Source organism: Dendrobates tinctorius, unplaced genomic scaffold, assembly GCF_039654945.1.
Source record: "Dendrobates tinctorius isolate UK_male_01 unplaced genomic scaffold, ASM3965494v1 ptg000011l, whole genome shotgun sequence".
NCBI lineage: Eukaryota > Metazoa > Chordata > Amphibia > Anura > Dendrobatidae > Dendrobates > Dendrobates tinctorius.
Window position 1 is genome coordinate 87617296 of NW_027361679.1, and position 288358 is coordinate 87905653.

The 288358-nt window shown below is 45.4% G+C and overlaps 2 protein-coding genes across 3 annotated transcripts; both read left to right on the plus strand.

Annotated features, from left to right (window-relative positions):
- Positions 1 to 2751: 2751 nt before the first annotated feature.
- On the plus strand, positions 2752 to 129080 carry RANBP3 (RAN binding protein 3). Of its 2 annotated transcripts, XM_073544412.1 has the most exons (17): positions 2753 to 2928; positions 45372 to 45427; positions 61620 to 61656; positions 61745 to 61831; positions 76605 to 76676; positions 86363 to 86428; positions 89814 to 89906; positions 90007 to 90113; positions 92219 to 92341; positions 97394 to 97497; positions 103454 to 103532; positions 106716 to 106812; positions 107453 to 107577; positions 111801 to 111921; positions 119774 to 119916; positions 127449 to 127629; positions 127718 to 129080. In XM_073544412.1, exons 1-17 carry the CDS (start codon positions 2907 to 2909, stop codon positions 127759 to 127761), a joined length of 1557 nt encoding a protein of 518 aa, XP_073400513.1. In that variant the 5' UTR covers positions 2753 to 2906; the 3' UTR covers positions 127762 to 129080. The 2 variants fall into 2 exon arrangements, with proteins under 2 accessions (XP_073400522.1, XP_073400513.1); XM_073544421.1 differs by lacking the exon at positions 92219 to 92341 and having other exon boundaries at positions 2752 to 2928.
- An 80748-nt stretch (positions 129081 to 209828) lies between these two features.
- On the plus strand, positions 209829 to 230906 carry MED11 (mediator complex subunit 11). Its single transcript, XM_073544432.1, has 4 exons — positions 209829 to 209966; positions 217481 to 217620; positions 218854 to 218984; positions 230465 to 230906. Exons 2-4 carry the CDS (start codon positions 217536 to 217538, stop codon positions 230603 to 230605), a joined length of 357 nt encoding a protein of 118 aa, XP_073400533.1. The 5' UTR covers positions 209829 to 209966; positions 217481 to 217535; the 3' UTR covers positions 230606 to 230906.
- Positions 230907 to 288358: the final 57452 nt, after the last annotated feature.

A 288358-nucleotide genomic window follows, 5' to 3' on the forward strand; every position in this document is an offset into this window, starting at 1 on the left:
ACTGGGGGGTTCAAAGTGCTCACCACACATCTAGATAAGTTCCTTGGGGGGTCTAGTATACAAAATGGTGTCATTTGTGGGGGGTTTCCACTGTTTAGGTACATTAGGGGCTCTCCAAAGGCAACATGACACCCGCAGACCATTCCATCAAAGTCTGCATTCCAAAACGTCACTACTTCCCTTCCGAGCCCCGACGTGTGCCCATACAGTAGTTTTCTCCCACATATGGGATATCAGCATACTCAGGACAAATTGGGCAACAACTTTTGGGGTCCAATTTCTCCTGGTACCCTTGGGAAAATAAAAAAATGGTGACTAAAAGATCATGTTTGTGGAAAAAATACGAATTTTTTATTTTCACGCCCGGGCGTTGTAAACTTCTGTGAAGCACTGGGGGGTTCAAAGTGCTGACCACACATCTAGATAAGTTCCTTGGGGGGTCTAGTATACAAAATGGTGTCATTTGTGGGGGGTTTCCACTGTTTAGGTACATTAGGGGCTCTCCAAAGGCAACATGACACCCGCAGACCATTCCATCAAAGTCTGCATTCCAAAACGTCACTACTTCCCTTCCGAGCCCCGACGTGTGCCCATACAGTAGTTTTCTCGCACATATGGGGTATCAGCATACTCAGGACAAATTGGACAACAACTTTTGGGGTCCAATTTCTCCTGGTACCCTTGGGAAAATAAAAAAATGGTGACTAAAAGATCATGTTTGTGGAAAAAATACAAATTTTTTTATTTTCACGCCCGGGCGTTGTAAACTTCTGTGAAGCACTGGGGGGTTCAAAGTGCTCACCACACATCTAGATAAGTTCCTTGGGGGGTCTAGTATACAAAATGGTGTCATTTGTGGGGGGTTTCCACTGTTTAGGTACATTAGGGGCTCTCCAAAGGCAACATGACACCCGCAGATCATTCCATCAAAGTCTGCATTCCAAAACGTCACTACTTCCCTTCCGAGCCCCGACGTGTGCCCATACAGTAGTTTTCTCCCACATATGGGGTATCAGCATACTCAGGACAAATAGGAAAACAACTTTTGGGGTCCAATTTCTCCTGGTACCCTTGGGAAAATAAAAAAATGGTGATTAAAAGATCATGTTTGTGGAAAAAATACGAATTTTTTATTTTCACGCCCGGGTGTTATAAACTTCTGTGAAGCACTGGGGGGGTCAAAGTGCTCACCACACATCTAGATAAGTTCCTTAGGGGGTCTAGTTTCCAAAATGGTGTCATTTGTGGGGGGGTTCCACTGTTTTGGTACATCAGGAGTTTTCCAAACACGACATGGTGTCCGATCTCAATTCCAGCCCAAAACGTCAAATGGCGCTGCTTCCCTTCCGAGCTCTGCCATGCGCCCAAATAGTGGTTTACACCCACATGTGGGGTATCAGCATACTCAGGACAAATTTCACAATAACTTTTAGGGTCCTGTTACCCTTGGGAAAATAAAAATTGGGGTGAAAAGATCATTTTTGTGGAAAAAATATGATTTTTTATTTGTACCGCTGTACGTTATAAACTTCTGTAAAGCCCTTGTGGGTTCAAAGTGCTCACCACATATCTAGATAAGTTCCTTGGGGGGTCTAGTTTCCAAAATGGGGTCACTTGTAGGGGGTTTCCACTGTTTAGGTACATCAGGGACTCTCCAAACGTGACATGGCGTCCAATCTGAATTCCAGCCAATTTTGCATTGAAAAAGTCAAACGGCGCTCCTTCCATTCTGAGCTCTGCCATGCGCCGAAACAGTCGTTCCCCCCCACATATCAGGTATCTGCGTACTCAGGACAAATTGCACAATAACTTTTGCAGTTCAATTTCTCCTGTTACCCTTGGTAAAATAAAAAAAATTGAACCTGAAGTATTTTTTTTATGAAAAAAAGTTAGATGTTCATTTTTTTTTAAATATTCAAAAAAATTCCTGTGACGCAGCTAAAGGGTTAATAAACTTCTTGCATGTGGTTTTGAGCACCTTAAGGGGTGCAGTTTTTAGAATGGTGTCACTTTTGGGTATTTTCTATCATATAGACCCCTCAAAGTGGCTTCAAATGTGATGTGGTCCGTAAAAATAAAATGGTGTTGTAAAAATGAGAAATCGCTGGTCAACTTTTAACCCTTATAACTTCCTAACAAAAAAAAATTTTGGTTCCAAAATTGTGCTGATGTAAAGTAAACATGTGGGAAATGTTACTTATCAAGGTTTTTGTGTGCCATATCTCTGATTTAAGGGCATAAAAATTCAAAGTTGGAAAATCGCGAAATTTTCAAAATTTTCGCCAAATTTCCGTTTTTCTCACAAATAAACACAAGTTATTTGAATGAAATTTTACCACTAACATGAAGTACAATATGTCACGAGAAAACAATGTCAGAATCACCGGGATTCATGGAAGCGTTCCAGAGTTATTACCTCATAAAGGTACAGTGGTCAGAATTGTAAAAATTGGCCCGGTCATGAACGTGCAAACCACCCTTGGGGGTGAAGGGGTTAAAATAACAGTCCGGTGACAAACGTTGTGGTCAGTCCAAGAACGGATCCGTTGTCCGTCATTTTAGCGGATTTTAACTGAAGCAAAAAACTAATGTGTGAAACAGGCCTTAGGGATGATGACTGCCACCCTTTAATTGCCGCCCGCTCTGAGCACAAGGTAACAGTGTCTGGCAGATGACTGCTAATTTCCAACGTTTTATCAGAAAAAGCGGTCCTTCTATACCACGTGACACGATCCGCACATGCGCACTACTGCACTCTGCGTTCAGAGCATGCGCCGTAAATGACGCTGGGAGTTGCGATTCGAGCGGGGCGGTTCTCAGTCTGCTTCTAGCTCCCGCCCAGCTCTGTCCGCCCCCTGACTGTGAAAGCGGCCGCTGGGCATTGTGGGAGCGGCTCAGGCGGTAAAATGGAGGATTTGGCGAACGAAGGTAAGAGGTGATAAGCCCGGGGTTGGGGTATTGGGGTAGCGGGCAGTGCTGAGCGGTTGGTCGCCGTCTCACAGGTGGGCGCGACACCGGGCCGTTCTGCTGGTCGTTTGCTGGGGCGCGGCTCAGGGGAGTCCCAGGGCTGTGTAAGGCCTACATTACCCCGAGCCTGTCCTGGTGGCTGTCAGGCGCCGTGCCCTGGTTGTACGTGCCCTGACTGTACGGCTGTTGCCCGGGCAGCTCTGTACTAAGAGACGGCCATACAGTTTCTCCGTGGAGGACCATGTTAGGATGGAGACAGACTGAGGGGATTACAGAGCGAGGAGTGCTGCACTAGTCCACCTGCCTCCATTACCGGCCCGCCATTCATTATACCGCCGCCATCTCCAGGAGAACATGAATGTGACTGGCCACGATGTCCTGTGACCCAGCTCTCTCCCCATCTCCCCTGGGCCGAGGGCGCCGCCACCCAGCTCTCTCCCCATCTCCCCTGGGCCGAGGGCGCCGCCACCCGGCTCTCTCCCCATCTCCCCTGGGCCGAGGGCGCCGCCACCCGGCTCTCTCCCCATCTCCCCTGGGCCGAGGGCGCCGCCACCCGGCTCTCTCCCCATCTCCCCTGGGCCGAGGGCGCCGCCACCCGGCTCTCTCCCCATCGCCCCTGGGCCGAGGGCGCCGCCACCCGGCTCTCTCCCCATCGCCCCTGGGCCGAGGGCGCCGCCACCCGGCTCTCTCCCCATCGCCCCTGGGCCGAGGGCGCCGCCACCCGGCTCTCTCCCCATCGCCCCTGGGCCGAGGGCGCCGCCACCCGGCTCTCTCCCCATCGCCCCTGGGCCGAGGGCGCCGCCACCCGGCTCTCTCCCCATCGCCCCTGGGCCGAGGGCGCCGCCACCCGGCTCTCTCCCCATCGCCCCTGGGCCGAGGGCGCCGCCACCCGGCTCTCTCCCCATCGCCCCTGGGCCGAGGGCGCCGCCACCCGGCTCTCTCCCCATCGCCCCTGGGCCGAGGGCGCCGCCACCCGGCTCTCTCCCCATCGCCCCTGGGCCGAGGGCGCCGCCACCCGGCTCTCTCCCCATCGCCCCTGGGCCGAGGGCGCCGCCACCCGGCTCTCTCCCCATCGCCCCTGGGCCGAGGGCGCCGCCACCCGGCTCTCTCCCCATCGCCCCTGGGCCGAGGGCGCCGCCACCCGGCTCTCTCCCCATCGCCCCTGGGCCGAGGGCGCCGCCACCCGGCTCTCTCCCCATCGCCCCTGGGCCGAGGGCGCCGCCACCCGGCTCTCTCCCCATCGCCCCTGGGCCGAGGGCGCCGCCACCCGGCTCTCTCCCCATCGCCCCTGGGCCGAGGGCGCCGCCACCCGGCTCTCTCCCCATCGCCCCTGGGCCGAGGGCGCCGCCACCCGGCTCTCTCCCCATCGCCCCTGGGCCGAGGGCGCCGCCACCCGGCTCTCTCCCCATCGCCCCTGGGCCGAGGGCGCCGCCACCCGGCTCTCTCCCCATCGCCCCTGGGCCGAGGGCGCCGCCACCCGGCTCTCTCCCCATCGCCCCTGGGCCGAGGGCGCCGCCACCCGGCTCTCTCCCCATCGCCCCTGGGCCGAGGGCGCCGCCACCCGGCTCTCTCCCCATCGCCCCTGGGCCGAGGGCGCCGCCACCCGGCTCTCTCCCCATCGCCCCTGGGCCGAGGGCGCCGCCACCCGGCTCTCTCCCCATCGCCCCTGGGCCGAGGGCGCCGCCACCCGGCTCTCTCCCCATCGCCCCTGGGCCGAGGGCGCCGCCACCCGGCTCTCTCCCCATCGCCCCTGGGCCGAGGGCGCCGCCACCCGGCTCTCTCCCCATCGCCCCTGGGCCGAGGGCGCCGCCACCCGGCTCTCTCCCCATCGCCCCTGGGCCGAGGGCGCCGCCACCCGGCTCTCTCCCCATCGCCCCTGGGCCGAGGGCGCCGCCACCCGGCTCTCTCCCCATCGCCCCTGGGCCGAGGGCGCCGCCACCCGGCTCTCTCCCCATCGCCCCTGGGCCGAGGGCGCCGCCACCCGGCTCTCTCCCCATCGCCCCTGGGCCGAGGGCGCCGCCACCCGGCTCTCTCCCCATCGCCCCTGGGCCGAGGGCGCCGCCACCCGGCTCTCTCCCCATCGCCCCTGGGCCGAGGGCGCCGCCACCCGGCTCTCTCCCCATCGCCCCTGGGCCGAGGGCGCCGCCACCCGGCTCTCTCCCCATCGCCCCTGGGCCGAGGGCGCCGCCACCCGGCTCTCTCCCCATCGCCCCTGGGCCGAGGGCGCCGCCACCCGGCTCTCTCCCCATCGCCCCTGGGCCGAGGGCGCCGCCACCCGGCTCTCTCCCCATCGCCCCTGGGCCGAGGGCGCCGCCACCCGGCTCTCTCCCCATCGCCCCTGGGCCGAGGGCGCCGCCACCCGGCTCTCTCCCCATCGCCCCTGGGCCGAGGGCGCCGCCACCCGGCTCTCTCCCCATCGCCCCTGGGCCGAGGGCGCCGCCACCCGGCTCTCTCCCCATCGCCCCTGGGCCGAGGGCGCCGCCACCCGGCTCTCTCCCCATCGCCCCTGGGCCGAGGGCGCCGCCACCCGGCTCTCTCCCCATCGCCCCTGGGCCGAGGGCGCCGCCACCCGGCTCTCTCCCCATCGCCCCTGGGCCGAGGGCGCCGCCACCCGGCTCTCTCCCCATCGCCCCTGGGCCGAGGGCGCCGCCACCCGGCTCTCTCCCCATCGCCCCTGGGCCGAGGGCGCCGCCACCCGGCTCTCTCCCCATCGCCCCTGGGCCGAGGGCGCCGCCACCCGGCTCTCTCCCCATCGCCCCTGGGCCGAGGGCGCCGCCACCCGGCTCTCTCCCCATCGCCCCTGGGCCGAGGGCGCCGCCACCCGGCTCTCTCCCCATCGCCCCTGGGCCGAGGGCGCCGCCACCCGGCTCTCTCCCCATCGCCCCTGGGCCGAGGGCGCCGCCACCCGGCTCTCTCCCCATCGCCCCTGGGCCGAGGGCGCCGCCACCCGGCTCTCTCCCCATCGCCCCTGGGCCGAGGGCGCCGCCACCCGGCTCTCTCCCCATCGCCCCTGGGCCGAGGGCGCCGCCACCCGGCTCTCTCCCCATCGCCCCTGGGCCGAGGGCGCCGCCACCCGGCTCTCTCCCCATCGCCCCTGGGCCGAGGGCGCCGCCACCCGGCTCTCTCCCCATCGCCCCTGGGCCGAGGGCGCCGCCACCCGGCTCTCTCCCCATCGCCCCTGGGCCGAGGGCGCCGCCACCCGGCTCTCTCCCCATCGCCCCTGGGCCGAGGGCGCCGCCACCCGGCTCTCTCCCCATCGCCCCTGGGCCGAGGGCGCCGCCACCCGGCTCTCTCCCCATCGCCCCTGGGCCGAGGGCGCCGCCACCCGGCTCTCTCCCCATCGCCCCTGGGCCGAGGGCGCCGCCACCCGGCTCTCTCCCCATCGCCCCTGGGCCGAGGGCGCCGCCACCCGGCTCTCTCCCCATCGCCCCTGGGCCGAGGGCGCCGCCACCCGGCTCTCTCCCCATCGCCCCTGGGCCGAGGGCGCCGCCACCCGGCTCTCTCCCCATCGCCCCTGGGCCGAGGGCGCCGCCACCCGGCTCTCTCCCCATCGCCCCTGGGCCGAGGGCGCCGCCACCCGGCTCTCTCCCCATCGCCCCTGGGCCGAGGGCGCCGCCACCCGGCTCTCTCCCCATCGCCCCTGGGCCGAGGGCGCCGCCACCCGGCTCTCTCCCCATCGCCCCTGGGCCGAGGGCGCCGCCACCCGGCTCTCTCCCCATCGCCCCTGGGCCGAGGGCGCCGCCACCCGGCTCTCTCCCCATCGCCCCTGGGCCGAGGGCGCCGCCACCCGGCTCTCTCCCCATCGCCCCTGGGCCGAGGGCGCCGCCACCCGGCTCTCTCCCCATCGCCCCTGGGCCGAGGGCGCCGCCACCCGGCTCTCTCCCCATCGCCCCTGGGCCGAGGGCGCCGCCACCCGGCTCTCTCCCCATCGCCCCTGGGCCGAGGGCGCCGCCACCCGGCTCTCTCCCCATCGCCCCTGGGCCGAGGGCGCCGCCACCCGGCTCTCTCCCCATCGCCCCTGGGCCGAGGGCGCCGCCACCCGGCTCTCTCCCCATCGCCCCTGGGCCGAGGGCGCCGCCACCCGGCTCTCTCCCCATCGCCCCTGGGCCGAGGGCGCCGCCACCCGGCTCTCTCCCCATCGCCCCTGGGCCGAGGGCGCCGCCACCCGGCTCTCTCCCCATCGCCCCTGGGCCGAGGGCGCCGCCACCCGGCTCTCTCCCCATCGCCCCCGGGCCGAGGGCGCCGCCACCCGGCTCTCTCCCCATCGCCCCCGGGCCGAGGGCGCCGCCACCCGGCTCTCTCCCCATCGCCCCCGGGCCGAGGGCGCCGCCACCCGGCTCTCTCCCCATCGCCCCCGGGCCGAGGGCGCCGCCACCCGGCTCTCTCCCCATCGCCCCCGGGCCGAGGGCGCCGCCACCCGGCTCTCTCCCCATCGCCCCCGGGCCGAGGGCGCCGCCACCCGGCTCTCTCCCCATCGCCCCCGGGCCGAGGGCGCCGCCACCCGGCTCTCTCCCCATCGCCCCCGGGCCGAGGGCGCCGCCACCCGGCTCTCTCCCCATCGCCCCCGGGCCGAGGGCGCCGCCACCCGGCTCTCTCCCCATCGCCCCCGGGCCGAGGGCGCCGCCACCCGGCTCTCTCCCCATCGCCCCCGGGCCGAGGGCGCCGCCACCCGGCTCTCTCCCCATCGCCCCCGGGCCGAGGGCGCCGCCACCCGGCTCTCTCCCCATCGCCCCCGGGCCGAGGGCGCCGCCACCCGGCTCTCTCCCCATCGCCCCCGGGCCGAGGGCGCCGCCACCCGGCTCTCTCCCCATCGCCCCCGGGCCGAGGGCGCCGCCACCCGGCTCTCTCCCCATCGCCCCCGGGCCGAGGGCGCCGCCACCCGGCTCTCTCCCCATCGCCCCCGGGCCGAGGGCGCCGCCACCCGGCTCTCTCCCCATCGCCCCCGGGCCGAGGGCGCCGCCACCCGGCTCTCTCCCCATCGCCCCCGGGCCGAGGGCGCCGCCACCCGGCTCTCTCCCCATCGCCCCCGGGCCGAGGGCGCCGCCACCCGGCTCTCTCCCCATCGCCCCCGGGCCGAGGGCGCCGCCACCCGGCTCTCTCCCCATCGCCCCCGGGCCGAGGGCGCCGCCACCCGGCTCTCTCCCCATCGCCCCCGGGCCGAGGGCGCCGCCACCCGGCTCTCTCCCCATCGCCCCCGGGCCGAGGGCGCCGCCACCCGGCTCTCTCCCCATCGCCCCCGGGCCGAGGGCGCCGCCACCCGGCTCTCTCCCCATCGCCCCCGGGCCGAGGGCGCCGCCACCCGGCTCTCGCCCCATCGCCCCCGGGCCGAGGGCGCCGCCACCCGGCTCTCGCCCCATCGCCCCCGGGCCGAGGGCGCCGCCACCCGGCTCTCGCCCCATCGCCCCCGGGCCGAGGGCGCCGCCACCCAGCTCTCCTCTAGTGCCCTGCACCATTTTCTTTACATGTGCTGAGGACAGTACCATAAAGATCTACCATTCTGTACAGTCTCATGCACATGTCCTAAGGGCAATGCCACACATTTCTCTTCTACCACCCAGCACATCTTGCATCGGTGCTGACGACAGTGCCATACAGTTTTTCTACCACACTGCACAGCCTCTTGCACCTGTGCTGAGGCCACATAGCTCCTCTGTATCAGTTTTCTCCACTTAGGCTGGAGTCACACACAACAAATAAAAAATCGGTCCCATTTTAACGGTACGAAATCGCACAAAGAATTCTTGTCCAGGGATCCGTCTATCATCCCATTTTCCGGCGATGAACCGATTTTATTCGCATCTAAGCATAAATTGACATCCAATGTCAATGCCTGATGCTCTTTCCTGTTGACCTGGAGAAGTCTTGCGATTCCGTTTCATCCCATTGCTTCTAGTCTTTCCTTGTGCAAATGAGAATAAAGATGATCCTTCTACAATGTGACAGCCCTTGAGATATTTGTAGACAGTTAAGTCTTCTCTTCTGCAAGCTAAACTTATGCTGTGTATGAGAATGTTTTCATTCATGTAAACTAGTGAGGTTCCTGAGGAGACCCACGATCTCTTGCATCCTTAACATAGCTCCACTTCTTACCTCCCTTTTTATATTTAGTGGGCAATTAAAGTTCTAGAGCTTTTTAAGGGATTGTCCACACGTCGCGGTTTTTTCGCATTTTCGCGACGGTTTTCAACACACGTTTTTGCCGCGAAAGCGCAAAAAAAGCATCCCATGCATTCCTATGGGATTACGCAATGCTGCGCTAATGCTGCAGATTTTCCCGCGGAAAAATCCGCAGAATGCTCATTAATTTTGCGGAATTGTGGAGATTCCGCCCACATAGGAATGCATTGTTCTGCTTACTTTCCGCATGTGGCTGTGCCCACCATGCAAAAAGTAAGCAGAACATTTGCGGATAGTACCCATGGTCCGGAGGAGAGGAGACTGTCCTCCGGGCTCTGGGCACCATATCCCTGTAAAAAAAACGGGTTAATATTCACCTTCCGACGTCCCGCGCAGCCTTCCTGGGCCTCAGCGATGCTTCTGTTCCCAGTATTGCCTTGCGAGACCTTTGATGACGTTGCGGTCTCACGATATTGTAGCGGTCCCTATTCCTCGCGAGACCGCTACAGTATTGCTGTATCGCTGAGGCCCGTGAAGGCTGCACGGGCCGTCGGAAGGTGAATATAAACCAATTTTTTTATTTTTTTTAAATTATTTTTAACATTAGATCTTTTTACTACTGATGCTGCATAGGCAGCTTCAATAGTAAAAAGTTGGTCACACTCGTCAAACACTGTTTGACAAGTGTGACCAACCTGTCAATCAGTTCTCCAAGCAATGCTACAGATCGCTCGGTGAACGCTAGCATTCTGCAAGCTAATTATGCTTGCAAATTGCTAGTTTTTCCGCAGGAATTTAAAATGAGATTTTTCCCGTGGAAGTTACCGCTTGAATTCTGCCCTGTGTGCACATAGCCTAATAGTTCTAGTGGGAAAAATATCTTCTCCGCACTCCATCCTTTGTTGCGCACTGGCCTTTTGACAATCCGCTGCAGTGTTTCTTAACCTCAGACAGAACTGCAAATTCCACATTTGATCAGCGGGTATTGATTGGCTCCAGTGGTAACAAGTGCAGGGAATTGAGGCGCTTGCAGGAAGACTGAGTCTCTCACAGATGAATTCCAGGCGTATACACCTCGGTCACTGCATGTCTGGCAGACCTGTTTTCAGCCTTGACTTGTAGGACTGTTTCTTGCCCAGATGACATGTAGCAGGACACTTTCATACAGCACTTGGATGAATAATAAATTTTTTTAGGGAGGTGTAAATCAACAAATTCATTTTAAAAGGTCTGTCTACTATTGGACAAAATTGAGAGCAAGGCTGATGATGTAAAATTTCAAAATGAACACGAGGTGTCATTTTGCAGTACATGGAAGTGGCTGCTACAGATTGAGTGGAACTGCTCTTGGCAGCTCCACTCAGGTTTTACACCTGCTGACCACTAGCGCAAATCAGTGGTGGTGTTAAGGGTCAGACTTACACCATTTTCATATTTATGACATATCCTAGGTAGTGATGAGCGCAAGTGCTCCTACTCAAATTTGCCAAGGGTGTTTGGGTATGTACTGAGTATCACGGGTGCTCTAATGATCTGTTCGGGTACTATGCGGCCAAATGTTTTGTGGCTATCAGCCTTGGGGATCCGAACGTCATTTCAAGCAGCTTCGATACTCTGTATATACTCAAGCGCTCTTGGCAAACTCGAGTAACGAGCACTTATGCTCATCACTAATCCTAGGTCATCAACGTGCTGTGACCCGGCAGTCTCTTTGAGGGTATGTGCACACATATGCAGAAAATTTCTGCATGAAAACCGGACTCCTTCCCAGAAAACGCGCGTTTTTATGCGTTTTTTTTTTTTCTGAAGCGGCCCCAGTCTCATAGAAAATAGTTAGAAATGCGGATTTTTCTGTGAAATTAATGAGCATGCTGCTCTTTTACCGCGATGCGTTTTTTCGCGGAAAAAACGCATCAATTTGCACAAAAAGTGCGGAATTCATTCAAATGAATGGGATGCTTCTTTTAAGCGATTTCTTTTTTTTTTTTTAAGCGTTTTTGCCGGTAAAAAACGCTTAAATGCGAAAAAAAAATCGCTTACGTGTGTACACAGCCTAAAGGGACTTTGTCAACGCAGAATGACTGTTTAATCCAAGTACGAACGCTCAATGCTTTACGGTGGGGCCAGTCATTTACATACACCTTCCCACCTGCGTAGTTTCTATATGTCTCTACCCTTCTCTGACCCTGTGAAGCCAGAGCTGTCAATCAAAGAAGGGGGTGGAGATAGAGGGTAAACAAGCAGGTGTGAAGGTGTATGTAAATCATTGGCTCTCCGCTGTGGATGTGGGGGTGCAATTTTCAATGTGTTTAATCCCCATGTGATTCCCTAGACTAGTCCTGCCTCAGATCTTCTAACCTCACCCACTGCACAGTGTGCTGATGAAGCCAGGGAGAAAACGCCAGGCTTTCTTGTGCATGGCCCAGAAGGCAGAATGTTCGGCTCATGCATGAGTTACTGAGCCCTGATGGTAATATTGCTTGTGTGGTGGATGCAGTGTAGGCCGCCCCTGGGCATAATTACAAGATCTAGGACTAGTCTGGAGTAATCAACTCCCTGCTGAACTAGTTTTCTGTAGGCATACTCAGATAAGTAAGTTGTTTTGTCAGACTTAGAAATAAATGTATAGCACACAAGGGTCCATCTTATAATGCATTTTGATATGTCACTAGTAAATAACATTTTCAAGACCAAAAAGCTTTATTTGCAAACTTGTCAATAAAATTTTTGCGCTTGTAATTATTTTACAAGACCCTTGTACTGTCTCTAGAGTTGTGAGGTTTTTTGTTTTTTTTTTGCGTATCGAGCTGTCTTTTTTTTTTTTTTTTTTCTATTCGTTCCATTAACCCCTTCACAACCCAGCCTATTTTGACCTTAATGACCTGGCCATTTTTTGCATTTCTGACCAGTGTCCCTTTATGAGGTAATAACTCTAGAACGCATCCTAGCGATTCTGAGATTGTTTTTTCGTAACATATTGGGCTTCATGTTAGTGGTAAATTTAGATTGAAAATGTTTGCGTTTATTTGTGAAAAAAATGGAAATTTGGCGAAAATTTTGAAAATTTCGCAATTTTCAAATTTTGAATTTTTATTCTGTTAAACCAGAGAGTTATGTGACACAAACTAGTTAATAAATAACATTTCGAACATGTCTACTTTACATCAGCACAATTTTGGAAACAAAATTTTTTTTTGTTAGGAAGTTATGTGTTAAAAGTTAAGCAGCGATTTCTTATTTTTACAACAAAATTTACAAAACCATTTTTTTAAAGGGACTACCTCACATTTGAAGTCACTTTGAGGGGTCTATATGGCAGAAAATACCCAAAAGTGACACCATTCTAAAAACTGCACCCCTCAAGCTACTCAAAACTAGAGTTGAGCGACTTTGGTCGGATCGGGTTTCGTGAAACCCGAATGAAACAAAATAAGTTTCAGATGAAACTCGTCCGACTAGAGCAAAAAAAGTCGGAGTTTCGTCCGACTTTTATTTCCCATTGACTTGCATTGGGGTCGGGTTTCGGACGAAACTCCGACTTTGTTTTGCTCTAGTCGGACGAGTTTCATCTGAAACTTATTTTGTTTCATTCGGGTTTCACGAAACCCGATCCGACCAAAGTCGCTCAACTCTACTCAAAACTACATTCAATAAGAATATTAACCCTTCAGGTGCTTCACAGGAACTAAAGCAAAATGGAAGGAAAAAATGTACATTTCAATTTTTCCAACAAAATTTTTTTTTTAGCATCAATTTTTTCATTTTCACCTGGGCAACAGGATAAAATGGATAATAAAATTTGTTGAGCAATTTCTCCTGAGTACACCGATACCTCATATGTGGTCATAAACCACTGTTTGGGCGCATGGCAGGGCCCTGAAGGGAAGGAGCACCATTTGACTTTTGGAATGGAAAATTAGCTCCAATAGTTAGCGGACACCATGTCATGTTTGGACTGCCCCTGTGTGCCTAAACATTGGAGTACCCCCACAAGTGACCCCATTTTGGAAACTAGACACCCCAAGGAACTTAACTAGATGCATAGTGAGCACTTTGAACCCCCAGGTACTTCCCAAATGGATCTGTAAAATGAAAAAGTACTAATTTTTTGTGAAAAAAAAAAAAAAAATTCTTTTTGCCTACATTTTTTCATTTTTACATTGGCAACAGGATAAAATGGATCCTAAAATTTGTTGGGCATTTTCTCCTGAGTACACAGATACCTCATATGTGGTCATAAACCACTGTTTGGGCGCACGGCAGGGCCCTGAAGGGAAGAAGCGCCGTTTGACTTTTTGAATGGAAAGTTAGCTCCAATCATTAGCGGACACCAGGTCGCTTATGGAAAGTATGTAGTGTACGTCAGGTTGGTGTGTGTGGTAGGGTATGCACCACACACCCACACACACACACCAACCTGACATACACTGCGCTACACACTAACCTAATGTAGTGTGGCAGGTTGGTGTGTGTGGCGTAGTGTACGTCAGGTTGGTGTGTGTGGTGTAGCATACACACCACACACACACACACACACCAACCTGACGTACACTACGCCACACATACCAACCTGACACACTACGCCACACACACCAACCTGATGTAGTGTCAGGCTGGTGTGTGTGGTGTAGTGTACGTCAGGTTGGTGTGTGTGTGTGGTGTATACAATACCACACACACCAACCTGACGTACACTAAATACACCAACCTGATGTAGTGTCAGGTTGGTGTGTGTGGCGTAGTGTACGTCAGGTTGGTGTGTGTGGCGTAGTGTACGTCAGTTTGGTGTGTGTGTGGTGTATACTACACCACACACACCAACCTGACGTACACTACAGCACACATACCAACTTGATACTACATCAGGTTGGTGTGTGTGGTGTTGTGTATGTCAGGCTGGTGTGGGTGAGTTCTGTAGTGGAGTGTCAGGATGTGTTTAGTCCATGGACGTGTGATGAATTCTGAAGCATTCATTCAAACACAGTCCAGGTTTGTCGGGACACGTTTCACATTGGAAACGAGTTTCCCTTCTTGTCCCCCTTTTATAGCATACCCGGCAACTTTTTTTTTTTTTCCTCTCTCTCTCTCCTCACGGGGAAAATGTTGCCCTGGTACCATACGGGAAACTTGAGTTCCAGGGGTGCTGGGGCACGCTCCGTCCTCCTCTCCAAAAATCATGGCCTTTATCACCACCTCCTGGAACTCCAGGAAGGAGTGGTTCTGGCCTGCACATCATGATAGCACTCATGCGTTATACAGTGCCATTTGTACGAGGTGCACAGCCAGTTTTTTGTACCACACCTTCGCCTTCCGCATGACACTATAGGGCTGGGGGACTTGATCAGAAAGATCAACTTCCCCCCCCCCCCCCCCCATGTGATGGTTGTGCTGGGGTACCTCGAACGGTGGTGGCTGTGGTGCCAGGACCATGGATTGTGGTCAAGACAAAGACGTCTCTTTTGTCTTTGAACTTGACCACAAGCATGTTGCCGCTACATTTGGCTCGGGTCTCACCCTTTCGGAGAGGCTGCTCAATTAGCGGCAAAGGGAGACCCCTCTGGCTTCTGCGCACGGTACCGCCATCAACGGTAGCTCTGGCAGAGAGGGATTGAAATAGTGTGATGCTTGTATAAAAGTTATCAACGTACAGATGGTAACCTTTATCAAGCAGAGGGTGGACCAAATCCCAAACTATTTTCCCACTCACCCCCAGAGCAAGTGGACATTCTGGGGGCTGGATCCTACTGTCCTTTCCTTGGTAAACTAAAGCTGAGAGTGTACCCTGAGGTACTCTCACACAGCTTGTAGAGTTTCATCCTTTACCTTGCCCTTTTGCTGGGCAGGTACTGACGGAACTGAAGCCTTCCTTTTGAAGTGGATGAGGGATTCATCCACACAAATTTCCCTTTCAGGAATGTACACTTCAGCAAACTTGTTGTTGAAGTGTTCGACGACTGGCCGAATTTTGAACAGTCTATCAAAATTCGGGTCATCTCGTGGAAGGCTTTCAGTGTTTTCCCTGAAATGAAGAAATTTATGAATAGCCTCAAAACATTTCCGAGTCATAACCATGCCAAATACTGGAGTTTGATATAAAATATCAGTACTCCAGTATTGGCGAATTTCTGGTTTCTTCACAATCCCCATGTGAAGGACCAGTCCCCAATATTTAATCATTTCTACAGAGTTAACGGGACTCCAAGTAGAGAATGAAGAAATTGGGTGTTCGGCCAAAAATTGCTGGGTGTACAAGTTAGTTTGCTCCACCATAAGACTGACGGTTGACTCAGAGAAAAAGACTTTAAAAAAGTCTATTTCTCTGAAGTTGGCAGTCTCAAACTGGATTCCTGATTGGGGAACGAAATCAGGAATCCGTGGAGCAAAATTTTCAGGGACGGGGGTCCAGGAGGGAGACCTAGTGCTAGGTTGGGCGTGACTAGCACTAGGTTGGGGGAAACTCACACTTGGCTGTGAGACTTCCTCCAAGGTCTCCTACTCTTCCTCTAAGGCCTCCGACTCTTCCTCCCTGGGCTCCGGACGATTTCTCATCCTGCGACATCTCGGTGGTGGCAAGTCTGTGTCGCTGGAAGAGTGGGAGGAATAGAGAAAGGTGGGGTCCACTCTCTCACTTTCAGTATCAGAGGCAATAATTTCATATGCCTCCTCAACTGAGTAGACCCTTGGGACTGGGATGAGCGGGACATTGTGCGTGTGGTGTGTGTGCGCGTGTGTAAAGAAACCTTTATTAGGCTAGTTTCACACTAGCGTTAATGAGCGCAGCGGCGGCCTGCGCACGGCCGCCGCTAAGCCCCGCCCCTGCCGCGCCTCCGCCGATAGCTCCGCCTACCGGCGCATGACGCTGCATGCGCCCTGCGTCCCCTATCTTTATCACAGGGGGCGCAGGCCGTGCGCAGTATGCGTTTGGCGGCGCATGCGCCTTTTTGACGGTGCGCCGACGCAACCAAACTGCAGCAGGTTGCGTTTGGCGCAGGTCGGCGCACCGTCAAAAAGATTTGCTGCGGTTTATTTTCTGCAGCATGTCACTTCTTTGTACGGAATCCGCAGCGTTTTTACACCCATTCCATTATAGGAATACGCAGGTGTAAAAACGCAGGCGAAATCCGCACAAAATCTGCAGGTAAAGCACAGGTCATTTTACCTGCGGATTCAGCCAAATCCGCAGCACAATCCACAACGTGTGAACATACCCAAAGAGAAGAGAGCGGCGGCAGGGAAAGGGCATAGCAGAGCGCGGGGACAGGGCAGAGCGCAGCTGAGGGGACAGGGCAGAGCGCAGGGACAGGGCAGAGCGCAGCTGAGGGGACAGGGCAGAGCGCAGTGATAGGGCAGAGCACAGCTGAGGGGACAGGGCAGAGTGCAGCGGGGACAGGGCAGGGCAGAGCGCAGTGACAGGGCAGAGCGCAGCTGAGGGGACAGGGCAGAGCGCAGTGACAGGGCAGAGCGCAGCTGAGGGGACAGGGCAGAGCGCAGTGACAGGGCAGAGCGCAGTGACAGGGCAGAGCGCAGCTGAGGGGACAGGACAGAGGCACTCACCACTTGTCCTAGCATGTCTCTTGCAGCCCCCGGCCGGTGCTTATTCCATCTTCAATCTCGCCGCTGTTCTTCCTGCTTTCAGCATCCACGTGGTTCCGCTGAGCCGCTCATTACATATGCACATATGTAATGAGCCACTCATTACTTATGCACATAGGTAATGAGCGGCCGCTGAATACAGGAAGATAGAACATCGCTGAGATTGAAGATGGAATAAGCACAGGGGGCTGCAAGAGACATGCTAGGAGAGGTGACTGTGAGTATGTAATTGCACTACCCCGGTAGTTACGCCACTGACTTGGATGATCTGATTCACAGGTACGAGCCGCTAGCGGGCTTGTTCAGTGACATTCATGGGCGGGGCCCAGCTCTGTCCAACTCGCTGCCACTGTAGCTTAGAACGATGCGTCCCGTGGACGTATCGTACTAATCTGAAGGCGTTTTTTCGCCTGCCTGTGCGTCATAGACGCCCAGACAGGCGTTAATGCGACCTCTGCGGTGATCACTGGGGCACAGGAGGGGGCTCTCAGGCACAGGAGGCAGTAGGCGGCTGAGGAGCTGGCAGACGTGGAAACAGCAGGTGGATGATTGGGGGTGCTGGGGGAGGACCAGGGGAGCAGGAGATGATCAGGGGGCAGGGGTGAGTGAGCGGAGGTGGGAGGGGCTGGAATTAGGCGGCGGAGGAGAGAGATATACTAGCACAGGGCAGTGGTGGCGGCGGCGGTGAAAGCGGCAGCAGCGGTGGTGATAGGGCGGCAGTCTGGCACCTCGTTCCTCAGCTTCCACGGACGGGATAAAGTGAGGAACGAGGCAGCCATGATTTTAATTCGCCCCTCCACATCTGATTGGAGGGCTAGCGTCACATGGGCGCTAGCTCCAATCAGACGTGAGGGGGGTGACAAAAAGGTCACTGGGAGTGATCGTATCCCTGGGGTCAAGTCTAGGTCCCCCTGTACCGGCGGGTCGGGTGAACTTTCATTGAACCCGCTCACCCGACCCGCAGGAGGGAGATCTTTTCATGACGCCGCATAGGCGTCATGGGTCGTTCTGGCACGACTTTTCATGACGCCTATGTGGCGTCAAAGGTCGTGAAGGGGTTAAGGGGTAGATGAGATGTTTTTATTACTATTATTGCATTCTTTGCGATAGCAAGAAAAAACCCGCTATTCTAGGATTTGGGTTTTCTCATTGCATAATTTACCTATTGTGCTTGTTTAATTTTATATTTTAATTGACTAGACATTTAAAGCGGTAGCGCATATAATTTTTTACTATTCCTTTACTTTTAGAGCAAAAATAGGGAGTTTTTTTTTTATTTTTCCTTTAGTTTCATATTCAAGTCCTTTATAGAGGACTTGATAATTTTATCACTTGGGCTATATACTGTGATATGGCACATCCCCTAGACTGATATTAAATGCTGTTGTCAGTGATTTATGTAAAGGGTTATAAGCATCAGGCAGAGCTCAGCGGAGTAAGGGCAAAGACAGGTACCATATTTCTCTTCTGAGGATGCTCTCCTGACCTGAGCTTGACAGCTGCATAGAAATACATCACCCTGTCATGCTCAGATCAGGAGAAGTGCCGGGCCAGTCCGTACAGTGTGAGGCGATCCTCGCACAAATGCTCAGACGTGAAATATGGCTCTGTCTCGGCTGTAATAGTGTTTGAGCAAGGAAGGGACCCAACAAAGATGTAAATGTGTTTCATATATTAGCAAGGGATTAAAGCACATCTGTTACTGGAGTTCATACATTACTAAAAGGTTTAATAACACCAGGACAAACTTTCTACCAGTAGTGCAGCTTTTGCAATGCTAAAGCCACGTGCACATGTTGAGTATTTGGTCAGTTTTTTTTTTTTACCTCTGTATTTGTAAGCTAAAATCAGGAGTGGAACAGTCCGAGGAAAAGTACAACAGAAACACGTCACCACTTCTGTATTTATCACGCACTCCTGGGTTTGGCTTACAAATGTGTTAAAAAACTCCTCAAATACTCTTAAACCACATGCCCAAGATCTGTAAAAGAAACACTGTTAGGCCACGGTCACACGTTCAGTATTCGGTCAGAATTTTACCTCGGTATGTGTAAGCCAAAACCAGGAGTGGGACAATCAGAGGAAAAGTATAATAAACACGTCACCACTTCTGGATTTATCATCCACTCCTAAAGGTGGCTTACAACTACTGATGTAAAATGCTGAACATGCAAATGTGGCCATGCGATTCAACTCAAAGCCTAATTGAGTGGTTGTCATGTGGACGCAAATTCGCATACTTGTGGTCACATGACAACTGCTGGAATTGGCGAGTAGAGCTGAACCAATAATGTCTATTATGCTATGCGCACACATTGTGGATTTGTTGCGGATCCGCAGTGTTTTTTTTGCTTGGAATTGCACCAAATCAGAAAAGGATTGCTCAAGCAACATGGAATCCTGAAGTGTTGTGCACATGCTGCGGAAAATTCCGTCCTGATTCGCAGCTTTTTATGTTCCACAGCATGTCAATTCTTTTTGCAGCTCTGCAGCCATTGACTTACATTGAGTCATTCAAATACGCAGGCATACCACAGGTGTAAAAAGGTTTGTGGATTTGCTGCAAAAAACGCTGCAGTAGGGAAATGTCAGAAGGAGGAAGAGTATGTGGGTGGGAAGTGTGTGTGTCTTTCTGCAGGTGTGTGTGTGTACCCAGTCGTCGTCTGATGGGACTACTACTCCCATCCAGCTATGTCTGCTGTCACATATAACAGTGACGGAATGAGCCAATGATGGGAGAGTAGTCCCATCAGCCGGCACCTGTGTTCAATTGTAAAAAAAAAAAAAAATAAAATAAATTTTTTTTACATAATTACAGACAATATACATACTCGTCAAACGCCTAATCCCCGATGCCCTCCTGCAGCAAAAATAAAATAAACCAACTTATACTTACCATTTAATAACTAGTGTCCCACGAAGATCTCACGTGTAGAACAGTCACATCAGGAGATGTGACCGCTCTACCCGGCTTCCGATGATACACTGACAGGAGGTGATCGCTCCCCCAGTGTATCACTGTGCCGCCGTGAGAATTTATCGTAGTTCATCAGCTGATCAGCTCCGGTGCTCTCGAGGCACCGCTGCGTGAGAAAATTCTCATGCAGTGGTGCCGTAAGTGAGAGCACGAACTCCGGTGAACTGTCGGTCATACACTGACAGGAGTTAATCTCCCGATGTGACTGTTCTACACGAGAGATCATCGTGGGACACTCGGTAATGGACTACTTCGGACAGGGAGTATTTTATGTTCGTTCATTTTTGTTGCAGGAGAAGAGGGAGTCGGTGATTAGGCGTTCAGTAAGTATGGTTAATTAAGATTCAATAAAGGAGTCTGTGTGATTATTTCAAATAAATGACTTTATTCTGGCCGAGTCTTTATTTACCATTTAACTATGGGCTTAGTAATGGATAGGTGTCTAATAGACGCCTCTCCATTATTAACCTGTGGGCTTGATGTCACCTGAGAATACAAAGGTGACATGAAGCCCACTTGCTGCTGCTACAGAGCAAGTGGGAAGAGCGAGGCTGAGAGCTGATGTTTTTAGGCTGAGTGCAGACGTACTTTTTGGCCCTGCGGATTTTTCCGCGCAGAATTGATGAAATCCGCAGGTCAAATGACCTGCATTTTTCCTGCGGATTTTTTCCATTTTTAATGCGGTTTTCTTGCGGTTTTCCACTGCGGTTTTCCCCCTGCGGATTTGGAGACAGGGGAGGTGGAAAACCGCACAAAAGAAGTAACATGCTGCAGATTTTGAACCGCGCGGAAAAATCCGCAGCGTCTGCAGAGCGGCTTTTTTTTTTCCCCATTGCTTTAAATGCTACTGTACATCACAATGCGGATATGCAACGTTTCTGCGCGGTAAAATCAGCTGCCGATCCGCTGGATATCCTCATCGTGTGCACACAGCCTAAGAGTGTGACAGCAGCCAACAGAAAAACCCAATATAAATATGGTATCGCTGTAATCGTATCGACCCGAAGATTAAACTCTCCTAATCAATTGTATAACACTAAGAACGGCGTAATAAAAATCAATAAAACCATTTCTTTTACTTCTGTTGATTTTTTTCATTCTGCCTTCCAAAGATCACCCTAACTCTAGGGTCACATTAATTTTTAATCCTGCACTCTACGCTGAGCGTTTACACCGAGGTTTCCATGTAAATTTCTGAAATATGATTCAGACGGAACCCCCGATGAAAGGTTCCCTATAATGAGGCAGATGGAGGCACTGTTGACGCCGCCTATAATGCGGCAGTGTCAGTCTTTTTAGATGTGCGTAAAAGCACTTTTGAAAAGAAGGACTCCACTGAACAGAGGTCAGAGTCCAGAGTAACTCTCTGCTGCCTCAATATATTGATGGAATCCCTTGGGGGTTTCATTTGAATCACGTCATTCAGATTTTGATGGAATCCCCGATGTAAATGCTCAACGTATAGCACAGGATAAATGTGATCTAAAATGTTATGTAAAATGTTCCCAACAAAAGCTTCAACTTAGTCCACAAAAAAGTCCCCAATCTGATCCATCTTCTGTTAACGAAAACATAGGAGGCTTTCACGTCACTGGTAGCATAAAGGCTCTGGAAAAGCAAAATAACAAACCCCCCCCCCCCCCCCCCGCCAAAAAAAAAAAGAAAAAATTGGCAAATTCTGCGCTTTCAACCCCCCCTTCTTTTGAGCCCCAGTGTGCCTAAACTACCTTTAGGCTATGTGCACACGTAGCGTTTTAAAACGCTCACTAAAAACCAGACTCCTTCCCAGAAATCGCGCGTTTTTTTCCGCGCGATTTCACCGCAGTTTTACCGCGTTTATGATCGCGATTTTGCCGCGATTTTCACGTGCGTTATTCAAGCACTTTCCAAGCGATTTGAAGCATCGCTTGGAAAGTGATAGGTTGGTCACACTCGTCAAACAGTGTTTGACGAGTGTGACCAGGTTTTTACTATTGAGGCCGCCTATGCGGCCTCAATAGTAAAAGATAGGATGTTAAAATGCTAAAAAAAAAATAAAAAAAAAAATCGGGGTATATTTACCTTCCGGCGTCCCGCGCTGCATTCCCGGCCTAAGCGTTCCCAGTAATGCCTTGCGAGACCTGTTATGATGTTGGTCTCGCGTTGCTATAGTGATCTCACGAGACCACGTCATTACAGGGCCTTGCCGCAAGGCATTACTGGGAACGCTAGGCCGGGAATGCAGCGCGGGACACCGGAAGGTAAATATACCCCGATTTTTTTTATTTTTTATTCTTTTTTTTTTTTTTACAGGGGTATGGTACCCAGGGCCTGGAGGACAGTCTCCTCTCCTCCACACCGTGGGTACCAACCGCACATGAGACGCTTAACTTCCCGCATGGTGGGCATAGCCACATGCGGGAAGTAAGCGATTCTCATGCATTCCTATGGGTGCGGAATCGCGGCAATTCTTTGCGATTCCGCACAAAAGAATGAGCATGCTGCGATTTTTTCCGCGATGCGATTCCGCCGCGGAAAAAAGCGCAGCATTAGCACAGCATGTGCGGAATACCATAGGAATGCATGGGGGGCGTTCTGTACACGATTTTTAAGCGTTTTCGCGCCGAAAATCGCGGCAAAAACGCTTAACAATCGCTACGTGTGCACACAGCCTCGTTGTCCACGTTTGGCAGCAGTGTAATTTCAAAATTGGGGTCACTTAAGGGGGGGGGATTCTGCTCTTCTAGCACTTAAGGGCTCTGTGTATGCAGTCTGCAAACTATTCTAGGAAAATCCGCGCTTCAGGAGACAAATAGTGCTCCATGCCTCCTGAGTGTCTCTGTATGGATAAGCAGTACTGTACCGCCACATATGGGGTATTTCGACATTCAGCAGAAAATGTGTGACACACTTTTTGTTATTTCTAGCCATTTCCTCTTGTGAAAATGTAAAATCTTGGGCTAAAAGAAAAATTTTGTGGTAAAAATTAATTATTTTTTCTTTACTGTCCATTGGTATAAAATTGTGACCCACCTGTGGTGTCAATTTGATTACTGCGCCCCTAGATGAATTCATTGAGAGGTGTAGCTTGCAAAATAGGGTCACTCATGGGTGATGCTTCTGTTCTACCACCTCAGGGGCTCTGCCAATGTGACATGGCATCCTGAAACCATAACAGTAAAATCTGCACAATAATATGGCGCTCCTTCTCTTCTGAGGCTTGTGCTGTTCCTCAAAAGTAGTTCTCAATTACATGTAGGGTATTGGCGCACTCAGAAGTAATTGCACAGCAAACTGAGATGTCTATTTCTTCCAATTAGCCCTTATAAAAATTTTGGGGCTAAAACAACATTTTAGTGGAATAAATGTGATTATTCTTTCTTCACTGCCCAATAGTGTACATTTCTGTGAGGCACATGTGGTGTCAACATGCTCCTTGCACCCTTAGATTAGTTCATTGTAACATGATGTCAGTTATAGGGTGGTTTCTGCTGTCCTGGCACTTCAGGGGCTCTGCCAATGTGACATGGCACCCTAAAACTAGTCCAGCAAAATCTAAACTCCAATATGTTGCTTCTTCCCTTCTGAGCTTTGCACTGTGCCTCAAAAGTAGTTTCCCCCCACATATTGGCACACTCAGGAGAAATTGCACAATACATTTTGGGGTCCATTTTCTCCTGGTATCCTTTTTAACATAAAAATTTTGGGGCTAAAAGATGATTTTTGTGGAAAAAATGTGACTTTTATTTATTTTTCACGGTTCTGCGTTATAAGGTTGTGTGAAGAGCCTGGGGGTTCAAGGTTCTCACCACACATCTAGATAAGTTCCCTGAGGGGTCTAGTTTCCAAAATGGGGTCACTTGTGGGTGGTTTCCACTGTTTAGGCACATCAGGGGCTCTCCAACCGTAATATCCAGCAAATTTTACATTCAAAAGTCAAATGGCACATTTTCCCTTTTCGAGCCCTGCCTGAGTGCCCAAACAGTGGTTTTCCCCCACATATGAGGTATCTGCATGCTCAGGAGAAATTTCACAACAAATTTTGGGGTCTATTTTTTTTTTTTTTTCCCCTGTAAGGCTAAGTGCACACGTTGCAGAAAATTTCTGCTCAAAAACCTGAATCCCTTCCCAGAAAACGCACCTATTTTTCCGCGGCGTTTTTTGCGCGTTTTTGATGCGTTTTTTTCCGCAGCGGTTTCAAACCGCATGGAAGAAGCCTTAACCCTTAAACGCATCAATGTGCACAAAAAGTGCAAAATGCATACAAATGACTGGGAAGCTTATTTTTAGCGGTTTTATAGTGAATACCGCAGTAAAAACCGCTAAAAAAAACGCTGTGTGTGAACACAGCCTTAGACTTGCGAAAATAAATTTGGGGTGTAAACTAAAATTTTTGTGACGGTTAAATTTTCATTTTTTCCGTACACATTAAGTTCCTGTGAAGCACCTGAAGGGTTAATCTTGAATGTGGTTTTGAGCACCTTGAGGGATGCAGTTTTAGTATGGTGTCACTTTTGGGTATTTTCTGTGATAGGCCCTTCAAAGTCATTACAAATGTGAGGTGGTTCCTAAAAAAATGGTTTTGTAAATTTTGTTGGAAAAATGAGAAATTGCTGGTCAACTTTTTAACCTTTATAACTTCCTAGCAAAAAAAAACCTTTTTTCAAAATTTGTGGTGATGTAGAGTAGACATGTGAGAAATGTTAACAATTATGTGACATAATTTTTATGCCCTTAAATCAGAGAAATAAGTTTGGAAACTGGAAAATGTTCAACATTTTTGCCAAATTTTCCTTTTTTCCCAAAATAAACGCAAGTGATATTGAAGAAATTTTACCACTATCATGAAGTACAATATGTCACGAGAAAATATTCTCAGAACCAGCGAGATCTGCTGAAGCTTTCCAGAGTTATTACCACATAAAATGACAGTGGTCAGAATTGTAAAATTTGGTCTGGTCATCAGGGCTGTGGAGTCGGAGTCAGCATAAAATGGACCGACTCCGACTCCTAAAATATATAATAAATTGGGTACAGTAGTTCAATGCAGAATATGCTGAATATTTTTTCATAGGAATTTGGGAAAGTTATGAAATGTCCTATAAATGACTGTTCTATTCCTGATCTAAGGCTACCTTCACACACAGCGTTTTTCCTGCGTTTTTGAGGATACGTTTTTCAGTTGCAAAAGCAGATCAGCTTTTTAAAAAACCGCATCACCTGAAAGGTTTTTGAACTCTGTGAGAATCATGTGGGAATAGTGGATGAGGGCAGGTATATCTCGCCCAGATTCCTTTCCTATGTGGCCTAGTCTGGTCAGTATCGCACCTGCTTGCTAATGAATAATGGGAGGTGGATATAAAAGGATGCCAGGTGGTTGTGTGAGTGTCTCAGCCTGGGAACACAGAGAGCCTGTCTGTGTGAGAGACACACGTGAGTGAGAGCAGTGCCCACTGCAACTGTGGTTTGGCTGGACGGGAGAAGCCCGCCAGTTGGTAGTTAGGTTGTACTTTGTTTAGTTAGTGCCGGACAGGCAAGGATTTGTTTTGTTTTATTTCCTTTTGCATTGCTTTCACCATTAATAAACCTGACCCAGTGTCAGTTATACCCGAATCCCAGCTCTGCGCCTGAGTTTCATGCTGAACGCACGTGACTTTTGACCCCAGCAAAGGCGATCCCGGAGTGTTTTATCACATTGTGGTGGAGAATGCGGGCATCACGTTGCAAGCATGAGCATGGAGGATGTGGTGAAAGCGCTGGTACAGTCCACCGCCGTCCAGCAAGAAGCTAATCGGGTGATGATGGCCCAGTTGAAGGAGTTGGTGGACATGACAGCTACCGATCGTTCGCTTCTCCAGCAGGTGGCGCAGCGCCTGGCAAGCCTACATGAGGTTAACCTGGAAGCCGAGTCGAGAGTGATTCACGTGAGTCGGTACTGGCAGAAGATGACGACCGAAGATGACGTCGAGGCATACCTGACCACTTTTGAACGGACGGCGGTACGAGAAAAATGGCCGAAGGCACGATGGGCCGGCCTGATTGCCCCGTTTCTTTCCGGTGAGGCCCAAAAGGCTTATTATGACTTAGAGCCTGAAGCTGCGCAGGACTTTGACAAACTGAAAGCCGAGATCTTGGCCCGGCTGGGAGTGACGACCGCTGTCCGTGCACAGAGAGTGCATCAATGGACTTATCAGCCGGATAAACCACCGCGGTCACAGATGTTCGACCTGATCCACGTGACGAAGAAGTGGCTACAACCCGAGGTGCTGACAGCGCCAGAGATAATCCAGAGAGTCGTCATGGACAAGTACCTGAGAGCTCTACCGCCAGCCCTGAGGAAGTGGGTAAGCCATGGAAATCCTACGACGGCAGATCAACTGGTGGATCTGGTTGAACGTTACTCCGTGGCGGAAGGACTCCGAGACGACGTTACCCCACCTCGTTCTTCATCATCTCCACGTGGAACCGGTAAGACTGTTCCAGGGAGTAGGGGAGATGGAAAAATCCCTAAGACAGTGGGGGAGGAAAATGGTACTGCCCGCACTGCGAGGCCGAGAGTAACGAACTATGGAACTGTCCGGTCACTACTGAACCCATGCAGTGCGACGTCACAGACTCTAAAAACCACATGTCTATGGTTGGACGGGTAGTGAGTGTGAATGCCGGTCAAAAGGATGCGGAAAATCACTTGTGTGATTTAACTGTTGATGGCAAAAATGTGGTGGCATTGTTAGACTCGGGAAGTGTGGTGACTCTGGTGAAGGCCAGTCTGGTGTCAACCCCGACTGGACCATCAGACAAATTTTCTGTAACGTGTGTGCATGGAGACACCTGTTCGTACCTCACCACGGTCATATGCATTACTACTTCCTATGGGTCTGTGCAACACAAAGTGGGACTCGTCCTGGCGTTATTGCATGATGTTATCCTGGGCCGGGATTTTCCCCACTTCTGGCAATTGTGGGAGAATCAGTTGATGCCCTTGGGTAATCGTGTACATGATTCTTCTCCCAGGGCGCGTGGGGGTCCCGAACCCCTGGAAGAGGTCTCCCCGGAAGACTCGGGGGAAGAGTCTGCGGGAAATGAGCTGCAGTTCCCGTTTTCAGTCATGGCGGGTGATACGGAGGAGACCGGGGAAGAGGAGGAGGCTGACAGCCGTCCACCTCCCCGTTTGCCGGATTTAGAAGTTCAGAAAGATGACTTCCAAAGCGAGCAAATAAAGGATCCTACCCTTTCTCAGGCTAGGACAAATGTAAAAGTGATAAACGGGGTACCCGTAGAACCTGGCTCTAGGCTGGCATATCCTTACATGGTTCTGGAGAATGATTTACTCTATCAGATAGAGAAAAAGGGGGAAGGTACGGTGCAACTATTAGTCGTGCCAAAACCCTACCGGCGGCAGGTGCTGGACCTGGCCCACGGACATATGATGGGAGGTCACCTGGGAGTCCAGAAAACCACCGAAAGGATATTACACTGTTTTGTTTGGCCAGGCATGCATCACGATATTCGTGTATATTGTGAGTCTTGTCCTGACTGCCAAGCCTCTGCATCTAAGCCCCGGTTCTGTAGCCCTTTGGTACCCCTACCTATTATTGAAGTCCCGTTTGAGAGGATTGGGATGGATTTAGTTGGACCCCTTCCACGGTCTGCACGTGGACACCAACATATCCTGGTCATCTTATAGAATCATAGAATCGTAGAGTTGGAAGGGACCTCCTGGGCCATCTGGTCCAACCCCCTGCTCAAAGCAGGATTCGCTAAATCATCCCAGTCAGATGTCTGTCCAGCCTCTGTTTGAAGACTTCCATTGAAGGAGAACTCACCACTTCTCGTGGCAGCCTGTTCCACTCATTGATCACTCTAACTGTCAAAAAGTTTTTTCTGATATCTAATCTGTGTCTCCTCCCATTCAGTTTCATCCCATTGCTTCTAGTCTTTCCTTGTGCAAGTGAGAATAAAGTTGATCCTTCTACAATGTGACAGCCCTTTAGATATTTGTAGACAGCTATTAAGTCTCCTCTCAGTCTTCTCTTTTGCAAACTAAACATTCCCAAATCCTGCAACCTTTCCTCATAAGACAGGGTTTGTAGACCAGTCACCATTCTGGTCGCTCTTTTCTGAACTTGCTCCAGTTTGTTGATGTCTTTTTTAAAATGTGGTGCCCAAAACTGGACACAATATTCCAGATGAGGTCTGACCAAAGAGGAGTAGAGGGAAATAATGACTTCACGTGATCTAGACTGTATGCTTCTGTTAATACATCCTAGAATTGCATTTGCCTTTTTTGCTGCTGCATCACACTGTTGACTCATATTCAGTCTGTGATCTATTAGTATACCCAAGTCTTTTTCACATGTGCTGTCACTTAGCCCTATTCCTCCCATTCTATATATGCTTTTTTCATTTTTATTGCCCAGATGTAGTACTTTGCATTTCTCCCTGTTAAAAACCATTCTGTTAGTTGCTGCCCACTTCTCCAGTTTATTTAAATCTTTTTGAATCCTCTCTCTCTCTTCTCTAGTATTAGCTATCCCTCCTAGCTTTGTGTCATCAGCAAATTTAATCAGTTTACCCTCAATTCCTTCATCTAAATCGTTGATAAAGATGTTGAACAATACAGGGCCCAGGACAGAGCCCTGTGGTACCCCACTTGAGACATTCTTCCAACTGGATGTGCAGCCATTTACGACCACTCTTTGGGTCCGATTACTAAGCCAGTTATGAATCCACCTAACAGTTGCCTTGTCCATTCCATACTTAGTCATTTTTTCAATAAGGATTGTATGAGTGACTTTGTCAAATGCTTTGCTGAAGTCAAGATATACTATATCTACAGCATTTCCTTGATCCACCCAATCAGTGATACCGTCATAGAAGGAAATTAAGTTAGTCTGACATGACTTATTAGTTACAAACCCATGCTGACTCTGTTTAATCACTTCATTCTTATCCAGGTATTGACATACATGTTGTTTAATAATTTGTTCAAAGATCTTTCCTGGTATAGAAGTCAGACTCACCGGCCTATAGTTGCCTGGGTCCACCTTCTTCCCCTTTTTGAAGATAGGAACAACATTTGCTCTTCTCCAGTCTTCTGGCACTTCTCCTGTTCTCCAAGAATTTTCAAAGATTATGGAGAGGGGTTCAAAAATTTCTTCTGCTATCTACTTCAGTACTCTGGGGTATAATTCATCTGGACCTGGAGACTTGAATTCATTTAGGTTAGCTAAGTGTTTCCTCACTATCTTTCTGTTTATAGATATCCTGGATTCTTCTATTCCCTTACTAGGACAGTGAATAACAGTTGATGTTGCATTTCCTTTCTGAGAGAAAACAGATGCAAAATAGGAATTTAAAAGTTCAGCCTTCTCAACATCCTGTCTTACCACTTCATCATTTTCATCCTGTAAAAATCCTATAGCATCTTTGACTTTTCTTTTACTTTTGACATATCCCCAAAATCCTTTATTATTGCTTTTGACATCTCTTGCAAGCCTCAGTTCATTTTCAGCTTTAGCTAATCTGATTTGTGCCCTGCAGGTTCTGCAGACAGCATTATATTCTTCTTTAGATATGCCTCCCTCTTTCCATTTTATAAACATTTTTTTCTTTTTTAGCATGTGCTTAAGTTCTGCGTTCATCCATCCTGGTTTCCTTAAATGCTTCCTATTCTTCCCTCTTTTCGGAATTGTTAACAACTGTGCTTTGAGAATTTCATTTTTCAAAATTTCCCATCCTTCCTGGACATTTTTGTCTTTAAGGATATCCAGCCATTGGATCCCTCCAATTCTCTTTCTGAATCCCTTAAAATCTGCCTTTCTGAAATCTAACCTTGACGTCTGAGTCTTCACAGGTCTTCCGCCTCTAGTTATCCAAAATTCTAAAATAGCATGGTCGCTACCTCCTAGGGTCCCAGCCACTTTTACCTCCTCAACCATTTCCTCCCTGTTTATAAGGATTAGATCCAAGGTAGCAGTTCCCCTTGTTTTCTCCCTTACCTTTTGGAAGATAAAGTTGTCAGCAAGAGAGGATAAGAATTTCCTTGACCTGTTAGTTTTGCCTGAGAGAGATTCCCAACAAATGTCTGGATAGTTGAAATCTCCCATGACAACTATGTCATATTTTTTGGAGAACTTGGCCATTTGATGCATAAAGAGTTCATCCATATCTTCGGCTTGCACAGGCGGCCTGTAGTAAATGCCTACAATGGTGTCCTTTCCATTGTTCTGTCCTTGTATTCTTACCCAAACAGTTTCCACAGAACTCCCAGTCTCTGAAGCTTCAATCTCTGTGCAGATATACGCGTTTCGAACATACAATGCGACACCCCCTCCTCGTTTATCAAGTCAGTTTCTTGCAAATAAGTTGTATCCTTCTAGCCTTGTATTCCAATCATGTGTATTGTCCCACCAAGTTTCAGTGATGCCAATGACATCATATTTCTTTTCCTGTGTTAGTAGTTCCAATTCTCCTTGTTTGTTGCCCATGCTTTGTGCATTAGTATAGAAACATTTTAGTTTGTGATTGGTTTCTCTTTCTCCAATATTTTTATTAATTATATTCTTTCGTCTTTGTTCTTCATTTCCATTTCTAATAGCAGAGTTCTCAATAGCATTTGTCAGGTGTATGGCTTTTTCTGGTCTTTTGCTTCCCTTCCCATGTTGTTCTAGTTTAAAGCTCTCCTTACAAGTGTAGCAAGGCGACTTCCAAATACATGCTTTCCAGTCTTCGTAAGGTGCACGCCATCTCTAGCAAGTAGTCCATTGTATAAGTAGTTCACTCCGTGATCCAGAAATCCAAATCGTTGCTGACGGCACCATCGACGTAGCCAGTTGTTCATCTGCAGAATCTTATTCCACCTCCTTGTTCCATAGCCATCCACTGGGAGGATGGAAGAGAAGACCACCTGTGCTCCCAGTTCTTTCACTTTCTTGCCTAAGTCTTCAAAGTCTCTGCAGATGGTTTCCAGGTCGTTTCTTGCGGTGTCATTTGTCCCCACATGTAGTAGCAGGAATGGGTAGTCATCTGTAGGTCTGAAGAGTCCTGATATCCTGTCAGACACATCTTTAATTTTTGCACCTGGAAGACAGCACATAATCTTGGATTATGCCACTCGTTACCCGGAGGCCATCCCTTTGCGTAACATGGCCACCAAGACGATTGCCAAGGAACTGGTGCATGTGTTTAGTCGGGTCGGTATACCAAAACAGATACTCACCGACCAGGGGACCCCCTTTATGTCCAGGATAATGAAGGAGCTCTGCCGGTTGTTACAAATCGAACCGTTACGCACATCCGTGTATCACCCTCAAACAGACGGGTTGGTCGAACGGTTCAATAAAACTCTGAAGCAGATGCTGAGAAAGGTGATAGACAAGGATGGGAAGAACTGGGACTATTTACTTCCGTATTTGCTTTTTGCCATCAGGGAAGTACCCCAGTCTTCCACGGGATTCTCGCCTTTCGAGTTATTGTACGCCCGACGTCCTCGCGGACTGTTAGACGTTGCAAAAGAAACCTGGGAGGGTCAGGTCACTCCGTTTAAAACGGTGATAGATCACGTCACACAAATGCAGGACCGTGTTGCGGCTGTTATGCCTATAGTCAAAGAACACATGATGCAGGCTCAAGGAGCCCAAAAAAGAATCTATGATGGGGGCGCCAAGATCCGTACGTTTGCACCCGGAGATAGGGTGTTGATCCTGGTCCCCACGGTGGACAGTAAGTTCCTGGCAAAGTGGCAGGGTCCCTTTGAGATTAAGGAAAGAGTTGGTGAAGTAAACTACAAAGTATACCAGGCAGGTAAGCGGAAACCTGAACAGATTTATCATGTAAATCTGATAAAACCCTGGAAAGATTTGTCTGCCTTGTCAGCGGAGCTGACCCGTCCCGTCTGCTCGCATACCGTACCGGAGGTACGGGTTGCAGAGACTCTCTCGGAGCGGCAAAAGACTGAGGTCAGGCAGTTTCTACTTCACAACCAAAAGTTTTTCTCAGAAAAACCCGGGCAGACTACGCTAATGAAACATGACATCGTAACAGAACCTGGTGTCACAGTTCACGTAAAGCCCTACCGAATCCCGGAAGCGCGCCGTGAAGCCGTTTCCCGAGAAGTGAAGGCAATGTTAGTTAGGTGTCATTGAGGAATCGCACAGTGCTTGGTCCAGCCCGATTGTGCTAATTCCTAAACCGGACGGCACCATCTGGTTCTGCAATGACTTCAGGAAACTGAATGCGGTCTCAAAATTTGATGCCGACCCTATGCCCCGGGTCGACGAGTTAATAGATCGGTTAGGAAAAGCCCGGTATATTACGACCCTAGACCTAACAAAGGGGTATTGGCAGATCCCTCTGGCGGAGGCTGCCAGAGAAAAGACGGCATTTGCTACCCCAGAAGGTCTATTTCAGTATGTGTATATGCCGTTTGGACTGCACGGAGCACCGGCGACCTTCCAGAGACTGATGGATCGAGTCCTGAGGCCACATAGGCAGTACGCTTCGGCCTATTTGGACGACATTGTCATTTACAGCTTGGACTGGGAGACTCATCTCCAGAAAGTACAAGCTGTGATTGACGACCTGTGGGAGGCAGGTCTAACCGCAAACCCCAAGAAATGTCACATCGGGCTAGAAGAAGCCCGGTATTTGGGTATGTAATTGGGAGGGGTGTTGTTAAACCCCAGGTTGATAAGATTCAGGCGGTTCAGGACTGGCCACAACCTGTCAACAAGAAGCAGGTGCAAGCCTTCCTGGGGATCGCCGGCTATTATCGCCGGTTCATACCCAATTTTGCAGCCATCGCTACCCCCCTGACAGATCTTACAAAAGGGAAAGACTCCGTCATAATTAAATGGAGTTTAGCGGCTGAAGAAGCCTTCCATAGCCTAAAACGGGCACTTTGCTGTCAGCCCGTACTGGTGACTCCGGACTTCCGCAGCGAGTTTGTGGTACAAACGGATGCCTCTGATACCGGTATCGGGGCAGTACTCACAAGTGAGGGACGGAGTGGAACACCCAGTCCTCTATCTCAGCAGGAAGCTGAATAAACACGAGCAAAGGTATGCAGTCGTAGAAAAAGAGTGCCTCGCCATTAAGTGGGCTCTAGAGGCCCTCAAATATTACCTGGTGGGCCGAAAGTTCAGGCTGATAACGGACCATGCCCCTCTCAAGTGGATGCACTTGAACAAGGAACTGAATAGCCTGGTGACCCGGTGGTTCCTTGCCCTGCAGGCCTACACTTTTACGGTGGAGCACCGCCCAGGGGTACAGATGGGAAATGCAGATGCCCTGTCCCGAGTGCACTGTTTGGCGGGTGTCATTGCTCGACCGGAGAGGTCTGAGCAGAAGGGGGGGATATGTGAGAATCATGTGGGAATAGTGGATGAGGGCAGGTATATCTCGCCCAGATTCCTTTCCTATGTGGCCTAGTCTGGTCAGTATCGCACCTGCTTGCTAATGAATAATGGGAGGTGGATATAAAAGGATGCCAGGTGGTTGTGTGAGTGTCTCAGCCTGGGAACACAGAGAGCCTGTCTGTGTGAGAGACACACGTGAGTGAGAGCAGTGCCCACTGCAACTGTGATTTGGCTGGACGGGAGAAGCCTGCCAGTTGGTAGTTAGGTTGTACTTTGTTTAGTTAGTGCCGGACAGGCAATGATTTGTTTTATTACCTTTTGCATTGCTTTCACCATTAATAAACCTGACCCAGTGTCAGTTATACCCGAATCCCAGCTCTGCGCCTGAGTTTCATGCTGAACGCACGTGACCTTTGACCCCAGCAAAGGCGATCCCGGAGTGTTTTATCATAACTCATAGATAATGTTTTCAATAGCAAAAGCAGATTAGAAATCTGCTCTATCTATATATCCATATCTGTCTATCCATATCATATCTGTACCAAAAAGAATGAAAGCCGGATAGCACACAGACTAACACTCCTTTTTTTTAGCACCAGTCAGGTACACCTCATAGCTGCCCAAAAGGACGCCCAGGACAGGCATTGCTCGTCTTCAGTAACATCAACATCAACTGATAGTTGGAATAAATAGACTGCATTCATCACCAGATCTTCTTCTTAAGGTGCAGGCTTTATTTTCAAGTGTAGGGGTGTGAAGTATGAGGTTCTGCAGCAGCTGAGGTGTGCAGTATGAAATTCTGCGGAACAGTATGAGATTCTGCCCCCCCCCCCCCAGGTTTGATCCTGGCTACACCCATAGTGTGAATGTAGCCTGAGGATCTAGGCTTTATCTTAGCCGAGATAAGTCATAGTGTGTGTGTGCATGTGTATATATATGTGTGTGTGTGTATATATATATATATATACAGTGCCTACAAGTAGTATTCAACCCCCTGCAGATTTAGCAGGTTTGATAAGATGCAAATAAGTTAGAGCCTTCAAACTTCACACAAGAGCAGGATTTATTAACAGATGCATAAATCTTACAAACCAAAAAGTTATGTTGCTCAGTTAAATTTTAATAAATTTTAAACATACAAGTGTGGGTCAATTATTATTCAACCCCTAGGTTTAATATTTTGTGGAATAACCCTTGTTTGCAATTACAGCTAATAATCGTCTTTTATAAGACCTGATCAGGCCGGCACAGGTCTCTGGAGTTATCTTGGCCCACTCCTCCATGCAGATCTTCTCCAAGTTATCTAGGTTCTTTGGGTGTCTCATGTGGACTTTAATCTTGAGCTCCTTCCACAAGTTTTCAATTGGGTTAAGGTCAGGAGACTGACTAGGCCACTCCAACACCTTGATTTTTTGCCTCTTGAACCAGGCCTTGGTTTTCTTGGCTGTGTGCGTTGGGTCGTTGTCTTGTTGGAAGATGAAATGACGACCCATCTTAAGATCCTTGATGGAGGAGCGGAGGTTCTTGGCCAAAATCTCCAGGTAGGCCGTGTTATCCATCTTCCCATGGATGCGGACCAGATGGCCAGGCCACTTGGCTGAGAAACAGCCCCACAGCATGATGCTGCCACCACCATGCTTGACTGTAGGGATGGTATTCTTGGGGTCGTATGCAGTGCCATCCAGTCTCCAAACGTCACGTGTGTGGTTGGCACCAAAGATCTCGATCTTGGTCTCGTCAGACCAGAGAACCTTGAACCAGTCTGTCTCAGAGTCCTCCAAGTGATCATGAGCAAACTGTAGACGAGCCTTGACATGACGCTTTGAAAGTAAAGGTACCTTACTGGCTCGTCTGGAACGGAGACCATTGCGGTGGAGTACGTTACTTATGGTATTGACTGAAACCAATGTCCCCACTGCCATGAGATCTTCCCGGAGCTCCTTCCTTGTTGTCCTTGGGTTAGCCTTGACTCTTCAGACAAGCCTGGCCTCGGCACGGGAGGAAACTTTCAGGCCCAACTCCTTGGAAAGGGTTTTGTACCCCTTGCCAGCCTTGTGACCCTCCACGATCTTGTCTCTGATGGCCTTGGAATGCTCCTTTGTCTTTCCCATGTTGACCATGTATGAGTGCTGTTCACAAGTTTGGGGAGGGTCTTAAATAGTCAGAAAAGGCTGGAAAAAGAGATAATTAATCCAAACATGTGAAGCTCATTGTTCTTTGTGCCTGAAATACTTCTTAATACTTTAGGGGAACCAAACAGAATTCTGGTGGTTTGAGGGGTTGAATAATAAATGACCCTCTGAATAAACTTTTCACAATTTAAAAAAAAATTAAACAAAGAAATAACATTCTTTTTTGCTGCAGTGCATTTCACACTTCCAGGCTGATCTACAGTCCAAATGTCACAATGCCAAGTTAATTCCGAATGTGTAAACCTGCTAAATCTGCAGGGGGTTGAATACTACTTGTAGGCACTGTATATATTTATTAGTACAGACCAAAAGTTTGGACACACCTCAATCAAAGTGTTTTCTTTATTTTCAGGAATATGAAAATTGTAGATTCACTCTGAAGGCATCAAAACTATGAATTATCACGTGGAATTATATAATTAACAAAAAAGTGTTAAACAACTGAAAATACTGTGTGTCTTATATTCTAGGTTCTTCAAAGTAGCCTCCTTTTTTGCTTTGATTTCTGCTTTGCACACTCTTGGCATACTCTTGATGAGCTTCAAGAGGTAGTCACCGGAAATGGTTTTCACTTCACAGGTGTGCCCTGTCAGGTTTAATAAGTGGGATTTCTTGCCTTATAAATGAGGTTGGGACCATCAGTTGTGTTGTGCAGAAGTCTGGTGGATACACAGGTGATAGTCCTACTGAATAGACTGTTAGAATTTGTATTATGGCAAGAAAAAAGCAGCTGAGTAAAGAAAAACGAGTGGCCATCATTACTTTAAGAAATGAAGGTTAGTCAGTCCGAAAAATTGGGAAAACTTTGAAAGTGTCCCCAAGTGCATTGGCAAAAACCATCACGCGCTACAAAGAAACTGGCTCACATGAGGACTGCCCCAGGAAAGGAAGACTAAGAGTCACCTCTGCTGCGGAGGATAAGTTCATCCGAGTCACCAGCCTCAGAAATCGCAGGGTAACAGCAGCTCAGAATAGAGACCAGGTCAATGCCACACAGAGCAGCAGACACATCTCTACAAAAACTGTTAAGAGAAGACTTTGTGCAGCAGGCCTTCATGGTAAAATAGCTGCTAGGAAACCACTGCTAAGGACAGGCAACAAGCAGAAGAGACTTGTTTGGGCTAGAGAACACAAGGAATGGACATTAGACCAGTGGAAATCTGTGCTTTGGTCTGATGAGTCCAAATTTGAGATCTTTGGTTCCAACCACCATGTCTTTGTGCGACGCAGAAAAGGTGAACGGATGGACTCTACATGCCTGGTTCCCACCGTGAAGCATGGAGGAGGTGTGATGGTGTGGGGGTGCTTTGCTGGTGACACTGTTGGGGATTTATTCAAAACTGAAGGCATACTGAACCAGCATGGCTACCACAGCATTTTGCAGCGGCATGCTATTCCATCCGGTTTGTGTTTAGTTGGACCATCATTTATTTTTCAACAGGACAATGGCCTCAAACACACCTCCAGGCTGTGTAAGGGCTATTTGACCAAGAAGGAGAGTGATGGGGTGCTACGCCAGATGACCTGGCCTCCACAATCACCAGACCTGAACCCAATCGAGATGGTTTGGGGTGAGCTGGACCGCAGAGTGAAGGCAAAAGGGCCAACAAGTGCTAAGCATCTCTGGGAACTCCTTCAAGACTGTTGGAAGACCATTTCTGGTGACTACCACTTGAAGCTCATCAAGAGAATGCCAAGAGTGTGCAAAGCAGTAATCAAAGCAAAAGGTGGCTACTTTGAAGAATCTAGAATATAAGACATATTTTCAGTTGTTTCACACTTTAATTATATAATTCCACATGTGTTAATTCATTGTTTTGATGCCTTCAGAATGAATCTACAATTTTCATAGTCATGAAAATAAAGAAAACTTTGAATGAGAAGGTGTGTCCAAACTTTGGTCTGTACCGTATACATGTATACAGTGTATTACATATTTACAATTTATTAGTTTTTTGTGTTCTAAAGTTGTATTCCAATAAATAGCTATTATGTTCTATCTAAATATCTTGGATCATAGAAATGATTAAATGTCTGATGTTCACATTGTACTATAATTTTTTCACTTAAATATAAGCAATATATGTGGAGTCTGAGTCGGAGTCGCAGGTTTGGCTTACCGACTCCACAGCCCTGCTTTAACGGTCATGAAGGTGAAAACAGACAGGCTTGAGGTTGAAGGGGTTAAAGGGCTTGTTCAGTATAAATTGAAAATTCTGCAGCTACTTTGCAGACTTGTGAATCCTCACAGGACATGCAATGCGCACTGTGAGGATTCTGTAATGTTAGTGCCGAGAACAGTGGGCAGAATCTGAGTAGACTTTCTAGTCGGATTCTGATCGGAAGTATGCATAGTGCATACTTTTGGTCACTTGCCCGCTGTTCCCTGCGCTGACACTGGAGAATCCTCACAGCGTTCAGTACATGGGCGGTGAAGATTCAAAATTATGCAGTCACAAAGTAACTGCAGAATTGTCGTTTTGGGACTTATGCTTACTTGCGATGAAATCGGACAAATTCAATCCGATAAAAAAAATTGAGTAACATTGGTCCGAATTTAAACTAGGATGGTGAGCTCATCTGCATTTTTTTTAACAGATAGGATCAAGATTTGGCTGGAAAATAATTGCAGCACACTGCGATTGTAATCGCAAAACAGATCGCATCCAGCAGTAGAAGTCAACGGGTGCGATTAAAAAAAAATTGCACAGCAATCGTACCATGCAAGTGCTGTGCAATTTTTACAAGCCGCTATCCTTTCAAAAGCCGGCAATTCATGTCTGGCTGCTGTAAAATCAACCGACAGGTCACAAAACTATGTATATATATATATATATAATTTTTGCAAAATTTCTGATTTTTTTCCCCACAAATAAATGCAAAAATTATCGACCTAAATTTACCACTAATATGAAGCCTAATATGTCTCGAAAAAACAATCTCAGAATCGCTAGGATCCGTTGAAGCGTTCCTGAGTTATTACCTCATAAAATGACACTGGTCAAAATTGCAAAAAAAGGCCAGGTCATTAAGGTCAAAATGGGTTGGGTCGTGAAGGGGTTAGGTGGGGACACTGGCGCACTATGGGGTCCAGGTGCCGGTGTCGCCGCTGGCTCAGGGCCCCGGCACCTGCGGTATTCACCTGCCCCATTCCACCGCCGCGCGCTGCTCTGTCTTCCGGGTCTCTGCAGTGACTGCCAGTGGCAGAGGGCGTGCACTAACCATGTCATCGCGCCCTCTGACCTGAAAGTCACAGCCAGTGTCACAGCCAGTGGACGCGGAAGACAGAGCGGCGGTGGAACGGGGACAGGTAAATATCTCATGGCTTCCCCCGTCATACTCACTCCCTCCTGGCGCGTCTCTGCACTTCTCCAATGTTCTCCGGCAGCTCCTTCTAGTGTTCAGCAGTCACGTGGTACTGCTCATTAAAGTAATTAATATGCGTGCCATGCCTATGGGAGTGGTGTGCATATTTATTACTTTAATGAGCGGTACCATGTGACCGCTGAACACAGGAAGAGCTGCGGCCCTGGAGACCATCTGAGAAGCAGGGAAGTGCAGAGACTGCGCCAGGAGGGGGTGAGTATGATCTAAAAGCAGCCACTCCTGCCGCTCCTCCTCCCCCACCTACAATGACTCGAGTATAAGCCGAGACGGGCAATTTTAGCTTTAAAAAAAAAAAAAAAAAAAAAAAAAAAGGCTGAAAATCTCGGCTTATACGCGAGTATATACGGTAAGTTTTTTTTTTTTTTCTTCACTACTTTGCTTATCCAGTTGTTGATTCATAAAATGCAACTTTCACCAAATGAAGTCTTTGCCTGGAGTAAGGTTTCTGGTGGAGTTTTCAATTTGGCTCATTTCTGTGACTTAACGAATGGTATCATTTTTTATTTTGTATTAAATTCATAAATTGCGCTTGCTGGGTTTACGAATGTGGTGCTAAAACGTCTCTGAATACCACAATACAAATTACTTCAAATGATGAATGGGACCTTAAGGGTATGTGCACACTTTGCGGATTCTGCTGTGGATTTTTCCAAATCCGCGGGTAAAATGGCGAGCGTTTTACCTGCTAATTTAGTTCAGATTTCCTGCGGATTTTCTGCAGAATTTGTGTGGATTTCCCCTGCGTTTTTACACCTGCGGATTTCTATAATGGATCAGGTGTAAAAAAACGCTGTAGATTCCGCACACAGAATTGACATGCTGCGGATTCAAAACCACAGCAAATCCGCGTGAAAAAATCCGCAGCATGTGCACAGCGGTTTTTGTTTTACATAGAATACAATGGTACTGTACACCGCAGGAGAATCTGCTGCGGATCCACAGGGCCGGAACCGCAGCAGAATCCGCAACGTGTGCACATACCCTTAAATCTACAGGCACCTCCTGTTTTCAGCTGTTCCTTGACTATTGGCTTTGTCTCTGCTAAAGTGCCATCGTTATTGTATGCGCTTCATCCATGCTGCAGAGCCAAAGCTTCCTCTGCTTGGCCGCATGGAAACGCTCATAGTTTACACCATGGCAACACCATTCCGCCAGCCTGAACTGTCATTCTGCAGGAGTTCACTGCCTCACAGCAAGCAGGAGGCAGAGGAATGATATGCTCTTGATGACAGATTATGAGCACACCCCTTAATTATTCCCATACATATTAGATAACTCATCTAAATGACAATCTCGACTTTTCCATTCACAAATATGCTCAGACAAATGTTCCTGAATTCATTTAGAGACCCACTGTCACTGTTTTGATGGGTTATTTACAGCGTGAACAAAAGTATCAGCCAATGAAATTCATAAAGCTAGATCCTACTCTTTCACATCATCTGGGAGTAGGGAAAGTGGGAAAGTCAAGTGACCCTATGCACATTAAGCTGTTGGTTCATATGTTGGGACTGGCCAACTTTTTATCTGTAGATTTCACAACTTTTAGGCTGCGCTCCCACGTTGCGTTTTTTTCGCGGCTGTTTTTAACGCGCAATTTTGCCACGAAAATGAAAAAAAAAACAGCATCCCATGCAATCCTCTGGGATTCCGCAGAGCTGTGCTAATGCTGCGGCTTTTCCTGCGGCGGAATCGCATCGCGGAAAAATACGCAGCATGCTCATTAATTTTGCGTAATCGCGACGATTCCGCCCACATAGGAATCCATTGTTCTGCTTACTTTCCGCATGTGACTGTGCCCACCTTGCGAAAAGTAAGCAGAACATTTGCGGATGGTACACAAGGTCCAGAGGGGAGGAGACTGTCCTCCGGGCTCTAAGTACCATATCCCTGTAAAAAATAGAATTAAAATAAAATAAAAAAATCATCATTCTCACCTTCCGATGTCCCTCGCAGCGTCACCAGGCTTCAGCGATGCTGACGACAGGTCCCGTTCCCAGGGATGCATTGTGGCAATGACCTTTGATAAGCAGCGTCATCAAAGGTCATTGTTGCAGTGCATCACTGGGAACGGGACCTGCCGGCAGCATCGCGATGATCGGGGACGCTGCGCGGGATGTCGGAAGGTGAGAAAAACACACTATTTTATTTTTTTTATTAGATCTTTTTACCACTGATGCAGCATAGGCAGCCTCAATAGTAAAAAGTTGGTCACACTAGATTAGTGTGACCAACCTATCAATCAGTTTTCCAAGGGATGCTACAGATCGCTTGGAAAACACTAGCATGCTGCAAGCTAATTATGCTTGCAAATCGCTAGTTTTTCCGTGGGAATTTAAAATGCGGTTATCCCGCCGAATGGAATTCTGGAATTCCCGCGGTAACTTCCGCGAGAGTTCTGCTACGTGTGCACTTAGCCTTAATGTAGCTGTGGTGACATCTGATGTGAATCTGTGGCATAATCCCCATCAAAATCTGCTTGGAATACTGTGGGGGAAAGAAAGTATTTAGTCAGCCACCAATTGTGTATGTTCTCCCACTTAAACAGTTGAGAAAGGCCTGTAACTGACGTGATAGGTAGACCACAACTATGAGCGTCAAAATGAGAAAACAAATCCAGAAAATCGCCTTGTCTGATTTGGCAAGATTTATTTTTCAAATTATGGTGGAAAATACAGTTGTGGCCAAAAGTATTGACACCCCTGCAATTCTGTCAGATAATACTCAGTTTCTTCCTGAAAATGATTGCAAACACAAATTCTTTGTTATTATCTTCATTTAATTTGTCTTAAATGAAAAAACACAAAGAATTGTCCTAAAGCCAAATTGGATATAATTCCACACCAAACATAAAAAAGAGGGTGGACAAAAGTATTGGCACTGTTCGAAAAATCATGTGATGCGTCTCTAATTTGTGTAATTAGCAGCACCTGAAACTTACCTGTGGCACCTAACAGGTGTTGGCAATAACTAAATCACACTTGCAGCCAGTTGACATGGATTAAAGTTGACTCAACCTGTGTCCTTGTGTGTACCACATTGAGCATGGAGAAAAGAAAGAAGACCAAAGAACTGTCTGAAGACTTGAGAAACCAAATTGTGAGGAAGCATGAGCAATCTCAAGGCTACAAGTCCATCTCCAAAGACCTGAATGTTCCTGTGTCTACCGTGCGCAGTGTCATCAAGAAGTTTAAAGCCCATGGCACTGTGGCTACCCTCCCTAGATGTGGATGGAAAACAAAAATTGACAAGAGATTTCAACGCAAGATTGTGTGGATGTTGGATAAAGAACCTCGACTAACATCCAAACAAGTTCAAGCTGCCCTGCAGTCTGAGGGTACAACAGTGTCAACCCGTACTATCCGTCGGCGACTGTATGGTAGGAGACCCAGGAAGACCCCACTTCTTACCCCGAGACATAAAAAAGCCAGGCTGGAGTTTGCCAAAACTTACCTGAAAAAGCCTTAAACGTTTTGGAAGAATGTTCTCTGGTCAGATGAGACAAAAGTAGAGCTTCTTGGGCAAAGGCATCAACATAGAGTTTACAGGAGAAAAAAAGAGGCATTCAAAGAAAAGAACACGGTCCCTACAGTCAAACATGGTGGAGGTTCCCTGTTTTGGGGTTGCTTTGCTGACTCTGGCACTGGACTGCTTGACCGTGTGCATGGCATTATGAAGTCTGAACACTACCAACAAATTTTGCAGCATAATATAGGGCCCAGTGTGAGAAAACTGGGTCTCCCTCAGAGGTCATGGGTCTTCCAGCTGGACAATGACCCACAACACACTTCAAAAAGCACTAGAAAATGGTTTGAGAGAAAGCACTGGAGACTTCTAAGGTGGCCAGCAATTAGTCCAGACCTGAATCCCATAGAACACCTGTGGAGAGATCTAAAAATGGCAGTTTAGAGAAGGCACCCTTCAAATATCAGGGACCTGGAGCAGTTTGCCAAAGAAGAATGGCCTAAAATTCCAGCAGAGCATTGTAAGAAACTCATTGATCGTTACCGGAAGCGGTTGGTCGCAGTTATTTTGGCTAAAGGTTGCGCAACCAAGTATTAGGCTGAGGGTGCCAATACTTTTGTCTGGCCCATTTTTGGAGTTTTGTGTGAAATGATCAATGTTTTGCTTTATTCTCTTTTGTGTTTTTTCATTTAAGACAAATTAAATGAAGATAATAATACCAAAGAATTTGTGATTGCATTCATTTTCAGGAAGAAACTGAGTATTATCTGACAGAATTGCAGGGGTGTCAATACTTTTGGCCACAACTGTAAGTATTTGGTCATTAACAAAAGTTCATCTCATTATTTTGTTATATATCCATTCTTGGAAATGACAGAGGTCAAACATTTGCTGTAAGTCTTCACAAGGTTGGCACACACTGTTGGTGGTATGTTGCAGATCTCCTCTAGAGCAGTGATGTTTTGGGCCTGTCGCTGGGCAACACAGACTTTCAAATCCCTCCAAAGGTTTGCTATGGGGTTGAAACTGGCTAGGCTACTTCAGGACCTTCATATGCTTCTTATGAAGCCACTCCTTAGTTGCCCTGGAGGTGTGCTTGGGATCATTATCATGCTGAAAGACCCATCCACGTTTCATCTTCAATAACCTTGCTGATAAAGGAGGTTTGCACTCAAAATCTCACGATACATGTCCCCATTCGTTCTTTCACGTACAAGCATCAGTCGTCCTGGTCCCTTTGCAGAGAAACAGCCCCAAAGCATGATGATGCCACTCCCATGCTTCACAGTAGGTATGGTGTTCTTTGGATGCAACTCAGCAGTCTGTCTTCTCCAAACATGACGAGCTTTGTTTCTACTAAACAGTTCTACTTTGGTTTCATCAGACCATATGACATTCTCCCAATTCTTTCCTGGACAATCCAAATGGTCTCTAGCAAACTTCACTCGGGCCTGGACATATACTGGCTTAAGCAGGGGGACATGTCTGGCACTGCAGGATCTCAGTCCCTGGCGGCGTAGTGTGTTACCGATGGTAGCCTTTGTTACGGTGGTCCCAGCTCTATGCAGGTTATTCATTAGGTCCCCCCGTGTGGTTCTGGGATTTTTGCTCACCGCTTTTGTAATCATTTTGACCCCACCAGGTGAGATCTTGCATGGAGCCCCAGATCGAGGGAGATCATCAGTGGTCTTGTATGTCTTCCATTTTCTTATTATTGCTCCCCCCAGTTGATTTCATCACACCAAACTGCTTGCCTATTGCAGATTCAGTCTTCTCAGCCTGGTGCAGGGCTACAATTTTGTTTCTGGTGTCCTTCGACAGCTCTTTGGTCTTCACCATAGTGGCGTTTGGAGTGTGACTGTTTGAGGTTGTGGACAAGGTGTCTTTTATACTGATAAGTTCAAACAGGTGCCAATACTACAAGTAATGAGTGGAGGACAGAGGAGCCTCTTAAGAAAGTTGTTACGTGTCTGTGAGAGCCAGAAACCTTGCATGTTTGTAGGTGACCAAATACTTATTTTCCACCATAATTTGAAAAATCTTGCCAAATCAGGCAAGGCGATTTTCTGGATTTGTTTTCTCATTTTGACTCTCATAGTTGTGGTCTACCTATGATGTCAATTACAGGCCTCTCATTTTTTTTTAAGTGGGAGAACTTGCACAATTGGTGGCTGACTAAATACTTTTTTTTCCCAACTGTATATGAAAATTTCACTTCTCCCATCGCTTGTTCACAGTGGTCCTCAAGTCTTTAAAGGGAATCTGTCACCTAGTTCTGGTCTCCGGTGTTTAAGAAAGACATAGCTGAACTGGAGCGGGTGCAGAGAAGAGCGACCAAGGTTATTAGGGAACTGGGGGGTCTGCAATACCAAGACAGGTTATTACACTTGGGGTTATTTAGTTTGGAAAATCGAAGGCTTGGGGTGATGTTATTACAATGTATAAATATATGCGGGGACAGTACAAAGACCTTTCTAATGATCTTTTTACTCTTAGACCTGTGACGGGGACAAGGGGGCATCCTCTACGTCTGGAGGAAAGAAGGTTTAAGCATAATCACAGACACGGATTCTTTACTGTAAGAGCAGTGAGACTATGGAACTCTCTGCCATATGATGTTGTAATGAGTGATTCCCTACTAAAATTTAAGAAGGGACTGGATGCCTTTCTTGAAAAGTATAATATTACATGGTATATACACTAGTTTCCTTGATATTGCGTTGATCCAGGGAACTAGTCTGATTGCCGTATGTGGAGTCGGGAAGGAATTTTTTCCCCAATGTGAAGCTTACTGTTTGCCACATGGTTTTTTTTTTTGCCTTCCTCTGGATCAACTTGTTAGGATAGGATATGAGTTGAACTAGATGGACTTAAAGTCTTCCTTCAACCTTAATAACTGTTACTATGTTACCTCTTTTTTTTCAAATATGAGCTGCCGGCACCGACATCAGGGGCTTATCTACAGCATTCTGTAATGTCACAGCACAGTTAGCAAATCAACAGCTGTACTGGAGATATGATGCTCCTCAGTGGGTTTAGCTTGTGCATAGGATTGTTACTAGCAGTAATGGGAAATCAAAACCCCCTCAATTTCTTGGGACTGCAGGCATTGAATATCGTGTGTAGAGGTTTGGTGACTCTTGCCTAACAGCATATGCCTGATTGTTTTTGGCCCCTGACATATTGGATTTCAATATATAGGTTTTTCTTTCATGAATTTCTTCTTTATCCAGATGTTCATCACTTTTTTTTGTAGTTTGAGGGTTTGTGTGTTGGTTTTTCCAGAAAAGTCTTTTTATTTACTTATTTTTTTTTTTTATTCTTTCCCGCTTGCAGAAAAACCAGCTATAGCACCTCCTGTGTTCGTGTTTCAAAAAGACAAAGGCCAGAAGGTAAGTAGAATCTAAGTTTGCCACATATTTGGGGTCATAGATATTCACTTTAATTGGCTTTATTGACTTGGCTGTAACTATTTTAAGTTAGTCATCTCATGAAGCTGTCATGTTGAATGTTTTAATCTGTGAACCTGCCTTTACATCTTGTATACATGGCACTGCTAGTAAGCTGTTGAAGAAAAAACAAGACTGCAAGCTAGGAAAAAAGCTACCCCTTGTAGATGTTCTGGTCCTCATAGAGGCTGTCATAGGATATCGCGGACCAGGAGTATGTTGTTCCATGTTCTCCATTTAAACAGTGGCAGTTGCTTAGAGGAAAACTTGATGACCAGGCTTTAATCATTAAAATTAAGGCACCATTTTATTTTCTAAAAAGTCCATGTAATTTTTCTTATGTTAACCTCAGGGCTGTGGAGTCGGAGTCGGTGCTCATTTTGGTGGAGTTGGAGTCGGTATAAAATGGACCGACTCCGACTCCTAAAATATATAATAAATTGGGTACAGTAATTCAATGCAGGATGTGCTGAATATTTTTTTATAGGAGTTTGGGAAAGTTATGAAATGTCCTATAAATGACTGTTCTATTCCTGATCTAAGGCTACATTCACGCACAGCGTTTTTCCTGTGTTTTTTGAGGATACGTTTTTCAGCTGCAAAAGCTGATCATCTTTTTAAAGTCCATGTAATTTTTCTTATGTTAACCTCAGGGCTGTGGAGTCGGAGTTGTGGAGTCGGAGTCGGTGCTCATTTTGGTGGAGTTGGAGTCGGTATAAAATGGACCGACTCTGACTCCTAAAATATATAATAAATTGGGTACAGTAATTCAATGCAGGATGTGCTGAATATTTTTTTATAGGAGTTTGGGAAAGTTATGAAATGTCCTATAAATGACTGTTCTATTCCTGATCTAAGGCTACATTCACGCACAGCGTTTTTCCTGTGTTTTTTGAGGATACGTTTTTCAGCTGCAAAAGCTGATCATCTTTTTAAAAAACTGCATCACCTGAAAGGTTTTTGAGCTCATAGATAATGTTTTCAATAGCAAAAGCAGATTAGAAATCTGCTCTATCTATATATCCATTTATCCATATCTGTCTATCCATATCGTATCTGTACCAAAAAGAATGAAAACCGGGTAGTACACCAATATATATTCTGTTTTATCTAAATATCTTGATTATTGGATCATAAAAATGATTAAATGTCTGAGGTTCACATTGTACTACAATAAATTTTTCACTTAAATATAAGCAATATGTGTGGGAGTCGGAGTCGTGGAGTTGGAGTCGGTGTAAGGGAAATTGAGGAGTCGGAGTCGCAGGTTTGGCTTACCGACTCCACAGCCCTGGTTAACCTTATACATCTTTATTTTGTAATAAAAAAAAAAGCAAAAACATTGAGAGCTTGGTTCCATTGATTCCCATGACTGTGTGGCAATCTTTAGCTTTTTGCGCTATCTAGATGTTATAAGGCTTTTTGGACGCTTTATCTTTTACAGTTGTGGTAAACAATATTGCCCCCTCAAATAAGTATGTCTTATAAGATTAGGTTCACACTTGTGTACGTTGTTTTTCCTGTTCTTGTTAAAGGAACATAAAAACTGTACTTCTGCGGAAACACATCCCTCTTTTGGCACAAGACGATCAACTTCAACCTATACCCTAACAAGTTGATCCAGAGGAAGGCAAAAAGCTTATGTGGAGAAATGCCCAATATTAAGGCGCAGTCAGATGCCCATATAGATCAGATCGAGATGGGAACGCAGTGCACAGACTGGCTAGCGGCTCTCATGAACGTGAAGGATGCATCGATATACATAAGAATATGCTATCACGCTTGGGTCGGGAGAAAAGCCAGCCAGTCCGTGCGCTGCCTTTCCGATCTTGCTCATATGTTTATGGCTATCTGACTGTGCCCTGAATTTAAAAATTTCTTCTACGACTTCATATAAGTTAATGTACTGTGTCTCTTATTTTGTTTCTTTTTCTTAAATGATTGCATGTCTGGTGACAGCTCAACTCCCCTTTTAAATGTATTTGTACGTACCAATAAAATATCCTAATGATATACAGTTCATATACCGTATTTTTCGGTCAATAATTCACACACCATGATTAGGCAACAGAAAATAGAAAAAAACATACTTCCAGTTAATTAAAATATCCCTGGTGGTGTAAAGTGGGACGAGTTGTTATCACAAATTATAATGTTACTAGGTTAGAATAGTAAAGTATTAAATCTATTTTTAGTGTTTCTCTGCAATGTGCATATTCTACAAACACAGCTCTGCTACATATGCATCTTTATAGACACACTGTACGTTACTACAACTTGCCGTTCCATCCAGCCATGTGACTGATCACATGACCTGAAAGGTCCTTGAGTTCATGGGGTGGAAGGTCCTTTAGCTGCTCAGCTCGTGCAGCCTCCATGCAGGTTCCGGTGGCTTGCTCTCTTGCTTCTTGACCACAATATTGACATTATTGTGGGTTTTTATTACACTTTTTTTTTTGTCCTTCGGGGAACTTGAACATGCATATACTTGAATACTTTTATATTAGGGTTATGTGCACAAACAGTCTGTTTCAGAGACTGATTCTGCAGGAAAAGGCACCTCATAAAATGAACACAAGGCACAGCAATGTCAAAACTACTTGCTGTGCGCATGTTCCATCTTATGCCATGTATTTTAACAACTTTAGGATTTGGAAACCATGAACCGATTTTAAAGTGAGTTGTTCATTCAAGTATAGAACAAAAGATGACGGTGAAGCTGGTAAAGGAAATCGACCTCCGGCATTTTCCTGAAGGGACTTGTCTGGGGAAAAACTCAGCAAGTGAGCTAGCATCTAAAATATGTCATGTGTACATAACCTTATGCTGCATTTGCCTGGCAGTGTTCTCACTTTAAAGTATATGTCAGCAGGTTTTCGCTATATATTCTGAGGGCAGCATGACGGCAGGGACAGAGACCCTGATTTCAGTTTTGTATCACTTGAAACTAAAATAGTATCAGAGTTTTATCCATAGATTTTCATTGCTTGGCTAGGTGCCCATGTGCCTCCTGGTCCATCCACACCCTCAGCACAGGTTAGCTGTTTTTTTTATCAGTTTACAATGTATATAGAAAGCTGCTAATCAATGGTGTAGGTGCTGTTCACTTTCTAAGCACTCCTACATCTGCAGAAGAGAAAACTCTGATTGCATCACAACTAATGCACCCAGGAAAGTAAGTGTTACATCGCTGGAATCAGGGTCTCTTTCCCTACATTCTACATTATACTGTTCTCATATGAGAAAAACCTGGTGACAGATCCCTTTTAATGGGAATCTGGAACTAGGTCTTTTCAATCCACATCTGAGAGCAGCATGATATAGGGAAGATACCCTGATTTCAGCAGTATATCACTTGCCGCAGGTTTAATTAAATCAGTGTTGTGTTGAGCTCTATATAACACTGCTTACACCACTGATTGGCAGCTTTCTGCTAATGCACAATTAGTGGTGGGGTGTGGTTGCACTACCTAGCAGCAGGCCAAGTAGTCCTCTAGTGATAATCTGCCGATAACAGAGTGATTTTATAAAACTACATTAAAGGGAATCTGTCACCTATTTTCTTGTACATAAAATGCGGCCACCGCCATCAAGTGCTTATCTACAGCATTCTGTAATGCTGTAGATAAGCCCCCAGTGTAACCTGAAAGATAAGAAAAACGAGTTAGATTACACTCAGCCAGGGGCGGTCCCGATCCGATGGGTGTCGCGGTCCGGTCCCGCATCTCCCATCTTCTAGAGATAACGTCCTTTTTGCTTCCTGTCGCGGCTCTGGCGCACTGCTCTGCCCTGTTGAGGGCAGGGTAAAGTACTGCAGTGTGCAGGCGCCGGACCTCTCTGACCTTTCCTGGCGCCTGCGCACTGCAGTACTCTGTTCTGCCCTCACCAGGGCAGAGCAGTACGCCTGCGCCGGAGCCACGACGGGAAGCAAAGAAGAGGACGTCATCGCTAGAAGATGGGAGGCACCGGACTGCGACACCCATCGGACCCGGACTGCCCAAGGGTGAGTATAATCTATTTTTTCTTGTCTTTCAGGTTACATCGGGGGCTTATCTACAGCATTACAGAATGCTGTAGATAAGCCCCTGATGGCGGTGGCTGCAGCTTATCTTCAAAAAAAATAGGTGACAGATTCCCTTTAAGCAGTCCAGTAAGTGACACGTCGCTGAATTGAGTATATCTGCCCCTACATTATGCTGACTTCAGATTAAGTCCAAAAAACCTGGTGACTATAACCTTTCATCCCTTTACGACCTAAGACGTATAGGTACTTCCAAGGTTGCCTCCCCCTGCTCGCTGCAGACTCTGGTGATGATCCAGCAAGTTTTCCGGCACGTCAGCTGATTTCACGTCAGCTGTGGTTGTCATAGCAGGTGATTAGTTTACACACAGCAGGACTAAAGCCCTGCTGTGTTGTAGCACAAGCAAATCAGAAGATCACAGCTTCTAGTTTAAATCACCCTTTTCTCTAGTCACCTTCCACGAGAGCCACCTTGGAGGTTGTCTCCCCGCCCTAATAGGGGACAGGAACACAAAGAGGTTAAATAACCCTCCCCTTCCTGCTATCTCAGTGTTTCTCCTGTCCCCTATCGGGGCATGAAGAGGTCACAAGGGGCTGCCGTGGCCAGCGAGCGGAGCCCCTATGTACTTACCAAAGCTGGGCAGCCGAGGTCGGGGGGTTCGCCTCTCCTCCATGTGCTGCTCCCGTCTCCACCGCGGGTGTGACTCGGGACATGGCCGCCCCTCCCGTGCCTTCCGGGGTAAAGCGGGACGGTACGTTGCCTGCCGAGGTCCTGCACAGCTCCCCGGCTTCCTCCTTCCTCCCAGTCCCACATTGGAGCCGCGCGCGTCAGAGGGGGCGGGCAGTCGACCGGAAGTGGCAGTGACGCGCACTTCCGGTTTGCGGCCTCCGGCGTCCTGTGAAGGGGAAACGCGCGCCGGCACCCGGGGAGACCCGGGAAACGAATACAATGGCGGCGGGGGTCGAGCACATCCTCCCCAGGGACGAGGGAGGAGCACCCAGCGAATGAACGCCGCAATCACCCTTTAAAAGGGTGCAGCAGCTCCAGGTAAGCGCAGAGTGTGGTGTGTGCAGAATGGACTGTGAGAAGCCCTCAACTGTAGCATCTGTGGAGCCCAGCGTTCCCCCTCCTATTGTGAGTAGCGGGGCTGGTCCCTTGCCTATCAAACAAACTGGAGGCACAGGTCTGAGTAAGCCTTCTCTTCTTCTTGCAGGAAGACAAGGCCTCTGCCCCTAAAAACCCCCGCAAGTGTGGTATATGTGGTGCCAGGTTTCCTTCTGACTACAAGAAGAAATTGCCAGCCTTGTACGCAAAATATACTGCGTACCGAGCAACCCTCGCTGTTTGACAGCATAAAGACTCTCATTAGACAGGAGGTTCAGACCTCTATAGCAGCCCAAACCCCGGCCCAGGGCCCTGGCCCAAAAAAGAGGAAAAGGGCACTTATGGAAGCCGACTCAGACTCGGGAGAGGCCTGTTCCTCGGGGTCGGAGGGGATTTGGGAAGATGAGGGCTCCACGTCCACAAGGGCTGTGGAGTCGGAGTTAGTTTTGGTTGGAGTCGGAGTCGGTAGAAATATACCGACTCCGACTCCAGCTTTAAAAAAAAATGTATTAATATTTCATAATTGAACTTTCATATGAATTTTATAAATGTTACTCAAATATATATGTTCTATCAAACTATGAACAACAGTGATAAGCAGTTCTGCTGGAGATAGAGACATTTCTTACTTCTTGTGTGTCACTGTTGTCCTCTGCCCTTATCTAATCTTATACTTGGTTAACCTCATGCTGCCCCAACCCCCCTACTTACAATGTATGAAACTGAAAGTGAAAATATGTTGCAAATTCTTAGTAGTAAAGCTCCTCCTCTAGACTAGATCATACTAGGTGTGCGTCTTCCAAGCATCTCACAGCTGCCTGCTACTCAGAAGAGGAAGACTGTAAGAAGTATTATCCTTTCAACAAACTTTGCATCAGTTAACTGTGAGTACATGAGGAATAATAACAGTATTACTGACCACTATATCAGTTGTACGACCTGGCAATAATTTTGTACAATTGTTTTTAGGAAAAACAACTGTCATTTGGATTGTGAATGCAGAATTAAAAACCTGAGAATGTCAAAGAAGCATCACATTAAATCAGCTGTATTTGAACATTTCACCATCACTCAAGATAGAAAACATTATGTCTGTCAGTGTATGACAAATGATCCAGACGAAAACAAATGCTGTGAAGCCAAGATGAGTGCATATTCAGGCAAAGATAAAAATGCCCCTACCAGAGCTTCTAATCTAAAGAGACATTTACAGCGCTTTCATCCAGAAGTACTGAAAGCAGTGGATGAGAAAGACTGCATCCAAACCAATGAACCAGTGCCCAGCTCTTCCAGCCAAACAAAGGAGCAGAGAACTTTGCAGCCATCAGTTGCAAGATATTTTGTCAGTGACAAAGTTACTGTGACAATGACAGTAGATACATTTAAAAAACAGATCATAGAGCTTGTTGTAAAGGATAGTGTGCCTATTTCATTATTTTCACGACCAGCTTTTATGTGTCTGAATGGGGAAATGGCCCGCAAGCTTGGTGTTTCTCTGGAGAGAGAGAGTATTAGAAAATTAGTAATCGAAGAAGCTTTTAGACAAAAGGAAGAACTTAAAAAAACTCTCAAGGGACGCTTTCTGTTTCTTAAAATGGATGCCTGCACACGTCACAGAGTGAACTATTTTGCCATCAATGTCCGATTTTGTTTGTGACAAAAATGAAATAGTTACCAAGACATTGGCAGTAAAAGACACCAAAGCTCATCACATCAGTGAGTTTCTCCAGGTCTTGGTGGAAAAGGTTCTGCAAGACTATGAACTTAAAAAAGAGCAAGTTCTTTCTGTCGTAACTGACAATGCTTCAAATATGATAAGTACTATTAAGCTAATGAATGAGAGTAATGATGGTGACCAGCAGCTAGAAGAACATTCTGGGTCCACAGACACAGAAATGTTTGAAATAGAGGAACACAGTATTGTAACTGAGGAGCAAACTGAAGTTGCTTCAGATGAACAGCAACATGATAGTTTAGATGATCTTGTTGAAACTGTGTCAATATGTTCTTTCATTCATCACTTGCGCTGTGTTGTGCATACGCTAGAGCTGGCTATAAGAGACAGTCTGCAAGAAGGACATGCTGCTGCACTGATTGGCAAGGTGAGAAAATTGGCTACTGTTGCCAGAACCCCTAAAGTTGACTCAATTTTGAAGAGACGTGCTGGAAAAGGGGCAATTATTGATCAAGCCACACGATGGGGCAGTACTTACTTAATGATTCAGCGCTTGGTTGAACTGAAAACCTTTCTTGTAGACATGGCTAACCTTCAACTGACGCTAAATGAAAGTCAGTGGAATCAGGTGACTGAGCTGGAAAAATTGCTAGAGCACCCATTTACAGTGACTAAAAAATTACAAGCAGAGGACTTAACTCCAGGTATTTTCTTAAAGAAGTAGAAGAACCTGATGTTTCGCCTGTCCCAAAGAGGAGGGTTAATTGCAAGTGGCATTGCTACATCAATGAAATGGAGAGAGGAGCTACTATTACAAAATAACATTCTTTTGGCAGCTGTTTATGTAGACCCAATGCATCGGATTCTTCTAGATGATCAACAGCTAAGTAAAGGAAAAGAAGCTCTGTTTGAAATAGCAGTAAGGATGAAAGGGTTGCCGAACAGTCAGGAGGAACAAGAAGAATTTGGTCGTCCTGCCACATCTTCACCCTTATCATCAACTGATGAAGAATTTAATTTCGAAAAATATTTGGATCACAAGGACCGTGCAAAGCGTTCCCGCATAGAAGAAGTCATCCTCATCAAGGAACACAGCCAGTACATTTCAGCAGAATTTTTCATGTGCACTAAAAGAAATTGAGAAATTTGACCGTTCATCAAAAATAACAGTGCAACAAGTGATTCCTCTGTATCCTGACATTGTCAGAGATGTTGCCCGAGTGGTTACTGCTTTGCCACCAACACAAGTTAGTGTAGAGAGGTTGTTCTCTGCTCTCAAAATAATTAGATCAGATTTGAGGGCATCCATGAAGGAGGATCTGACAGAGGCAATACTTTTTCTGAGGACAAATTTATAGATTTCTTCTTATTAACTGCATAAAAGTGTTTATTGCATATTTACTTACAGTTTATAAAAGTTTATAAAAGTAATTTGCTATATTCTAATTGTATTCTAATAAATGTAGTTTTTGCTCTAAGTGGTCTGATTACTTATATGATGGTGAGAAACTGAATAAGCATGATGTTTAATATTTTACAACAGTAAATTTGTTGTTATGAATTGGCCATTTATGAAGGAGCCGGAGTCGGAGCCTGATAAAATCCAGGAGTCGGAGTCGCAACTGTGGCTTACCGACTCCACAGCCCTGACGTCCACCTCCAGTCATGATACAAAAAAATACTATTTCTACTCTGAGGATATGGAGGAGTTAGTTTCCATGGTAAGAAATGCCATGGGATTGGAGGAGGAGGAGGTAAGGCTCTCAGTACAGGATGAGATGTTTGGAGGGTTGAAACCCAGAGGTAGGAAGGGTTTCCTGGTTCATGAGGTTATACAGGATTTAATAGCTCAGGAGTGGTCCTCCCCCGAGAAAGCACTTACGGTGCCCTCTGAGCTAAAAAAATCGGTTCCCCCTAGAAGGTGATAGTTCCATTTGGGAGATCCCTAAGATAGACGTCCAAGTGTCTAAAGTCACAAAGAAGACGTCCTTGCCCTTTGAGGATGCCTCCCAATTGAAGGATCCGATGGATCGCAAAATAGAGAGCCATCTTAAAAAGTCCTGGGAAGCCTCTACAAACCTGCTCAGAGCAAATATTGCATCCACCTGCGTAGCCAGATCGTTGTTTTTCTGGCTACGTACGTTGGAAGACCACCTGTCTTGGGGTACCCCAAGAGAGGAAATCTTAGACTCCCTGTCAATCCTCCAAAAGGCAACAGGCTATTTAGCTGACTCTTCAGGAGAAACGGTACGGGTGGCAGCAAGGTCCCTAGTCCTTTCAAACTCGGCCAGGAGAGCCTTATGGCTGAAATCATGGGGAGGCGACATCACTTCCAAGACGAAACTATGTGCCATCCCCTTCCAGGGACACCACGTGTTCGGGCCGGTCCTCGATGACATCCTTGAAAAGGCTTCTGACAAGAATAAGTCACTGCCGGAACAGAAACCCACCAAAAGGCGTTTTTTTTCGTCCCTCAAGAGAACAGACTTCTCAAAGGATGTTCAGAGGGAAGGGCAAAACGGGTCGTTGAAGCTACCCGAAAGGGGCAAAGGAAGAAACTTCCTTGTGCCCCAACAGCAGCAGCCCCCGGAAAAGCAGTGACTTCCCGGGTAGGGGGTCGACTCACACAGTTTTTCGCCCAAATGCAGGCCACGACCTCGAACCAGTGGGCCCTGCACACTATACACTTTGGGCTAAAACTGGAGTTCGAGCTCCCCCCCCGCACGCCCTAAGGATTTACCCCAGCGCAATCCCCAAGTCTGCAAAAAGTTCTGTAGCTTCAGATAGAAGAACTGCTACGGGAAGAAGTGGTCTCGTATGTACCTCCACAAGAGGAGGGCAGGGGACATTATTCTCGCCTGTTCCTGATAAAGAAACCCTCAGGAAAACACAGGCTCATTATAAATCTAAAGCCCCTGAACCACTTCATCAAGTACCGAAAGTTCAAGATGGAGTCAGTGAATTCAGCGATTCCTCTTATTGGACGCGGCTGGCAGATGGTGACAATAGACCTAAGGGATGCGTATTACCACGTACCCATTCATCCGGACCACCGGAAGTTTCTGAGGTTTGCGGTCGGGAAGACCGAGGAATCAGCCACCTTCAGTTCAATGCCCTTCCGTTTGGGGTATCCCCAGCACCAAGGGTGTTCACGAAGATCATGAAAGAGGCAGTCATCTTCATTCGGCTTCAGGCATTGTACCGTATCTAGACGATCTGCTGATCGTCGCCCCATCAGTAAACCGGCTGAACCAGGACGTATCAAGAACCCTACAGATTCTCGAAACACTAGGGTGGATACCAAATCTCCAGAAGTCGGCCCACTGTCCTTCCCCCTAGGAAAAAATTTTGGGGGATTCTCTTGAAATCAGAGAAGAGGACGTCCTTTCTTCCCGAAGATCGTCAAAAAGACCTTCGGCAGAAAATAATCTGGTTCAGAGACCAAAGGGCGCCAACGCTGAGGGACGCCATGTCCATCCTGGTTTCTCTGACAGTGTGCATTCAGGCGGTGTCCTGGGCACAAGCTCACACGTGAGTCCTCCAGTCGTATGTCCTAATAAATATGAAGAAATATCCAAACAACCTGTCAAAAAGTGTTCTACTTCCAGGACATGTAAAATCGGCCCTCTGGTGGTGGCTGAGCTACTGAAACCTGAGGCGAGGAGTAAGCTAGGATCAGTTTCCACTAAGAATACTATGTACCGATGCCAGTCTGAGGGGCTGGGGAGCGGTGGTCGAAGATTCATACTTCCAGGGGCAGTGGCCCCAGAACTTAAAGGGCGGTTCTTCAAACCTAAGGGAGTTGACGGCGGTGGAAGAGTCACTGAAGGCCGCATCAGCCCTTGTCAAGAACCATCATGTTCGGATATACTCGGACAATGTGACCACGGTGGCATATCTCAGGCATCAAGGGGGGCACAAGGTACGCCAGCCTAAAGAAAGTAGCAGCAAGGATCTTCCTCTGGGCAGAGAAGCACCTGTTATCCATTTCCGCGGTACACCTGAAGGGGTCGGAAAACATCCAGGCCGACTTCCTGAGCAGGAAGGACGTCATTCCAGGGGAATGGTATCTAAACCAAGAGGTGTTCCAGGCTCTAGCCGCAAGACGGGGGGGACCCAGAAGTTGACCTGTTCGCGAATGCTCAGAATAGTCCCACGTACGGAGCCCGGGGGGCGGATGGATTTGCCCATCCATGGGTCTTCAGACTGGCCTATGCATTTCCCCCAATTCCGATGCTGGCAAGAACGTTACAAAAGGTCAGGGCAGAAGACTGACCTCCTTTTTCAGGGTCCATTGCTACACCTGAACACAGCCAAGCTATGTCTAGCAGCCTGGTTATTGAGGCCAACATTCTAAAGGCCAAAGGGTTGTCAGATGAAGTAATCCGGACCCTTCAAAAAAGTAGAAAGCCGATAACTAATTCAATTTACGGGAAAATATGGAAAAAAATTTTCCTTCTGGTGCCTCCTGAGGGTCCCTGACCCCGCCTATCCAAATATTGCCCAGATACTAGACTTCCTACAGAAAGGGTTAAATCTAGGGCTTACTCCGAGTATGTTAAAGGTGCAGGAATCTGCCCTTAGTTCCTTTTTTGATCAAGAACTAGCCAAACACCGCTGGGTCAAGCGGTTCATGATAGCGGCAGGCAGGATTCGCCCTTCGCTCCCTAGTCGGGTTCCCCCCTGGAATCTTAATGTAGTGCTCAATAGCCTAACACAGGCCCCGTTTGAGCCCCTGTCAGGAATCTCATTAAAAATGCTCACACTCAAAACAGTGTTTCTTGTGGCAATCACATCAGCTAGACGGGTGGGGGAGCTACAGGCCCTTTCGGTACAGGAACTTTATCTCCTACTCAATTCAGACAGTATAGTACTACGCCTAGACCCCTCCTTTATGCCCAAGGTGGTGTCAGACTTTCATAGAAGCCAGGATATCGTGTGCCATCATTTCGCCCAAATCCTTCTAACCCGAAGGAAGCGAAATTTCATACCCTGGATGTCCGCAGGGTAGTTCTCCGTTACCTCGAAGTAACCAAGGATTGGTGAATCGATCAGGACCTGTTCCTTCAGTATTCAGGAAGAAATAAGGGGAAGAAGGCAGCAAAGAACACGATAGCAGGCTGGATCAAGCAGTCCATCTCTCTGGCATATTCTTCAAGGCATCTCTCTCCTCCAGAGTCGTTAAAAGCCCCACTCCACTCGATCAGTCGCTACGTCCTGGGTAGCAAGAGGAAATACGTCTTCGGAGCAGATATGCAGAGCGGCCACCTGGTCCTCCGTGCACACCTTTACTAGACACTATAGACTGGATTTCAATAGGGATCTGACAATCGGCAGATGCGTCTTGCAAGCCGTAGTCCCTCCCTAATAAATTAACTTTGGCATGACTCCAAGGTGACTGTCGTGGAAGGTCACTAGAGAAAATAGAATTAGACTTACCGGTAATTCGGTTTCTAGGAACCTTCCACGACCGCACTAATTTCCCTCCCTATATGATATATTTTCCTGATGATTCCTGCTCTACTGGCGGTAACTATTCATGCTAGTATGTTCAGAAAAAACACTGAGGTAGCAGGAAGGGAAGGGTTATTTAACCTCTTCCTGTTCCTGTCCCCTATTAGGGCGGGGAGACAACCTCCAAGGTGGCTGTCGTGGAAGGTTCCTAGAAACCGAATTACCGGTAAGTCTAATTCTATTTTTGCCCCATTCAGAATAAAACCATTAAATAAAAATGCACCTATTTAGTATCGCTGTATTCAGAATCGTCTGATCTGTCAATCGGTAAACGACGCAACAAAAGCGCCAGAATTACGTTTTTTTTGGTCACCACAACACTGCAATAACGAGTGCACAAAAAATAAGCCCTCCTCCAACCCCAGATCATGAAAAATGGAGATGCTACGGGTTTCAGGAAAAGTGGTGACTTTATTGGGGGGGATTTTTTTTCCACCACTTAACCCCTTCACGACTAAGTGGCACAACGTATGCCTCATGAAAGTTGGTGCCAGTCCAACCAATGACGCATATGCTGTGTCCTGAATTAATAACCCCCCTGCAGGTTGGGTGACCGGGGTCAATGAAAGGTCACCCGACCCGCAGGTACAGGGGGCTTTGTACTTCACGCCGGGGGGGGATTAGTTCCCCTGCGGCTACGATCGCTCTGATTGGCTGTTTCACTTTTAACAGCCAATCGGAGCGATAGTAATATTTCATCAATGAAATTTGATGAAATGTTACAATCCAGCCATGGCCGATGCTGCAGTAGAATCGGACATGGCTGGAGACACCGATCTGCCGCCTCAGTCATTATCTGCTCCTCTGCTCCCCCCGCCTTCTGATCACCGTCTCTCCACCCCCTTTCCCTGTACTGTTGTGAATTCTCTCTCTGGCTTCCCTCTGGTGATTACTGAAGATAGTGGAGCTGGTCAGATTGAGAGTTCTCTTTATGGGCTCCCTCTGGTGGTTACTGGAGGTAGTGGAGCTGATCTGATTGACAGAGGCTTGCCACCTGATAATGAGGAAGACGATTGGAGATCTGGGGTTTCTGACTGGGATTTAAGACAGCTGTCTCCCTCTATCCCTGCTGGTGATTTTTTCCCTGTGCCTCCTGAGGTCTGATGTCTCCTGCTCTTTCCCTGCATGTTCAGCTAAGTGGTTCATTTGCTATTCTGTTTGCATTTGATCTGGTTTTGTCTCTCTGCTTTGTGCGGGTCAGCCAGCTCCGGCTGGGGCTGTGCTGAATCACCGCCCATATGTTCCTGCTTGTGCCAGTTTGTTTTGTCCCCTGTTATATAGGTCTGTTTTTGCTTTCAGAATATACCAGAGTGCTGATATAGTGGGGGAGAAGTCGTGCGACTTTAGTGTTTTTGTGCATCAGACGTGTTGGACTTTTTGCAGGGTTTTTTGCGTGATTGCAGACCGTGTCTTTCCTTTCCTGTCCTGTCTAGTCAGTGTGGGCCCCATTGTTTGCTCAGTCTATTTTTCTGCCTGCGTTTGTGTTTTCATCTTGTCTCACCGACAGTATATGTTTGGGGGCTATCTATTCCTTTGGGGTCTGCTCCGGGGCAGTTTAGATTTCCCCTTTCTTGCTTTAGGCTTAGTTAGCTCTCCGGCTGTGCTGAGGTGTCTAGGATCATTGTAGGTACGCTCCACAGCTACTGCTAGTTGTGTGGACAGGATCAGGGGTCTGCATCCGCTTAGTTACCTACCTCTCTGGTTTTCTGTGGCTTAGCCTGGGCCTGCTCTCCTCCTCGGTGCCCATTCATAACACTGTACCTCCTGAGTCCCCGTGTCGCTCCCGGTGTCCCTCCTCCCTCCTGCATCTTCCAAAATGGCGGGCACATGCGCAGTGCGCCCGTCGAATCTGCAAGCAGCAAATTTCATTCATTCATTTTGATCACTGTGATAAACTCTCAGTGATTAAAATAAAAAAAAAAGTAAATCACCGCCCCCCTTATCACACCCATAGGTTTCCGTTAGGGTTGGGGTTACCACTATTTAGACACATCAGGGGGTCTCCAAACATGACATGGTGCCACCATTGATTCCAGCCAATTTTGCGTTCAAAAAGTCAAACAGTGCGCTCTCCCTTCTGAGCTCTGCCATGTGCCCAAACAGTGGTTTACCCCAACATATTGGGTACCACCGTACTCAGGATAAACTGGACAACAACTTTTGGTGTCCAATTTCTCCTGTTACCCTTGTGAAAATAGAAAATTGCGGGCTAAAAATATCATTTTTTGAGGAAAAATTTTTTTTATTTTCACGGCTCTGCGTTATAAACTTCTGTGAAGCACTTGGGAGTTCATAGTGCTCACCACACATCTAGATAAGTTCCTTAGGGGGTCTAGTTTCCAAAATGGGGTCACTTGTGGGGGAGCTCCCATGTTGAGGCACGCAGGGGCTCTCCATAAGCAAATTTCCATTCAAAAAGTCAATGTAAATTTTGTTGTAAAAATGAGAAATCGCTGATTAACTTTTAACCCTTATAACTTCCTAACAAAAAAAATTGTTTCCAAAATTGTGCTGATGTAAAGTAGACATGTGGGAAATGTTATTTATTAACTATTTTGTTTCACATATCTCTCTGGTTTAACAGAATAAAAATTCAAAATTTGAAAATTGCGAAATTTTCACCAAATTTCCGATTCCCCCGCCCCCCACAAATAAGCACAAAAATTATCGACCTAAATTTACCACTAACATGAAGCCCAATATGTCACGAAAAAAACAATCACAGAATCTCTACGATCCGTTGAAGCGTTCCAGAGTTATTACCTCATAAAGGGCAACAGTGGTCAGAATTGCCAAAAATGGCCTGGTCGTTAAGGTCAAAATAGGCTTGGTTATGAAGGGGTTAAACAAAACAACAACCTAGACATGTTTGGTGTCTATGAACTCGTAATGACCTGTAGAATCATAATGGCAGGTCAGTTTTAGCATTTGTGAACATGGTAAAAAATTATTATGGCAGTGCACTTTTTCTTGCAATTTCACCGCACTTTTAAATGTTTTCCAGGTCATTGTTTGTTTAAAAAGTACAGTGCAAGTCCCACAAAAACAAGCCCTCACACGGCCATATTGACGGAAAAATAAAAAAAGTTATGGCTCTGGGAAGAAGGGGAGCAAAAAATGGAAACTCAAAAACTGAAAAACCCATGCTCAAGAAGGGGTTAAAGCAACACCACACCCTAGGACAGAAAAGTGACCAGACATTTCTCATATACAGTCACCCTACTTGGCATTTTTTTTTTTCCACTGCTTCCTCAGCTGTCCTTTCACCTGCTTCAAGATAGCCACCACAGTGGCATTGGGGTGTGCCGTGGTAAGTCTTGCCTCCCCTACCTTTCTGATTCTACAGCACAGGTATGTCTGGAGGCTTGGTTCAGACTTACCACTGCACCCCAATGCCACTCCGGTGGCTATCTTGGAGCAGGGGCAAGGAAATACAGAGGAGGAAGCAGTTGATTAAAACCAGTTTATTCTAGCTGGATTGTTTTTCTCCAGAATGCAACATTTTTACTTGAGGAAACAAGAGACTGCTTCAGTCCCTTCTTGGGAGTATTGAAAGCTGCCCTTGGAGCATGTATGACCTATTCTTTATCGGACAGCTGCATCGTTTGTCTTTGAGTGAAGCTGTTTAGATTGTCTATGGTCAATGAACCTGTATAAGTAATAGATCTGGTTTGGTGCAGATTTCATTACGTCGATTCATTACGTGTGAATGTGCCAAAAAGTGTCCCCTATAGTTACAGAACCTTGTGTTGTCATACATCTCATCATTATAGAATAAACAAATGCAAAAAAAACTGATGGTATCTATCCTGTTTTATAGAGGTCTGCTGACGGGTCAAGTCCAGAACAAGATGAAGGTAAATTATAAAAAAAAATTTATTTCCTAGTTATGTCAATACTGAAATGATTTTAATGGGGTAATGTTAAAATATTTTTGTTGTTCAGATTCTGACAAAGAGGATGGAGGTTACTGTCCACCTCCAAAGAGAGAACGTACATCATCCTTTTCTCAGTTTCCCCCTTCTCAGTCCGGTAAGTCTTGATAAGTGGAATACAAGACTAGTGGTGTTGTTTTTTTTTTCATTAAGAATATTTTCCAATGGAATTTTTCTTATTTTATGTGATTCATTGATGGCTGCTATCTTGCTTAAATTGCCATTTACAACAATGTGGGTCACAGAAAGCTGTAGACAAGTCCTGATCTTTTAGTAGTTGGTTTCTGTATGAGGAATGCAAAGAATAAAATCCAGTTCTGCAAATTGTATTTTTTATAGCATTTACTTTGCAGCAGAAATGACCCCTTATTTTTACTTTGAAAGTTATTGTGATCATAATGGGTTTTTTTTCTTGTTGAAAGTCTTCATATCTTAACGATGTTTGCATCGTTTTGGCTTACAGATTTTTCATTCTTTCCAAGGCAGCTTTGTTCTTTGGGTCAGTAAAATAACAGCAATACTACAATTAATTTTTTTTATGTTTTGGCGCTTTTACACAATAAAAACTATTTGCTAGAAAAATAATTATTTTTGCATCTCTTTATTCTGAGAGCTATAACTTTTTTTTTTTTTTTTTTTTTTTTTTACACCAACGGAGCTGTATGGCGGCTTGTTTTTTGCGGAATAAGATGACTTTTTCAGAGATACCATTTTTATTTACATTGGTCTTTTTGATTGTGTTTTATTGCACTTTTTGTTTAGCAGTATGATAAAGCATAGTTTTTTCTTTTTAAAAAAACTTTTCTTTTTTTACATTGTCCCAGGATGGATCATCATCCTTACGCTGATGGATCGCTCATCTGATACTCTGCAATACTTCTGCACTGCAAGGCATCAGAGGAGTACCTGGCTGGTAGGAGGCGTGTCCGGCTCCTGCTCTGAGCAGGCGCTTGCAGGCCACTTTCCCTGAAAGACCCCGTGGCCATCTTGCGGCCCAGGGTCAACATGGAGACCATTGGCCCAAAGCGATCGCATCGCGTTATGCCGATGCAAGCAGAGAGGGAGCTCACTCCCTCTGCGAAGATCCTCAATGTCGCAGTCACTATTGACAGCGGCATCAGAGGGCTTAAGTGTCTGATTGGCACTAGCACTGATTGTGGGCATTGCTGCAGGGTGTCAGCTCTCACATAGAGCTGACACCCACACCCAGTCTCTGTGTGAGCCAGCACTGTGCCTCATGGCGGTTTGCGGGAATGGAACTCTCACGTAGCCATTTATATACAGCGCATGTCGGGAAGGGATTAAAATACTCAAACTGATGAAAGGACCCAGGGCTGTGGAGTCGGTAAGCCACAGTTGCGACTCCGACTCCTTCATAAATGGCCAATTCATAACAACAAATTTACTGTTGTAAAATATTAAACATCGTGCTTATTCAGTTTCTCACCATCATATAAGTAATCAGACCACTTAGAGCAAAAACTACATTTATTAGAATACAATTAGAATATAGCAAATAACTTTTATAAACTTTTATAAACTGTAAGTAAATATGCAATAAACACTTTTATGCAGTTAATAAGAAGAAATCTATAAATTTGTCCTCAGAAAAAGTATTGCCTCTGTCAGATCCTCCTTCATGGATGCCCTCAAATCTGATCTAATTATTTTGAGAGCAGAGAACAACCTCTCTACACTAACTTGTGTTGGTGGCAAAGCAGTAACCACTCAGGCAACATCTCTGACAATGTCAGGATACAGAGGAATCGCTTGTTGCACTGTTATTTTTGATGAACGGTCACATTTCTCAATTTCTTTTAGTGCACATGAAAAATTCTGCTGAAATGTACTGGCTGTGTTCCTTGATGGGGATGACTCTTCTATGTGGGAACGCTTTGCACGGTCCTTGTGATCCAAATATTTTTCGAAATTAAATTCTTCATCAGTTGATGATGAGGGTGAAGATGTGGCAGGACGACCAAATTCTTCTTGTTCCTCCTGACTGTTCTGCAACCCTTTCATCCTTACTGCTATTTCAAACAGAGCTTCTTTTCCTTTACTTAGCTGTTGATCATCTAGAAGAATCCGATGCATTGGGTCTACATAAACAGCTGCCAAAAGAATGTTATTTTGTAATAGTAGCTCCTCTCTCCATTTCATTGATGTAGCAATGCCACTTGCAATTAACCCTCCTCTTTGGGACAGGCGAAACATCAGGTTCTTCCACTCCTTTAAGAAAATACCTGGAGTTAAGTCCTCTGCTTGTAATTTTTTTAGTCACTGTAAATGGGTGCTCTAGCAATTTTTCCAGCTCAGTCACCTGATTCTACTGACTTTCATTTAGCGTCAGTTGAGGGTTAGCCATGTCTACAAGAAAGGTTTTCAGTTCAACCAAGCGCTGAATCATTAAGTAAGTACTGCCCCATCGTGTGGCTTGATCAATAATTGCCCCTTTTCCAGCACGTCTCTTCAGAATTGAGTCAACTTTAGGGGTTCTGGCAACAGTAGCCAATTTTCTCACCTTGCCAATCAGTGCAGCAGCATGTCCTTCTTGCAGACTGTCTCTTATAGCCAGCTCTAGCGTATGCACAACACAGCGCATGTGATGAATGAAAGAACATATTGACACAGTTTCAACAAGATCATCTAAACTATCATGTTGCTGTTCATCTGAAGCAACTTCAGTTTGCTCCTCAGTTACAATACTGTGTTCCTCTATTTCAAACATTTCTGTGTCTGTGGACCCAGAATGTTCTTCTAGCTGCTGGTCACCATCATTACTCTCATTCATTAGCTTAATAGTACTTATCATATTTGAAGCATTGTCAGTTACGACAGAACTTGCTCTTTTTTTAAGTTCATAGTCTTGCAGAACCTTTTCCACCAAGACCTGGAGAAACTCACTGGTGTGATGAGCTTTGGTGTCTTTTACTGCCAATGTCTTGGTAACTATTTCATTTTTGTCACAAACAAATCGGACATTGATGGCAAAATAGTTCACTCTGTGACGTGTGCAGGCATCCATTTTAAGAAACAGAAAGCGTCCCTTGAGAGTTTTTTTAAGTTCTTCCTTTTGTCTAAAAGCTTCTTCGATTACTAATTTTCTAATACTCTCTCTCTCCAGAGAAACACCAAGCTTGCGGGCCATTTCCCCATTCAGACACATAAAAGCTGGTCGTGAAAATAATGAAATAGGCACACTATCCTTTACAACAAACTCTATGATCTGTTTTTTAAATGTATCTACTGTCATTGTCACAGTAACTTTGTCACTGACAAAATATCTTGCAACTGATGGCTGCAAAGTTCTCTGCTCCTTTGTTTGGCTGGAAGAGCTGGGCACTGGTTCATTGGTTTGGATGCAGTCTTTCTCATCCACTGCTTTCAGTACTTCTGGATGAAAGCGCTGTAAATGTCTCTTTAGATTAGAAGCTCTGGTAGGAGCATTTTTATCTTTGCCTGAATATGCACTCATCTTGGCTTCACAGCATTTGTTTTCGTCTGGATCATTTGTCATACACTGACAGACATAATGTTTTCTATCTTGAGTGATGGTGAAATGTTCAAATACAGCTGATTTAATGTGATGCTTCTTTGACATTCTCAGGTTTTTAATTCTGCATTCACAATCCAAATGACAATTGTTTTTCCTAAAAACAATTGTACAAAATTATTGCCAGGTCGTACAACTGATATAGTGGTCAGTAATACTGTTGTTATTCCTCATGTACTCACAGGTAACTGATGCAAAGTTTGTAAGGATAATACTTCTTACAGTCTTCCTCTTCTGAGTAGCAGGCAGCTGTGAGATGCTTGGAAGACGCACACCTAATATGATCTAGTCTAGAGGAGGAGCTTTACTACTAAGAATTTGCAACACATTTTCACTTTCAGTTTCATACATTGTAAGTAGGGGGGTTGGGGCAGCATGAGGTTAACCAAGTATAAGATTAGATAAGGGCAGTGGACAACAGTGACACACAAGAAGTAAGAAATGTCTCTATCTCCAGCAGAACTGCTTATCACTGTTGTTCATAGTTTGATAGAACATATATATTTGAGTAACATTTATAAAATTCATATGAAAGTTCAATTATGAAATATTAATACTTTTTTTTTAAAGCTGGAGTCGGTACATTTCTACCGACTCCAACCAAAACTAACTCCGACTCCACGACTCCGACTCCACAGCCCTGAAAGGACCTCTTCAAATGAAATATTTTAGCGCAGTGTCTGTTCGAAATAAGCACAGGCACTGAGTGCACCTTCCACCTACTTGTTTTTCATCTATCGCTCCTCTCTGTTGATTGACAGCTCTGGCTTTTTACCTGTTTTGTTCCATTACAATCTTTGTTTAAATATTTTTGTAATCCAATTTGTGTGAGGTTCAAGCAATTAACTTCATAAGTAGAGATGGGTGAACCCAAACAGTAAAGTTCGACATCCGTACTGAACACCTACTGTTCGGGAATGGACACCGAACATGGACTTCACCAGGAAGTCCTTGTTACTGTTCGGGTTCGGCTGCCCGAACTCCGAGTGTTTGTTGCGCTGTCGTGTATGGCAGCGAGGCAAACACCTCTTCTGATCGGTGGAGAAATCATCGCCGCCGGTCAGAGTGCCTCGGTTCCCACACTGTCAAAAAGACAGCATGAGCACTGAGCTGTGATCGAAGGTACAAAGTTTACCTCCGGTCACTGTCACTGGTGTCAGCTGATGGGACTACAGCTCCCATCATCCAACACCTGCTACCGCTAATAACAGCGAGAGCAGGATTGGTTGATGGGTGTATATCATCCGGCTCCTGCGCTGTAAATAATTAAAAAAAGAAAAAACCTGCGTGGGTTCCCCTGTATTTATTATCATCGAGAGTAGAGGGGTCCAAGCTGTGTTTTTTTTTTTTTTTTTTTTTTTTTTTTTTTAATTTTATTCAAATAAATCATTTACAAAAAAACGCCCCCCACTGTCACTGAGGTTGCGCTCGCAGCAGTTCATTCCCCAGTGGTTCTCAGTCTGGTCGGTTGCATCTTGGCACCGTCAAGCTTGAAAACTGGTTTTCCCCCAGATATGGATTACTGCTTGGAACAGAACAACGGAGAGGTGAGGGATATTGTTTTTTTTTTTTATTTTTGGTTTATTACAGGAGATCGAGGGTTTCGGTGGAATTAGGCATTAGGTGAATTTAACTGTTTTGTCATTTTTAAATAAAGTAAAAGTGTGTTTTGTGTTATTTCTAATAAAGGACTTTGTTCTGGCTGTGCCTTTATTTACCATGTAACTATAGGATTAGTAATGGATAGGTGTCTCATAGACGCCTCTCCATTACTCAGCCATGTGCTTGATGTCACCTGACAATACAAAGGTGACACCAACCCCACATATATGAACCCCACTTGCCACTGCTTCAGGGCATGTGGGAAGAGCCGTGCAAAGCAATAGATTTGCCTTTTCTGGGCGCCTGCGGACTGCTATTTTATTAGCGGTAACTTGTGTCAGATGATGGGAGCTTTAGTCCCATCAGCTGACACCAGTGACCGGAGGTAAACTTTATACCAGCGATCACAGCTCACGCTGTCCTTTGACAGCGTGGAAACCGTGGCACTCTGATCGGTGGGGACGATTTCACCGCTAATCAGAAGGGGAGTGTTTGCCGTGCACTTGACAGCGTGGCAAACACTGGATGTTCAGGTCTCCTGCTCAAGTGAATGGGGTCCGGCTCCGGGTCCAGGTACTGTTTGGTATCCGAACCCGAATTTTTTGTAACTGGACGGACCCGACCATCCAGGTGTCTGCCCATCTTTAGTCATAAGTCACATGCTTAGTGAAAGGAAGTCCACCTGTATGCAATTTGAGTCACATGGTCTGTCAGTATATACACCTCTTTTCTCAAAGGCCACAGAGGCTGCAACACCATTAAGCAAGAGGAACCAGTAACCAAACAACTCCATAAATGCCAAGAGATCTCCAAACAAGTCAGGGAAAAAATTTTTGAAGTACATATCAGGATTGGATTAAAAAAAAAAATCTTTCCTGATGATCCCCTGTAGCACCATCAAATCCATTATTATCAAATGGAAAGAACATGGTACCACAAAACTGTCGAGAGGGCTGCCCACAAAAACTCTCAGCCCAGGCAAGGAGGGCGTTAATCGGAGAGTCAGCACAGAGAGACCAAAGGTAACCCTGAAGGAGCTGCAGAGTTCCCAAGGAGAAACGAGTGTCTGTCCATATGACCACAATAAGCCATACACTCCACAGAGGTGACACCTTTATCGAAGAGTGGGTAGAAAAAGCCTTTACTTGCATACACAAATTGTGAAGCTTGTTTTGAGTTCCAAAAGACATGTGGGATACTACCCAAATGTATGTATGAAGGAAGGTGCTCTGGTCACCTGAGACTTTTTGACCACTATGGTCAATGCTATGCCTGGTGCCAAACCAACACAGCTCATCACCTTAAGAACACCATCCACCAGTGAAATATGGCGGTGGCTGCATCATGCTGTGGGGATGTTTTTCTGCAGCAAAGACAGGGAAAGTGGTCCGAGTCAAGGGGAAGATGGATGGTGTGAAATACAGATATAATGCAGACTGTCAGTAATTTGAGACTGGGATGGAGGTTCACCTTCCATCAAGACAATGACCCAAAGCCTACTGCTAAATCAACATTTGAGTGGTTTAACCCCTTTCTGACATCAGACGTACTATCCCGTCCATGGGACCCGGGCCCCTATGCCCATGTACGAGAGTACGTCTAGCGCGATCAGCGGCGCCCACGTGAGTGCCGCTGATCGCGGCCGGGTGTCAGCTGATTATCACAGCTGACACCCGGCACAATGTGTCAGGGGCGGTCACGGACCGCCCCCGACACGTTAACCCCTTGCACACCGCGATCAAACATGATCGCGGTGTACCGGGGGTTAAAGGGAAGCATCGGCAGGGAGGGGGCTCCCTCCGTGCTTCCCTGAGCCCCCCACAGGAGCGCAATGTGCAGCGCTGCTGCGGAAGGCTCTTTCCCTGCAGGCCCCCGAATCCAAGATGGCAATGGGGGGCCTGCAGGGGGCTGACTTCCTCAGTGCCTGCAAAGCGCAGGCATGAGGAAGTCTGCAGCAGTGCCTGTGACAGATCGCTGATCTGTCACAGTGATCTGTGATGTGACAGATCAGCGATCTGTCACAGGACAGTGATGTCCCACCTGGGACAATGTAATAAAGTAAAAAAAAAAAAAAAAAAAAAAAAATGTGTTAAAATAATTTTTAAAAAATCGCCAAATAAATTAGAAAAAAAAAATATTCCCCCAATAAATCCATTTTTTTTTAAATAAAAAAAAACAAACAATAAAAGTACACATATTAGGTATCGACGTGTCCGTAACGACCCGCCCTATAAAACTGTCCCATTAGTTAACCCCTTTAGCGAACCCCTTAAAAAATAAAAAACAGCAAAAAATGATTTATTATCATACCGCCAAACAAAAAGTGCAATAACGTGCGATCAAAAAGACGCATATAAATATCCATGGTACCGCTGAATACGTCATCTTGTCCCACAAAAAACAAGCCGCCATACAGCATCATCAGCGAAAAAAGAAAAAAGTTATAGCTCGCAGAATAAAGCGATGCAAAAATAATTATTTTTTTTATATAAAATAGTTTTCATTGCATAAAACCGCCAAAACATAAAAAAATAACCTAAATGAGGTATCGCTGTAACTGTACTGACCCGAAGAATAAAACCGCTTTATCAATTTTACCGCACGCGGAACGGTGTAAACGCACCCCCCCAAAAGAAAGTCATGAAATGCTGGTTTTTGTTCATTCTGCGTCTCAAAAATCGGAATAAAAAGCGATCAAAAAATGTCACGTGCCCGAAAATGGTACCAATAAAAATGTCAACTCTTCCCGCAAAAAAATAAGACCTCACATGACTCGGTGGGTCAAAATACGGAAAAATTATAGCTCTCAATATGTGGTGATGCAAAAACTATTTTTACAATAAAAAGCGTCTTTTAGCGTGTGACAGCTGCCAAAAATAAAAACCGCCATAAATAGTAAATCAAACCCCCCGTTATCACCCCCCCTTAGTTAGGGAAAAATAATAAAATTAAAAGAAAATGTATTTATTTCCATTTTCTCATTAGGGTTAGGGCTAGGGTTAGGGGTGTGTTGGGGTTCGGGTTGGAGTTAGAATTGGGGGTTTCCACTGTTTGGGCACATCAGGTGCTCTCCAAATGCAACATGGCGTCTGATCTCAATTCCAGCCAATTCTGAGTTGAAAAAGTCAAATGGTGCTCCTTCCCTTCCAAGCTCTGCCATGCGCCCAAACAGTGTTTTACCCCCACATGTAGGGTATCGGCCTACTCAGGACAAATTGCAAAACAACTTTTGGGGTCCAATTTCTCCTGTTACCCTTATGAAAACAAAAAATTGGGGGCAAAAATATCATTTTTGTGGGAAAAAAATGATTTTTTATTTTCACGCCCGAGCGTTATAAACTTCTGTGAAGCCCTTGGGGGTTCAAAGTGCTCACCACACATCTAGATAAGTTCCGTGGGGGGTCTAGTGTCCAAAATGGGGTCACTTGTGGGGAGTTTCAATAGTTTAGGTACATCAGGGGCTCTTCAAACGCACATGACACCTGCAGACCTTTCCATCAAAGTCTGCATTCCAAAACGTCACTACTTCCCTTCCGAGCCCCGACATGTGCCCATACAGTAGTTTTCTCCCACATATGGGGTATCAGCGTACTCAAGACAAATTGGACAACAACTTTTGGGGTCCAATTTCTCCTGGTACCCTTGGGAAAATAAAAAAAAATTGGTGACTAAAAGATAATGTTTGTGGAAAAAATACGAATTTTTTATTTTCACGCCTGGGCGTTATAAACTTCTGTGAAGCACTGGGGGGTTCAAAGTGCTCACCACACACCTAGATAAGTTCCTTGGGGGGTCTAGTTTCCAAAATGATGTCATTTGTGGGGGGTTTCCACTGTTTTGGTACATCAGGGGTTTTCCAGTCGCGACATGGTGTCCGATCTCAATTCCAGCCAAAAACGTCAAATGGCGCTGCTTCCCTTCCGAGCTCTGCCATGCGCCCAAATAGTGGTTTACCCCCACATGTGGGGTATCAGCGTACTCAGGACAAATTGCACAATAACTTTTAGGGTCCTGTTACCCTTGGGAAAATAAAAATTGGGGGTGAAAAGATCATTTTTGTGGGAAAAATATGATTTTTTAATTGTACCGCTGTACGTTATAAACTTCTGTGAAGCCCTTGTGAGTTCAAAGTTCTCACCACATATCTAGATAAGTTCCTTGGGGGGTCTAGTTTCCAAAATGGGGTCACTTGTGGGGGGTTTCCACTGTTTAGGTACATCAGGGGCTCTCCAAACGTGACATGGCGTCCGATCTGAATTCCAGCCAATTTTTCAGTGGAAAAAGTCAAACGGCGCTCCTTCCCTTCTGAGCTCTGCCATGCGCCGAAACAGTAGTTCCCCCCCACATATCAGGTATCAGCGTACTCGGGACAAATTGCACAATAACTTTTGCAGTCCAATTTCTCCTGTTACCCTTGGTAAAATAAAAAAAATTGAACCTGAAGTATTTTTTTTGTGAAAAAAAGTTAGATGTTCAATTTTTTTTTTTAAATATTCAAAAAAAAATTCCTGTGACGCATCTAAAGGGTTAAACTTCTTGAATGTGGTTTTGAGCACCTTAAGGGGTGCAGTTTTTAGAATGGTGTCACTTTTTGGTATTTTCTATCATATAGACTCCTCAAAGTGGCTTCAAATGTGATGTGGACCGTAAAAATAAAATGGTGTTGCAAAAATGAGAAATCGCTGGTCAATTTTTAACCCTTATAACTTCCTAACAAAAAAAAAAATTTTGGTTCCAAAATTGTGCTGATGTAAAGTAAACATGTGGGAAATGTTACTTATTAAGTTTTTTGTGTGCCGTATCTCTGTGATTTAAGGGCATAAAAATTAAAAGTTGGAAAATTGCAAAATTTTCGCCAAATTTCCGTTTTTTTCACAAATAAACACAAGTTATTTGAATGAAATTTTACCACTATCATGAAGTACAATATGTCACGAGAAAACAATGTCAGAATCACCGGGATCCATGGAAGCGTTCCAGAGTTATGACCTCATAAAGGGACAGTGGTCAGAATTGTAAAAATTGGCCCGGTCATGAACGTGCAAACCACCCTTGGGGGTGAAGGGGTTAAGGGGAAATGTCTAAAGCTATGTGCACACGTTGAGTAAAATTTCTGCAGCTATTGGCAGGAAAACCGCCGCTGAAAAGACTTGTTTTTGCCCTGTGTTTTTGCCTGATTTAAGTGAATGGTGAGAAACACACAGCGAATTGACATGCTGCAGTTTATTTTCTGCACTAAATCTGAAAGTCAAAAATACTCAACATGTGCACGACACTTCAGGTTTCTCATTTAGTTTGCTGGCATCAGGTTTTGCTACAAATCTTCGCAGAAAAAAATGCAACAAAAACACCAAGTATGCAACGTGTGCACACACTCTAAATGTTATGGAGTAGTCCAATCCCAGGCTTTAATCTGTGGTCAGACTACAAGAAACCATCTAGCTTGAAAGAGCTGAAGCAGTTTTGCCTTGAGGAATGGTCAAAAATCTCAGTGGAAAGCTCAGAGACTTATCCAAAGCAACTTGCAGCTGTATTTGCAGCAAAATGAGGCTCCTCAAAGTACTGACTTTTGGGGGGGGTGAATGGCTATGCAGTTTTCTGTTATTTAGTCCTGTTTGTTTGTTTCACAATAAAAAGAAAACCAAAGCTGTAGGCATGTTATTTAAACAAACTGATGCAAACCCTCAAAAAGAAACCGTGAAATTCCAGTTTGTGAGGTAGAATTCTTTCACAAGCCACAGTAGGTGGGAAGCTGCACAGAACTGTTCAGAAAAGCCACGGGTGCTCCGAGTGCTTGTTCTTGGGTTGAACAATCCTTCTGTGCTGACACTCACTTTGACTATTTCCAGACCACCCATAGACTTTAAACATCTAAGCAGTCTGCATTCTACTCTACAGTGACGTTTTAAAACATCCTTGCCTGGTATAGCTGCTTCACGAGAAAAGGCAAGAGTTTATTACAGTCTCTGATTCCAGATTGCTGCATACACAGCGCTAAACAGTGTAGGAAGTGATGAGCGCTTTCTCTCATCCGGAACCAGTGGTCATGTGTCTAATCACTTACATGCTGAAGTCACTACTGATAATACTCCTGCCGCTGATCTTGCAGGTGCAGTAATAGCACCTGGGAGATCACTATTAACAAAATTTCCAGTAATAGAAACAAACAGCTGTTTGTAAAGTACTTTTTGGCATGGATTTTTAAAAGATAGATTACACACTATATCACTAGCTAAAACGCAACTTTCCATTGCTGTACCCAACTGGTTCTCGGTCGCCCTCTGAAGGTTTTTCAAGTGTACTGTACCTGTTATGTGGCATGCGTTTAATTGTAGTTTCCACCTTGCTTTCCTATTGTGTTATGCTATCAGTCCCATGATGCATCAGAACAGCATTTCATGGGCAGTTAGTCGGCATCGTATCGGCACATTGTCCATCTGCAGACAAACGGGGGCTCTTTACATGGTGAAAATTGCCAATATGATTGTTCTTGCCAACAATTATTCTGCATTATTTTGCTCAGTGAATTTATTTGCTCTTTTGTCGTGCATCATATTTTTCGCACAGACACATTACTTTGTTCTTCGGCAGGACATTATAAATGTGTCCTACCATTACTATAGAGAAGGGGGTTACAAACGATAGTTCCAATAACACCTGATGATTGCATCATGTAAATGAACGCTGGCCCAATCTTTTGTCAATACTGGTTAGTATCTCTCACTTAAGAAACCATATTCTACACCCGTCTTCTGAGACGCAATGCCCTGAGTGTAGAAAGCCTTGCGCATGCGTGAAATTTGCAGAGAGCTGGTGATGTCGCAGCCTCTTGCAGATCACTCCCACAGGGGCGTGAGACCATGCTGAGTGGAATGACTAATTTATTCTAGGGAAATAAACGCCCCATCGACCAAAGGGTTAATTTGCATATGTTTAAACAGACTTTAGAAATCCCTATTTATATAGGGAGGTACAAATGCTGGTGATTTGAGGTTAATGGGGGCTGATCAGGTTTCCTCTTTTAATACACAGGTTATACTGAATGTTTTCTCACAAAACTGTATATCAATAACAAAGTACCTTCGGATTGGACTGCATTTTCATGTTCACAGGTTTCCTTAAAGAAGTTTGAATTTAAATGGACTACTCTATGTGGAAATAATGTGTGCTTTTCACTCTGGGGTGTTTGCAATTTCTAATGTTTTTTTCTGCTATTTGCCTGCTGCTGATTGTAGCAGCTTGAATAACTGTTCTATTTTCAACTCTGGTAGATCGATGATTGACTAAAAGTAGTGTTAATTCTTCCTGACTCATTAGCAGTAAAGGGGGCTTTACACATAGCGATATCGCTAAAGCGTCATTGATTTTGTGATGCAGCAGCGATATTGCTAGTGATATCGCTACATGTGATACTTACCTCCGACCGGCTCACCCCGCTGTCTGTCGCTGATTGCGCAGGTCCATTTCTCGTCGGCGGCTTCCTGCTGGCGCCGACGTGTTGTGGACGCGGGTGGAGGACGTCATCGCCGCGTCTGAAAGGTAAGTAGCGACCGCTGCTGCGTCGCTGGTGAGATCTGCCTGTGTGGCAGCTCACTAGCGACCATTTAGCGATGCACCAGCGATCCTGACAGCGTCATATCGTGGTTGGGATCGCTGGTGCATCACTAAATGTAAAGGGGGCTTAAGTCAAGGTCGTTACATAATAGTCAACTGCTTACTTTGACCAAAATTGAAAATTGATTACAAACTTATCAACATGCATTCAAATTCAACACAAGCAACGTGTTTTCAAGAGCGAATTCTAAAGAGCCGTTCTCGTGGAAGCAGACCAGATTGTTCTGTTCCCTTTCTCCCTTTTGTAGTGTAATGCCTATGCAAAGTCAGGTGGATACTGCTGAACCACCAGCCCCATGTGGGTCTTGAGCGAGTTGAAGGCCGCATAGGGTAATATTAGCCCCAGGCCCACACGTCTCCTCTCAGTAGTGCCGTTTGAGAAGCCTTGTTTTGTCTTAGCTTTTCTTTTTTTTTTTTTTTTTTAATAATGCTTATTGGAGTTCCTGTTATTTTGGATTTAAAGGCTGGGGTAGGGGCACTGGACAATGTGACTTAAGCAGGGGGTGCAGGGAGATTCTTTTTATTAAATGTAATCTGTCAGTATGATCAACCCTCTTAAGCCATCTCTTTGGGCATGTAGGTCATAGTAACCTAAAAAAGTGATACTTTGTCATCTGATGTCTTCAGAGAAATCCATGTTTTTCTTGGTACATAAAAGAGCAGTTAAGATCTATGGGTGGCACATGTAGATTAAGAGAGCAGATTGTCAGTCATTATATGTTTCTTATTGGTAATGCCCCCATTTAAAATAGGCCTCTGAGGCAGAGTCTTACAGAGAATGTCCTGCCCATAGATCTTATCAGCTCACTTACATATTAAGAAAAACATGGATTTCTCGGGAATGAGTCATCGGATCACAGATATCAAGGTATCATTTTATTTAACTTTGCAACCTACGTGCCCATATGGATGGCTTAAAAGGGGAGAACCTACTGACATGACAGATTCCCTTTAAAAAAAGATGTAGTTGACATCTGACATTTGAAGAGATTGACTTGGGATCCATCGCTTTTCTAAGAGTAACATTCTGCACATTTACATGTGTCATACTTATATTTATAAGGACATATGATTATTATAATGTGGGGGTTTCAGATTGCCACTGCAGTTTTATTAGTTGATGTCGATAGCCACTAGAAAACACAGCTCTTGATTGTATCTGTCTCATCTCAGTGCAGTATTACCCGATTGACTGATTTTTCCTGACAATATACCATACGGTAAGCTGGTTACTGGAACTTTGCGCAGAGGGACATCCTCTTTAAAGGGAGCCTGACAGTTTATTTGTGCTTCCCAAACCACAGGCAGAATGAATGATTCTGGCTGTGCGATTGCAGACAGGTATGTTTTTCTCTGAAAACATAGTTTGCAGAGTCTTCCAGGGACCATAGGGAGAGATGAGACCAGTCCAATGCAGCCCCTGGCTGGCTTATTTTCTCACCACTCCAGTGTATTGACAAGTCTCTCTTGTGTGTACATAGGGAACAATCTTTCAATCAAGAGGAATGGGAAGAAACTAGACTGGAGGGCTCCTGAATAGTCTCGGCTCTCCCTATAGTTCCCGGACTCTTGTCAGCACAGAATGACTGTTCAATCCAAGTGCTAGGGCTCTGTGCTTCACGGTGGTGTCAATCATTTATATGCAACTTTCCGCCTGCTTGATTTACATTTTCTCTCAACCCTTCTTTGGCTTTAATAAGCCACAGCTGTCCATCAAAGAGGGAGGAGGAGATTGACGGAAAACCAGCAAGTGGGAAGGTGTGTTTAAATGACTGGCCCTGCCATGATGCACCAGGCGGTGAGACTTATTTTGAACAGTGATTCTGTGCTAATGGAGTCCCTTTTAAATTTTTATTTAAAACACTGCAGCGTTTCCGTGAAGAACATACTTTGTTGTAATGATGCAGCACGGCTGATATTTGTTGCTTTCGATTTGGGCAGCATGAATTGACTGACTAGTAAAGTAAGATTTTTATCTTAACGGGCGTTCTCCTCTAATATCCTTTTTGAGATTGCTATTTTAAATAATTGGTAGCGTGAATAACTGTCTACTAACTAATTGCCTGAATTAATTTTATGTCTTGTTAAATTTATGTTGTAGTGACGAAGAACAATGTCTTTATGCCATCCAGCTTTTGTCAGCCTTCCACCGGAAACTCTGATTCTGAACCAGGTGAGCAGCACACTAGAAAGCTACCTTAGTCCTAATTGCAACTAGTCTTTTCGGGTTGGCTGCGCTGTATGAATTGTTCACCTTGCAGGTGCTTTCATCTCTTTGGAAAACAGTCATTGAAGGAATTTTGCGAAGATAAAGAATTTAACTTCCTTGGTTAGCAACACTACGTTGTGGTCTTTCTCGCCCTTGTTCTTGAAGTTATGTTATCCCTAAGGGTCCTTTCACACTGCATTTAGACACCTGCTCAGTGGCTCCCATCGGGGCTTGCGTCTGCAAAACAGTAATAGGACGTTTGTGGCAACTGGTACTATAATGTTTCCGGCAGAGCAAGCATACTCTGACTTGCATCTTTTTCAGGCATGTAAGTCTAGTGGAGGCTAACACTCAGACGTAGTAGACTGCTTCAGGGTGTTAGCCTTCAGTAGGTGTATACCCCTGAAAATGTTGCATGGCATAGCGCACATTCGCTCTGTCTACACCATTATAGTTAATGGCCCAGTCAACGCAAAAGACCGAATAATGTTTTCGACGGGACCACTGAACGAGTGCCTGAACACAGTTTGAAAGCACCCTAGTAATGACATTTCCCAGCTCAACAAACACGTGCTCCACATTTAGTAATCAGTTTTCACCATTGTCTAAATTAAGACCCCAAAAATCTCAAGATCCCAGATATAGGACCTCCTACTATCTTGAGAACAGGGTCTGTCTTTGCTGTACTGGGAAATAAGGCGTGGGTGCACCTTTTTTTCATTTATTCTTTTTGAGGGTTTAAAAAAGACTGCTTCTTAGCAGTTTTTAAAACTCTAATAGATGTGAATGGATAGTCGCACATGCATGTCCAACCACCTTCTATGCAGCTCAAGATGGGTTAAAGCAGCGATGGGGAACCTCAGGCCCCAGGGCCATTTACAGCCCTCGATGACCTTTTATCAGGCCCCCGGGCAGATTCTCAGGGACCGCATTCTTGGGCAGGGAGCTGTATTTTGATTGCACCATCTCATTAAATTTCTTCTTCCTCAGTGAGCACACACATGCAGTGTTCACTACTGAACGGCATGCAATGAAAGATTACATACTGACACCAGTGCCAGAATCAGGATGTAATTTGTGGGCGGAGTTTGTACGGCCCCCGAAGGATGGTATAGAGTCATATGTTAAAGTGTGGGCACCCCTATTAATGTTAACCTTTTTTCTTTATAACAATTTTGGTTTTTGCAACAGCTATTTCAGTTTCATATATCTAATAACTGATGGACTCGGTTATATTTCTGGATTCAAATGAGGTTTATTGTACTAACAGAAAATGTGAAATCTGCATTTAAACAAAATTTGACCGGTGCAAAAGTATGGGCACCTCAACATAAAAGTGACATTAATATTTCGTAGATCCTCCTTTTGCAAAAATAACAGCCTCTAGTCGCTTATTGTAGCTATTAATGAGTTCCTGGATCCTGGATGAAGGTATTTGTGACCATTCCTGTTTACAAAACAATTCCAGTTCAGTTAAGTTTGATGGTCGCCGAGCATGGACAGCCCGCTTCAAATCATCCCACAGATGTTCAATGATATTCAGGTCTGGGGACTTGGATGGCCATTCCAGAACATTGTAATTGTTCCTCTGCATGAATGCCTGAGTAGATTTGGAGCGGTGTTTTGGATCATTGCCTTGCTGAAATATCCATCCCCTGCGTAACTTCAACTTCGTCACTGATTCTTGCACATTATTGTCAAGAATCTGCTGATACTGAGTCGAATCCATGCGACCCTCAACTTTAACAAGATTCCCGGTGCCGGCATTGGCCACACAGCCCCAAAGCATGATGGAACCTCCACCAAATTTTACTGTGGGTAGCAAGTGTTTTTCTTGGAATGCTGTGTTTTTTAGCCTCCATGCATAACGCATTTTTGTATGACCAAACAACTCAATCTTTGTTTCATCAGTCCACAGGACCTTCTTCCAAAATGTAACTGGCTTGTCCAAATGTGCTTTTGCATACCTCAGGCGACTCTGTTTGTGGCGTGCTTGCAGAAACGGCTTCTTTCGCATCACTCTGCCATACATCTTCTCCTTGTGCAAAGTGCGCTGTATTTTTGACCGATGCACAGTGACACCATCTGCTGCAAGATGATGCTGCAGGTCTTTGGAGTTGGTCTGTGGATTGTCCTTGACTGTTCTCACCATTCTTCTCTGCCTTGCTGATATTTTTCTTGGCCTGCCACCTCTGGGCTTAACAAGAACTGTACCTGTGTTCTTCCATTTCCTTACTATGTTCCTCACAGTGGAAACTGACAGGTTAAATCTCTGAGACAACCTTTTTGTATCCTTCCCCTGAAAAGCTATGTTGAATAATCTTTGTTTTCAGATCATTTGAGAGATGTTTTGAGGAGCCCATGATGCCACTCTTCATGGGAGAATCAAATAGGAGAACTATTTGCAAGGGGCCACCTTAAATACCTTTTCTCATGATTTGATACACCTGGCTATGAAGTTCAAAGCTCAATGAGGTTACAAAACCAATTTAGTGCTTCAGGAAGTCAGTAAAAAGTAGTTAGGAGTGTTCAAATCAAGAAAATGATAAGGGTGCCCATACTTTTGCATCGGTCAAATTTTGTTTAAATGCAGATTGCACATTTTTTGCTAGTACAATAAACCTCATTTGAATCCAGAAATATAACTGAGTCCATCAGGTATTAGAAATATGAAACTGAAATAGCTGTTGCAAAAAACAAAATTGTTGTAAAGAAAAAAGGTTAACATTAATAGGGGTGCCCAAACTTTAACATATGACTGTAAATATCCAAATGGCCCTTGGCAGATAAAAGATTGCCCACCCTTGGGTTAAAGTTTCTGACATAAGTGTTGGACCTTCATGTATCAGACTTTTGATATGAATGGCTGAGATCATCAAACACCCTAGGGCAGGGATGATAAACTTTAATACACAGAGAACCAATATAAAAAAACCTGGCCAAAGTTGTGTGGCAACCTTGATATATACAGTGTTCAAAAAAATAAACACTAAAATACCACATCCTAATTATCACTGAATTAAATATTCCAGTTGTAAATCTTTATCTCTCTATATAAAAGTGTATGTATGTGTGTGTATCACCAACCAATCACGAAGCATCTTTCATTTTACCAGAGCTGTTCAAAAGAAGCTGAGCTGTAATTTGTTGCTATGAGCAACAGTTTTCCTTGCAACCAATCACTAAGCATCTCTCATTTCACCAGAGCTGGTTAAAAGTAGCTGAGCTGTGATTGGTTGCTATGAGCAAGTTTTCCCACTTGACAACACCTCAGCAGACACTGACATGGTGGGAGTAATCTAGCATTTTCGGGAACATAAGCTCCCAGCCATTGTCTGCCCCCCCTGAAAGGAACAGAGAGCACATGACAGAAATGAATCCCCCCTCCCTGCCCATATCCCCATCACACATCCTCCATCCCGTAGGCACATCTTCCCTCTTAAAGGGATCATTGGTATGGAAGTCAGATCAAATCCATCCAGGGCTTTGGTTTTGACCCCAAGCCTCTCTTAAAGGGATCCCTGGTATGGAAGTTAGGACCGTTCCACTCAGCTCTGTGGTTCTGACCTCAGGGTCTCTTAAAGGGATCATTGGTATGGAAGTTAGGGCAAATCCACTCTGCGCTTTGGTACTGACCCCAGGCCTTTCTTAAAGGGATCCCCGGTATGGAAGGCAGGGCAGTTACCTTCAAATGCTCTGGTACTGGCCTCAGGCTCTCTTAAAGGGATCTTCCTGTATGGATGTTAGGGCAAATCCTTCAACGCTCTGATTCTGACCCCAGGGTTCTATTAAAGGGATCATTGGTATGCAAGTCACGGCAAATCCACTCAGCGCTCTGGTTCTGACCCAAGGCCCCTCTTAAAGGGATCCCCGGTATGGAAGTGAGGGCAAATCCACTCTGCGCTTTGGTACTGACCCCAGGCGTCTCTTAAAGGGATCTCCGGGATGGAAGTTGGGGTAAATCCCACAGTGCTCTGATTCTCACCCCAGGCTTCTATTAAAGGGATCATTGTTATGGAAGTCAGGACAAATCCACTCAGCGCCCTGGTTCTCACCCCAGGCTGACGGGAAGATGTGGGATATTAGGGGTAGTAGTCCGGTGGCTCTGGCTGATGGGATGATGTGGAATATTAGGGGTAGTAGTCCGGTGGCTCTGGCTGACGGAATGATGTGGAATATTAGGGGTAGTAGTCCGGTGGCTCTGGCTCACAGGATGATGTGGGATATTAGGGGTAGTGATCCGGTAGCTTTGGCTGATGGGATGATGTGGGATATTAGGGGGGGTAGTCCGGTGGCTCTGGCAGTAATCCGGTGGCTCTGGCTGACGGGATGATGTGGGATATTAGTGGTCTTAGTCCGGTGGCTCTGGCAGTAATCCGGTGGCTCTGGCTGACAGGATGATGTGGGATATTAGGGGGAGTAGTCTGGTGGCTCTGGCTGACGGGATGATGTGGGATATTGGGGGTAGTAGTCTGGTGGCTCTGGCTGACGGGATGATGTGGGATATTAGGGGTAGTAGTCTGGTGGCTCTGGCTGACGGGATGATGTGGGATATTAGGGGTAGTAGTCCGGTGGCTCTGGCTGACGGGATGATGTGGGATATTAGTGGTCGTAGTCCGGTGGCTCTGGCAGTAATCCGGTGGCTCTGGCTGACAGGATGATGTGGGATATTAGGGGGAGTAGTCCGGTGGCTCTGATGGCATGATGTGGGATATTAGTGGTAGTAGTCCGGTGGCTCCGGCTGACAGGATGATGTGGGATATTAGTGGTAGTAGTCCGGTAGCTTTGGCTGATGGGATGATGTGGAATATTAGTGGTTGTAGTCCGGTGGCTCTGGCAGTAATCCGGTGGCTCTGGCTGACTGGATGATGTGGGATATTGGGGGTAGTAGTCCGGTGGCTCTGGCTGACTGGATGATGTGGGATATTAGGGGTAGTAGTCCGGTGGCTCTGGCTGACTGGATGATGTGGGATATTAGTGGTCGTAGTCCGGTGGCTCTGGCAGTAATCCAGTGGCTCTGGCTGACAGGATGATGTGGGATATTAGGGGGAGTAGTCCAGTGACTCTGATGGGATGATGTGGGATATTAGGGGTAGTAGTCCGGTGGCTCCGGCTGACAGGATGATGTGGGATATTAGTGGTAGTAGTCCGGTAGCTTTGGCTGATGGGATGATGTGGAATATTAGTGGTTGTAGTCCGGTGGCTCTGGCAGTAATCCGGTGGCTCTGGCTGACGGGATGATGTGGGATATTAGTGGTCGTAGTCCGCTAGCTCTGGCAGTAATCCGGTGGCTCTGGCTGACAGGATGATGTGGGATATTAGGGGGAGTAGTCCGTTGGCTCTGACGGGATAATGTGGAATATTAGGGGTAGTAGTCCGGTGGCTCTGGCTGACGGGATGATGTGGGATATTAGGGGTAGTAGTCCGTTGGCTCTGGCTGACGGGATGATGTGGGATATTAGGGGGAGTAGTCTGGTGGCTCTGGCTGACGGGATGATGAGGGATATTAGGGATAGTAGTCCGTTGGCTCTGACGGGATGATGTGGGATATTAGGGTTAGTAGTCGGGTGGTTCTGGCTGACGGGATGATGTGGGATATTGGGGGTAGTAGTCCGGTGGCTCTGGCTGACGGGATGATGTGGAATGTTAGGGGTAGTAGTCCGTTGGCTCTGGCTGACAGGATGATGTGGGATATTAGGGGTAGTAGTCTGGTGGCTCTGGCTGACGGGATGATGTGGGATATTAGGGGTAGTAGTCTGGTGGCTCTGGCTGACGGGATGATGAGGGATATTAGGGATAGTAGTCCGTTGGCTCTGACGGGATGATGTGGGATATTAGGGGTAGTAGTCGGGTGGTTCTGGCTGACGGGATGATGTGGGATATTGGGGGTAGTAGTCCGGTGGCTCTGGCTGACGGGATGATGTGGAATGTTAGGGGTAGTAGTCCGTTGGCTCTGGCTGACGGGATGATGTGGGATATTAGGGGTAGTAGTCTGGTGGCTCTGGCTGACGGGATGATGTGGGATATTAGGGGTAGTAGTCCGGTGGCTCTGGCTGACGGGATGATGTGGGATATTAGGGGTAGTAGTCTGGTGGCTCTGGCTGACTCGATGATGTGGGATATTATAGTGAATGTAGCTATGCGGTGTGGGCGGGGCTCTACACTCGGAGAGAGATACATACATATATATGTGTGTATGTATGTATGTGTGTGTGTGTGTGTATATATATGTGTATATATATATATATATATATATATATATATATTAATAATCATTATAATTTGGTATAACTAACCGTAGTTAGTTACTATGCCTGGGCAGCGCCGGGCTCTTCAGCTAGTTCATTATATAGTGGAATGTGTTGAGAACAGTAAAACATGATCAATATAAATCAAAATTAATATTCCGTGTAGGTCTGAATTTGAAATGATACTCAAAATCAAAGTAGAAAATCAAATTACAGGCTGATTCAACGTGAGTGGAAATGCTTCAAGACAAGGTGTTTGGCCTTGTCTTGCAGTATGACCTCCCTACAACCCCTGGGTATGCTCGTGATGAGGCCGTGGATGTTCTGAGGCATCTCCTCCCAGACCTTGATTAGAGCATCAGTCAACTCCTGGACAATCTGTGGTGCAACGTGGTGTTGGTGGATGGAACAAGACAGGATGTCCCAGATGTGCTCCGATTGGATTCAGGTCTGAGGAACGGGCAAGCCAGTCCATAGTATCATGCAGGAACTGCTGACACACTTCAGTCACATGAGGCCTAGCATTCTCATGCATCAGAAGGAACCCAGGGCTGACTGCACCTGCATATGGTCTCACAATGGGTCTGAGGCTCTCATCCCGATACCTAATGGCAGTCAAGGTATCTCTGGCTATCACATAAAGTGCTGTGTGGCCCTCTAAATAAATTCCTCTTCACACCATTGCTGACCCATTGCCAAATGGGTCAAGCTGGAGGACGTTGCAGGCAGCAGAATGTTCTCCACGACGTTTCCAGATTCTGTCGCATCTGACATGTGCCCAGTGTGAAGCTGTTCTCGTCCATGAAGAGCACACGGCGCCAAAGTTGAATCTGCCAATTTTATTCTCTGGCCAATGCCAATCTCCCTGCATGGTGTTGGACTGTAAGCACAAAACCCACTTGTCTGGCCTTCATACCACCCTCATGTAGTCTTGTTTCTGACAGTTTGAACCGACATATGGATGTTAGTGACCTGCTGGAGGTCATTTTGCAGGGCTCTGTCACTGTTACTCCTTGCAGTACGGAGGAGGTAGAGGTCCTGCTACTGAGTTGTTATACTTTTTCGGCCCCCTCCACTTCTCCTAGTGTACTGGCCTGTCTCCTGGTATCTGCTCTATGCTCTGGACTTCTGACAGACACCACTACCCCTCTTGCCACAGCTCACATTGATGTGCTATTCTGGATGAACTGCACTACCTGAGCGACTTTTATGGGTTATAATAGCCTCATGTTACTGTACCTGTAGGGGTGAGAGAAATGACAAAATGCAAAAGTGATCAAAATAGCTGCCAAAAAGAATGAGAACAAAGAAATGGTCTGTGGTCACTAGGGTGACCGGATCTCGTATGGGGGGGAAAAAATGTCAGAATCTTGTTCGTCTGGACCCCACAAAACGATTCCCCTTTCCAGATATTGAGAGAGCCAAAATTTGAGCTCGATCAAACGACGTTAACCCGTGCTGCTCGCCGCTCAAAGTTTGAAAAAATCCAAATTGAGGTATTTTAAGATTTAGGTATTTTGCATAGTCAGTTAGACTATAAAGAATGTGACAACAACATTGCAGAAATAGCCCTGACCAAATTTTCGAACCATTTGTGGTATTTGAATGCAGAGTTGGTGGGATTATCGTTTTTTGATCCCACCATTACAGACAATGAAAAGTTGTTAATGGCTAATAAATTGCTCAGTAGCACAGATGAACCATCAGAGCACGCTAACCTACATGAGTTGATAATTTTACATAGTTATCTAATCTATTCTAGAGCTTTTGTTAAAGTAGTTTTTGAAACGTCAGAATATAATGCTCGGCATTTGCTTACAACTTGCAGGACATATTGCTTTTGTTCTTCATCTTTTGTCAGAAGGTCGTTAAAGTCGGTTACTTCCTACCTCTTTTAATTTTTCTTTCCTAACTTTTGGATTTACAACCCTAGCGTGCTCTGATGGTTCATCTGTGCTACTGAGCAATTTATTAGGCATTAACAACTTTTCATTGTCTGTAATGGTGGGATCAAAAAACGATAATCCCACTAACTCTGCATTCAAATACCACAAATGGTTTGAAAATTTGGTCAGGGCTATTTCTGCAATGTTGTTGTCACATTCTTTATAGTCTAACAGACTATGCAAAATACCTAAATCTTAAAATACCTCAATTTGGATTTTTTCAAACTTTGAGCGACGAGCGGCACGGGTTAACGTCGTTTGATCGAGCTCAAATTTTGGCTATCTCAATATCTGGAAAGGGGAATCGTTTTGTGGGGTCCAGACGGACAAAATTCCGACATCGATTTTTTGCGGTCACCCTAGTGGTCACCACCTGTGGAACCACTCCTTTATAGTGGTTGTCTTGCTAATTGCCTATCTTTTGTGCCTGTTGTCTGTTCCATTTCACAACATTAGGAGAAATTAATTCACAATCGACATTAACTTCATAACTGGACAGGTTGATTTCACAAAAGTGTGATTGACTTGGAGTTACATTGTGTTTTAAGTTTTCCCTTTATTTTTTTGAGCAGTGCATTTAAAAAAAAAAAAGTCTACAATTGAGGAAGTTTTTTCTTTAGCAGATATAATGAAACATAATGATGAACCTTTTCATATGGAAACAAACTTAGCGTTGTCCCACGAACAAAGTTTTTTTCATTAATAGATCTTAGAATAAAATAAACAATCACAAATGGGGCATACTGGAATAATATGTTATGTAACAGCAGTAAAAAGCATATGGCCTAATTTAAATATGGAATCACAATGGATAAATTTTTTTTTAATAAATACAAAGAATAAATTGAGTGCTATGCCAACAAAAGTGCCCCCCCCCCCCCAAACACCATATGATATTATGGACCCCACATAGTTCTCCATACAGTATTATGGACCTCACATAGTTCTCTATAAAGTATAATTAGGGGGGTTGTTGCCGGAGTCACGGACCAGAACCCAGTGCTAACCAGTGAGATGTCCTGTAATAAGCTATATTTCACATTCTCTAAATGGGTTCTTTAATTTTATACAATTCTTGAAGCCTTCTCCCTGCAGCTGGATTACACACACACTCATCCTGTCTAACACAATGAAATAGGCTTTCTGTGGAAATATGCTTTTTTTCCAGGTTGGTAAACAATCTTCGCACTTGTATTACCAACAGGGCAATATGTGTCCTGTCACAGATCCTGAATACAGCATCCATTCCATTGTCGTATCATGCAGTAATTTTGTGTTTGCAGTTTTACTGTTAGAGCTCTGTGTGATGTATACTAATGGAGTGTAGTGGTCTCAATCTACATGTTAATGTTATGTTCACTTTATCATTGCAGATAGTTTGCGTTCTCTTTTCTTTTGATTCAGATTTCAGTTTCTAAGAAAATAGTGTTAACTGCTCGTAACTCTCTCTTTTTAGAGGAAAAAAACAGTGTCTTCAGACTTAAACCCCCCACTCTTATTCACGGACAGGCCCCCAGTGCAGGTACTGATGTGTTTTATCTCTCTGTATGTTGGTGTGTTTGTCTTTTTTTGGAAGCATCTTATTTGATGTAATGTGTTTAGCCAGTATACAACATTTTGAACTCTGTTCATATTCTATGTGAACTGATATACAGTGGGGAAAAAAAGTATTTAGTCAGTCAGCAATAGTGCAAGTTCCACCACTTAAAAAGATGAGAGGCGTCTGTAATTTACATCATAGGTAGACCTCAACTATGGGAGACAAACTGAGAAAAAAAAATCCAGAAAATCACATTGTCTGTTTTTTTTTTCATTTTATTTGCATATTATGGTGGAAAATAAGTATTTGGTCAGAAACAAGCAATCAAGATTTCTGGCTCTCACAGACCTGTAACTTCTTCTTTAAGAGTCTCCTCTTTCCTCCACTCATTACCTGTAGTAATGGCACCTGTTTAAACTTGTTATCAGTATAAAAAGACACCTGTGCACACCCTCAAACAGTCTGACTCCAAACTCCACTATGGTGAAGACCAAAGAGCTGTCAAAGGACACCAGAAACAAAATTGTAGCCCTGCACCAGGCTGGGAAGACTGAATCTGCAATAGCCAACCAGCTTGGAGTGAAGAAATCAACTGTGGGAGCAATAATTAGAAAATGGAAGACATACAAGACCACTGATAATCTCTATCTGGTGCTCCACGCAAAATCCCACCCCGTGGGGTCAGAATGATCACAAGAACGGTGAGCAAAAATCCCAGAACCACGCGGGGGGACCTAGTGAATGAACTTCAGAGAGCTGGGACCAATGTAACAAGGCCTACCATAAGTTACACACTACGCCACCATAGACTCAGATCCTGCAGTGCCAGACGTGTCCCACTGCTTAAGCCTGTACATGTCCGGGCCCGTCTGAAGTTTGCTAGAGAGCATTTGGATGATCCAGAGGAGTTTTGGGAGAATGTCCTATGGTCTGATGAAACCAAACTGGAACTGTTTGGTAGAAACACAACTTGTCGTGTTTGGAGGAAAAAGAATACTGAGTTGCATCCATCAAACACCATACCTACTGTAAAGCATGGTGGTGGAAACATCATGCTTTGGGGCTGTTTCTCTGCAAAGGGGCCAGGACGACTGATCCGGGTACATGAAAGAATGAATGGGGCCATGTATCGTGAGATTTTGAGTGCAAACCTCCTTCCATCAGCAAGGGCATTGAAGATGAAACGTGGCTGGGTCTTTCAACATGACAATGATCCAAAGCACACCGCCAGGGCAACGAAGGAGTGGCTTCGTAAGAAGCATTTCAAGGTCCTGGAGTGGCCTAGCCAGTCTCCAGATCTCAACCCTATAGAAAACCTTTGGAGGGAGTTGAAAGTCCATGTTGCCAAGCGAAAAGCCAAAAACATCACTGCTCTAGAGGAGATCTGCATGGAGGAATGGGCCAACATACCAACAACAGTGTGTGGCAACCTTGTGAAGACTTACAAAAAACGTTTGACCTCTGTCATTGCCAACAAAGGATATATCACAAAGTATTGAGATGAAATTTTGTTTCTGACCAAATACTTATTTTCCACCATAATATGCAAATAAAATGAAAAAAAAAACAGACAATGTGATTTTCTGGATTTTTTTTTCTCAGTTTGTCTCCCATAGTTGAGGTCTACCTATGATGTAAATTACAGACGCCTCTCATCTTTTTAAGTGGTGGAACTTGCACTATTGCTGACTGACTAAATACTTTTTTTCCCCACTGTATCTTGATTTCTACTGAAATAAAACTTTGCCTGCATGCAGCATCCTATAGAACTTTTTACTCAAAAATTTACTGACTTATACTTTGCGCTGTGTTCATAAACCTGTAGATTAGAAAATACACATTAGAAGACAAATCATTGTAACATCCTGATACAGGTTGGCAGAACATGTACTGTTTATCGGGCACCTCCCTACGTTCGCCCAACAGATGACGGGAAATTTTCATTCAGATTCCCAATCCTTTTCTTCTACTAGATGATGAGCTCTTTTCTCAATGAAAAGTCATTAAAGGGAACCGGTCACCCCTCCAGGGCGTTTTTAACTAAAAGAGCCGCCTTCAGCAGCACCAAGGCCGCATTCTGTGAAGGTGGCTCTTCTGTTTCTGACCCACATTAACGCCGAAAAATTGACTTTTCTAACTAGGTCCTCATACCTGGATTCAGACAAAGAGGTATGGTGTGTGTCCCACTGTATAAGCCGCCTCCCAGCTGTCCATCAACCCCACTGTAGTGTCCGGCACCGCCTCCTCCGGTGTTGGATGCTGGAGGGCGTCTCCGTTGTTCCAACAGTTCTCGGGCATGCACAGTGCGCGCTGACCGGGAACTGACATCAGGCTATGAAGCCTGCGTGTTTTGGAGTCCCCTGATCCTGCCCGCAGTGTTATGAAGTATTCACACTGCGGGGCCGGGCATCTTGCACCTGCGCATTGAACAGATTTAGCTTCGCCTCTCCCCATCTCGCCCCTCTTTCGTTTTCCTCCTTTGGCAGTGTTTGATGAGCTGAGCGGTTCATTGGCAGTACAACTCATCACCTTCACAGAATGCAGCCTTAGTGCTGCTGAAGTTATCTCTTCTAGTTAAAAACGCCCCGGGGGGGGGGGGGTGTCGGGAGGTGTGACAGGTTTCCTTTAACGCTTCACTCAATGATTCATGTGTATGGAGGAGTCTGGAGAGACAACTTTTGACCGAATGATCATTTGGCTGACAGCTATCGAAGATTTGTAGGCACCTATTTACAGATGTCGTTCTGCATTAATATTTATAATCAAATAAATTTGTAGCTTGTTGGTGTAATGTGAAAAAAGTGAAGTTAAGGCTATGTGCACACGTAGTTTTTTTGGTGTGTGGATTTTGGAGAGAAAACCGCAGGTAAATCTGCAGGATAAAAGTCCTGCGGTTTATCTGCGGTTTTGCCCTGCGGTTTTACACTTCATAGTGGATGAGGTGTAAAACTGCAGCGTTTCTGCACCAAACAATTGACATGCTGCGGATTGTAAACCGCAGCAAAACCACGCGGAAAAATCCGCAGCATGTGCACAGCGTTTAATTTCCATAGGAAATAAAGGTACTGTACAACGCAGCAGAACCTGCTGCGGACCCGCAGCTGCAGAAACGCTGCGGAACCGCAGCAGAATCCGCACCGTGTGCACATACCCATAAGGGGTGTGAAATACACACATACACTCATATACTTAATGACAGACGAGCTCTTCCATATTGGACCTTTTGAAAGTTATATTTGTGTGTGAAATGATGGATTTTCTTCCTTTTGACTTTTTAACCATAGCTGTATGAAAATTATTCGGATTAGTATATATTAAAAGAAAAATGCAATCGTAAGCTACCATAAATCGTGTTTTGCCATTTCAGGGCTCCCTAGCCAGAAACCCAAGGAACAGCAACGTAGTGTGCTACGTCCAGCAGTGTTACAGGCACCACAGCCCAAGTCTTTTTCCACACCATGTAAGTAACTAGCATTTTGTAAATATTGCCAAAAGTGTTTAGTTACTGCTTTATTATAGAACACTATTTGAGTCAATCTTACTTGTGTTCTCTTTCCCAGTTATCAGCAGTGGAACTAATGGCATCAGTCTGGCCTCTGAAGCATGTGGTTCATCTACTAACAACATTGCTACAAGTCCAGCTGCCCCAACGCATAGCTGTGATAAGGTAGGGTTTTTTTTTTTAAAGTCACTGTAAAGGGACGTGTTCAGTTAGGTCGCCAAGTAGGACTAACCTAAGTCACGCTACACTGAAATTGCAGTGACTCATTGCAGTCTTGAATGTAAAATATGGTGTCTTGTTGTGACGTACTGTAACACAGGGTCCCACTTGTTTTCGAATGTTTTCGATTTTCTGCTTCTGGTCGCAGATTGCATGCATCACACTTGCCGTAAACTTTAATGCAAGCTAAATGCAGTTTGCGTACAAATTGCCCATTTTATTTACAGCAAAATTAGAGCTGTGAATAGTGGCTTGATAAATTTGGCCACAACCTCAATGTTTGGAAACAAAAAAAATCTTCTTGCTTCTATAGTCCCCAATCTGGCACAGATTTTCCAACTGTTCCCCAACGCTTCCATCGTTGGTGTTCTTTGGCTGCATGTTATAGCTGCAGTTATTTAATGGCCTTAGCAATTATGCTGTACTTGGTGGCAATGCCACACTGTGACAATGGAAAATTTTGGATAGCCCTGTGCATTATGCGAGCTGCGTGTTTTCCTGTAGAGTGGGCTGAAGGCTTATCTTCTCCTACATTGGACATAGTATGCAGCTTCTATGCCTTAGGACTCATCCAGACCTCAGAGTTTCACATATGTGTATCTACAGCCTATAAGTAGAGATCAGTGAATTTGATCGGGTCCCTACGTATTCGGCAAGCTATACCGCTTACCGAATAAGCTGCAGAGGAAACCCGGATACCCTGGAGCGCATCGGCTGATCAGCTGTTCGGCTCCACAGCTGCATGTGTCGCGGCTGTCACAGTCACAATACTTGCACAGTGTGTCCATGAACCACTTACGTAGCACTTTTCTTTTCATCAACATCTTCTATTGGAGAAGAGAGGGAAACCCCTGACAAAAGTGGTGCTGACAAAATTGGGGTTTTGCGTGCAATTTATCTAACATGTTTTGCCACCTTTTAGACCTACAACTGTGGGCCGTCTCTACCAATGCCTTCAAGTAGTTATTTGGCCACATCTACCACGATCATGTAATTCCCAGTGCTTCTTGTAGACAGTGAATTTTGCTACTAGTCAGTAGCTGGGGTTGCTTGAAAAATAATCTTGTAGTAGTATTATTTTCAATATGCCATAAATGTCTAGGCCTGGAATGTCTACTTAGTTTGGAAAATTCCCTTAATACCTTGGAGATGCAGCCTTTTTTTTTTTTTTTTCTTTTTATAAAGTTCCCTTTTGTTTCAATAATGAGAACTTCTTAATTTTATGATGACAAAGCTGTATGAAGGCTTCTTGCTTTTTTTTCTTGTGAGTTGTGGGTTTGAATAACACTGATTTACTATATAACGTTTTGAGGTTTAAAGTTAAAAGAAAGTTTTTGTTTTTACAATGTTCCCTTTGCTGTGAAAATGACTTGGTAACTTTATTTTTCTATGAGTACAGTTATCTACTTAAAGGAAATTAAAAAGGGAAAAAAAAAAATTGGAATCAGTCGCCTTATTCTGAGAGCCAGAAATTTTTTTTTTTATATATTTGTCAATCGAGTTGTATTGAAGTTTTGTTATTTGTGTAGGAAGCTCCAGTTTATCTTTTGTACCATTTTGGGGTTCATCAAATCCTATAATATTTTTTTCTATGCCCTGGTTTCGGCATGGGATATTTTTAATAGCTTGCACAATTATTCATGCAGCAATGAAGTATGAAAGCTTAAAAATAAAATGTTAATATTTGTTTTGGGAAATGAGGTCAAGTTAAACTGGCGTTTTTCTTTTTTTTTTTTAAATACATTTTAGTCTTCTTATGGGACTTGAATCTGTGATTGTTGTAGTATTGTAGTACATTACCGATCCCCTATGAAGCCCAGCCACAGACAGCGGACTGTAAGAAGTAACTGTCGCAATCGCAGTAGTTAGTCTTGTTTAATGACTGTATAAAAAGGCTGCTTATAGGGAGGCCTCAGCTCCTGAGGCTGCTCCATATAGTAAATACAAGATGTGCATCCAGTTTAAATATACGCTAAGGGGCTATCTGAGAAGACAGATGTGTGTGTATATAGTTTTTATTTTTGTCAATTTTTTTTTTTTTTTTTTTTAAGGCTGGTGATGCTCAACCAGAATCAATGACTAGTAATATTGGTTCTATTGAGAGCTCAGACAGGGTTGATCAGAATTCTCAACAGACCTTTGTATTTGGTCAGAATCTTCGTGACAGAGTAAAGGTAAAGAATTATTTTTCTTCGGATGATACCCCCTCCCACCATTTTCTCTTTCCCATTTTTTTTTTCTTCCCATTTTTTTTTTCTTCCCCTTTTAGGCTACCTTTTACACGTTCAGTATTTGGTCAGTATTTATGTATTTGTAAACTAGGGAAAAATGCAGAAGTAGAGCACGTGTTTTTATTATACTTTCTCTATCGCTGCATTGGGGGACACAGGAAACAATGGGTGTGTGCTGCTGCCACTAGGAAGCTGACACTATGCGAAAAAAGTTCACTTCTCCCCTCAGTAGATACCCACCAACTGGCATGAAGCTAATTAGTTTTAGCTTTGTGTCAGTAGGAGGTGGACACTGGACTGCACTCAGCCATGTTTCTCCCTTAGGTTTTTTGGTTTGTATTAGTGATTTCCATTTTGCAGGTTCAGCATGTGATTGGGACAACAGAGTGTAGATGTTTACTCTATTCTTCCCCTTAAAAACCGAGAGCACAGTGTTGAATTGCATCACTACTGTTGTCTAGCCGGTCCATCGGGCAGGACTTGATCTCCCAATCACATAAAGTGTTCAGGGCATCCGCACGGAGGACAGGCAGACTGGTCCTCGACATCTTCCCCCAGCCCACTTGAACCGCCCCCACAGCCAGATGTGCACGGTGGGAAGACGGGCAAGTTCCCTGACACAGACATTCTGATTACATCTGCTCCATGGCTTGCAGCCAAGTCCTCATCGTTCGTCTTTGGAACAAGTCTGCAGGGAAGGATTCTAGATCTTCATTACAAGTATCTCCATCCAGACAGTGTGTGGGCTCCTTTCAGTAGATTATCTCCAATCCCTAGACATGGGAATCTCTTATAGTTACCTTCGCAGTTTACCACCTTATCCTCCTTTCATAGAGGGCAAAATGGCTTTAATGGTATGTATAACGCACCCCTTCACCACCATCTCTCTTCCCCAGCCATCGTCAAAAACCTAGCCCCCGGCTCATTCCAGGCCTTCTCCAGCCACTGGTCCTTGCCCTCCTCTGACCGGCCAATCTAAGGGTGGTTTCACATTTGCGCTTAAGGCCTCAGCGTCGGCCTGCGCACGGCCGCCGCTAAGCCCCGCCCCCTGCCATGCCTCCGCCAGTAGCTCCACCTATGGGCGCATGACGCTGCATGCATCCTGCGTCCCCTATCTTTAGCACTGGGGACGCAGGCTGTGCGCAGGTATGCGTTTGGCGGCACATGCGTCCTTTTGACGCTGCGCCGAGTGCACCAAACTGCTGGTCGGCGCAGCGTCAAAAGGATGCATGCGCCGCCAAACGCATACCTGCGCACGGCCTGCGTCCCCAGTGCTATAGATAGGGGACGCAGGACGCATGCAGCGTTATGCGCCCATAGGCGTAGCTACTGGCGGAGGCACGGCAGGGGGCGGGGCTTAGCGGCGCCGTGCGCAGGCCGACGCTGCGGCCTTAAACGCAAATGTGAAACCACCCTAACACACACTCATCGCCAAGCCCATCGCTTTCAACTAATCAGGATGCTTTGACCTCCCAGCCCTCGTCTCCTGCACACTCTATCGCAGACTCGCCTCCAGCGAGCGGAAAACCTTTGCATGCTTACCTGCTGTGCCCACTCTACTTGGCGACATCTTCAGCTACTGGGCCAGGTGTCGTTCTTTGTGTCACAGCTCCGGTCCTCACAGCACATCATCTTCACTAGGTCGTCCACACTGTCGACCCAGCGCTGCTGGAATCGGGATCCAGGGTCAGAGTAAGCTCTGCCACGGGGAGGGCAGCTCTTTCCTGCATCCCTCACATTGGCACACTATCTTTCTTTCTTCTCTCTCTATGCCTATACCCAGGGAGTCTCTCTTCCCAGCCTCCTCCTACTGTTCTCCATTTCGCTTGCTCCACATATAAGAAGTTTCCCTCTGCCCGAACTACAACCCATCTAATATTCCGCCCCAGGAGCCCTAAACTGCCTGTAACTATAGTGCCACCCAGCCCCCCCCCCCCCCCCCCCCCCCCCCTTTGAGTGGGCTGCATATCTCTCCCACCCTGTAGCCCATCTTACCAAGGTATCCCAAACCTTGGTTCCGGTCTTTGAACGATTGCCCAGCCCTGCCTCAGTCACAGCCCTCCCACCCCCCCTTTAGTTCCCTTCGGTGATTCCGACCCCGCAGCCCCTCAATCCCAAAGGGTTATACCTCTAAGCATTAAAAAGTGTTTCAAGTGTTAAAAAAAAAACATGCCCGCAGTAGTTCATCATCTAGATCCTCATTATCCAGGATGCCAGCTCTCTCCCCCTCCAACTCTGCTGGAGTCAGAGCCTCCCATCTGAGTGAGAATCTGATCTAGAGTCCGACCAGGTCTCTACACTAGGGGACACAGTAAATAGTCTAATTGTAGCTGTCAATCAGACCCTTAGCATACAGGAACCAGAAACTACTTCTGTGCAGACTGTATCATTCAGAAGGACGACGCGCCCTCCCAGAACCTTCTCCATCCACAAGGAATTCACCAGAATCTTCGCTAAGGCATGGTAACACTCAAACAAGTGTTTCCAGAGAAGGAAATGCATGGACATCCTGTATCCTTTTACATCTGATCTCCTTCAGAAATGGGCAGTGTCTCCCTCACTTGACCCCCTGTATTCCACCTCTCCACTAATACTGTTCTTCCTCTCTCTGATGCAGCCTCTTTAAAGGAACCATCTGATAGACATACCAAAGCCCTCGCCAAATCAGCCTTCAAGGCCATGGGTGCGGCCCTCTGCCCTGAATTTGCAGCGACATGGATAGGCCAAGGCTTTCTCGTCCTGGGCGATACACCTCAATCAGGGTAGTCTATCAGCCGCCTACCCCTCTGAGTTGGCAGACCTAGGTGACCAAATCGGTCATGCAGGGAAGTATCTCTTTACAGCCTCCCTTGTCACAGCCGCCTGCTCTGCTCTGGCAGCTGGACACATCATCACCATTCGCAGGGTCTTATGGTGATGATAGAATGGCAAGCAGACCCTTCTTCTAAGAGGTCCCTTACTGGTCTTCCATTCCAGGACTCTCGTTTTTTCGAGGACGAGTTAGATGAGATAATTTTCTATGACACGGGAAAGAAGAGTTACATCACTGCCTCAGCAGAGACCTAAACGCCCATGCGTCGAATGGTGCAGTTTCTTTTCTTACGGAGAGTCCCGCTTCAGACTAAGAATTCCTTCCTTCAAGCCAGCCCCCGCCTGGAGCTCTAGAGTTCACCAACTCCAGTTTTCTAGACCTGGATCTAAAAGATTTTCCTCAGCGTGACGGGTTTTTTCCTCCTGGGAAGCCTGTTCTCATCTCCATTTCCTCAGCGAATGGCTTTCTGTGATCGACACTGCCTGGGTCAGAGATGTCGTCTCGCACGGTTACAACATAGAATTTTCTACGTTTCCTCCCTTTTGATTTTGCGAGGCACCAAAGGATCCTTCCCTCATTTCCGATTTTTTCAAAGCTCTCAGCCTGCTCAAAAGAATTGAACATCTCACTTGCAGATCAAGACCTTTCTGCATGAAGTCGTAGACTCCGTTCCCCCTTACCTTCCTCTGGTGGAACCTTGGGACCATAATCTAGTACTAAATATCCTTCAGGAGTCACCAGTCGAACCTCTACGAGACATTTCGTTCATTCCTTTCCTGGAAGGTCACCTTCCTGGTCGCCATCACTAATTATCTATAATATGATTGTAGAAGGATCATCTTTATTCTCATTTGCACAAGGAAAGACTAGAGGCAATGGGATGAAACTGAATGGGAGGAGACACAAATTGGATATTAGATAAAACTTTTTGACAGTTGGGGTGATCAATGAGTTAAAGAGGCTGCCACAAGAGGTGGTGATTTCTCGTTCAATGGAAGTCTTCAAACAGAGGCTGTACAAACATCTGTATGGGATGATTTAGTGAATCCTGCTTTGAGCAGGAGGTTGGACCAGATGACCCGGGAGGTCCCTTCCAACTCTACCATTCTATTCTAGACAAATTTCAGAACTTGCAGCTCTCTCCTGTCGTTCCCCTTATCTAGGGTTTCACCAGGACAACGTAGTGTTACATCCGATACCATCTTTTCTCCTTATGGTGTTTTCTGCATTTCACCTCAATGAAGATACTGTTCTTCCTTCCTTTTGCCCGTCCCCTTCCCATCCTCGAGAGTGGTTCCTCAACAATTTGGATCTGGTAAGAGTCCTCCAGGACAGCACCCATCAAACGTGTGGCTTCCCTGTTCTTAATTCCAGAGAATCGTCGGAAAGGCTTGGCTGCTTCTAAGTCTACCTTTTGCCCGCTGGGTTCATTTTGCCATTCTAGACGCTTATCGACTATGGGACAGAATGTGTCCACTTAGGGTCACAGCGCACTCCACTTGTGCAGTGGGGGCCTCCTGGGCCATCCGCCACCAGATGTTTACCTCACATATTTCATATTTGCAAGGCTGCTGCATGGTCTTCCATCAATACCTTTGCCAAGTTCTACAAGATTCACACCTCTGCCTAATCGGATGCGAATCTTGGTAGAAAGGTTCTGCAAGCTGCAGTTGCCCAAGCTCTAACTTGAGGGAACTAATCTCTTGCCCATCTTTGGGAGTGCTTTTGGATGTCCAATGGTTTCCAGTGTCCCCTAATGAAGAGAAATTAAGATTTTGGGTACCTAGTGTAAAATCTTTCTCTGAGCCTTCATTGGGGGACACAGCACCCTTCCTTGTTTACCGTTGTCTCTGATTACATTGATACTAACTGACTAGCTTTGTGCCAGTTGGTGGGTATATACTGCTGGGGAGGAGCTAACTTTTTTTGCATGCTGTCAGCCTCCTAGTGGCAGCAGCATACACCCATGGTTTTCTGTGTCCCCAAATTAAACAATATACAAAAAGATTTTATGGTAGGTAGGTATGCAAAATCTTAATTTTCCTCTAACAGTGTTCCACTCCTGGTTTTGGCTTACAAATATTGATCTTAAAATACTGAAAATGGCCTTAGATTGCCTTTTTAATTCATTTCATAAAGTTTTTTTTGTTGTTGTTTTTTAATGTATGTTCTTAATATTCCAGCTTGGAATAGTGAGTAAAGAATCCCTTGATGTGGAAAACTCTGGGCCGCAAAGTGCAGATGCTCCAGCACAGACCAATTACTTTCTGCAATACATCAGCTCCAGGTGAGTTCATCTGACTGGGGAAAAAATGCAATATTGCTGCAACAAAACCACTGCAGAACTGCCACATTGAAATGGGATTTATCTCTGCTTTCATTGTTGCAAAAAATGATCCCGGTAAACTGCACATTTCACTTTTTGCATTTCAAGGGGTGAACTGCACTGACACCTGCAGGATAAATTGGCATGCTGTGGAGATCAAATTCGGAGCATTGGTCTATTGTTTCTGTGTGAGATAACTTAAACTCTTGTGAACAAAGCTAGTAACTATAGATTGCATCAATTTTCCCCTTGGAAAAATCTGGATGGAGAATCTGCTGCATTTACTTTTTAATAAATTCAGTGTAAAGGTGTGTATAAACTTTAGGCTATGTGCACATGTGCAGAAATGCTGCGGAAATTTCCACAACTCCCGCTGCGGGTAAAACGCATGCAAATCCGTATGCGTTTTTCCCGCGAAAAACAAGCGTTTTGCAAGCATTTTTCGCTTGCACATTCCAAGCATCGCTTGGAAATGTGATAGGATGTTAAAAATAATAATAAAAAATATATATATAGATATATATTGTTATTCTCACCTTCCTACGGCCCCTGGTCTGCTCTGCGGCGCTCCCAGCATCTTCCGCGAGAGCGCGACGTCATCAGCGGTCATTCGCGCAAAGCATTACTGGGACCGGAAGATGCCGGGAGCGTGGTGAGAGGCGGGAAGGACTTCGGGGGCTGCCGGAGGGAGAGTATATCACTATTTTTTATTTTTATTCTATTTTTTTTTTTCTTATAGGATTATGGTACCCAGAGCCTGGAGGAGAGTCTCCTCTCCTCCACACCCTGGGTACCATCTGCACATGATCCGCTTACTTTGCGCATGGTGGGCATAGCCACATGCGGAAAGTAAGCGGATCAATGCATTCCTATGTGTTCCGAAAAAAGAATGAGCCTGCTGCATACTTTTCTGCTGTGCGATTCCGCAGCGGAAAAATCTGCAGCATTAGCACAGCATTGCGGAATCCCATAGGATTGCATGGCATGCGTTTTCTTTGCGTTTTCGTCGCGATTCCTCAGCGGAAAAACGCCACGAAAGCGCAAAAAAAAAAAAAAACACAATGTGTGCACACAGCCTTAAACTTTGTCAAAGATACACCACAGGGGCAGGTTGCGCAGAGCAGATCCCACCACTTTTACCACTTTGTCACAGATGACACCAGAGAGATCATCCAGATCTCGCCACTGCCAGCAGTTGTTAAGGAAACACAACTCTGCTGCCTCCAATAGTCAGGACACTTGCGCAATTGACTCATGAGTGATGGATGACGCTGCTGCGGCTTCCGCTACTAGGCCACTTATTGAGGAACTCGCAGTAAGCGTATGGTGTATATACTCCCCTGATTCCAACGCATGTTATATATGTATATACCCCGAAACGGTCACTGCCAGCTCCACAATAACAAAAGAACTACTAGCTGCCACCACCAATCCTTTATACAGACTGATTGGAAACCCATTAGAGGTAGTGTATGGCTTCATGGGTGCGGTTTACGAGCGATTTACATTTTATGTATTTAATCCAGAAAGGTAGGCGTTGTTTATGAAATAGAAAAATATGCAAGATGATACAAATTGGCAACAAACAATACGATCTACAGTTAGGTCCATAAATATTTGGACAGACAACACTTTTCTAATTTTGTTTCTAGACATTACCACAATGAATTTTAAACAAAACAATTCAGATGCAGTTGAAGTTCAGACTTTCAGCTTTCATTTGAGGGTATCCACATTAAAATTGGATGAAGGGTTTAGGAGTTTCAGCTCCTTAACATGTGCCACCCTGTTTTTAAAGGGACCTAAAGTAATTGGACAATTGACTCCAAGGCTATTTCATGGACAGGTGTGGGCAATTCCTTTGTTATGTCATTCTCAATTAAGCAGATAAAAGGCCTGGAGTTGATTTGAGGTGTGGTGCTTGCATTTGGAAGGTTTTGCTGCGAAGGAAACATTCGGTCAAAGGAGCTCTCCATGCAGGTGAAACAAGCCATCCTTAAGCTGCAAAAACAGAAAAAACCCATCCGAGAAATTGCTACAACATTAGGAGTGGCAGAATCTACAGTTTGGTACATCCGGAGAAAGAAAGAAAGCACTGGTGAACTAATCAATGCTAAAAGACCTGTGCGCCCACGGAAGACAACAGTGGTGGATGATCGCAGAATAGTCTCCATGGTGAAGAGAAACCCCTTCACAACAGCCAACCAAGTGAACAACACTCTCCAGGAGGTAGGCGTATCAATATTCAAATCTACCATAAAGAGAAGACTGAAGGAAAGTAAATACAGAGGGTTCACTGCACGGTGCAAGCCACTCATAAGCATCAAGAATCAAAAGACTAGACTGGACTTTGCTAAAAAAACATCTAAAAAGGCCAGCACAGTTCTGGAAGAACATTCTTTGGACAGATGAAACCAAGATCAACCTCTACCAGAATTATGGAAAGAGAAAAGTATGGCGAAGGCATGGTACAGCTCATGATCCAAAGCCTACCACATCATCTATAAAACACGGCGGAGGCAGTGTGATGGCTTAGGCATGCATGGCTGCCAGTGGCACTGGGTCACTAGTGTTTATTGATGATGTGACACAGGACAGAAGCAGCCGAATGAATTCTGAGGTATTCAGAGCCATACTGTGTGCTCAGATCCAGCCAAATGCAGCCAAACTGATTGGATTGGTCGTCGTTTCATACTACAGATGGACAATGACCCAAAACATAAAGCCAAAGCAACCCAGGAGTTTATTAAAGCAAAGAAGTGGAATATTCTTGAATGGTCAAGTCAGTCACCTGATCTCAACCCAATTGAGCATGCATTTCACTTGTTAAAGACTAAACTTCAGACAGGCCCACAAACAAACAGCAACTGAAAAACACCACAGTGAAGGCCTGCAGATCATCAAAAAGGGGGAAACACAGCGTCTGGTGATGTCCATGAGTTCAAGACTTCAGGCAGTCATTGCCAACAATCGGTTTTCAACCAAGTACTAAAAATGAACATTTTATTTACAATTATATAATCTGTCCCGTTACTTTAGGTCCCTTTAAAAACCGGGTGGCACATGTTAAGGAGCTGAAACTCCTAAACCCTTCATCCAATTTTAATGTGGATACCCTCAAATGAAAGCTGAAAGTCTGAACTTCAACTGCACCTGAATTGTTTTGTTTTAAAATTCATTGTGGTAATGTCAAGAACCAAAATTAGAAAAATGTTGTCTCTTTCCAAATATATATGGACCTAACTGTATACAATTACATGAAAAGAAAAGTAATAACAGAAGTAAACTACTAAACCTGAGGTTAACTGAGAGAGCTACTCCGATTGGAAAATGGACATAACCTACAACAAGTTGCACCTTCCAAATATTGACAATTGACCCAAATACTGACCTTTTTTAAACCCCTTTCTGACCATGGACGCAATAGTATATCCAAGGTCAGATCCCCCGCTTTGATGAGGGCTTCAGCGGTGAGCCCGCATCAGAGCCGGGACATGTCAGCTGTTTTGAACATGTGCCTGCAATAGGCGCGAGCGGGATCGCGATTTGCCCGCGCCTGTTGACTAGTTAAATGCCGCTGTCAAACGCAGAGAGCTGCATTTAACAAGCGCTTCCGTCCGCCGGGCCAGAAATACGCGTATCGCCGACCCCCGTCATGTGATCGGGGGTCAGTGATGCGTTGTCATAACAACCAGAGGTCTCCTAGAGACCTCAATGGTGGTTGATGCCGGACTGCTATGAGCGTCACCTGGTGGTCGGCGCTCATAGCAACGCTGTAATTCTGCTACATAAAGGCGATCTGCTCATCGCCTATATGTAGCAGAGCCGATCAAGTTGTGGCAGCTTCTAGCCTCCCATGGAGGCTATGGAAGCATGACAAAATAAAAAAAAAAGTTTTAAAAATATGAAAAATAAAAAGTATAAAAGTTTAAATCGCCCCTTTCGCCCCATTCAAATTAAAACAATAAAAAAATCACACACACACATATTAGGTATTGCTGCGTTCAGAATCGCCCGATCAATCAATGAAGAAAAAAAAAAAAAAAAGATTAACACGATCGCTAAACGGCGTAGTGAGAAAAAAGAATTGAAATCCCAGAATTAAGTTTTTTTTTGGTCGCCGCGACATCAATAAACAAATTAAAAAAAAAATGCAGTAATGGGCGATCAAAGGATCATATCTGCAAATAAATGGTATCTTTAAAAACGACAGCTCGGCGCAAGCCCTCACCCGACCCAAGATCACTAAAAATGGGGATGCTACGGGTATTGGGAAATGGCACAATTTTTTTTATTTTTTAATCAATCGTTGAATTTTTTTTTTCACCACTTAGACAAAAAAAGAACCTAGACATGTTTGGTGTCTATGAACTCGTAATGACCTGGAGAATCATAATGGCAGGTCAGTTTTAGCATTTAGTGAACCTAACAAAAAAGCCAAACAAAAAACTTGTGAGATTGCACTTTCTTTGCAATTTCACCGCACTTGGAATTTTTTTTCCCCGTTTTCGAGTACACGACATGCTAAAACCAATGATGTCTTTCAAAAGTACAACTTGTCCCACAAAAAATAAGCCCTCACATGGCCATATTGACAGAAAAATAAAAAAGTTATGGCTCTGGGAAGAAGGGGAGTGAAGCGAAAATGCAAAACCGAAAACAGCTCCGGTCGTTAAGGGGTTAAGCTCAAGGTAACACCCACATACCTTCCCTTGATGAGGTCATCTGGGATGTTCTGGGTCTTTTAGAACTTCTTGAGATCCTCAACTTACAGGATATCTTCACCCTTGAATGCTATATACTGTCATATTTCTTACCATGATTTTACGTACCGATCAATCATGACTTGGACAGCACCCTCTATCAGCCAGTTATAAAGTTGGAGAGGTTCTGGCGCCCTTACAGTGATGTGAGTGAATATGTTCTGTTTCTCCTTTCGCTAGGACTCGTAAAATGTATCACCTTTTAATTATTGGATCAATGCTAACTTCAATATTCATATCTGGATACCAGAGACAGTGTGTCTGCTTTGATGAGCGGAAGCTTATGCCTTGGAAAGCCTCCTCTGAGTAAACGAGTCTGTCTTGTCTCATTTCCAGCAAATCTCTTCTGTAATTACCTGGTAACCACAGGGGTGGCACTGCTTCAAAGGAGGTTGAGGTGTTCGCTCCCTTTCTCATTTTCCTCAGTTCCTAGGTCAAATTAATTGCATATGTTCAATGTGAAGGTCTACTTCAAGGAGGTTGGATTGTCGGCTCTTTTCCCTTCTCTGGAGATGTCTGTATTGATTAAAGAAACATTTCTCTAAGACAAAGTTCTTTCCTTGCAATAGGAGTATCGGAGTGTAATACAGCCCGGCTCCTGCAGCTAATTTCACAGGTGTACTAACGGCACCCATAAGATCTCCAGGACAAAAAAAGTAGGCGCATGGGTCATTAATGGCTTAAACATTTCCATCTATTTTGTTGCTGTGCAATCAGAAATCTCCTTATATGTACCTAGCTGCATTGCTGAGTACGAAATAGTTTCTGCATGTGACAACTGGCTGCTGTTGACTCAGGGCTGACGTAACCCAAGTCTTTGAAAAATTGGAGGTAACCCCTAGCATGTGTACATACAATATTTTGGCCTATAGTTGTGCATAACTTTTGAAGGAGCAAGGTTTCAATAACTTGATTGTTCCCATTGGCTCTCTTGATGTCTACATATGGATGGCAGCATGCCCTCTATCGATGGGCAGTAGTAGGAACACCACAAATAAATTGGCTAGCTTGATCTTCGAGGAGAATAAATCTATGGGTTAAATAGTTATCTAAAGTGTGTGCCTGATGGCATCATTGTATGTCTATTTTGTAGTTTTTTTTCCTCTTATATATAGAGCTGAAGCTTCACATATACACTTTATTTTATTTTGCAGCCTTGAAAATTCAGCACACAAAGCAGAAGCCGTCTGTAACAAATTTGTATTTGGGCAAAACATGATTGAGAGAGTTTTGGTAAGTGTTATATTTCTTCCCAAATTAAAATTGCAGAAAATAAAGGCTTATGATTAGTGTTGAGCATTCCGATACCGCAAGTATCGGGTATCGGCCGATACTTGCTGTATCGGAATTCCGATACCGACTTCCGATATTTTTTCAATATCGGAATTCGGCATCGGAATCGGAAGTTCAGTTGATTGACGGCCTGACGTCATCATGATGCGCGGTGTGTGCGCATCATGATGCGCCGTCATTTCGGGCCTTCCGGGGGTCTCTGCCGGCCTGCCGGGGGGCTGTGCCGGCCTGCCGGGGGGCTGTGTGGACTGCCCGGGGTCTGTACCGGCCTGCCGGGGGGCTGTGCCGGCCTGCCGGTGGTCTGTGCACCCTGTGGGGGTCTGTACCGGCCTGCCGGGGGGCTGTGCCGGCCTGCCGGGGGGCTGTGCTGATGTCCGGGGGTCTGTGCAAGCATCGTCCGATGGGACTACAAGTCCCATCGGGCGATGCCTGCTACCATGACAGTGATTGACACATTAGCCAATGATGGGACAGTAGTAGTCCCATCATCCGGCTAATGTGTTAAATGTTAAAAAAAAAAAAAAAATACTACATACATACTACATGCATGCTACATACATACTACATATATACTACATACATACTACATACATGCTACATACATACTGCATGCTACATACATACTACATACATACTACATGCATGCTACATACATACTACATATATACTACATACATACTACATACATGCTACATACATACTGCATGCTACATACATACTACATACATACTACATACATACTACATGCATGCTACATACATACTACATACATACTACATACATGCTACATACATACTACATGCTACATACATACTACATATATACTACATATATACTACATATATACTACATACATACTACATACATACTACATACATACTACATGCATGCTACATACATACTACATGCATGCTACATACATACTACATGCATGCTACATACATACTACATATATACTACATGCTACATACATACCACATATATACTACATACATACAATACATTCATACAATACATACATAGACATACAGTACATATAACATAGAGTAACATACTTACCAATACTTGTCACATTGTTCCCCGAAGCCATTGTCTTTTCCGGGATAAATATTAACATAACAAACCACAAAAATACTCACCCACGATCCGAAGCAGTCCACGAGTGTGTCCCACGACGATCTTGGGTAGAGAACTGCAGCATCAGATGATGCTGCCGTTCTCTACGGGCTGCAGGAATCCAATGACGGAAGGTAGGTATCCTTCCGCACTGTATTCCTCCGCCACTTAAAAAAAAAAAAAGTCCCTAGTCTCACTTTATGCCATTGCTGTGTGGGAATTTCCCACACAGCAATGGCATAAAGTGAGACTAGGGACTTTTTTTTTTTTAAGTGGCGGAGGAATACAGTGCGGAAGGATACCTACCTTCCGTCATTGGATTCCTGCAGCCCGTAGAGAACGGCAGCATCATCTGATGCTGCAGTTCTCTACCCAAGATCGTCGTGGGACACACTCGTGGACTGCTTCGGATCGTGGGTGAGTATTTTTGTGGTTTGTTATGTTAATATTTATCCCGGAAAAGACAATGGCTTCGGGGAACAATGTGACAAGTATTGGTAAGTATGTTACTCTATGTTATATGTACTGTATGTCTATGTATGAATGTATTGTATGTATTGTATGTATGTAGTATATATGTGGTATGCATGTAGTATGTATGTAGCATGCATGTAGTATGTATGTAGTATGTAGCATGTAGTATGTATGTAGCATGCATGTAGTATGTATGTAGTATGTATGTAGTATATATGTAGTATGAATGTAGTATATATGTAGTATGTATGTAGTATGTATGTAGCATGTAGTATGAATGTAGTATATATGTAGTATGTATGTAGCATGTAGTATGTAGCATGCATGTAGTATATATGTAGTATGTATGTAGCATGTAGTATGTAGCATGCATGTAGTATATATGTAGTATGTATGTAGCATGTAGTATGTATGTAGCATGCATGTAGTATATATGTAGTATGTAGCATGTAGTATGTATGTAGCATGCATGTAGTATATATGTAGTATGTAGCATGTAGTATGTATGTAGCATGCATGTAGTATGTAGCATGTAGTATGTATGTAGCATGCATGTAGTATATATGTAGTATGTATGTAGCATGTAGTATGTATGTAGCATGCATGTAGTATATATGTAGTATGTAGCATGTAGTATGTATGTAGCATGCATGTAGTATGTAACATGTAGTATGTATGTAGCATGCATGTAGTATATATGTGTTATGTATGTAGCATGTAGCATGCATGTAGCATGCATGTAGTATGTATGTAGTATATATGTGGTATGTATGTAGCATGCAGTATGTATGTAGCATGCATGTAGTATATATGTAGTATGTATGTTGCATGTAGTATTTATGTAGTATGAATGTAGCAAGTATGTAGTATGAATGTAGCATGTATGTAGTATGCATGTTGTATGTATGTAGCATGTAATTTTTTTTTTTTTTTTTTTTTTACATTTAACACATTAGCCGGATGATGGGACTACTACTGTCCCATCATTGGCTAATGTGTCAATCACTGTCATGGTAGCAGGCATCGCCCGATGGGACTTGTAGTCCCATCGGACGATGCCTGCACAGACCCCCGGAGCCTGCACAGCCCCCCGGCAGGCCGGCACAGCCCCCCGGCAGGCCGGCACAGACCACCGGAGCCTGCACAGACCCCCTGGCAGGCCGGCACAGCCCCCCGAAAGGCCCGTACAGACCCCAGAGAGGCTGTACAAGGGCAGGAAAGGGTTTTTCTTATTCCGATACCGGAAGTCCCATAGACTTGAATGGGACTTCCGGTATCGGAATCGGCGATACCGATACTTTTTTTAAAGATCGGCCGATACCATCCGATACGATACTTTGAAGTATCGGACGGTATCGCTCAACTCTACTTATGATCCTTTTTGAAAAGTGTATTCCTGACTGGGAAATTTTTGTTTTTGGCTTTTCCTAAGTGTTACTAGGTGGAAAACTCTGATTTTTGGACTAAAAATAAAAACAAATTTTAAGTTATTTCATCCTAAAATTAACCTTGTGTTCTGCTCACCACTTTCAGAGTCCACCCAAAACAGAAGCAAGTTCTGACAGCAATAAGGAAAATGCTGGAGACTCTGGAGCTGAAGGATCTTCATTGGAAAATACTCCAGAGAAATGTGGGTTTGCGTGGGGAATTTTATACAGCAAAATGTCTTAACAGTTTTTAGTATTAGACATATAAACATCGAAATTTCTAATTAAAAGTAAGACTTAGGGTCCCGTTTCACTTAGCGGCGCACCAGCATTCCCGACAACGATACGACCTGGTAAGGATTGCTGGTGCGTCGCTAAATGGTCGCTAGTAAGCTGCCAAACAGGCAGATCTCATCAGCGACACAGCAACGACCCGGTGATCTGTATAACGACCTCGGCGGTCGTTGGTACCTTGTCACACAGCAGCTTTTCTGATAATTCCCGCCTGCGTCTCTGAGTTCTTCGTCGCCAACGACGTCGCTCGTCGGGGTCAAACACAGCGATGCGCGCTGGCCTGCGGGATGCTGATGATGAAAAAATGGCCCAGGACATTCAAGCACGATCAGCAATATCCAGCAGGGGGCCGGTCGCCGCTGCGTGTCGCATGTAGCGAGATCACTGGCATGTCACAAAATCGGTGACGCTTCAGCGATCACGCTATGTGAGACGGGGCAATATTTACAGTGGTTTTCACAAAAATTTTACGAAATTGTGAGCATTAAATTCGAGTTATACCTGACATTAAGGTTTTATTTGATAAATTTATTGTTGTGCAAATTACAGCTAACAATATCTCTGAATCACTGGCGGAATCTGCAGCTGCTTACACAAAAGCCACAGCTAAACGATGTTTATTGGAGAAAGTAGAGGTTATCACTGGAGAAGAAGCAGAGAGCAATGTACTCCAGGTAAGGAAATACCAGAGATTGGGCAGCAAATTACCTAATACCAGAATAAAATAAAATTGCATTAAAGATAACCTGTCATGTCAAAAAAATTCCCTATTAACCTGCAGACATGCGTTAATAGTGTTCTAAAGCTGTGCATTCACCATAGGCCTGATCGCTGGGGAGTAAATGAACTTTATTCCTCCCTGCAGCCCTAAGCCGGGTTCACATTAGCGTTTGGCTGGTCTGCGTATGGCTGCATACTTCTTCCCTTAAGCGCCGACTACTTCCGCATGCGTCCTGCATCCCTATCTTTAACATTGGATACGCAGGGACATGCGTTGTATGCGGATGTGTCCGAGTGCGTCGTTTTGATGTGCCGGCCGACCGCACGGGAACGCAACATGTTGGAACTATAATGGGTACGTGCACTATCCATGAAAAACACTGGAACATTTAGGCTGCTTTTTTGCGGTGTTTATTTCACATGGAGTTGGACCAAAAAAGTTAGGGAATCCTTATGCCAGCAAAATCAATGAGAATTCTGAAGTGCTGTGCACATGATCAGTATTTTTCCTTTCAGGATTTGTGCTGCTTTTAAATCTGCAGCATGTCAATTCTTTGTGTGTTTTTGCCTTGTTTTTCATCCATTGACTTCAATTGAGTCAATATCGTAGCAGTAACGCAGGTATAAAAATGTTTGCAGATTTGCTGAGTTTTTTTGCTTGTGTTCTTACTGACTTTTATCTGTTTTTTTCTGCACTGTGATCTGTATGACACACCAATGCATGTTCCTATTGTGAGAAACACTGGCGGCTGTGATCGGTGGTAAGAGCGTTACCATCGGTCAGAGCACTGCGGGGTCATGTTGTCAGATGTCAGGGTGAGCCCGCAACTGTGACCCACGGTAAAAAGCTTACCGCCGGTAACAGATTGCGGCTAATGAGACACTACTGTTCCCATCAGCCTGCACCTGCTTTCGCTGATAATAGCGACAGCCAGCAGCAGCTGATAGGTGAAGTCATCAGCCAGTGCTTGTGCTCAAAGTAAAGGAAAAAAAAAACTTAAAGAAATACACATTGAAATAAAAATACACAGTATATAGTCACCTTACACCTAATCAATGAAGCCCTTGTTTCCTTTAAAAAAAAAATAAAAAATAAAAAACACCATATCCTCACCCTATTGCCTGAGAACAACCTGATATAGGCAAAGAGATGCTGAATCCAACGATGTACCACTTAAATTGGTGCAGCCTTTCTCATACGATCGGAGGTTGTAGATTTAGCATAAAGGAGAGCTGAGAAAGCTAACCCCGCCTGCCCACACCAGGCTCTGTATATACATTGTCCATAGACAGTGAGCTTCTTATCACAGCAGGGGGTGTGTCAGACCAGGAGACACATACCAGCTAGTCACAGCAATGATAAGCTACTGGTCATAAAACAATCATTGTAAGCAGGCAAAACCACAGAGCTTTGCTGAAATCTGTGTTTTAACCTCTACAGTAGGCTGTCTTCAGCTTGCATAGCTAAAAAAGCTGACAAATATATTTTTAATGTAGTTTTATTCACCAAAAACGCTGAAATAATTGTCATGCATACTTTTAGAAAATGTTGCAGTGCTCCTATTCAGTCAGGAAAAAAAAACATTTGCATGAGATTTCTGAAGTCTCTTTGCTTTTGTAGGTACTGCAAAAACAGCTTTTAACTTTCATAAAAAAGCTGCAAAAAACACTGTATGTGAATATAGCTTAAAGTTTATATTTTAACAAATCTCCTTGTGTTTTTTTTGTTTGTTTCTGGACAGCCATTCTAAATTGTAATGTTCAAGAAGTCTGCTTACAGAGGATCTTTCACCCAATTTTTCATGTTCAACTAAACACACAATGTAATAGTGACTGCAGAGTGGAATTATATTGATCCCTATAGCTCATATGCTGTATATACTTGTGTATAAGCTGACCCGAATATAAGCCGAGGCACCTAATTTTGCCACGAAAAACTGGGACAACGTATTGACTCGAGTATAAGTCGGGTATGCATGGCTCCTTATTCCCATCCTTGTCTGCATGGCTCCTTATCCCCATCCTTGTCTGCATGGCTCCTTATCCCCATCCTTGTCTGCATGGCTCCTTATGCCCATCCTTGTCTGCATGGCCCCCATGAGAAAAGCATAAAAAAATCCTACTTGCCTTCCCTGCTCGCCCTCGCAGCATCTTGTTCTGGTGCCAGCAGTTCCTGCGGCCGTGCTATCACGTGTCTCTGCTCATTAAGGGAATGAATTTTCACCCCTCTCCATACCTATGGGAATGCGACAAAATAACGCATTACAGTCTATGAGAACGCAGGTGTGTGCATGGACATGTGCACGCCTGCGTTTTAAGAGTTAACATGGCTTGAAACTGGTTAAAACGCTTGCGCCTAAAAAAACGCAAACGCATGCAAAATGCTTGATGCGGTTTTTTGCATGCGTTTCTATTGCGCACAAAGCGCTGTGCTAAAAAAAGCTAATGTGAAAGTAGCCTTACACACGTGTATATATGGTATCTCGTAAAATACATACGCACACATGTTCTTTTTACGTTTCCATTGTTGAGATATTAGCAATCAAAGTATTTGGCACCTAGTTTCACTATTAAGTCTTAGGCTGAGTTCACACGTGGCGTTTTTTCCCGTTTCCGCTGCGGTTTTAACCGCGTGATTTTTCCGCGAAAACGCAAAAAATAAGCATCCCATGCATTCCTATGGGATTCCGCAATGCTGTGCTAGTGCTGTGGTTTTTACCGCGGCGGAATCGCTTCGTGGTAAAAAACGCAGCATGCTCATTAATTTGCGGAATCGCGGCGATCCCGCACCCATAGGAATGCATTGTTCTGCTTACTTTCCGCATGTGGCTGTGCACACCATGCGAAAAGTAAGCAGAACAATTGCGAATGGTACCCACGGTCCGGAGGAGAGGAGACTGTCCTCCGGGCTTTGGGTTCCATATCCCTGTAAAAAATAGAATTTAAAATAAAAAATATTGTTATTCTCACCTTCTGACGTCCCGCGCAGCCTTCCCGCCTCTCTCCACGCTCCCGTTCCCAGTATTCCTTTGCGAAATGCCCGTGATGACGTCCGTTCTCGCGGGATTGCGAAGTCTCGCGGTCATTCGCGCGACGTCATCGCGAATTTCCGCGAGACGTCGCGATCCCGCGAGAACGGACGTCATCGCGGGCATTTTCGCAAAGGATTACTGGGAACGAGAGCGTGGAGAGAGAGGTGGGAAGGCTGCGCGGGACGTTGGAAGGTAAGAATAACACCATTTTTTATTTTTTTTATTTTTTACATTTTATCTTTTACTACTGATGCTGCATAGGCAGCCTCAGTAGTAAAAAGTTGGTCACACTTGTCAAACACTATGTTTGACGAGTGTGACCAACCTGTCAATCAGTTCTCCAAGCGATGCTACAGATCGCTTGGAAAACGCTAGCATTTTGCAAGCTAATTACACTTGCAAAATGCTAGTTTTTCCACGGGAAATTAGTGGGAATTTAAAATGAGATTTTCTCGTGAAATGGAATTCCGGAACTCTCGCGGTAATTTTCGCGAGAGTTCCGCTACGTGTGAACCCAGCCTTAAGTGGGTTTTATCAGATTACAACTCCATACAGGGAGAAGAAGCGCACCTCCTCAGTGAAAAGTATCTTTTAACGCAGACCTGAACTTAGCAAAGTATTTCGCATTTGATGGGTTAAATTTAGTTATCTCCCCAATAAAGAGGCAAACATTTATGTAAAAAAAAACCTATATATTATTCTGCTCATCAGCCGCTATTACTTGGTGTGTCCAGCTCAACGTGAAACATATGAAAGTAGACCATGTAGATATAGCTGGAAATGGTAAAGGTAGACCAACCCCACCAATCACTTAGCAGAAGGCACACAGTACCTTATTTGGTTGCAGTGGTAGTGTTTGATACCTATCCATTTTTGGTTGGTAAACTGGTCAGTGTTTGCCAATCTTTGGGCTTGATACATCAAGATCGGCGTTGTTCAGCTCCCTCTTGATGAGAAAATGGGAGGGATGAAGTCAGATGCAACTGGTGCATAAAGAGGCGTACACCAAAATATAAGACAAAGTAGGATCAAATGAAACGTTTAAGGGAGAAATTGCTAGTAAACAAGTGTTAGTGATATGTAATTTTTATATACTGTAAATGTATGGTTACAGTTTATTTCCATGTTGTCTGCCTTCTCCTTAGATTCAGTGCAAGCTGTTTGTGTTTGATAAAACGTCTCAATCGTGGGTAGAGAGAGGCCGAGGTCTTTTAAGGCTCAATGACATGGCCTCTACCGAAGATGGCACATTGCATTCTAGACTTGGTGAGTTATTCTAATTGATTGTAAATAACTGTTGACTATATTAACTTTTATACTCGGACAACAATGTATTGTAAAAACACCTTATATGAGACTTGTTACCTTTGCTGCATTCAGTTAAAGACTCTTGTGTTTTTGTGTTTTGCACCGACAGGACCTGACAATATTTTTACAATGTATAGAAAAACCGGGAAACAAATTCAAATGGGGGACATAAACTTAACGGGAATCAGTCAGCAGGATTGTGCACAGTAATCTACAGTGTAAGGTCGGCGCTGTTATACTGATCGCGATCGCCAATAGCTGCTACTGCACAGGCGCTGGTGGTGCCATCTTGGAGGAGAATTTTTTTTTTTTTCTATAGCAAGATGGCGCCGCCGGCACATGCACAGTAGCAGCTATCAGATCACCGATAGCGGCTACTGCGCAGGCACGACGGAGCCATTTTCAAATGGAGTTTTTTTTATCAGTATAACATGAAACAAATGAATCTTATGCACATTACATATGCGGTCGTGCTGCAGCACAGGTGCCGACGCGTGCAGAAGAGTTTTCTCCTTCGTCTCATTGGGGGACACAGAGACTGTGGGTGTGTGCTTCTGCCGTCTGGAGGCCGACACTAAGTGTACAAAAAAAGAGTTAGCTCCTCCTCCGCCGCATACACCCTCGCCCCTAGGCCGGGCGTAACTCAGTTTTTGCTTAGTGTCTGATGGAGGCACACGCAGTCTGGAGTTCCAGACTAGATTTTTTTTTTTTTTTCCCTCCCTTTTTTCTATGAAGATAAGATAGGGGCGACGGATCCTATAGAGAGGATCCGATCTCCCCAAATCACCAACGGGCGACCACGTGTGAGTAACCCTCCACGTGTCCTCTCCCGCACCGAGGGACACATCTGGGACTTTTTTCCAGACATCTATTTTTTAACGAAAGAGGGGCAACGCGTCCTGATTAGAGGACTCGGTTTCCCCACAACTTCATCAGGAGCACGTGTGAGCAGAACCAGGGGTCAGCCTCCGCGTTGCTACTCTCCTACAACAGCAGTGTATGGAGGACCCGTCCACCCCTTGGTAGTGAGTCCAGGGGGTTGAATCGGAGGCGCAGGTGAGAGCGTACAGGGGGAAGAGGCCGCGAGTAAGACCGACAGAGCCCCCCCCCCCGCGCGCCTGCACGGCGGATGGCCCTGCTCACCTGTTTAGTATATGGGGGATCCGCTCCTGGAGCGCACCGCAAGTTGGCGCTGGTGGGTAGCGGTAGCCAGGGCGTTGCACCCGGGCTCCGCACGCTGCGTGTATCGCGGCCGGAAGCCCGCCGGCGGCCGCGGCCCCACTGCAGGAGGGCGCGAGTATCGCGCGAGGCCGCGCGCCGACTTCCGGTGGTAGCCGGAAGTCCCGCCCGCTGACTTCCGGTGGTAGCCGGAAGTCCCGCCCGCTGACGCGGCGGTGACAGCGGCGATGGTGGAGACGCGCGATATAGGGCAGGAGGTCAGAGGCGCAGATCCCGGAGAGACTTCCGCCCTAACACATCGCATCCACGCAAGGAGCCGGTGGGTGAGTGTAACTCCGTTTGGAGAATCCACGCTGCTTGTCAGGGAAGAGGTTACCCTCCTCCTCCTTCTACTCTGCCTTCAGCCTGTGCAAGTATGTCTGCAAAAGGAAAAGCTCACTCTTTCCTTTACGCGGTTTGCGTGTCCTGTGGGGTCAGGCTGCCAAAGGCACAGGCGGGTAAATATTGTGAAGCCTGTGAGTCGGAGCGCGCCCAGGAGCCCCCCACTGTTTCTGAACCAAGGGGTCAGGACCCCCCGGAATGGGCGGTGTCCTTATCGCAGTCTATGCTGTCCCTTACAAGGGCAATTGAATCCCTTCAGGGCCCGGGCGGGAGCAGGGAGGGGGGTCTGCCAGCGGAAGAGAGCTCGTCCTCGTCTCAGGACCCTCCAACCATTAGAGGTCGCTCCAGTACCAGGCAAGCTCATATCAAGAGGGTTCGTTCTCCGTCGGCCGGACCCTCCGGGGCTTCGGCGGCGGGTATTAGGGCATCCCGTTCCCCGTCACTGAGCTCTGGGAGCGATCAGGATGAAGGAGAGGAGGAAGGAGCCTGGAATCTAGAAAGTCTGGGGTTCCAGGATTCGGTGGACAGTCTCATTGAGGCAGTCAACCAGACATTAGAGATCGAGGACGATGTGCCCACAGCCTCAGGTCACAAGGTCTCTTTTAAGAAATCCAGGCGACCACATAGAAGATTTGCCACGCATCCGGAGTTTGAGGAGCTAGTCCAGAAACATAGAGATCACCCGGATAAGCGCTTTGCAATGCAAAAAGCGCTACAGGCAAAGTATCCGTTTCCTCCTGAGCTCCATAAGGCTTGGGTAGAGTCGCCAGTAGTGGACCCTCCCGTGTCACGTTTAGCATCTAGGTCGCTATTGTCAATACCCAGTGTTTCCTCTATTAAGGACCCAACTGATCGCCTCATGGACGGGCTTGCCCGCTCGGTATATGAGGCAGCAGGGTCGGCTCTGGCCCCCTCCTTTGCGGCGACTTGGGTGGCTAAAGCCATGGTTTCGTGGGGGGAAGCTCTGTATAAGGCCCTCCAGGACAGGGATCTGCCCGCGGAGGTCTTAGAGGTGGCAAATCAGATGTCAGGGGCAAGTGATTATCTTGTCAGCGCCTCACTGGACGCGGCCGAGTGTTCGGCGGTGGCAGCGGCGAATGCGATCGCCATTAGGCGTGCATTATGGCTGAGGCTGTGGAAAGCGGATTCTATCTCTAAAAAATCCTTGACCTCATTGCCTTTTCAGGGCAATCGATTGTTCGGTGAGAAGCTGGATAGGCTTATCTCAGAAGCCACAGGGGGGAAGAGTAGTTTCCTTCCGCAGCAGAGAAGTTGCCCGGCATTCAGGCAAACGCAAAGGCGTTTTCGACCCTTTCGTAGCCCCTGGGGGGGGACTCCGGCCAGGACATACTCCTCCGCAAACGATGGCCAGAGTAGGGAAAAACAAGTCTCTTACAGGGCCAATCCGCTGGGTAGAGGCCGAGGCCATTTACCCAGAGCGAAGGGGGCCAAGCCCCAAAAGCCTCCAGCTAAATGACTGGAGGCGCTCCGTACCTACGGACGACAGGGTGGGCGGACGCCTACTAAGGTTCAGCCACGTTTGGGTCGCAGTGACACGCGACACTTGGGTGGCAGAACTTGTATCGTCCGGGTACAAGATAGAGTTTGTCGGACGGCCACCACAGCGATTCTTCCGTTCGCGACTTTCCAAGACAGATTCGCAGGCGGAGAGTTTGTTACAGGCTGTAACGACGCTAGAGCACAAAGGGGTTATCGCCCCAGTGCCGCAGGGCGAAGAGTCGCAGGGGTTTTACTCCAATCTTTTTTCGGTCCCCAAAAAGGACGGGACTGTGAGGCCGGTTCTGGATCTAAAGATCCTAAACAGATTCATCAGGGTCAGGCGATTCCGGATGGAATCCCTCCGCTCGGTCATTGCAGCCATGGATCCAGGGGAATTCCTGGCCTCAATCGATGTGCAGGATGCATATCTGCATATTCCGATATTCCCCCCACACCAGAGGTTCCTGCGATTTGCGATCGGAGGACGTCACTTCCAATTCGTGGCTCTGCCCTTTGGTCTGGCCACTGCCCCCAGAGTCTTTACAAAGATAATGGCGGTGGTTATGGCCATCCTGCATGCACGGGGCATAACGGTGTTACCTTACCTGGACGACCTTTTGGTAAAGGGGCCGTCGTTTCAGGAGTGCCAGGACAATGTCAATATTACTCTGGATACCCTGGCCCGTCTGGGCTGGCTGATCAATTGGAGCAAGTCGTCCTTGATTCCAGCCCAAAAAATCGTGTTCCTGGGCATGATTTTCGACACCTCCCGGGGGCTGGTGATCCTCCCTCAGGACAAGGCGCAAAAAATCAAGCAAGGGATACGGAACCTTCTACAGCCGGGCTCCAGATCCATCCGGTATGGCATGAGTGTGTTGGGCAGAATGGTGGCAGCGATAGAAGCAATCCCGTTTGCCCAGTTCCATCTCCGTCCGCTTCAGCATGCGCTCTTGACAGCATGGGACCGGAGGCTGCTGTCTCTCAGTCATCGGTGCAAATTGTCTCCGCTAGTACGGGGTTCACTCCGGTGGTGGACTCGCGACTCGTCTCTGGTCCAGGGGAAGCCCTTTCCCCCGGAACAATGGTTGGTGGTGACGACCGATGCAAGCCTGCAGGGTTGGGGAGCAGTTTTCCAGAGTCACATAGCCCAGGGGCGATGGTCGGTTCAGGAGGTAATTCTCCCGATCAACATTCTGGAGATACGGGCAATACGATTGGCCCTACGACATTTCCAGTGTTTCCTGAGACACCGGCCGGTGCGCATCCAGACGGACAATGCTACAGCAGTAGCATATGTCAACCATCAAGGGGGCACGCGCAGCCAGGCAGCCATGCGCGAGGTCGGACTGGTACTACGTTGGGCGGAGAAGAACCGCGTGGTAATTTCAGCGGTGCACATTCCAGGAGTCGAAAACTGGGCGGCAGATTTTCTCAGCCGACAGGGGGTTGCGGCAGGGGAATGGTCCCTGCACCCCGAGATCTTTCAGCAGATCTGCCAACGGTGGGGGACACCAGACGTGGACCTTATGGCATCCAGAGAGAATGCCAAGGTACTAAGGTTTGTCGCTCGATCCCTCGATCCGCAGGCAATCGCAGCAGACGCACTGGTGCTCCCGTGGAGCCAGTTTCGTCTCCCGTACTTGTTCCCCCCGCTGCCGCTGCTTCCAAGAGTTATCAGGAAAATAAGGAGAGAGAAGGTTCCAGCAATTCTGCTGGCCCCAGACTGGCCCCGGCGGGCCTGGTACGCAGATCTGGTCCAACTAGTGGTGGACGTACCCTGGCGTCTTCCAGATCGGCCGGACTTACTGTCCCAAGGGCCGATCTGCCATCCGAACTTAGGGGCCCTGTGTTTGACGGCGTGGCCATTGAATCTTGGCTGTTAACACAGGCAGGATTCAGACGCGATGTGGCGGCCACGATGGTGAGTGCCCGAAAGCCTTCCTCGGCGAGGGTGTATCATCGGACTTGGGAAGTATTCTTCCGTTGGTGTAGGGATCGTGAAGTGGCTCCTCTGGTTTTTTCGATCCCCAACGTACTGGCTTTTCTACAGGCAGGGCTGGACGCAGGGTTGGCCCCGAGTTCCCTCAGAACGCAAATCTCGGCCCTGTCGGTACTTTTCCAACGAAAAGTCGCTTCCGTCTGGCAGGTTAGGACGTTTATGCAGGGGGTCGCACATTTAGTACCCCCCTATAAGGCGCCGACGGAATCATGGGACCTGAATTTGGTGCTCAGAGCCCTTCAGGAGGCCCCTTTCGAACCATTGCAAGAGGTCTCCTTACCTTACCTGTCCAGAAAGGTCGTTTTTCTAGTAGCCATAACGTCTATTAGGCGGGTTTCGGAATTGGCGGCCTTATCTTGTAAACCACCGTTCCTAACCTTTTATAAGGATAAGGTAGTTTTAAGGCCAGCTCCCCCCTTCTTGCCGAAGGTTGTGTCTGCATTTCATATCAACGAAGACATCGTCTTACCCTCGTTTTGCCCGGCACCGGTGCACAGGGTAGAGAAGGCTTTGCACACTCTGGATCTGGTAAGAGCTCTTAGGAGGTATGTGGCGAGGACGGCGCCATTCCGCCAGACAGACTCTCTATTCGTGGTTCCAGAGGGACGGCGGAAGGGGCTCGCTGCGTCCAGAGCGACTTTGGCCAGATGGGTTCGCCTGACGGTCCAAGAAGCTTATCAAATCAGTGGCACGCCAGTTCCGGCAGGGATCAAGGCTCACTCGGCACGGGCAGTGGGTGCCTCATGGGCACTACGACACCAGGCTTCAGCGGAGCAGGTATGCAAAGCAGCTACCTGGTCCAGTTTACATACGTTTGTCAAGCATTATAACGTACATACCCAGGCATCCTCGGATGCAAGCCTGGGAAGAAAGATTCTCCAGGCAGCAGTTGCGCACCTCTAATCAGGGGCGCAAATTAGCATGGATTGGGTGAGTTAAGATCCCGCCCAGAGGACTGCTTTAGGACGTCCCACAGTCTCTGTGTCCCCCAATGAGACGAAGGAGAAACATGGATTTTTGTGAGTACTCACCGTAAAATCCTTTTCTCCGAGACGCTCATTGGGGGACACAGCACCCACCCTATCAGCCAGTTGGCTTTTACTTATTTTGAGTTTTACAAATCCTTGTACAAGGTTTAGGGTGGCCCCTTTTTCAGACATATAGTTTCTTGCCTGAGTTTAAGGCGCGTTCTCCTACTGCTTATGCACTAAACTGAGTTACGCCCGGCCTAGGGGCGAGGGTGTATGCGGCGGAGGAGGAGCTAACTCTTTTTTTGTACACTTAGTGTCGGCCTCCAGACGGCAGAAGCACACACCCACAGTCTCTGTGTCCCCCAATGAGCGTCTCGGAGAAAAGGATTTTACGGTGAGTACTCACAAAAATCCATGTTTTTTTTTTTTTTCTCCAAGCTATATATAGTGTTCAACTGTAAAATTGTCCTGGTCATGAAGGTTAAAACATGATTTAGGGTGAAGGGGTTAAAACAAAGGAAGTCGTATCCAACTCTATCCATCCTGTTGGATATGTATTAGTATACATTTTTATTGCTAACTTCAAAGAAGTGTTTTCTGCTAATAGTAGTAGCTAAGAATAATTTATACCCGGTATCTAGCTGTACACCTATCTAAATAGCTTTTGGCTGTGCAACACCAAACACAAACCTGAAAACTGAAATGTCACTAATCCTAATGACCAAATGAGATAATTAGTGCAAATACAGTTCAAAGACAGATGGGGACTAGATAACAGTATTGCTCAGGCGCTGGTCATCCAGCCGCCAAATTGAGGTTGGGGGACTGGGGTCCGAACTCAAGCGTGGCGCATGCATGGACCCAGTAATTGAGTGTGTGCATGCAAATTGGGTGCTAATCAGCCTGAGAGAGAGGAATGTCTGTGATCAGACCACCAGCAGGGCGTCAGCAGAGAGATGCACAGGAATGGATGGGTACAGCTAGGAAACTGGATGCCTTGGCTAATAAGCTATTGAACGTTTACTGCCCTGCTCATAAAACCTTGAATGTTTTGTAAGATAGTTTCCCATAATGCTATAGGTAGCCACTGTGAACTCACAGAATGAACTTCATTTTAACCGGTTGTTAGTAGTAAAGCTGGTTATATACATTAATTGAGCGCACAACCCAATGATGATTCCTTATGTTGACCAGTTAATCTGTGTCCTGTGGCTTCTGCTCCTAAATCCACATAAACTCTTGATAGACCCGAGGCTTGTCTGAATTAGTCTGTCCTCTAACATCTGAATTTGGCCTTTAAAGGGAATCTGTAATCTGGGAGCAGAATAGTTAAGGGGCAGACACCGTGATTCCAGCGATGTATCCGTTTACTAGGGGGCTGCGATTTTTATAGAATCGCTGTATTCTCTGCCACAGATATTACTAGTTCTCTGAATGCTTATCTCTGTATGGGGTTATCTGACCCTACCGATTGGCAGCATTCTGTGCATAGGCAGAAAATTGCCAGTCACTGGTGGAGGTGTGGTTGGACCAGGATTCCTAGTCCACTTGTGATCTGTAGATAAAACAGTGATTTCATGAAAACTAAAGCAAGCGCTTCTGCCCGTACATTATGCTGATCTCAGACTAGGTGGCAAAAAACTGCTGACAGATTATTCCTTTTAATGTGAATTGGATGTGTTTGTTGTTGTGGGTGTGTGTTGTTTTTTATTCTAATTATTGTGTGTGTGCAGTATTGATCATTTCTTTCATAACTAGAAATTGTACCTTCTGTCCTCAGTTATGCGCACACAGGGAAGTCTGCGACTAATCCTCAACACTAAGCTCTGGGCGCAAATGCAGATAGACAAAGCCAGTGAGAAAAGCATTCGAATTACTGCAATGGACACAGAGGACCAGGGTGTTAAAGTCTTTCTCATATCGGTAAGTGTTTGCTGACCTGATGCATTAGTTTGTTGGCTTGTCTTAGAGTTACCATAATTGTATTACATTTTGACTTTAGACCTCTTTCATTTGTTAAGTCACAACTACTTTTCAACCTTTGACATTTTTTTAATAACTTTTTAAGATAACTTTTCATTCATCATTAATTATAACGATAAAAATATCTGTTTCTGAAGCCATTTTACACTTGTATTTTGAAGTGGTTGTCTGAGAAAAACAACCCCTTTATCTTAAGCCCCTTTTACATTTAGCGATGCACCAGCGATCCGACCAGCGATACGACCCGGTCAGGATCGCTGGTGCATCACTAAATGATCGCTAGTGAGCTTCCACACAGGGAGATCTCACAGCGATGCAGCAGCGACGCAGCGGACGATACTCGACTTTCACACACAGCGATCCAGACGTCCTCCCGCCCGCCTCCACACGTCGCTTGTCTCACACAGCAGGAAGCCGACGACGAGAAATGGAGCCGCCCGATCTCGCGCGATCAGCGATGGAAAGCGGGGGAGCCGGTCGGAGGTATCACACATAGCGATATCGCAAGCAATATCGCTATAACGTCACAAAATCAGTGATGTTTAAGCGGTATTGCTAGCGATATCGCTATGTGTAAAACCCCCTTTAGTTTTCTCTAGTCACCTTCCACGACAGCTACATCGGAGGATGTTTTCCCCGCCCTAATAGGGGACAGGAACAGGAAGAGGTTAAATACCCCTCCCCTTCCTGCAACTACCAGTGTTTTCCTTTCCCCTATGGGGCATGAAGAGGTCTACGATGGTGCTGCCGTGGCCGGCGATCGGGAGCACCCCACGCCCAGTATCAGCTGGGATACCTGTCAGATGCCGGGCAGCCGAGGTCGGGGGCCTTGCTCTCCTCCGATGGCTGCTCCCGTCTCCGCCTGCATGGTGGGACTCGGGACTCTCCCGCCCCTCCTGCGCCTCCTTCAGTGGTAAAGCGAGGCGGTGATGTGCGCGCCGGGGTCCTCCAGATTGCTCCCCGGCTTCCTCCTCCTCCATGCTGCCGGTTCCCGGGGACTCGCGCTGGCCAGGGGTGGCGTTCCTCCACTTCGGGTGATACTGGGCTTTCCACTGGGGCTCGAGTCACTTAGGCGCGCATCACTTCTGGTCTGTCCCTATGCGTTCCACAGTGGAGCGCACGGCGCGCCGGGGGGCGTTACTCCTGGGACCGGCGGTCACATTCTGGGGCGTCCTCATATGGTTCCCCCCATTGGGCCAAAGGAAGGAGGAGGTGCACAAACAACGCTGGATCCTCGATCTTCAAGGTCCGGGTGAGGAGATCACCAGGTAAGACTCCTGTCTGACTGTAGGCGGCATGAACGGTGACAAGCCCTCTCTCTGCGTTGGCAGAGCCAAGCGTACCCCCTCCTACTGTAAGTAGCAGGCGTCGGTCCTGGCTATCCAGCATTATTTACTAAAATGGCGTAGCATACCTCTCTCTAATAGGGGGAGAAAAGGTCTCTGATCCTATGAGAACCAGCCACAAGTGTAAAATGTGTGCTGCCAGACTCCCTCGACATACAGGGAAAGCTCTGCCTATCCTGTACAGAGAGGTCCTTCGCGCTGAGCAGCCCTCTCTCCTGGATAGCATCAAATTCCTCATAATACAGGAGGTTTACTCCTCCATGGCTCCCTTCACCCAGACTGCCTCCCTCTAGGAGGAGGAAGAAAGCTCTGATAGAATCTGACTCAGACGAAATTCAGTCCTCGGATTCAGAGGACGCTTGGGAGATTGAGGGTTCCTCTTCCACATCCACCCCTAAAACCAGGGAACAAGAAATATCACTTGGTTACGAGAATGTGGGTGAGCTAATCAGTATGGTTAAGAACACCATAGGGGTGGAGGAGGAAGAAGTTAAATACACGGTACAGGACGAGATGTTGGGCTGAAGCCCAAAGAAGGTGTCCTGTACACGAGAACATACAGAATCTGATCCTCCATAAAAAGAGGCCTCCATATATTAAAAAAAAAAAAAAAAAAAAAAGTCTATCCCTTTTGAGGGCTCCTCCCAGCTCAAAGATCCAATGGATCGAGGAAAAATATTTATATATTTGAGAGCTTATCAAGGAAGTCCTGGGACACCTCTGCAAATCTGCTAGAAGCTAATATGGCTTTCACATGCCCTGTCTCTGTGATTACGCACACTCAGGGCACCTTAAGGGGAAAGATACCTGACACCCTACCCCTACTGCAGAAAGCAACGAGACTCCTAGCCGATGCTTCCGCTGGTGGTCGCTAAGCAACTTTAGAGGCCGGGACCAGGAAGACCAGCCTGTAATTCGCATGTCTCGGGTAATTCTGTAATGCATCGGCTCTTCTAGGCTGAGCGTGACTGCTCTCACCAAGTCCGAGTAGCCGCAAAAGCGGCCGTCCTTTCTAACTCCTCTAGAGGAGTGCCCTGGTTAAAATCCTAAAGGAGGTGACTTATCTCCAAATGGTGCGCCATCCCCTTCCAGGGCCACTATGGGTTCAAGCCCGTCCTGGATAAAATCCTGGACACAGCTTCGGACGAAAGGATCTCTTCCGAAACATAGAAATCCTAGGAGACGGATTTTTTTGTCCCTCCCGTGGCCAAACCTCTGTCAACAGCTAAGCCCTGTTTCACACATCCGTTTTTTGTGTCCGCCAAACGGATCCGTTTCCGTTTTTTGCCGCTAACGGATCTGTTTGGATCCGTTTTTTTTATGTAGCCGCTAATGCAAGTCTATGGGGGAAAAAAAATGTATCCGCCAAAAACATGGCGGATCCGTTTTTTGACGGATTTGGACGGATTTAAAAAAACGGAAGTGTGATCCAGGCCTAATCTACGCTGAATTTGCATGCCCTCATCAGATCACAGCCGCTAAGCAGTTTGAGGCTGGGCCAGTACCGGCATGAGACACTGGCGGGGAATCCCTGGTCCTGTTGACATAGTCATATGTTAAAGTTTGGGCACCCCTATTAATGTTTAACCTTTTTTCTTTATAACAATTTTGGTTTTTGCAACAGCTATTTCAGTTTCATATATCTAATAACTGATGGACTCAGTTATATTTCTGGATTCAAATGAGGTTTATTGTGCTAACAGAAAATGTGCAATCTGCATTTTAACAAAATTTGACCGGTGCAAAAGTATGGGCACCCTTATCATTTTCTTGACTTGAACACTCCTAACTACTTTTTACTGACTTCCTGAAGCACTAAATTGGTTTGGTAACCTCATTGAGCTAGGAACTTCATAGCTAGGTGTATCAAATCATGAGAAAAGGTATTTAAGGTGGCCCCTTGCAAATAGTTCTCCTATTTGATTCTCCTATGAAGAGTGGCATCATGGGCTCCTCAAAACATCTCTCAAATGATCTGAAAACAAAGATTATTCAACATAGCTTTTCAGGGGAAGGATACAAAAAGTTGTCTCAGAGATTTAACCTGTCAGTTTCCACTGTGAGGAACATAGTAAGGAAATGGAAGAACACAGGTACAGTTCTTGTTAAGCCCAGAAGTGGCAGGCCAAGAAAAATATCCGAAAGGCAGAGAAGAAGAATGGTGAGAACAGTCAAGGACAATCCACAGACCACCTCCAAAGACCTGCAGCATCATCTTGCTGCAGATGGTGTCACTGTGCATCGGTCAACAATACAGCGCACTTTGCACAAGGAGAAGCTGTATGGGAGAGTGATGCGAAAGAAGCCGTTTCTGCAAGCACGCCACAAACAGAGTCGCCTGAGGTATGCAAAAGCACATTTGGACAAGCCAGTTACATTTTGGAAGAAGGTCCTGTGGACTGATGAAACAAAGATTGAGTTGTTTGGTCATACAAAAAGGCGTTATGCATGGAGGCTAAAAAACACAGCATTCCAAGAAAAACACTTGCTACCCACAGTAAAATTTGGTGGAGGTTCCATCATGCTTTGGGGCTGTGTGGCCAATGCCGGCACCGGGAATCTTGTTAAAGTTGAGGGCCGCATGGATTCAACTCAGTATCAGCAGATTCTTGACAATAATGTGCAAGAATCAGTGACGAAGTTGAAGTTACGCAGGGGATGGATATTTCAGCAAGACAATGATCCAAAACACCGCTCCAAATCTACTCAGGCATTCATGCAGAGGAACAATTACAATGTTCTGGAATGGCCATCCCAGTCCCCAGACCTGAATATCATTGAACATCTGTGGGATGATTTGAAGCGGAGTGTCCATGCTCGGCGACCATCAAACTTAAGTGAACTGGAATTGTTTTGTAAACAGGAATGGTCACCAATACCTTCATCAAGGATCCAGGAACTCATTAATAGCTACAGGAAGCGACTAGAGGCTGTTATTTTTGCAAAAGGAGGATCTACGAAATATTAATGTCACTTTTATGTTGAGGTGCCCATACTTTTGCACCGGTCAAATTTTGTTAAAATGCAGATTGCACATTTTCTGTTAGTACAATAAACCTCATATGAATCCAGAAATATAACTGAGTCCATCAGTTATTAGATATATGAAACTGAAATAGCTGTTGCAAAAAACAAAATTGTTATAAAGAAAAAAAGGTTAACATTAATAGGGGTGCCCAAACTTTAACATATGACTGTACTCAGGAAGAGTATAGGGGGGGCAAGGGCAGGAACATCCTTGTCCCTAATCATCAACAGACCCCAGATAAGCAATGACGCCCGGTTGGGGGTCGTCTCTCGCTCTTTTTCACCCGCTGGCAGTCCATCTCCACAAATCAGTGGGTCCATCGTAACATATGAGATGGACTAAAAATTGGGTTCAAGAGTCCTTCCCCGTAATGCTTAGGGGTAACCTCCCTACAGCCTCCACACCTTCAGGGCTCCTTACCAAAGATCTGCTCCGGTAGAACGCGCAGGTGCCAAAGCGGGGAAGGACACCGCCATTACGCATGTCCCTTCCTGGTGAGGAAGCCATCAGAGAATAACTGAATCATCATAAACCTGAAGCCATTAAACGAATCGGTCCGGTACAGGCAATTCAAAATGGAGTCAATCAGGGGCAGTCCCGCTCATCGGACAGAGCTGGGTAATGGCAACGGTAGAGCTGAAGGGTGCATATTACCATGTGCCAATCCATCCGACCATGTATCTCTCTAAGATCATGGCGGAAGCAGTGATTTTCATCTGGCGCCATGGGATAGACGTTAGCCCATATCTGGACGACTTCCTCTTCTCCATATAATCTATCTCATGTCAGAAGATGGACGTAGGAAAGACCCCGGGATATTAAGATCCCTGGGTTGGATACCGAACATGGTCTTTCCCTAAACGAGAAGGAAGCTTCTGGGAGTTCTCGGACTCCAGGGGAAAGGCATCCTTCCTACCTATGGTTTGTCAGGTCGACCTGGTTCACTAAGAACCTGGTTCAGGACTAGCGGGCACTGACCCTCAGAGTCAATGTATGCTCTAGGATCTCGGACCACATGCACCCAGGCAGTTTCTTGGGCTCAGGCCCACACCCAAATTCTACAAAGCCATGTGCTTTTACATTCCAGGATCCGCCTGGCCTACGCGGCTACAAATTCCATTGTCCTGAAGGATTCCCCCTCCCTGGTCAGGCTAAACCGGCCCTGAGTTGATGGTTGAACTACCGAAATCTTCAGAAGGAGTCAGCCGGATTCAGTTTCCCCTGATAACACTCCGCTCAGATGCCAGCCAACGAGGCTGGGGCGCAGTAGTAGAGAGATCCTATTTTCAGGGGCGATGGCTGCCGAGCATCAGCACCAGTTCCTCAAATCTGAGAGAACTGAAGGTGGTAGGGAAAGCGCTAAAAGAGATCATCATCATCATCGCTAATCCAAAATCACCACGTCTGCATCTATTCGGACAACATGACCACAGTGGCCTATCTCCAGCCAAGGGGGTACGAATTACGCCGGCCTGGAGGCAATAGGAGCAAGGATCTTCTCCTGGTCAGTGCGTCTGAAAGGATCAGACAACACCCAGGCTGATTTCCTCAGTCGAGAAGACGTTCATCCGGAGGAGTGGCGCCTGGACCAGACGGTATTCGTGTCCCTAGCCTCAAGATGGGGCGAAGGTGGACCTAGTCGCCAACAGGCAAAATGCGAAGACAGGGGTATTCGTCTCCCTCAACCACATGGACGGAGTGCAAGGAATAGGTGCCCTTCACCCAATGGTGGGATTCCAACCTCGCATATACCTGCCCACCCATACCGATGCGGGCAAAAAACATCTCCGGAAATCCAGATGGACTGAGTTCCCACAATACTAATGGCCCCGCTGTGGCCCGGAAGAAGTGGTATTAGAATTAGCTGTTGGTATTACTCCGATGTAGCTGTCGTGGAAGGTGACTAGAGAAAATAGAATTAGACTTACCGGTAATTCGATTTCTAGGAACCTTCCACGACAGCACTAATTTCCCTCCCTATCTGATATTCTTATTGGATGATTCCTGCACTTTGGTGGTAACTATTCATACTGGTGTCCAGGAAAACACTGGTAGTTGCAGGAAGGTGAGGGGTATTTAACCTCTTCCTGTTCCTGTCCCCTATTAGGGCGGGGAAGACATCTTCCGATGTAGCTGTCGTGGAAGGTTCCTAGAAACCGAATTACTGGTAAGTCTAATTCTATTTTATTTGTTTAGCATGCAGAATAGCACTGAACCAGGGTGCTAGCAAAAAAGTATAAAGGGTTTAGAAGAGGCCAGCAGGAGCATGAGCGTCAGAATAACATCTGTAATGAGATGGGGAGTGGTGACATCCCCCAGTTGCATAAATTGCTCCAAAACTATGCTTGCCTCCTACACAGGACTTTTATGGTGTGTGGTTTGTTTTTTCTTTTTAAGTTTTGCTTTCTCTAGAGTTTTTTAGTATTTTCTACTGTCTAGGAATTAGTGTTTCTCCAAGGGGGAGGTGCAAAGGTAGACATATAAGCCTGCAGTGCTGCCTGAAGGAAAAAAGTATGGTAATTAGCCCTTTCAAAAGGGTGAAAACTCTTTTGCATCTATGTAAGTCAATGTTGACCCTATAATGATGCTTGACCAAAACTGTTTTCTCCAAAATGGAAATGCCTTCTACACAGAATTTATCAGTGTTGAACCTTCTGTTGATCACTTGTACAATACACTGCAGTACTTCAGAATTAATGTGCTTTCTTTTTACTGCTCGACTTTGACACTCTGCCTGGACAGCCACAGCTGCTGTGTCAACACTATTTATGTAATCATAGTAGAGAGGACCCCAACCTTTGCCAGACCACATAGGTGCTGCAGTCACATGACTATAGCATCTAAGGGGTTCATTTCTAGCTCCATCCACAACAATCACAGGACCTTCAGTGTATGGAGAGGGCTCAGTACTGCGCTCGTTATATACCTCTCATGCGAATATTCGCTGTACAGGAACACAAGCTGCTCAAACTTTGTATACAAATCGCTATCTGGTAGGGTTCTGCTTTTCCTTGGACTTTTTATTTTCTAGCAAAATCTTCGCTTTGTTTTGCACCAAAAAATGAAATCCACATCTTAATGTGTACTTATGTTTACAGGCAAGTTCTAAAGACACAGGGCAACTGTTTGCTGCAATTCATCATCGCATCCTCGCTCTTCGGAGCCGTGTAGAGCAAGAAGCTGAGGTGAAGTGTCCTGAACCACCCAGTGAGGTCACCCAATCCAACGAGGAAGACAGTGATGACGATGTCCTTACCCCTGCAGTTGCAGCTGCAAGTGGTGGGTAAAATCTATCAAGCTCAATGATTGATTATTAAAATGTGACATTTGGATCACCCCATAACCTATGTTTTTCTTTTTTCTGTAGCACCTAGTGACGAAGGAGACAAGCCACCGGTATCCAGTACATAGCAGCCACTTACCTCGTTCCTAGAAAGATTGTTGTCCTCACCTGGCAGGGTGACAATCCACAGATGCCCCCTCTTTGTACACCTCGTGGAATATTTAAGACCGGCTATTCATGACAAAGCTGGACTGAGGACACAGACTTTTACACCCTCCCTTACCAATGAACAGTTCTATCTTTTTGTTCACTTTAATTAAACCGGAAAAATACATTGGGTCCCCAAATATATATATATTTTTTTTTATAGTGTTTTTTTGGAGGGGATCAGGGAGATATCCAACCTATACAGTGTAGAATGCTTGAGAATAAACAGCTCATCATATTGATGAGCTGTGTGAAATCCTGTTTTTCTCCCCTGTCCTATTAATAGCTGTGCGATCTGCATTGCTTTTCCGAAATGTAATTTTGTTTTATATGCATCAGTTTTAGTTTCTATCCTGTTGCCAACCCTGTCAATGTACATATTACGATTTCCGATCATTGGTTGCTTTTACATTGGGATTCCAGTCCTGGACAGGAACATAGCAATTAATGAATATGTACAGGAACTCTTTGCCTGAATCCATTCATGGCTAAATACCATGAAATGGACGACTTTCACATTGGAATTTAACTTCGATTACACTGACTTTTTACTAAGCTCTTAAAATAAGAGTCTTCTTCAGGACTTCATCAGTTAAATGAAAAAAGTCTCATCCTCTGTTTTAATTTCCCTTCTCCTTTTGGTAAATTTTCTGTTGTGTTTTTTTTTTTTTTTTTTTAAATTAGTTTGACATAAAAAGGGGGTTGTTCACTTGAAAAGAAATTGATCAGATGTGTTGATAACATAAATATATATATACCTTATATACTTGAATTAAGAAAGTTGCCCCAGGCTCAAGATATTGTCGCTGGTCCTGCATCACGGCACTACCACTTCTTAGGTTCTTCACAGGAGAGCTTCCTCCACTTTCTTCTGTTGGTACATGACCATTGCTGAGTGTGAAGGGGGCAGGCTGACTACTCCTTTCATTGGCAAAGCTGGCTCCCTACTTTTCTGTGCATTGGTGGCTGACATGGTTATTGAAATGAAAGCTCTGTAGAACTGTCAGCACAGATGTTGATATCTTAAGAGCATTACGTTTAGGGCACCATTTTTAATCCAATCCAAAATTGATAAGTTGCATATATTTGTATTTTAAACACATCTTTATATATATATTTAGATATATAATTTTTTTTTTGTGGGCAACCCCTTTAATATGCTTTTTTTGTGTGCTGAAAAGGTGATATGTTATTTTTTGTATCCATATTTAAGGGAAAGAGTTAAATACTGTACACTAAACTGTGGCATTTGTGTTTTTTTGTATCTTAAGTATTCATATTTAGAGCTTATTCACATCTGAAAGATTTTTTGTGAAAATGTCTGAAAATTCCATGGCGCCATTTCTTTAGCATATGCGTGGATTCCTGTCTGATAAATGTGACTGTGTCAGAATTGTTTACAACAAATCTTCAGCTTGCGAATATCCTCTTATGCTACTTCTTCGTAAATCTTGTTCTAGTGCCGAGATGGCACTGAATAAAGCATTAAAGGGAACTTGTGGTGAGAGGAAAAAAAACATATTTACCTGCTGCTGTAGTGCAAATCTGAAGGTAAATACCATCCACTTGTGTTCGGATGTCTAAGGAGATGTTTAGCTGCAGAGAGAAAATGAAGTTATATTTTTCCTGCAGCCGCGTTGTTCCAGTCAACAAGGAGCGATGAGGCAGCGAGTGGTCACCGTTCGAGACTGTGAAAGCATGCCCATTGCCAAAATTAAAAAAAAAAATACATGTAACACAACCTGATTTAACCTCTTCATGACCAAAACTATTTTGACCTTAATGACCAGGCCATTTTTTGCAATTCTGACCAGTGTCCCTTTATGAAGTAATAACTCAGGAACGCTTCAACGGATCGTAGCAATTCTGAGATTTTTTTCGTGACATATTGGGCTTCATGTTAGTGGTAAATTTAGGTCGATAATTTTTGCGTTTATTTGTGGAAAAAAAAATTTGGTGAAAATTTCGCAATTTTTATTCTGTTAAACCAGAGAGATGTGACACAAAATACTTCCCACATGTCTACTTTACATCAGCACAATTTTGGAAACAAATTTTTTTTCTTGTTAGGAAGTTACAAGGGTTAAAAATTGACCAGCGATTTCTCATTTTTACAACAAAATGTACAAAACCATTTTTGTTAAGGATCACCTCAAATTTGAAGTCACTTTGAGGGGTCTATATGGCAGAAAATACCCAAAAGTGACACCATTCTAAGAACTGCACCCCTCAAGATACTCAAAACTACATTCAAGAAGATTATTAACCCTTCAGGTGCTTCACAGGAACTAAAGCAACGTGGAAGAAAAAATGGACATTTTAATTTTTCCAACAAAAATTTTCTTTTAGCATCAATTTTTTCATTTTCACAGGATAAAGTGGATCCTAAAATTTGTTGGGCAATTTCTCCTGAGTACACCGATACCTCATATGTGGTCATAAACCACTGTTTGGGCACACGGCAGGGCTGAGAAGTGAAGGAGCGCCATTTGACTTTTTGAATGGAAAATATGCTGGAATATTTAGCGGTTGGCATGTCGCGTTTGGAGAGCCCCTGTGTGCCTAAACATTGGAGCTCCCCCACAAGTGACCCCATTTTGGAAACTAGACCCTCCAAGGAACTTATCTAGATGCATAGTGAGCACTTTAAACCCCCAGGTGCTTCAAAAATTGATCTGTAAAAAAAACAATACTTTTTTTTTCTTTTAGCCTCAGTTTTTTCATTTTCACATGGGCAACAGGATAAATTGGACCCCAAAAGTTGTTGTCCAGTTTGTCCTGAGTACGCTGGTACCCCATATGCGGGGGGGAACCACTGTTTGGGCGCACGGCAAGGCTCAGAAGGGAAGGAGCGCCATTTGACTTTTTGAATGGAAAATTTGCTCCAATCGTTAGCAGACACCATGTCACGTTTGGAGAGCCCCTGTGTGCCTAAGCATTGGAGCTGATTTTTTAGCCTGCTATTTTTTAATTTCACAAGGCTAACAGGAGAAATTGTACCCCAAAAGTTGTTGTGCAATTTGTCCTGAGTACACTGATACCCCATATGTGGGTGGGGGGGGAACCACTGTTTGGGTGCATGGGAGAGCTCAGAAGGGAAGGAGCACCATTTTGGAATGCAGACTTTGATGGAATGTTCTGCGGGCGTCATGTTGCGTTTGCAGAGCCCCTGATGTGCCTAAACAATGGAAACCCCCCACAAGTGTCCCCATTTTGGAAACTAGATCCCCCAAGGAGCTTATCTAGATGTGTAGTGAGTACTTTGAACCCCCAAGTGCTTCACAGAAATTTATAACGCAGAGCCGTGAAAATTAAAAAAAAAAAAAAAAAAAAAAAAAAAAATTTCCACAAAAATAATTTTTTTAACCCTCAATTTTTTCTTTTCCCAAGGGTAAAAGGAGAAATTAGACCCCCAAAGTTGTTGTGCAATTTTTCCTGAGTACGCTGATACCCCATATGTGTGGGTAAACCACTGTTTGGGCACACGTCGGGGCTCGGAATGGAGGGAGCACGGTTTGACTTTTTAAATGCAAAATTGGCTGGAGTAAATGGTGGCGCCATGTCGCGTTTGGAGACCCCGTGATGTACCTAAACAGTGGAAACCCCTCAATTCTAACTCCAACCCTAACCACACCCCTAGCCCTAATTCCTTCCCTAGCCCTAATTCCTTCCCTAGCCCTAATTCCTTCCCTAGCCCTAATTCCTTCCCTAGCCCTAATTCCTTCCCTAGCCCTAATTCCATCCCTAACGCTATCTCTAACCCTAATTCCAACCCTAACGCTATCTCTAACCCCAATTCCAACCCTAACGGAAAAATAAAAAATTTTTTTATTTGTGCCTACCTATGGGGGTGATAAAGCGGGTGTATTTACTTTTTTTTTTTTAATCACAGTGATCAAAATGAAAAAAATAATCTGATGGGCGCACTGTGCATTGCCCCGCCATTTTCCAAGATGATCCGGAACAGCCAGAGGGACATCGGAGGCACCGTGGAGGGTGAGGGGGGGGCGGAAGGTGGGGGAAGCGGGAGGGGAGCAGATGGTGATGGCGGCGGCCGATCGACGCCGCCAGTCGGTGTGGGCGGGGGGGTTGGATCTCAGTCTCCAGCCATGGCCGATGCTATTGCAGCATTGGCCATGGTTGGATTGTAATATTTCACCAAATTTCATTGGTGAAATATTACAAATAGCTCTGATTGGCTGTTAAAAGTGAAACATCCAATCAGCGATCATAGGCGCGTGGGGGCTAAGCCACGCCCCCTGGGGTGAACTACAAAGGGTCCTCTGTGCGGGTCCGGTGACCTTTCAGTTTTCAGTGACCCCGGTCACCCGACCCGCAGGAGGGCAATCCATGACGCCACATAGGCGTCATGGGTCAGATGGCACCGACTTTCATGACACCTACGTGGCGTCATTGGTCGGGAAGGGGTTAAAGAAGCACTCCCATCAAACTTTGTCTAAAGCCGTGTAAATGTATATGTATGGTAATCTGATCAAACTTTTCAGATTTCCAGTATGGCTCCAGTCCTCTTCTGGGTCTCGTGACTGCTATTTACTAGCCGGATTACACTGAGTGGCGAGCCAGAAGTGACTTTTACAATGCAAGTCTATGGAGTGTCAGATCGAGGCTGTATAGGCTTGCTTTGTAAAAGTGATTTTTGGCTCCTAGACCAGTCCCCAGTGCGTTCCAGCAAATGGGAATAGCGATCATGTGACCCATAAGAGGCACCGAAGAAGACTGCAGTCGATGAGCTTATTCTGATGACCCATTCCCTTTAACTTTCATGTAACTCCTAAGGCTAAGTTCACACTAGGCATTTTTGCAGTGCTTATGCAAATTTTCAGCTGTGCGTTACAGTACCAGCTATGTCTGATATTTCAGAAATCTCATGCACACACCTTGCTTTTTTTGTCATCAGGATTTTGTGCTTTGCTTGGTTTTTTTTTTTTTTTGCACAATGGAGCATGTCACTTCTTTCAGCTTTTCTTCTGCGTTTTTCACCCATTGAAATGAATGGGGGGGATCAAAAAAGTGCCAAAACCTGTTTGTATAGAATAGGACTTAACTTTATCAGTATGCACAAGAGACAAATCTAGAATGATAAAACCGCAGCAAAAACACAAATCGTGCTTTTTTTTTTTTTTTTTTTTTTTAGCCGCTTCTTCCTGCCCAGAGATCAAGTTTTAGAGCAGAAAAAAAATTCTGAAAAAAAATTCTGAAAAATACCTAGTGTGAACTTACCGTAAAAGTTTAATCAGAAGGACAATTTTAAAAACTGACCTGCATGGGTTAGAAAAAAAAAAGTGATCACTTACTGTATAAAACTTGTATTTCAGACAGCACTTTTAAGACACATTTAGGCAGGCTAATATTGGTGGAGCAAATTTGCACAAATTTACATATCCTGGCAATCACCCGACAAATAAGTAAGGGTCCCGTTATACATAGCTGTTATGAATGAGTCACCGTAGGAGGCAAAAACAGAAATACTAGCTAAGCCCAGAAAGCCAGAGAAGTTGGCAGCTATCGGATTGCAGATCCCTGAACCTATCTAGCAGTAGCCGTGGGGGGTTCCTACGGTGCCCTAGACACCTCGATCACAACCGGAGAACTAAATAGCCTAAAGACAGAAAGGGAAATCTAAACTGAATGGTGAAGGGGAAAATGAACTCACAACACATAGCGACGCTCCAGCGATCACGACAATGATACGACCTGGTAAGGATCGCTGGTACGACGCTACATGGTCACTAGTAAGCTGTCAAACAGGCAGATCTACTCAACGACGCAGCAACGATACGGCGATCCGTATAACGACCTAGGCGGTTGTTGGGACCTTGGCACACAGCAGCTATTTTGACGACTCAGACCTTGATAGGGGTGCTTCAGCGTTCCCTTTTCCATGCCCCTCTGCTCCGATTGGTGGCCACTACTGCGCTATCACTAGACGCGGTTTGCTTCAGCGTCCCTGTCTGAGTCGCTAGTGCGCTGTTTATTCGTGGATCCACAGTCACTGACACGGGGGCACGCGATTATTATAACTGTACATGTTAAATGTTATGATTGCATATAATAGCTGACCTATAAGAGGAAATACTACAAAGATCCTAATTTGAGACCACCAATCAGAGCTGATGGGGCGTTGAAAAGGCAAAGCAAAATCACGCCTGCATCCCTGAGGTCTCAGTGGCCAACGAGGTCGCTCGTCGTTATGGCGTCAAACAGCGATTCATGCTGGCCAGCGGGACACCAGCGATCAAAAAATGGCCTAGGACATTCGAGCACGATCAGCAATATCGCAGCGGGGGTGCGGTTGCCGCTATGTGTCACATGTAGCGAGGTCGCTGTTGCGTCACAACCTGTGACGTTTCAGCGATCTCGCTAATGATCTCGCTATGTGTGAAGTACCCCTAAAACACTTGTTTGTTGGGTGCAAAGATTTTCAAAATGGCTTAAAATTGTTGGCAGATCATAATCTTTTGTAAACAGATGATGTGCTCCTGATAACATGATATTGCAACAAGGGTTATTTCTGGACTTGTATTTGCTGGTGCCGCTTCTTTGTCAGCAGTACATCAAGGTAAAAAACAAAGGAAAAAGGCTGGCACTGCCAAGAATAATTAAAACTCGTTTTTGTTTTTTATTTGTTAATCCATGAAATATTTACGTGTGTTGTTCCTGTATTGACATCTAAGAGTTTTAATTACTTTTGTCAGTACAAGGTTTTTTCTTTTTTTGCGATAAGTAGATATTCTATGTAACATAATAAAATGGCAAGGCCGAAAAAAAGACATTTGTCCATCCAGTTCAGCCTATATTCTGTCAGAATAAATCCCCAGATCTACGTCCTTCTAAAGAACCTAATAACTGTAAGATGCAATATCGTTACGCTCCAGGAAGACATCCAGGCCTCTCTTGAACCCCTTGACTGAGTTCGCCATCACCACCTCCTCAGGCAGGGAATTGCAGATTCTCACTGCCCTAACAGTAAAGAATCCTTTTCTATGTTTTTGGAAAAACCTCTCCTCCAGACGCAGAGAATTCCCCCTTGTGACCGTCACCTTCCTTGGTATAAACATCCTCAGAGAGGTATTTGTATTGTCCCCTTATATACTTTCTAGCTATGAACCCGTTCTACGCCCGGGTGGCGAGCATTTTTATTGGTATATGGTCTCCCATTCTGGTATGTGCTGCCCCCCTCCTATCCTGGTGTGCATGGACCCCCCCCCCCCAATCCTGGTAAGCATGGAACCCTATTCCTCATCCTGGTATGCATGGTCCCCTCACCCCCCAATCCTGGTATGCATGGCCCCTCACCCCCCAATCCTGGTGTGTATAGTCCTCTCCCCCAAATCCTGGAAAGCATGGTCCCCTCACCCACCTATCCTGGTATGCATGGTACCCCCTTATCCCTATCCTGGTATGAATGGTCCCATCACCCCCCTATCCTGGTACGCATGGCCCCTCACCCCCCAATCCTGGTGTGCATGGTCCTCTCCCCCCAATCCTGGAAAGCATGGTCCCCTCACCCACCTATCATGGTATGCATGGTACCCCCTTATCCCTATCCTGGTATGTATGGTCCCCTCACCCCCCCTACCCTGGTACGCATGGCCCCTCACCCCCCAATCCTGGTGTGCATGGTCCTCTCCCCCCAATCCTGGAAAGCATGGTCCCCTCATCCACCTATCCTGGTATGCATGGTCCTCTCACCCCCCTATCCTGGTATGCATGGTCCCCTCACCCCCCCTATCCTGGTATGCATGGTCCCCTCACCCCCCCTATCCTGGTATGCATGGTCCCCTCACTCACCTTTCGTGGCATGCATGGTCCCCCTCACCTTTCGTGGTATGCATGGTCCCCCTCACTCACCTTTCGTGGTATGCATGGTCCCCCTCACTCACCTTTCGTGGTATGCATGGTCCCCCTCACCCACCTTTCGTGGTATGCATGGTCCCCCTCACCCCCCTTTGTGGTATGCATAGTCCCCCTCACACCCCTATCCTGGTATGCGTGGTCCCCTCACCCCCCTATACTGGTATGCGTGGTCCCCTCACCCCCCAACACTGGTATGCGTAGTCCCCCTCACCCCCCCCTTTCCAGGACGTCCACCTGACAGCACCATGGAGGACGTCCTCCTCCTTACAGGGACAGGAAGCACGAGAGGTTAAAGGTCACGTCCCACCCCCTCTCCCTCAGTGTTTTTCCTGTCCCTGCATGAGGGACACACGAGAAGCTTACCGGAGGGGCTCAGGGGATCGTACGGCTAGTCCAAGCCTTCCCCTGTCAAGAGGTCCCGGGGCCGAAACTCTCCAGTGGGGAGTCCCTCTGCCCCAAAGGCCAGGAGCAGGGCTCCTGGAGGGAGCCGTTCCTCGCTATGGGAGGCTCTCGGCTCCAAAAACTCACCGCCACGGCAGGTGATGGTCGGCTCCCCGCAGGCGGCTGGCCGGGCGGGCACTGACGGACGACTGGTGCAGCGGCGCTGGGAGGCAGGAATGAGGCCTCCGCAGTCCGCCATAGCAGGCGAAGAGGCCGGAGTGGCAGTCCGCCGCAGATGGACGGGGGTTGGCTCCCCACGGCGGCAGGCCAGAGGAGGCCGCCATAGTTGCGCGCAGAGCAGGAAGTGGAGGAGGCGGCCTAGCGCGAGAGGCCGCGCGTCACTTCCGGTGACGTCAGACGCCGGCCTTTGAATCCCAGCGCGCGCTTCTGAAGCCAGACAGCGCTCGCTACTGAGGCCGGACAGCACCCGCTATTGAAGCCACACAGCGCTCCCCACTGAAGCCACACAGCGCTCGCCTCGGGGGTCCACAGCGCGCGCTCCTAAGGCACAGAGCGCGCTTCTGGAAGATCCAGGGAACACGCTCCGGAGGTCCATAGCACCCTGCGGACCGCGCCAGGATGGAAGGGGTCGCTCCAGCAGGCGGAGGGGTAAGGGCGCATAGTGCAGACCACCCTCCCCCACCCATTCCCCCAACCCAGATCTGAGTAGGTGCCCCTTCTGTATTATTAGAAGGGAGCCCCGACAGAATCCCCCTCGGGGGCGAAGGAGCCGGCAAAGGCCACCTCCAAATTGGTCAAATGCCCAGTATGCAGGGTAAAGCTGCCAGCCGCATACATCAAGACCCTATGCAGACCCTGTACCTCAAGGGTCGTAGGAGAGGAACAGCCATCCCTCCTAGCCGAAATGAGATCGCTGATAAGGGAGGAAGTTCGGGCCTCTACATCCAGCCTCGCACGGCGTCAGTCCCCCAGCCCAGGGCCGAGTCGCAAACGTCCGAGGTGGGAAGCGGACCCAGAGTCGGAAGAAAGCCCTAGTGAGGAGTCCGAATTCCGGGATTCGGATCGGGAAGAAGAAGGCGAGATCCGGGGGGATAGACAGGATCAGAGCAGGAAATACCTATTCAGACTGGAGGACACGGACGAGTTGGTCCAAGCAGTCAGAAATACTATGCAGATAGAGGAGGTCCCTAAACCACAGTCCAGGCAGGAGGAGGACTGGTGGCCCGGAGACAGGTAGTGTTCCCTGTAAGTGAACACATCAAAACGATGGTCCAGGAGGAGTGGAAGGAGGCAGAGCGTCGACTGTCACTCTCCCGAGACTTTAGAAGCAGACTGCCTTTTGATCCTGAGGAAACCCGAGCATGGGAGGAAATTCCTAAAATAGATGTCCCAGTCGCTAAAGTTACCAAAAAGACGGCTATCCCATTCGAGGACTCATCAGGTCTTCGAGACCCGATGGATAGGAAGGCAGACGTCTTATTTAAAAGCGTGGGAGACGTCGGCGGCTCTTATTAGGGCCAACATAGCAGCCACCTCGGTGGCCAGGTCTATGTTTTTGTGGATGGGGCAGTTGGAAGAGCACCTAACCAACAAGACCCCTAGATCAGACATCCTAGCATCCCTTCCGCTCATGAAATCGGCTACGGCGTTCCTATCAGATACGTCGGCCGAATCGGTAAGATTTGCAGCCAGAAACAGCTCCCTCTCCAACGCGGCCCGAAGAGCAGTCTGGCTCAAATCCTGGTCGGGGGACAACGCTTCAAAAACTAAGCTATGCGCCATCCCCTTCTCGGGCCTGAGGGTATTCGGGCCAGCCCTAGATAACATTCTAGAGCTGGTGTCCGATAAAAAGAAGGGATTCCCGGAGGAAAAACCCAGACGGCCCCAGTCCTTTCAGAGAGGCTCCTTTTCTAGGAGGCAGACCGAGTTCAGGGGTCGGGCAAGGTCCAGTAGAGGCTCCTATAAGGGCTCCTTCAGCCAGACCGGAAGGGACAGAGGTCCTCCATTCACATCGACCTCTAGATCGAGGAGGCAATGACGCCATAGGTATTGGGGGGAGACTTCGCCACTTCGAAACAAACTGGTCCCGAGTCACCCACAATCAGTGGGTCCTCGGAACCATCGCGGAGGGCTACAATATAGAGCTTTATTCACCTCCCCCCGAAAGATATATTACCCCCACTGTCGTCCTGGAGGACTCCGCAATGTGGACGGATCTACAGGACATGGTAAAATCAAAGGTCATAGTACCAGTTTCCCCGTCAGAAAGAAGGAAAGGGCACTATTCGTCCCTGTTCTTGATCACAAAACCGTCTGGCGAGGCCCGTACCATCATAAACCTGAAACCACTAAATGCCTGGGTCAGGTACAAGAGATTCCGGATGGAATCAGTCCGATCCGCAACCCTCCTGATAGATCGGGACGCCGTCTTGTGCACCCTAGACCTAAAGAAGGCCTACTACCAGGTCCCTATCCATCCCTCTTCCCAGAGCCTGCTAAGGTTTGCGGTCAGTTTACCAGCCCGAACCTGCCACTTCCAGTTCCAGTGTCTTCCATTCGGGTTGGCCTCAGCTCCCAGAATCTTTACAAAGCTGGTGGGAGAAGTAGTGGCCTACCTGAGAGATCAGGGTATTGTGATCATACCCTATTTAGACGACTTCCTACTGGTGGCAAGATCCAGGGAAGCGCTTGTTCGCGACAGAAACCGAGCAACTGCGGTAATGGAGTTCCTCGGATGGGTGATCAATTGGGAGAAGTCGAACATCAGGCCAGAAACCAGGAAAATATTTCTCGGGGTCCTCCTAGACTCAACCGACAGAATATCCTGGCTACCCGAACAGAAGCAGAGGACTATTCAGACCAGAACCAGAGACCTGTTGAGACGTCAGTGCTCCATAAGAGAGGCAATGGAGGTCCTGGGCCTCATGACGGCCTGCATCCAGTGCGTCCGATGGGCCCAATTCCACTCAAGATCACTGCAGAAAGAGATCCTTGCGAGGTGGGACAGAAGTCAGGCGTCGCTAGACAGACCCCTAAGGCTGCCAGAACGAGTAAGAGAGTCCCTTCGGTGGTGGACACAGTCCAGAAACCTTCAGGTGGGCGTATTTTGGACAGCCTCTCCATACGTGGTAGTCACCACGGACGCCAGTGTGTGGGGTTGGGGAGCCCACATAGAAGGGAAAATCTTCCAGGGGAGATGGCCAGTAGACATCAAGACCAGATCCTTCAATTTCAGAGAACTCTACGCAGTCTGGGAAGCGCTACGGCGGAACCAGTCGATACTAGAGAATCGTCATGTCCGTATACTATCCGACAATATGACGACAGTGGCATTCCTGAAGCACCAGGGAGGGACCAGACATCAACCTCTACAGGACCTAGCGAGAAAAATATTCACTTGGGCAGAAAGAACAGTCCGATCAGTGACCGCAGTACACCTAGAGGGTTCCCAGAACGAAGTAGCAGACTACTTGAGCAGACAACGGATCCGCTCAGCAGAATGGGAACTGAACGAAGAGATCTTCAACCATCTCTGTCAGCGTTGGGGGACCCCCAGTATAGATCTCTTCGCAAGCCGAAAGAATTCGAAAGTCCCCAGATTCTATTCCCTGAATCCGACGGACCACCCAGAAGGTGTGGATGCCCTGAGTCAGACCTGGGGAGAATCCCTCTCCTACGCATTCCTGCCACTGGCCCTCATACCGGCAGTGCTCAGGAAGATACGCGAGGACCACGCACGAGTGATGTTGATCGCTCCATACTGGCCGAAGAGAAGCTGGTTTCCCCTTCTAGGAGCCATGGCAGTCGGAAATCCAGTCGAGCTACCCCTGTGGAAGGACATCATCCACCAGGGCCCGATCTTCCATCCAAACCCAGCGAGACTTCATCTATCGGCTTGGATCCTGAGAGGGACATCCTGAAGACAAAGGGATTGTCGGACCAGGTCATATCCACCCTACTAGCCAGTAGAAAACCGGTGACATCCGCAATCTATAGGAAGATATGGAAAAGATTCTGTCTGGAGGGTGGCAGGTCCGATCTCGTGGCAGGCACCCCTGACCTCCCTGGCATACTAAGTTTTTTGCAGGCAGGTTTTAATAAGGGCCTTAAGCCTAGCACGCTAAAGGTCCAGATTTCAGCCTTAAGCGCCGCCTTCGATTACCAGCTAGCTGCTCATCCCTGGGTAATAGGATTTATAAAGGCCACGCAGCGCCTGCGCCCCACGATTAGGCAGCTCACCCCGCCGTGGGATCTGGGTCTGGTACTCAGTTCCCTCTGTTCAGACCACTACCCTCTAGGGGAGAAAATAACCATCTCTGCCCTCACCCGTAAAACGGCCTTCCTAGTAGCCATTACCACGGCCAAAAGGATAGGGGAGATCCAGGCCCTGTCCACTAAGGACCCATATCTACAGATAAGAGAGGATAGTATAATCCTAAGGTTAGCTCCGGCATTCACCCCGAAGGTAGTCTCCTCAAAGAATCTAAACCAAGAGGTAGTGTTACCATCGTTCTGCGACAATCCCCGTAATAAAAAAGAACAGCGTCTTCACTCGCTGGACGTGAGGCGCGCGGTGCTAGACTATCTAGAAGCCACCAATAGCTGGCGCATTGACCCAAACTTGTTCATCCTTTTTGGGGGTAAAAATAAGGGGAAGAAAGCATCTAAGGCGTCTATTGCGCGCTGGATTACCTCAGTAATCTCTGACGCCTACCAAGCCGAAGGCGTTAGCCCGCCAGGGTCCATAAAAGCCCACTCTACGAGGGCGGTATCAGCCTCATGGGCTGAACGGGCGGGGGCCTCGGTTGACCAAATCTGTAGAGCAGCAACCTGGGCCAGTCTGAATACATTTTGCAAGCACTACAAGCTTGATGTGTTGGCTGGTCAGCAGACCGCATTCGGGAGAAAAGTTCTCCAGGCGGTGATCCCACCCTGAGGAGGTGCTTTGGTACTCTCCATGGTGCTGTCAGGTGGACGTCCTGGAAAATAGGTATAAGACCTACCGGTAATGATGTTTCCAGGAGTCCATCCTGACAGCACGGGTACTTCCCTCCCTGTTATGTTATACTATGTTGTATTTTGATATGTCATATGCTGTAATATGATTGTTTCATTAAACTGTTACTAGCATCATCCACCTTGCGGTACTTGTTAAATCACTGAGGGAGAGGGGGTGGGACGTGACCTTTAACCTCTCGTGTGCTTCCTGTCCCTGTAAGGAGGAGGAGGACGTCCTCCATGGTGCTGTCAGGATGGACTCCTGGAAACATCATTACCGGTAGGTCTAATACCTATTTTCTGGTATGCAAGGTCATCTCACCCCATATCCTGGTATGCATGGTCCCCCTCACCCCCCTTTCGTGGTATGCATGGTCCCCTCACCCCCCAATCCAGGTATGCATGGTTCCCTCACCCCCCAATCCTGGTATGCATGGTTCCCTCACCCCCCAATCCTGGTATGCATGGTCCCCTCACCCCCAAATCCTGGTATGCATGGTCCTCACCCCCTATCCTGGTATGCATGGTCCCCTCACCCCCTTTTCATGGTATGCATGGTCCCGTCACCCCCCTATCCTAGTATGTATGGTCCCCTCACCCCCCTTTCGTGGTATGCATTGTCCCCCTCACACCCCTATCCTGGTATGCGTGGTCCCCTCACCCCCCAATACTGGTATGCGTGGTCCCCTCACCCCCCAATACTGGTATGCGTAGTCCCCCTCACCCCCCTTTCTGGTATGCAAGGTCCTCTCACCCCATATCCTGGTATGCATGGTCCCCCTCACCCCCCTTTCGTGGTATGCATGGTCCCCTCACCCCCAATCCAGGTATGCATGGTCCCCCTCACCCCCCCCAATCCTGGTATGCATGGTCCCCTCACCCCCCAATCCTGGTATGCGTGGTCCCCTCACCCCCAAATCCTGGTATGCGTGGTCCCCTCACCCCCCAATACTGGTATGCGTGGTCCCCTCACCCCCCAATACTGGTATGCGTGGTCCCCTCACCCCCCAATACTGGTATGTGTGGTCCCCTCACCCCCCCAATCGTGGTATGCGTGGTCCCCTCACCCCCCCCTTTCATGGTATGCATGGTCCCCTCACCCCCCCCCTTTCGTGGTATGCATGGTCCCCCTCACCCCCCTTTCGTGGTATGCATGGTCCCCCTCACTCCCCTTTCGTGGTATGCATGGTCCCCCTCACTCACCTTTCGTGGTATGCATGGTCCCCCTCACCTTTCGTGGTATGCATTGTCCCCCTCACCCCCCAATACTGGTATGCGTGGTCCCCTCACCCCCCAATACTGGTATGCGTGGTCCCCTCACCCCCCAATACTGGTATGCGTAGTCCCCCTCACCCCCCCTTTCTGGTATGCAAGGTCCTCTCACCCCATATCCTGGTATGCATGGTCCCCTCACCCCTTTTCGTGGTATGCATGGTCCCGTCACCCCCTTTATCTTGATATGTATGGTCCCCTCATCTTGATATGTATGGTCCCCTCACCCCTATTAAACTGCATACATACAAAAAAACAAACAAAAACATTTATACTCACCCTTCTTTCCTGTCCTCCAGCGTTGTCACATTCTGCTGGAAGCCGGGGGAGGAGTCTGGCGCCGGAGTACGCGCATGCCCATAGCGCTGTCCGGCGCCATATTGCTGAAAACACACTGCAAATGTGTCTTCAGTAAAATGGCGCCGGATCGCGCTATGTGCATGCGCGATTCCGGCCGCACTCCTGCCCTGGTCTCCGGCCAAAGAGAAGCGCCGCGGCAATGCTCCTCCCGGTCAGGTAAGAATGTATGTATGGCGCCCAAGATCGCGGTATGTAAGCGCCATACACACCACTGGCTGCCTCATTCTGTCTGGAGCCAGACTGCGCAGGCGCGTCGTGCTCGCGCAGTCTATAAAGGCCTCTGACAGAGTGACGCTTAGCCCGTTATATTATAGATACATGGTTATTAGATCACCCCTCAGTCGTCTTTTTTCTAGACTAATCCTAATTTTGCTAATCTCTCTGGGTATTGTAGTCCCCCATCACCTTCATTAATTTTGTTGCCCTCTTTTGTACTCTCTCTAGTTCCATTATATCCTTCCTGAGCACAGGTGCCCAAAACTATACAGTACTCCATGTGCGGTCTAACCAGAGATTTGCACAGAAGCAGTATAATGCTCTCATCATGTGTATCCAGACCTCTTTTAATGCTCCCCATGATCCTGTTTGCCTTGGCAGCCGCTGCCTGGCACTGGCTGCTTCAGGCAAGTTCATCATAAACTAGGATCCCCAAGTCCTTCTCCATGTCAGATTTACCCAGTGGTTTCCCGTTCAGTGTATAATGGTGATAGATTCTTTCTTCCCATGCGTATAACCTTACATTTATCGTTGTTAAACCGTATCTAAAACCTTTTGGTCCAAGTTTCCAACTTATCCAGATCCATCTGTAGCAGAATACTATCTTCTCTTGTATTGACTGCTTTACATAGTTTTGTATCATCTGCAAATATCGATATTTTACTGTGTAAACCTTCTACCAGATCGCTAATAAATATGTTGAAGAGAATAGGTCCCAACACTGACCCCTGCGGTACCCCACTGGTCACCGCAACCCAGTTAGAGAATATACCATTTATAACCACCCTCTGCTTTCTATCACTAAGCCAGTTAGTTACCCATTTATACACATTTTCCCCCCAGACCCAGCATTCTCATTTTGTGTACCAACCTCTTGTGTGGCACGGTATCAAAAGCTTTGGAAAAATCAAGATACACCACATCCAATGACTCACCTTGGTCCAGGCTACAGCTTACCTCTTCATAAAAACTGACAAAACCTACAAAAGACAAAATGAGAAAAACCCTGCTTTATTTAAATAAATAAAAAGCAAAAGTGTATTTAAGTAAAAGAGTTCTTAGTAATACTGTATTTCAACAAATATAGCATAAAAGCCGTCCCACAATCGACTAGGTGACTCTGTGGTCGAGGCTTTCCTACACTAATATTAAAGGGAATCTGTCATCTCATTTTTGCGCTGTATGTAAATTGGGTCCGGTCCGATGGGCGGTGTTTTTGCTCCTGCCCTCCACCCCTTCTTGGCTGCTGTACACAATATTACAGGTAATTTCCATAGTTCTTGTCCATATTTCGCGCGTGCGCAGTATGCTTTGCCCAACTGCTGGCAAAGACAGAAAAAAGGTTGCATGCGCCGGAAGTACTATGTCCTGGAAGTATTTTGCTGCAATTTCTGTGTTCCGGGACATAATTCACCAGCCCATGCGCACTAATGCTTTTTGGCTTTGCCTGCAGTTGGGCAAAGCATACTGCGCATGCGTGAGTGGAGTTTGCAATGCGCACGCAGGAAATATGGATGAGAACTACGGAAATTACCTGAAATATTGCGTACAGCAGCCAAAGAAGGGTGGAGAGAAGGAGCAAAAACACTGCCCATCGGAACGGACCCAACTAATTTATATACAGCGTGAAAATGAGGTGACAGTTTCCCTTTAATAACCTTATGTTTCAAAGTTGACGTCAGTGTGTGAATAAGAGCAGACAAAAGGACTGGGTCCCAACCAGTGGACACCAGTCAGGGGAAGCCTTTAAATACAATTTCCAGCTCAGGAGAGGGAGGCCACACCGCAGCTTGCACAGAATGCAAAAATTGAGCTTGGTTTGAGTTGGTATTCATGCAACATACATGTAGTGGTTGCCTGAGGCGCCACCACTGTGATCAGCGGACCTTCAGGGTGCGCAGGGAGAGGCAGTGGAAGAAAGTGACGTACGCACAAGGTGGCGCGGCCTTATGACGCGCAGGATCGCCGCAAGGCATTACTGGGAAACCGGTAGGGCACATGCGCAGTAACGAGGTGCCGCTTTGCATGACCGGGTAATCCAGGCGCGTGTTATTCCCTTATGGGGGGGGAGGTCTCTGGCTGGGAGTTTTAAGCCAGAAGAGAAACCGGGAACAGCGCTACCAAACAGCTCGGCATTCTTACTGGCATGAGTGACCAGGAGCATTCAGAGGGAAAGGCCAGTCTCAACATTAGCAGCAGCGACAGCAGCAGAAAAAACGGACAGAAGGGGACCCTTCTCATCACGATAAACACAGCAGCAGCGGCCACTCGGGTTCCCAGCACAGCATGGGTTACAGCATGACCTCCAGCGCAAGAGAGATTCCATCTTTGGAAATGGTTTCTCCTTCAAATCCGCTTCCGGTAACCATCAATGAGTTTCTTACAATGCTCTGCTGGAATTTTAGACCATTCTTCTTTGGAGAAAGCACCCTTCAAATATCAGGGACCTGGAGCAGTTTGCCAAACTGCCATTTTTAGATCTCTCCACAGGTGTTCTATGGGATTCAGGTCTGGACTCATTGCTGGCCACCTTAGAAGTCTCCAGTGCTTTCTCTCAAACATTTTCTAGAGCTTTTTGAAGTGTGTTTTGGGTCATTGTCCTGCTGGAAGACCCATGACCTCTGAGGGAGACCCAGCTTTCTCACACTGGGCCCGACATTATGCTGCAAAATTTGTTGGCAGTTGCCATGCACACGGTCAAGCAGTCCAGTGCCAGAGCGGTACCCTTCCTTATGACAAGATGGTAAGTGAACTTCGTGAAAGTCCACTTTATAATTAGGGCCCTGTTTTCTTTTAGGGGAAGAAATGTACAACCAAATCTATACATAGGATCTGTTGCCCACCACATGGGAAAAGAGACTCTATGGCTCCTGTATAGAGCAGACAATTTGTGAGGAGACCCCCGAGGTTCCGCCTTAGACTTTAGATCTCTGAATACGAGTCAGGTAGAAGACATTTACAGTTGTGGCCAAACATATTGACACCCCTGCAATTCTGTCAGATAATACTCAGTTTCTTCCTGAAAATGACTGCAAACACAAATTCTTTAGTATTATTATCTTCATTTAATTTGTCTTAAATGAAAAAACACAAGAGAATGAAGCAAAAAGCAAAACATTGATCATTTCACACAAAACTCCAAAAATGGGCCAGACAAAAGTATTGGCACCCTCAGCCTAATACTTGGTTGCACAATCTTTAGCCAAAATAACTGTGACCAACCGCTTCCGGTAACCATCAATGAGTTTCTTACAATGCTCTGCTGGAATTTTAGACCATTCTTCTTTGGAGAAAGCACCCTTCAAATATCAGGGACCTGGAGCAGTTTGCCAAACTGCCATTTTTAGATCTCTCCACAGGTGTTCTATGGGATTCAGGTCTGGACTCATTGCTGGCCACCTTAGAAGTCTCCAGTGCTTTCTCTCAAACATTTTCTAGAGCTTTTTGAAGTGTGTTTTGGGTCATTGTCCTGCTGGAAGACCCATGACCTCTGAGGGAGACCCAGCTTTCTCACACTGGGCCCGACATTATGCTGCAAAATTTGTTGGCAGTTGCCATGCACACGGTCAAGCAGTCCAGTGCCAGAGGCAGCAAAGCAACCCCAAAACATCAGGGAACCTCCGCCATGTTTGACTGTAGGGACCGTGTTCTTTTCTTTGAATGCCTCTTTTTTTTCTCCTGTAAACTCTATGTTGATGCCTTTGCCCAAAAAGCTCTACTTTTGTCTCATCTGACCAGAGAACATTCTTCCAAAACATTTTAGGCTTTTTCAGGTAAGTTTTGGCAAACTCCAGCCTGGCTTTTTTATGTCTCGGGGTAAGAAGTGGGGTCTTCCTGGGTCTCCTACCATACGGTCCCTTTTCATTCAGACGCCGACGGGTTGACACTGTTGTACCCTCGGACTGCAGGGCAGCTTGAACTTGTTTGGATGTTAGTCGAGGTTCTTTATCCAACATCCGCACAATCTTGCGTTGAAATCTCTTGTCAATTTTTCTTTTCCGTCCACATCTAGGCAGGTTAGCCACAGTGCCATGGGCTTTAAACTTCTTGATCACACTGCGCACGGTAGACACAGGAACATTCAGGTCTTTGGAGATGGACTTGTAGCCTTGAGAATGCTCATGCTTCCTCACAATTTGGTTTCTCAAGTCCTCAGAAAGTTCTTTTGTCTTCTTTCTTTTCTCCATGCTCAATGTGGTACACACAAGGACACAGGACTGAGGTTGAGTCAACTGTAATCCATGTCAACTGGCTGCAAGTGTGATTTAGTTGTTGCCAACACCTGTTAGGTGCCACAGGTAAGTTACAGGTGCTGTTAATTACACAAATTAGAGAAGCATCACATGATTTTTCGAACAGTGCCAATACTTTTGTCCACCCTCTTATTTTATGTTTGGTGTGGAATTATATCCAATTTGGCTTTAGGACAATTCTTTTTGTGTTTTTTCATTTAAGACAAATTAAATGAAGATGATAATACCAAAAAAATTGTGTTTGCAATCATTTTCAAGAAGAAACTGAGTATTATCTTACAGAATTGCAGGGGTGTCAATACTTTTGGCCACAACTGTAGATACCTTCAGGAATCAGGAAAGAAACAGTGAAAAAACAGACACAAGTCCCCTGAGCCCAGGTCTAGTAGTGTGGAGAGCGAAGGAAGTGTCTCATCATCAGCTTCATCAAAGTCCTCTGAGGGTAGAAATGGTAGCGGCTGTTTTCTGGTAGAGGAAACAGTCTCATTAAAGTGGTCAGAGCCACTATGGGTCTGGTGGACCCTCGGCCCAAGAAATCAATGCAGGACATTGGGGGGCTGGAGCAAAAAAAAGGCAGTCCTTTCCATTGATCGAAAAAATCCAACCCTTAATTAAAAGAGAAAGGAAAAAGCCAGAAAGGAAGGGCCTTCTTACCTCAAAAAGGAAATACCCATTTGAGGACCCTGTTTGCTCATTTTGGGAAAAGGCGCCAAAACTAGACATGACTATTGCCAAAGCCTCTAAAAAAAAATTTGCCCTTCCCTTTGAGGAAATGGGGTGTGGGGGGGTGTTAAAAGACCCCGTGGATTAAAAAGCAGACTCGTTCCTGAAGGGTTTATGCGAGGCTGCTGGGGATGGGCTAAAACCAGCAGTAGCCGCCACCTGTATGGCCAGGTTGCTAATGGTCTGGCTAGATCAGCTGGAATCGCAGTTGAGACAAAACCCCTAGAGAAACAATACTAAATTCCATTCCCGTAATCGGGGGGGCTACTGCTTTTCTGGCGGACGCATCAGCGGACTCAGGCTAGCTGCCAGATTGACATCCTTCTCCAGTGCAGCCAGGTGAGCTCTTTGGCTTAAATGTTGGCTGGGGGATCTTCAGACAAATTCTAAATTGTGTTCCATTCCCTGTGAGGGCGAGTTGGATGATATACTGGATAAAGCAAGGGATAAAAAGCAACACTTCCCTATCCTCTCCAGTGAATCCTAATAAATGGCCCTTTCAGAGTAGAAGATTTATTCAAAGGAAACCCCCCCAAAAATCTCCAGGATAAGTGGGAAGATAAAAGGGGTTAGAGGCAAAGGGTTCATGTTCAACAGGGGGCCCACCGACAATAAAAAGCAAACCCAATGAGGGATTTCTCCAGGTTGGGGGTTTGTCCTTTCTCCCCATCTGGGAAAAAATAACCAACAGTGCGTGGATTTTGGACTTGAAAAAATCAGGCCTAAAACTGGTTTTCCATTCCTCTCCCCACCCATCCTTTATAGTGACTCCTGGCAGATCCTCAAAAGAGGAACAACTAGCCTTAGAACGGGAGATTCTGGGTTTAGTAGAGAATGTTGTTCGTCAGGAAGTGTTAGGGACGGCGGAACACATTAAATAATAGAAAGTGCGTTCGCCGCCCGGGGTCCACCGTGCAGTAGGTGTTAAAACCGCTGCTAGACAATGGAAGACGCGCTATATGGCGGTATAATGCGCACGGGTTCAACATCACCTGATGTGCGCAGAGTGGACTCTGTTAACTCACAGAGGCGCTGTAACCTAAACATAAACACCGAGCCTGTTAGACTCACAGGTCTCAGCGAAATTGCACGCACGGTATCAGGTCACAGGACACGGGTCCAAGACCGGGGACGGTGTCCGTCTAGACCTACCGTGCGTGCGGCGTCGCTAATGCGGACGCCGGTAAATGCTGCTGAATGCAACGCGGCAGCAGACACCTCCGCTATGCAATAGTGCCGTGAGAGACATGACACCACAGGACGCTAGTGTAGAGGTGCGGTGTGCACAGTGGCCTAAGGTTTGCCACAGACTGGCGCTGACTTTTTCTATAGTTCCCTATCCACATGCGTAATATCAGAGGGAGGGGAATCTTAATAAGTCAGTCACCAGAATCATACATCCATCACCATTCACACATCTAGCAAGAAGAGTCTATACTAGCGCAAGGCCGAGCGGCCATGCGCTGCCGGGACCTTCCAGATCTCTGAGATGGACCAATCAGATCAGGAGAAGGACCTGAGCACGTGACTCCCGATCTCCAATGGGAGATCGTCTCGTGAGCATGCCCAGTAGCGGGACGAGACGACTTAGCCTCTGGAGTGGCTTGCTGCAGGACAGCCTGCGCTGCTATTGCTGACCCAGAGGTGGCAGCAACAACCAGTCCTACAGAGCTGGTTTGAGCAAAGCGTCTGGGACGCCGAGATTGCTGAGCAGGCTCCTGAGCGGTCGGTGGAGAATGGGAGACCACTGGATGCAAGGCTCTGGATTCCCACTGTGCAACTGCAGGAACCCGACGCCTAACAGGAAGTCCCTCGCCAAGAAAGAAGCAAAGGATTTTACTCCCCTCTTTTCCTAAGGAGAAAGCCGGATGGGACTTTCAGGACAATTTATAAACTTAAAGAAGCTGAACAAATGTCTGAAAGTGCAGTCCTTTAAGATGGAAGCAATAAAGTCATCAGTGAAAATGCTGTTTCCTTCCCATTTTTTTTTTTATAATTATTTATTTATATAGCGCCATCAATTCCATGGTGCTGTACATGAGAAGGAGGGTTACATACAAAGTTATAGATATCGTTAACAGTAAACAAATTTACAATGACAGACTGGTATAGAGGGGAGAGGACCCTGTCCTTGCGGACTTACATTCTACGGGATAGTGGGGAAGAGACAGAAGGTCCGGGGGTGCACAGCTCCGGTGGTGATGAGGCGGCAGTTCAGGGCGCTGGTGAGGCGGCAGAATGGTTATTGCAGGCTGTAAGCTTTCCTGAAAAGATGGGTTTTCAGGTTCCGTGTGAAGGATCCGAAGGTGGTGGATAATCGGATGTGTTGAGGCATGGAATTCCAGAGGATAGGGATATTCGGGAGAAATATTGGAGGCGGGTGTGTGAGGAACGAATAAGTGTGGAGGACAGTAGGAGGTCTTGGGAGGATCGAAGATTACGTGAGGGAAGATATTGGGAGATTAGTTCAGAGATATAGGGAGGGGAAAGGTTGTGAATGGCTTCCCATTTTAAGACTGTTCTAAATCTAACGGACTCATAGTATCACATCCCCATCCACAAGGACTATCACACATTCTTCAGGGTGGCAGTCACCATGCAGGGGGTCATAAGACATTACCAATTCAAGGCCCTTCCATTTGGTCCGGCCATCGCTCCAAGGGTATTCACCAAGGTAGTGGCGGAGATAATGGCACACTTGAGGGAGCAAGATATCCTGATAGTTCCTTACCTAGATGACTTCTTAATAGGCAATTCCCCTAGAGACTGCAAAGACCAGTTAGAGAGAGTTATGAATTCTTAAATCAACTTAGGCTGGCTTCTAAATCTCCGGAAATCCAGAATCGTGCTGAGTCAGGTACAAGAATACCTAGGACTGGAGTACTGGACTCAAACAGGAGTGTCGACTCTTGGAAGAAAAGGTTCACAAGATGATAGAACTGGTATCGCGAGCAAGGGACCTCCCCACAACAACCTTGTGAAAGGTAATGTCACTTCTAGGGTCCATGACATCTTTTATCCCGGCTGTCCAATGGGCTCAGGCCCATACCAGAAATTTACAGTGGGCAATATTGTCAGCAAAAAATTCTCTAGAAGGAAATTTACAACTCTCACTAGAATGGTGGATGAGCGTAGACAATTTAACTCGGGGCGTTCCTTGGGTGTTAACAATCTCCCAGGTCTTGACTATGGACGCAAGCCCCAGGGGGTGGAGCGCTCATCTGAACGATCAGATAACTCAGGGGGTTTGGACAGGGGGGCTAAAGGCCCCGTCACACTAAGCGACTCACCAGCGATCCCGACACGGATATGAAGGTGTCAGGATCGCTGGTAAGTCGCTATGTGATCGCTGGTGAGCTGTCACACAGACAGCTTCACCAGCGATCAGCACAACGATGCCGAGCGCCTGGCATCGCTGGCTATCGCTGTAGAAAATAGTATCAAAATAAAAAATATAGTTATTCTCACCTTCCGACGTCCCGTTTAGCCATCTCTACTCTCTCCACGCTCCGGTCCCAGTGATCCTTTGCACGAATGACCGCGAGATGTCACGGTCTCGAGGGATAACAAAGTCTCGCGGTCATTCATGCAAAGGATCACTGGGACCGGAGCGTGGAGAGAGGCAGGATGGCTGAACGGGACATCGGAAGGTGAGAATAACTATATTTTTTTTTTTTTTTTTTTTTTTTTTTACACCTGATCGCTGGTCTCCCGCTGTCACACACAGCGATGCGTGCTGGCTAGCGGGAGACCAGCGACCAAAGAAATGTCCAGAGGTTTCTTGCAGCGATCAGCGATACCGGCAGGGGGGCCGCTCGCTGATCGCTGTCACACACAGTGATCTCGCTGGTGAGATCGCTGTTATGTCACAAAACTTGTGACTCAGTAGCGATCTCGCTACCGAGATTGCTTAGTGAGACGGGGCCTTAAGATCGGTATCCTCAAACATGAAAGAACTGTTAGCGGTTTGCCCTCTTAGAGTTCTTGAGCACCCTCCGGTCACACCACGTGAGAGTATTCTCGGACAACCGAGTAGTAGTAGCCTATTTGAATCATCAGGTGGGTACCAGGTCTCGCCCGCTTATGGATGTAACAAGGTCCGTTTTTCAGCTAGCCGAGGACAACTTGGGCTCTCTGTCGGCGCTCCATATAAGGGGGGGTAGGGAATCGCAGGGCAGACTTTCTGAGCCAGACCCAGCTAAGACAGGGTGAGTGGGAGCTGAATCAAGCAGTGTTCGTTCAAATAGAAAAATGTGGGTACCCGGTCATAAATCTGTTCGCCAACAGTCGGAACCTGAATGTAGACACCTTCGGCTCGATAGAACCCATGGGGAACCCAGTGACTCTAGAATCCTTCATTATTCCATGGAGTTACCATCTAGCATACGCCTTTCCACCATTTGCCCTGATTCCGGCAGTTAAGAGGAAAGTACGGGAATTCAAGGCAAGAATGATTCTAATAGCTCCCTTCTGGCCGAGAAGGACATTGTTTTCTTGGCTGAGGATGATGTCCATCTCTGACCCTTGGGTACTTCCGGATCTCACGGACCTCTCCAAAGGGCCAGTGTCTCATCCGCAGGTAAAAAAAACTTGCACATGACTGCCTGGAACTTTAAAGGTTGCTACTGAGCAGTAGGGGGGGTTTCAAACTTAGTCACCACTTTACTACAGAGTAGAAAGTCTGTGACCACCAAACTATACGAGAAATCCTGGAAAAAATTTCTTTCAGGCTCTAAGTTAGACGGGAGGGGGGGGTGTTCTGCTAACTGCCCTTTTAGAGTTTCTGCAGAAAGGTTAGTACCGGGTTGGCCACAAACACTTTGAAAGTCCAAGTTGCGGCTCTAGGGGCCCTGTACAATTACAACCCGGCTGGGAATCGCTGGATATCTAGATTCATCAAAGCTTCAGGCAGATCTACTGTAGACCCATCCCCTCTTTGTACTCCTCCTTGGGAGCTGAACTTGGTCCTTACAGCCCTAACTAAGGCCCATTTTGAGTCCCTATCAGAAACATTGCTAAAAGTCTCGTCACTAAAAACTTCACTTCTCGTAGCTCTTACATCAGCAGGGGTCAGTGACATCCAGGTCCTATCGGCTTACCCACCTTTCATACAGATTTTAGAAAATAGGCCGGGTCAGTTTAAAGAACAACTCTATCTCCCAAAAGTAGCGTCATGTTTTCACAGGTCTCAGGAAATATCCCGTTCATCGTTTTGACCCAATCCCAAAAATAGGAGTGAGGAAGCCTTACATACCCTAGATGTCAGGAGGTGCCTATTCCAGTATCTAGCAGCCACACGGAAGTGGAGAAAGGATAGGTTTCTCTTTGTGTGCTTCCAGAGTCCTCGGAAGGGGAAGACAGCATCCAAGGGCACGCTAGCGAGATGGATAAAAGAAGCCATCACCCTGTCATACTCCTCGCATGGGTCAGCCATCCCGGAGAAAATAAAGGCCCACTCAACAAGAGCAATGACGACTTCCTGGGTAGAAAGAGCCAGCGCCTCGATAGAACAGATATGTAGAGCCGCTACTTGATCTTCCCCCTCTACATTCTTTAGCCATTATTGGCTGGACCTAGCCTCCTCTTCAGATCTTACCTTTGGGAGAAGGGTTCTGGAAGTGGTGGTCCCCCCCCCAACATAGAAATCTCTGCAATTCCCTATGTGGTGCCGCCATGGGCGAAGGAGAAAAATGTTACTTACAGATAATGGTATTTCTCTGAGCACATGATGGCACCCGTACATTCCCTCCCTTCACATGTGGGTCTGCACACTTAGTTTAGTTGACATGTTTGAGGTTGCCACGCGGTGTCTCCATTAAGCTTCATAGTAATATTAAATACTTTTCCCGTTGATTGTTATTAACCTGAAGTTGCTCTGCTGCTCTGTAAACATCTGATGTGGGAGAGAGGTACCGCCTTTTTATCTGTAGGTTTCCTGTCCCAGATGGGCGGTTCCCCTCTCTCCTTGGTGCCGTCATGGGCTCAGAGAAATACCGTTATCGGTAAGTAACTACGTTTTTTTTTTCCCCTATAGTTTTTTAGAGCTTCAACGGTGCCATCCTGCTTTAGTAGTTTAAATGCTTTCTTTCTACTGTTAATTGCCGCTCTTACTACTTTGTTTAGCCACATTGAGCTTTTCCTATTTCTTGTCCTTTTATTCCCACAAGGTATAAACCGCTTACAATGCCTATTTAGCATGTTCTTAAACAATTCCCATTTATTATCTGTATTCTTATTTCTGAGGACATTGTCCCAGTCAACAAGATTAAGGGCTTCTCTAAAGGTACTGTCACACTTAGCGATGCACCAGCGATCCCGACCAGCGATATGATGCGGTCAGGATCGCTGGTGCATCGCTAAGTGGTCGCTAGTGAGCTGCCACACAGGCAGATCTCACCAGCGACATCGCAGGGGTCGGGGGTCGTTACTTACCTGTCAGACGAGGTGACCCTGACGTCCTCCCGCCCGCGTCCACGCGTTGCTCGTCTCCACAGCAGGAAGCTGACGACGAGAAACGGTCCAGGACGTTCTCGCGCGATCAGCGATAACCAGCGGGGGAGCGGTCGGAGGTAAGTATCAGACATAGCGATATCACTAGCAATATCGCTATAACGTCACAAAAAACAATGACGTTATAGCGATATTGCTAGCAATATCGCTTAGTGTGACAGGCCCTTAAGCTTGTCAAACTTTGCCTTCCTAAAGTTCAGTGTTTTTGTGACTCCATGACAAATCTCCCTAGCGAAAGACAAGTGAAACTGTACAATATTGTGGTCGCTATTTCCTAGATGCCCGACGACCTGTCAGGTCTATTAGATAGTATTAGGTCTAAAAGTCGTCCTCCTCTGGTTGGATTCTGCACCAATTGATTTGATTGAGAGATTGATGACACAGATGCTTTTGTGTCTGGAATGGAGTGGTTGTCCAAGTTGTCAGGTTTTGACTTTGTTTTGTATCTGTATGTATAGAGTCCTGAATTGAGGAGCAATCTGTGTAGTTTCTTTTCCTTGCTATGAAACCGAAAGGTCCGTAGTTTGTAGTATTATTGTAATTTTTGCTCTGTGTTTTCTGTAAGTGTTTTCCTAAGAGTTTCAAATTACCCTTGGACTTTACTCCTTATGCTGTAGCAGACATGTAAAAGGTAGTTCCTTAGTCTCTAAGAAGTCCTGTGACAAAGGTTTTGTGCATAATGGCTATTGTAGGTATGAAGAATTGGGCTTGTAATCCAGAGTCCTTTGGGAATTAGATTCTCCTTTTTCATTTGGGCATGTTTCTTCAGAAGTGGCTTTAGTTCCATAAAGATGCAGTACATTCTGGTATCCTCCATTTTGATACAGGAAAGATGTATATCTTTGTACCGTGTTAGCCAGTAGATAGAAAAATATTCAGAATTGAGAGTCCTCAGTGGTTCATACCTTTAATGGCTAGCTGAAAAGATGGTAACAAATTGCAAGCTTTCGAGACTACTCGGGTCTCTTCATCAGGCATTGACTAATACAAAATCTGAAGAATCACGTTTATGCACAACACAGCACAGAAATAATACCATAGATAAGACAGGTGACATGAAGCAGAACTATCATTATGGGAGAGTGATAGACAGTTATGGCCATATTATTGGAACAGTTCATAGATAAGGAGTATGAAAGTTTTATAGTCCTCTGATTGGGGTCTGGTTCTGTGTTGTGATGCCTCCACAAGGTCTTAGGAGCAAATTCCTTAATTGATGTAAAAAGGCATAAATCCATGCCACACATTCATTCCTGCTCTGAGTGTGTCAAAGGTTGTCATGAGTTTATACTCCTAGACCCCTCTGTCTCTGAGATTTGAAATTACCTTTCAAGTAATTTCATGTCTATGGTTCTGTGATCAGGCATACAAAAATGTTTTGCCACAGGTAGATCCATTCTTTTGTCTCTTATTGCGTGGCAATGAGAATTCATCCTTGTTCTCAGTCTTTGCCCAGTTTCATCCACATACAGACCCCCAGTTGGGCATTTAGTAGAAATAATTAAGTACACCAGATTAGATGTGATGCAGCTGAAAGTACCTGGGACCTTGTAGTCTTGATGTGAACTGGGGATCTTTCTTGTCCGTGGTCATTATAAATGGACAGGTTTTACATTTATTTTTCTGATTGCAACTGCTGGCTAGGACAGGGAGCTTCTGACAATGATGCTTCTTAGATTTGGGGGCTGTCTAAAACACAGTAGTGTGTGGGGTCTGGAAAAATGGATTGTAATCGGGCATCTTTTTGTAGTAAAGGTTGTCATTTCCATGCAGCTCCCCTTAGAACCTCCAGATTTGGATTGTAGGTGAATACAACATACCTTAAATGAGACAGTTTCCATCCAAAGCACATAAAAAAAACTCTATTGTCTACTGTTAAGGGCCTGTCACACTAAGCGATATCGATAGCAATATCGCTATAACGTCACTGGTTTTTGTGACGTTATAGAAATATAGCTATGTGTGATACTTACCTCTGACCGCTCCCCCGCTGGTTATTGCTGATCGTGCGAGAACGTCCTGGGCCGCTTCTCGTCGTCCGCTTCCTGCTGTGACGACGAGCGACGCGTGGACGCGGGCGGGAGGACATCTTCATCGCCTCGTCTGACACGTAAGTAGCGACCCCCGACCCCTGCGATGTCGCTGGTGAGATCTGCCTGTGTGGCAGCTCACTAGTGACCACTTAGCGATGTACCAGCGATCCTGACCGCGTCATACCGCTGGTCGGGATCGCTGGTACATCGCTAAGTGTGACAGTACCTTTAGGCATCGGGTTCCTGCAGCTGCATAGCGGGAATCCAGAGCCTTGCATCCAGTGGTCTCCCGTTCTCCACCGACCGCTCAGGAGCCTGCACAGCAATCTCAGCGTCCCAGATGCTCTGCTCAGACCAGCTCCATAGGACTGGTTGTTGCTGCCACCTCTGGGTCAGCAATAGCAGCGCAGGCTGTCATACAACAAGCCACTCCAGAGGCTAAGTCCTCTCGTCCCGCATGCGGCATGCTCATGAGACGATCTCCCATTGGAGATCGGGAGTCACGTGCTCAGGTGCTACTCCTGATCTGATTGGTCCATCTCAGATCTGGAAGGTCCCGGCAGCGCACGGCTATAAAAGGCTCGCATGGCTGCTCGGCCATGCGGTAGTATAGACTCTTCTTGCTAGATGTGTGAATAGTGATGGATGTATGATTCTGGTGACTGACTTATTAAGATTCCCCTCCCTCTGATATTACGCATGTGGACAGGGAACCATAGAAAGAGTCAGCGCCAGTCAGTGGCAAACCTTAGGCCACTGTGCACACCGCACCTCTACACTAGCGTCCGGTGGTGTCACGTCTCTCACGGCACTATCGCATAGCGGCGGTGTCTGCCGCCGCGCTGCATTCAGCAGCACTTACCGGCGTCCGCAGTAGCGACGCCGCACGCACGGTAGGTCTAGACGGACACTGTCTCCTGTCTTGGACCCTGTCCTGTGACCTGATACCGTGCGTGTAATTTCGCTGAGACCTGTAAGTCTAACAGGCTCGGTGTTTATGCTTATGTTACAGCGCCTCTGTGAGTTAAGAGAGTCCGCTCTGCGCCCATCGGGTGACGTTGAACCCGTGTGCATTATACCGCCATATAGCGCGTCTACCATTGTCTAGCAGCGGTTTTAACACCTACTGCACGGTGGACCCCGGGCGGCGAACGCACTTTCTATTTAATATTTAGTGCGTTCGGCCGTCCCTAACATTATACTAGCGCCAGGGTCTGGCTAGTAATGGCGGACCAACAGTAGCTGTGGAAGTACATTCGGCAGCTTGAGGGCAGGATGGCGGCTCTCGTGAGTCCCACCTCAGCTGCAAATGCTACTGCAGCAGCTGTTCAGGCAGTTGCAGAGGCTGTCTCACTTATGCCCACGCTCACACCGGCACTGACATTATCCCGCCTCTCGATGCCCGACAAGTTTTCGGGTGACAGCGCCACCTGTAGGGGATTCGTTAGCCAGTGCTCTATTCAGCTTGAGCTACTGGCCGCACGGTTCCCTACAGAGCGGGCTAAGGTGGGGTTTATTGTCTCTCTCCTGTCGGGCAGGGCGTTAGAGTGGGCTACGCCATTGTGGGAGCGTGATGACCCGTGGTTCTGAGCGCCGCTCAGTTTCTCACATCCATTAAGCAGGTCTTTTTGGGACCACGGGTCACTCGCAACACCTCTCTCCAACTATTAGCCCTACCACAGGGGTCCCTCTCGGTCAGCCATTATGCCGTCCGATTCCGGACATTGGCTTCCGAGCTGGAGTGGCCTGATAAGACACTCGTCCCTGTGTTTTGGAGAGGATTAGCGGAGCATGTCAAGGATGCTCTAGCAACCAGAGAGGTCCCCACAACTCTGGAGGAGTCGATTGCCATTTCCACCCGCATTGATCTCCGGTTTACGGAGCGCGGGCTGGAGCGTGCGCAATCCAGGCGAAGGGTTATGTTGGCTCCCACCTTCTCCGAGCCGCTAAAATTTCCCACTCAGGAGCTGATGCCTTCTGAACCTATGGAGGTGTCTCACGCCGGTTTCAAGCCGCGTCCGGTGCGAAGCTCCGCATGTGGTTACCAGTACCGGCAGTTTGGTCACTCGGCTAACACGTGTTCACTGCGGTTGAAAAAACGTTCACGTCCAGTGGTCGTAGGTGGGGGTCTATCAGATTTGAAACCTTTCTCTCCCAAACCGGTATTCCGTGGGACCTTACATAGCGGAGCTTCCACCTGGGAGGCAGAGGTCACAGTGGATTCCGGGGCAGAAGGGAACTTTGTCCTCGTCCTTCGCCCAAAAGCACGCTATTCCTCTGGTGTTACTGCCCCAACCCTTGACCATCAGGGTGGTTAATGGTGCACCTTTACCATCTCAGGTTACCCACCAGACAGCACCACTCGGGCTCTCCATCTCACCATCCCACCGTGAGATTTTGTCCCTGTTCGTTTTGCCAGATGGCATCGACCAGGTGCTTCTCTGAGTTCCCTGGCTCCGTTGCCATTCCCCTCATATTGATTGGGCTTCGGGGAATATACTGGGTTGGAGCAAGGACTGTGAGGGAAGGTGCCTGAGGGGCAGTGTTCAGGTAGCCTCCACTGAAGTGCCTGCGGATCTCTCCGCGCTTCCCAAACCATACCACCAGTACGCGGACGTCTTCTCTAAAAAATCTGCGGGGACGCTTACGCCGCACCGTCCTTACGATTGTCCGATAGATCTATTGCCAGGCACGGAACCTCATAGAGGCTGCGTGTATCCGCTATCACTCCCCGAGATGGAGGCTATGTCTCAATATATCCAGGAGAACCTGGCAAGAGGTTTTATCAGAAAGTCTGTGTCGCCGGCTGGTGCAGGGTTCTTCTTCGTGCAGAAGAAGAGTGGAGAGTTACGTCCCTGCATTGACTACAGAGGTCTCAACGCCATAACAGTTAAAAACAAGTACCCTCTTCCGTCGATCTCCGAGTTGTTTGACAGGTTGCGAGGGGCCCAGATCTTTACTAAGTTGGATCTGCGAGGGGCATACAACCTGATCCGCATTCGCGAAGGAGACGAGTGGAAGACAGCCTTTAATACCAGGGATGGCCACTATGAATATCTGGTCATGCCCTTCGGCCTCTGTAATGCGCCTGCTGTGTTCCAGGATTTTGTTAATGACTTCTTCCACGATATGCTCTCTACCTCTGTGGTGGTCTCTCTGGATGACATCCTCATCTTTTCGCCAGATTTGACCTCCCACCGGAGAGACGTCTGGAGGGTCTTCAACCGTCTGCGGGCGAACTCTCTTCGCCAAGCTGGAGAAGTGCCAGTTTGAGCAGGAGTCCTTGGCATTCCTGGGCTACATCATCTCGGCCCAGGGGTTGGCTATGGATCCTGCCAAATTGCAAGCAGTAATGGACTGGCAGGAGCCCCATTCACTCAAAGCGGCGCAGCGCTTTTTGGGGTTCGTCAACTATTACTGCCACTTCATTCCCCACTTCTCCACACTGGTAGCTCCTCTGGTTGCCCTCACTAAGAAAGGAGCTAATCCCAAGGCTTGGTCAGAACAGTTCTCCAAGGCCTTCTCGTCTCTGAAGACCCATTTTGCCGGCGCTCCCATCTTACACCGTCCCAATGTGGATAAACCTTTTATCCTAGAGGTGGATGCTTCTTCCGTCAGTGCAGGAGCAGTCCTTTTTCTGAAGGATGCTTAAGGTCGGAAGCATCCCTGCTTTTTCTTCTCAAAGACCTTCTCACCGGCAGAGAACTACTCCATCGGAGACAGGGAGCTGCTAGCAATGAAGTTGGCCTTTTCCAAGTGGAGACATCTCCTGGAGGGAGCCCGGTTTTCCTTCCAGGTGTATACGGACCATAAAAACCTGGTCTATTTACAAACGGCCCAGCGCTTGAACTCTCGTCAAGCTAGGTGGTCGCTCTTCATCTCCCGCTTCACCTTGCATTATCTGTGGAGAGAAGAACGTTCGTGTGGATGCTCTCTCTTGCTCGGTGGTTTCAGCGGAGGAAGAGGAGGCTAAGCCCAAGTCTGGTGGCAGTAGGGTCATCTGGGTGGTCACCGACCATTTTTCTAAAATGGTGCATCTGGTGCCACTTGCGCGGCTACCTTTCGCTCGTGGTCTTGCCACACTGTTCATAAAACATGTATTCCGTTTGCATGGCATGCTGGACAAAATTGTTAGTGACCGAGGTCCCCAATTCGCGTCTCGGTTTTGGAGGGAGCTCTGCAGTCTACTCAGTATAGAGCTAAATCTGTCCTCCGCTTATCATCCCGAGACGAACGGGTTGGTTGAGAGAGCCAACCAAACTCTGGTCACGTACCTGCGACATTTTGTCTCTGCCAGGTAGGATGACTGGGCATCCTTACTACCATGGGCTGAATTTGCCCTGAATAATGCAGTGGCTGAGTCCACTGGTCAGATGCCGTACCTTCTTAATTACGGCCAGCATCCGCACATCCCTGTCCCGACAGACTGGGCAGTGGAGGCTCGCGACATTTGGGATCGCACCCAGGATGCTATTCAAGCCTCTAAAGAAAGAATGAGGGCGTCCGCCGACACACATCGGCGCCCCGCTCCAACCTTTTCCCCCGGCGACTTAGTGTGGCTCTCTGCTCGAAATATCAAGCTGCGGGCCGAGTCCACCAAGTTCGCGCCGCAATACATCAGACCTTTTAAGGTTCTCGAGCGAATCAGCTCGGTGGTCTACCGCCTGGCTCTTCCACCACATTTAGCCATCTCTGACATCTTCCATGTGTCCCTTCTCAAACCTGTTCACATGGCCCGGTTCTCCAAGTCATCTGACGGTCATCAGACTTGTCTTCGGATGAGTTTGAGGTTAACGCCATTGTGGGACGCAGGATTGTGCGTGGTAAAAAAATTTTTATTTGGTGGACTGGAAGGGTCATGGTCCAGAGGCCCGGACCTGTGAGCCAGTGGAGAAGATCCACGCTCCGCTCCTGATAGCGGCCTTTGAGCGTAGCGAGGCTCAGAGGGGGGGCCCTAGGAGGGGGGTAATGTTAGGCGTCGGGTTCCTGCAGCTGCTCAGCGGGAATCCAGAGCCTTGCATCCAGTGGTCTCCCATTCTCCACCGACCGTTCAGGAGCCTGCACAGCAATCTCGGCATCCCAGACGCTCTGCTCAGACCAGCTCCTTAGGACTGGTTGTTGCGCCACCTCTGGGTCAGCAATAGCAGCGCAGGCTGTCCTACAGCAAGCCACTCCAGAGGCTAAGTTCTCTCGTCCCGCTACTGGGCATGCTCACGAGACGATCTCCCATTGGAGATCGGGAGTCGCGTGCTCAGGTCCTTCTCCTGATCTGATTGGTCCATCTCAGAGATGTGGAAGGTCCCGGCAGCGCACGGCTATAAAAGGCCCGCATGGCCGCTCGGCCATGCGCTAGTATAGACTCTTCTTGCTAGATGTGTGAATGGTGATGGATGTATGATTCTGGTGACTGACTTAAGATTTCCCTCCCTCTGATATTACGCATGTGGATAGGGAACCATAGAAAGAGTAAGCGCTAGTCAGTGGCAAACCTCAGGCCACTGTGCACACCGCACCTCTACACTAGCGTCCGGTGGTGTCACGTCTCTCACGGCACTATCGCATATTGGCTGTGTCTGCCGCCGCGCTGCATTCAGCAGCACTTACCGGCGTCCGCTGTAGCGACGCCGCATACACGGTAGGTCTAGACGGACACCGTCCCCTGTCTTGGACCTTGTCCTGTGACCTAATACCATGCGTGTAATTTCGCTGAGACCTGTGAGTCTAACAGGCTTGGTGTTTGTTACAGCACCTCTGTGAGTTAAGAGTCCGCTCTGTGCACATCGGGTGACGTTGAACTCGTGCGTATTATACCGCCCTATAGCGCGTCTGCCATTGTCTAGCAGCGGTTTTAATATCTACTGCACGGTGGACCCTGGGCAGCGAACGCACTTTCTATTTCATATTTAGTGCGTTCCGCCGTCCCTAACAGTCTACAGCCAAGCCGTCAGAACCAATCGTATATGTTCCAACCCCATGGATAGAGATGAACACCTTGCTCGCCTCAGAAAGACCTTTTTGAATCAGGGCTACTATCCAAGAACAATTCAGAACCAAATTACAAGAGCTACCAGAATGTCAAGGAATCACATGCTACATTACAAAGCTAAAGAAGAAAATAATTTGGTGCCTCTAGTAGTCACCTAAAATCCAAATCTGGAAGTGCTAAGGGGAGCTGCATGGAAATTATAACATTTACTACAAAAAGATGCCAGATTACAATCTCTACTTTCTCTCCTTCTCATATGACAGCACCACCTGAGAGGGTATCCGCCCACCAGGACAGGAAACCTACTGAAAAAGGCGGTACCTCTCCTCTGCATCAGTTCGGTTTCCTGTCCTCGTGGAAGCCTACAGAAGCGGTTCACTTACCCAGGAGGGTGTATGGGAGATCGGGATGCTGTCTGTGAAAGAACCTCTTGAAAACCTCTTGGAGAATGACCTCTGTCTTCATGGGTCCTAGGCTGCGTGCGCTGTGGGATCCCAGTGATGTGCGCCAGGACACGCTTCCGGGCTTCGCATGGAGACGCTAGAGGGATCTGGCGTCCGGAGACCGAGCACGCCGGAAAGTGTGCCGCCCGGACAGCGCACGCACGGGATGCAGGTGGTTTCCTTCACGTCCCGCAGACATAGCACGCTGGGGACGTCTGATCCAGGTCTGTGTGGGACGCAGGACGCTCCGGCACGTCCCGCTGATGAGCGCGCCGGTGACATCAGCGGCTATCCGGGTTGCGCGTGCGCAGGGCCTGGGAAATCCCCTGCACACAGCACGCCAGATTAAAAAATAGAGAAGGGGCGTGGTCACCCGATATTTAAAGGGGTGGGCCCAAAAGAATGGCAGCACTTGCCTGCAGCTCCAGACATGGAAGAGCAGCAGCGTCGCCTGATGCCACCACAGCACCAGCAGCTGCCATCACCATCTTCACTACTGCAAGCATCGCAGGAGCCCCCCCTGGCGCCGTCAGCAACATAGACGGCACGATAGCAGTCGTGTAGGCAGCAGGACCAGCCTGAAAAGCAATGCAGGTCACTAGTCCACTACCAGAGAAACGCGTTCTTCAGAATCGGCTCAGCCTCCGTCTCTGGTATCGTAGATTTATCATCAGGTGGTGAATGATCTACGTGAATGTACATTATATTACAACTAGCCTACCTTCTCTGTGTTTCCTTGATAGGTATGACCCCTGAAGCACACCTCCAAACGAAAGAATAGGGAGTGTGCCCTGTGCAAGGGAGATCTACCTAGCTCGTATCATAAGAGGCTCTGCCAACAGTGTATACAGCAGACCAACAACACTGACCTACAAAGCCATCCACTACCTTTCCCCTCCCTATATCTCTGAACTAATCACGCAATATCTTCCCTCACGTACTCTTCGATCCTCCCAAGACCTACTCTCCTCCACACTTATTCGTTCCTCACATAACCGCCTCCAATATTTCTCCCGAATATCCCCTATCCTCTGGAATGCCATGCCTCAACACATCCGATTATCCACCACCCTCGGATCCTTCAAACGGAACCTAAAAACCCATCTTTTCAGGAAAGCTTACAGACTGCAATAACCTTTCTGCCACCTCACCACCACCGGAGCTGCTGCACCCCCGACCTTCTGTCTCTTCCCCGCTATCCCGTAGAATGTAAGTCCACAAGGACAGGGTCCTCTCCCCTCTGTACCAGTCTGTCATTGTAAATTTGTTGTGGAAACTTGTTTACTGTTAACGATATCTATAACTTTGTATGTAACCCCCCTTCTCAAGTAAGGCACCATGGAATTAATGGCGCTATATAAATAAATAATAATCTAGTTCAGCCTATCTTCTGTCAGAATAAATTCCCAGATCTACGTTCTTATAAAATAACCTAATCGCTGTAAAATACAATATTGTTACGCTCCAGGAAGACATCCAGGCCTCTCTTGAAACCCTTGACTGAGTTCACCATCACCACCTCCTCAGGCAAGGAATTCCAGATTCTCACTGCCCTAACAGTAAAGAATCCTCTTCTATGTTGGTGGAAAAACCTTTCCTCCAGACGCAGAGAATTCCTCCTTGTGACCGTCACCTTCCTTGGTATAAACAGATCCTTGGAGAGATATTTATATTGCCCTCTTATTTACTTATACATGGTTATTAGATCACCTCTGTCGTCTTTTTTTCTAGACTAATCCTAATTTTGCTAATCTCTCTGGGTGTTCTAGTTCCCCCATCCCCTTTATTAATTTTGTTGCCCTCCTTTGTACTTGCTCTAGTTCCATTATATCCTTCCTGAGCACCGGTGTCCAAAACTGTACACGGTACTCAATGTGCGGTCTAACCAGGGATTTGTACAGAGGCAGTATAATGCTCTCATCATGTGTATCCAGACCTCTTTTAATGCATCCCATGATCCTGTTTGCCTTGGCAGCCACTGCCTGGTACTAGCTGCTCCAGGTAAGTTTATCATTAACTAGGATCCCCAAGTCCTTCTCCATGTCAGATTTACCCAGTAGTTTCCTGTTCAGTGTATAATGGTGATATTGATTCCTTCTTCCCTTGTGTATAACCTTACATTTATCATTGTTAAACCGCACCTTTCGGCCCAAGTTTCCAATTTATCCAGATCTATCTGTAGCAGAATACTATCTTCTCTTGTATTGACTGCTTTACATAGTTTTGTATCATCTGCGAATATCGATATTTTACTGTGTAAAATTCATTACACTGTAATAGCAGCCACCTGCAAAGCGAGATCATTGATGGTGTGGTTACAACAGCTGAGCGACCATCTAAAGCACAATACCCCAAAGGAGGAGATTGACATATCTTCCTCTATTACAAGGATCAGCTTCTATTTTAACCGATGAGTCGGCGGACTCAGTGAGGTTAGCACCAGGAACGGCAAACCTCTCTAACGCTGCCCGCAGAGCTCTCTGTCTTAGAGGCTGACCAGTGGATGCACAGTCCAAAGCTAGACTATGCTCCATCCCATGTGAAGGCAAATTTCTCTTTGGATGATATTTTAGATAAGGCAGCAAAGAAGAAGGGGTTTCCTACTGTGTCATGCCAGCAGTTCAAAAGATCCTTTCAGAGGAGACAATATAGTAGGAGCAGGCCACCCAAAAATCAGGATGACTGGAAAGATAAAAAACCAAAGAACAAAGGTTTCATGTTTGGGGGTTCCTCACCATGAAACCGAAAATCCTCCAAATGATGGGCCGCCCCAGGTGGGAGGAAGGCTGTCCTACTTCCGAACTGCCTGGGAAAAGATCTTGGCCAATACCTGGGTACTCAACATAATAAAATCAGGACTGAAGCTAGAGTTTTCATCCACGTCTTCAGGATCTCATCCCCCAGATCCTGGAAAGAACAGCAGGCCCTGGAAGCAGAGGTGTTAGACTATGTGCCCACTTTGCAGAAATGCTGCGGAATTGTCTGCAACATTTCCGCAACTCCCTGCCGCGGGTAAAGCGCATGCAGAATTTGCATGCGTTTTCCCGCAAAATACAAGCGTTTTTAGCTTGCAGAATGCTTGCGCTTTCCAAGTGATTTGAAGCATCGCTTGGAAAAGTGATTGACAGGTTGGTCACACTTGTCAAGCACAGTGCTTGACAAGTGTGACCAACTTTTTACTATTGATGCTGCCTATGCAGTATCAATAGTAAAAGAATGTTTAAAATAATACGACAGAGGGTAAGTATATCCCTATTTTTTATTTTAATTCTATTTTTTACAGGAATATGGTACCCAGGGCATGGAGGAGAATCTCCTCCAGATTCCGAGTACCATCCGCACATGAACACATGAAGCGCTCACTTTACGCATGGTGGGCATAGCCACATGCGTAAAGTGAGCATTTCAATGCAATCCTATGGCGGCGGAATCGCCGCGATTCCGCAGAAATAATGGACATGCTGCGGATTATACCGGTATGCGATTCTGCGGCGGGAAAATCCGCAGCATGGGCACAGCAACTGTGGAATCCCATAGGATTGCATGGGAAATTGTTTTTTTAACCGTTTAAGAGTTTCCGCAGCGGCGGAAACGCATAAAAAAACGCAACGTGGGCACACAGCTTTACTCTTGCTTAAAAAGAAGGTGCTGGTAGAGGTACCCATTCAGCAGCAGGGTATTATTCTCCCCTGTTCCTGATAAAGAAACCAGACCTATCATACAGGACTACAGTCATATGTAAAAGTTTGGGCACCCCTATTAATGTTAACCTTTTTTCTTTATAACAATTTTGGTTTTTGCAACAGGTATTTCAGTTTCATATATCTAATAACTGATGGACTCAGTTATATTTCTGGATTCAAATGAGGTTTATTGTACTAACAGAAAATGTGCAATCTGCATTTAAACAAAATTTGACCGGTGCAAAAGTATGGGCACCCTTATCATTTTCTTGATTTGAACACTCCTAACTACTTTTTACTGACTTCCTGAAGCACTAAATTGGTTTTGTAACCTCATTGAGCTTTGAACTTCATAGCCAGGTGTATCAAATCATGAGAAAAGGTATTTAAGGTGGCCACTTGCAAGTAGTTCTATTTGATTCTCCTATGAAGAGTGGCATCATGGGCTCCTCAAAACAACTCTCAAATGATCTGAAAACAAAGATTATTCAACATAGCTTTTCAGGGGAAGGATACAAAAAGTTGTCTCAGAGATTTAACCAGTCAGTTTCCACTGTGAGGAACATAGTAAGGAAATGGAAGAACACAGGTACAGTTCTTGTTAAGCCCAGAAGTGGCAGGCCAAGAAAAATATCAGAAAGGCAGAGAAGAAGAATGGTGAGAACAGTCAAGGACAATCCACAGACCACCTCCAAAGACCTGCAGCATCATCTTGCTGCAGATGGTGTCACTGTGCATCGGTCAACAATACAGCGCACTTTGCACAAGGAGAAGCTGTATGGGAGAGTGATGCGAAAGAAGCCGTTTCTGCAAGCACGCCACAAACAGAGTCGCCTGAGGTATGCAAAAGCACATTTGGACAAGCCAGTTACATTTTGGAAGAAGGTCCTGTGAACTGATGAAACAAAGATTGAGTTGTTTGGTCATACAAAAAGGTGTTATGCATGCGCTGTATTGTTGACCGATACACAGTGACACCATCTGCAGCAAGATGATGCTGCTGGTCTTTGGAGGTGGTCTGTGGATTGTCCTTGACTGTTCTCACCATTCTTCTTCTCTGCCTTTCTGATATTTTTCTTGGCCTGCCACTTCTGGGCTTAACAAGAACTGTACCTGTGTTCTTCCATTTCCTTACTATGTTCCTCACAGTGGAAACTGACTGGTTAAATCTCTGAGACAACTTTTTGTATCCTTCCCCTGAAAAGCTATGTTGAATAATCTTTGTTTTCAGATCATTTGAGAGTTGTTTTGAGGAGCCCATGATGCCACTCTTCATAGGAGAATCAAATAGGAGAACTACTTGCAAGTGGCCACTTTAAATACCTTTTCTCATGAGTTGATACACCTGGCTATGAAGTTCAAAGCTCAATGAGGTTACAAAACCAATTTAGTGCTTCAGGAAGTCAGTAAAAAGTAGTTAGGAGTGTTCAAATCAAGAAAATGATAAGGGTGCCCATACTTTTGCACCGGTCAAATTTTGCTTAAATGCAGATTGCGCATTTTCTGTTAGTACAATAAACCTCATTTGAATCCAGAAATATAACTGAGTCCATCAGTTATTAGATATATGAAACTGAAATACCTGTTGCAAAAACCAAAATTGTTATAAAGAAAAAAGGTTAACATTAATAGGGGTGCCCAAACTTTTACATATGACTGTATAATCAACCTGAGAGGCCTCAACAGATTCTTGGTCTACAGACCATTCATGATGTAGTCCATAAAAACAGCAATCAAGATCTTATTCCCGGGCTGTTATATGAGTGTCTTAGACCTAAAAGACGCATATTATCATGTCCCCATCCACCAGGAAGACCAGCAATTCCTAAGGGTAGCGGTGCATACAGGAATATACTATATACAGGAGGAGATGACATACAGGAACAGGGGCTGGCTGGCAATTTCAGCCTGGGGGACAATCACAAGGTAGTGGCCCTCGAGTTGCGGTGGCCCTCTGTTTCCCTGCTTATCTCTGGCCATTCAATTAAAGCAGCATAGATACCAGACTTTAAAAACAGGCTGGTATGTAGATATGGGAACAGATCGGAACTAGCTGCATAGATATAGGAGCAGAACAGAGCTTACTCCAGAGATATGGGAGCAGACGGGAGCTTACTCCAGAGATATGGGAGAAGAACAGAGCTTACTACAGAAATATGGGAGCAGAACGAACAGAGTTTACTCCAGAGATATGGGAACAAAACGGAGCTTACTCCAGAGCTAAGTGAGCAGAACAGAGCTTACTAGATATGGATCAGAACAGAGAATACTCCAGAGATATGGGAGCAGAACGGGGCTTACTACAGAGATATGGGCGAAGAACCGAGCTTACTACAGTGGTATGGGAGCAGAACCGAGCTTACTTCAAAGATAAGGGAGCAGAACCGAGCTTACTACAGAGATTTGGAGCAGAACTGAGCTTACTCCAGAAAGCTGGGAGCAGAGTTTACTACAGAGATAAGGGAGCAGAACCACGCTTACTACAGAGATATAGGAGCAGAACCGAGCTTACTATAGAGATATGGGATATATATAGTATATATAATGCGATGGTCCCAGTTCCCACTATAAATATAGTGTGATGGCCCCAGTTGCCCATATATATATATATATATATATATATATATATAGTATGATGGCCCTAGCTCTCCCCACATATCTAGTATGATGGCCCCAGTTCTCCCCATATATATAGTGTGACGGCTCCATTTCTCCCCATATACTGTATATAGTATAATAGACCCCAGTTCATATATATATATATATATATATATATATATATATATATATATATATATATAATTATAGAAGGATGGCCCCAGTTCTCCATATTAAAAATGAAGAAGTTTATACTCACCTCGTCCTGATTCCCGGCACTGCAGCCTCCATTTTCTCTTCCGGTTCGCAGAGTGGCATGAGACAATAATGTAATCACGCTGCCTGCGTGAGCACACTGAAGTCTCTGGAAGCTGCGGTCTGCAGCTTATGAGACAGACCAGGGCTTCCACTAGGAATTTTGGGGTCCCATACTGGCAAAATTTTTTAGACAACATATTACCACCACATACAGTTGTGGCCAAAAGTATTGACACCCCTGCAATTCTGTCAGATAATACTCAGTTTCTTCCTGAAAATGATTGCAAACACAAATTCTTTGGTATTATTATCTTCATTTAATTTGTCATAAGTGAAAAAACACAAGAGATTGAAGCAAAAAGCAAAACATTGACCATTTCACACACAACTCCAAAAATGGGCCAGACAAAAGTATTGGCACCCTCAGCCTAATACTTGGTTGCACAACCTTTAGCCAAAATAACTGCGACCAACCGCTTCCGGTAACCATCAATGAGTTTTTTACAATGCTCTGCTGGAATTTTAGACCATTCTTCTTTGGCAAACTGCTCCAGGTCCCTGATATTTGAAGGGTGCCTTCTCCAAACTGCCATTTTTAGATCTCTCCACAGGTGTTCTATGAGATTCAGGTCTGGACTCATTGCTGGCAACCTTAGAAGTCTCCATTGCTTTCTCTCAAACATTTTCTAGTGCTTTTTGAAGTGTGTTTTGGGTCATTGTCCTGCTGGAAGACCCATGACCTCTGAGGGAGACCCAGCTTTCTCACACTGGGCCCTTCATTATGCTGCAAAATTTGTTGGTAGTCTTCTGACTTCCTAATGCCATGCACACGGTCAAGCAGTCCAGTGCCAGAGGCAGCAAAGCAACCCCAAAACATCAGGGAACCTCCGCCATGTTTGACTGTAGGGACAGTGTTCTTTTCTTTGAATGCCTCTTTTTTTTTTTCTCCTGTAAACTCTGTTGATGCCTTTGCCCAAAAAGCTCTAGTTTTGTCTCATCTGACCAGAGAACATTCTTCCAAAACGTTTTAGGCTTTTTCAGGTAAGTTTTGGCAAACACCAGCCTGGCCTTTTTATGTCTCGGGGTAAGAAGTCGGGTCTTCCTGGGTCTCCTACCATACAGTCCCTTTTCATTCAGATGCTGACGGATAGTACGGGTTGTCACTGTTGTACCCTCGGACTGCAGGGCAGCTTGAACTTGTTTGGATGTTAGTCGAAGGTTCTTTATCCAACATCCGCACAATCTTGCATTGAAATCTCTTGTCAATTTTTCTTTTCCGTCCACATCTAGGGAGGTTAGCCACAGTGCCATGGGCTTTAAACTTCTTGATGACACTGCGCACGGTAGACACAGGAACATTCAGGTCTTTGGAGATGGACTTGTAGCCTTGAGATTGCTCATGCTTCCTCACAATTTGGTTTCTCAAGTCCTCAGACAGTTCTTTGCTCTTCATGCTCAATGTGGTACACACAAGGACACAGGACAGAGGCTGAGTCAACTTTAATCCATGTCAACTGGCTGCAAGTGTGATTGTTATTGCCAACACCTGTTAAGTGCCACAGGTAAGTTACAGGTGCTGTTAATTACACAAATTAGAGAAGCATCACATGATTTTTCGAACAGTGCCAATACTTTTATCCACCCTCTTTTTTATGTTTGGTGTGGAATTACATCCAATTTGGCTTTAGGACAATTCTTTTTGTTTTTTCATTTAAGACAAATTAAATGAAGATAATAATACCAAAGAATTTGTGTTTGCAATCATTTTCAGGAAGAAACTGAGTATTTATTATCTGACAGAATTGCAAGGGTGTCAATACTTTTGGCCACAACTATAGTGACCAAATGATACCACATACAAGGAACAAATAGCACCACACCATGACTAGACCACATATTACCACCACATAGTGACTGAATATTACAATACTGATCACTAATAAAAAAAACACAATACTAAGTGCCATTGTAGACAGGAATTCTGTATTTACTGTCAGTGTACAGGTAATACAGTGATCACTGGTGACATTATACACAGGAGCTCTGTATATAGTGTCAGTGTACAGGTAATACATGGATCGCCAGTGACATTACACACATCAGCTCTGTTTATAGTGTCAGTGTACAAGTAATACAGCGATCACCAGTGACATTATACACAGGACTGCTGTATATAGTATACAGTGTATAGTGTCAGTGTATAGGTAATACAGTGATCACCAGTGACATTATACACAGGAGCTCTGTATAAAGTGTCAGTGTACAGGTAATACAGTGATCACCGATGATAATGTACACAGGAGCTCTGTATATAGCGTCAGTGTACAAGTAATACAGTGATCACTACTGCCAGTGACATTATACACAGAAGCTCTGTATATAGTATACAGTGTATAGTGTCAGTGCACAGGTAACACACTGACTCGCCAGTGACTTCTCTAGCTGAAGTCCTTCATCTTTGCTTTTCTTTTTCATCAAGCACAGACCACCATCACTTCTTCCAGCCAGGACTCGACCCTGCGTAAAATAACACAGTTACTAGAGCACCACTTCCAGAGCACATTCCCCACTTTTTCCGTTTCTTCTACACTACACATCTGAATACAGATGTGTACCCACAATCAATATATAATTGGTTATTATGCTACCCATCATTCCAAATATAAATTATAATCTGCCACTTTGCACCCACTAACTATAAATGGCCACTTTCCCCATTTAATATATAAATTAATTAGCACCTGTACCCTTTCCCCCAATTCATTATCAGGCACTTAATCCTCAACGCCCCCCACTATGTACCTCCCGCTCTAACCCTAACCCTGATTCATTATATTTACATGCCCCTCCCGCCTCAATTCATTGTCATGTCTTTCTCTTCCATCCTCTATTCATCATCAACTGCTCTACCCCACATTCAATACATCATTTACTCCCCCACTCTCAAAATTCATTATTTGTTCTCCCCATAGATCATCATTTGCTCTCCCAAGCCCCCACCTTCAATTCATCATTTGCTCTCCTCACCCCCCACCTTCAATTAAATTGCTGTGCACCATCACTCACACTGAATTCATCATTTGCAGTCCCACATCCTCTCCCCCACTTCATCATTTGCAGTCCTCCCACTTTAATTTGAAGTCCCCTTACTTCGTCCATTGCAGTCCCCTATCACCCCCTCACTTCATCTGCAGTGCCCCTTCATCATTTGCAGCCCCCTATCCCCCTTCCATTTCATCATGTGCAGTCCCCTTCCGCCCATTTCATCATGTGCAGTCCCCTTCCACCCACTTCATGTGCAGTCCCCCTTACCCCCCACTTCATGTGCCACCCCACTCCCCGTCATGTGCAGTCCTCCTTACCCCCAATTCATGTGCCACCCCACTCCCCGTCATGTGCAGTCCCCCTTACCCCCCACTTCATGTGCCACCCCACTCCCCGTCATGTGCAGTCCTCCTTACCCCCAATTCATGTGCATTCCCACTTACCCCCAATTCATGTGCATTCCCACTTACCCCCAATTCATGTGCATTCCCACTTACCCCTAATTCATCCTGTGCAGTCCCCTCAACCCCCACTTCCCATGTGCAGCCGAACTCACTCCCTTCCATCATGTGCGGCCCCATTCACCCCCCTCCATCATGTGTGGCCCCTCACTTCCCCATTCATCATTTGCAGCCCCTGCACCCCCCTCACACATTTAATTCATGTCATAAAGAAAAAAAAAGTGTCATACTTACATCACAGCCGCCCGCTCTCCAGCAGCGCCTTTCTGCTTCCAGGGTCTGGACTCTGGTACATGTCGGCGCATGCGATGATGCACGCCTGACCCGGAAGTGGAGAGGGAGGGAGCAGGACTGTAGGTGCAGGCACTGGCAGCGGGAGCTGTGCAGCCATCAAGGTGACGGCGATGCACAGCTCCCGGCCGGTGGCCGGCATGATACACTGTGACGCGGTGGCTTTGTCTGCCGCCGGCCGCGCACAATTTGCTGTGCGGCCGGCCCTGTAGAGGTGCTGGGGGAGCGGCCCGGGGGACAAATGCCTCCCTGCCGCCCAGCCCGCCCCTGTACAGGAATATACTATATACACAAGGAGATGACATACAGGTATATACTATATGCAGGAGGAGATGACCTACAAGAACATGTGCCTATGAACCATACACTGCTCAAAAAAATAATGGGAACACTTAAACAACAGAATATAACTCCAATTAAATCAAACTTATGTGAACTCAAACTGTCCACTTAGGAAGCAACACTGATTGATAATCAATTTCACATGCTGTTGTGCAAATGGAATAGACAACAGATGGAAATTATTGGCAATTATCAAGACACCCTCAATAAAGGAGTGGTTCTGCAGGTGAAGATCACATCTCAGTACCAATGCTTTCTGGCTGATGTTTTGGTCACTTTTGAATGTTGGTTGTGCGTTCACACTCGTGGTAGCATGAGACGGATTCTACAACCCATACAAGTGGCTCAGGTAGTGCAGCTCATCCAGGATGGCACATCAATGCGAGCTGTGGCAAGGTTTGCTGTGTCTGTCAGCGTAGTATCCAGAGGCTGGAGGCGCCACCAGGAAACAGGCCAGTACACCAGGAGTCGTGGATGGGGCCAGCAACCCAGCAGCAGGACCGCTACCTCCGCCTTTGTGCAAGGAGGAGTAGGAGCACTGCCAGAGCCCTGCAAAATGACCTCCTGCAGGCCACAAATGTGCATGTGTCTGCACAAACGGTTAGAAACTGACTCCATGAGGATGGTCTGGGGGCCTGACGGCCAGATGGGGGTTGTGCTCACAGCCCAACACCGTGCAGGACGCTTGGCATTTGCCACAGAACACCAGGATTGGCAAATTTGCCACTGGCGCCCTGTGCTCTTCCCAATGAAAGCAGGTTCACACGGGTGAAAAGAAAAGAAAAAACAATCCAGCTCACCGTACTGCCCTGCCGGCAGAATCCAAATCCTTGCGCACGGACTTGACCAGGCAGTCAATCAACAGTGAAAAAGAAAAAAGACATTCCAGCACGAGAAATGGAAAATTAAAAATCCATTTTATTGTGCCAATGCATATTAAAATTCCAGCAGGTACAGCATACTAGTCGGATGACTGCAGAACAACGCGTTTCGACGCCTCAGGTCTTAATCATGTTCTCAAAACAAGAACATGATTAAGACCTGAGGCGTCGAAAAGCGTTGTTCTGCAGTCATCCGACTAGTATGCTGTACCTGCTGGAATTTTAATATGCATTGGCACAATAAAATGGATTTTTAACTTTCCATTTCTCGCGCTGGAATTTCTCTTTTTTCTTTTTCACAGGTTCACACTGAGCACATGTGACAGAGTATGGAGAGGCCATGGAGAGCGAGCTGCTGCCTGCAACATCCTTCAGCATGACCGGCTTGGCAGTGGGTCAGTAATGGTGTGGGGTGGCATTTCTTTGGAGGGCCGCACAGCCCTCCATGTGCTCGCCGAGGTAGCCTGACTGCCATTAGATACCGAGATGAGATCCTTAGACCCCTTGTGAGACCATATGCTGGTGCGGTTGGCCCTGGGTTCCTCCTAATCAGGGCTGTGGAGTCGGTAAGCCAAACCTGCGACTCCAACTCTGACTCCTCAATTTCCCTTACACCGACTCCACGACTCCAACTCCCACTTATATTGCTTATATTTAAAGTGAAAAATGTATTGTAGTACAATGTCAACATCAGACATTTAATCATTTTTATGATACAATAATCAAGATATTTAGACAGAACATAATATATACGAGTTATTGGAATAAAACTTTAGAACACAAAAAACTGTAATAAATTGTAAATATGTAATACACTATGTAATATCGATTACATACATACAGTACAGACCAAAAGTTTGGATACACCTCATTCAAAGAGTTTTCTTTATTTTCATGACTATGAAAATTGCAGATTCACTCTGCAGGCATCAAAACTATGAATTAACACATGTGGAATTATATAATTAACAAAAAAGTGTGAAACAACTGAAAATGTCTTATATTCTAGGTTCTTCAAAGTAGCCACCTTTTGCTTTGATTACTGCTTTGCACACTGTTGGCATTCTCTTGATGAGCTTCAAGAGATAGTCACCAGAAATGGTCTTCCAACAGTCTTGAAGGAGTTCCCAGAGATGCTTAGCACTTGTTGGCCCTTTTGCCTTCACTCTGCGGTCCAGCTCACCCCAAACCATCTCGATTGGGTTCAGGTCTGGTGACTGTGGAGGCCAGGTCATCTGGCATAGCACCCCATCACTCTCTTTCTTGGTCAAATAGCCCTTACACAACCTGGAAGTGTGTTTGGGGTCATTGTCCTGTTGAAAAATAAATAATGATCCAACTAAACGCAAACCGGATGGAATAGCATGGCGCTGCAAGATGCTGTGGTAGCCATGCTGGTTCAGTATGCCTTCAATTTTGAATAAATCCCCAACAGTGTCACCAGCAAAGCACCCCCACACCATCACACCTCCTCCTCCATGCTTCACGGTGGGAACCAGGCATGTAGAGTCCATCCGTTCAACTTTTCTGCTTCGCACAAAGACACGGTGGTTGGAACCAAAGATCTCAAATTTGGACTCATCAGACCAAAGCACAGATTTCCACTGATCTAATGTCTATTCCTTGTGTTCTTTAGCCCAAACAAGTCTCTTCTGCTTGTTGCCTGTCCTTAGCAGTGGTTTCCTAGCAGCTATTTTACCATGAAGGCCTGCTGCACAAAGTCTCCTCTTAACAGTTGTTGTAGAGATGCGTCTTCTGCTAGAACTCTGTGTGGCATTGACCTGGTCTCTAATCTGAGCTGCGATTAACCTGTGATTTCTGAGGCTGGTGACTAGGATGAACTTATCCTCCACAGCAGAGGTGACTCTTGGTCTTCCTGTCCTAGGGGTGGTCCTCATGTGAGCCAGTTTCTTTGTAGCTCTTGATGGTTTTTGCCACTGCACTTGGGAACACTTTGTTTTCCCAATTTTTCAGACTGACTGACCTTCATTTCTTAAAGTAAAGATGGCCACTTGTTTTTCTTTACTTAGCTGCTTTTTTCTTGCCATAATACAAATTCTAACAGTCTATTCAGTAGGACTATCAGTGTGTATCCACCAGACTTCTGCACAACACAACTGATGGTCCCAACTCCATTTATAAGGCAAGAAATCCCACTTATTAAACCTGACAGGGCACACCTGTGAAGGAAAACCATTTCCAGTGACTACCTCTGGAAGCTCGCCAAGAGTGTGCAAAGCAGTAATCAAAGCAAAAGGTGGCTACTTTGAAGAACCTAGAATATAAGACATATTTTCAGTTGTTTCACACTTTTTTGTTAATTATATAATTCCACGTGTTAATTCATAGTTTTGATGCCTTCAGAGTGAATCTACAATTTTCATAGTCATGAAAATAAAGAATACTGCACACCCCTACACTTGAAAATAAAGCCTGCACCTTAAGAAGATGTGGTGATGAATGCAGTCTATTTATTCCAACTATCAATTGATGATGTGTTACTGAAGACGAGCAATGCCTGTCCTGGGCGTCCTTTTGGGCAGCTATGAGGTGTATCTGACTGGTGCTAAAAAAAGAAATAGGAGTGTTAGGGTACCGTTTCACTTAGCGATGCACCAGCGATCCCGACAACGATATGGATCGCTGGGGCATCGCTAAGTGGTCGCTAGTGAGCTGCCACACAGGCAGATCTCACCAGCGACATCGCAGGGGTCGGGGGTCGCTACTTACCTGTCAGACGCGGCAATCATGATGTCCTCCCGCCCGCGTCGTCACAGGAAGCGCCCGACGAGAAGTGGTCCAGGACGTTCTCGCGCGACCAGCGATGAGCAGCGGGGGAGCCGGTCGGAGGTATCACATGTAGCGATATCGCAAGCAATATCGCTGCTACGTCACAAAATAGCGATATCGCAATGTGTAACGGGCCCTTTAGTCTGTGTGCTACCCGGCTTTCATTTTTTTGGTACAGATAAGATATGGATAGACAGAGCAGATTTCAGGTGATGCAGTTTTTTAAAAAGCTGATCTGCTTTTGCAGCTGAAAAACGCAGGAAAAACGCTGTGTGTGAATGTAGCCTTAGATCAGGAATCCAGCAGCCATTTATAGGACATTTCATAACTTTCCAAATTCCTATGAAAAAATATTCGGCACATTCTGTATTGAACTACTGAACCCAATTTATTATATATTTTAGGAGTCGGAGTCGGTCCATTTTATATCGACTCCACCAAAATGAGCACCGACTCCACAGCCCTGCTCCTAATGCAGGACAATGCCAGACTTCATGTGGGTGGAGTGTGTTAGCTTCATTGCCTTCATCTTGCAGGAACTGCTATGGACTGGTTCGCCCGTTCCTCAGTCCTGAGTCCGACTGAGCACATCTGGGACATCATGTCTTGCTCCATCCACCGTCACATTGCACGAAAGACTGTCCAGGAGTTGGCGGATGCTTTAGTCCAGGTCTGGGAGGAGATCCCTCAGGAGACCATCTGCTGCCACATCGGGAGAATGCTCAGGCGATGTACAGTAGGCAGGTCAAACAGGCACGTGGAGGCCACACACAATACTGAACATCTTTTCCTTGTCATGAGGCATTTCCACTGAAGTTGGATCAGCCTGTAATTTGATTTTCCACTTTGATTTTGAGTATCCTTCCAAATCCAGACCTCCATGGGATATTCATTTTGATTTACATTGATGTTTTATTGTTCTGAACACATTCCACTATGCAATGAATAAAAGTTTGCAACTGGAATAATTCATTCATAGATATCTAGGATGTGGTATTTTAGTCTTCCCTTTATTTTTTTGGAGAAGTGTACTATATACAGGAGATGACATACTGGTATATACTGGAGGAGATGACATACAGGTATATACTATATACAGGGGGAGATGACATACAGGTATTTACTATATAGAGGAGATAACATACAGGTATTTACTATATACAGGAGGAGATGACATACAGGTATATACTATATACAGGGGAGATGACATACAGGTATATACTATATAGAGGAGGAGGTGACTCAGGTATGTACTATATACAGGAGATGACATACAGGTATATACTATGTACAGGGGGAGATGACATACAGGTATTTACTATATACAGGAGATGAGATACAGGTATATACTATATACAGGGGGAGATGACATACAGGTATATACTATATACAGGGGAGATGACTCAGGTATATACTATAATATACAGGGGAGATGACTCAGGTATGTACTATATACAGGAGGAGAATGACATACAGTGACAATTTCTGTGCAATATAATCATTGTAACCTGTTATAACTAATCACAGTTAGTTACTAAGCCCGGACTGAGTCGCCCCTCACACCCAGGGCAGCGGGGTACCCGGTACCGGGCCGGTGTCTGGGGGATGTGTCGCAGCAGCAGTGACCCGGTCCGTGGCCCTGGGCGCCCAATATCAATGGCGGTGATGTTAATGTTTATTTGAATAGTTCGTGACACCACCCGTGGTGTTTGGCAAGGGAGATGGTAAGCCAACGCTGCATGCAGATCCGCTGGGACTGATGGTGTGGTGCAGCAAAGGTGGTATAGCTCCCCACAGGTGGAGCTGTAGTCCCAGGGCAATGTAGGTGCAATGGATGAGGAGAGGCGCAGAATGGTATAGATGCTGGTACCCTGATGTAGCAGTGCTGAAGGTGTTAATGGCGAATGAATGGAGGACACCAGGGCTTGCAGTTTCAAAGCTTTACTCACAGTTCGTGGTACACACTGGTGCCTGCCTCCATGCCGTGTCCTCCGGGGTAGAGACTCAATCAACCTCCCGGGCAAGTCAGGATTCTCTTTTCCAACACTCCGCCAACATGTGCCTTTCCTGAACGACTCTTCTATTGCGCCTTTTAGTGTGAAGAACTCCAGTACCGTAGTTCTCTTGAATTCCTCCTGTCAGATGTTCCTAGAACTTTACTTGTATGACAGACAGCTGTAGCCTCTATCGGGGAATTCCTTCTCAGAAGTCCTGGCTCTCTATCCAGTTGCTGTTGTGTCCCAAGTCTTTGATGGGAGTAGTGCATTTACAGCCAACTACTCCACCGGTGTCTGCTGCAGAACCATAAGTGTCCATACAACCTCGGGGACCAGGCCCCAGTCTTGCGTTGAGAACCTATAGGCAGGGTTCCTCTTCCAACCAACAACTCCTCTCTGTTCTTCTACTCTTTCGTTCCGCGCTGTTCCTTCTCTCTCTTATGGAAGCTTAGGTTGCAGGTCTACGTCTTTCTCCTTCTCTTCTCTTTCCCGTGCCAGCTGGCTCAGATCACTGAGGCAGCTGCAGCACTCTTTCTAAACTAAGCTCAAACTGAACTCAAACTACTTCAGAACTGAACTTCTCTGGGACTCACCCCAGACTGACCTTCTGTCAGACTGACCTCCACTTCTTCACTTTCCTCCTTTTATACTAACTCCACCCACCTCCCAGCACAACTCGTGTTACGAAGCAGGGTTCCACGAAGGGTGCTCTGCTACCCCCAGCCTGAAGCTGCTAGATGGACCTACTGAACTATCCTGTGTGTGGGATGCAGGTGTTGGAGTGTGGAAAGGAGATCCCAACTTACCTAGTTGGTGGGGCACTACACCTTAGGAGAAGGTGCAGTACCTCTGTGGCGACTGAGCCTCAGGGGCGTCACACGGACAATGCCGGGCTCTTCAGCTAGTTATTAAATAAAAGGCCATTACTACAGTCAGGAGCTAAAATGGGGACATTGCTACAGTCAGGGCCATATTAACCTGAGTGAAGTTGGCACCCCATGTTCTCAAAAGATGAATAAAAATACACCATTTGTTTGTGCTGCGTTTGTGCTGGTTTGTGCCGCAAAAATGAACGTTTGCGCCGCTTTGGTTCCAGAGATATTGCGCGTTATATTTTTATGAAGCTCCGCCCACTTTCCACCCCATGATCTTAAATTTTAAAAATGAATACACCATTTGTTTGTGCTGCGTTTGTGCTGGTTTGTGCCGCAAAAATGAACGTTTGCACCGCTTTGGTTTCCGAGATATTGTGCGCTCAATTTGCTGAAACTCCACCCACTTTCCACCCCATGTTCTTAAATTTTAAAAATGAATACACCATTCGTTTGTGCTGCGTTTGTGCTGGTTTGTGCCGCAAAAATGAACGTTTGCGCCGCTTTGGTTCCAGAGATATTGCGCGTTATATTTTTATGAAGCTCCGCCCACTTTCCACCCCATGTTCTTAAATTTTAAAAATGAATACACCATTTGTTTGTGCTGCGTTTGTGCTGGTTTGTGCCGCAAAAATGAACGTTTGCACCGCTTTGGTTTCCGAGATATTGTGCGCTCAATTTGCTGAAACTCCACCCACTTTCCACCCCATGTCCTTAAATTTTAAAAATGAATACACCATTCGTTTGTGCTGCATTTGTGCTGGTTTGTGCCGCAAAAATGAACGTTTGCGCCGCTTTGGTTCCAGAGATATTGCGCGTTATATTTTTATGAAGCTCCGCCCACTTTCCACCCCATGTTCTTAAATTTTAAAAATGAATACACCATTTGTTTGTGCTGCGTTTGTGCTGGTTTGTGCCGCAAAAATGAACGTTTGCACCGCTTTGGTTTCCGAGATATTGTGCGCTCAATTTGCTGAAACTCCACCCACTTTCCACCCCATGTTCTTAAATTTTAAAAATGAATACACCATTCGTTTGTGCTGCGTTTGTGCTGGTTTGTGCCGCAAAAATGAACGTTTGCGCCGCTTTGGTTCCAGAGATATTGCGCGTTATATTTTTATGAAGCTCCGCCCACTTTCCACCCCATGTTCTTAAATTTTAAAAATGAATACACCATTTGTTTGTGCTGCGTTTGTGCTGGTTTGTGCCGCAAAAATGAACGTTTGCACCGCTTTGGTTTCCGAGATATTGTGCGCTCAATTTGCTGAAACTCCACCCACTTTCCACCCCATGTTCTTAAATTTTAAAAATGAATACACCATTCGTTTGTGCTGCGTTTGTGCTGGTTTGTGCCGCAAAAATGAACGTTTGCGCCGCTTTGGTTTCCGAGATATTGTGCGCTCAATTTGCTGAAACTCCACCCACTTTCCACCCCATGTTCTTAAATTTTAAAAATGAATACACCATTCGTTTGTGCTGCGTTTGTGCTGGTTTGTGCCGCAAAAATGAACGTTTGCGCCGCTTTGGTTCCAGAGATATTGCGCATTATATTTTTATGAAGCTCCGCCCACTTTCCACCCCATGTTCTTAAATTTTAAAAATGAATACACCATTTGTTTGTGCTGCGTTTGTGCTGGTTTGTGCCGCAAAAATGAACGTTTGCACCGCTTTGGTTTCCGAGATATTGTGCGCTCAATTTGCTGAAACTCCACCCACTTTCCACCCCATGTTCTTAAATTTTAAAAATGAATACACCATTCGTTTGTGCTGCGTTTGTGCTGGTTTGTGCCGCAAAAATGAACGTTTGCGCCGCTTTGGTTCCAGAGATATTGCGCGTTATATTTTTATGAAGCTCCGCCCACTTTCCACCCCATGTTCTTAAATTTTAAAAATGAATACACCATTTGTTTGTGCTGCGTTTGTGCTGGTTTGTGGCGCAAAAATGAACGTTTGCACCGCTTTGGTTTCCGAGATATTGTGCGCTCAATTTGCTGAAACTCCACCCACTTTCCACCCCATGTTCTTAAATTTTAAAAATGAATACACCATTCGTTTGTGCTGCGTTTGTGCTGGTTAGTGCCGCAAAAATGAACGTTTGCGCCGCTTTGGTTCCAGAGATATTGCGCGTTATATTTTTATGAAGCTCCGCCCACTTTCCACCCCATGTTCTTAAATTTTAAAAATGAATACACCATTTGTTTGTGCTGCGTTTGTGCTGGTTTGTGCCGCAAAAATGAACGTTTGCACCGCTTTGGTTTCCGAGATATTGTGCGCTCAATTTGCTGAAACTCCACCCACTTTCCACCCCATGTTCTTAAATTTTAAAAGTGAATACACCATTCGTTTGTGCTGCATTTGTGCTGGTTTGTGCCGCAAAAATGAACGTTTGCGCCGCTTTGGTTCCAGAGATATTGCGCGTTATATTTTTATGAAGCTCCGCCCACTTTCCACCCCATGTTCTTAAATTTTAAAAATGAATACACCATTTGTTTGTGCTGCTTTTGTGCTGGTTTGTGCCGCAAAAATGAACGTTTGCACCGCTTTGGTTTCCGAGATATTGTGCGCTCAATTTGCTGAAACTCCACCCACTTTCCACCCCATGTTCTTAAATTTTAAAAATGAATACACCATTCGTTTGTGCTGCGTTTGTGCTGGTTTGTGCCGCAAAAATGAACGTTTGCGCCGCTTTGGTTCCAGAGATATTGCGCGTTATATTTTTATGAAGCTCCGCCCACTTTCCACCCCATGTTCTTAAATTTTAAAAATGAATACACCATTTGTTTGTGCTGCGTTTGTGCTGGTTTGTGCCGCAAAAATGAACGTTTGCACCGCTTTGGTTTCCGAGATATTGTGCGCTCAATTTGCTGAAACTCCACCCACTTTCCACCCCATGTTCTTAAATTTTAAAAATGAATACACCATTCGTTTGTGCTGCGTTTGTGCTGGTTTGTGCCGCAAAAATGAACGTTTGCGCCGCTTTGGTTCCAGAGATATTGCGCGTTATATTTTTATGAAGCTCCGCCCACTTTCCACCCCATGTTCTTAAATTTTAAAAATGAATACACCATTTGTTTGTGCTGCGTTTGTGCTGGTTTGTGCCGCAAAAATGAACGTTTGCACCGCTTTGGTTTCCGAGATATTGTGCGCTCAATTTGCTGAAACTCCACCCACTTTCCACCCCATGTTCTTAAATTTTAAAAATGAATACACCATTCGTTTGTGCTGCGTTTGTGCTGGTTTGTGCCGCAAAAATGAACGTTTGCGCCGCTTTGGTTCCAGAGATATTGCGCGTTATATTTATATGAAGCTCCGCCCACTTTCCACCCCATGTTCTTAAATTTTAAAAATGAATACACCATTTGTTTGTGCTGCGTTTGTGCTGGTTTGTGCCGCAAAAATGAACGTTTGCACCGCTTTGGTTTCCGAGATATTGTGCGCTCAATTTGCTGAAACTCCACCCACTTTCCACCCCATGTTCTTAAATTTTAAAAATGAATACACCATTCGTTTGTGCTGCGTTTGTGCTGGTTTGTGCCGCAAAAATGAACGTTTGCGCCGCTTTGGTTCCAGAGATATTGCGCGTTATATTTTTATGAAGCTCCGCCCACTTTCCACCCCATGTTCTTAAATTTTAAAAATGAATACACCATTTGTTTGTGCTGCGTTTGTGCTGGTTTGTGCCGCAAAAATGAACGTTTGCACCGCTTTGGTTTCCGAGATATTGTGCGCTCAATTTGCTGAAACTCCACCCACTTTCCACCCCATGTTCTTAAATTTTAAAAATGAATACACCATTCGTTTGTGCTGCGTTTGTGCTGGTTTGTGCCGCAAAATGAACGTTTGCGCCGCTTTGGTTCCAGAGATATTGCGCGTTATATTTTTATGAAGCTCCGCCCACTTTCCACCCCATGTTCTTAAATTTTAAAAATGAATACACCATTTGTTTGTGCTGCGTTTGTGCTGGTTTGTGCCGCAAAAATGAACGTTTGCACCGCTTTGGTTTCCGAGATATTGTGCGCTCAATTTGCTGAAACTCCACCCACTTTCCACCCCATGTTCTTAAATTTTAAAAATGAATACACCATTCGTTTGTGCTGCGTTTGTGCCGCAAAAATGAACGTTTGCGCCGCTTTGGTTCCAGAGATATTGCGCGTTATATTTTTATGAAGCTCCGCCCACTTTCCACCCCATGTTCTTAAATTTTAAAAATGAATACACCATTTGTTTGTGCTGCGTTTGTGCTGGTTTGTGCCGCAAAAATGAACGTTTGCACCGCTTTGGTTTCCGAGATATTGTGCGCTCAATTTGCTGAAACTCCACCCACTTTCCACCCCATGTTCTTAAATTTTAAAAATGAATACACCATTCGTTTGTGCTGCGTTTGTGCTGGTTTGTGCCGCAAAAATGAACGTTTGCGCCGCTTTGGTTCCAGAGATATTGCGCGTTATATTTTTATGAAGCTCCGCCCACTTTCCACCCCATGTTCTTAAATTTTAAAAATGAATACACCATTTGTTTGTGCTGCGTTTGTGCTGGTTTGTGCCGCAAAAATGAACGTTTGCACCGCTTTGGTTTCCGAGATATTGTGCGCTCAATTTGCTGAAACTCCACCCACTTTCCACCCCATGTTCTTAAATTTTAAAAATGAATACACCATTTGTTTGTGCTGCGTTTGTGCTGGTTTGTGCCGCAAAAATTAACGTTTGCACCGCTTTGGTTTCCGAGATATTGTGCGCTCAATTTGCTGAAACTCCACCCACTTTCCACCACATGTTCTTAAATTTTAAAAATGAATACACCATTCGTTTGTGCTGCGTTTGTGCTGGTTTGTGCCGCAAAAATGAACGTTTGCGCCGCTTTGGTTCCAGAGATATTGCGCGTTATATTTTTATGAAGCTCCGCCCACTTTCCACCCCATGTTCTTAAATTTTAAAAATGAATACACCATTTGTTTGTGCTGCGTTTGTGCTGGTTTGTGCCGCAAAAATGAACGTTTGCACCGCTTTGGTTTCCGAGATATTGTGCGCTCAATTTGCTGAAACTCCACCCACTTTCCACCCCATGTTCTTAAATTTTAAAAATGAATACACCATTCGTTTGTGCTGGTTTGTGCCGCAAAAATGAACATTTGCGCCGCTTTGGTTCCAGAGATATTGCGCGTTATATTTTTATGAAGCTCCGCCCACTTTCCACCCCATGTTCTTAAATTTTAAAAATGAATACACCATTTGTTTGTGCTGCGTTTGTGCTGGTTTGTGCCGCAAAAATGAACGCTTGCACCGCTTTGGTTTCCGAGATATTGTGCGCTCAATTTGCTGAAACTCCACCCACTTTCCACCCCATGTTCTTAAATTTTAAAAATGAATACACCATTCGTTTGTGCTGCGTTTGTGCTGGTTTGTGCCGCAAAAATGAACGTTTGCGCCGCTTTGGTTCCAGAGATATTGCGCGTTATATTTTTATGAAGCTCCGCCCACTTTCCACCCCATGTTCTTAAATTTTAAAAATGAATACACCATTTGTTTGTGCTGCGTTTGTGCTGGTTTGTGCCGCAAAAATGAACGTTTGCACCGCTTTGGTTTCCGAGATATTGTGCGCTCAATTTGCTGAAACTCCACCCACTTTCCACCACATGTTCTTAAATTTTAAAAATGAATACACCATTCGTTTGTGCTGCGTTTGTGCTGGTTTGTGCCGCAAAAATGAACGTTTGCGCCGCTTTGGTTCCAGAGATATTGCGCGTTATATTTTTATGAAGCTCCGCCCACTTTCCACCCCATGTTCTTAAATTTTAAAAATGAATACACCATTTGTTTGTGCTGCGTTTGTGCTGGTTTGTGTCGCAAAAATGAACGTTTGCACCGCTTTGGTTTCCGAGATATTGTGCGCTCAATTTGCTGAAACTCCACCCACTTTCCACCCCATGTTCTTAAATTTTAAAAATGAATACACCATTCGTTTGTGCTGGTTTGTGCCGCAAAAATGAACGTTTGCGCCGCTTTGGTTCCAGAGATATTGCGCGTTATATTTTTATGAAGCTCCGCCCACTTTCCACCCCATGTTCTTAAATTTTAAAAATGAATACACCATTTGTTTGTGCTGCGTTTGTGCTGGTTTGTGCCGCAAAAATGAACGCTTGCACCGCTTTGGTTTCCGAGATATTGTGCGCTCAATTTGCTGAAACTCCACCCACTTTCCACCCCATGTTCTTAAATTTTAAAAATGAATACACCATTCGTTTGTGCTGCGTTTGTGCTGGTTTGTGCCGCAAAAATGAACGTTTGCGCCGCTTTGGTTCCAGAGATATTGCGCGTTATATTTTTATGAAGCTCCGCCCACTTTCCACCCCATGTTCTTAAATTTTAAAAATGAATACACCATTTGTTTGTGCTGCGTTTGTGCTGGTTTGTGCCGCAAAAATGAACGTTTGCACCGCTTTGGTTTCCGAGATATTGTGCGCTCAATTTGCTGAAACTCCACCCACTTTCCACCCCATGTTCTTAAATTTTAAAAATGAATACACCATTTGTTTGTGCTGCGTTTGTGCTGGTTTGTGCCGCAAAAATGAACGTTTGCGCCGCTTTGGTTCCAGAGATATTGCGCGTTATATTTTTATGAAGCTCCGCCCACTTTCCACCCCATGTTCTTAAATTTTAAAAATGAATACACCATTTGTTTGTGCTGCGTTTGTGCCGCAAAAATGAACGTTTGCACCGCTTTGGTTTCCGAGATATTGTGCGCTCAATTTGCTGAAACTCCACCCACTTTCCACCCCATGTTCTTAAATTTTAAAAATGAATACACCATTTGTTTGTGCTGCGTTTGTGCTGGTTTGTGCCGCAAAAATGAACGTTTGCACCGCTTTGGTTTCCGAGATATTGTGCGCTCAATTTGCTGAAACTCCACCCACTTTCCACCCCATGTTCTTAAATTTTAAAAATGAATACACCATTTGTTTGTGCTGCGTTTGTGCTGGTTTGTGCAGCAAAAATGAACGTTTGCACCGCTTTGGTTTCCGAGATATTGTGCGCTCAATTTGCTGAAACTCCACCCACTTTCCACCCCATGTTCTTAAATTTTAAAAATGAATACACCATTCGTTTGTGCTGCGTTTGTGCTGGTTTGTGCCGCAAAAATGAACGTTTGCGCCGCTTTGGTTCCAGAGATATTGCGCGTTATATTTTTATGAAGCTCCGCCCACTTTCCACCCCATGTTCTTAAATTTTAAAAATGAATACACCATTTGTTTGTGCTGCGTTTGTGCTGGTTTGTGCCGCAAAAATGAACGTTTGCACCGCTTTGGTTTCCGAGATATTGTGCGCTCAATTTGCTGAAACTCCACCCACTTTCCACCCCATGTTCTTAAATTTTAAAAATGAATACACCATTCGTTTGTGCTGCGTTTGTGCCGCAAAAATGAACGTTTGCGCCGCTTTGGTTCCAGAGATATTGCGCGTTATATTTTTATGAAGCTCCGCCCACTTTCCACCCCATGTTCTTAAATTTTAAAAATGAATACACCATTTGTTTGTGCTGCGTTTGTGCTGGTTTGTGCCGCAAAAATGAACGTTTGCACCGCTTTGGTTTCCGAGATATTGTGCGCTCAATTTGCTGAAACTCCACCCACTTTCCACCCCATGTTCTTACATTTTAAAAATGAATACACCATTCGTTTGTGCTGCGTTTGTGCTGGTTTGTGCCGCAAAAATGAACGTTTGCGCCACTTTGGTTCCAGAGATATTGCGCGTTATATTTTTATGAAGCTCCGCCCACTTTCCACCCCATGTTCTTAAATTTTAAAAATGAATACACCATTTGTTTGTGCTGCGTTTGTGCTGGTTTGTGCCGCAAAAATGAACGTTTGCGCCGCTTTGGTTCCAGAGATATTGCGCGTTATATTTTTATGAAGCTCCGCCCACTTTCCACCCCATGTTCTTAAATTTTAAAAATGAATACACCATTCGTTTGTGCTGCGTTTGTGCTGGTTTGTGCCGCAAAAATGAACGTTTGCGCCGCTTTGGTTCCAGAGATATTGCGCGTTATATTTTTATGAAGCTCCGCCCACTTTCCACCCCATGTTCTTAAATTTTAAAAATGAATACACCATTTGTTTGTGCTGCGTTTGTGCTGGTTTGTGCCGCAAAAATGAACGTTTGCACCGCTTTGGTTTCCGAGATATTGTGCGCTCAATTTGCTGAAACTCCACCCACTTTCCACCCCATGTTCTTACATTTTAAAAATGAATACACCATTCGTTTGTGCTGCGTTTGTGCTGGTTTGTGCCGCAAAAATGAACGTTTGCGCCACTTTGGTTCCAGAGATATTGCGCGTTATATTTTTATGAAGCTCCGCCCACTTTCCACCCCATGTTCTTAAATTTTAAAAATGAATACACCATTTGTTTGTGCTGCGTTTGTGCTGGTTTGTGCCGCAAAAATGAACGTTTGCACCGCTTTGGTTTCCGAGATATTGTGCGCTCAATTTGCTGAAACTCCACCCACTTTACACCCCATGTTCTTAAATTTTAAAAATGAATACACTATTCGTTTGTGCTGCGTTTGTGCTGGTTTGTGCCGCAAAAATGAACGTTTGCGCCGTTTTGGTTCCAGAGATATTGCGCGTTATATTTTTATGAAGCTCCGCCCACTTTCCACCCCATGTTCTTAAATTTTAAAAATGAATACACCAGTCGTTTGTGCTGCGTTTGTGCTGGTTTGCGCTGCAAAAAAAACCGTTTGTGCCGCTTTGGTTTATTAACGTTTGTGCCGCTTTGGTTTACGAGATATTGTGCGCTCAATTTGCTGTAACTCCACCCACTTTCCACCCCATGTTCTCAAATTTTAAAAATAAATAAATACATCATTCGTTTGTGCTGTATCTCGCACTGAGTTTGTGCCTCAAATCACTGTAACTGATATATGGATAAAGGGAGATAAAAAGAAATGAAAAACACCGGCTAGCCATAGCAATTTTATAATAAAAAAATGTATAAATTGTTCCTTACTAGACCCCATACTTCATTTCGATTTCCTGCTTGTGATGCTCCTCCCCCACACACTGTAACTTGGGGAAAGGCCTAACAATTTGACTACTAGCTGAGAGACTCCCAGGGTAAATCAAGTGTACTTACTTATTTGAACTGAAAATGTGCTAAACTGTCTTGGTAGATTTCTGCAAAGCTATTACCTGAGCAAAGAAACTTTAGTTCAATCATGGAGTTGTACTTTTATCTGTCTACAACAGTGTTTCCCAAGCAGGGTGCCTGCAGGTGTTGCAAAACTGCAACTCCCAGCATGACCGGACAGTCAAAGGCTGTCCGGGTATGCTGGGGGTTGTAGTTCTCCAACACATCAAGTTGTTTGTAATTACAGTAATGCTTTAACCCATTAAAAGAGTACTCTGCTGCAAAACTTATCCCCTATCCCACCCCCCGGGGGGGGGGGGGGGGTTGGTACTGACCACTGGGACCCCCTGCAATCTCCTGCAGTGGCCCTCAGTGCTCCCCTGCATGGAGCAATCACCGCCCTGTGCAGAGTGACTGCCAACCACAGGGCTTTGCTGTGGCAGGCACGCCCCCACCATTTATTACTATGGGAGAGGCAGAGATACACAATACACTTTTCATCTGTAAAAGTAGAGAGAAGTGAGCATGCTAAGAATAGGATTATTTAATCTCAGTACAGTGATCCCTCAACACATACAATGGCCCCAACATACGATCATTTCAACATATGAAGGACTCTGTTGAATGCAGCATCACCTGCTGCTCCAGTATGGTTTTAACATACGATGATTCACCTGGAACTAATTACCATTGTATGTTGAGGGACCACTGTATCTTAACTATTAAAAATTATGTAATCAATTATTTTCCATATAATACACTGCATGTAAAACTAATAAAAACATTTTTTGTTTTGATCAGATGCCCAGGAAGCCAGCCTGTGACTATGATGACATTATAAATGTCATCTGTTCTTCACATGGAAAAATTATTACAGGACAGGCAATAGCATTCCCCTCAGAAAAAGTATGGGTAGACTTGTGTCAAAAATTAAATAACAAAATGTCACCAAAAAACCTTTACACGTTTGTAAAGACAAATCAGCACAATGTATGGGAAGCCCTTGGTCTGTACAAAGATGTTACAAATATCCCAAAACAACCTTCCAACAGTGAGAGCTCAGAAGGAACAGAGAGTCATTCATCAGTTCAGTGCTATGACATTCAGTTTGAGTTCAGTCTTTCTTTTCAGAGCTGGATCAAAATTTGGCCTGAAAAAGTAATTTACAATGACAAATCTATGTATGCTGATAAAAGAGAATACACAATCTTAAAACCTGGTACATGGACTCACATATTGAATGAGGAGATCTGGAAAAATATCAAGTCATCGTGCACACTTAAATTCAGGAGGGCAAAGGTTTATCCAAATGTTGTATCTAACTACATAGATATAACAGGGTGCTGCACAGAGTGTGATGCACAACTATCCATAAAAGTTGAAGAAATACCAGAGATTGCTAAGCCAGTAGTGCTTAAGTGTATGATCTGCAATATTGATGACAGTCTCCACACAGGAAAATCAAAACGTAAATTATCAGGAGATTTAAGAAAAAGGTTGTCAAAAGAACTCTGGGAAGGACGAAAACAAGCACATGTATGGCGAGCAGCTGAGGCTTATAAAGTTATGGATGTTGGTGACCCTGAGCCTAGCCATCTACCAAATCTAGCAACGTTAAGAAAAGCCAAGCAAGAGATTGGCGAAAGAGAGTTAATGCACAAGGACCCAATTCTTTCATTACATCTCCTGAAATACAGTGTTCCTCAGACTGGAAGCATACACAACATTGGTCTAGATAAATTTTTTTGCCATTACTGGACCCAGTCTCAGATGCAAGTCTACCAAATAAAGTCAAAGAACTTGGGTTCCTATGTAAGTTTTGATGCAACAGGTTCAGTAGTGAGAAAACTAAAAAGACCTGTTGGCATTTCTGCACACATCTTTTTGTACCAAGGGGTTTTGTGTTTGAGTGGAGATCATATCCCAGTAGTGCAGATGCTTTCTGAGAGCCATACTGTTAATTCTATAGCACAATGGCTGACTGAATGGAAACAAGCAGGTGCTACTGTTCCAAAGGAAGCAGTTTGTGATTTCTCCCTCGCTTTGCTTGGAGCTCTAGTTAAGGCTTTCACTCCTTACCCCGACTTGAAGACATATATAAATCAGTGTTTTGGAGTGTTGACCAGGAATGTTGCATCAAAACTACCACCATGCTTTATTAGAATTGATGTTGCGCACTGTATCAAGCTTATTAGCCGATGGGAATGTCTGAGGCAAGCTGGAAACAGAGTAAGGGAATTCTATCTCAGAGCAATGGCACAACTTCTACAGTCTACATCACTTGATGATGCGAGAGAACTCATTCATTCAATTTCAGTTGTTGCTTTTAGTGAATCAGAAGGGAATGATGACAGAGGCACACCAGTTTTATCAGAGACTAGCAAAGTTCAACTGAAGAGACGGATTGCAGAGGGACGTGTTTTACCCACTGTCACTGAAGATGACTATGGAGTAGAGATGAAAGAACAAGAGGATGAGCCAATTCAACCATGCCAAACAGACCTGAAAATATGGGCAACAGAAATTTGTGAAAGGAGTAAGATGCTTGCAGCAAATCATGGTGACCGAGACAATTTACATTTCCTTCCAGAACTTGTTCCAAATCTTTTAAGAATGGCATGTTACCTTCCACTTTGGACAGCCATAATGGTTCCACACTTTAAAAGTGTGAACATGACAGCAAGTTCTGCAAATGTTGAGGCTGAATTTAAGAACATAAAAAATGGACTCTTTAAACATGAATGTCTCCCTATTAGAACCGACCAATTTGTAATTCGTCACCTTGAATTTATGGAAGGCAAAATGAGACTTTCCTCAGCTCCCATAAAGAAAACCGAAAGCAGTGAAAATATGAGCCAAGAGAATGGGCAAAAAAACAGCAACTGTGAGGAGGATTCACAAGTTCACATAAAATTGGGTGATGAAAGTAGCTTGCAGGAGCAGCCTGTTGAAAATTGGAAAGGTCTCAGTATTCCTCCAAAAAAGAGATTGTCCTACCTAACCCCATGTTCCGAGTTGCTGCACATGGACACAAAATTTAACCGAAAAAAAAAGGTGAGCATTTTGAAAAATGGTAACCATCTAGCTAAAAAACCAATACAAGTAAACAAAAAGCTTATAAGTATCATTAATACCTGTGCATTTGATTCATTTTGCCAGTGTCTTTGTTGTGCATTCTGGGACAGTGGATTATTTTGCAATTATGTCATCAAAGAAAACACCGTTGAAATTTTTGAATTGGTGCAGACAATTGTGACAAAGGGAGTTGAAAAGGAAGTTTATGCAATGAGGGCTAAAATACTGTCTGGAATATTTGAATATGTTCAGCTGAAGTCAGGTGTGAGGCAGGTCAATGCTGAATGTAATGTTGCACACATAGTCTCAATGACAATGAGACAGGTACCAAGTGTAATAATTAAAACACAGTGTTCTGTGTACTGCAATAGAAATATAGCTAATTCAAGAGCAATCCCTCTTCTGCCAATCAATATACATATTTTAGAAACTAATGGACTTAGTAAACTTCAGCTAGCATTGGAAGATGGGCTACACCTAAATGTTGCAAAATGTCTAAAGCCATTAAAGTCACCTCAAGAGTGTCCAGATGGCTTGAAAATTCAGGATGCATCTTCATTGAAATTCCTTTGCAGTGGTTCGGTCACGCACAGCTGCACCACTGGACAAGTACTTTGTATTGAAATAAGTGCAGAAACACAGTATACACTGTCCGAAATACCTGTGAACATACATCTGGACAGTCATTCATTTGTGCTACGAGGGGTTGTTGCCTTCATTCCAGGAACTGGCAATATGTCTCTTGGTCATTATGTTGCCTATTGTAGAAGAAAATTTAATGGCTGGGAGAAATATGATGACCTGTGTGACTTTATTACAACAGCCTCTGCAAAGACCAAGATACAACCCCATGTTGTAATATTTACAAAGGAGGAGTGAATATGTGGAGAATCTGTCTCATCATGAGTCCCGTGGCAAGTCACAGGCTCCAAGATTGTTGTGGAAAGTTTAAAAGTATCCTGGCACCAAACAAAGTGTTAGTAATGCTTTCCTCTAAGGTTGTTTTGGTGCTTAAAGTGTATGTTTAAAATAACCTAAAATATGCCTTACCAATATTTTTTTATTCTGTTAACATTTTGTTAATGTGGATTTCCCATTATGATTAAACCGTTTCATGGTTCTTTAAACAGTTCTGCTGTCTACAAAGTTTCATCTGTTATTGGTAATTCCATTTTTATCTGTGTTTGATTTGCAAAGATTTATTAAGCTCTGAAGGTCCTGTTTAGTTGGACAGCTATATTAAAATAACAATACTTTTGTTTTGAGCCAGACACAAAATCATGGTCTACCACGGTTTTGAGTCCAGCAAGAAAACCACATATGGAGCAAAAATGAGCCAACTAGGGTCACTTGCGGACCCCAGCCAGATCATAGAAATGAATGGAGCGTATGCCCAGTATGCCCAAATGTAATGTTAACCCAGCCATATTCACACTGCAATCCAAAGCCATCACACACAAAGTGGTGATGTCTACGGTCATTGCATATTTATGCAAAGATTTTCATAGAAGATGACAGTCACTTTACATAAACTGGCCAACGTCAAAAGTAATCACAATCTTTTTTTTCCCTGGAATTCTTTTTATAGTGCAACGTAATTTGGCTAAACAATGTGTTAGGCCTGCTGGGTAATATAAAAAAAAGAAACAAAACCCCTCAGCAGGCCCAGATGGAACTATGGGAGCCACTGGGTCCTAAAACCCTCCCTGCAAGGTGACGTCAGCAGGGAGAGGACAGCCAACACTCACGTGACAAAAATAACCAATAAGACTGCAGCTGAAAAGTCAGACACACCTCTGGCTGAGAAACCACAACAGAAAATATATACAATAATTTAATAACGTTGAGACCAGGTGCGGACCACTGGTGCCCCCGCCGATCTAGATTCCCTACGCTGCAACCCTAACTAGACCGTCAGACTTCACACCCGCAAGGGCGATCCACCCGACCACCATCTCCCTAGTCTCACTCCTGTCTCCAACCTGACTAGGGTGGGGGCCCTAGGGTTACAGCTGGTAGTGGCAGAATGTAAATAGGGCACCAGCAGTCCACAGATGTTCTTACCTGGTCCGTAGAAGAAACTGCAGAAGCAAACAATATCTCGGAAACCAAAGCGGTGCAAACGTTCATTTTTGCGGAACAAACCAGCACAAACGCAGCACAAACAAATGGTGTATTCATTTTTAAAATTTAAGAACATGGGGTGGAAAGTGGGTGGAGTTTCATAAAAATATAACACGCAATATCTCTGGAACCAAAGCGGCGCAAACGTTCATTTTTGCGGCACAAACCAGCACAAACGCAGCACAAACGAATGGTGTATTCATTTTTAAAATTTAAGAACATGGGGTGGAAAGTGGGTGGAGTTTCATAAAAATATAACGCGCAATATCTCTGGAACAAAAACGGCGCAAACGTTCATTTTTGCGGCACAAACCAGCACAAACGCAGCACAAACGAATGGTGTATTCATTTTTAAAATTTAAGAACATGGGGTGGAAAGTGGGCGGAGCTTCATAAAAATATAACGCGCAATATCTCTGGAACCAAAGCGGCGCAAACGTTCATTTTTGCGGCACAAACCAGCACAAACGCAGCACAAACGAATGGTGTATTCATTTTTAAAATTTAAGAACATGGGGTGGAAAGTGGGTGGAGTTTCAGCAAATTGAGCGCACAATATCTCGGAAACCAAAGCGGTGCAAACGTTCATTTTTGCGGCACAAACCAGCACAAACGCAGCACAAACGAATGGTGTATTCATTTTTAAAATTTAAGAACATGGGGTGGAAAGTGGGCGGAGCTTCATAAAAATATAACGCGCAATATCTCTGGAACCAAAGCGGCGCAAACGTTCATTTTTGCGGCACAAACCAGCACAAACGCAGCACAAACGAATGGTGTATTCATTTTTAAAATTTAAGAACATGGGGTGGAAAGTGGGTGGAGTTTCAGCAAATTGAGCGCACAATATCTCGGAAACCAAAGCGGTGCAAACGTTCATTTTTGCGGCACAAACCAGCACAAACGCAGCACAAACGAATGGTGTATTCATTTTTAAAATTTAAGAACATGGGGTGGAAAGTGGGTGGAGTTTCAGCAAATTGAGCGCACAATATCTCGGAAATCAAAGCGGCGCAAATGTTCATTTTTGCGGCACAAACCAGCACAAACGCAGCACAAACAAATGGTGTATTCATTTTTAAAATTTAAGAACATGGGGTGGAAAGTGGGTGGAGTTTCATAAAAATATAACGCGCAATATCTCTGGAACCAAAGCGGCGCAAACGTTCATTTTTGCGGCACAAACCAGCACAAACGCAGCACAAACGAATGGTGTATTCATTTTTAAAATTTAAGAACATGGGGTGGAAAGTGGGTGGAGTTTCAGCAAATTGAGCGCACAATATCTCGGAAACCAAAGCGGTGCAAACGTTCATTTTTGTGGCACAAACCAGCACAAACAAATGGTGTATTCAGTTTTAAAATTTAAGAACATGGGGTGGAAAGTGGGCGGAGCTTCATAAAAATATAACGACCAATATCTCTGGAACCAAAGCGGCGCAAACGTTCATTTTTGCGGCACAAACCAGCACAAACGCAGCACAAATGAATGGTGTATTCATTTTTAAAATTTAAGAACATGGGGTGGAAAGTGGGTGGAGTTTCAGCAAATTGAGCGCACAATATCTCGGAAACCAAAGCGGTGCAAACGTTCATTTTTGCGGCACAAACCAGCACAAACGCAGCACAAACGAATGGTGTATTCATTTTTAAAATTTAAGAACATGGGGTGGAAAGTGGGTGGAGTTTCAGCAAATTGAGCGCACAATATCTCGGAAACCAAAGCAGTGCAAACGTTCATTTTTGCGGCACAAACCAGCACAAACGCAGCACAAACAAATGGTGTATTCATTTTTAAAATTTAAGAACATGGGGTGGAAAGTGGGCGGAGCTTCATAAAAATATAACGAACAATATCTCTGGAACCAAAGCGGCGCAAACGTTCATTTTTGCGGCACAAACCAGCACAAACGCAGCACAAACGAATGGTGTATTCATTTTTAAAATTTAAGAACATGGGGTGGAAAGTGGGTGGAGTTTCAGCAAATTGAGCGCACAATATCTCGGAAACCAAAGCGGTGCAAACGTTCATTTTTGCGGCACAAACCAGCACAAACGCAGCACAAACGAATGGTGTATTCATTTTTAAAATTTAAGAACATGGGGTGGAAAGTGGGTGGAGTTTCAGCAAATTGAGCGCACAATATCTCGGAAACCAAAGCGGTGCAAATGTTCATTTTTGCGGCACAAACCAGCACAAACGCAGCACAAACAAATGGTGTATTCATTTTTAAAATTTAAGAACATGGGGTGGAAAGTGGGCGGAGCTTCATAAAAATATAACGCGCAATATCTCTGGAACCAAAGCGGCGCAAACGTTCATTTTTGCGGCACAAACCAGCACAAACGAATGGTGTATTCATTTTTAAAATTTAAGAACATGGGGTGGAAAGTGGGTGGAGTTTCAGCAAATTGAGCGCACAATATCTCGGAAACCAAAGCGGTGCAAACGTTCATTTTTGCGGCACAAACCAGCACAAACGCAGCACAAACAAATGGTGTATTCATTTCTAAAATTTAAGAACATGGGGTGGAAAGTGGGCGGAGCTTCATAAAAATATAACGCGCAATATCTCTGGAACCAAAGCGGCGCAAACGTTCATTTTTGCGGCACAAACCAGCACAAACGCAGCACAAACGAATGGTGTATTCATTTTTAAAATTTAAGAACATGGGGTGGAAAGTGGGTGGAGTTTCAGCAAATTGAGCGCACAATATCTCGGAAACCAAAGCGGTGCAAACGTTCATTTTTGCGGCACAAACCAGCACAAACGCAGCACAAACAAATGGTGTATTCATTTTTAAAATTTAAGAACATGGGGTGGAAAGTGGGCGGAGCTTCATAAAAATATAACGCGCAATATCTCTGGAACCAAAGCGGCGCAAACGTTCATTTTTGCGGCACAAACCAGCACAAACGCAGCACAAACGAATGGTGTATTCATTTTTAAAATTTAAGAACATGGGGTGGAAAGTGGGTGGAGTTTCAGCAAATTGAGCGCACAATATCTCGGAAACCAAAGCGGTGCAAACGTTCATTTTTGCGGCACAAACCAGCACAAACGCAGCACAAACGAATGGTGTATTCATTTTTAAAATTTAAGAACATGGGGTGGAAAGTGGGTGGAGTTTCAGCAAATTGAGCGCACAATATCTCGGAAACCAAAGCGGTGCAAACGTTCATTTTTGCGGCACAAACCAGCACAAACGCAGCACAAACAAATGGTGTATTCATTTTTAAAATGTAAGAACATGGGGTGGAAAGTGGGTGGAGCTTCATAAAAATATAACGCGCAATATCTCTGGAACCAAAGCGGCGCAAACGTTCATTTTTGCGGCACAAACCAGCACAAACGCAGCACAAACGAATGGTGTATTCATTTTTAAAATTTAAGAACATGGGGTGGAAAGTGGGTGGAGTTTCAGCAAATTGAGCGCACAATATCTCGGAAACCAAAGCGGTGCAAACGTTCATTTTTGCGGCACAAACCAGCACAAACGCAGCACAAACAAATGGTGTATTCATTTTTAAAATGTAAGAACATGGGGTGGAAAGTGGGCGGAGCTTCATAAAAATATAACGCGCAATATCTCTGGAACCAAAGCGGCGCAAACGTTCATTTTTGCGGCACAAACCAGCACAAACGAATGGTGTATTCATTTTTAAAATTTAAGAACATGGGGTGGAAAGTGGGTGGAGTTTCAGCAAATTGAGCGCACAATATCTCGGAAACCAAAGCGGTGCAAACGTTCATTTTTGCGGCACAAACCAGCACAAACGCAGCACAAACAAATGGTGTATTCATTTTTAAAATTTAAGAACATGGGGTGGAAAGTGGGCGGAGCTTCATAAAAATATAACGCGCAATATCTCTGGAACCAAAGCGGCGCAAACGTTCATTTTTGCGGCACAAACCAGCACAAACGCAGCACAAACGAATGGTGTATTCATTTTTAAAATTTAAGAACATGGGGTGGAAAGTGGGCGGAGCTTCATAAAAATATAACGCGCAATATCTCTGGAACCAAAGCGGCGCAAACGTTCATTTTTGCGGCACAAACCAGCACAAACGCAGCACAAACAAATGGTGTATTCATTTTTAAAATTTAAGAACATGGGGTGGAAAGTGGGCGGAGTTTCAGCAAATTGAGCGCACAATATCTCAGAAACCAAAGCGGTGCAAACGTTCATTTTTGCGGCACAAACCAGCACAAACGCAGCACAAACAAATGGTGTATTCATTTTTAAAATTTAAGAACATGGGGTGGAAAGTGGGCGGAGCTTCATAAAAATATAACGCGCAATATCTCTGGAACCAAAGCGGCGCAAACGTTCATTTTTGCGGCACAAACCAGCACAAACGCAGCACAAACGAATGGTGTATTCATTTTTAAAATTTAAGAACATGGGGTGGAAAGTGGGTGCAGTTTCAGCAAATTGAGCGCCCAATATCTCGGAAACCAAAGCGGTGCAAACGTTCATTTTTGCGGCACAAACCAGCACAAACGCAGCACAAACGAATGGTGTATTCATTTTTAAAATTTAAGAACATGGGGTGGAAAGTGGGTGGAGTTTCAGCAAATTGAGCGCACAATATCTCGGAAACCAAAGCGGTGCAAACGTTCATTTTTGCGGCACAAACCAGCACAAACGCAGCACAAACGAATGGTGTATTCATTTTTAAAATTTAAGAACATGGGGTGGAAAGTGGGTGGAGTTTCAGCAAATTGAGCGCACAATATCTCGGAAACCAAAGCGGTGCAAACGTTCATTTTTGCGGCACAAACCAGCACAAACGCAGCACAAACGAATGGTGTATTCATTTTTAAAATTTAAGAACATGGGGTGGAAAGTGGGCGGAGCTTCATAAAAATATAACGCGCAATATCTCTGGAACCAAAGCGGCGCAAACGTTCATTTTTGCGGCACAAACCAGCACAAACGCAGCACAAACGAATGGTGTATTCATTTTTAAAATTTAAGAACATGGGGTGGAAAGTGGGCGGAGCTTCATAAAAATATAACGCGCAATATCTCTGGAACCAAAGCGGCGCAAACGTTCATTTTTGCGGCACAAACCAGCACAAACGCAGCACAAACGAATGGTGTATTCATTTTTAAAATTTAAGAACATGGGGTGGAAAGTGGGTGGAGTTTCAGCAAATTGAGCGCACAATATCTCGGAAACCAAAGCGGTGCAAACGTTCATTTTTGCGGCACAAACCAGCACAAACGCAGCACAAACAAATGGTGTATTCATTTTTAAAATTTAAGAACATGGGGTGGAAAGTGGGCGGAGCTTCATAAAAATATAACGCGCAATATCTCTGGAACCAAAGCGGCGCAAACGTTCATTTTTGCGGCACAAACCAGCACAAACGCAGCACAAACGAATGGTGTATTCATTTTTAAAATTTAAGAACATGGGGTGGAAAGTGGGTGGAGTTTCAGCAAATTGAGCGCACAATATCTCGGAAACCAAAGCGGTGCAAACGTTCATTTTTGCGGCACAAACCAGCACAAACGCAGCACAAACGAATGGTGTATTCATTTTTAAAATTTAAGAACATGGGGTGGAAAGTGGGTGGAGTTTCAGCAAATTGAGCGCACAATATCTCGGAAACCAAAGCGGTGCAAACGTTCATTTTTGCGGCACAAACCAGCACAAACGCAGCACAAACAAATGGTGTATTCATTTTTAAAATTTAAGAACATGGGGTGGAAAGTGGGCGGAGCTTCATAAAAATATAACGCGCAATATCTCTGGAACCAAAGCGGAGCAAACGTTCATTTTTGCGGCACAAACGCAGCACAAACGAATGGTGTATTCATTTTTAAAATTTAAGAACATGGGGTGGAAAGTGGGCGGAGCTTCATAAAAATATAACGCGCAATATCTCTGGAACCAAAGCGGCGCAAACGTTCATTTTTGCGGCACAAACCAGCACAAACGCAGCACAAACGAATGGTGTATTCATTTTTAAAATTTAAGAACATGGGGTGGAAAGTGGGTGGAGTTTCAGCAAATTGAGCGCACAATATCTCGGAAACCAAAGCGGTGCAAACGTTCATTTTTGCGGCACAAACCAGCACAAACGCAGCACAAACAAATGGTGTATTCATTTTTAAAATTTAAGAACATGGGGTGGAAAGTGGGCGGAGCTTCATAAAAATATAACGCGCAATATCTCTGGAACCAAAGCGGCGCAAACGTTCATTTTTGCGGCACAAACCAGCACAAACGCAGCACAAACGAATGGTGTATTCATTTTTAAAATTTAAGAACATGGGGTGGAAAGTGGGTGGAGTTTCAGCAAATTGAGCGCACAATATCTCGGAAACCAAAGCGGTGCAAACGTTCATTTTTGCGGCACAAACCAGCACAAACGCAGCACAAACGAATGGTGTATTCATTTTTAAAATTTAAGAACATGGGGTGGAAAGTGGGTGGAGTTTCAGCAAATTGAGCGCACAATATCTCGGAAACCAAAGCGGTGCAAACGTTCATTTTTGCGGCACAAACCAGCACAAACGCAGCACAAACAAATGGTGTATTCATTTTTAAAATGTAAGAACATGGGGTGGAAAGTGGGCGGAGCTTCATAAAAATATAACGCGCAATATCTCTGGAACCAAAGCGGCGCAAACGTTCATTTTTGCGGCACAAACCAGCACAAACGAATGGTGTATTCATTTTTAAAATTTAAGAACATGGGGTGGAAAGTGGGTGGAGTTTCAGCAAATTGAGCGCACAATATCTCGGAAACCAAAGCGGTGCAAACGTTCATTTTTGCGGCACAAACCAGCACAAACGCAGCACAAACAAATGGTGTATTCATTTTTAAAATTTAAGAACATGGGGTGGAAAGTGGGCGGAGCTTCATAAAAATATAACGCGCAATATCTCTGGAACCAAAGCGGCGCAAACGTTCATTTTTGCGGCACAAACCAGCACAAACGCAGCACAAACGAATGGTGTATTCATTTTTAAAATTTAAGAACATGGGGTGGAAAGTGGGCGGAGCTTCATAAAAATATAACGCGCAATATCTCTGGAACCAAAGCGGCGCAAACGTTCATTTTTGCGGCACAAACCAGCACAAACGCAGCACAAACAAATGGTGTATTCATTTTTAAAATTTAAGAACATGGGGTGGAAAGTGGGCGGAGCTTCATAAAAATATAACGCGCAATATCTCTGGAACCAAAGCGGCGCAAACGTTCATTTTTGCGGCACAAACCAGCACAAACGCAGCACAAACGAATGGTGTATTCATTTTTAAAATTTAAGAACATGGGGTGGAAAGTGGGCGGAGCTTCATAAAAATATAACGCGCAATATCTCTGGAACCAAAGCGGCGCAAACGTTCATTTTTGCGGCACAAACCAGCACAAACGAATGGTGTATTCATTTTTAAAATTTAAGAACATGGGGTGGAAAGTGGGTGGAGTTTCAGCAAATTGAGCGCACAATATCTCGGAAACCAAAGCGGTGCAAACGTTCATTTTTGCGGCACAAACCAGCACAAACGCAGCACAAACAAATGGTGTATTCATTTTTAAAATTTAAGAACATGGGGTGGAAAGTGGGCGGAGCTTCATAAAAATATAACGCGCAATATCTCTGGAACCAAAGCGGCGCAAACGTTCATTTTTGCGGCACAAACCAGCACAAACGCAGCACAAACGAATGGTGTATTCATTTTTAAAATTTAAGAACATGGGGTGGAAAGTGGGTGGAGTTTCAGCAAATTGAGCGCACAATATCTCGGAAACCAAAGCGGTGCAAACGTTCATTTTTGCGGCACAAACCAGCACAAACGCAGCACAAACAAATGGTGTATTCATTTTTAAAATTTAAGAACATGGGGTGGAAAGTGGGCGGAGCTTCATAAAAATATAACACGCAATATCTCTGGAACCAAAGCGGCGCAAACGTTCATTTTTGCGGCACAAACCAGCACAAACGCAGCACAAACGAATGGTGTATTCATTTTTAAAATTTAAGAACATGGGGTGGAAAGTGGGTGGAGTTTCAGCAAATTGAGCGCACAATATCTCGGAAACCAAAGCGGTGCAAACGTTCATTTTTGCGGCACAAACCAGCACAAACGCAGCACAAACGAATGGTGTATTCATTTTTAAAATTTAAGAACATGGGGTGGAAAGTGGGTGGAGTTTCAGCAAATTGAGCGCACAATATCTCGGAAACCAAAGCGGTGCAAACGTTCATTTTTGCGGCACAAACCAGCACAAACGCAGCACAAACAAATGGTGTATTCATTTTTAAAATGTAAGAACATGGGGTGGAAAGTGGGCGGAGCTTCATAAAAATATAACGCGCAATATCTCTGGAACCAAAGCGGTGCAAACGTTCATTTTTGCGGCACAAACCAGCACAAACGAATGGTGTATTCATTTTTAAAATTTAAGAACATGGGGTGGAAAGTGGGTGGAGTTTCAGCAAATTGAGCGCACAATATCTCGGAAACCAAAGCGGTGCAAACGTTCATTTTTGCGGCACAAACCAGCACAAACGCAGCACAAACAAATGGTGTATTCATTTTTAAAATTTAAGAACATGGGGTGGAAAGTGGGCGGAGCTTCATAAAAATATAACGCGCAATATCTCTGGAACCAAAGCGGCACAAACGTTCATTTTTGCGGCACAAACCAGCACAAACGCAGCACAAACGAATGGTGTATTCATTTTTAAAATTTAAGAACATGGGGTGGAAAGTGGGTGGAGTTTCAGCAAATTGAGCGCACAATATCTCGGAAACCAAAGCGGTGCAAACGTTCATTTTTTCGGCACAAACCAGCACAAACGCAGCACAAACAAATGGTGTATTCATTTTTAAAATTTAAGAACATGGGGTGGAAAGTGGGCGGAGCTTCATAAAAATATAACGCGCAATATCTCTGGAACCAAAGCGGTGCAAACGTTCATTTTTGCGGCACAAACCAGCACAAACGCAGCACAAACGAATGGTGTATTCATTTTTAAAATTTAAGAACATGGGGTGGAAAGTGGGCGGAGCTTCATAAAAATATAACGCGCAATATCTCTGGAACCAAAGCGGCGCAAACATTCATTTTTGCGGCACAAACCAGCACAAACGAATGGTGTATTCATTTTTAAAATTTAAGAACATGGGGTGGAAAGTGGGTGGAGTTTCAGCAAATTGAGCGCACAATATCTCGGAAACCAAAGCGGTGCAAACGTTCATTTTTGCGGCACAAACCAGCACAAACGCAGCACAAACAAATGGTGTATTCATTTTTAAAATTTAAGAACATGGGGTGGAAAGTGGGCGGAGCTTCATAAAAATATAACGCGCAATATCTCTGGAACCAAAGCGGCGCAAACGTTCATTTTTGCGGCACAAACCAGCACAAACGCAGCACAAACGAATGGTGTATTCATTTTTAAAATTTAAGAACATGGGGTGGAAAGTGGGCGGAGCTTCATAAAAATATAACGCGCAATATCTCTGGAACCAAAGCGGCGCAAACATTCATTTTTGCGGCACAAACCAGCACAAACGCAGCACAAACGAATGGTGTATTCATTTTTAAAATTTAAGAACATGGGGTGGAAAGTGGGTGGAGTTTCAGCAAATTGAGCGCACAATATCTCGGAAACCAAAGCGGTGCAAACGTTCATTTTTGCGGCACAAACCAGCACAAACGCAGCACAAACAAATGGTGTATTCATTTTTAAAATTTAAGAACATGGGGTGGAAAGTGGGCGGAGCTTCATAAAAATATAACGCGCAATATCTCTGGAACCAAAGCGGCGCAAACGTTCATTTTTGCGGCACAAACCAGCACAAACGCAGCAGAAACGAATGGTGTATTCATTTTTAAAATTTAAGAACATGGGGTGGAAAGTGGGTGGAGTTTCAGCAAATTGAGCGCACAATATCTCGGAAACCAAAGCGGTGCAAACGTTCATTTTTGCGGCACAAACCAGCACAAACGCAGCACAAACAAATGGTGTATTCATTTTTAAAATTTAAGAACATGGGGTGGAAAGTGGGCGGAGCTTCATAAAAATATAACGCGCAATATCTCTGGAACCAAAGCGGCGCAAACGTTCATTTTTGCGGCACAAACCAGCACAGACGCAGCACAAACGAATGGTGTATTCATTTTTAAAATTTAAGAACATGGGGTGGAAAGTGGGTGGAGTTTCAGCAAATTGAGCGCACAATATCTCGGAAACCAAAGCGGTGCAAACGTTCATTTTTGCGGCACAAACCAGCACAAACGCAGCACAAACAAATGGTGTATTCATTTTTAAAATTTAAGAACATGGGGTGGAAAGTGGGCGGAGCTTCATAAAAATATAACGCGCAATATCTCTGGAACCAAAGCGGCGCAAACGTTCATTTTTGCGGCACAAACCAGCACAAACGCAGCACAAACGAATGGTGTATTCATTTTTAAAATTTAAGAACATGGGGTGGAAAGTGGGTGGAGTTTCAGCAAATTGAGCGCACAATATCTCGGAAACCAAAGCGGTGCAAACGTTCATTTTTGCGGCACAAACCAGCACAAACGCAGCACAAACAAATGGTGTATTCATTTTTAAAATTTAAGAACATGGGGTGGAAAGTGGGCGGAGCTTCATAAAAATATAACGCGCAATATCTCTGGAACCAAAGCGGCGCAAACGTTCATTTTTGCGGCACAAACCAGCACAAACGCAGCACAAACGAATGGTGTATTCATTTTTAAAATTTAAGAACATGGGGTGGAAAGTGTGCGGAGCTTCATAAAAATATAACGCGCAATATCTCTGGAACCAAAGCGGCGCAAACGTTCATTTTTGCGGCACAAACCAGCACAAACGCAGCACAAACGAATGGTGTATTCATTTTTAAAATTTAAGAACATGGGGTGGAAAGTGGGTGGAGTTTCAGCAAATTGAGCGCACAATATCTCGGAAACCAAAGCGGTGCAAACGTTCATTTTTGCGGCACAAACCAGCACAAACGCAGCACAAACAAATGGTGTATTCATTTTTAAAATTTAAGAACATGGGGTGGAAAGTGGGCGGAGCTTCATAAAAATATAACGCGCAATATCTCTGGAACCAAAGCGGCGCAAACGTTCATTTTTGCGGCACAAACCAGCACAAACGAATGGTGTATTCATTTTTAAAATTTAAGAACATGGGGTGGAAAGTGGGTGGAGTTTCAGCAAATTGAGCGCACAATATCTCGGAAACGAAAGCGGTGCAAACGTTCATTTTTGCGGCACAAACCAGCACAAACGCAGCACAAACAAATGGTGTATTCATTTTTAAAATTTAAGAACATGGGGTGGAAAGTGGGCGGAGCTTCATAAAAATATAACGCGCAATATCTCTGGAACCAAAGCGGCGCAAACGTTCATTTTTGCGGCACAAACCAGCACAAACGCAGCACAAACGAATGGTGTATTCATTTTTAAAATTTAAGAACATGGGGTGGAAAGTGGGCGGAGCTTCATAAAAATATAACGCGCAATATCTCTGGAACCAAAGCGGCGCAAACGTTCATTTTTGCGGCACAAACCAGCACAAACGCAGCACAAACGAATGGTGTATTCATTTTTAAAATTTAAGAACATGGGGTGGAAAGTGGGTGGAGTTTCAGCAAATTGAGCGCACAATATCTCGGAAACCAAAGCGGTGCAAACGTTCATTTTTGCGGCACAAACCAGCACAAACGCAGCACAAACAAATGGTGTATTCATTTTTAAAATTTAAGAACATGGGGTGGAAAGTGGGCGGAGCTTCATAAAAATATAACGCGCAATATCTCTGGAACCAAAGCGGCGCAAACGTTCATTTTTGCGGCACAAACCAGCACAAACGCAGCACAAACGAATGGTGTATTCATTTTTAAAATTTAAGAACATGGGGTGGAAAGTGGGCGGAGCTTCATAAAAATATAACGCGCAATATCTCTGGAACCAAAGCGGCGCAAACGTTCATTTTTGCGGCACAAACGCAGCACAAACGAATGGTGTATTCATTTTTAAAATTTAAGAACATGGGGTGGAAAGTGGGCGGAGCTTCATAAAAATATAACGCGCAATATCTCTGGAACCAAAGCGGCGCAAACGTTCATTTTTGCGGCACAAACCAGCACAAACGAATGGTGTATTCATTTTTAAAATTTAAGAACATGGGGTGGAAAGTGGGTGGAGTTTCAGCAAATTGAGCGCACAATATCTCGGAAACCAAAGCGGTGCAAACGTTCATTTTTGCGGCACAAACCAGCACAAACGCAGCACAAACAAATGGTGTATTCATTTTTAAAATTTAAGAACATGGGGTGGAAAGTGGGCGGAGCTTCATAAAAATATAACGCGCAATATCTCTGGAACCAAAGCGGCGCAAACGTTCATTTTTGCGGCACAAACCAGCACAAACGCAGCACAAACGAATGGTGTATTCATTTTTAAAATTTAAGAACATGGGGTGGAAAGTGGGCGGAGCTTCATAAAAATATAACGCGCAATATCTCTGGAACCAAAGCGGCGCAAACTTTCATTTTTGCGGCACAAACCAGCACAAACGCAGCACAAACGAATGGTGTATTCATTTTTAAAATTTAAGAACATGGGGTGGAAAGTGGGCGGAGCTTCATAAAAATATAACGCGCAATATCTCTGGAACCAAAGCGGCGCAAACGTTCATTTTTGCGGCACAAACCAGCACAAACGCAGCACAAACGAATGGTGTATTCATTTTTAAAATTTAAGAACATGGGGTGGAAAGTGGGTGGAGTTTCAGCAAATTGAGCGCACAATATCTCGGAAACCAAAGCGGTGCAAACGTTCATTTTTGCGGCACAAACCAGCACAAACGCAGCACAAACAAATGGTGTATTCATTTTTAAAATTTAAGAACATGGGGTGGAAAGTGGGCGGAGCTTCATAAAAATATAACGCGCAATATCTCTGGAACCAAAGCGGCGCAAACGTTCATTTTTGCGGCACAAACCAGCACAAACGAATGGTGTATTCATTTTTAAAATTTAAGAACATGGGGTGGAAAGTGGGTGGAGTTTCAGCAAATTGAGCGCACAATATCTCGGAAACCAAAGCGGTGCAAACGTTCATTTTTGCGGCACAAACCAGCACAAACGCAGCACAAACAAATGGTGTATTCATTTTTAAAATTTAAGAACATGGGGTGGAAAGTGGGCGGAGCTTCATAAAAATATAACGCGCAATATCTCTGGAACCAAAGCGGCGCAAACGTTCATTTTTGCGGCACAAACCAGCACAAACGCAGCACAAACGAACGGTGTATTCATTTTTAAAATTTAAGAACATGGGGTGGAAAGTGGGCGGAGCTTCATAAAAATATAACGCGCAATATCTCTGGAACCAAAGCGGCGCAAACGTTCATTTTTGCGGCACAAACCAGCACAAACGCAGCACAAACGAATGGTGTATTCATTTTTAAAATTTAAGAACATGGGGTGGAAAGTGGGTGGAGTTTCAGCAAATTGAGCGCACAATATCTCGGAAACCAAAGCGGTGCAAACGTTCATTTTTGCGGCACAAACCAGCACAAACGCAGCACAAACAAATGGTGTATTCATTTTTAAAATTTAAGAACATGGGGTGGAAAGTGGGCGGAGCTTCATAAAAATATAACGCGCAATATCTCTGGAACCAAAGCGGCGCAAACGTTCATTTTTGCGGCACAAACCAGCACAAACGCAGCACAAACGAATGGTGTATTCATTTTTAAAATTTAAGAACATGGGGTGGAAAGTGGGCGGAGCTTCATAAAAATATAACGCGCAATATCTCTGGAACCAAAGCGGCGCAAACGTTCATTTTTGCGGCACAAACCAGCACAAATGCAGCACAAACGAATGGTGTATTCATTTTTAAAATTTAAGAACATGGGGTGGAAAGTGGGCGGAGCTTCATAAAAATATAACGCGCAATATCTCTGGAACCAAAGCGGCGCAAACGTTCATTTTTGCGGCACAAACCAGCACAAACGCAGCACAAACGAATGGTGTATTCATTTTTAAAATTTAAGAACATGGGGTGGAAAGTGGGTGGAGTTTCAGCAAATTGAGCGCACAATATCTCGGAAACCAAAGCGGTGCAAACGTTCATTTTTGCGGCACAAACCAGCACAAACGCAGCACAAACAAATGGTGTATTCATTTTTAAAATTTAAGAACATGGGGTGGAAAGTGGGCGGAGCTTCATAAAAATATAACGCGCAATATCTCTGGAACCAAAGCGGCGCAAACGTTCATTTTTGCGGCACAAACCAGCACAAACGCAGCACAAACGAATGGTGTATTCATTTTTAAAATTTAAGAACATGGGGTGGAAAGTGGGCGGAGCTTCATAAAAATATAACGCGCAATATCTCTGGAACCAAAGCGGCGCAAACGTTCATTTTTGCGGCACAAACCAGCACAAACGCAGCACAAACGAATGGTGTATTCATTTTTAAAATTTAAGAACATGGGGTGGAAAGTGGGCGGAGCTTCATAAAAATATAACGCGCAATATCTCTGGAACCAAAGCGGCGCAAACGTTCATTTTTGCGGCACAAACCAGCACAAACGCAGCACAAACGAATGGTGTATTCATTTTTAAAATTTAAGAACATGGGGTGGAAAGTGGGTGGAGTTTCAGCAAATTGAGCGCACAATATCTCGGAAACCAAAGCGGTGCAAACGTTCATTTTTGCGGCACAAACCAGCACAAACGCAGCACAAACAAATGGTGTATTCATTTTTAAAATTTAAGAACATGGGGTGGAAAGTGGGCGGAGCTTCATAAAAATATAACGCGCAATATCTCTGGAACCAAAGCGGTGCAAACGTTCATTTTTGCGGCACAAACCAGCACAAACGCAGCACAAACAAATTGTGTATTTTTATTCATCTTTTGAGAACATGGGGTGCCACAAAGTGCCATATTACAGGTTGGTCCCAGACTCCCAGGGCATTTCCACAGGGGCCCATAGAGCTGACCTGCAGGCTGGTGGAGGCCCACAGGACCCTCGCGATGCCACTGTGTGTGGGTACATATACAGGACGGGCGAGGTTTGCTCAGTAAAACGAGAACCTCTTATTTACCAGGGGGTCGTCTGGCTGTAGAGCCAGTAACACTTTTCAACATATTTGCAGTAAAATTATCACAGTAAAATAAGCAATCTAGCACAAGCCGCTTTGTAAACTCATTGGAGCGCCGGAATCCCCTCACAATATGCAGCAATGCGGACACGAGGGGAGTAAATGCCAATAGCGCCATGACGCGCCTCCTCAGCTCACATTGGATTCGCTGTTTCCATAATGGCGCCATGCCGCACGTGACGTCAGGAGTGGATTGCCCGAATAGGTACGCAGAGACAGACGCCGTCATCTTGGTGCTCTCATGTTAAGCTCCGCCTTCCGCCATCTTGGTACTCGCAAATCTGCAGGAAGCGGTAGTCGGTTTGTTAGTGGCTTTATGAAGGGACTTCAGTGGGTGAGTGCTTCTTTATGTCGCAGAATGCGTCAGTATGCCAGTTACAGATGTACTGGAGAGCCGGTAGATGCGGTAACCCTGTGTATGTTGCTATATAGAATTGATTGCTGGTGTAATGTGTCCACCGTAACCTCTCATAGCATTCATCACAATGCGCTGCCCTCGTCCTAGGGAGAGTGTTCTGGCCATATGAAATAAGTCATGGTGCTTTCTTTCACACAGCATTCAGGCACCCATTGAGTGGTCCCGTCAGGACTTACGCCCTAGCCCCCCGCAAGCAGGATGCAGACTTATGCGCTGACGGGGCTGTAGACTATAATGGTGCCAACAGACCAAACGTGCGCTGTGCTGCACATCATTTTCGGGCATATACGTCTACTGGAGGTGAGCACCCTGATATAGTAGACCGCGTCAGGGTGTTCGCCTCCAGTAGGCATATATGCCCGAAAATGATGCAGAGCACACGTTTGCTCTGTTGGCACCATTATAGTCTACAGCCCCGTCAGCGCATGAGTCCAAATCCCGTTTTGCAGTGAGGTTCGGGTGTAAGTCCTGATGGGACCACTCAATGGGTGCCTGAATGCAGTGTCACACCACCCTAACAACTACAGATTTCCGTTTTATTTCCTGAGGCGTCTGTTAACCTGGCCGTATCCTCAAAATAATGAGTTTAGTGCTATCTAATCCAAACATAAAGGGGTTTCCCAAAAGTATTCCCCTAGTCATAGGACCCCCAACAACCCCGAGAATGGGGTTCTGCAGAGTCCTGTGTAGAGTTGAGCGATACCGTCCGATACTTCAAAGTATCGGATCGGAATGGATCGGCCGATCTTAAAAAAAAAAGTATCGGTATCGCCGATTCCGATACCAGAAGTCCCATTCAAGTCTATGGGACTTCCGGTATCGGAATAAGAAAAACCCTATTTTTGCCTTGTACAGCCTCTCTGGGGTCTGTACGGGCCTTTCGGGGGGCTGCGCCGGCCTGCCAGGGGGTCTGTGCAGGCTCCGGGGGGCTGTGCCGGCCTGCCGGGGGGCTGTGCAGGCTTCGGGGGTCTGTGCAGGCATCGTCCGATGGGACTACAAGTCCCATTGGGCGATGCCTGCTACCATGACAGTGATTGACACATTAGCCAATGATGGGACAGTAGTAGTCCCATCATCCGGCTAATGTGTTGAATGTAAAAAAAAATAAAAAAAAATTACATGCTACATACATGCTACATACATACAACATGCATACTACATATATACTACATGTAACATACATACTACATATATACTACATGCAACATGCATACTACATGCATGCTACATACATGCTACATACTACATGCATGCAACATACATACTACATATATACTACATGCATGCAACATACATACTACATATATACTACATGCATGCAACATACATACAACATATATACTACATGCATGCAACATACATACAACATATATACTACATGCATGCAACATGCATACTACATATATACTACATGCATACTACATGCATGCTACATGCATGCTACATACATACTACATGCATGCTACATACATACTACATGCATGCTACATACATACTACATATATGCTACATACATACTACACACATACTACATGCTACATATATACTACATACATACTACATGCTACATATATACTACATACATACTACATACATACTACATATATACTACATGCATGCTACATACATACTACATGCTACATACATACTACATACATGCTACATGCATGCTACATACATACTACATGCATGCTACATACATACTACATGCATGCTACATACAATACATTCATACAATACATACATAGACATACAGTACATATAACATTGAGTAACATACTTACCAATACTTGTCACATTGTTCCCCGAAGCCATTGTCGTCTACGGAATAAATATTAACATAAACCACAAAAGTACTCACCCATGATCCGAAGCAGTCCACGAGTGTGTCCCACGACGATCTTGGGTAGAGAACTGCAGCATCAGCTGATGCTGCCGCTCTCTACGGGCTGCAGGAATCCAATGACGGAAGGTAGGTATCCTTCCGCACTGTATTCCTCCGCCACTTAAAAAAAAAAGTCCCTAGTCTCACTTTATGCCATTGCTGCGTGGGACTTGTAGTCCCATCGGACGATGCCTGCACAGACCCCCGGACATCAGCACAGCCCCCCGGCAGGCCGGTACAGACCCCCACAGGGTGCACAGCCCCCCGGCAGGCCGGTACAGACCCCCACAGGGTGCACAGACCACCGGCAGGCCGGTACAGACCCCGGGCAGTCCACACAGCCCCCCGGTAGGCCGGCAGAGACCCCCGGGAGGCCCGAAATGACGGCGCATCATGATGCGCACACACCGCGCATCATGATGACGTCATTTCGGCTGTCAATCAACTTTGAACTTCCGATTCCGATGCCCATGCCCGATATTGAAAAAATATCGGATGTCGGTATCGGAATTCCGATACAGCAAGTATCGGCCGATACCCGATACTTGCGGTATCGGAATGCTCAACACTAGTCCTGTGAGAATGGAAAATGCACGCCTACTCTCCATTCATTGTTCAAGAGCCTTCCAGATATTAGTGACTGCTTTAGACCACGTTCACACTATCAATATTTGGTCAGTTTTTACCTCAGTATTTGTAAGAAAAACCAGGAGTGGGTGATAAATCCAGAAGTGGTGACGTGTTTCTATTAGGCTTTTCCTCTGACACTTCCACTCCTGGTTTTCGCTTACACATACTGAGGTAAAATACTGACCAAATACTGAACATTTGCACGTGGCTTTACTCGTTCTTCCTTAGTCACACAGAAAATGGATGGAGTTGAAGGGATTGGAGCATTGTGCCACCACTCCACTCATTGTTTATTGTCCTGTACTCTTTTTACATCAGTCCTGGAAGAGAATGAGGCATGCGCAGTTTGCGCACCTCCGCTCCATTCATTGTTGAAAGGATTTCCTGCAATTAGTGTGTGCTTTACTCTTTCTTCCTAAGGGTACCATTACACTTAGCGATGTACCAGCGATCCCGACCAGCGATCCCGACAACGATATGGATTGCTGGTGCATCGCTAAGTGGTCGCTAGTGAGCTACCACACAGGCAGATCTCACCAGCGACATCGCTGGGGTCGGGGGTCGCTACTTACCTGTCAGACGCGGCGATCCTGCGTCCTCCCGCCCGCGTCCACGCGTTGCTCGTCGTCACAGAAGGAAGCCGACGACGGGAAACGGTCCAGGAGCTTCTCGCGCGACCAACGATGAGCGGCAGGGGAGCCGGTTGGCGGTCAGTATCACATCTAGCGATATCGCAGTGTGTAACGGGGGCTTTAGTCCAATAGAAAATGGATGGAGCAGAAGTCAATGGCGCATGCGCACCTCCACTCCATTCATTGTTGAAGGGACTGCCAGCAATTAGTGGTACGAAATGTCCAACTGGGAGTCTGTATGTGAGAGACTGTACAAAAACTTAGAACAAGTGTAAATTCTTATCACCACACAGTAAAATAAAAAAAATAGAACTATGCGTGGCCAAATATCTTTGTAGCCCTGAGCACAGCGTCATGGACATGAAGTTGGTGGTATTGAAAGGTAACTTCTAGTGATGAGCGATTGTGCTCGGATAACGTGTTATCCTTGCATGCTCTGGTGTTATCCAGGTATCTTAGGCGTGCTCGTATAGTAGTCGAGTTCTGGCAGCTGCATGCTTTGCGACAGTAGGCAGCCTCGACACATGCGGGAATTGCCAAACAAACAGATAATCCCTGCATGTGTTGCGGCTGTCTACCTACGCAAAACATGCAGATGCCGGGACTCGAATAATATACGAGCACACTTAAGATACCCAAATAACACGTTTTCTGAGCACGTTCGCTCATCACTAGTAACTTCACATCTTGTAGAGACAGAAGATTGTGGGAGTACAAACTTGTGATGACCTTTGACACATTCAAAGCAGGAATGTATGTGTCATATGGACTTATGTCTTGTTACATCCATTAAGGAATTTGCTCCTCAGACCTTGTGGGGGAAATCACAACACAGAACCAGACCTCAGAGGACAATAAAACATTCACTCCTTATCTATGAACTGTTCCAATATTTATGGCCACAACTGCTTCTCCATTGCATATTGATAGTTCTTCTTCACGTCACTTGTCTTATCTATTGCATTATTCCTGTGTCCTGTTGTGTATAAATATGTGACTCTTTACATTTTGTGTTATTTTTTGTCTGATGAAGAGACCTGAGAAGTCTGGAAAGCTTGCAATGTGTTACCCTCTTTCCAGTTAGCCATTAAAAGGTATCAACCACTGAGGACTCTAAAATGTTACTTTTTTTTATTTAATAGCAAACTTTGGCATCAAAAATGATTACAGAAGTAAACCAAAATAAGGGACAAAATGGATGGTGCTACACCACAATAATACAAATCATATAGAAAAAGGACGTGAATAACCAAAAATGAAAATAATAGTAGGTAAAAAGTGATATTTTATTAATAATGGTTAAAAAAGGTACATGATAAAAGAAGCCAAAATTGGCACCACAAAGTGAATATCGAGAACATCAAAAGTAGAGGCAAGGTAAAGACATAAAGTTAAGCCATGGATGAAAATACATGCTGCTGTGACCATAGCCACAATTAGTAAGTGGCAAATGAATGGCACGTAATAAGTAACAATATAGAAGGTATAAGCCCTGCATAATGTCACAGACACAGAGTCAACATGCAAGAAACGAATATAGAATCATTTACCCAGATGCAGTGTGGTGACAGACATGTGGCCAATAATATTGCGTGAAACACAAGGGTTCCAAGGAGGGATATATGTTGCCAGTGTGGATTGGAGCATGCGGCCGCCCACTGCCTGCCCGTCGCCCCATCCACCAGCGTGTCAAGGAGGCATCCCGATCATGTGGTCCGAAGCATCGCCCACGTACAGCACGCGAGCGGACACCGGACCAGGAGACCACGATGCTGCCATCGTTTTTTATTGACCTGCACCGTCACTTTAATGCTATGCTTTGCACCTTATTAAAATTATCTCTCCTTGACATGTACTGTCACTTTAAGTCATGACTTGCACTTTATGTTCAATACTTACAGTCATATGTTAAAGTTTGGGCACCCCTATTAATGTTAACCTTTTTTCTTTATAACAATTTTGGTTTTTGCAACAGCTATTTCAGTTTCATATATCTAATAACTGATGGACTCAGTTATATTTCTGGATTCAAATGAGGTTTATTGTACTAACAGAAAATGTGCAATCTGCATTTAAACAAAATTTGACCGGTGCAAAAGTATGGGCACCTCAACATAAAAGTGACATTAATATTTCGTAGATCCTCCTTTTGCAAAAGTAACAGCCTCTAGTCGCTTCCTGTAGCTATTAATGAGTTCCTGGATGAAGGTATTTGTGACCATTCCTGTTTACAAAACAATTCCAGTTCAGTTAAGTTTGATGGTCGGCGAGCATGGACAGCCCGCTTCAAATCATCCCACAGATGTTCAATGATATTCAGGTCTGGGGACTGGGATGGCCATTCCAGAACATTGTAATTGTTCCTCTGCATGAATGCCTGAGTAGATTTGGAGCGGTGTTTTGGATCATTGTCTTGCTGAAATATCCATCCCCTGCGTAACTTCAACTTCGTCACTGATTCTTGCACATTATTGTCAAGAATCTGCTGATACTGAGTTGAATCCATGCGACCCTTAACTTTAACAAGATTCCCGGTGCCGGCATTGGCCACACAGCCCCAAAGCATGATGGAACCTCCACCAAATTTTACTGTGGGTAGCAAGTGTTTTTCTTGGAATGCTGTGTTTTTTAGCCTCCATGCATAACACCTTTTTGTATGACCAAACAACTCAATCTTTGTTTCATCAGTCCACAGGACCTTCTTCCAAAATGTAACTGGCTTGTCCAAATGTGCTTTTGCATACCTCAGGCGACTCTGTTTGTGGCGTGCTTGCAGAAACGGCTCCTTTCGCATCACTCTCCCATACAACTTCTCCTTGTGCAAAGTGCGCTGTATTGTTGACCGATGCACAGTGACACCATCTGCTGCAAGATGATGCTGCAGGTCTTTGGAGGTGGTCTGTGGATTGTCCTTGACTGTTCTCACCATTCTTCTTCTCTGCCTTTCTGATATTGTTCTTGGCCTGCCACTTCTGGGCTTAACAAGAACTGTACCTGTGTTCTTCCATTTCCTTACTATGTTCCTCACAGTGGAAACTGACAGGTTAAATCTCTGAGACAACTTTTTGTATCCTTCCCCTGAAAAGCTATGTTGAATAATCTTTGTTTTCAGATCATTTGAGAGTTGTTTTGAGGAGCCCATGATGCCACTCTTCATAGGAGAATCAAATAGGAGAACTACTTGAAGTGGCCACCTTAAATACCTTTTCTCATGATTTGATACACCTGGCTATGAAGTTCAAAGCTCAATGAGGTTACAAAACCAATTTAGTGCTTCAGGAAGTCAGTAAAAAGTAGTTAGGAGTGTTCAAATCAAGAAAATGATAAGGGTGCCCATACTTTTGCACCGGTAAAATTTTGTTAAAATGCAGATTGCACATTTTCTGTTAGCACAATAAACCTCATTTGAATCCAGAAATATAACTGAGTCCATCAGTTATTAGATATATGAAACTGAAATAGCTGTTGCAAAAACCAAAATTGTTATAAAGAAAAAAGGTTAACATCAATAGGGGTGCCCAAACTTTAACATATGACTGTATGTTCTCCCCGTGTGTGCGTGGGATTTCTCCGGGTACTCTGGTTTCCTCCCACACTCCAAAGACATACTGATAGGGAATTTAGATTGTCAGCCCCAATGGGGACAGTGATGATAATGTGTGCAAACTGTAAAGCGCTGCGGAATATGTTAGTGCTATATATATAAATATTATTATAACCTGCATATTAAGCACATATCTGCAGGTTAATAACATGTTTGCTGGAGACAGGTTCCCTTTAACATAGGAAATTAAGTTTGGTCTTCTAAATAGAAAAACATGCAACCGCACACTCCACTCCTGAATGCCGGTGGCAGTGACGGGTATTAAGATGCGAGACTCATCCGAGTTTCTCGCATGTGTGATCCCGGCCTTAGGAGAACATCTGCCACCTCATTAGGACCATGCCAAGGAGTTGTAGGAAGGTCATACGGGCATGTCGAGGCCACACACTACTTAGCATCATTTCCTTGTCTTGATGCATTTCCACTGAAGTTGGATCATCCTGTAATTTGATTTTCCACTTTGATTTTGAGTATCATTCCAAATCCAGACCTCCATGGGATATAAATTTTCATTTACATCGATCAGATTTATTGTTCTCAACGCATTCTACTATGTAATAAATAAAGATTTACAACTGGAATATTTCATTTAGTAATATCAAGGATGTGGTATTTTCTTTATTTTTTTGAGCAGTGTATATATCTTGTATCTTAAATTATAATGTTTTGTGTGTCACAGGAGGTGCATTTCTAAAGCCTGGATATTCTACGCAGAGCAAAGATCTCTGGTCCTTATGGCTACTTATAGCCTGGCAAATGAAAGACTCCGTATCCTAGAGGATATTGAACGAGAAATCGCAACCATCTTATTGAATGCAGGTAATCTTGTGAAAAGAAAACTATACATTTACATTTAATAATTCTGTTAGTACAGTAACTAGCTACTTTTAGAGGTTAGACATTATCCAAAACCATTATTCCAGTGTACCCTGAATGCGATTTGGTTGCGACTGTTCCCTGCTATAACCTTTTCCGACTTTATTTTCAGTCCATTGAGGCAACCCATACATTTTCTTGGCCACAGCTCTGAAGTTTACTGAGCTTGCGTCCACTCTCCCATCTTCCATAGTGTTAAAAACGGGTGCTCCTAAATGTCTATTTAATCACTTTTCTAATATTCTTTAATTAAAAAGTCCCTAATCTCTTTAATCTAATTGCTTTATTTATGGATTTATTTTTTTAATATTTCTTTTGAGAATGCTCTGAGGTTCTTGGGATGCACAAATGGGATGTCTTCAGGGAGAAGGGGCTGCGGTCACTGCTGCAGCTGATCTTCCCACCTTGGAACAAAGCGTCATTAATGATTTCCTTTTCAGGGCCAAGGCTACTCCATACTCTACCGACCATATGTTGGTTCTCAATTCTGATGTATGCTCAGTATGAGCTCCAATGCATAATATTCCTTTTCAATGCACAGTGACAACCCATACATACAAGCATCTACCCCACCAGGAGCCCATGCATTTTAGCCACATAAGAGGAGAGGGTAGCAATTTACATTCTAAACAAGCAGGTCTGGAGGAAGACTCTAGTGCAGATCCTTCTCTGGAACCAAGATCTTTTCAGCTCATTTGCATATAAGGAAAACATGGGTTTCTTAGGAATCTTTAAGCGTATTGCAGATATCAAGGTATCATTTTATTCTGTTTCCTATGTCCTACATTCCCATATAGACTTCTTCGAAGGGTTGATCCTACTGACCGACTCCCTTTAAATTCAAGAGCATGTTTTCCTATTTACAATTCCATTTCATTGATGATCCCTGTGTTGAATGCCTCTTCCATGGCCCTAACCTCTGTGGGGTAAAATGCCTCCAAGCTGTTCCTCATAAATTCTTTTTCAAGGATATAAAGCTACCCTTTCCCTGTGATTTCATACCTAGACATACCAGTATCAACACACCATTGTTTTGTTGAGGGTGTCGTCTTTGTATTTTCATGAAGGCTTGTTTGAGAGGAGAAATTGATATTTGCCAGAAAGGTCAGCGATGCATACATCTTAAGGCATTTAGCTTTGTGAACGCAGATAATACGGTTCTATAATTTGTTTCAGGGAATGTTATACTGGAGCTGTCCAAAGAGAAACCAAATGAACGCCTCTTAGACAGACATGCCTCCCAATTCACCACCTCCATGCAAAAGGTTGAATCTGAACTCTCAGGACAAATCCGTTATCTCACGCAGGTACTGTATGTTAGAACAAATCAGTTTTAAAATGTTCATGACATATGAACCATGGACCTGAACTAAAACTTGGTGGGCTATCCATAGTTACATTCTCCCAGATGCTTTAGATATTAAAGCATCGCTGGAGAAGAATTAATAAGGCTGTGGCCACATGTCTAAAAGATGCTGGCCGAGTTTTCCCAGGTGAAGCTGCATCAGGAAAATGTTGGCGGAATCAGACTGAAAAATACGCCTTGTACACATAGCCTAATAGATGAAATTTCTTTTATGCTGCACCAACCAGGCAATATCAGTTGTTTTAAGTTTTTTTTTTTTTTTTTTAATTGAAATTCTTTTTAATTGCATAAGATGATGCAACATTAGAAAATCATTCTGAGCAGATTAAACCAGTTCAAGCCCTTAGGCTATGTGCACACGTTGCAGAATTTTCCACGGGAATTCCACAATTCCATTCCGCGGGAAATATGCGAGAAATCCACATTTTAAATTCCCACGTATTTCCCGCTGAAAAACTAGCGATTTGCAAGCAAAATTAGCTTGCAGAATACTAGCGTTTTCTGAGCAATCTGTAGCATCGTTTGGAAAACTAATTGACAGGTTGGGCACACTTGTTTGACTAGTGTGACCAACTTTTTACTATTGATGCTGCCTATGCAGCATCAGTAGTAAAAAGATATAAAGTTTTAAAATAATAAAAAAAATAAAAATCATGTTTTTCTCACCTTCCGGCATCCCGCACAGCGTTCCCGTTCATCGCGATGCAAGTCCCGTTCCCAGCGATGCCCTGCGACAATGACCTTTGATGACGTTGCATTCTCGCGAGAACGCGACGTCATCAAAGGTCATTGTCGCAAGGCATTGCTGGGAACGGGACTTGGCGGGAGCATCGCTCAGGCCTGGTGACGCTACGAGGGACGCCGGAAGGTGAGAATAACATGTTTTTTTAATTTTAATTCTATTTTTAACAGGGATATGGTACCCAGAGCCTGGAGGAGAATCTCCTCCCCTCCAGACCGTGGGTACCATCCGCAAATATTCCGCTTACTTTTCGCATAGTGGGCATGGCGACATGCAAAGTAAGCGGAACAATGCATTCCTATGTGTGTGTATTTTCCCGCGATTCCACACAAAGAATGAACATGCTGCGTATTTTTCCGTGATGCAATTCCGCCTCGGAAAAATACGCAGCATTAGCACAGCATGTGCGGAATGCCTTAGGATTACATGGGATGCTTTTTTTTTTTTTTTTTTGCGGCAAACTTGCGCGTTTAAAAACTCAGCGAAAATGAAAAAAAAAGCTGTGTGTGAACTCGGCCTTAACCCCTTCATGACCAAGCCTATTTTGACTTTAATGACCAGGCCAGTTTTTGCAATTCTGACCAGTGTCCCTTTATGAGGTAATAACTCAGGAACGCTTCAACGGATCCTAGCGATTCTGAGATTTTGTTTTTTCATGACATATTGGGCTTCATGTTAGTAGTAAATTTAGGTCGATAATTTTTGCGTTTATTTGTAAAAAAAAATCAGAAATTTGGCGAAAATTTTGACAATTTCGCAATTTTCTAATTTTGAATTTTTGTTCTGTTAAACCAGAGAGTTATGTGACACAAAATAGTTACTAAATAACCTTTCCCACCCCACATGTCTACTTTACATCAGCACAATTTTGGAAACAAAATTTTTTTTGTTAGGAAGTTATAAGGGTTAAAAGTTGACCAGTGATTTCTCATTTTTACAACAAAATTTACAAAACCATATTTTTAGGGACCACCTGACATTTGAAGTCACTTTGAGGGGTCTATATGGCATAAAATACCCAAAAGTGACACCATTCTAAAAACTGCACCCCTCAAACTACTCAAAACTACATTCAAGAAGATTATTAACCCTTCAGGTGTTTCACAGGAACTAAAGCAACGTCGAAGGACAAAAATGGACATTTTAATTTTTCCAACAAAAATTTTCTTTTAGCATCAATTTTTTCATTTTCACATTGGCAACAGGATAAAATGGATCCTAAAATTTGTTGGGCAATTTCTCATGAGTACACCAATACCTCATATGTGGTTATAAACCATTGTTTGGGTGCACGGCAGGGCTCAGAAGGGAAGGAGAGCCATTTGACTTTTTGAATGGAAAATATGCTGGAATATTTAGCGGTTGCCATGTTGTGTTTGGAGAGCCCCTGTGTGCCTAAACATTGGAGCTCCCCCCACAAGTGACCCCATTTTGGAAAATAGACCCTCCCAAGAAACTTATCTAGATGCATAGTGATCACTTTGAACTCCCAGGTGCCTCACAAATTCATCCGTTAAAAGAAAAGTACTTTTTTTTTCACAAAAATTATCTTTTAGCCTCAGTTTTTTCATTTTCACATGGGCAACAGGATAAAATGGATCATAAAATTTGTTGGGCAATTTCTCCTGAGTACACCGATACCTCATATGTGGTCATAAATCACTGTTTGGGCGCACGGCAGGGCTTGGAAGGGAGGGAGCACCGTTTGACTTTTTGAACGCAAAATTGGCTGGAATCAATGGTTGCTCCATGTCGCGTTTGGAGACCCCCTGATGTGCCTAAACAGTGGAAACCCCTCAATTCTAACTCCAACCCTAATCCCAACACACCCCTAACCCTAATCCCAACCCTAACCAGAACCCCAACACACCCCTAATAGTAACCCTAATTCCAACCCTAACCCTGAGGGTATGTGCACATGGTGCGGATTTGGCCGCGCAGATTTTGTAAAATCTGCAGGTAAATCTGCAGGTCAAAAGACCTGCGGATTGCTCTGCGGTTTTGCCTTGGGTTTTTCATCTCCACAATGGAGGTGATGGCAAACCGCAGCAGAATCCGCAGAAAGAATTGACATGTCAATTCTTTCTGCGGTTTTAAAACCGCAGGAAAACCGCGCGGAAAAATCCGCACCGTCTGCACTGCGTTTTTTTATTCCCATAGGGAATAATGGTACTGTACACCGCAGCAAAAACTGCTGCGGATCCGCAGCGGCCAAATCCACTGCGGAACCACAGTAGAATCCGCAGCGTGTGCACACACCCTAATGGAAAAATAAAAATATTTTCTTTATTTTATTATTTGTGCATACATATGGGGGTGATAAAGGGGGGGTTTATTTACTTTTTATTTTATTTTGATCACTGTGAGAGTTTATCACAGTGATCAAAATGAATGAATGGAATCTGCAGCCGGCAGATTCCGGCGGGTGCGCTGCGCATGCGCCCGCCATTTTCCAAGATGACGGTGCCCATGGTCCGGGACACCGGGAGTGACAGCGGCACTCGGATGGTACCGGGGGGGTGGGAGGGGAGGTGATCAGAAGCTGAGGGGGAGCGGAGGGAAGGCGGGGGGAGCAGATGATGACAGTGGCGGCAGGTTGCCGCTGTCATTCAGTGGCGGGGGGCAGATCACCCCCGTTAGCCGTGGGGGGGGGGTTAAATTGGTGTCCCCAGCTACTGCAGCATCGGCAATGGCTGGTTTTTAATATTTCATCAAATTTCATTGATGACATACAGTGGGGCAAAAAAGTATTTAGTCAGTCAGCAATAGTGCAAGTTCCACCACTTAAAAAGATGAGAGGCGTCTGTAATTTACATCATAGGTAGACCTCAACTATGGGAGACAAACAGAAAAAAAAATCCAGAAAATCACATTGTCTGTTTTTTTTTCATTTTATTTGCATATTATGGTGGAAAATAAGTATTTGGTCAGAAACAAGCAATCAAGATTTCTGGCTCTCACAGACCTGTAACTTCTTCTTCTTTAAGAGTCTCCTCTTTCCTCCACTCATTACCTGTAGTAATGGCACCTGTTTAAACTTGTTATCAGTATAAAAAGACACCTGTGCACACCCTCAAACAGTCTGACTCCAAACTCCACTATGGTGAAGACCAAAGAGCTGTCAAAGGACACCAGAAACAAAATTGTAGCCCTGCACCAGGCTGGGAAGACTGAATCTGCAATAGCCAACCAGCTTGGAGTGAAGAAATCAACTGTGGGAGCAATAATTAGAAAATGGAAGACATACAAGACCACTGATAATCTCCCTCGATCTGGTGCTCCATGCAAAATCCCACCCCGTGGGGTCAGAATGATCACAAGAACGGTGAGCAAAAATCCCAGAACCACGCGGGGGGACCTAGTGAATGAACTGCAGAGAGCTGGGACCAATGTAACAAGGCCTTCCATAAGTAACACACTACGCCACCATGGACTCAGATCCTGCAGTGCCAGACGTGTCCCACTGCTTAAGCCTGTACATGTCCGGGCCCGTCTGAAGTTTGCTAGAGAGCATTTGGATAATCCAGAGGAGTTTTGGGAGAATGTCCTATGGTCTGATGAAACCAAACTGGAACTGTTTGGTAGAAACACAACTTGTCGTGTTTGGAGGAAAAAAAATACTGAGTTGCATCCATCAAACACCATACCTACTGTAAAGCATGGTGGTGGAAACATCATGCTTTGGGGCTGTTTCTCTGCAAAGGGGCCAGGACGACTGATCCGGGTACATGAAAGAATGAATGGGGCCATGTATCGTGAGATTTTTGAGTGCAAACCTCCTTCCATCAGCAAGGGCATTGAAGATGAAACGTGGCTGGGTCTTTCAACATGACAATGATCCAAAGCACACCGCCAGGGCAACGAAGGAGTGGCTTCGTAAGAAGCATTTCAAGGTCCTGGAGTGGCCTAGCCAGTCTCCAGATCTCAACCCTATAGAAAACCTTTGGAGGGAGTTGAAAGTCCGTGTTGCCAAGCGAAAAGCCAAAAACATCACTGCTCTAGAGGAGATCTGCATGGAGGAATGGGCCAACATACCAACAACAGTGTGTGGCAACCTTGTGAAGACTTACAGAAAACGTTTGACCTCTGTCATTGCCAACAAAGGATATATCACAAAGTATTGAGATGAAATTTTGTTTCTGACCAAATACTTATTTTCCACCATAATATGCAAATAAAATGAAAAACAAAACAGACAATGTGATTTTCTGGATTTTTTTTTCTCAGTTTGTCTCCCATAGTTGAGGTCTACCTATGATGTAAATTACAGACGCCTCTCATCTTTTTAAGTGGTGGAACTTGCACTATTGCTGACTGACTAAATACTTTTTTGCCCCACTGTATTACTATCGCTCTGATTGGCTATTTCACTTTTAACAGCCAATCAGAGCGATCGCAGCCACGGGGGGGGGCGAAGCCACACGTACAAAGCCCCCTGTATCTGCGGGTCGGGTGACTTTTCATTGACCCCACAGGGGGACTTTAAAGTCATGACACAGCATATGCGTCATTAGTCGGGTTGGCACCGACTTTCATGACGCATATGTTGTGTCACTGGTCGCAAAGGGGTTAAAGTGAACCTGTCAGCAGGATTATGCTCAGTAACCTACAGACGCTGTCAGGTTGGTGCAATGATACCTTGGCTGATGAAATCCGTCTTGTGGTTGTGGTTTAATCCTTATTTTCAGTTTTGAGATAATGATATGCCCGTGCCCCGGGGCGGCCTTAGGGGGGTCGTCGTGTAGTGCTCTGCTTAGGTATTCATAATGCAGACTGCTGACAGGTCACTGATCCCTCAGTGGCCTGCCCCCTTAGTTTGCATAATCAACATGTCCATACCTCAAGAAAAAGAAAACCTTCTGTAGACAGGTGCCAGCCGTGGTACCTGCGCAGCAGCATAATCACATGTTTAACCCCTTCACACCCGAGCCTGTTTTTGCCTTCGTGACCGCGCCAATTTTTTCAGTTCTGACCAGTGTCACTTTATGAGGTCATAACTCTAGAACGCTTCAACGGATCCTACTGATTCTGACGTTTTCTCATGACATATTGTACTTCATGATGGTGGTAAAAAATTTTTAGATATGAGCTGCGCTTATTTGTTAAAAAAATCAAAATTTGGCGAAAATTTAGAAAATTTTGCAATTTTCAAACTTTTAATTTTTATGCCCTTAAATCAGAGAGTGATATCGCAAAAAATAGTTAATAAATAACATTTCCCACATGTCTACTTTACATCTGCACAATTTTGGAAACATAATTTTTTTTTTTAGGAAGTTATAAGGGTTAAAAGTTGACCAGTGATTTCTCATTTTTACAACAAAATTTGCAACACCATTTTTTTAGGGACCACCTCACATTTGAAGTGAGTTTGGGGGGGTCAATATGACAGAAAATACCCAAAAGTGACACCATTCTAAAAACTGCACCTCTCAATGTACTCAAAACCACATTCAAGAAGTTTATTAACCCTTCAGGTGCTTCACATGAATGAATGGAATATGGAAGGAAAAAATAAACATTTAACTTTTTTTCACAAACATTTTACTTCAAAACCATTTTTTTTTATTTTCACAAGTGTAAAAAGAGAAAATGAACCACAAAATTTTTTGTGCAATTTCTCCCGAATACGCAGATACCCCGTATGTGGGGCTAAACCACTGTTTGAGCACACGGCAGAGCTCAGAATGGAAGGAGCGCCGTTTGACTTTTTCAATGCAGAATTGGCAGGAATTGAGATCGGATGCCATGTCGCATTTGGAGAGCCCCTGATGTACCTAAACAGTGGAAACCCCCAACAAGTGACCCCATTTTGGAAACTAGACCCCTTAAAAAACTTATCTAGATGTGTTGTGAACACTTTGAACCCCCAAGTGCTTCACAGAAGTTTATAACGTAGAGCCATGAAAATAAAAAATCATTTTTTTTTCCACAAAATGACCTTTTAGCCCCCAATTTTTATTTTCACAAGGGTAACAGGAGAAATTGGACCCCAAAAGTTGTTGTCCAATTTGTCCTGAGTACGCTGATACCCCATATGTGGAAGAAAACTACTGTTTGGGCACACGGTGGGGCTCGGAAGGGAAGTAGTGACGATTGGAATGCAGACTTTGATGAAATGGTCTGCGGGTGTCATGTGCGTTTGCAGAGCCCCTGATGTACCTAAACAGTGGAAATCCCCCACAAGTGACCCCATTTTGGAAACTAAACCCCCCAAGGAACTTATCTAGATGTGTGGTGAGCACTTTGAACCCCCAAGTGTTTCAGTAAAGTTTATAATGTAGAGGCGTGAAAATAAAAAAATCATTTTTTTTCCACAAAAATGATCTTTTAGCCCCCAATTTTTATTTTCACAAGGGTAACAGGAGAAATTGGACCCTAAGAGTTGTTGTCCAATTTGTCCTGAGTACGCTGGTACCCCATATGTGGGAGAAAACTACTGTTTGGGCACACGGTGGGGCTCGGAAGGGAAGTAGTGACATTCTGAAATGCAGACTTTGATGGAATGGTCTGCGGGCGTCATATTGCATTTACAGAGCCCCTGATGTACCTAAACAGTGGAAACCCCCAATTCTAATTCCAACCCTAACCCCAACACACCCCTAACCCTAATCTCAGCCCTAACCATAACCCTAACCACAAACCTAACACCAACACACCCATAACCTTAATCCCTAGCCCTAACCCTAGCCCTTGCCCTAGCCCTAACCTGTGTACCTGCTTTTTTTTCTTTTTTTTTTTTCCTTTACTTTTTTTATTTTTGTGACAAGATCGCTGCGCTGCGATCTGACTCATAGTAACGCCACTTCTCCTCTGATCTCACACTGACAGATGATCAGAGGAGAAGCAGCGTTACTATGTGACAAGATCGCTGCCTGGCACACAGTAACGTGACTTCTCCTCTGATCTAACACTGACAGATGATCAGAGGTGAAGCAGCGTTACTATGTGACAAGATCGCTGCCTGGCACACAGTAACGTGACTTCTCCTCTGATCTAACACTGACAGATGATCAGAGGTGAAGCAGCGTTACTGTGTGACAAGATCGCTGCCTGGCACAGCTGTGCCAGGCAGCGATCAGCTGTGCCAGGCAGCGATCTAGTCACACAGTAACGCTGCTTCACCTCTGATCATCTGTCAGTGTTAGATCAGAGGAGAAGCCGCGTTACAATGAGTGAGATCGCCGGGAAACAAGCAGCTTTCCCAGCGATCGCTCCCATTGGCTGCTGTGCGCTGACGTCATCGGGACCTGAACCAATCAGGTCTCGATGACGTCGGGGGTCCCAGCATGCATTGTGCACCGGGATCCCCGCGTTGTAAGGTATGTGGGGGTCCCGGGGGCACAAAACCGCCGACAGTAGATAAACGTCGGCGCTGCACAAAGCCCAGCAAGCGCCAACGTTTATCTACAGTGGGCGGTCGTGAAGAGGTTAATGTGCAGTTAATAACTGTGCTTGATGTTTTGTTTTTAATACCTTTTACTTTTTATGCTTTTCAGTTACTGAATAAAGAGTTAACTATTTTTTGGGTCCGTATGATTATGGCAATATCCAATTCATGTAGGTTTATATATGGTTTATTACATTTATACAGTTAATACTCTGAAAAAAATATATATTTTTTTTCGCTACATAGTGAAAGACATATGTTGCGTTATAAATTATATAGTTCTATCGTGCTGGTCACTATAAAGAGATCTGTCTGTTTTTGTGCGCTTTGATTAAAATACACTTTATTCAGCAGCATTTTCTATTTTTTGTTTCTTAATATTTTAATCCTAGAAGGTGACTTAAAAATGTGATCATTTGATTACTTTGATAATTCCCTTCACAACTTACTGTATGTAGTATAGTGCAGTATCTAGCCTGTCATTATTATACTGAGCGGCTGCCTAATCATGAGTCTTTCATTAAGTGTTGATCCCCACGGAGAGCTGATGAAGTTACACAGGGAGTGATCTGCCTTGTGAATCTCCATACATATTGAGGTTGCTTTAGACTACAGCGTGTCAGGTGTCAGTTAAGTCTCTGAAAATACTGAGGACGCTCATTCCCTTCTGCTACATCTTTGCTAAAAGTTGGCAATAAGTTCTGATAGACAGCTGGAGCCCTGCAATCACGATCTTACAGTGAAGATTCCCTGGTTTTTCAAATCCTAATGGAAAGTGCCACGTCTATTACAATGTGAAAAATCACTGCTGTGAACCTCCAATCCAGGAAAGAATGATGTGGGATGTTTGCTTGTATATAGTGGGCTCTGTGGGGGCTCACACTGTATATGGGAGGCTACAGTGGGGAAAATAAGTATTTGGTACACTGCTGATTTTGCAAGATTTCCAACCTACAAAGAATGGCGAGGGCTGTAATTTTTATCATGGGTACACTTCATGTGTGAGAGACATAATCTTAAATAAATATCCAGAAAATCATTGTATGACTTTTACATAATTTGCATTTTAATGCATTAAATAATAAAATATAATATAAAACAGAGCTTAATATTTGGTACAGAAACCTTTGTTTACAATTACAGAGGTCAGATGTTTCATGTAGTTCTTGACCAAGTTTGGCCCAATCCTTCATACAGATCTTCTCCAGATCTTTCAGGTTTCGAGCTGTCAATGGGCAACATTGAGTTTCAGCTCCCTCCAAAGATTTTCTATTTGGTTCAGATCTGGGTACTGGCTAGGCCACTCCAGGAACTTGACATGCCTCTTACAGAGCCACTCCTTGGTTGCCCTTGCTGTGTGTTTCGGGTCATTGTCATGCTGGAAGACCCAGCAACGATCCATCTTCAATGCTCTTACTGAGGGAAGGAGATTGTTGGCCAAAGTCTTGCGATACATGACCCCATCCATCTTCCCTTCAATACAGTGCAGTAGTCCTGTCTCATTTGCAGAAGCACCCCCAAGTATATTTCCCCCACCAAGGCTTCAGGGTTGGGACGGTTTTCTTGAGGTTGTGAGTCCTTCTTCCTCTAAACACGGTGAGTGGAGTTGATACCAAAAAGTTCTATTTTGGCCTCCTCTGAACACATGACCTTCTCCCATGCCTCCTCTGAATCATCTAGATAGTCACTGGCAAACTTCAAACTGGCCTGGATATGTTCTGGCGTGAGCAGGGGGACCTTGCATGCCCTGTATTTGTTTAATCCATGACTGCGTAGTGTGTTACTAAAGGTAAAGTTTGAGTCTAGTTCCAGCTCTCTTCAGGTCATTGACTAGGATCTCTCATGTAGTTCTGGGTTGAATCATTACCTTTCTCAGAATCATCCTTACCACAGGAGGCAAGATCTTGCATGGAGCCCCAGTACGAGAAAGATTAACAGTCACCTTGTGTTTCTTCCATTTTCTAATAATTGTGCCAACAATTGTTGCCTTCTCACCAAGCTGCTTGCCTATTGTCCTGTAGCCCAGCCTTGTGCAGGTCTACAATTTTGTCCCTGGTGTCTGCTCATTGGTCATGGTGGAGGGGTTGGAGTGTGACTTGAGTGTGTGCAGCACAGCCCAACTGTGCCCCCCTGCCGGCTGCGCCTGGGGCACATGCATTGACTGCCCCCCTAAATATGACTGGCAAAACTTATGTCACGACTACAGCAGACCTCACCTCTGCTGCCGATTCCTGAACTCAGTAGCTTGTGTTTACATTGCCAGAACCACTGAGCTCAGTGATTTTCTTTAGCGGTGATGTCAGTAGAGATTGTATATTGACTGGAACCAGGGACGTTGATTGATGTCTGATTTTATTTTAGAAATGCTAGCCATTAGACACCAGACAGCTATAACTGGAAAACATATTTAAAAAAAAAAAAAAGATAATTTAACATCCAGTGTTCATGTGACAAACATTATCACATGCTAGCAGCAGTCGATGTCTGCTGTCGTCGATGGTGGACACAGGGCTCAGAGCAGCCAAGTGGCACCGATGCAGGAGACAAGTTTACTTACTTTTTCATTTAATGTAGACATCTGGGTGCACTGAAGGTGGGTTTGCTTATTGGACATATAATAACAGATATCTGCACATGTGATGTGTGGATCTATGTACGGGGATAAATACATCTTCTATTCCGTACACAGGTCACATGTGCATGAGGCCTATGCAGATATCTTTTCATTATGCCTGGAATGTGACTCTGGAACAGAATAAGCCTCTTTCAATTTCAGAATTGCACTTTGGTTGCCGAGAAAAGATTTTTGGAACACTGAGTGTTTACCTGTATTCTTACCATGGACATTAGACAGCATGGCAGAGACTTCACTATTTGCTTTGGTGAAACCTCTGTGTGCTGCCGTGGCGATATGGGTTTCAGGTAGGTTACCTGTAATCAGCGCCAGCATGCACACACTGAGGAGTGCCTCAGCAGTCATGATGCACTGTGTGCACCTGACGGACTGGTCAGGTGTACACTGTCACACAAGCCCAGCCCCATAAGCCAGCAATGCAGCATTTGATTTCCCTCTCCAGTCGTAGGACAGGGACATCCAAAGTGCTGGATGTGCCCATTGACTACACTTTACCAACTTCTATCCTAAGACGCATATATTGTGTCTTTGTAACACTTGGGGCTTATTTAAAATGCCTTATTGCTTCATCCCCTTAATTATTATAAACACCAACAAGTAATTTTGTTATGACTTGAATTCTGTGATTCTGACTCTTTTGATATTCTGTCTCAGGTAGCGACAGGACAGCCCCATGAAGGCTCCAGTTACAGTGCACGCAAGGATGGGACCATGGCTCTCAATAGAATTGACTACGCTCGGGTGAAGCTGGCTGATCTTTGTAGAACATGTGAACATATGTTGGAGCAGCCCTGATGTTCATAAAAAAAATGCATTTGAAAGATATAAACCAAACAGCAGTATTGGCAGTCTGTGCAGGTGGAGTAAGTGAAAGATGAGGACTTGTACGTGTTTGTATAGCAAACTGATTTTTCATAGAGGCAAGAAAAAAAAATTTTTTTTTTTAAATCACGTATTTTATTGGAGATTTGTACATTTCAGGCAATTTTTTTCACTTGCAAGTTACAAATTGATTAAGTTGGTAATTTACAACCTTTCAAGGTCGGAAAGGATATGTATTTATTCTGTTAATAAAATACATTGGAAATCTGTAAAATTGACTTTGTGATCTCTGTAGTCTGCAAGAGAATAACCATAAGGCCAGTGTCCCACAACTGCAAAGTGAGAAACTCGCCTCAAATACCAGGCACTACCGCCGGCACTCGGGACCAGAGTGTGCGGGCTGCATGTCTTTCTATGCAGCTGAACACTCTGGTCCGGAGTGCCGGGTATTGAAGCTTGAGGCTCGCGCGAGTTTCTCGCATTGCAGTTGCAAGTGTGACGCCAGCCTAATGCTAACCATACACATCAACGAGTTCTCCGCCAAACACTTGTTCATCTGACCACTATTTCTTTTGACCCTTTCCTGTACACCTGCACTCTGGTCGTCCAAGTGTTAATGTGTTCGTAATAGTCAGAGGCTTTTCTCTTCTGAAGATTGGGTGAGTTACAACCTTACTGTTCAGTCGTTCTCTCCTACTACATCTGTTGTAGTCTTCTATGGTGACCTATAAAAGAAAGTGGAATAAAAAGTTAATACCATACATACATTTTCTATAGGTTACTAGGGTTGCTGAAAAGATTAAAGGGAACCTGTCACCTGTTTTGGCCGCTATAAGATGCAGACACTGCCTTTCAGGGCTTATCTACAGCATTCTATAATAATACCGCTTAGAATGATCACCAAAAAGTTCTATCTTTGTCTCATCAAACTAGAGAATCTTATTTCTCATAGTCTGTGAGTCCTTCATGTGTTTTTTAGCAAACTCTATGCAGGCTTTCATATGTCTTGCACTGAGGAGAGGCTTCCGTTGGGCCACTCTGCCATAAAGGCCCGACTGGTGGAGGGCTGCAGTGATAGTGGAATTTTCTCCCATCTCCCTACTGCATCTGTGGAGCTCAGCCACAGTGATCTTGGGGTTCTTCTTTACCTCTCTCACAAGGCTCTTCCTCCCACGATTGCTCAGTTTGGCTGGACGGCCAGGTCTAGGAATACTTCTGGTTATCCCAAACTTCTTCCATTTAAGGATTATAGAGGTCACTGTGCTCTTAGGAACCTTGAGTGCTGCAGAAAATCTTTTATACCCTTGGCCAGATCTTTGCCTTGCCACAATTCTATCTCGGAGCTCCTTGGCCAGTTCCTTTGACCTCATGATTCTCATTTGGTCTGACATGCACTGTGAGCGGTGAGCTCTTATATAGACAGGTGTGTGCCTTCCCAAATCAAGTCCTATCAGTTTAATTAAACACAGCTGGACTCCAATGAATGAGTAGAACCATCTCAAGGAGGAACAAAAGGAAATGGACAGCATGTGACTTAAATATGAGTGTCTCAGCAAAGGGTCTGAATACTTATGATCATGTGATATTTCAGTTTTTCTTTTTGCAAAAATTTCTACATTTCTGTTTTTTTTCAGTCAAAATGTGGTGCAGAGTGTACATTAATGAGGAAAAAAAAGAACTTTTTTTAATTTACCAATGGCTGCAATGAAACAAAGTGAAAAATTTATTGTCTGAATACTTTCCGTACTCACTGTATACCGCCACCTAGTTCCATTCACTTAAACCAGTGTCGCTAGACTTAACTGCTTAATCATTAAGCTCGTTTAGTAAGGCAAAGTGGAGAGGTGATCGCCTCTGCTCTTAAGGCCCCGTTACACACAACAGTGTCCCAGCGATCCCACCAACGATCCGACATGGATGGGATCGCTGGGACATAGCTAGGCTGATCGCTGGTGACCTGTCACATAGACAGACTCGCCAGCGAGCAAGCTGGTATCTACTGTAAACAGCGGCTCTTAGTTACCCGCTGTTTACGTTGGATACCAGTGTGCAACGTCGCTGATCGCTGCTCTCCCGCTGCCATACGCAGCGTGCTGGCCAGCGGGAGACCAGCGATCAAAAAATGGCCCTGGACGATCCTGCACTATCGCTGATGGATGTCACACACAGCGATATCGCTGGAGAGATCGCTTATGCGTCACAAAATCAGCGATCTCGCTGTGTGTGATGGGGCCCTTATTCATACACCACTCGCCTCCCCCCTATAAGCACACACTGTCCCATTAAGTTATTAGACTGAGGAGATTGCAGCCTAACATTGGTGCTGGACCCTGATAGTATAGTGCATAGCACCTAGGTAATGTCGCTTCAACGCAATTAACCCCTCAATGTAATAATGGGCACAACAGGAGGCTATTTTTTATACTTTGTGCTGTTAAGATTTAGATAGAAGCGTCATAGCCCCGGTGGTAAATTTAGGTAAAAAATTTTTGCGTTTATTTGTGAAAATATTGGAATTTTGGCTAAAATGTTGAAAAATTAGCAATTTTCAAACTTTCAATTTTTATATCCTTAGACCAGTTAGTCATGCTGTGCAAAATAATAAATAACATTTCCCATATGTCTACATCTGCATAATTTTTAAAACATCATTTTATTTTGTTAGGATGTTCGAAGGGTTAAAAATTGATCAGCAATTTCTCATTTTTTTCAAGACATTTATAAAACCTGCTTCTTTGAGGACCTATTCAGATTTAAACTTTGAGGGGTCTGCACATTGGAAACTGCTCAACAAGTGATACCATTTTAAAACCAGCACCCCTCAAATATTTAAAAACTGCTGTCAGGAAATGTTTTAACCCTTCAGTTGCTACACAGGAATTTAATGGAAAGTGGAATGAAGAAAAATAATAAATTTTTCCTCTTAAAATGTTGCTCTGTTTACTTTTATGCTATGTGCACACTCTGCGGTTTCACCTGCGGGTTTTTTCCCACGGAACTGCAGGTAAAGTGACCTGCGGTTTTCCTGCGGTTTCACACCTCTACTATGTTAAAGGTGTGAAACCGCAGTGGAATCCGCAGAAACAATTGACATGCTGCAGAAAAAAAACTGCGCGGAAAAAACCGCAGCGTGAGCACTGCGGTTTTGAAAACCCATAGGGTTACATGGTACTGTACCATGTCAGCGGAACTGCTGCGGTTCCGCAGGGCCAAAACCACAGCGGAACTGCAGCAAAAACGCAGCGTGTGCACATAGCCTTACAAGGAATAGCACGATAAAATTGATCCACAATGTGTTGTTCTGTTTCTTCTGAGCGTGCAGATACCTAAGATGTGGTCAGAAACCTCTGTTTAGACACACGGCATGGCACAGAAGGGAAGGGGCGTCCTTTGAATTTTGAAACAAATTTGGCTGAAATAGATTGCAGGTTCCATGTTACATTTGCAGGGCCCCTAAGGTGAATAAACAGCAGAAAACCCAAACAAGTGACCCCACTATGGAAACCATACCCCTCAAGGACTTTATCCAGGGGCATAGCAAGCAATTTGAACCCACAGGTACTGCACAGTCTTTGAAACCATTAGGTCGTCATATTAAAAATTTTAATTTTTTTTCATGAAAATGTTACTTTAGCCCAATACGTTCCAATTTTTCAAGTACTAAAATGAAGTAGTGGACCCCACAGTTTGTTACACACTTTTTCCTGAGCGTGGGCAGCAATACCCCACATTTAGTCAAAAAGTTCTGTTTGGACACACAGTAGTGCTGTGAAGTGCAGAAGTGACATTCAGTATTTGGAGTCTAAATTTGGCTGGAATAGATTGCAGAAACTGTCTAATTTGCCGAACCCCTGGGTACCAAAATGGCAGAAACACCAAGTGACCCCTTTTTGGAAACTAGACCCATAAAGGAATTCATCAGGGGTGTGTTGAGCTTGTTGAACCTATATGTGCTTCACAGAACTTTTTAAAATATAGATGTGAAAACGAAAATTCCATTTTTCTTTTAGGCTAAAATTGTAGGCCCAAATTTGTAATATTCACAATGAACAGAATATGGATCTCATAATTTATTCCTAGATGGAATTCCTCTTTTGGTGTACTGAACATTTTTAACCTACAGGTGATTCACAAAACTTTATAACATTTAGATGTGAAAACAAAAAAAATTATTTTTTTCCACTAAAATACGTTTTAACACCAGTAAACATGGCAGTACCCCATATGAGGTTGTACACTACTGTGTGAGAATACGGCAGGGATCTGATGTGAAGGAGCGCTACTTGGCTTTTACAGTGGCTTGCAAAAGTATCCCCCCCCCCCTTTCGTGTTTTGCTACATTGCAACCTGAAATTTCGCTGTTCTTTGAGGGTATGACGTCCGTCTGGTGCAAGTCTGGGCTGCAAGTAACACAGCACCCCGAGAAACCCCAAGACCCTTTACCCCGTTACAGGGATCTGGAATTACAGCAAAGCCCAAGGGGTGGCTGCCTATGAGAGCAGCGGCCCGGAGCAGGACGGTCGCCAGGAAGGGATTTAATAAATGGGACCGAAAGCGTAGTCAGGAGTCCAGGTCAAAACCAGGCAGGCAGCAGAGGTACAAAATCGGCAGGCTGAAGCAGAGTCAAAAAACCGGGAGAGCAACAGAGGTACAAAATCAGCAGGCGGTTGAAGGGTCAGAAATCCAGGCTGAGGTCAGAGTCAAAAAACCAGGAGAGCAACAGAGGTACAAAATCAGCAGACGGTAGAAGGATCAGAAATCCAGGCTGAGGTCAGAGTCAAAATAGCAAATCAAACACTAGCACACTGGGGGAACCAAGACTATATCTGGCGGCCTGCAGGACAGGCTCCAAAGTATTTGAAGGATAGGCTATCCCTCACAGTCTGATGACCTCATCTGGACTGCCCCCAGAACCAGGCCAGATGGCGATGCACCAATCCCTTCACCTCTGACAGAGGAGTGAAGCCTGCGCCCACCAGATGCCTACGCAGGAGCCCCTTCTCTGTCACCACCATCACCCACAGGAGAACCACGGCAATGCCCAACGACAGAGGCATGCGTCAAAGGCGCGGACCCACATGAGGACATAGCCCTCCTATTGCCGGCACCACCAGTCGAAAGAGTCCGGCGCCTCCCAGTGGCCGAGGCAGGAACAGCAGCCCCCGAGTCCAACGGCGATGTGACAGTCCAGCGCCTCCCAGTGGCCGAGGTAGGAACAGCAGCCCCCAAGTCTGACGGCGACGTGACAGTCTGGTGCCTCCCAGTGGCCGTGGCTGGAACACCAGCCCCCGAGTCCGATGGCGACGTAACAGTACCCCCCTTCTAAGAGGGGCCTCCGGACCCTCAAAACCCGGTTTGTTGGGATGGAGATAAAACTTCCTGATCAACCCCTTGGCATGAACGTTACTGGCAGGCACCCAGGACCTTTCCTCCGGACCGTAGCCCTTCCAGTGCACCAGATACTGCATGGATGCTCTCACTAAACGGGAGTCAAGGATACCCTGGACTTCGTATTCCAAGGCACCGCCAACCAAAACTGGAGGAGGAGGGGACTGGACAGGATGAATCGGAGAGCGGTACAATTTGAGAAGGGACTTATGGAATACATTAGGCAGTTTGAATTATTGAGGGAGTTTCAGACGAAAGGCTACTGGGTTAATCACCTCAATAATTTCATATGGACCAATGAACCTGGGACCCAGTTTGGCAAACGGCACTTTAAGCCTAATATTCCTGGTAGAAAGCCAAACTTTGTCTCCAACTCCCAGGTGCGGCCTCTTGGATCGCCGTTAGCAGAAGATGCTTGTCTAGCATGAGCCCCTTTTAAGTTTATGTTGACTTCTGACCAGATAGTTTGTAACTGATGTATAGATCTTTCTACCCCAGGGAGCTCTGACATCTTAGCAGAGAATGAACCAAAGCGTGGGTGCAGCCCATGATTACAGAAAAAAGGGGTAGTCTTGATGGACTCCTGGTACTGATTATTCAGGGCAAACTGTGCTAACGGCAGATGTTCCACCCAATCGGACTGATGCTCAGAGACATAACAACGGAGATACTGTTCAAGAGCTTGGTTGGTGCGCTCGGTTTGACCATTGGTTTCAGGGTGATAGGCAGAGGAAAAGGACAGTTCAATGCCAATCCGTTTACAGAACTCCCTCCAAAATTTCGAAACGAACTGGGTACCCCTATTGGACACAGTATTCACAATATTTTCGGGAAAAGAAGGCACATGGACGAAGTTGAGTGAGGGATGCAGTGCCTTGCGATAGCACTGCTCCTACTCCAACTTCAGAGGCATCTACCTCTACTATAAAGGGGCGGTTCAGATCAAGCTGAACCAATATCGGATTAGAGGAAAAACATTCCTTTAAGACAGAAAATGCCTGAAGTGCCTCAGGCTTCCAGTTAACCACATCTGCCCCTTTCCAATTCAAATCAGTGAGTGGTTTGGCTATCTCCGAAAAACCTTTAATAAATTTGTGATAATAGTTGGTGAAACCTAAAAATCGCTGCAGCGCTTTAAGAGACTTGGATTGTACCCATTCCTTAATGGGTTGGATCTTGGCAGGATCCATGCAAAATCCTTTAGCTGACACAATGTACCCCAGAAACTGTACCTCCTCAGCCATGAAAACACATTTCTCTAGTTTGGCGAATAGAGAATGGTCTCTAAGTCTCTGGAGGACAGAACAGACATGTTGGACGTGCGTCATAAGGTCAGCAGAGTAAATCAGGATGTCATCCAAATAAACAACTACATATACCCCACAGATGTCTCTGAAGATATCGTTCACAAAATTCTGAAACACTGCAGGTGCATTACTGAGACCGAATGGCATCACGAGGTACTCAAAGTGGCCAAGGGGTGTGTTAAACGCGGTCTTCCACTCATCTCTCTTTCTTAAACGAACAAGATTATATGCTCCTCGGAGGTCAAGCTTAATAAACCAACGGGCTCCCAACAGCTGGTTAAAAAGATCAGGTAAGAGTGGAAGCGGATACTGTTTTTTTACAGTGATTGCGTTTAACTCACGGTAATCAATGCAAGGTCTGAGACCACCATCTTTCTTTTCCACAAAAAAGAACCCGGCCCCAACAGGTGAGGTACAGGGGTTGGACAAAATAATGGAAACACCTAACATTTTGGCATCATAATCTTCGAACATGTTATAAAGATGCAGACCGTGACATATGGTAATGTTTTGTAGTTGATTTGTGTTATGTGATATGTGTATGTAAATTAACTGTTTGTTTTGCAGAATTGTAAGAACATTGATGAAAACTTGATACCAATGGCAGACCTCTCGGATTTTCAAAGAGGCCAAATTGTTGGTGCTCGCATGGCAGGCGCTAGTGTAACAAAGTGCCCGAATGCTTGGCGTGTCAAGAGGTACTGTCTCCAAAGTAATGACTGCGTTTGAAAGAGAAGGAAAAACGTCCGCAGCAAAGCACAGGTCCGGCCGAAAGTCGAAGTTGACTGAGAGACCGTCGGACTCTAAAGCGAATTGTGATAGAGGATCGCAAGACCACGGCTCCGAAAATCACTGCTGAGCTCAATGAACACCTACAGAACCCAGTTTCCACGAAAACTGTTCGTCGGGAGCTGCACAAATCTGGATTCCACGGAAGAGCTGCATTTCGAAAACCGCTGCTATCAATGACAAATATTTCCAAGCATTTAGAGTGGTGTAGAAACCTCCAGAATTGGTCCCTCGAGCAGTGGAAACGTGATATTCTCAGACAAATCATCGTTTACCCTATTTCTGACCTCCGGCCGCGTGTATGTTTGGAGATAGCCGAAAGAAGCATTCCATCCAGACTGCCTTCTCCCAACCGTAAAACATGGCGGAGGTTCTGTGAAGATCTGGGGTGCTATTTCGTGGAGATGCGCCGGGCCAATGATATCCCTTCATGGAAGAATTAACAGCTGTGATTATTTAGGCATTTTGGGCGACCAAGTGCATCCTATGGTTCAAGTACTGTTCCCTGAGGGGAGCGCCATCTTTCAGGATGATAATGCACCAATTCATACAGCTAGAATCGTTAAAGCATGGCACGAGGAACATTGTAATGAAGTTGAGCATCTCATCTGGCCCCCACAATCCCCAGACCTCAACATTATTGAGCATTTATAGTCGATTTTAGAGATTCAAGTTAGACGTCGATTTCCGCCGCCATCATCGCTCAAAGAACTGGAGGGTGTTTTAACTGAAGAATGGGCTACAATTCCTTTGGAAACAATTCACACTTTGTATTAATCCATACCTCGGAGAATTGAGGCTGAAATCGCCGCAAAAGGTGGACCTACAGCATATTAAACTAACTTTTGTTGATGTTTCCAGGTGTTTCCATTATTTTGTCCAACCCCTGTAGATGGTCTAGTATACCCTTTACTTAAACTGTCTGCTATGTAGTCTTTCATGACCTGATGCTCTGGACCAGAGAGATTAAATATTCTCCCCTTTGGGAGACGAGAATCCGGTATCAAGTCTATGGGGTAATCGTACCCTCTGTGAGGGGGTAATTTCTCTGATTCCACTATAGAAAAGATATCCTCATAATCTCTAAATGCATAAGGTACAAAGGGAGGTTTGAATTTAACTTGGTTCACTGATAGCGATATACAGTTGTCCTGCCACTGTGGGCTCCAGCGCACGATATCACCCAGGTGCCAGTCTATGACTGGATTGTTTGCGCAACCAAGGTATACCCAGAATAACTGCGACTGATAAATTATCGATAACAAAGCATGACACATGTTCAACATGTAAATAACCCCACTGACATTAATACTTCCTTAGTAACAAACTCCACTCCACCCTGGACAATAGATGTGCCATTAATTGCTGTGGTTTTAATGGGAGCATTAAGCCTTAGCAGTGGTACACCAAAATTCCTTGCTACAAGGAAATCCATGAAGTTCCCTTCAGAACCACTATGTTGTGAATTCGCTTTCTGGCCTACCTCTGGTTACTAGTGAAGGTAGTGGAGCTGGTTATATTGACAGAGGGGTCGCGAGTTCTCTTTCCGGGCTCCCTCTGGTGGTTACTGGAGGTAATGGAGCTGATCTAATTAACAGAGGCCTGCCACCTGATAATGAGGAGGATGATTGGACATCTGGAGTTCTGACTGCATTTAAGACAGCCAACTCCCTCTATCCCTGCTGGTGATTTTTTCCTGCCTCCTGAGGTCTTGGTTTCCAGCTCAGTCCCTGCATGCTCAGCTAAGTGTTCTTTTGCTTTTGTTCACATTTGATCTGGTTTTGTCTATTTCAGTTTTGTGTGGTCAGCCAGCTCCGGCTGGGGCTGTGCTGAATTTCCATCCTTAAGTTACTGCTTGTGCCAGTTTGTTTTTGTCCCTTATTAAATTGGCCTCTTTTTGCTCTGCTTTCAGAATATACCAGAGTGCTGATATAGTGGGCGAAATCGAGTGATTTCAGTATTTTTCTATCAGACGTGTTGGACATTTTTTTGCAGGGTTTTTTGCTTGATTGCAGACAGTGTCTTTCCTTTCCTGTCTAGTTAGTGTGGGCCCCATCGTTTGCTCAGTCTATTTTCCTACCTGCGTTTGTGTTGTCATCTTGTCTCACCGACAATATATGTTTGGGGGCTATCTGTTGTGAGTTCATTTTCCCCTTTGTCACTGAGGTCTGGTGAACTCCCTCTTCTGGTAAAGGAAGGTAATGAGCCTGATTATCAGGCACCTGAGCCTAATGATGATGACTGGCTGAGTGGAGTCACGGACTGGATATAAGGCTGCCGACGCCCTTCTGCCCTGCGGGTGATTTCTCTGTGGACTTCTAGGAGACCAGTCTGATTCCTGCTCCTCTAAAGCTAAGTTTTCTGCTTTGCCTTTTAGCATTTGTGTTTTGTTTTTGTTTGCCTTGCTTTTCTGGATTCTGCCATTCCCTGCTGGGGTGAGCTGAATCTCCTTTTGCCGGTTGCTCTGTCTTCAGAATATTCCTGAGTACTGACATAGTATTTTTGAAGCCTAGCGTCTTCAGGGCCTTTTTCACTGTCAGTCTGTTGGCTCTTATTTTCATAGGGTTTTTCACGGATTGCAGACAGCAGCCTTCCTGTCCTTTCCTATCTAGTTAGCTTGGGCCCCGTCTTTGCTCAGTCTATCTTTCTGTCTGTGTTGTGTTCTTTCTTCTTGCTTCACCGTCATTATATGCGGGGGGCTGCCTTTTGCTTTGGGGTCTGCTCTGGGGCAGTTTAGATTTCCCTTTCTGTTTTTAGGCTATTTAGTCCTCCGGCTGTGATCGAGGGGTCTAGGGCATCGTAGGAACCCCCCACGGCTACTGCTAGTTGTGTTGATAGGTTCAGGGGTCTGCAATCCGATAGCTGCCAACCTCTCTGGTCTTCTGGACTTAGCTAGCATTTCTGTTTTTGCCTCCTACGGTGACTCAATCATAACAGCTATCTATTCCTTTGGGGTCTGCTCTAGGGCAGTTTAGATTTCCCCTTTCTTGCTTTAGGCTTATTTAGTTCTCCGGCTGTGCCGAGGCGTCTAGGATCATCGTAGGCACGCTCCACGGCTACTGCTAGTTGTTTGGATAGGATCAGGGGTCTGCAATCCGCTTAGTTACCAACCTCTCTGGTTTTCTGTGGCTTAGCTTGGTCTTGCTCTCCTCCTCGGTGACCCAATCATAATACACTATCTACATAAGCCTCCAAACACACAGATTTCTTAAGGTATGACAAAGAAATAGGTAAAAGAAACTTTGGCCGCATCTGCGGACAATACCTGGGCCCCTGGTAAGGCTTGACCAGAACTACCCAGGGGCTGACGTCCCAGGAGTGAAGACTTCTGACGTTCAGTGTTTTCCCTGAGGTCTCCAGACTGTGGCCTGTGCAGCATGTTTATGCAGGATGATGGGAGTGTTTCTCCACAGGGTTGTGCAATGAAGCAGGTAACAGGTGCTTTAGCCACATAATCAACTCAGAGAAAGCAAGGCAGGAGAGAAAAAAATTCAGGGGAAAGGTAGGTAATGCTTTTATATATATATAATGCTGGATACATAAAAACAATTTTGGGCCAGATATAATGTGACGTCCGTCTGGTGCAAGTCTGGGTTGCAAGTAAGACAGGACCCCAAGAAACCACGAGACCCTTTACCCCTATACAGGGATCTGGAATTACAGCAGAGCCCAAGGGGTGGCTGCCTATGAGAGCAGCGGACAGGAGCAGGACGGTCGCCAGGAAGGGATTTAATAAACGGGACCGAAAGCGTAGTCAGGAGTCCAGGTCAAAATCGGCAGGCTGAAGCAGAGTCAAAATCCAGGCCAAGGTCAGAGTCAAAAAAGTGGGAGAGCAACAGAGGTACAAAATCGGCAGGCGGTAGAAGGGTCAGAAATCCAGGCTGAGGTCAGAGTCAAAATAGCAAATCAAACACTAGCACACTGGGGAAACCAAGATTATATCTGGCGGCCTGCAGGACAGGCTCCAAAGTATTTGAAGGATAAGGCTATCCCTCACAGGCTCCAAGTCTGATGACCTCATCTGGACCGCCCCCAGAACCAGGCCAGATGGCGATGCACCAACCCCTTCACCTCTGACAGAGGAGTGAAGCCTGCGCCCACCAGATGCCTGCGCAGGAGCCCCTTCTCTGTCATCACCATCACCCACAGGAGAACCACAGTGATGCCCAATGACAGGCATGCATCAAAGGAGCAGACCCACATGAGGACATAGCCCTCCTATTGCCGGCACCACCAGTCAAAGGAGTCCGGCGCCTCCCAGTGGCCAAGGCAGAAACAGCAGCCCCCAAGTCCAACGGCAACGTGACAGTCTTTCGCCTCCCAGTGGCCGAGGCCGGAACACCAGCCCCTGAGTCCGACGGCAACGTGACAGAGGGTTTGCATCAGTTCATGTAAAGAATATGCCCACAACTTTGATCGTTCAGTTTTCTTTTTTTCATGAAGCAAACAACAAATATGTCAAAATAACTGACAACTTCAGTGTGCCTAACTATTCAGCCCCCTAAAGTTCGTACTGTGAACAGTCTCCTTTTGCAACAATTACAGCTGCAAACTGCTTTGAATAAGCCTTTATGAGCTTTCCACATCTTGCCACTGGGATTTTTGCCCATTCCTGAAGGCAAATTTGCTTCAGCTCCTTCAAGTAAGATGGTTGCCTCTGGTGAAGAGCAATCTTCAAGTATGACCACAGTTTCTCAATTGGATTAAGGTCTGGGCTTTGACTAGGACACTCCAAAACATTTACACATTTCCCCTTAAACCACTTGAGTGTTGCTTTCACAGTATGCCTAGGGTCATTGTCTGGTTGGAAGGTGAACATCCATCCCTAACTAAAATCACTGACAGACTGAAGCTGGATTTGCTCAAGAATATCCTTGTATTTCACACCAGCGATCTTCCCCTTGACTTTAACCATTTTCCCTGTCCCTGCTGCCGAAAAACATCCCACAGCATGATGCTGCTTCCACCATGTTTCCTTGTGGAGATGGTGTTCTTGGGGTAATGAGCTGTTTTGGTTTGGGGCAGGGGCGGGCTGGGCCAGGCACACACGTCGGCGCTGGAGCCCGGGAACTTTCTCTGAGCTGTGTGCACGGCCGTCTTACCTTGACGGCTGGACAGCTCCAACTCCCTCTGCCCTCCCTAGACTTCTGGTCAGGTGACATGGTTGTAGCTAAAATGTATGGGCTCCTTGCAGGTCCTTATTACAGCCCATATATTCTAGCTGTCTCAGTAGTGAATGTGCTAGAGTGTATGGGCCTCTTTCAGGTCATTTCAGCAGCCCATACAATCTAGCAGATTCACTGCTGAAAATGATACAATGTATGGGCTCCTTCCAGGTATAGCGTCTACCGTGACAAGAGGGATCGCTTGTGAGGTAAGTATGAAAAATGTTTTTTTTCTTTATAAAATGAATTAAATGGGTGAGGGGGGGCTGCAAATGATGAAAGGGGGGCTGCCAATGATGGAGGGGGGTGCTACAAAAGATGCGGGTGCTGCAAGTGATGGCGTGGGTGATGCAAATGATAAAGGGGTGCTACAAATGATGGAGGGGGTACTGCAAATGATGGAAGGGGTTCTGCAAATGATAAAGGGGGCTACAAATGATGGAGGGGTGCTGCAATTTGCAAATGATGGAGGGGGGCTACAAATGATGGGAGGGGACAGGGGACTGCACATGAACGAAAGGGGACTGCACATGATGAAGTGGGGGGAGAATGGGGGACTGCAAATGATGAAGAGAGGGGGAGGAGAAGAGCGAATGATGAAGTGAGGGTGACTGCAAATGATGAAGTGAGGGACGGGGACAGCAATTGAATTGAAGGTGGGGGATGGGGAAGCAAATAATGATGAATTTTCAGGGTGGTTGGGAGTAAATGATGTATTGAATGTGGGGGGAGAGTAGTTGATAATAGAGGGTGGGGGTGGAAGAGAGAAAAGACATGACAATGAATTGGGGCGGAAAGGGCATGTAAATTTAATGAATCAGGGGAGCGGGAGGCACATAGTGGGGGACATTGAGGATGCAGTGACTGGTAATGAATTGGGGGGAAGAGTACATGGGCTAATTAATGTATATATTAGGTGGGGAAAATGGCTATTTATAGTTGGTGGGGGCGCAGTAGTGAATTATAATTTTTTATTTGGAATGGTGGATTGCATAATAGCCAATTATATATTAATGGTGGGTGCATGTCTGTATTCAGATGTGTAGAAGAAAGGGAAAAAGTGGAGAATGTGCTCTGGAAGCAGGGCTCTAGGTAACTGTGTGTTATTTTACGCAGAGATGAGTCCTGGCTGGAAGAAATGATGGCGGTCTGTGCTGCATGAAATAGAAAAGCAAATATGAGGGACTTCAACTAGAGCCGTCACTGGTGAGTCAGTGTGTTACCTGTACACTGACACTATACACTCTATTACCTGTTCACTACACAATATACAGAGCTCCTGTATATAATGTCACTGGTTATCACTGTATTACCTGTACACTGACACTATACAGAGCTCCTGTGTATAATTTCACTGGTGATCTCTGTATTACCTGTACACTATACACTATATACAGAGCTCCTGTGTATAGTGGCATTAGTGTTGTGTTTTTTTATTAATGATCAGTATTGTAGTATTCGGTCACTATGTGGTGGTAGTATGTGATCTGGTTAAGGTGTGGTGGTATTTTTCCCTGTATATGGTATTATTTGGTCACTATGAGATGGTATTATGTGATCTGGTCATGGTATGGAAGTATTTGTTCCTTGTATGTGCTATTATTTTGTCACTATGTGGTTGTAATATATGGTCTGGTCATGTTGTGACAGTTTTTGTCCCTTGTATATGGTATTAGGCTGTGCGCACACATTGCGGATTTTGATGCGTTCTGCAGCATTTTTGGGCACGTGGAATTGCATCAAATCCACAGTATAGTACAGTACCAATGATAGTCAAGAGGAATTTGAGAATTGGTGTGCACATGCTGCAGAAAAATATGCACGGATTCACAGCATTTTATTTTCCGCAGTATGTCAATTATTTGTGCGGAAACACAGCGTTTCTACACCCATTGACTAAACATTGAGTTAGGCAAATCCACACAACAAAAAACGCATGACAATCCACAAGAAATCCGCATCAATTCCGCAAGAAATTCGCAAGCATTTTGGCCTGCTTTTCTGCCAAGAGATGCAGATTGTGTGCGGAAAATTCCACAGGCAAATCCGCAACGTGTGGACATACCCTTAATGGCCATTCTAAAAAATATATGTGACTCATTCCCTTAAAGAAAAAGAAAAATAAACCTAAAAAGAGTATTGGATATTTTAGGAAATGTTTAATAGGTAATCTACCTTGCTGTGTTGGTGGCTTAAAAATTCTTTTGGCTAAAACAAAAGCTGTTGGTTATGTATGTGATCTGGTATTTGCTGGGAACTGTTAATATCAGATTGGTGAGGACGTGGTGTAGAAGATGAGTGGGCGGAGGGACTGTGGAAGGATTGAGGTGTGGTGGCGAAACTGGGGTGGAGCCTGGGTGTAGTCTCAAGATGGCCTGAAAATTGCCAGTATGGGGACCCAAAATTCCTAGTGGCAGCCCTGACTGTAATCATGTGTGTGTTCTGCAGGACTGGTTTATACCAATATACGGTTCCTGTAAGATGGGAATATTGCTCTTTTTAGTAGCTTTTTTTAAAATTTATTTAGTAACAGCTTAATGTTTTTCGGTCATTATGTAGTAGAAGGTGTATGGTGGTGTCATTGGTCTTTGTATAGAGTGTTTTGTTATGTAGAGGTAATGGTCATATTATATTATGTATTCGCGGTGTGGTAGTGATGGTAGAGGGCATTGTGCAGCCGTATTGTTTTGGCCTTTTATAGTAGTAATATTGATAATATTGGTCTTTGCATTGTGTGTTTTTGGTTAGCAACAGTGGTATACTGTAATTATATATACATGCTATTTTAAATGGCTAATGGTTGGTTGTATGGGGAGACAAAAACTTAAGGACCATAGCAATGTCCCTGCCATACTTGTGTTTACATGTCCGTGTTTCTGGAGTTTGTATGTTTGTAATCAAGCTCAGTTATGGTACCATATCTAAGCAGTAACCTTGGATCTATTACTGTATCGATGTAGTAATCTAGATTCTGGTACAATATGTTTGCCGTAAGCTTGGTTCTGTATCTTGTAGTAGACATAGTAAGCTCTGTTCTGCTCCCTTACCTCTTCAGTAAGCTCGGTTCTGCTCCCATATCTCTGTAGTAAGCTCTGTTCTGCTCCCATATCTCTGTAGCAAGCTCGGATATGCTCCCATATCTCTGCAGTAAGCTCGGTTCTGCTCCCATATCTCTGTAGTAAGCTCGGTTCTGCTCACATATCTCTGTAGTAAGCTCAGTTCTGCTCCCATATCTCTGTAGCAAGCTCGGATATGCTCCCATATCTCTGTAGCAATCTCGGTTCTGCTCCCATATCTCTGGAGTATTCTCCGTTCTGATCCATATCTCTGGAGTAAGCTCGGTTCTGCTCCCATAGCTCTGTAGTAAGCTCCATTCTGCTCCCATATCTCTGTAGTAAGCTCAGTTCAGTTTTGCTCCTATATCTCTGTGGTAAGCTCTGTTCTGCTCCCATATCTCTGTAGTAAGTTCCGTTCTGTTCCCATATCTCTGTAGTAAGCTCAGTTCTGCTCCTATGTTTCTATAGTAAGCTCGGTTCTGCTTCCATAGCTCTGTATTAAGCTCCGTTCTGTTCCCATATCTCTGTAGTAAGCTCAGTTCAGCTCCTATATCTCTGTGGTAAACTTGGTTATGCTCCCATATCTCTGTAGTAAGCTCATTTCTGCTCCCATATCTCTGTAGTAAGCTCCAGTTAGTTTCCTGGTCTACATAGGAATCTTGGTTCCGGTCTCATGTCTATGTAGTCAGCTTGCTTCAGTTACAGTATCTATGTAGGCAGCAAGCTTGGTTCTGCTTCCATATATATGCAGCTAGCTCTGTTCTGTTCCCATATCTATGTACCAGCCTGTTTTTTAAGCCTTTTATCTCTGCTGCTTTAATGCAGCGGCCAGAGATAAGCAGGGCAAAAGTACTCAAGCGGAGGGCCACTGCCTTGTGATTGCTCGCCAGGCTAAAAAGTGCTGGGGCCAGATAAAGCGTTTGCCTTGGTGGCCAAATAATATGGTCTCATCTGACAAGGTTTTTTTCTGTACACTCTTCCATAGAGGCTACCTCTGCTACCTACAAGTCTCTGCTTGGGAACTCTGCAGCTCCTTTAGGGTTTGCCTTTGGTCTCTGTATTGCTTATATGATTAATACACTCATTGCACAGGCTGAAAGTTTTGGTGGGTGACCCACTCTTGGCAAGTTTGTTGTGGTACCATGTTCTTTCGATTTGATGATAGTGGATTTTATGGTGCTTCGGAGGATCATTAGAGATTGGGATATTTTTCTATAACCCATCCCTGGCTTGTTCTTCTCAACAACTTTGTTCCTGAGTTGTTTGGAGATGTATTGGTCTTCATGGTGTTATTTGGTTAGTGGTGCCTCTCGCTTAATGGTGTTGCAGCCTTTGTGGCCTTTCACAAAATTTTTTAGGGGCTACATAGCAAAAGGAATACATATGCACATGCCAATTTTTAGTTATTTGATCCCATAAATGTAATTGTTGCATATATTTTTCTCACTTCACCAACTTAAACAATTTAGTGCTGAAGCATCACACATGGATTGGATAAGAAAAAATATTTAAACACAGGTTGTAATGTAACAAAATAGGTAAAAAGTCAAGGGGGTGAATACTTTTACAAGCCACTATAGAACGCAAATCCTGTTTGAAGAGATTCTGGGTGCCATGAGGTGCCAGAACAGCAGAAAACCTCACAATTGACCCCATATTGCAAACTTCACTGGTTAAAGATTACATCCATGGGTGTAGTGAGTATTTTGAATATGGAAATATAACTTGAGAGGTAAAAATATACTTTTTTTTAATTTGCTGCAAATTTGTCAGTTACACAAGGGTTAATATGTGAAACTCAACCCCACAATGTATTGCCCAATTTCTCCCGAAGGCTGCGATGTCCTATACAGTGGGGAAAAAAAGTATTTAGTCAGCCACCTATTGTGCACGACGTTCTTCTACTTAAAAAGATGAGAGGCCTGTAATTGACATCATAGGTAGACCACATGTATGAGAGTCAAAATGAGAAAACACATCCATAAAAATTGTGTTTTTATAATTTTTTTTACAGAGTTTGCTGTATGGAATAAATAACATTATAGTTTTTACAGATTGGGTCGTTCTGGACACAGCGCTACCAGTTGTAACACAAACACAGCTTTTTATGATTTGTGTGCCCTTCTTTTGTGTATTTTTTAAAAACTTTTTTGCATATTTTATTTTACTTTTTTCACCCTGTCCCACTCTGGAACATGTATAATTTTTACTTTCATCCTTGGCCTCATGCATTTCGGTACTCGTGTACTACAGTGCCTGGGACCTGTCACTGTCTCACTGACTGTGCCTGTGAGACCTGGCTTCATAGCGGTATTTCACAGGCCACCGGACCCTGGGGCCATCAGATGAAAGGGTGCTATGGCAACGATCAGCACCCACAATTACAATCGCAAGGAGTCGATCCTGCCAAAGGGGGACTTTTAACACCCTTTTCACCACTTAGACACTGCTGTCGCAATTGACAGTGGTATTTAAGGGTTAATCGTCTATGATCAGTTCCAAAACCAGTTGGGACCAATGCTGCAGGGTGGCAACTATCCTGTACAGTTGTCACCTGTGAGAATAATGTCTTTTAATGACCGTCGTTAAAAGGCGTATTGTCAGTCGATAAGGTTAAATGGACATATTGGAGTGCAAATTTTGCAATAATACAGGGTGGGCCATTTATATGGATACACCTAAATAAAATGGGAATAGATGGTGATATCTACTACCTGTTTGTGGCACATTAGTATATGGGAGGGGGAAAACATTTCAAGATGAGTGATGACCATGGCGGCCATTTTGGATCCAACTTTATTTTTTCCAATGGTAAGAAGGTCATGAGACACATCAAACTTATTGAGAATGCAACCCTCTTCTCCCACTCTTGACACACTGATAGCAACACCGCAGAAGAAATGCTAGTCTAAGGGGGTCATATTCCTTGTAAGAATGCTCGGACCTGACACCTCTAATGTGGTGGTGCACTATCTTTCTGGAAAAACTCAGGGAACGTGCCATCTTCAGTGCATAAAGAGGGCAACACATCATCATGTAGCAATTTCAGATATCCAGTGGCATTGAGGTTCCCATTGATGAAGAATGGCCCTACTATCTTATCTTTGTACCCCATATACCACACCATACCATCAATTATGGGTGTCAGGTCCGAGCATTCCTACATGAACAGTTTCCTGGAAAGTGGATTGGTCATCGTGGGCCAGTTGAATGGCCACCAAGGTCTCCCAATCTTACCCCCTTAGACTTTTATCTTTGGGGGTCATCTTGAAGGCAATTGACTATGCTGTGAAGATACGAGATGTGCAGCATCTGAAACAACGGATACTGGAAGCCTGTGCTAGCATTTCTTCTCCGGTGTTGCTACCAGTGTGTCAAGAGTGGGAGAAGAGGGTTGCATTGACAATCCAACACAATGGGCAGCACTGTGAACACATTTTATAAGTGGTCATAAACTTGAAAGTCATGAAAGAATAAAGTTACGTTAAAACCATGCACACCATTGTTTTTCTTGTGAAATTCTCAATAAGTTTGATGTGTCGCATGACCCTCTTCCCATTGGAAAAAATAAAGTTGGATCCAAAATGGCTGACTTCAAAATGGCTGCCATGGTCACCACCCATGTTGAAAAGTCCCCCCCCTCCTATATACTAATGTGCCACAAACAGGAAGTTGATATCACCAACCATTCCCATTTTATTTAGGTGTATCCATATAAATGGCCCTCTTTGTAGTTTGTGGGTGGCTTGTCACACTGGCTGATCTTTTGAAGTGCCAGAACAGCAGAACAGTTAATAAGTGACCCCATTAATGCATAAAAGTTTCAGCACTTTGAAAAATTATTATTTTTTTCAAATATAAATATACAGAATATTTTGTTATGCCAATTTTCTTATGTTTATTTAGAGGAAACGTAATTCAAACATTTCTAAACATTATAGCGAATTAAATGTTAAAGTTACAGAAATTGCCCTACAAAATTTGGTCCTCATTCAGTGACAACTCTTTTTTGCTTGTCTCTTGTACTCCTGCATGGGATCATCTTTTACATTACAAGCATTAATGGATTTCATTTTCCTTGATATCTTTTCTCCACAGCCGCAATATCTTGGTGAAATCTTTCACAGTGCTTGTCGCTCACTGATCCGCACTTTGGTGGAAAAATGTCTAGATGCGAATGTAAGAAATTAATCTTTAAGGACATGTTACAGCCAAGATCCTTATGTTTTGAGGAGATTTTCCACCAGCTCTTCATAGTTATCTGCTCTTGAGTTTCCCAAAAAATGAGTTTGTATTAACGCGAATGCTACCCACAATGGTGTAACTTGAAATTCATGTGCCCTAATGCTAAAGGTCTAATGGGGCCCACAATTATTACAAGTCTTTATTTTGAATGTAAAAATGACGGAGGGAAGGAGGAGAGAAGGAGTCAGCTCACCGTAGTGCCTGATACAGCCAGGAATCTCGCACGGAATGACCCGGGAACGGGTTTGTCTTCCAAGGAAAATATTCCATCAAGATGATAAGTAGCAATAAAATTCAAAATTAATTGAAAAAACATTAAAAAGAGGGTGGTAAAGCAGCAAACAGACCATTGCGTTTCACCTTAGAAAGCCTTATTCATGGTTACAAGCTGCAAGTAAGATAAAGGTCATATATGCTAAGGCTACTTTCAGACTTGCGTTATGATGCGCAGCGCAGGGCCGCCGCTAAGCTCCGCCCCCAGCTGCGCCTCCTCCGGTCAGCTCCTCCTCCGGTCAGCGCCGGCAAAAGCAGACCAGCGCATGGCCAGCGTACCCAACGCTAAATATAGGGTACGCCGGTTGCATGCAGCGTCATGCGCCCATAGGAGGAGCTGACCGGAGGAGGCGCGGCCGGGGGCAGAGCTTAGCGGCGGCCCTGCGCTGCGCCTCATAACGCAAATCTGAAAGTAGCCTAAGACATGGATCGCATGTTAAAGGACAACCAATAAAGTAAATGCACATTAATTAAAGCACCTGAAACAAAGAGTGTGTCAAGAAGTAGAGAAAAACAAAATATTGTAATACAGATAGACAAAGATGAAGGAAAAAACGGAACTCTAGTATTAAGAGCAGTAGCATAGCTACCAGGAGGGCAGAGGGTCCCTTGCTCTGGGGGGGCCAACCCAGAGCTCCTGCCACTGTTAACTATGTCAGCGTGCGCAGCTCACCGATGTAGTTAAGCTTCACTGTAGTGCAGGGAGACTATATCTTTAAGCTGCATCCAGCAAACTGCAGACACGCCCACATTTCACCCTGTGTGTCTGCAGGATAGACCACCACCAGCACCAGCTTCTTCCTGCCGGAGAGTAGCAAGACAAGACGGGGCTGTGAGAACTCGGGGGTCCTGAGGTGTCTGTGCGGTGAGGAGGGGGCAGGACACTGCTCACCTCCTTACAAGTCCTGCATGGTTTATTTTTTGTGTTTGCGGTCTTGTATCTGAGGCACAGTAGATTTATGGCAGCTACTTGAACTTTTAAACAGCTCAGAAGGTGTCTCTGTCAATGCAAATCAACTGCCATAAATCTCACTGTGCCTCAGAGCGACTGACATGAGTAGTCAGTATCATGCACTGCCCTGATAGATGTCACCTCGGCTGCAGGACAGCACAGATAGAATATGTGTCTTCAGGGGTGAACCTAGCCTCTCTGCTGCCTGAGGCGAACATCAAAATGACGCCCCCCCGCACACAAAGTAAATTTTTATATCTATATTGTAAAACTGAGTACAATACATTTTGATTTAGATAAATAGAAAAAAAGGTGTCCAAACACAAGGATGTCAGCGCCATCACACGTACATGCAAGAACAACACAGAAGTATCCAGAACAAGGGTCATTAATGACAATGGTAGGCCTGGCACATGGCCGGACTGCCGGACTGGGACAAAAATGCAGCCCTGCCACACAAATCCCACCAGCCCACAAACTATAACACTCATCAGCCCCAATCAGTGAAATTTTGCTATACTTTGTCATCCCCTCATCACTCTCTTAAAGGAGTTATTTAAAGAGCCACATGTGAATGGCGCCACAATGTGTATGATTGACCACAGCTCCATTTACATGGTGCTCTTCAAAGCTACGTTTCCCAGGATCATGGGGGTCCCAGCAGTCAGATCCACAACAAACAGAAAGTCATCCCCTATCCCCACATAATGCTCCATACAGTATTATGGGCCCCATATATTACTGCTTTCAGTATTATGGGCCCCATATAATGCTCCATACAGTATATTGGGCTCCATATTTTACTTCAAATAGCATAATGGACCCCATATATTACTTCATACAGCATAGTGGGCCCCATATATTACTTCATAAAGTATAATGGGCCCGATATATTACTTCATACAGCATAATGGGCCCAATATAATTCTCACCATACCCCACTGCTCTGGTCTCCTCAGTGTATTCTGATCCTCCGCACTGCTTGGCACAGGGACATCATTAACTTTATGTATATAATTATCCACTTGGACTGATAGTAATAATGATTTGTTTGTACCCTGTTGTCTGGGGCTGGCCCACTTTATGGGGGTGCTCGGGGCATATGATTGTACACCAGTAAAAAGTATGAAAGACTCAATGTGACCAGTGACACCTAGTTTCCTACCCCTCTTATTCTACCGGTACTGTCGGCACACTGACTGGTACTGAGGTAAAGAAAGAGAGAGAAACAAAGAAGAGAGAGAAAGAAAGAGGGGAAAGAAATAACAGAGAAAGAAAGAAGATATAAAGAAACAGAGAGAGAAAGAAAAAACATAGAGAGAAAAAAAGAGGGGAATGAAAAAAAGAACAGAGAGAGTGAAGAAAAGAGGGGACAGAAAAAAGGAACAGAGAGAGAAAAAAAGAAAGAGGGGAAAGAAAGAACAGAGAGGGAGAGAGAAAAAAGAAAGAGGGGAAAGAAAGAACAGAGGGAGAGAGAAAGAAAGAGGGGAAAGAAAGAACAGAGAAAGAAAGAAAGAAAGAAAGAAAGAACAGAGAAAGAGAGAAAGTGAAATAAAGAACACAGAGAGAAAGAACAGAGAGAGAAAGAATAGAAAGAAAGAGAACAGAGAAAGAAAGAACAGAGAGAAAGAAAGGAAAAACAGAGAGAGAAAGAACAGAGAGAGAAAGAAAGATTACAGAGAGAAAGAAAGAGGGGAAAGAAAGAGAAAGAACAGAGAGAAAGAGGGGAAAGAAAGAACAGAGAAAGAAAGAGGGGAAAGAAAGAACAGAGAGAAAGAAAAAAGAAAAAAGGACAGAGAGAGAAAGAGTGGACAGAAAAAAGAACAGAGAGAGAAAAAAAAGAAAGAGGAGAAAGAAAGAACAGAGAGGAAGAGAGAAAGAGAGGGGAAATAAATAAAGAGAAAGAAAAAAAGAAAGAGGGGAAAGAAAGAACAGAGAGAGAAAGCAATAGGGGAAAGAAAGAACAGAGAAAGAAAGAAAGATGGGAAAGAAAGAGAACAGAGAGAAAAAGAACAGAGAGAGAAAGAGAGGAAAGAAAGAACAGAGAGAGAGAGAAAGAGAACAGAGAGAGAGAGAAAGAAAGAACAGAGAGAGAGAAAGAAAGAACAGAGATAGAAAGAAAAAGCAGAGAGAAAAGAAAGATTAGAGAGAGAAAGAACAGAGAGAGAGAAAGAAAGAACAGAGATAGAAAGAAAAAGCAGAGAGAAAAGAAAGATTAGAGAGAAAGAAAGAGGGGAAAGAAAGAAAGAACAGAGAGATAAAGGAAGAGTGGAAAGAAATAACAGATAGAAAGAAAGAAGAGAGAGAGAAAGAGAGGAAAGAAAGAACAGAGAGAGAGAAAGAAAAAAGGAAAGATTAGATTGAGAAAGAAAGGAGAGAGAAAAAAAGATTCTATAAAGATACTATAGCAGCCCGGCTCCCATTGTAGTGCCCACCTGAGCCTCCCGATGCAGGACAAATCATGATCCGCTCCTCGGGCCTCCACCGTGTACTCCTGTGTCCGCGGGAAAAGTAAGCTCCCGGCCGGGGCAGAGGGGCAGACTCTCTCAAATTCGGGACTGTCCCGCTGGGAGGTATGGATGCTCCCCACCATACACCTTGTACACATATGGCTCCGCACACCTCATACAGACATAATTCCACTTTTTATGCCTTGTACACACTCGGCTCCGCTTTGTACACCTCACACACACATGGCTCCACTCAGTAAACACATGACTCCACTCCGTAAACCTCGTACACATGCGGCTCTGCTCCGTACACCTTTTACACACATGGCCACGCTCTGTACACCTTGTACACACATGGCTCCACTCCGTAAACCTTGTACACATGCGGCTTTGCTCCATACACCTCGTACACATGCGGTTCCACTCCATACACATGTAGCTCCACTCCATACACACACCGCTCAGCTCCGTACACTTCATACACAGGGCTCCGTTTGGTACGCCCCATACACAACACAGCTCAACTCCGTAAAACCCTTACACACGCGGCTCCACTCCGTACACCCGGTACACACGCGGCTCTGCTCCGTACACCCGGTACACACGCGGCTCTGCTCCGTACACCCTGTACACATGCGGCTCCGCTCCATACACCCTGTACACACGCGGCTCCACTCTGTACACCTTGCACACACACGGCTCCACTCCGTAAACCTCGGACACATGCGGCTCTGCTCCGTACACCTTTTACACACGTGGCCAAGCTCTGTACACCTTGTACACACATGGCTTCACTCAGTAAACCTTGTACACATGCGGCTTTGCTCCGTACACCTCACACACACGTGGCTCCGCTCCATACACACGCGACTCCACTCCGTACACACACGACTCAGTTCCGTACACTTCATACACACAGGGCTCTGTTTTGTACGCCCCATACACACACAGCTCCACTCCGTACAACCTGTACATGCGTGGCTCCGCTCTGTACACTTCACACACGCGGCTCCTCTCCGTACACCTCGTACACACATGGCTCCTCTCCGTACACACATGGCTCCGCTATGTACACCTCGCACACACATGGCTCCGCTCCGTACACCTCGCACACGTGAGGCTCCGCTCCGTACACCTCGCACACGCGCAGCTCTGCTCCATACAACTTGTACACACATGGGTCTGCTCCGTACACCTCGCACACGCGGGGCTCCGCTCCATACACACGCGACTCCACTCCGTACACACACGGCTCAGCTCCGTACACTTCATACACACAGGGCTCCGTTTTGTACGCCACACACTCACAGCTCCACTCCGTACAACCTGTACACGCGCGGCTCCGCTCTGTACACTTCGCACACGCGCGGCTCCTCTCCGTACACCTCATACACACATGGCTCCTCTCCGTACACCTCGTACACATATGGCTCCACTATGTACACCTCGCACACTCCGTACACCTCGAACACGCGCAGCTCCGTTACATACTACTTGTACACACATGGGTCTGCTCCGTACACCTTGCACACGCGCGGCTCCGCTCCGAACACCTCGCACACACATGGCTCTGCTCCGTACCCCTCACACACGTGCGGCTCGGCTCCATACACCTAGCACACGTGCGGCTCCACTCCATACACCTCGCACACGTGCGGCTCCGCTTCATACACCTCGCACACGTGCGGCTCTACTCCATACACCTCGCACACGTGCGGCTCTGCTTCATACACCTCGCACACGTGCGGCTCTGCTCCATACACCTCGCACATGTGCGGCTCCGCTCCATACACCTCACACACACATGGCTCTGCTCGTTACACCGGTCCTCGCACACACATGGCTCTGCTCCGTACACCTCGCACATGTGCGGCTCTGCTACATCCACCCTGTAAACCCCCCTCTGACCCCACACATAAACTTTACCTCATACAGCATGATGACAACCTGCACAGCAGAGTCTTGCATACACTGAGGCTCCTGATCATGTGACCTCGACTCCTCCCCTCCTGTGACCTCATCACAGGTCCTGTGGCAGAGAAGGGAACATAGCCGAGCAGCGACGGAGATGATCGATAGACCAAGGACTGATGCGCACAGGACCTGTGATGAGGTCACAGGAGGGGAGGAGTCAGGGGTCACATGATCTGGGAGCCCTGACTCCTTCCCTCCTGTGACCTCATCAATTACAAGCCTCTGCGTGCTACCACTACCAGCAGCATCAGTGTGAAGAGGCTAAATTGTAGGTGCTAGCTGCATGGCACGTTATCTGACTGACTGCAGGGGGCGGCGCCGCGCTGCCACCCCCTCTCTTCAGGGACTTGATGCCGCCTGAGCCAACGGCTCAAATTGCCTCATTATAGATGCGTCCCTGTATGTCTTTCCCTCTTTATATATATATATATATATATATATATACATATATATATATATACTTTATATTCGGTATATAATTGTAAAAATATATAGTAGCAAAAAAATGAAGGCAGTGCACCATTGACAAAATAGTGTTTTAATAGCCCATTGGGGCTCAGCAATGTTTCGGTTCTACTGAGAACTTTTTTCCAGGAGAACCAAAACTCAGTTTTTTTCATTTTGTCTAAATGGTGATGCGCCTTCATTTTTTTGCTGCTATATTGAAGACCGGTAAATGCCTGGAATGTTTGGCAGCTGTATATTTCAAATATCTCTCTACATATATATGTATATATATAGTATATATACACATATATAATAACTAGATGGTGTCCCGATTCTAACGCATCGGGTATTCTAGAATATGTATGTAAAGTAGTTTATTTATGAAGTTTTAATAATAATGCAATAATGCACCCCCAATCCTGATATGCATGGTCCTCTCACCCCCCAATCATGATATGCATGGTACCCCTCCCCCCTATCCTGGTATGCATGTCCCCTCACCCCCCAATCCTGATATGCATAGTCCCCTCACCCCCCACTCCTGATATGTTATTTTAATTTTTTTTTTTTTTTTTTACAGAGCCCTGCGCCCGATTGAGCTCTGCACCCGACTGCGCCTGCCGCTGATTGGTCGCGGCCTGGCAGCCGCGATCAATCAGTGCCGTGAGATTTCGGTTACAAACAGACACAATAAGATGATTATATATATAGTTAATAATAATTTTATTTCTATAGCGCCAACATATTCTGCAGCACTTTAGATTTCTGAGGGGACTTGTACAGACAATAGACATTACAGCATAACAATAATCACATAGATCATAGCAGATACCAAGAGGAATGAAGGCCCTGCTCACAAGCTTACAATCTATGAGACATATATATGTAGCCGGGGTAAGGGTCCTATCATCTCATATTGTAAATCCAAGGTGGCAAGCATGAAAACCCAATTACGGTATATAGCTTTTTATTAAAAAAAAAATCCCCACAAAGTTGAGGATGAATATATATGATAAAGAGCCAAATAGAAGAAAATATAAACAGCCAGCAGGTGCATATAGGTGATCACTTATAGACCCCTGAACGTACACTCAGTCTGGACAAGACCCCCCCAAAGGCAGAAAAGGGAATAAAAGAGAAGACGTACCAGGGGGCACAGTTTCTTCTTTACATGAGTAATATTTTACCTCCCTCGCTTCTAATTCCCTCTTTCTTTCCAGTTCCCTCTTTGGGGTCTTGTCCAGACATGAGCATTTCTTTTAGGGTCACCTGGGTACATTCAGGGAGCTGTACCCATACGTCGGCCTCTATACACACCCACTGGCTGTTTCTATTTTCTTCTATTTAGTTCTTTGTCATATATATCAGAACTGTGCAAGTAGCAGCCCACAGACAGGGACCGACAGAGACCAGAATCAAAGGCATGGGAGCTACAGCGGGGGTCATTATACAGTGTTAGCGCTAATTTGGGGGTTATACAGCGGTTGAGTTAATGTGGGGGTCAGTATACAGCGTGAGAGCTAATGCAGGGGTCATTATACTGTATGGGAGCTAATGTGGGGCCAGTATAGAGCATGAGAGCTAATGCAGGGGTCATTATACAGTGGATGAGCTAATGCAGGGGCCAGTATACAGCGTGATAGCTATTTTGGGGGCCAATATACAGTGTTAGAGCTAATTCGGGGGCCATTACCCAGCAGATGAGCTAATGCGGGGGTCATTATACAGCATGGGAGCCAATGTAGGGGTCATTATACAGTATAGGAGCTAATGTAGGGGCCATTATACAGTACAGTTTAAAGGCTACTGTGGGGGCCATCATACAGTATGGGGGCCTATATACAGTGTGGGAGTTACTGTGGGGTCTGTCAAACTGGGGGTTATATACAGTGTGGGAGCTACTGTGAGGGCACAAAAGAGACATTCTGCTATGTAAAGGGCACAATGGTGGCATTATTATGTGAGGCAGTTAGAGGATCCCTGCGCTTGTACCACACAGTTGGTACAATAGTAGGGACACATACGGCAGCAGCGGCTCAGCATTGGGGTATCAGGTACAATAGTAGGGACACATACAGCAGCAGCGGCTCAGTATTGGGTGAGTAGTTTGTGCAGGTTGGAGATAGATAGATACTGGGCTGGAAATGTGAGAAGTCAAACTTGTCTTTGTTGTAATCTCTGCAGATGAGTCCTGGATGGAGAAGTTGTCATGTCAGTCTAAGTAAGATGTAAAAGTGAACGATTATCAGAAAGAACCTCACCTGTAAGTTATCATATGTAACTGTATTGTAAACTCTTGTATATTCTGCAGGACTGGTATCTACCATTATGAGGTCACCATATGGCGGTAATATCAGTATTGTTTTTTGTATAGATATTTTTTTCAGTTACAGCGCGGTCATCTGCTGAGGTTCTCCTATACCCAGAACTAGAGTGTGCCAACCTGAGTTGTATTCAGGGTTACCGGTTAGGGGCCCACTCAAATTTTTCGCCCCCCTCCCCAAGCTGAACCCCTAGCTACGCTTCTGATTATGCGTGAAAATCCAGGATTCACTATTGAGGATTTAACTTACTAAATTGCCTCCTCTACTGGGCTTGTAAACGTTTTCAATACCTCTAAACGTAAAGATGCAGCAGACATGCTGTGGCCTGTTGTGCTTAGCTCATCAGACAAGTGTCATTTGATGCGCTTTTTGAGTGATCTGAAGATGTGCAATTGATGAGGTAAATAACTTCTGCAGTTTTGCAATTTATAAAGTTACGGATAGTAAACTTCTGAGATGTGCAATTTCCCCTGAGTACGTTAGTACTCAGGAGAAACTGCGAGAGAGAAAACTACAGTTTGGATGCACGGCAGGGCTCGGAAGGGAACTAGCATCATTGGACTTTTTGAATGTAAAAATTTCCTGGAATCATTAATGGACGTCATGTTCCACTTGGAGAGCCCCTGATGTGCCTAAACAGTGGAAACCCCCCACTGGTAACCCCATTTTGGAAACTAGACCCCTCAATGAATGTATTTTGATCTGTGGTGAGCACCTTGAACCCCCAGGTGCTTCACAGAACTTTATAAGGTTGAGCAGTGAAAATAAAGAAATCACATTTTCCCTGCAAAAATGTTATTGTGGCCCCAAATTTTTCATTTTTCATAAGGGGAACAGGAGAAATTGCAGCATACAATTTGTTGTGCAATTTCTTCTGAGTATGCCGATACCCCATCAGTGGGGGAATACTACGTTTGAGGCACAGGGTGTCACGCCGCCACTGCCGCCATATGCCCCTGTCTCGCTGCCACTTCTCCCTGTCACGCAGCCTCCCCCGAGCCCCGGCATACTTACCAGTCCTCGGAGTTCCGGCGTGCGCCCGCTCAGGCTCCTGCTCCGGCTCCTGTCTCCCGTCGGGTGCGCGTGTGCACTGAGTTCAGCGGCGCACGCGCACACCGTTCCTTGTAACACTTGCCGCTCCCTCCAGCCTGCTCTATGGTCTGGAGGACTCTGTCCCGGAAGTCCACCGTGCACTCTGCTTATCAGGCCGCCTCTTCCTCCTGGCTGTGCCTGACTGTCATTTGTGTTCCACAAGTGATTCTGGCCCCTCGCCTCCCTGCTCTCCTTGCCTTCCCTGCCGCAAGCCCTTTCCGCCTAGCCTCTGACCTTAAGTTCTCCGTTTTGCTTCCTCCTAGTGCCTGCCAACCTGTGTCTCCAACCAGCCCGTGTTCCCAAGTCTCTGCGGTGTCTTCCAGCCAGTGTCTCCAAACCTGCCAGTGTTCAAGTGTCTCTGCCGTGTCTTCCAGCCAATGTCACCAACCTGCCTGTATTACTGTGGACGTGCTTGTCTGAGGCTCCCGATGTTCTCCCCTGGGTACCAGCTGCTGTGGTGATAGTCTCCCTTGGGCCTGCCCCTAACGCTCCCTGTATAGGGGGTGGTTCACCTGGTCAGCTCGTCCGAGGGAGGTTTGTTGCCACGGTCCAGTGGGTCCACCCTTGGAAGTCCACTAGTTCTCACACAGGGCAACACTCAGAAGGGAAGAGGTGCCATATTGGAGTTCAGATTTTGCTGTAATGGTTTGAGGGTGCCATGTCACATTGGCAGAGCCCCTGAGGTGCCAGAACAACAAAAAAACCCTATATGTGAACTCACTTCACAAACTACACTCCCCATTGAATTCATCTAGGGGTGCAGTGATCATATTGACACGACATGTGCCTTACAGAATTTATACCAATTTGGGGATTAAGAAAGAATAAATTACATTTTAACCACTAAAATGTTGTTTTAGCCAAATTTTTTATTTTTCTAAGGGCTAATAGGATTTTTTTGCAGCGAACAGAGGTCCATTTTTTTCAGAGTGCGCCAATACCCTACATGTCTTCGGAAAATATTTTTCAGGCACAGCGCAAAGCTCAAAAGGCAAGGAGTGCCAGATTTTACTGTTATGATTTGCAGGTGCCATGACCCACTGGGAGAGCCCATGAAGTGACAGAACAGCAGAACCCTCCCATAAGTGACCCAATTTTACAAACTACATCTCTCATTGAATTCATCTAGGGGTGCAGTAATCATATTTACACCATCTCCGTGCCACAGAATTTTATACCATTGAGCAGTGAAGATAAAATATCTACATTTTTACCACCAAAAGTTTATTTTAGCCCCAGATTTGACATTTTCACACAACAAGTGGGTAATAATGGCACCAAAATTTGACACACAATTTCTGCTGAATGTGGAATGTGGAAGTACCCCATATATGGTGGTACAGTACTGTTTAGCCTCACGGTGAGACTCGGGAAGGACGGAGCACTATTTGCCTCCTTTAGTAGAATATGTTCCTAGAACAGTTTGCAGACTCCATATTCAGAGCAATGAATGTTGCCGAGTGAAAATTGCAAACTGCTGTTGTAGTGACCAGTATGTTGCTGTCATCAATACATTATGCCCAGCCCTTTCTTCTGGAGACATGCACCTGTAATTTAGGCGGGCTCTCATCGCTTCAGAAATACCAAACGTGGACGCTATATATGGTTTAGGTACACTGTGGGGCTCAGAAGGGGGAGGCATTTTGATTTGGGAGAATTTTTTTGGCGGGTGATTAGCCATTTCAAACATGATTTTTGATAAAAAAAATGTGAAAACCATCCTCCCTCGTCACTGCAACCATAGTTGAGACAGTGCTAATTCTAATATTAAAAACCTTAACGTTTGTCAAGTGACATGCATGTAGATAAGGCCTGAGAGGGACTGAGCCCAACTAATGGACACACAGCCATGGGAAACCACAACAATATAATGCCCATCTCAAAAGAAAGACAGGCCACACCTTTATATGCACATGATGCATACAGACAGAAAAAAAAAACAAAAGGTAGAAATTGGGTATGAACTGTTGTGCATGCAGCATGTAAGTGCACGTTCACACTAGCAACTAAACAGAAAAAACAAATACAGAAACATAATGATTAAATGCCCTACAGTGAATAAGTAGGATAGTGCATGAAAATAATACTGTATACAGTACTCGGTTAACATGTTTTTTGATAAAAAAAAAAAATGCGAAAGCCTTCCTGCCTCATCACAGCGACTGTAGTTGGGCTAGTCCTAACTCTAATATTAAAAACCTTAATATTTGAGGTTTGTCAAATGACACGCATGTAGATAAGGGCTAAGAGGGACTAAGTGTATGTCCACACAGTGCGGATTCTCCTGCGGATCCGCAGCAGATTTGCCGCTGCAGATCCACAAGTCATATACAGTACAATGTTAGGCAATTAAAAACCGCTGTGCACATGCTGCGGAAAAATCTGCGTGGAAACGCTGCGGGTTCATTTTCGCAGCATGTCAATTCTTTGTACCGATTTGCAGCGTTTCTGCACCCATTGACTTGCATTGCGTCAGGCTCTTACGCAGCAAAACCACAGGTCTAAAAAAGATCTGTGGTTTTGCTGCGGGTGAAACGCTAGAGATCGGGAGGGGGGAAGAGTGTGGGCGGAGTGTGGGCGGTGACTGTGTGCGTGTATAGTGTATGGGCGGAGACTGTGCGTGTATGCGCTTATGTGTGTGTGCGTGGGTCATCAAGCCTCTGTGGGGGGTCATCGGGCCTACGTGGGGGTCATCGGGCCTGTGCGGGGGGGTCATCGGGCCTGTGCGGGGGTGATCGGGCCTGTGCGGGGGTGATCAGGCCTCTGGGGGGGTGATTGGGCCTATGCGGGGGTCATCGGGCCTCTGGGGGGAGGTGATCGGGCTGTGTGGGGGGCTCTGCGGTGGTGTGTGTGTGTGTATATGCGTATGCAGGCATCATCCGGCTATCCCTGCTACACTGTCAGTGAGTGACACATTAGCCAATGATGGGACAGTAGTAGTCCCATCATCTGGCTAATGTGTTGCATGTAAAAAACAACACATACAGAACATACAACATACAGAACATACATATAACATACAACACATAACATAGAGTACATACTTACCAATCACCTAATTTCCCGAAGCCCTCGATCACCTGTAATAAAGATAAAATAATAAACCAACCTATACTTACCTCTCCGCCGTAGTCCACATAATAACGAGGCTCCCACTACGATCTCCCGTGGAGAGCAGCCGCATCAGCTGATGCGACCTCTCTCCAGGGTCTAAGCAATGAAATGACAGGCAGAGGTATCCCTCCGCCGGGAAAGAGGTCCCGTAACCCTAGCCCTAACCCTAATTCTCACACAGCATTGCTGTAAAGTGAGACCCTGAACTCAGGTAACCTCAGTGATGGACTGCAGGAGGCAATGTCTCCTGTCAGTTCATCACTGGGAGGCCCTATAGAGCAGTGACATCACTGCCACGCCATTTTTTTTAATATATAATATATATGGCTATATATCTTTAGATATATCTATCTATATGTCTATAGATATATGTATGGAAATATCTATAGATATATCTATGGAAACAGCTAAATCTAATGGTCACTATTCCATGCTAATTCTCTTGGATCTCTCTGCAGCATTCGACACTGTGGATCACCAGCTCCTCCTCACTATGCTCCGCTCCATCGGCATCAAAGACACCGTTCTCTCCTGGTTTTCCTCCTATCTCTCTGACCCCTCCATTACTGTATCTTTTGCTGGCTCCTCATCCCCACATCTTCCACTTACTGTTGGGGTTCCTCAAGGATCGGTTCTAGGCCCCCTACTCTTCTCTTTGTATAATGCCCCTGCTGGTCAAACAATCAGTAGATTTGGTTTCCAGTACCATCTGTATGCTGATGACACCCAATTATATGCTTCTTCTCCTTACATCATGCCTGCCTTTTTAGAAAACACAAGCGATTCGCTGTGTCTAACATCATGTCCTCACTATACCTGAAACTGAACCTGTCAAAGACTGAACTCCTTGTGTTTCCTTCCTCCATTAATGCACCTATGACCGACATTGCCATTTCTGTGTGTGGTTCCACTATTACTTCCCAGCAAAATGCCCGCTGTCTTGGGGTCATACTTGACTCAGATCTTTCATTCACTCCCCTCATCCGATCACTGGCTCGCTCTTGTTATCTGCACCTCAAAAACATTTCTAGAATTTGACCTTTTCTTACCTTCGACTCCGCAAAAACTCTTACTGTTTCTCTCATTCATTCTTGTCTGGACTAATGTAACTCTCTTCTAATTGGTCTCCCTCTTACCAAACTCTCCCCCCTCCAATCTGTCTTGAATGCTGCAGCCAGAATCATATTCCTTGCTAATCGCTACACCGATGCCTCTACCTTGTGCCAGTCATTACACTGGCTACCCATCCACTCCAGAATTCAGTATAAACTTATTACCCTCACCCACAAAGCACTCCACTACTCAGCACCACCCTACATCTCCTCCCTCGTCTCAGTCTACCACCCTACCTGTCCCCTCCGTTCTGCTGATGACCTGAGGTTAGCATCCTCAATAATCAGAACCTCCCACTCCCATCTCCAAGACTATACACGTGCTGCACCAATTCTTTGGAATACACTTCCCTGGTCAATACGATCAGTCCCCAATCCCGACAATTTTAAGCCTGCCCTAAAAACGCATTTATTCAGACTGGCCTACCGCCTCAACACATTAACCTAACTATCCCTGTAAGGCACAGTCAAATGTTTTACCATAACCAGGTTCCCCGCATCATGTTCCCACATGCTTTATGCATCTATTAGTCCTCTGTGTCTGTACTGTTACACACTTAACATTATGGCTAGTCCGAACAATGAAGGCAACTGTTACCACCCACCTTTCGTGTCTACCTTTTTCCCTTATAGATTGTAAGCTTGCGAGCAGGGCCCTCATTCCTCTTGGTATTTGTTATGATCTATGTGATTATTGCTATGCTGTAATGTCTATTGTCTGTACAAGTCCCCTCAGAAATCTATAGTGCTGTGGAATATGTCGGCGCTATAGAAATAAAATTATTATTATTATTAGATATGGGATAGATAGCTAGATAGATCCATATATCTATCTATCTATCTATCTATATCTATCTATCCCATATTTATCTATCTATCTAGCTATTATCTATCTAAATCCGTGGGAGAATCCACAACGTGTGCACATACCCTAAGCCCAACTATTGGTCACACAGGCAAGGGAGACCACATCAATAATGCCCAGCTCAAAAGAAAGGCAGGCCACACCTTTATATACACATGATGCAAACAGACAGAAAGAAAAACAAAAGGATAAGATGTGATGCAAATCTATTGCAGCATATGTGTGGAACCAAACTTTGTCTGTATCCCCTATTCTGCAGCCAAAATAAAGGTTGTAGACTTTCCTTATCATGAAGGTAGAGTTTCGTCTTTGTGATGCAAAAGTGACTTTCCTGCATATGTAGTAAAAATTATCCGCATTGTTAATGCAAGAATGAGGCATATTATATAGAAACCTGTCACGAATTATGCCAAAGTACTGCAGAAAAAGACATCAAAATGTAGAAAAAATAGATGCCTTTGTTGTCGGAGCATCCAACAGACAAGCAGCTTTAAATCCGCATCAACGAATGAATCCTTTACCATTAAACATGACATGAATTGCTCTACAGAGTTTGTAATTTACCTGCTTGAGTGTCCATGTGGCATGCAGTATGTTGGCAGAACTATCAGACCACTTCATGAGCGGCTAAACAAACATCGTTCAAATATAAAGAGTGGGTATAGAGCACATGGAGTGTCATTCCATTATGACACGTATCATAACAGAGATGCAACAGCAATCAAGATAACCCCGATCGATCATATAGCAGTGAATATACCCAACAGATTCGAGCTGCTCAAAAAACGTGAAAAATATTGGATGTTTAAACTGGACACATTAAAACCGAGAGGGCTAAACATAATTTCAGAACTAATATAAATTTTAATCCCCCAACCCCCCCCCTCTCTTGGTCACATCCTGAGTGGGTAAGAAAGGCGCACCATAGTAGGAGGAATTCCTGCATCCTTATGTCACACACTTAAGCAAACCTCACTTTATTTTTTCATTCTATCTTTTTTCATTTTATTTATTTTTTCATCTGACTACTTTTTTGATCGCACGGGTATATCTAAACACTTAATGTCTCACATACACCTAATGACACATTTATTTTGTTTAAATATATATCAAAGTTGGTATCCTATCTAGAATTTCACAATTCCCTAATTTAATATGCATAAGCTCATAACAATTTATAATTTTTCCTGATATTACAAAAGACAATGTCATTTATGCCTGCATGGAGACCTGTGACTTGAACCCAGGTGTGCTAGACCAAAAGACACACGTTTCATGGGTGACACCACCACAATTAATATATAAAATAGTGACCATAACTATACGGAAGATGATAGATACTTTCTTCAGGCCATTTTTAATAATACGATTATATAATAGTAATTTTTAGATAATTCTTTATTGATAATAAATAATAAAAATAAAAATGAAAATAAAAATAAGTTTTTTAAAAGCAGTTAATTTTAGAAATAATCCATTTTATTTAATAGTGGCATCGCTCCTTGATTCCCTCCTACAAAACAAAAATAAAGAAAATTGTTCATTGCAATTTTTTATAATAATTTTTTAACAAACCATAGTATCACATATTTAACAGGATAGTTTTGTGAAAAAATAGTTCATAGAACCTATGTTCCAAAGGAACTGATACCAGCAGAACGGTGGCGCTCAACATAAGTCACAAGAGAAAAAAATGAAACCAGTAAACACATGGGTTCTACTACCCTGAAAGTCGGGAGATAATATTTAAAAAAAAAAAAAAAAATTTTTTTGTTTTTGCATTGACAGTCTGGATACTTTGGCAATGTTTCCGCTGCAATTTTTATGAAGGTCTTTATATTTTGAAGGATTTTCTTGTTTTATTATGTTATTTGTGTGAAATTGTGCCAAAAATGCTGGCCCCTCCCCCAGTGATGACCATTATGACATCATATGTAAACAGAACACACCCATAATTGCTAATGGAAGGGGCTATAAATTCCCTGCTCCTATGGCTGGTGTAATATCCCTGAGGAAGGTGCCAGGAAGGGCGCCGAAACGCGTAGGAAGGAATAAAGCAGTACTTTGTTACTACATCTTGCATCCCAGGTGATTTTGTGGATTCAGCAGCGCGGACTGTGGCACATCTTGCTTCCCATATTCTCTTATAGAATATGCTAGTAAACCAAGCTAAGAAATCCTAAAACTGTATACCTTACACAGAGAGCATTTATAAAAGTAGATGATGCAACTGTAATTAGGATTACATCATCAGAGTTGAGTTGGTGTTTTTCATTGGTCAGCGTAAGATGATAGAATACTGAGGGTTCAATAGACTAAATAATTGATGTAATAAACGAACTACTAACAATGCAATAGTGATGAGTAAATGACAGAGGCACAATTTTTCTATAAGTTAGAATGAAAGGTGTTATAATAAGTATTTACTGCCTCCTCTGGATCTTGAAAATTAGACTATAACTACTGCTCAGATACAGTGTAGTGTTCAAAAGGAAAAGAGTGCTATTTCACCTTGAGAGTATTTATTTTGTTTATTTTTTTAGGGGGAACCCATGTCGATTTTTTAGAACATTTGAGCCACCAGTAACATGGAAATCTCCTATACTTCCGTTGGCTGATATTGGACCTCAGTGGGGCCTTTTTCAGATGGAAACTACAATGAAAGTGCTCAGTGTAGAGCACAGGAGAAATGTGAACAGAGACTTACCATATATACTCGAATATAAGCCGAGATTTTCAGCTCATTTTTTTGGGTTGAAAGTCCCCCTCTCGGCTTATATTCACGTCATATGCACATATTCATGAGTTTAATGAGCGGTACCATGTGACCACTGAAAGCAGAAATGGAGACCGTGGGAGAATGGGGCTGCAGAAACAGTGCCAGGATGGGTAAGTATAGCGATATTCACCTGTCCAGGGTCCATCGCTGCTTGCTGCTGTCTGGCACATCATCTGTCAATGACGTTCAGACAGCAGAGGGCAAGGTGACGTGGTTAGTGCGCGCCGCGCCCCCTGCAGTCTGAACGTCACTGACAGATGACGTGCCAGACAGCAGCAAGCAGTGATGGACCCCGGACAGGCGAATATCTCAGGTGCCACCAGTGACACCCGCACCTGGCCCCCAGCGACGGAGAGGTGAGTATGTCATTTTTTTTATTTCTAAATGTAGCAACAGCAGCGGCAGCACATGCTGACATAATCTATGAAGCATCTTATGGGGGCAGCATATAGGGGCATAATCTATGGAACATCTTATGGGGGCATCATATAGGGGAATAATCTATGGAGCATCTTATGGGGGAAGCATATGGGGGCATAATCTATGGAGCATCTTATGGGGGCCGCATATGGGGGCATAATCTATGGAGCATCTTATGGGGGCATAATCTATGGAACATCTTATGGGGACATAACCTTTATGGAGCAGCCTATGGGGCATATTATTCTATGGAGCATCTTATGGAGCCATTATTAACCTTTGTGCAGCATTATATGGGGTGTATTTTGTATGAAGCATCTTATGGGGCTATCATGAACTGTATGGAGCATTATGTGGGGCTCCTGATTCATATGGATATTCAAAAACATTTAACCTACTGATGTCTCAATTAATTTTACTTTTATTGGTATCTATTTTTATTTTTTAAATTCACCAGTAGCTGCTGCATTTTCCACCCTAGGCTTATATTGGCTTATACTCAGGTCGGCTTATACTCGAGTATATACAGTAGTTTGATTCTTCGGGAGACAGCATGAACAAATGGCAATGTAAAATTGGCTTTTATTGTATTTTTTATGCAGTAATTCTGGCATATTTTTCCACTTTCTCTGCATTCACTGTGTGGGATAAATAATGCATGTGAAAAAAAGGATCCAGCTTTGATAATAAAAACTAAAGGCAGTTGTTGTAACAACTATATACAGTATGGTAAGTATAGTTGGGGTATGGAAGGTGCAAAAAATAGAATAAATGGACGTGTTTCGAATACTTGGCATGTTCTTAAACTCAGTTTAGTAAATGAGTCCTGGAGAGGGGAAGATTTAAAAGGTTGCAGACTGTGATTAACATAATACCCTTTACTTAACATGTTTCAAGATGTACATTGGGACTTTGACTGGTGTATATACCTGCATACCCCACCAAATTGCAATTTGTGCTGTTGATTTTCATCTAACAAAATAGTTCCTACGAGGGGCGTTCATTAAAGATTCCCCCTGACCCACTTCTATTTATCACAGGACGCTGAAACTGCACATGTGTAATGATATAAGTCTCTATAAGTTACGTGCCAATTTGCAACTCAGAACTGATTATGATCTTGATGTTACAGGTGCTGATGTGGTGTGAGGTTTGATAATGGACCCAGTGGAATACAGAGCAGTCATCAAGTTCCTTTACTTAAAAGGCCTCACACCAAAGGAGACGTTCGATGATATGAAAGAGGTTTATGGTGATTATTTCCCACCCCATCATATGATGTAGTCAAGAACTGGCATCATCAGTTCAAATGTGGTTGGACTTCGGTGCAAACAGCTCCAATTCCAGGGCGACCCCACTCTGCTATTCATGAAAACACCATCCAGCAAGTGGAGGTTGCCATTTTGGCAAATCTATGTGTAAGCATTCGCCACCTAGCACAAAATGTCAATATTAGTGTGGGGTCCATGGAAAAAATAATCCAAGACCATTTTCACATGCATAAGGTGTCCACTCACTGGGTTCCCTGGCTGCTCACACCTTTCCAGAAGCAGGAACGAGTCGAATGCTCTCAGGCTTTATTGACGATGTGCCATGAAAACCTGGAGGACTTTTTCAATAGACTGATCACACAGGATTAGAGTTGAGCGAAACAGGCCGGTCAGATTCAAAAGTCGCCGACTTTCGTCAAAGTCGGGTTTCATGAAACGAAACCCGACTATAGTGTGAAGTTGGCCATGCGGTCGGCGACCCAAGCGTCAAAGTCGGGTTTCGCCGAATGCTTGCACGTGACTTTTTTCAGCCAATGAGAGAAGCGGAGCGTAGCGTAGCTGGAGAGAGAGAGAGAGGGAGAGGAAAGAGACAGAGAGAGATTTCGCCGCCTCTGGGGTTAAAATTCATGCCAGGTGTGTTTACAGTCCTCCACTCACTGCCGACTTTTCTCCCCATTGACTTGCATTGGGTTTCGTGTTTCCCGACTTCTCCCGAATTTTCCCTATAGTCGGCCGATTTCGTTCGACTCGACTTTTGAGAAAGTCGGGTTTCATGAAACCCGACTCGACCCTAAAAAAGGCAAAGTCGCTCATCTCTACAGAGGATGAAAGCTGGGTCCATCACTATGATCCTGAGACTTAAGGCCCTTTTACATTTAGCGATGCACCAGTGATCCGACCAGCGATACGACCCGGTCAGGATCGCTGGTGCATCGCTAAATGATCACTAGTGAGCTTTCATACAGAAATATCTCACAACGATGCAGCAGCGACGCAACGCACGATACTCACCTTTCACACACAGCGATCCAGACGTCCTCCCACCCACGTCCAGCGTCGCTCGTCGTCACAGCAGGAAGCCCAGCAGGAAGCAGACGACGAGAAATGGAGCCGGACATTTTCGCGCGATCAGCGATGGACAGCGGGGGAGCCGGTCGGAGGTAAGTATCACACATAGCGATATCGCTAGCGATATCGCTATAACGTCACAAAACCAGTGATGTTTTAGCGATATTGCTAGCGATATCGCTATGTGTAAAACCCCCTTAAAGTCCAGTTGATGCAATGGAAGCATAGTGACTCACCGCCTCCAAAGAAGGCACAAGCACAACTTTCCGCAAGCAAGGTCATGTTCATAGTATTTTGGAACCAGCATGGAGTAGTATTGATGGATTTCCTAGCAAAGAGTACCATGATCACTGGGGCATACTATGCTTCACTTCTGCGGAAATTGCAGGAGGCCATCAAAACCAAGGGACATAGCATGCTCACCAAAGCTGTCCGTCTTCTGCAAGACAATGCACCAGTTCACAACTCACATGTTGCACAAATGGAAGCATGCTCCTGTGGCTTTGAAATTCTACTTCTTCGCCATTAATCACCCGACCTCGCACCATCGGACTTCCACCTCTTTCCAACAAAGAAGTTTTTTTTTAAAGGGCAAGCATTTTTCAGATGATGAGACTCTGATTTCCGAAGTCACAACAAGCCTTTTGGAGCAACCTGTCAACTTCTACAAGAGAGTGCTGCCAAACTGCAAGAAACAGTTTGGGGGGGTAATACCGGTAGTTCCTTGCTGGATTATGTGCTCCATTGTTAACTTGCGACCTTATGGGCACTACATATATGTTGGCGCTTCAAGTATAGGATCACCAAATAAAGGTATCGATGTCAGCAATGTCAAAAATTACATATGTATGCTGTCCATTAATCAGGTAGGCCTCTCCAACAACAGAGAAAGAAATGTAGCCAATGTCCATTCCACACAGTGATAGTTGCCCAACTCATACACATAGGGATCAAAATGCGGTAGAGCATTGCGAATAGGCTTGTGAGGGGGAAGATGGAAGTCACTTAATAATAGTATCAATGTCAATAATTGCAACTGAATGCTATACCATAGAGTTAGTTAATTTGACACCGTACTTCTATACCTGATTCCAGCATAATTAGGTAAAGTATGGTGTACATGATAGTGTAATATGTTGCAAATTGGTTGAACTATACAATCTTACACAAGCCTAGAACCCATAACATGAAAATATGACATGGAAACAGTGTCCCTAATATATGATAGTATTTACTCATTGTTTTTACGTCAGCGGCACTACAGCTCAGACTCCCCAAACATGCGCTTTCGCAGTGGATGCTTCCTCAGGGGGCCAGTATTAGGCCTTCAGATGTCAAAGCAACCTTTTGGTTCCACCCAGTTCTCATTGTGAGGAGCTGATGGAATGACAGAGGGAGCGATCTCCTCTCAAATTCCTTTACATGCCTCGGTTTATATTGACCGCAGCACACAGTGATACTACTTATTCCCCACTGTGTTAGTTGCGGGGAGTAAGCTGGGACAGTAAGGCTACTTTCACACATCAGGTTTTCGGCGTCAGGCGCGATCCGGCGTCGTGCCGGACGCCGGATCCGGCAAATGTTTCGTAAAACCGGATGTGACGGATCCGGTATTCTGCCGGATCCGTCTTTTTCTTGACAGACAAAACCGGATCCGTCTCATCCGGTTCATCCGTTTTTCTATCCGTTTTTCGACGGATTACGCCGGATCCGGTTTTTAAAATTGACCCTTGTGGCCTTCCGAACGGGATTGGCTACTGGAAAACTATATATAGCATGTTCCTACAGCCCTTCTTTGACAGGTTGTAGAGGAGAAAGTGCAGGTTGGAGAGAAGAGCAAGTTACTGGCGAAGATGGATGTTGTCATTGGAAATATTTTGAAGAATTTGGCGGATTTTACAGCGGAGGCAAATCGTTTGAGGGTGATTGTTCTGGAGAAGGAGAGAGCGAGACAGCAGCGCATCAGGCATCGTAGACGACGTTTGTGGATCCACCCCATCACAGCCAAGAGAATGACGCGTGGGGTCTATTCTACACTATGCATGGACCTTCGACGAAACCCGGATAAATTTTTTGGATATGTTAGGATGAAAATGGAGAATTTTGATTACTTGGTGGAGCGCATTGCACACCTCATAAGAAAAGCGGACACCTATTGCCGCTTCTCTGTTTCACCCGCAGAGCGTCTGATGGTGACTTTAAGGTAAGCCACATTTATTGGATATGATCGCATCAGAGCACACTTTCACTGCAATCTTGTTGGTGGTAGTTTGTATCTCCAAGTGTTATAGGTCAGTTTTGGTATGTAATGCTGTGATTTAAAACTAATTTATTGTTTTTTAATTCCCCACAGATTTCTTGCAACTGGAGAATCCCTTTCGTCACTGCATTTCCAGTACAGACTCGGGATTTCCACCATATCTGGAATTGTGAAGTACACATGCCGTGCACTGTGGGACTCCTTAGCTGAAGAGTTTTTACCAGAGCCCACAACAGAGAGGTGGATTGAAATTGCTGACAAGTTTCAACAGATATGTCAGTTTCCAAACTGCTTGGGCGCTGTGGACGGGAAACATATCCGCATTGTAAAGCCAGCTGGATCGGGATCGGAATATTTCAATTACAAGAAATATTTTTCAATTGTCCTCATGGCCATCGCTGACGCGGAATACAAATTTATTGCGGTTGATATTGGGGCCTATGGCCGCTCCAATGACTCTCAAGTTTTCAAACTGTCTGCCATGGGGCGTAAACTGTATGGAAACACCTTCCAGTTCCCACCACCTAGACCGCTGCCGCAAACATCTGGTCCACCTATGCCACTTGTCTGTGTAGGGGATGAAGCCTTCCAGCTGTCAGAACACCTTTTGAAACCGTACTCTAGCAGAGGATTGACAAGACCAAAACGCATTTTTAATTACCGCCTCACAAGAGCAAGAAGAATGGTTGAATGTACCTTTGGTATTCTGACAGCCAAATGGCGGGTCCTATTGACTGCGATCAACCTCAAGACAGAAACTGTGGACGAGGTGATCAAAGCGTGCGTGGTACTCCACAATTTTGTTATCTGCAAGGAACCCATTTCCATTGAGGACACCTCTGAAGAAACCACCTTGCAAGATTACCATGACATTACCACTAGAAGTTCTGTGACGGTTTCAGTAATGAGGGACAATTTTGCACTATACTTTATGTCACCTCAAGGCAGAGTACACTGGCAGGATGACAGAGTGTGAAAGATTTGTGCCCAACCAAACTTGTGTACCTTCTGTACCAACAGTATATACCTTTGCCAACCAAAGTTGGCTATCTTGTCATGGTCTCTATTTTTAGCTTTAGGCCACAAGTGTGTACCTGGTTGTGTTTTATGCAAAGTATTTCACCTTTTAACAAAAGTTGTGTACATTGTTAGGAAATCACCAACAATAAACACAACTTTTTATTTGAAATACTTTGCTTCAAACACAACCAGGAACACAACTGTGGCAAAAAGCTAAAATTTACCCACAGTTATATACCTAGTTTTGAATACCATTTCACCTTTTAAATACCCTGTATTTAACCTTTTTCGCCGCAGAAAGAAATGACAGACAACCAGTGTAAAATAATTTAACTTTTATTGAAAAATGTTTTTTTTAGTAAACTTTTTTAAAATTTTAATAAACTTGTTTAATAAAACTTTGAAACTATAAAACTGAAACCATAAAACTGGTCATTTTTATTTAAATACACACATTATAAATCTGTGTAGTGTGTGGTGGAAATACTGCTGTAGGGGCTGCGGGACACTTCGACACTGGGAGTGTGGAGAGAGGACTGGGATCGTGGTGGGGAAGGAACAGTTAGAGGTGAAGGTGTGGAAAAAACTACAGAATGGGTGGACATGTGGGAAGCAGAAGAGGTGGTGGGTGGTGGAGTGGAGGGTTGGGCAGGGACTGTAGGAGCAGATGATGTTGATGGCAAGTTGTATGGGGAAGGAGTTTGGTACGGGGCAGGTTGCTGGAAGTGGGGAGATGTCTGGTACGGGGCAGGTTGCTGGAAGTGGGGAGATGTCTGGTACGGGGCAGGTTGCTGGAAGTGGGGAGATGTCTGGTACTGGGGAGGTTGCTGGTACTGGGGAGTTTGCAGGTACTGTGGAGGTTGCTGGTACTGGGGAGGTTGCTGGTGCTGGGGAGGTTGCTGGTGCTGGGGAGGTGGATGGTGCTGGGGAGGTGGATGGTGCTGGGGAGGTGGATGGTGCTGGGGAGGTGGATGGTATGTAATAGGAGGGGGAGGATGGAAAGTGGCTGGAGGTGGATGGTATGTAATAGGAGGGGGAGGATGGAAAGTGGCTGGAGGGGGTGTAGATGTAATAGGAGGGGGAGGATGGAAAGTGGCTGGAGGGGGTGTAGATGTAATAGGAGGGGGAGGATGGAAAGTGGCTGGAGGGGGTGCAGGTGGAGGAACTACTGTGGTGGGAGGAGGAGGTTGGGAGGTAACTTGCTGGAGAGCAGCATGGCATGAATGCATTACATGCATCTGCTGGGCAGGAGAGAGCGTTTCCATGCGCTCCACAACAGACCTGAAAAAGGTGTGGTTTGGCGAAGATCTTGCTTCTGAATGCATGGTTTGCATAAGTGTCTTCACCTCCAGAATGCTGGAGTTGATCTGCTGATAGCCTGCGGAGATTTGCTCTGACAAGACTTTTAGACAGTTCTGGAAAGATGCATTCAGATGCAAGAACTCTGGCGCATAAGTCTTTTCCTGACCCCTCTGCCGCTGCCGCCCAGTACCCGCAGGTGTACTAGAGGTGGCAGGGGCAGAAGGGTGGGGTAAAGGGAAAGCGATCTCCTCACCAGCAGCTTCATGTAATGTAGGCGGCCACGATGCTCCTGTGCTGGTGGATGGGACAGATGGGTCGAATGTGTGGGAAGGCTGGGAAGGTGCAGATGTACCGGGGCGGTCGAAGTGTCCCTCGGTGCCGGTCTCCTCAGGGATCGCCTCAGAAGGGTCCAATCGTGCAGGCTCCCGAGTGCTGCTCACCGTGCTGTGGAATAAAGAGAAAAAAAAACAATTAAAATACTGACATGGTATGGCCCTGGCTGAAAAAAAAATTTACATCTAACATTTTTTTTCACATGTGGTGTGTAATATTTACCTTCTGGTGACCATTGTTTCCCGGAGGAACGACAGGGCTTCTGCGTACTTGTACTTGCTCCTGCGTCCTCCAGATCCACTCGGGGCCCGCATCTCTTTATTGAACTCCTTCTTGAAACGATCCCTCACAGACCGCCACCGATTCACAATTCTGTTCCCTGAAACGAGAAAGGAGTGGTTAGTATACAACATCAGTGTTTCCCAAACTCCAGTCCTCATGGTCCCCAGGGGTCATGTTTTCAGGATTTCCATAGTAAATAGAAATCCTGAAAACATGATCCGTGGGGACCACGAGGACTGGAGTTCGGGAAACACTGGTTTACATCAAGCAACCGGTACTGTATATACTTACGCTCTGTAATCTGGGCCCGAACATCGAGGTCCTCCCAGCGGCCCACAAGGAGCGAACAGATTTCCTCCCAGAGTCGTCGGGTAACGATAAGGTCAGCGTGGCGGCGGTCAGCCATATTCCAGAGCGGCTCCCTTTCTCTGACGAGATCGATGAGGTGGTCCACATCGAGTCCTCCATCCTCACCGTCAGAGTCGGGAGCACGCTGTGAAGGCTGTTAAAGAAAAAGACAAAAATAACATAATTAGCCTCCACATAAGAAATGAAATAAAAAGTGCAAAAAAACAAAGCAAAAATATTTATACTTACACGCTGGTGACCGCCGCGTTGCTGTCGCCGACGACCCTGGGAGGCACTGCGAGGACCTCTTGGCCGAGCACCAGATTGGGAAGACTAGAGAAGAAAACAAAAAATGTTATGTCTTTGGATGTAGGCATTTGTTTGCTGTGTGTGGTCTGCAGAACATTGTTTTCTATGTGTTGTGTGTAGTGTGATGTTGTGTTTCTGCGTTTGATGCAAAAAACTTACCAATTGTGAGCCCACTCCAGGTGTCTGTCCACCCCTTCCTTCTTCTTCTGGGAGCTCCTCTTCATCTTGTGATTCCTGTTTTGAAATAAAAGGCAATGAATAGACATATATTACAGAGAAGATGGATTTTGGAAATAAAAACTTACCGTCAAACGCTGACGATGCGAGGGAGGGCTCCCAGAAGATGATGTGCTGTCTTCCTGGTGGCCACACTCCATGCCTGTGGGTGGTGTTCCAGCTGCTGCCATTGCTGCTGCTGCTGCTGCATCTATTGGGCGGCTGTTGAATAAAGAGAAACAAAGGGCCAATGAATATCTTGATATTCAATAGCCCTAGTTTGGAGGAATGGGTGATTTGATAATTACCGTCTCTCATCTGCTGCTGGCCTCCCCTCCTCAGCATGTTCTATTTGCTGCTCCATTTGGGGTGGTGGTGGTGCTGATGGTGCTGCAGTGGTCTCCTGCCTTCTGCTTCGCTTGGTTGCTTTCTTGGGTGGCATGTTGGGTGTGGCTGTGGGTCCCACTGTCTTGCTTTTATATATGTCTTGTGGGCAGAGCTACTGAGCATGCTCAGACCAAAAAAACGGATCCGGCGCATTGCGGCACTCATAGGCTTTCATTGTGTGAAAAAGCCGGACGCGCCGGATCCGGCGTGTCCGGCTTTTTCGCCGGAGACAAAAAACGTTACAGTAGCCGTTTTTTCCAGACGTCGGATCGCGACACATTGCCGGATCCGGCGAAAACCGGATGAAACGCATGGCCATCCGGCGCGATCCGGCGCAAATGCAAGTCAATGGGGGGGAAACCAGATCCGGCATTGCATTTCGCCGGATCCGGTTTCTGTCAAAAGCGCCGGATCGCGCCTGACACCGAAAACCTGATGTGTGAAAGAGGCCTTAGCGGCATACTAACGACAACCTTTTAACATCCAAAGAGAAAATGTCCCACTTACGAGGAAGTGAAACGGTGGTGCTATGACAGATTGTGCTTTTTTTTTTTGTTCCATTGACTTATCATACATCAAAATAACAGATAAGAAGAACACTTGCTTGCTGTCAGCCAGGGTTCCCCAACTCCAGTCCTCAAGGCCCACCAACAGGTCATGTTTTCAGGATTTCCTTTATATTGCACAGGTGAAGCAATTATCACCTGAGCAATACTAAGGAAATCCTGAAGACATGATCTGTTGGTGGGCCTTGAGGACTGGAGTTGGGGAACCCTGCCTTAAGCATTGGCTGTCTTCTGTTGCATCTAATCTTTATTTTTGTTGTAATAGTGATGCAATGTCGACATCACCTGACTGCTGCAGGTAATCACTGAGCTCAGCAGCAATGCCAATGTACAGTCATGGCCAAAAGTATTGACACCCCAGCAATTCTGTCAGATAATACTCAGTTTCTTCCTGAAAATGATTGCAAACACAAATTCTTTGGTATTATTATCTTCATTTACTTTGTCTTAAATGAAAAAAACACAAAAAGAATTGTCCTAAAGCCAAATTGGATATAATTCCACACCAAACATAACAAAGAGGGTGGACAAAAGTATTGGCACTGTTCGAAAAATCATGTGATGCTTCTCTAATTTGTGTAATTAACAGCACCTGTAACTTACCTGTGGCACCTAACAGGTGTTGGCAATAACTAAATCACACTTGCAGCCAGTTGACATGGATTAAAGTTGACTCAACCTCTGTCCTGTGTCCTTGTGTGTACCACATTGAGCATGGAGAAAAGAAAGAAGACCAAAGAACTGTCTGAGGACTTGAGAAACCAAATTGTGAGGAAGCATGAGCAATATCAAGGCTACAAGTCCATCTCCAAAGACCTGAATGTTCCTGTGTCTACCGTGCGCAGTGTCATCAAGAAGTTTAAAGCCCATGGCACTGTGGCTAACCTCCCTAGATGTGGACGGAAAAGAAAAATTGACAAGAGATTTCAATGCAAGATTGTGCGGATGTTGGATAAAGAACCTCCACTAACATCCAAACAAGTTCAAGCTGCCCTGCAGTCCAATGGTACAACGGTGTCAACCCGTACTATCTGTCGGCATCTGAATGAAAAGGGACTGTATGGTAGGAGACCCAGGAAGACTCCACTTCTTACCCTGAGACATAAAAAAGCCAGGCTGGAGTTTGCCAAAACTTACCTGAAAAAGCCTAAAACATTTTGGAAGAATGTTCTCTGGTCAGATGAAACAAAAGTAGAGCTTTTAGGGCAAAAGCAACAACATAGAGTTTACAGGAGAAAAAAGAGGCATTCAAAGAAAAGTACACGGTCCCTACAGTCAAACATGGCGGAGGTTCCCTGATGTTTTGGGGTTGCTTTGCTGCCTCTGGCACTGGACTGCTTGACCGTGTGCATGGCGTTATGAAGTCAGAAGACTACCAACAAATTTTGCAGCATAATATAGGGCCCAGTGTGAGAAAGCTGGGTCTACCTCAGAGGTCATGGGTCTTCCAGCAGGACAATAACCCAAAACACACTTCAAAAAGCACTAGAAAATGGTTTGAGAGAAAGCACTGGAGACTTCTAAGGTGGCCAGCAATGAGTCCAGACCTGAATCCCATAGAACACCTGTGGAGAGATCTAAAAATGGCAGTTTGGAGAAGGCACCCTTCAAATATCAGGGACCTGGAGTAGTTTGCCAAAGAAGAATGGTCTAAAATTCCAGCAGAGCATTGTAAGAAACTCATTGATGGTTACCGGAAGCAGTTGGTCGCAGTTATTTTGGCTAAAGGTTGTGCAACCAAGTATTAGGCTGAGGGTGCCAATACTTTTGTCCGGTACATTTTTGAAGTTTTGTGTGAAATGATCAATGTTTTGCTTTTTGCTTCATTCTCTTTTGTGTTTTTTCATTTAAGACAAATTAAATGAAGATAATAATACCAAAGAATTTGTGTTTGCAATCATTTTCAGGAAGAAACTGAATGTTATCTGACACAATTGCAGGGGTGTCAATACTTTTGGCCGTGACTGTAGGTGGCAAAGCTGAAAGAAATGAACTGGAATATAAGTTGGTATACATGCAATGTATAGGAGCATGTTCACTCTGGCCATTAAACATACACAACCTAAGAAAGAAGCAAAATGAACATATACCCTGCTGTAAGTAAAAAGCAATATTGCATATGAATAACATTAGGTGCTTAGCAAACACTGTGTTTGATTAAAAAAGCATAACATTCATACAACCAGCACCAATGTGTGCCCAGTAGGGTACCTTACCATGTGTCAAACATTACCCCAATGTGAATAAGGGCTGAACAGGAATGGGGCCAACTGTGGACACCCAGCAATGGGAAGCTGTATAAACGTAATGCCCAGCTTAAAAGAAAGGAGGTCACGCCCTTACCTCCACTGAGTGCAAGAAGAACCTAGAGCAAAACTTCAAGGAATGAACAGGAGGATAAGTTGGTATACTTGCAATAAGCAGGAGCGGGTTCACACTGGCAATTAAAAGGACAAACCCTAAGTTGGTAACAAAATGAACATATAGCCTGTCTCTCATTTTGGACGCATGGTAATGTTTTAACACTAACTTTTTTCCATTTAATATGAGAGCACTTTGATGTGTCACTTACTGGGCTGTGTTTTGATATTTCAATATAATCAGTGTTTTATCAGCAGGAAATTATCACTATAGGAAAATCTGCCTCATGCCTGATAGTCTAACCATGCCCCCAACACTCTTTAGCGGCTTTCCGTCAGTATACATTGTACGCAGAAGCTGACAATCTGTGGAATGGGCAGGGTTATACACAGCTCGGCATTTGAGCACTGCCAGATCTGCAGCAGAGCAAACTATGATTCTCTCACAATTGCTGCACCTTGTAAACTAAGTGGTACATTGCTAGAATCAGGGTCTCTGCTCCTATATCAAGCTGCTGTCAGTTTACACAGCAAAAATACTGCTGACAGATTCCCTCTAATAGTAGCACACTGGACATCTAGGCCTTGCTTTCCCACAGCACTGAGGTATTTTCCTGTTACAGACACGGTACGTTATAGCTAAATATCCCATAAATAAAAATATGACATTATTACTGTAAAACTACATGGCACAAAAGCACACAGAGGTCTCAGAGATGCAAATCTGTGGTTAACACTTCAAATAGGAAAGTGTGAGGAGTGGTATTCATCATTTACTTATCAAATATGCCACATTTCCCACATTATCACCCTGGTCGCATTTATTAAAATAGGGCTCCCTTGAGGTAGACTCTCATTTTATGTAATTCTTGAGGTAGCATATTATGTAGGCTCCTCTAGGTGGTGCAATGTGCATATATAATATAATAACAAGAATAGAACACAGCTCATCAACTGGGTTTTCAATGACGGTAAACCATAATCATCAACATTAACCAAAATAAACACTTGAAATAGATCACTCTGTTTGTAATGACTCTATTTGTATTGAAGAACTGAAATAAATTAACTTTTTGATGATGTTCTAATTTAGTGAGAAGCACTTGTATACAGTCAGGACCAAAAGTGTTGACACCCTTGAAACTGGTCCAGAAAATGAAGTATTGATTCTAAAAAAAAGATTGCCTTAACACATGCTTTGTTATACACATGTTTATTTCCTTTACATGTACTGGAACAATATAAAATAACTGAGAAAAAAACACAAATTGGACATAATTTCACACACAACCAAAAAAATGGTTCGGGCAAAATTGTTGGCACCTTTCCAAAATTGTGGGTAAACAATTTTATTTCATGCATGTGAATGTGATGCTCATTCAAACTCACCTGTGGCAAGTAACAGGAGCGGGCAATATGAAAATTACACCTGAAACCAGATAAAAAGGGGAGAAGTTGGCTCAATCTTAGCATTGTGTGTTTGTGTGTGCCACACTAAGCATGGAGAACAGAAAGAGGAGAAGAGAAGTGTATGAGGACTTGAGAATAAATATTGTTCAAAAATATCAAGGTTACAAGTCCATCTCCAGAGATCTTGATGTTCCTTTGTCCACAGTGCACAATAACACCCCGGCAGCAGGCGTGCTGTCTGGGTGTTATGTTTGACACCAATCTCTCCTTCACATCCCATATACAATCTCTTGCCCGCTCTTGCCGCTTACACCTAAAGAACATCTCTGGAATCCACCCTTTTCTCACCATGGAAGCAACAAAAACCCTCACTGTAGCATTGATCCACTCCCGCCTGGATTACTGCAATGCTCTATTAATTGGCCTCCCCGTCACTCGACTATCCCATCTCCAGTCCATACTTAATGCAGCAGCCAGGATCATCTATCTGACTAATTGGTACTCGGACGCGTCCGCTCTACACCAGTGCTTACATTGGCTGCCCATTCATTATAGGATCCAATTCAAAGTACTTGTTCTCACCCACAAAGCTCTACACAGTGCAGCACCCCCCTACATCTCCTCCCTCATTTCTGTCCATCGGCCTAACCGACCGCTGCGCTCTGCAAACAACTTTCGACTAACCTCTGCACTAACCCGTACCTACCACTCCTGACTCTAAGACTTCTCCCGTGCTGCTCCTATCCTCTGGAATGCTCTACCCCAAGAAATCAGGACTATCCACAATTTACATAGTTTCAGGCGCTCCCTCAAAACACATTTGTTCAGAGCGGCCTATCACGTTCTCTAATCAAAGTCATTCTATGTGTAAGTGTGCGTGTGTAGCCCATTCACTATCTCCATCCATCCCTCATTCCATCAAGATGGCTGGACCTTCACTGTAAATACATCACTGTAAATACACACCTGTACTGTGTATCTCTCCCACCTCATTGTAGATTGTAAGCTCTCACGAACAGGGTCGTCTTATTTTGCTTTAATTATTGTATTGTTAACGTAGTTACTTATGACTTGTGTTTTGAAACTGTTAAACTGTAAAGCGCTGCGGAATATGTTGGCGCTATATATATAAAGATTATTATTATTATTTATTAAGTGCACAACATAATAAAAAAGTTTACAACCCAAGGGCACTGTAGCTAATCTCCCTGGACGTGGACGGCAGAGATAAGTTTATGAAAGGTTGCAACATAGGATAGTACGGATGGTGGGTATGCAGCCCCAATCAAGTTCCAAAGAAATTAAAGCTGTCCTGGAGGCCCAGGGTGCATCAGTCTCAGCGTAATCTATCTGTCGACATTTGAATTAAATGAAACGCCATGCTAGGAAGCCTAGGAGAACCCCACTGTTCATGCAGAGATAAAAAAGCTAGACTGCAGTTTACAAAAATGTACATGAGTAAGCCAAAATCCTTCTGGGAAAGCGTCTTGTGGATAGATGAGACCAAGATAGAGCTTTTTGGTAAAGCACATCATTCTACTGTTTACAAAAACTGGAATGAGGCCTACAAAAAAAGGTCACAATACCTACAGTCAAATATGGTGGAGGTTCAAAGATGTTTTTGGGTTGGTTTGCTGCCTCTGGCACTGGGTGCTTTGACTACATATGAAGCATCATGAAATCTAAAGATTAGCAAAGGATTTTGGGTCACAATGTAAGTGCCCAATGTCAGAAAGCTGGATTTGCATGCTAGGTCATGGGTTTTCCAGCAGGTCAATGACCCCAAACAAACTTCAAGAAGCACCCAGAAATGAATGGAAACAAAAAAAGAGCCTGGAGAGTTCTGAAGTGGCCAGTAATGTGTTGGGATTGAAATCTCATCTAACACCTGTCAAGAGAACTTAAAATTGTTTTTAGGATAAAGCACCTTTCAAATATGAGAGACCGGGAGCAGTTTACAAAAGAGGAGTGATCCAAAATTACAGCTGAGAAGAGTAAGAAGCTTGTTAATGGGTGTAGGAAGCGATTAATTGCAGTTATTTAGTCCAAAGGTTGTGCAACCAAATGTTAAGTTCAGGTTTCCAACAATTTTGTCCGGCCTATTTTTTTTTGTGAAATGATGTCGAATTTGTCTTTTTTTTTGTTTTTTTTGTGTTGTTCCAATACACACAAAGGAAATAAACATGTGTACAGTATAACAAAACTTGCAATTGCAATAATTTTCTGTAAGAAATACTTCATTTTCTAGATCAATTTCAAGGGTGCCAACTAGTGATGAGCGAGCACGCTCGTCAGTATTCGGTACTCGCCCAAGCATCACAGTGCTCGCGATGCTCAGAGCTCGCTGAGTATTTCCGGGGTTACTCGGAAGGAGTTTAGGTCCCCACTCTCATTAGAGTGCCAATCAACATGCAGGGATTGTCTGCCACACACTGTAATGTCACAGCCATGTTGGTTGTGGCATTACAGTGATTGGCTGGCTGCACAGCGTCACCAGGTCTATATCAGACCTGTCACTGCCCTGCTCGTCACAGTCAGCTCTGCAATCAGGCAATGTAGGGAAAGTTGCTGCTGAGATAGGGAGAGATTTGCAATTTTATTAGTTAGTGTAGGTATACCATCTGTAATACAGAAATCCATCTCAACCAACAGTCCTTCTGAGGACTAATCAAAGTGTATATAGATATCAGTGCTAGGCAGGCAGGCAATGTATGTGGGTATATATATATCAGTGCTAGGCAGGCAGTGTATGTGAGTATATTGATATCAGTGGTAGTCAGGCAGGCAGTGTATGTGGGTATATACAGGGTGGGCCATTTATATGGATACACCTAAATAAAATGAGAATGGTTGGTGATATCAACACCCTGTTTGTGGGACATTAGTATATGGGAGGGGGGAAACTTTTCAAGATGGGTGGTGACCATGGCGGCCATTTTGAAGTTGGCTATTTTGGATCCAACTTTATTTTTTCCAGTGGGAAGAGGGTCATGTGAAACATCAAACTTATTGAGAATTTCACAACAAAAACAATGGTGTGCTTGGTTTAACGTAACTTTATTCTTTCACGAGTTATTTACAAATTTATGACCACTTATAAAATGTGTTCAAAGTGCTGCCCATTGTGTTGGATTGTCAATGCAACCCTCTTCTCCCACTCTTGACACACTGATAGCAACACCGCAGAAGAAATGCTAGTCTAAAAGGGTCAGATTCCTTGTAGGAATGCTTGGACCTGACACCCATAATGTGGTGGTGCACCATCTTGCTGGAAAAACTCAGGGAACGTGCCATCTTCAGTGCATAAAGAGGGCAACACGTCATCATGTAGCAATTTCAGATATCCAGTGGCATTGAGGTTCCCATTGACGAAGAATGTCCCCACTATTTTTGTACCCCATATACCACACCATACCATGAATTATGGGTGTCCGGTCCGAGCATTAATACATGAACAGTTTACTGGAAAGTGGATTGGTCGTCGTGGGCCAGATGAATGGCTACCAAGGTCTCCCGATCTGACCCCCTTAGACTTTTATCTTTGGGGTCAACTGAAGGCAATTATCTATGCTGTGAAGATACAAGATAGTCTGATTGCCGTATGTGGAGTCGGGAAGGAATTTTTTTCCCCAATGTGAAGCTTACTCTTTGCCACATGGGTTTTTTTTGCCTTCCTCATGATCAACATGTTAGGGCAAGTTAGGATAGGATATGGGTTGAACTAGATGGACTTAAAGTCTTCCTTCAACCTTAATAACTATGTTACTATGTTACTATGTAAGATGTGCAGCATCTGAAACAACGGATACTGGAAGCCTGTGCTAGCATTTCTTCTGCGGTGTTGCTATCAATGTGTCAAGAGTGGGAGAAGAGGGTTGCTTTGACAATCCAACACAATGGGCAGCACTTTGAACACATTTTATAAGTGGTCATAAACTTGTAAATAACTCATGAAAGAATAAAGTTACATTAAAACCAAGCACCACACCATTGTTGCTCTTGTGAAATCTATATATATAAAACTGAATGTATGTATGTGTGTATCTCCAACCAATCACGAAGCATCTTTCATTTCACCAGAGCTGTTCAAAAGAAGCTGAGCTGTGATTGGTTGCTATGAGCAACAGTTTTCCTTGCAACCAATCACTAAGCATCTCTCATTTCACCAGAGCTGGTTAAAAGAAGCTGAGCTGTGATTGGTTGCTATGAGCAAGTTTTTCCACTTGACAACACCTCAGCAGACACTGACATGGTGGGAGAAATCTAGCATCCCTGGGAACATAAGCTCCCAGTCATTGTCTGCCCCCCAAAAAGGAGCAGAGAGCACATGACAGAAATGAATCCCCCTCCCGTGCCCATATACACATCACACATCCTCCATTCTATAGGCACATCTTCCCTCTTAAAGGGATCATTGCTATGGAAATCAGAGCAAATCCATCCAGCGCTTTGGTTTTGACCCCAGGCCTCTCTTAAAGGGATCCCCGATATAGAAGTTAGGACTGTTCCACTCAGCTCTGTGGTTCTGACCCCAGGGTCTCTTAAAGGGATCATTGGTATGGAAGTTAGGGCAAATCCACTCTGCGCTTTGGTACTGACCCCAAGCTCTCTTAAAGGGATCTCCTGCTTGGAAGTTAGGGCAAATCCCTCAGCGATTTGATTCTAACCCCAGGATTCTATTAAAGGGATCATTGGTATGCAAGTCAGGGCAAATCCACTCAGTGCTCTGGTTCTGACCCAAGGCCCCTCTTAAAGGGATCATTGGTATGGAAGTGAGGGCAAATCCACTATGCACTTTGGTACTGGCCCCAGGCCTCTCTTTAAGGGATCTCCGGTATGGAAGTCAGGGCAAATCCATCTAGCGCATTAATTCTGACCACAGGCCTCTCTTAAAGGGATTCCTGGTGTGGAAGTCAGGGCAATTGCCTTCAAATGCTCTGGTACTGGCCCCAGGCTCTCTTAAAGGGATCTCCTGTATAGAAGTTAGGGCAAATCCCTCAGTGCTCTGATTCTGACCCCACGGTTCTATTAAAGGGATCATTGGTATGCAAGTCAGGGCAAATCCACTCAGCGTTCTGGTTCGGATCCCAGGCTCTCTTAAAGGCATCCTCGGTACGGAAGTGAGGGCATATCTACTCTGCGCTTTGGTACTGATCCCAGGCCTCTCTTAAAGGGATCTCCGGTATGGAAGTTAGGGTAAATGCCTCAGTGCTCTGATTCTCACCCCAGGCTTCTATTAAAGGGATCATTGGTATGGAAGTCAGGGAAAATCCACTCAGTGCTCTGGTTCTGATGCCAAGCCTCTCTTAAAGGGATCCCTGGTATGGAAGTTAGGACCGTTCCACTCAGCGCTCTGGTTCTGACCCCAGGCTGATGGGATGATGTGGGATTTTAGGGGTAGTAGTCCAGTGGCACTGGCTGACGGGATGATGTGGGATATTATGGGTAGTAGTCCGGTAGCTCTGGCTGACGGGATGAGGTGGGATATTATAGCAAATGTGGCTATGCGGAGTGGGCGAAGCTATACACTCAGCTTTATATATGTATATATAATCATCATAATTTGTTATAACTAACCGCAGTTAGTTACTATGCCCGGCCAGCGCTGGGCTCTTCAGCTAGTTCTCAATAAGTTTGATGAGTCACTTGACCCTCTTCCCATTGGAAAAAATAAAGTTGGATCCAAAATGGCCGACTTCAATGGCCACCATGGTCACCACCCATCTTGAAAAGTTTCCCCTCTCCCATATACTAATGTGCCACAAACAGGAAGTTGATATCACCAACCATTCCTTTTTTATTTAGGTGTATCCATATAAATGGCCCACCCTGTAGATATCAGTGCTAGGCAGGCAGGCAGTGTATGTGGCAGACATCATTGCATATAGCAAGAGGATTCATACCAGTCCTGTCTGCTGCTACTGCTGCTGCTGCTGCCTATTATAGATATTTATATACATAGTCCCAGGTTTCAGGGGCCAGGAATAATGGTTTTTGGATTTTAATCCTTATTATTTTCTTTAAAAGCAATCCAAAGCACACCGTTTTTCTGCTCCATTTGCTTGTTGGTACTGCAGAATACAGCCAAATCCTTTCTATATTACAGCATAAAAATCCAGCTATTTTAAACAGGGGTTTGGCCGTCACATGGATCACATATCAGTGCGGTCAAAAATTGTGCCATTTCAGGCCTCCATTGATTTTTTTTTGCTGTGTCGTGTCTTAGCCTAGCTATTGCCACCAGTTTGCTGGAAAAAAATAAAAAACTACAGGGCAGATATTTGAAAGTGGGATATCTCCATCACAGGCATCACATATCGGTGCGCTCAAAATTGTGCCATTTCAGGTCTCCACTGAATTTTTTTTACTGTGTCTTAGCCTAGTTATTGCCACCAGTTTGCTGGAAAAAAATAAAAAACTACAGGGTGGATATTTGAAAGTGGGGTATCTCCATCACAGGCATCACATATCAGTGCGCTCAAAATTGTTCCAATTTCAGGCCTCCATTGAATTTTTTTTGCTGTGCCTTAGCCTAGTTATTGCCACCAGTATGCTGGAAAAAATAAAAAAAACTACACGACAGATATTTGAAAGTGGGGTATCTCCGTCACAGGCATCATATATCACTGCGCTCAAAATTGTATCATTTCAAGCCTCCATTGAATTTTTTTTGCTGTGTCTTAGCCTAGTTATTGACACCAATTTGCTGCAAAAAAATAAAAAAACTACAGGTCAGATATTTGAAAGTGGAGTATCTCCTTCACAGGAATCACATATCAGTGTACTCAAAATTGTGCCATTTCAGGCCTCCATTGAATTTTTTTGCTGTGTCTTAACCTAGT

What these genes read in the sequence shown, in the direction of transcription:
- MED11 (XM_073544432.1), top strand. Translation starts at nt 217,536, where the DNA reads ATGGCTACTTATAGCCTGGCAAATGAAAGACTCCGTATCCTAGAGGAT. An exon ending in AACCATCTTATTGAATGCAG is followed by an intron (nt 217,621 to 218,853) that starts GTAATCTTGTGA and finishes AATTTGTTTCAG; the next exon opens with GGAATGTTATACTGGAGCTG. An exon ending in AAATCCGTTATCTCACGCAG is followed by an intron (nt 218,985 to 230,464) that starts GTACTGTATGTT and finishes ATTCTGTCTCAG; the next exon opens with GTAGCGACAGGACAGCCCCA.
- RANBP3 (XM_073544412.1), top strand. Translation starts at nt 2,907, where the DNA reads ATGGAGGATTTGGCGAACGAAG. An exon ending in AAAAAGACAAAGGCCAGAAG is followed by an intron (nt 45,428 to 61,619) that starts GTAAGTAGAATC and finishes CCTGTTTTATAG; the next exon opens with AGGTCTGCTGACGGGTCAAG. An exon ending in AAACTCTGATTCTGAACCAG is followed by an intron (nt 76,677 to 86,362) that starts GTGAGCAGCACA and finishes CTCTCTTTTTAG; the next exon opens with AGGAAAAAAACAGTGTCTTC.